The sequence below is a fragment of the Cryptomeria japonica genome, chromosome 4 (genome assembly GCF_030272615.1).
Source record: "Cryptomeria japonica chromosome 4, Sugi_1.0, whole genome shotgun sequence".
NCBI classification, from domain to species: Eukaryota; Viridiplantae; Streptophyta; class Pinopsida; order Cupressales; family Cupressaceae; genus Cryptomeria; species Cryptomeria japonica.
In genome coordinates this window covers 160959910-161248267 of record NC_081408.1, presented here as the reverse complement: position 1 = coordinate 161248267, position 288358 = coordinate 160959910, and positions in this window count along the sequence as shown.

Here is a 288358-nt window from a genome sequence, read left to right as displayed (position 1 = left end):
GTGTGTCATGTGTGATGCTCCTTCATGTGATGCTTTGTTATTTTCTGTCAAGCGGTGAATCATGTTATGCTAGTAAATTATTGTATCTCTAATGATAGTTTATCTATTTATGCACAAGGATAAAGTGGAAATTAGGGAGTAGGTTGTATGGAAAGCTAAGTGTTGCCAATTTATGTCTTTCCTAGTAGCATTGTCTTTAACAAGTAGTAATCTATTTCTGACTGGTGTTAGTGATTGGCAGTCAAGTTCACTGTTTGCAGTCAAACCGATTAGGGAAAAGTTTTTGTGCCTGTACTGATTCACCCCCCCCTCTTAGTAGCAGTTTGGTACTCATCGTTCATCATTGAGTTATCAATTGGTATCAGAGCATCTTCCAGGTCCTCTGTGTTGTAAGCTTAACTGCTTGCGACAAAGATCCTACACTAATGATGAAGAGGGAAGGTCCAAAGTTTAACAGAGATAACTTTAAAATATGGAAGGACAGAATGAAGATATACATCAAAAGCATGGGTGCTCAACACTGGAGCTATGTTGAGAATTCTTATGTTATCCCTACCGGTATTCTCACCGATGATCAAAAGAGAGAGATTCAGGAGAATGGGCAAGTCATGGAAGCCCTAATCAATGGTTTATCTAACATTGAGTTTATTGATGTCCAGGATAAAGAAAATCCTAAAGAAGTATGGGATACTCTTGAGAATATCTATAGCGGTGATGAGCATGTAAAACAAGCTAAGGAAGAAAGCCTTAGAGGGAAGTTTGAAGACATGCCGATGGTTGAAGGTGAGACCATTCAACAATATGGAATAAGAATCAAAACTGTTGTTGGAGATATCAAGAGTGCAGGTGGTAAAATGGAAGATTCCACTGTTGTTAGAAAATTTTTGAGATCCTTATTACCAGTCTATGCAATAAGGGTTGCTGCTATTTAGGAGTTGAGATCAATAGATAAGACTAAGGTATTCCTAGACTCCATCATTGCAAAATTAATAGCCTATGAGCTAAATAGTTTTGATGGCAGTGTTCAGAAGACTGAATTGGCTTTTAGAGCATCTACTGGACCATCCAGAAAAGGAAAAGAAGCAAGAACTAGTGGTGAACCAAGACAGAGCAGAGAAATGGATTATGAGGAGATTCTGATGGAATTTGGGGCTCTTCTTGCCAAGAGACTTCCTAAGGAAACCGACAAATACAAAGGTAAGCTTCCTTTGAAATATTTTTCTTTTAACGGGATAGGATACATTGCTATAAACTATCCTAATGGTGATAGCAAGGACAAATTGGAAAGGTTCAAGAAGTTTAAAGGAGGAAACCGGAGAAACTGTTTTGTAGCAGTTGATGAAGGTGTCACTGATGAGGAATCAGAAGATGAAGAAAATGAAGATATTGTGTTTGTTGCAGTCAAGGAAGATGTGTCAAACAAAAAGGCTCTTTTCTCCTGCTTTGATAATTCAAATGAGTGGATTATTGACAGTGGTTGTTCTCACCATATGACTAGTGACCGAAGCAAGTTTATATCTCTAGAAGAGTATGATGGTGGTGTAGTTCGCTTTGGTAATGATGCACCATGTATGGTCAAAGATAAAGGGTCCATATCTCTAAATGGAAAGAGCAGTGCTAACAATATGTATTGGGTGGAAGGTCTCAGACACAAGCTATTGAGTGTTTCCTAGCTAAATGACAGTGGACTCACTCTAGAATTCAAAAATGGAGTGTGCAAAATCAAAGGAAAGAATGGTGAGTTGATGGCCACCGGTATGAAGACCAAAGGTAACTTATTTCAGCTAAATGCAAATATAAGTACATGTCTTATGGCTAAGTTTGATGATAGCTAGATATGGCATAGGAGACTTTTTCATGTAAACTTTGATAACATTGTTAAGGTCAGTAAGATCAAGGCAGTTAGAGGATTGCTAGTGCTGAGCAAACCAGAAAATCCTTCGTGTAGAGAATGTCAACTAGGGAAAATTTCTTCCTCAACTTTGAAAAGTAAATCTTTCACAGCAGACAACTTACTTGATCTTGTGCATACTGATTTGTGTGGTCCTATGAAAACTAGGAGTGTGCAAGGAGATAGGTATTTTATGATTCTTATAGATGATTGCTCAAGAATGATGTGGGTCACATTCTTGAAGCACAAGTCTGAAGCCTTTGGAAAGTTCAAAGCTTCCAGAGCACTGGTAGAAAAGGAAAGTGGTAGAAGAATCAGATGCCTTAGAACTGATCAAGGAGGGGAATTGACTTCTAGTGAATTCAACAAATACTGTGAAGAGAATGGCATCAAGAGGCAACTATCTGCCCCCCAGACTCCACAACAGAATGGCCTAGTAGAGAGAAACAACCAGAGTGTGGTTGAAGCGGCTAGAACTATGTTGATCCAAGGAAAAGTTGCTCACACCTTTTGGAGAGAAGCGGTGAGCACTGTAGTCTACACAATGAACCGGTTACTCATCAAGAAAGGTAAGGATAAGACTCCTTATGATTATTGGACCGGTAAGACACCAGTGATAAGTTACTTTAGAGTATTTGGTAGAAAATGTTATATCAAGAGGAGTGAACATCAGAGCAAGTTTGATGCTAAATGTGATGGGAGAATATTCCTAGGGTATTCCACTAAGAGAAAAGCTCTCAAATGTTTCAACAATAGGACTCAGAGAATTGTTGAAAGCATCAATGTTAGGGTTGATTAAAACTCTGAGAAATTAGAGGAAACCGATAGAGAGCATGCAGGAGATGAACTAGTAGTAACCTTCTGGGAACCGGTTGCAAATCAGCCCAGTACCAGTAATTGTGCTCCTACACCAGTGGATGCTGATGTTGATGAAGATGAGGATGAAGAAGAAAAGCAAGAGGAATCTATTAAGAACATACCTAGGTATGTCAAACTCAATCATGATCCAAAGAAAATCATAGGAGACAAGGATGTAGGAATCCTTACAAGAAGAAAGGTCAGAGAAAACTCATGTATGATCTCTGAATTTGAGCCTAAATCATTCAAAGAGGCACATAAAGATAAATATTGGATCAAGACAATGGAAGAAGAACTTGATCAGATAGAAAAGAATGGTACATGGTCCCTGGTACCCATACCAAAGCATAAAAATGTCATTGGTACCAAATGGGTTTTCAAAAATAAGCTGAATGAAGATGGGATAGTGATAAGAAACAAAGCCAGACTGGTGTGTAAGGGGTATGCTCAAGAAGAAGGAGAAGACTATGGAGAAACCTTTCCCCCAGTAGCCAGATTGGAAGGAGTTCATATGCTTATTGCATATGCAACTTTTAAAGGATTCAAGGTATACCAAATGGATGTAAAATCTGCATTTCTAAAATGGAATACTTGAAGAGGAGGTGTATATAGAGCAACCAGATGGGTTTTCCCTATCTGCAGATAGTGACATGGTGTGTAGGCTATATAAAGCCTTGTATGGACTAAAGCAGGCACCTAGAGCATGTTATGAACGCTTGCACTCCCATCTTGTGAAGATTGGATTTGAAAGAACAAGTGAAGATAGCAATATCTACTTGAAATCCAAAGGAGATCAGATTCTGATCTGTGAAGTATTTGTTGATGACATCATCTTTGGAAGAGATGACAAGATGAGTCATAATTTTGTAGATGAGATGAAGAAGGAATCTGAGATGTCACTCATAGGGGAGATTAAGTTCCTCATTGGACTGCAGATTCAACAAATGAAAGATGGAATATTTATTACTCAGTCCAAGTATGTCAAAGAGGTGTTGAAGACCTTTGGCATGGAAGACAGTAAACCAGTTGGTACACCAATGGTGATCGGTTGTAAGCTATCAAAAGAGGATGACTTGGCACTAGTAAATGAGAAGGATTACCGGTCAATGATTGGTAAGTTGCATTATGTAGTGCATAGCAGACGAGACATTGCACATGCAGTGGGTATTACCGCTCAGTTTTAGCAAAGCCCAAGAGAATCCCACTTGGTAGTAGTCAAGCGGATTCTTAGATATCTGAAGGGAACTATTGACTATGGGTTATGGTATCCATACAATAATGCTTTCAACCTGAAAGTGTTCATAGATGCTGATTGGGCTGGTAATGTAGATGATTGGAAGAGCACATCCAGTGGTGCATTCTTTCTCAGTGGTAGACCGGTCTCATGGATGAGTAAAAAGCAGAGTTGTATCTCTCAATCTACAGTAGAAGCAGAGTATGTTGCAGCTTTTATGAACTGCACCTAGACTATTTGGATGAAGCATGTAGTGAATGGCTTCAAAGTTCATGTATCTGAACCGGTAAGTATATTCTGTGACAATACAAGTGCAATTAACATTTCGAAGAATCCAGTCTTACATGCTAGAACCAAGCACTTTGAACTCAAGTATCATTTCTTGAGGGAAAAGGTTCAGAACAAAGTGGTTATATTAGAACATGTCTCCAGTAAGGAGCAGTTAGTAGATATATTCACCAAGCCTCTACCAAAGGCTACTTTTACCTATTTGAGAGGTGAATTAGGGGTGCTACCCCTTCAAGAGGTCAACTAAAGTTATGTGCTCCATATCAGTCAGGTATTGTATTGTCAAATCTTTTCAGGATTGATGTGTTGAAGGATGCTACTCTTCAGGGGGAGCAACATAGTGGAACGTGCTAAACTTGTGCCTCCACTTTGGCATTTTTGTCAAAGGGGGAGAAGATGTGAAGCGGAGAGATATCTTTGTATAGTGCCATCAATTCCAAAGGGGGAGATTGTTGGCATATGTGCAGAGTATGATCACATGATGATATTGTATGTGGTCATTGATGTCAATATGCTGAAGAGTGAACCGGTATATTGAAGTTTGTAACAGGCAAGAGAACTGGTATATGTGAGAACCAGTATAACATTGTGAACTGGTATATGTGAAAAGGTAAACTGGTATGTTGGTATGAGAATTGGTAAATGAAGGTTTTGCATGACTACCGGTTGGTAGTCTCATCTTCAAGATTTCCAGTTGTAGTGTTCCAAGCTTGTGTGATGAGTTAGGATTATAATGAAGATCAGATCATGTTGCCACATCATCTTGAGTGCGTGAAGGATCTTACGTGAAGGAGATCGATCCTATCCATCTCAAGAATGTGCGAAGTCTCTGTAAATGGTGGAGAGTGCATGATGGGTTATCAACTTCCTGAAGCGGCAAAGAATGAATGATGGAGAACATCTTGTGATATGTTCAAGACCATTGTATTCAATGAAATGTGATTAACGGTTAGGATTGAACTGACTATATTGGTAAACCTAAATGTTTAGGGTTTAGGGTTTATGCTGCCGACCTATCTATTTTCTATAAGGTCGATGTTGTGTTACATGTTGAGGTTGTTGGCAAATGTTGTGTGTGTATCTAAGTGTAGAGATACATGATTCTTGCCAGACCAGATAAGAGGATTGATGTCTGCATAGTGTGAGTGTAGAAGGAAGGAACTAAAGCAGATCTGCATTGGTATTGAGTGATATTACTAGATCATTGTAATACATGTTGATCTTTAACTACTTCAACAGTTGGAAAATCCCTTAACTAGGTAGCTTTAACCAGCTTGCTGTAAATCCTTTAACAGTGTGACTCAAAGCCATTGAGTTCATAAAATCCTCTAACAAGGTAAACTCTAATAGGGTTTAATGCTTAACCGAGTATTCTAGCCATCCCTTAACTGGGTGATCCCTAATAGGATCGGTTCCCAACAGAACCTATTGTAATAGTCTTTAACCAAACTAGGCTCCTAACAGAGCGGACTTCTAAAGAGTTCAAAAATAGCTTGTGGGTATGTAGCGTCATAAATTGTACGCACTTGCTAGGGTGGTACAATTTCACACCTAGTTTAGCACCCGCCTTGGTGCATTTTATATTTTGCATTGCATTTCTCCTTTAGCACTTAATTAATCAAATTAATTAGGTCTAAGGTCCTATTTCATCGTCCTCTGCATCATAAAGTTGGGCCCTTTCATTAAAGCGTGCCCTTTTCATTTTATTCCTCCAATACATCACTCAATCAAAAACCCTAATTAAGTCCTATTTTGAGCTTGGGGGCTTGGTTTCGGGGGTCAAAACATCTTGAAATCACCTGTAATTTTGGGATTCTCTCTAAAATCATCATATTCGACGGCCCTGAAAATTTGGTGAAAAGTTTTCAGGACCGTGGCGCCCGAAGTGCACATGGTCCCGGACATTTTTCCTGAAATTTTAGGAGCACAATCCAATCACAAAATAAAGCTTAACCCCAAAAAATTGGCGGGAAATTCAATCTCTAGGTCGGCCAAAAGACAAAATTATGATCTAGGGTTTCCTACATAAGAGCTCTCTTTCTTCATTTGAAGGGATCGGATTTTTGTTTTCAGGAACCTCATATGCAGTGAAAAAGCAGATCTTTGAAAACTTCAACAACATTCAACATCCTTCTATCAAGCATTTATCAATTTCATTCATCCATTTAGGGCTTGGAAGACATTGAAGAACAATAGGAGATTACCGATTGAAGATTGGCTTGTACTCCTCCCTTGGGGGTTGGGTATGATTTCATGTTGTTTTCATGTCTTTGCATAAGCTTCAATATATCCTTTATTCATGCTTTAGATCACTTTGCATCTTGATTTAGAGTATTTACATTGTCATTTACAAGCAATTAGGGTTTACTTTTTAGGTTGCTCTAGTTTGCTTTCTTGCATTTTAGGACCTTGCACACACACTAGGTCTGCACACACAATACATTTTACAATACAACTTGGCTATTCGTGGAGGTGGAAATCACCGAAGTGGGGGTTTGACTAAGGTAAAACCCTATATAGCTGCCCATACCCTTTTTAGATATAATTGCAGGTTTCAGGACTTGGACGAAACCGCAGGTGACAGATCCGGGAAGAGCAGGTCGAGACAGCACTCCATACCAAATTGTAGAGCAAAAGACCTGGACAGGGGTGCTGGGCACCCTAGTCCTACCAGGACAGGGGCGCTGGGCACCCTGGTCCCTAGGACAGAGGCACTGGGCACCCTGGTCCTCCTGATAGACAGCATTTTTCAACATTTTCGATAGTTTTCCAGAGTGCAAAACAGTAGTTTCAGGTACAATTTTCTGGACAGAATCAGGATAGTGGCACCCGCGCCCCCATCCCAAACATTTTCAATCAGATTTTGACTCTGGGTATGCATTTGCATTCTTATTTCATCCTTGTATTTAAAGCTGTTCATTGTTTAATCTCAATTCTGCAATCCTGTTATTCGTTTGTACATGCATTTGGGGATTAGGGCTTGAACTTACATCATTTTACCTTTCAATTTCAATGAAGGAATAGAAATCCTAATAGGTAGCCCATGGCTCTCTCTTTCACAAGAAGAAGTAGCCAATTGTGTGATACCTCTAGGCTCTTTCGTATTCCGTAATGTGTGTCAAAAGGTAGGATTAGGGCATGTTAACCTAGTCTCGCTTTTTTTTCCCTACACATTTTGGTGAACCTGACATGAATCTATCATTGCTTCCTCTTGCATTACATTTGTTAGATTTAGATCTAGATTTAGTGTGTTTTCATTTCATTTTCATTAAAAAAGAAAGAAAAAAAAAAAAAAAAGAGGTGTGTTTCTTTGCATTGTGTGTTTAAATTTTATGCAATCTTTATTTCAAAATGTCAGATTTTTATTTGCAAAATGTTCATGCTTTTGATGATTATTATGAGTACAGCCAAGATGAATTAGATGAAGCTTTAGACGAGTTTTTAAACCCTAAAGATGCCAAACCTTCATTTTACCAAAAACTCATAAACCTTGTTACTATGCCATTTAGATGTGATGAGAAAGATAAGTCGAATGGTTCCTCTCAAGGGTACATTCCTATCAACTCCTCCACTGAATCTAGTAACATGGTTGTGTTCAATAATCCCCTCTATGAGGAGATGTCTCCTTTTGAATCAAAAGATAAACCTTTTAATCGATATGATCATGCTTTGTTGGATGATGCTCTTGATGACTTTGTGGCTTTATCGAAATCTTTAAACAAGAACAAGACTTCTAAATTGGTTAACATGATAAACTTGAATGAGCATAACAAGCCTCTCTTTGAAGTCCAAGGTGCTTATCCTTCTCCCACCTTTCAAATTCCTAAATCACCTCTCCTTACTGTCCAAGGAGGGTATGATCATGATTCCTTTTGTACCCCGAATAAACCAATCATCACCGTGCAAGGAAGGAAACCTATAAGTCCTTATAGTTATGCCAAGCAAATAACTAGAGAGAGTTATCATGTGGTTGCCCATACTTATCACACAAGAAATAATAGGTAGCCTAATCCTCCTCCTGTTATTCCAGTTTCTCTTCCTAATCCTCAACCAATTCTTCCACAAGCTCCACGTATTTTGCAAGTTATGGGTAAGGAATATTATCTCATAGAACAACTTAAAGCTACCCCTGCTAAGATATCCCTCTAGGATTTGATTCAAACTTCTTCCACTCATCATGGAATGTTACAAGATGCCTTGAAAGATTTGAATGTTCCTCCACCGAATACATCTAGTTGTAGCATCGTAAATTGTACGCACTTGCTAGGGTGGTACAATTTCACACCTAGTTTAGCACCCGCCTTAGTGCATTTTGCATTTTGCATTGCATTTCTCCTTTAGCACTTAATTAATCAAATTAATTAGGTCTAAGGTCCTATTTCATCGTCCTTTGCATCATAAAGTTGGGCCCTTTCGCTAAAGCATGCCCTTTGCATTTTATTCCTCCAATACATCATTCAATCAAAAACCCTAATTAAGTCCTATTTTGAACTTGGGGGCTTGGTTTCAGGCTCAAAACATCTCGAAATCACCTGTAACTTCGGGATTCTCTCTAAAATCATCATATCTGACGGCCCTGAAAATTTGGTGAAAAGTTGTCGGGACCGTGGTGCCCGGAGTGCACATGGTCCTGGACATTTTTCCCAAAATTTTAGGAGCACAATCCAATCATAAAATAAAGCTTAACCCCAAGAAATTGGCGGGATATTCAATCTCTAGGTCGGCCAAAAGATGAAATTACGATCTAGGGTTTCCTACATAAGAGCTCTCTTTCTTCATTTGAAAGGATCAGATTTTTGTTTTCAGGAACCTCATATGTAGCGAAAGAGCAGATCTTTGAAGACTTCAACAACATTCAACATCCCTCTATCAAGCATTCATCGAATTCATTCATCCACTTAGGGCTTGGAAGACATTGAAGAACAATAGGAGATTACCGAATGAAGATTGGCTTGTACTCCTCCCTTGAGGGTTGGGTATGATTTCATGTTGTTTTCATGTCTCTGCATAAGCTTCAATATATCCTTTATTCATGCTTTAGATCACTTTGCATCTTGATTTAGAGCATTTACATTATCATTTACAAGCAATTAGGGTTTACTTTCTAGGTTGCTCTAGTTTGCTTTCTTGCATTTTAGGACCTTGCACACACAATACATTTTACAAAACAACTTGGCTATTCGTGGAGGTGGAAATCACCGAAGTGCAGGTTTGACTAAGGCAAAACCCTATATAGCCACCCATCCCATTTTCAGATATCAGTGCAGGTTCGGGACTCGGATGACGCCGCAGGATGCAGATCCGGAGAGAACAGGTCGAGACAGCACTCTGTATCAAATTGCAGAGCAGAAGACTAGGATAGGGGCGCTGGGTGCCCTGGTCCTTGGGATAGAGGCGCTGGGTGCCCTGGTCCTCCGGATAGACAGCTTTTCCGACAGTTTCTGACAGTGTTCTAGAGTGCAAAACAGTAGTTTCTGGTGCAGTTTTCAGGACAGAATCAGGACAGTGGCACCCGTGCCCCCATCCTGAACATTTTCAATCTGATTTTAACTCCGAGTACACATCTGAATTCTTATTTCATCCTTATATTTACAGCTGTTCATTGTTTAATCTCAATTCTGCAATCTTGTTATTAGTTCATATTTGCATTTTGGGGATTAGGGTTTGAACTTACATCATTTGATCTTCCAATTTCAACAAGGGAATAGAAATCCTAATAGATATCCCATGGCTCTCTCTTTCACAAAAAGAAGTAGCCAATTGTGCGATATCTCTAGGCTCTTTCGTATTCCGTAATGTGTGTCAAAAGGTAGGATTAGGGCATGTTAACCTAGTCTCACTTTTTCCCCTACACATTTTGGTGAACCCGACGTGAATCTATCATTGCTTCCTCTTGCATTGCATTTGTTAGATCTAGATCTAGATTTAGTGTGTTTTCATTTCATTTTCATTAAAAAGAAAAAAAAAAAAAAAAAGAGTGTGTTTCTTTGCATTGTGTGTTTAAATTTTATGCAATCTTTTCAAAATGTCAGATTTTTATTTGCAAAATGTTCATGCTTTTGATGATTATTATGAGTATAGCCAAGACTAATTAGATGAAGCTTTAGATGAGTTTTTAAACCCTAAGGATGCCAAACCTTCATTTTACCAAAAACTCATAAACCTTGTTACTATGCCATTTAGGTGTGATGAGAAAGATAAGTCGAATGATTCCTCTCAAGGATACATTCCTATCAACTCTTCCCCTGAATCTAGTAACATGGTTGTTTTCAATAATCCCCTCTATGAGGAGATGTCCCCTTTTGAATCAAAAGACAAACCTTTTAACCGATATGATCATGCTTTGTTGGATGATGCTCTTGATGACTTTGTGGCTTTATCGAAATCTTTAAACAAGAACAAGACTTCTAAATTGGTTAACATGATAAACTTGAATGAGCATAACAAGCCTCTCTTTTAAGTCCAAGGTGCTTATCCTTCTCCCACCTTTCAAATTCCTAAATCACCTCTCCTTACTGTCCAAGGAGGGTATGATCATGATTCCTTTTGTACCCCGAATAAACCAATCATCACCGTGCAAGGAAGGAAACCTATAAGTCCTTATAGTTATGCCAAGCAAATAACTAGAGAGAGTTATCATGTGGTTGCCCATACTTATCACACAAGAAATAATAGGTAGCCTAATCCTCCTCCTGTTATTCCAGTTTCTCTTCCTAATCCTCAACCAATTCTTCCACAAGCTCCACGTATTTTGCAAGTTATGGGTAAGGAATATTATCTCATAGAACAACTTAAAGCTACCCCTGCTAAGATATCCCTCTAGGATTTGATTCAAACTTCTTCCACTCATCATGGAATGTTACAAGATGCCTTGAAAGATTTGAATGTTCCTCCACCGAATACATCTAGTTGTAGCATCGTAAATTGTACGCACTTGCTAGGGTGGTACAATTTCACACCTAGTTTAGCACCCGCCTTAGTGCATTTTGCATTTTGCATTGCATTTCTCCTTTAGCACTTAATTAATCAAATTAATTAGGTCTAAGGTCCTATTTCATCATCCTTTGCATCATAAAGTTGGGCCCTTTCGCTAAAGCATGCCCTTTGCATTTTATTCCTCCAATACATCATTCAATCAAAAACCCTAATTAAGTCCTATTTTTAACTTGGGGGCTTGGTTTCAGGCTCAAAACATCTCGAAATCACCTGTAACTTCGGGATTCTCTCTAAAATCATCATATCTGACGGCCCTGAAAATTTGGTGAAAAGTTGTCGGGACCGTGGTGCCCGGAGTGCACATGGTCCTGGACATTTTTCCCAAAATTTTAGGAGCACAATCCAATCATAAAATAAAGCTTAACCCCAAGAAATTGGCGGGATATTCAATCTCTAGGTCGGCCAAAAGATGAAATTACGATCTAGGGTTTCCTACATAAGAGCTCTCTTTCTTCATTTGAAAGGATCAGATTTTTGTTTTCAGGAACCTCATATGTAGCGAAAGAGCAGATCTTTGAAGACTTCAACAACATTCAACATCCCTCTATCAAGCATTCATCGAATTCATTCATCTACTTAGGGCTTGGAAGACATTGAAGAACAATAGGAGATTACCGACTGAAGATTGGCTTGTACTCCTCCCTTGAGGGTTGGGTATGATTTCATGTTGTTTTCATGTGTTTGCATAAGCTTCAATATATCCTTTATTCATGCTTTAGATCACTTTGCATCTTGATTTAGAGCATTTACATTATCATTTACAAGCAATTAGGGTTTACTTTCTAGGTTGCTCTAGTTTGCTTTCTTGCATTTTAGGACCTTGCACACACAATACATTTTACAAAACAACTTGGCTATTCGTGGAGGTGGAAATCACCGAAGCGCAGGTTTGACTAAGGCAAAACCCTATATAGCCACCCATCCCATTTTCAGATATCAGTGCAGGTTCGGGACTCGGATGACGCCGCAGGATACAGATCCGGAGAGAACAGGTCGAGACAGCACTCTGTATCAAATTGCAGAGCAGAAGACTAGGATAGGGGCGCTGGGTGCCCTGGTCCTTGGGATAGAGGCGCTGGGTGCCCTGGTCCTCCGGATAGACAGCTTTTCCGACAGTTTCTGACAGTGTTCTAGAGTGCAAAACAGTAGTTTCCGGTGCAGTTTTCAGGACAGAATCAGGACAGTGGCACCCGCGCCCCCATCCTGAACATTTTCAATCTGATTTTAACTCCGAGTACACATCTGAATTCTTATTTCATCCTTATATTTACAGCTGTTCATTGTTTAATCTCAATTCTGCAATCTTGTTATTAGTTCATATTTGGATTTTGGGGATTAGGGTTTGAACTTACATCATTTGATCTTCCAATTTCAACAAGGGAATAGAAATCCTAATAGATATCCCATGGCTCTCTCTTTCACAAAAAGAAGTAGCCAATTGTGCGATATCTCTAGGCTCTTTCGTATTCCGTAATGTGTGTCAAAAGGTAGGATTAGGGCATGTTAACCTAGTCTCACTTTTTCCCCTACACATTTTGGTGAACCCGACGTGAATCTATCATTGCTTCCTCTTGCATTGCATTTGTTAGATCTAGATCTAGATTTAGTGTGTTTTCATTTCATTTTCATTAAAAAGAAAAAAAAAAAAAAAAAGAGTGTGTTTCTTTGCATTGTGTGTTTAAATTTTATGCAATCTTTTCAAAATGTCAGATTTTTATTTGCAAAATGTTCATGCTTTTGATGATTATTATGAGTATAGCCAAGACTAATTAGATGAAGCTTTAGATGAGTTTTTAAACCCTAAGGATGCCAAACCTTCATTTTACCAAAAACTCATAAACCTTGTTACTATGCCATTTAGGTGTGATGAGAAAGATAAGTCGAATGATTCCTCTCAAGGATACATTCCTATCAACTCTTCCCCTGAATCTAGTAACATGGTTGTTTTCAATAATCCCCTCTATGAGGAGATGTCCCCTTTTGAATCAAAAGACAAACCTTTTAACCGATATGATCATGCTTTGTTGGATGATGCTCTTGATGACTTTGTGGCTTTATCGAAATCTTTAAACAAGAACAAGACTTCTAAATTGGTTAACATGATAAAATTGAATGAACATAACAAGCCTCTTTTTAAAGTCCAAGGTGCTTATCCTTCTCCCACCTTTCAAGTTCCTAATTCACCTCTCCTTACTGTCCAAGGAGGGTATGATCATGATTCCTTTCGTACTCCGAATAAACCAATTATCACTGTGCAAGGAAGAAAACCTATAAGTCCTTATAGTTATGCCAAGCAAATAACTAGAGAGAGTTATCATGCGGTTGCCCATACTTATCACACCAGAAATAATAGGCAACCTAATCCTCCTCCTGTTATTCCAATCTCTCTTCCTAATCCTCAACCAATTCTTCCACAAGCTCCCCATATTTCGCAAGTTATGGGTAGGGAATATGATCTCATAGAACAACTTAAAGCTACCCCTGCTAAGAAATCCCTTTGGGATTTGATTCAAACTTCTTCCGCTCATCATTGAATGTTACAAGATGCCTTGAAAGATTTGAATGTTCCTCCACCGAATACATCTAGTAATATAGCATCTTTGGTTAACTTTGTGATGAATCCTAAAGCTCAAATTGTGTTTACCCAAGATGAGTTGCCTACTAGTGAAATTCAACATCAAAATGATCCCTTGATGATTGTGGTTATCATAAATTACACCAATATAAGATGAACACTAGTAGATAATGGCTCTGGCCTTAATGTGTGTAGCATTAATCTATTGCATAAGATGAATGTGGATACGTCTCTTATTGAGCCCGATTCTCATCCCATTCGTGGCTTTGACAATGTGGCTAAGACTTCATTAGGTATTATCACCTTACCCCTCACAGTAGGACCTGTTACTTTGCCTACTCCTATCCATGTTATGTCGGCAAATTTAACATATAACTTGTTATTAGGGAGGCCTTGGATTCACAACATGCAAGCTGTCCCCTCTACATTGCATAGACAAGTTAAATTCATCTATAACAATAAGACATATACTTTGATAGGTGATACTAATTTTCAAGCTTGTCTACAAACATCTACTTCCAAAGGGGGTTCTCCTAAGCCATCCTCTTCTAGTGATGACTCTTTAAACAAGAAACCTATCGATGAATCCTCGCTCTCCGATGATCAAAATTCTTTGGATGAGTCTGGAGCTCCTGAAGAAAATTCTTCTCAACTTGGAACTACACATAAGAAGGATTTTGATCCTGAGAAGATCCTCGAAGAAGATGATTGGGGATCTCTTGATTTTAATCCCACTTTTGTAGGTGAATATAAGGTTCCTTCTAGAGAGCTTAAAGTTGAAAAGAAGGAAGAAGCTAAAAATCAATCAACCTTACCCGAATCTATGAGTAATAATTTTGTGGCCGCTTCTCAAACTTCTTCTCCTCACACCTCTAATTATGAAGAGTTTGATTCTTTGTCTTATGAAAAACCACCTTCTCTTCCTAAAATGGCTGATTGTTATGGTCATGGTTTTCGCATTTTCGCTAAGCATGGGTATCATAGAAAAGGTTGTGGTGCTCATGAACAAGGGATAAGAGTTCCTCTAGAGACTAATTTTCACAATTATGCCTTTGGACTTGGCTATAATCCCTGCAAACGTACTAAAGCTTCTAAAAGACCATGCATTAGTGTTAATGCTATCTCTACATCTCTATCAATACAACATCCTGAGTACATTGATGGGGATCCTTCGGGTGACTGTGCTTTGGATATCTTCCCTACTGACGATGCTTTAGCTGAGTTCTTGGGAGCCTATGACACTCTTCCTCGTTATCATCACAATAGGGGACTCCCTTATTGTTTGAACACTGAAGCCTATTTTGGAAAAGAGATTGATAATGATGAGATTGTGAAAGAATTCCCTCAGTTAAAGGATACTCCTCAACAAAGTAATCTTCTCATAAGTGAAACCACTGATGTTAAGATGGACCCTTGCAATAAAGAGAAAGTTATTAAAATTGGGAAATATTTGGATGAAGAGGAACAAAAACAATATGAAGATTTATTGCATGAATTCCCCGAGATCTTTGCTTGGACATACTCTGACATGCCTGGTATAGATCCTAAGATTGTTACTCATAATATTGTCTTAGTTCCTGATGCTAAGCCCGTGAAACAAAAGATTCGAAAAATGAATCCCAAGGTGGCTCTGCTTGTTAAGGCTGAGATTGAAAAATTATTGGAGGCTGGATTTATCCGCCCTATTGACTATTCCCCATGGATTTCAAACATTGTCACTGTGGCTAAACCAGATAACAAAATAAGAATGTGTACCGACTTTCGGGATCTAAATAAGGCTTCCTTGAAAGATGATTTCCCTCTTCCAAACATTGACATGATAGTTGATTCTACGGCAGGACATGCCTTGTTATCCTTCATGGATGGTTTTTCAGGATACAATCAAATTTTCATTAACCCTCATGATCAATTTAAAACCACTTTCACCACTCCTCGGGGTACATTTTGTTGGATAATGATGTCTTTTGGACTTAAAAATGCCAATGCAACTTATCAACAAGCGATGACCCTTATCTTTCATGATTATATGCATAAGATTTTAGAGGATTATGTTGATGATATTTTAGCCAAATCCTTTCTTCGCATGGATCATGTTAAAATCCTTCGTTAAATCTTTGAAAGAATTCATAAATATCACATGCGCTTCAATCCCTGAAAATGTGTTTTTGGTGTGGATAGTGGAAAACTATTATGATTCATAGTTTCGCATCGTGGGATTGAGGTGGACACTAAGAAAATAGATGCTATTGTCAACATGCCACCTCCTAGAAATATGTCTCAACTTAAAAGCTTACAAGGAAAGATTCAAGCCATTCGTAGGTTCGTGTCTCAGCTTGCGGATCATACCTTTCCTTTTACTCAACTTCTTAAAAAGGATATCACTTTTCAATGGAATGAGGAATGTCAGCAAGCATTTGAAGATTTAAAAGTGTATTTGGCTAGTCCTCCTATTCTTCAACCGGCCGAACCTTCTAAACCTTTCCTTATGTATACACCTGCTTCCTATCATGCTCTCGCAGCATTGTTGGCACAACATGATAAAGATGGTAAGGAATGTCCGGTTTATTACATAAGTCGTACCTTACTCGATTATGAGACCCGATATTCTGCGATAGAAAGACAATGCTTGGCCTTGGTGTTTGCGACTCAGAAATTGAGACATTATCTTTTAAATTCAGAAGTCCACGTCATGGTAAAGTTTGATCCTTTGAAAAATATTTTCTCTAAAACTGATTTATCAGGATGCCTAGCTAAGTGGGTTATGATGTTAACTGAATTTGACCTTAAATTTGTTTCACAAAGAGCAATTAAAGGACAAGCATTGACCGATCACTTAGTTGAGGCCCCTTCACCTTTCTCCTTTCCTAACCCTAAGTTTTCCTGATGACTTCATTCTTTCTATAGAGAAAGATGAAACTTGGGAGTTATACTTTGATGGCTCTAAGTGTCGTACGGGATTGGGGGCAGGTGTTGTTCTGATTTCTCCTACAAGGAAATCTATTCCCTTATCCTATCGTCTAAATTTCCTGTGTACCAATAAAATTGCTGAGTATGAGGCTCTTATAGCGGGAATAAAAGCAACCTTGGCTCTGAACATAAAACACATACATATCTATGGAGATTCACAATTGATTATAAGACAAGTAACAGGAATGTATCAAGCAAAACAAGACAAATTATCACAATATAAAGACCTTGCCATCTCTTTATTACAAAAATTTGATTCTTATTCAATGGAAACTATTCCTCGAAAAGCTAATCGACATGCAGATGCAATGGCATGTGTGGCTTCTCTTGTATCTTTAGACGACCCTGTGGTTGATCTTAAATTTGTTATTCACAACCTTATTTCTCCAGCTATTGTAGACGATTCTAGCTTGGTAACATGTTGTGACTTTGTAGATTCAGATGAATGGTTCTCACATATCGTAAGATATTTGACTGATGGTACCTTTCCTGATTCCGCTAATAGGAACACTAGGGCTAGAATCCGCAAGCTGTCTGCTAGATATATCATTCTTTCTAATGTCCTTTACCGAAGGGGTTATGATGGCCTTCTCCTTCGTTGTCTTAACAAATCGGAAATCCCCATTGTTCTTGAAGAGGCACATTCAGGTGCCTGTGGGGGGCATTTTGGGGGCAAATCCTTGGTTCATAGATTGCTTCGTATGGGATACTATTGGCAAACTATGCAGAAGGATTCCTTTTCATTTGTTAAAAAATGTCATCAATGTCAACAACACAATAATCTGATTCATGCTCCTGCCCAAGAACTTCGTTCTCAAGTAGCTTCTTGGCCTTTCTCCGCATGGGGTTTGGATCTTATTGGTAAAATCTCTCCTCCTTCATCTCAAGGACACACCTTCATTATAACTGCAACAGATTACTTTACGAAGTGGGTAGAAGCTATTCCCCTTCGCTCTACCACTGCTAAAGTGATTTGTCAATTTCTTCTAGAAAACATCATTTCTCAATTCGGGATACCTTCCACTATAATCTCAGATAATGGGACATCATTTAAGAACAAGGACATGAAGAAATTCCTCAAGAAGTATCATATCAAACATCGATTTTCTACACCATACTATCCTCAGTCAAATGGTCAAGCTGAATCATCCAATAAGATAATTGAACAAATTCTTCACAAAACCTTGAATAAGCATGGTAAGGATTGGAGTAACCAGCTAATCTATGCTCTTTGGGCCTACCAAACGAGTGTACGAATTGCTACGGGAACTACTCCTTATAATCTTGTTTATGGTGCTGACGCTATTATGCCCTTAAAGCTAGAGATTCCATCACTTAGGGTTTCTCTCAAAGGTATAGTAGATGATGACTCTTATAGAGAACAACGACTTCAACAGCTTGAGATGCTTGATGAATAGCGTATAAAAGCTCTTGAGCATATTCAAGTGTATCATAAAACTCTACAACGAAGCTATAATGATAAGGTTATTCAACGTTCCTTCTCAGTAGGTGACTTAGTCCTTTATGAGAATCAGCGCAATGTGAATGCCTTACCTGCAGAAAAGGGAAAATTTAGTCCTAATTGGCTTGGACCATATATCGTTATTGAGGATTATGGATCAGGTGCTTACAAAATAGCGGATGTAGACGGTACGCCTCTTAAAGAACCTATCAATGTTATGCACTTGCGTAGATATTATGCTTAATTCTTCATTCCTTATTTATCTTCTTTTCAGTTCTTCAACATTGGATAATATGTTAGTATCTCCTAATTAGAGCAAAATAGAATTAAATGTTATGGTGTTTAATCTATATTGCTTCGTTCTTGACAAGCGCGTCTCTTTACTTTATAGTTTGTCTTGAATTCATTTATGTAAGTTGTAAAAGATTTACATTTCCATTATGCTAGCATATTATACAGTGTCTTTATGTGTTAAGTAGAATCGTATCATGTTGTGTTTAAGTTCAAAATTAAATCACATTAGTTATATGATTCTTAGACTTAATGCATATTTCTTCCCTATCATCAATGTAGTACTTGATTAAATATTTTAATTAAGTCACACATGTATCAATTTAATCATGGAGCATTGAGAAATCAATCACATGGAAATTAAATTTTGAACATACATGTACATTTACCAAATGTATTAGATTTAATCAAAACAAAATATACATTGTTTTAAGAATTAAAGACAACACATTTCAGACAAAAGAGAAGCATGTATATATACATATATATATGTGTGGATCGTATACAAATATAGGTCACTGTACATCCAAAATGTGACCTCTCCTACATCATCATCTCCTATCCCTAGGGCTAGTGGCTGGAGAGTGTCAACTGGACGCTCCCTCCTGATCTGGCCATGAAGGTGGACCCATGGGTGTGTAGCACGATACAGACCGTGAGTGACTCTGAGAGGAACTCCTACGATCCCTATCCATAAGGATCGCGTGATAGGTGGTAGCCTCAACCTGAGCTGCTGCTAGATCTCATCATGCCCGCTGAAGGTCCTCTGATAGGACTCTCTCTCTCTCCCTCCATATGTCTACTTGTACTCAGAATGGGGAAAACAAGTCCTCATGCTGACCCGCGTTCCCCTGAGGCCTATAAGAAATCTGTGAGGAACTGGGGATCTGTGCTATCGTGGAAATGTCTGTCACTGCCTGCTAAAATAGGGAACGCCATTCCTGCACATTAGCTATGGCAGTAGAATAGATTTTTGTTAGTACCATTCTATATCATCAAAACATTAATCAATCAATGCAAACCTACTATACCTGGGTCTCCCTCACACCAGTAGGGATCATGATACGGTAGCATCTGTGACTGGGATCTACTAGGCTCCCCTCGCTCGACTAATCTGTGCACGATGGGTGTAGGCTGGACGGTACTAGGAATAGGTCTCTGTATCGCCTCATGTTCCCCATGTTGGAGAATAAGAGGAGGATCCAGAGCTATGGTATCATCTCCTGAATGGTGGGGAGCTGCATCTGACTCCTCCTCATCATCTCTATCCTCATCCTCATCATCTCTATCCTCCTCCTCATCGTCCTCCTCATCATCCTCATCCTCGTCTACATCCTCACCTGCATCCTCCTCATCCTCATCTCTATCTGTGTCCTCCTCCTCCTCCTCGGCACTGGGCTGATCGCCTGTAGGTGGATCAGGATCTCCCGCTTCCTCATGACCCTCTCCCTCCTCTGGCTCCTCTGACCTGGATCCCTAGTCCTCGTCTCGGTCTCCATGTCTCCATGGGCTTGGATGGCCTGTCGGATGATCTGGTGGAAAGATAGGCCCTGGATATGATCTCATAAACCATGAGACATACCTGCGCTGTGCTCCAGGCTCTGCAGAGTAATCAGTTACTACATCCTGATCAGATCCCTCTATATTTGTAGTCTCGATGTCATCTATCATCGGTCTCGCTACTACTCTAGGTCTAGGAAGGACCCGTGAGTGTCGAGTATAGATGGGCACATCGGCTGGAACACACTGCTCTAGTCCAAACTGCCTCCGTACTCAGTCGAAGTAGAATGGGACTATGATGTGTGAATATCATCCCTACAGTAGGCGGTTCCTCTGTAGACATGCTAACTGTCTCTCCATCCCATCCCATCTGTGCATCCGTAGGTAGGGTCTCCACACTGTCACCTCGACTGTCAGTCTATCAAAAATCACTCTCCAATATAACAAATCTCCAAATCTCCACTCGCTGGTAAGTGGATAAGCAAACACCCTAGGTCGCTCACTAGCTGTACTCAGTGGAAAGCTGACAGGCCTGGTGCATGTGAAGTGCTCTAAAATCCACACCTGTAGAAGTGTGCATGTCATCAAACTGCAACCCTGTCCAAATACATACTCCTCAAGGTCATGATAGAGATGTGCAAGCATACTCTGACCCCAGGCATACACTCTCCTGTGTCTCTCCATCACTCTGATACACCATGTGAGACCCCCATGCATGTGCATACCTCACCCATTAGGGCAGATAGCTAGTGCTATGATGGCGATCATAAGGCATCTCAGAAGGGGTACCTCCCTTGTAGGATGTAAGAGCCAGCTGACCATAATACAATCTCTCGTCTCACTCAGCATGACTCTCCCTATGCAATACACCTGCTCTCTCTGATGATCCTCCGTTGACTAATCGGTCGCGTATGTAACAGTCGCTCCTCTGATAGGAAGACGAAGTATACGGTATACATCCTTGAGTGTAACCGTCAGCTCCCCTACTGGAAGATGAAATGTGCATGTGTCAGGATCCCATCACTCCATCAATGCCATCAGCATCGCAGGATGGAACCGAATGGCTGGCATGAGGATCACATACCACAATCCCACAATCGACAATGTGTCTCTCTCTGCCTGAGTCAGCCGCGGAATCTGATCTCGTAAACTGTGAAGAATATGTCCCGCTATATGCTCTCTCATGTATGGGAGACCCTGCAACACAAAAACGTAACTGTAATCAGTACTCGATCATCAAAATCGCTCATGGAAACTGTCGCACATCATATGCCAACCCTGAAACCCCTCGCCAAGCCCTGATTGGGACCATGGTGCCCTGTCAGGGACCATGGCACCCTAAAGGGACCATGGCACCCCTATCAGGGACCATGGCACCCTGGGGGGACTAGGGCGCCCCACAAGGACCATGGTGCCCTGGGTGGGCCCCGGGTCAGCATTCAAGGCCCACATATGATCACAGAAAAGTCAAAATGTGAAAAAATCAAAAGTCAAACGTTCCATCAACTCACCTCGTCCAGTGGCTCGTCGTCGATCACGGCCTGGCGCAGGATCTCAATCCTCGTGGGACGTTCCGATCATCGTGAAGGCATGATGATGGCTATGTGGGCTCCACTACAATGAATAGTATTCTGAAATCAACAAAGTGACAAATGCAAGTGTCACTTTCAAGGTATATACTTTCATTTGTTTATCTTTACTTTTGAAACCCTAATTTTCCTCTATCATTCATTTTATCATAACTTGGGTTTGGGAGATGCAATTTTCAAGCCATTTATTGCATTGGAATCGTATTTTCCTTCCCCTACTCTCAGGATGTTCCAAAAAGTGCTCTAATGAAGCCTATTTAGTGAACACCCCTCATCAACACTCTCTTACACAATTTGTCGTAAGTAAACATGCTACCCTGTTTCACCTCCCTAATAAGCAAGTCGAAATAGGGGGGGGCATATAGCTACTCACAGATTTCATCACTTTCCTTAGTAAGCATTAGGTGATTTTGTGATCTAACGTGTGTTTTGTAGGGTGCGGTTCCTAACTGTGTACTGTAGATACCGCTGGGGGCTTCGTCCGACAACTTATGGATATATCCTTTTTCAAATAATGTTTACTTTTCTGTACTTTATCTTGCATATGCATGTAGTACTCATATGACCGCTAAAGTGGGGGCTAAATGTAGCGTCGTAAATTGTACGCACTTGCTAGGGTGGTACAATTTCACACCTAGTTTAGCACCCACCTTAGTGCATTTTGCATTTTGCATTGCATTTCTCCTTTAGCACTTAATTAATCAAATTAATTAGGTCTAAGGTCCTATTTCATCATCCTTTGCATCATAAAGTTGGGCCCTTTCGCTAAAGCGTGCCCTTTGCATTTTATTCCTCCAATACATCACTCAATCAAAAACCCTAATTAAGTCCTATTTTGAACTTGGGGGCTTGGTTTCGGGGTCAAAACATCTCGAAATCACTTGTAACTTCGGGATTCTCTCTAAAATCATCATATCCGACGGCCCTGAAAATTTGGTGAAAAGTTGTCAAGACCGTGGCGCCCGGAGTGCACATGGTCCCGGACATTTTTCTCAAAATTTTAGGAGCACAATCCAATCATAAAATAAAGCTTAACCCCAAGAAATTGGCGGGATATTCAATATCTAGGTCGGCCAAAAGATGAAATTACGATCTAGGGTTTCCTACATAGCTCTCTTTCTTCATTTGAAAGGATCGGATTTTTGTTTTCAGGAACCTCATATGCAGTGAAAGAGAAGATCTTTGAAGACTTCAACAACATTCAACATCCCTCTATCAAGCATTCATCAAATTCATTCATCCACTTAGGGCTTGGAAGACATTGAAGAACAATAGGAGATTACCGACTGAAGACTGGCTTGTACTCCTCCCTTGAGGGTTGGGTATGATTTCATGTTGTTTTCATGTCTTTGCATAAGCTTCAATATATCCTTTATTCATGCTTTAGATCACTTTGCATCTTGATTTAGAGCATTTACATTATCATTTACAAGCAATTAGGGTTTACTTTCTAGGTTGCTCTAGTTTGCTTTCTTGCATTTTAGGACCTTGCACACACACTAGGTCTGCACACACAATACATTTTACAAAACAACTTGGCTATTCGTGGAGGTGGAAATCACCGAAGTGTGGGTTTTCCTAAGGCAAAACCCTATATAGCCACCCATCCCATTTTCAGATATCAGCGCAGGTTCGGGACTCGGACGACGCCATAGGATACAGATCCGGAGAGAACAGGTTGAGACAGCACTCTGTATCAAATTGTAGAGCAGAAGACTAGGACAGGGGTGCTGGGCACCCTGGTCCTACCAGGACAGGGGTGCTGGGTGCCCTGGTCCCTGGGACAGAGGCGCTGGGTGCCCTAGTCCTCCGGACAGACAGCTTTTCCGACAGTTTCCGACAGTGTTCCAGAGTGCAAAATAGTAGTTTCCGGTGCAGTTTTCAGGACAGAATCAGGATAGTGGCACCCGCGCCCCCATCCCGAACATTTTTAGTCTGATTTTAACTCTGGGTACACATCTGCATTCTTATTTCATCCTTGTATTTACAGTTGTTCATTATTTAATCTCAATTCTGCAATCTTGTTATTAGTTCATATTTGCATTTTGGGGATTAGGGTTTGAACTTACATCATTTGATCTTCCAATTTCAACAAGGGAATAGAAATCCTAATAGATATCCTGTGGCTCTCTCTTTCACAAAAAGAAGTAGCCAATTGTGCGATATCTCTAGGCTCTTTCGTATTCTGTAATGTGTGTCAAAAGGTAGGATTAGGGCATGTTAACCTAGTCTCGCTTTTTCCCCTACACACTAGTAATATAGCATTTTTAGTTAACTATGTGATGAATCCTAAAGCTCAAATTGTGTTTACCCAAGATGAGTTGCCTACTAGTGAAATTCAACAACAATATGATCCCTTGATGATTATGGTTATCATGAAAGACACTGCTATAAGACAAACACTAGTAGATAATGGCTCTGGCCTTAATGTGTGTAGCATCAGTCTATTGCATAAAATGAATGTGGATACATCTCTCATTGAGCCTGACTCTCATCCCATTCGAGGCTTTGACAATGTGGCTAAGACTTCATTAGCTATTATCACCCTACCTCTCACAGTAGGACCTGTTACATTGCCTACTCCTATCCATGTTATGTCAAGAAATTTAACATACAACTTGTTATTAGGGAGGCCTTGGATTCATAGTATGCAAGCTATCCCCTCTACATTGCATAGACAAGTTAAATTTATCTATAACAATAAGACATATACCTTGATAGGTGATACTAATTTCCAAGCTTTTTTACAAACATCTACTTCCAAAGGGGGTTCTTCTAGATACTACTTTTCACAATTATGCCTTTGGACTTGGCTATAATCCCTACAAACGCACTAAAGCTTCTACAAGACCATGCATTAGTGTTAATGCTATCTCTACATCTCTATCAATGCAACACCCTGAGTATATTGATGGGGATCCTTCGGGTGACTGTGCTTTGGATGTCTTCCCTACCGATGATGCTTTAGCTGAATTTTTGGGAGCCTATGACACTCTTCCTTGTTATCATCACAATAGGGGACTCCCTTTTTGTTTAAATACTGAAGCCTATTTTGGAAAAGAGATTGATAATGATGAGATTGTGAAAGAATTCCCTCAGTTAAAGGATACTCCTCAACAAAGTAATCTTCTCATAAGTGACACCACTGATGTTAAGATGGATCCTTGCAATAAAGAGAAAGTTATTAAAGTTGGAAAATGTTTGGATGAAGAGGAACAAAAAGAATATGAAGATTTATTGCATGAATTCCTCGTGATCTTTTCTTGGACATACTCTGACATGCCTAGTATAGATCCTAAGATTGTTACTCATAATATTGCCTTAGTTCCCGATGCTAAGCCCGTGAAACAAAAGATTCAAAAAATGAATCCTAAGGTGGCTCTTCTTGTTAAGGCTGAGATTGAAAAATTATTGGAGGCTGGATTTATCCGCCCTATTGACTATTCCCCATGGATTTCAAATATTGTCGCTGTGGCTAAACCAGATAACAAAATAAGAATGTGTACCAATTTTTGAGATTTGAATAAGGCTTCCTTGAAAGATGATTTCCCTCTTCCAAACATTGACATGATAGTTGATTCTACGATAGGACATGCCTTGTTATCCTTCATGGATGGTTTTTCAGGATACAATCAAATTTTCATTAAACCTCAAGATCAATTTAAAACCGCTTTCACCACTCCTTGGGGTACGTTTTGTTGGATAATGATGCCTTTTGGACTTAAAAATGCCGGTGCAACTTATCAATGAGCGATGACCCTTATCTTTCATGATTATATGCATAAGATCTTAGAGGATTATGTTGATGATATTTTAGCCAAATCCATTCTTTGCATAGATCATATTAAAATCCTTCGTCAAATCTTTGAAAGAGTTCATAAATATCACATGCACTTGAATCCCCAAAAATGTGTTTTCGGTGTGGATAGTGGAAAACTATTATGATTCATAGTTTTGCATCGTGGGATTGAGGTGGACACTAAGAAAATAGATGCTATTGTCAACATGCCACCTCCTAGAAATGTGTCTCAACTTAAAAGCTTACAAGGAAAGATTCAAGCTATTCGTAGGTTCATATCTCAACTTGCGGATCGTACCTTTCCTTTTACTCAACTTCTTAAAAAGGATATCACTTTTCAATGGAACGAAGATTGTCAACAAGCATTTGAATATTTAAAAGTGCATTTGGCTAGTCCTCCTATTCTTCAACTTGCTGAACCTTCTAAACCTTTCCTTCTGTATACAGCTACTTCCTCTCATGCTCTTGCAGCATTGTTGGCACAACATGATAAAGATAGTAAGGAATGTCCAGTTTATTACATAAGTCGTACCTTACTCGATTATGAGACTCGATATTCTATGATAGAAAGACAATGCTTGGCCTTGGTGTTTGCGACTCAGAAATTGAGACATTATCTTTTAAATGTAGAAGTCCACGTCATGGTAAAGTTTGATCCTTTGAAGCATCTTTTCTCTAAAACTGATTTATCAGGACGCCTAGCTAAGTGGGTTATGATGTTAACTGAATTTGACCTTAAATTTGTTTCACAAAGAGCAATTAAAGGACAAGCATTGACCGATCACTTAGTTGAGGCCCCTTCACCTTTCTCCTTCCCTAATTCTGAGTCTTTCCCTGATGACTACATTCTTTCTATAGAGAAAGATGAAACTTGGGAATTATACTTTGATGGTTCTAAGTGTCATACAGGATCAGGGGCAGGTGTTGTTCTGATTTCTCCTACAAGGAAATCTATTCCCTTATCCTATCATCTAAATTTCTTGTGTACCAATAACATTGCTGAGTATGAGGCTCTTATAGCGGGAATAAAAGCAGCCTTAGCTTTGAACATAAAGCACATACATATTTATGGAGATTATCAATTGATTATAAGATAGGTAACAGGACTGTATCAAGCAAAACAAGACAAATTATCAGAATATAAAGACCTTGCTATCTCTTTATTACAAAAATTCGATTCTTATACCATGGAACCGATTCCTCGAAAAGATAATCGACATGCGGATGCAATGGCATGTGTGGCTTCTCTTGTATCTTTAGAGGACCCTGTGGTTGATCTTAAATTCATTATTCACAACCTTATTTCTCTGGCTATTGTAGACGATTCTAGCTTGGTAACATGTTGTGACTTTGTAGATTCAGACGAATGGTATTCGCATATCGTAAGATATTTGACGGATGGTACCTTTCCTGATTCTGCCAATAGGAACACTAGGGCTAAAATCTACAAGCTGTCTGCTAGGTATATCATTCTTTCTAATGTCCTTTACCGAAGGGGTTATGATGGTCTTCTCCTTCGCTGTCTTAACAAATCGGAAATCCCCATTTCTCTTGAAGAGGCACATTCAGGTGCCTATGGGGGGCATTTTGGAGGGAAATTCTTGGTTCAAAGATTGCTTCATATGGGATACTATTGGCAAACTATGCAGAAGGATTCTTTTTCATTTGTTAAGAAATGTCATCAATGTCAACAACACAATAATCTGATTCATGCTCCTGCCCAAGAACTTCGTTCTCAAGTAGCTTCTTGGCCTTTCTCCACATGGGGTTTGGATCTCATTGGTAAAATCTCTCCTCCTTCATCTCAAGGACACACCTTCATTATAATTGCAACAGATTACTTTACGAAGTGGGTAGAAGCTATTCCACTTCACTCTACTACTGCTGAAGTGATTTGTCAATTTCTTTTAGAAAACATCATTTCTCAATTTGGGATACCTTCCACTATAATCTCAGATAATGGGACATCATTTAAGAACAAAGACGTGAAGAAATTCCTCGAGAAGTATCATATCAAACATCAATTTTCTACACCATACTATCCTCAGTCAAATGGTCAAGCCGAATCATCCAATAAGATAATTGAACAAATTCTTCGCAAAACCGTGAATAAGCATGGTAAGGATTGGAGTAATCAGCTAGTCTATGCTCTTTGGGCCTACTGAACGAGTGTACGAATTGCTACAGGAACTACTCCTTATAATCTTGTTTATGGTGCTGACGCTATTATGCCTTTAGAGTTAGAGATTCCATCACTTAGGGTTTCTCTCAAAGGTATAGTAGATGATGACTCTTATAGAGAACAACAACTTCAACAGCTTGAGATGCTTGATGAACAACATATAAATGCTCTTGAGCATATTCAAGTGTATCACAAAACTCTACAACGAAGCTATAATGATAAGGTTATTCAACGTTCCTTCTCAGTAGGTGACTTAGTCCTCTATGAGAATCAGTGCAATGTGAATGCCTTACCTACAGAAAAGGGAAAATTTAGTCCTAATTGGCTTGGATCGTATATCGTTATTGAAGATTATGGATTAGGTGCTTACAAGATAGTGGATGTAGATGGTACGCCTCTTAAAGAACCTATAAATGCTATGCACTTGCGTAGATATTATGCTTAATTCTTCATTCTTTATTTATCTTCTTTTCAGTTCTTCAACATTGGGTAATATGTTAGTGCCTCCTAATTAGAGCAAAATAGAATTAAATGTTATGGTGTTTAATCTATATTGCTTCATTCTTGACAAGCGTGTCTCCTTACTTTATAGTTTGTCTTGAATTCATTTAATGTAAATTGTAAAAGATTTACGTTTCCATTATGCTAGCATATTTTGCAATGTCTTATGTGTTAAGTAGGATCGTATCATGTTGTGTTTAAGTTCAAAATTAAATCACATTAGTTATATGATTCTTAGACTTAATGCATATTTCTTCCCTATCATCAATGTAGTACTTGATTAAATATTTTAATTAAGTCACACATGTATCAATTTAATCATGGAGCATTGAGAAATCAATCAAATGGCAATTAAATCATGAACATACATGTACATCTACCAAATGTATTAGATTTAATCAAAACAAAATATACATTGTTTTAAGCATTAAAGATAACACATTTGAGACAACGAGAAGCATGTATATATATATATATATATGTGGATCGTATACAAATATAGGTCACTGTACGTCCAAAATGTGACCTATCCTACATCATAAAATCATCTCCTATCCCTAGGGCTGGTGGCTGGAGAGTGTTGACTAGATGCTCCCTCCTGATCCGGCCGTGCAGGTGGACCCATAGGTGTGTAGCGCGATATAGACCACGAGTGACTCCGAGAGGAACTCCTACGATCCCTATCCATAAGGATCGCATGATAGGAGGAAGCTTCAGCCTGAGCAGCTGCTAGATCTCACCATGCCCGCTGAAGGTCCTCTGATAGGACTCTCTCTCTCTCCCTCCATATGTCTACCTGTACTCGGAATGGGAAAAACAAGTCCTCATGCCGACCCGCATTCCCCTGAGGCCTATAAGCAATCTGTGAGGAACTAGGGATCTGTGCCATCATGGAAATGTCTGTCACTGCTTGCTAAATCAGGGAATGCCACTCCTACACATTAGCTGTAGCAGTACAACAGATTTTTGTATTAGTACCATTCTATATCATCAAAACATTAATCAATCAATATATACCTACTATACCTGGATCTCCCTCATGCCAGTAGGGATCATGGTATGGTAGCATCTGTGACTAGGAACTACTAGGCTCCCCTCGCTCGAATAATCTATGCACGATGGGTGTAGGCTGGACGGTACTAGGAACAGGTCTCCGTATCTCCTCATGTTCCCCCTTTTGGGGAATAAGAGGAGGATCTAGAGCTATGGTATCATCTCTTGAATGGTGGGGAGCTACATCTGACCCCTCCTCATCATCTCTATCCTCCTCCTCATCATCATCCTCCTCGTCATCTTCATCCTCATCCTTGTCCGCATCCTCACCTGCATTCTCCTCATCCTCATCTCTATCTATCTCCTCCTCCTCCTCCTCCTCTTCGGCACTAGGATAATCTCCTGTGGGTGGATCAGGATCTCCTACCTCCTCATGACCCTCTCCCTCCTCTGGCTCCTTTGACCTGGATCCTTGGTCCTCATCGCAGTCTCCATGTCTCCATGGGCCTGGATGGCCTATCGGGTGATCTGGTGGAAAGATAGGTCCTGGGTATGATCTCATAAACCATGAGACATACCTACGCTATGCTCCAAGCTCTGTAGAATAATTAGTGACTACATCTTGATCAGATCCCTCTATATCTGTAGTCTCGATGTCATCTATCATCGGTCTCGCTACTGCTCTAGGTCTGGGAAGGACTCGTGAGTGTCGAGTATAGATGGGCATATCGGCTGGAACACACTGCTCTAGCCCAAACTACCTCTGTACTCGGTTGAAGTAGAATGGGACTATGATATGTGAATATCATCCTCGCAGTAGGCGGTTCCTCTATAAGCATGCTAACTATCTCTCCATCCCATCCCATCTGTGCATCCGCAGATAGGGTCTCCATACTGTCACCTCGGCTGTCAATCTATCAAATATCACTCTCCAATATAACAGATCTCCAAATCTCCACTCGTTGGTAAGTGGATAAGAAAACACCCTAGGTCGTTCGCTAGTCGTACTCATCAGAAAGCCGACAGGCCTCGTGCATGTGAAGTGCTCAAATACCCACACCTGTAGAAGTGTGCATGTCATCAAGCTGCAACCCTGTCCAAACACATACTCCTCAAGGTCGTGATAGAGATGTGCAAGCATACTCCGACCCCAAGCATACACTCTCCTGTGTCTCTCCATAGCTCTGATGCACCATGTGAGACCCCCATGCATATGCGTACCTCACCCATTAGGGCAGATGGCTAGTGCTATGATGGTGATCATAAGGCGTCTCACAAAGGGGCACCTCTCCTGTAGGATGTAAGAGCCAGCTGACCATGATGCGACCTCTCGTCTCACTCGGCATGACTCTCCCTATGCAATATACCTGCTCTCTATGATGGTCCTCCACTAACCAATCGGTCACGTATGTAACAGTAGCTCCTCTGATAGGAAGACGAAGTATGTGGTACACATCCTCAAGTGTAACCATCAGCTCCCCTACTGGAAGATGAAATGTGCATGTGTCAGGATCCCATCTCTCCATTAGTGCCATCAACATCACAGGATGGAACCGAATGGCTGGCATGAGGATCACATACCATAATCCCACGATCGACAATGTGTCTCTCTCTACTTGAGTCAGCCGCGGAATCTGATCTCGCAAACTGCAAAGAATCTATCCCGCCATATACTCTCTCATGTATGGGAGACCCTGCAACACAGAAACATAACTGTAATTAGTACTCAATCATTAAAATCACTCATGCAAACTGTTGAACATCGTATGCTAACCCTGAAATCTCTTGCCAAGCCTTGATTGGGACCATGGCGCCCTGTCAGGGACCATGGCACCCTGTCAGGGACCATGGCACCCTGAAGGGACCATGGCACCCTGTCAGGGACCATGGTGCCCTGAGGGGACCAAGGTGCCCCACAAGGACCATGGCGCCCTGGGTGGGGCCCGGGTCAGACTTCAGGGCCCGCAAACGATCACAAAAAGTCAAAATGTAGAAGTCAAAAGTCAACATTCAGTCAACTCACCTCGTCCAGTGGCTCGTCGTCAATCATGGCCTGGCGCAGGATCTCAATCCTCGTGGGACGCTCTAGTCATCATGAAGGCATGATGATGGCTATGTGGGCTCCGTTGCAATGAACAATATTCCAAAATCAACAAAGTGACAAATGCAAATGTCACTTTCAAAGTATATACTTTCATTTCTTTATCTTTACTTTCAAAACCCTAATTTTCCTCTATCATTCATTTCATCATAACTTGAGTTTGGTAGATGCGATTTTTGAGCTGTTTGTTGCATAGGAATCATATTTTCATTCCCCTACTCTCAGGATGTTCCAAAAAGTTCTCTGATGAAGCCTATTCAGTGAACACCCCTCATCAATACTCTCTTACACAATTTGTCGTAAGTAAACATGCTACCCTGTTTCACCTCCCTAATAAGCAAGTCAAAACAGGGGGGGGCATATAGCTACTCACAAATTTCATCACTTTCCTTAGTAAGAATTAGGTTATTTTGTGATCTAACGTGTGTTTTGTAGGGTGTAGTTCCTAACTGTGTATTGCAGATACCACTGGGGCCTTCGTCCGACAACTTATGGATATATCATTTTTCAAATGATGTTTACTTTTCTGTACTTTAGCTTGCATATGCACATAGTACTCATATGACCGCTAAAGTGGGGGCTAAATGTAGCATCGTAAATTGTACGCACTTGCTAGGGTGGTACAATTTCACACCTAGTTTAGCACCCGCCTTGGTGCATTTTACATTTTGCATTGCATTTCTCCTTTAGTACTTAATTAATCAAATTCATTAGGTCTAAGGTCCTATTTCATCATCCTCTGCATCATAAAGTTGGGCCCTTTCGTTAAAGCATGCCCTTTTCATTTTATTCCTCCAATACATCACTCAATCAAAAACCCTAATTAAGTCCTATTTTGAGCTTGGGGGCTTGGTTTCGGGGGTCAAAAAAACTCGAAATCACCTGTAACTTTGGGATTCTCTCTAAAATCATCATATCCGATGGCCCTGAAAATTTGGTGAAAAGTTGTCGGGACCGTGGCGCCCGGAGTGCACATGGTCCCGGACATTTTTCCCAAAATTTTAGGAGCACAATCCAATCACAAAATAAAGCTTAACCCCAAGAAATTGGAAGGAAATTCAATCTATAGGTCAGCCAAAAGACGAAATTACGATCTAGGGTTTCTTACATAAGAGCTCTCTTTCTTCATTTGAAGGGATCGGATTTTTGTTTTCAGGAACCTCATATGCAGTGAAAAAGCAGATCTTTGAAGACTTCAACAACATTCAACATCCTTCTATCAAGCATTTATCAATTTCATTCATCCATTTAGGGCTTGGAAGACATTGAAGAACAATAGGAGATTACCGACTGAAGATTGGCTTGTACTCCTCCCTTGGGGGTTGGGTATGATTTCATGTTGTTTTCATGTCTTTGCATAAGCTTCAATATATCCTTTATTCATGCTTTAGATCACTTTGCATCTTGATTTAGAGTATTTACATTGTCATTTACAAGCAATTAGGGTTTACTTTTTAGGTTGCTCTAGTTTGCTTTCTTGCATTTTAGGACCTTGCACACACACTAGGTCTGCACACACAATACATTTTACAATACAACTTGGCTATTCATGGAGGTGGAAATCACCGAAGCGGGGGTTTGACTAAGGCAAAACTCTATATAGCTGGCCATACCCTTTTCAGATATAATTGCAGGTTTTGGGACTCAGACGACGCCGCAGGTGACAGATCCAGGAAGAGCAGGTTGAGACAACACTCCATACCAAATTACAGAGCAAAAGACCTGGATAGGGGCGCTGGGCACCTTGGTCCTACCAGGACAGGGGCGCTGGGCACCTTGGTCCCTAGGATAGAGGTGCTGGGCGCCCTGGTCCTCCTGACAGACAACATTTTTCAACATTTCTGATAGTTTTCCAGAGTGCAAAATAGCAGTTTCAAGTGCAGTTTTCGAGACAGAATCAGGATAGTGGCACCCGCGCCCCCGTCCTGAACATTTTCAATTAGATTTTGACTTCGGGTACGCATTTGCATTCTTATTTCATCCTTGTATTTACAGCTGTTCATTGTTTAATCTCAATTCTGCAATCTTGTTATTCGTTTATACATGCATTTGGGGATTAGGGCTTGAACTTACATCATTTTATCTTTCAATTTCAACGAAGGAATAGAAATCCTAATAGATAGCCCGTGGCTCTCTCTTTCACAAGAAGAAGTAGCCAATTGTGTGATACCTCTAGGCTCTTTTGTATTCTGTAATGTGTGTCAAAAGGTAGGATTAGGGCATGTTAACCTAGTCTCGCTTTTTTTTCCCTGCATAGGGTATTCATCCCCACCGTGGTTTTTCCTAGTTGGGTTTCCATGTGAAAAATGTGTGTGTCATGTGTGATGCTCCTTCATGTGATGCTTTGTTATTTTCTGTCAAGCGGTGAATCATGTTATGATAGTAAATTATTGTATCTCTGATGATAGATTATCTATTTATGCATAAGGATAAAGTGGAAATGAGGGAGTAGGTTGTATGGAAAGCTAAGTGTTGCCGGTTTATGTCTTTCCCAGTAGCATTGTCTTTAACCGCTAGTAATCTGTTTCTGACCAGTGTTAGTGATTTGCAGTCAAGTTCACTGTTTGCAATCAAATCGGCTAGGGAAAAGTTTTTGTGCTTGTACTGATTCACCCCCCCCTTTCAGTACCGATTTGGTACTCACCGTTCATCATTGATTTATCAGTTAAGTGGATGTGATTGATACATATAGATATATCTAATTGGAAAGGTTTGCAACAATTAGTTTAGAAGAGCCTTCATAGTGTTTAATAATAGAGTTTTCTTGTTGGAAGATAATGTATCTCTCTTTGCATCTCTTTGTATCATGTCCTAAAGAAGTGGGTTTTAGTTGTGCAAGTCCTTTGTATCTTTTCCTAAGGTTGTGTGCCTTAGTTTGCAATTATAAAGTAGTGATCTCTTTGGATTGTGGCCTAATTATTGTAATCATTTATATCTATATCGCGAGTGTGATTCTCACCATATTTTTTCCCTTCTTTGATTTTCCTCATAAATCTGGTGTTCATGAGTTGGTTATTACTTCCACGATTCTATTAAAGTAATATGTTAGCAGTGGTTTAAAATTTAATAGATCAAAAATAAAGTTGTGTTAAAGATCAATATTGAGTCACCCCCCTCTTAGTCCTATTGTGTGTTCAACAATTCTTATCATTAATTGAAACAATAACTTTACCACAAATAGGTGCAATTTCCTCTCTTGCAAATTTCACTAATCCACCATCATACTCCTCAAAATCAATGAAATTTATTTTATTACCTATCATATTATATTAACATTTAAAGTCAATTATCCATTCCTTAGGATCTACTTTTGTATGTAGTGGAGTCTTCTCATCCTCTATTTTTCACCATTCTTTACATCTTCCATATTACTGTACCTTTCATCACTCTTCTCCTCTATGGCCAAAAATTCTTCCTAGATTTGTCTCTATCATCTATTCTCCTATTTCTATTATTCTATCTATGATTATCTCTTTCCTTATTATTATCATCAAACTTTCTATCATAGTCTTCCTTATAGGTACATCTAGAATCATAATGACCAATTCTTCCACAACTGAAACATTTGAAGGGTAACTTACATTTGTAATTTCAAAATCTTATTTTAGTATTCTTACAAAATGTTCTTATATCTCAGCCATGCCATTCCTTGGTTTGGGTTCATCTTCGATCTTCTTGCCAGCTTTGAATGCTTCATCTTTCTTCTCTTTCTATAACTCTTCTATCTTTGCAATATTAAGGTGACATAATGATCCATAAAAATTATTCAAGGTGTATTTGTCCATGTAGCATCCTAAATTGTACTCCCTTATAATTTATCCTCATTTGGGACCTCACCTTGGCATTCATGTCTTGAGGCCTTATTGGAGCCCTGATTCTACTAACAAAATGTAATAAGTTCATCTTATTCAACATGCATAATTTCTCCCCATTGTTTCTTGGTCCTTGATTGGTTAGGAATGGGGCACTAGCACTTTGGTCCTCCCAATCAAGGCCCATTTTGGGGCCCCTTAATAGTAACATCATTTTGGCAGGGACCTAGATCCCATGTTGGATCATTTTAGAAAATTAAATTGTTTTTCAACAAGCGAGTATTATAGGAGGTCTACCTAGCTCATTCTAATAATCACCTAAGATATTCATGCAATCAATTCAAGCAATCAATCATTCAAATTCAAGTGAGCAAGAAATCAGTCTTATTTCTAGCATTGGAGTTGAGATTCAATCTATATGTTTATGAAGACTTCATGAAACCCTTTCCTTGTGGAGACACGTAAAACTCCATTAAAAGATACAATGTTAGTGTTTCATGTTGGGAAAATGGTGTCTCAACCTTGCATTTACATGAGGTTACTTTTTATATAATTTTTTTGCTTAAGCACAAAATGGTGCGAAATTTTCTCCAAAGCTTTGGATTGGCTAGATAAGCATGCTAGCACATTTTTGTTGCAAGATCACAACTATCTTTGAATATATTTAAGTTTACATTTTTTAAGGTGTGATGAAAAGTTTAAATTTAATTTTGAGGACTTTAGACCCTTTGTAATTCCATTTTGTTGGTTACAATTCCATAGAGGACTTCATGATCTTTCCGTCATTTCAAACGGTTTGTCAATTGGACACCTGGTTCACAAGTTATGGCCTCCGGAAGTTTGGACTTTTGAAATAGAAAATATAAAATGCATTAGACATATAAATGAGTTGTGAAAGGGAGGTATACATGTTGATGTGTTTTTTCACACATCATAGGACATCTAAATTGGAGATAAGGTCGGCTCTACTTTATTGGGTGGTTTTAGCCCATGCTTTTGTAATATTGTTTCACGGTTTCTTCTATTGTATCTCCTATATACAAGGTATGTGAGATAGAGTTTGCGTTTAAGAGTCTTATCAATATTGAGCTACCACTAAGTGTTTAGTTTGTGGTACTCCTATGAAGAGATTTCTTTGCAAGTATATTATAATCTATTATTGATTGCTAAATAATATATTGAGCTACTTTTGGAGTGTGGGGTTTTACCCACATAAATTATTGTGTTGTGATATCCATGTTATTATGTCTATTTCTATCAAGTTTCTATAACTGTTGTAACAATCTATAAAAGTTTTTTCATTACCCTCCTCTAAAGGTTAGTGTAGGAAGTTGTTATGCTACTTAACTTCCTTACAAGTGGTATCAGACCTTGATCATCTTTGGTTTCAGTTGTGGGTTGTTGGGTTTTTTGAACTAATTTAGATTTGAGTGGAAGCTTGTGCAGAAGATACTTTTTGATATTGCTACAAGAATTTTCAGATGGTAATTTCATTAGGAGAATAGAGGTGGAGAAATTTTCTAGAAGTAATTTTGGCATGTGGAAGCTAAAGATGGAGGATCTGGTAATAGATCAATATCTGTGTAATTTTCTTGATGCAAATGTCTCAAGACCCTCAAATCCTACTGCGACTATTCAATATGATGAAATGGACTATAAAGCCAAGGTTATAATAATATTGTGTTTGGTAGAATTTGTTCTAATCAATGTCAATGAAGAGAACTCTACAAAGAAGTTATGGACTAAGCTTGGTGAGATGTATCAAGCCAAATCTTTATTAAATTAGATTTCCTCAAGGAAGAAATTGTATTCCTTGAAAATAGAAGAGGGTGAATTGATTATAGATCACCTAGAATAATTTAATATGTTGGTGGATCAATTGGTATCTATTGGTGTTAATATGTATGAGGAGGATAAATGTCAGATCTTTCTTTGTTCTTTACCTAATTGGTGGGATTATCGGGTTATGGATATCGGTACTACTTTTGTTGTTTTGACATATGAAGATGTGGTGGGTGCCTTGCTTGGTGAAGAGATACAGATGAAGGCATACTTTAGTTCGAAGGAAGCCCTATCTGTTCGTGGAAGACCTAAGGAAAAAGGAAAGAATAATGAGAAGCGTAATAAACCTAAGTCCATATTGAAATCTCCTGGAAAGTCCAAATTCATCTGCTAGATTTTGGAAAATAAGGGCATACCTGTAAGTATTACGAAGAAGAAAAATAAGAATTTTGATTCTGAGTTTGAAAAGGAAGATGGTGATGCATTCATTGCAACTTTGGCTACTCATGCAAGTAATGATGCATGGTTAATTGACTCATGTGCATCTTTTGATATGACTTCCAATAGAGGTTGGTTTTCTGAATATGAATAGTTTAATGGAGGTAAGGTGTACTTAGGTGATGATTCACATTTAGATATTGCTGGTCGTGGTAAAGTTAGAATTAGCTTTCCTAATGGTAGTAAAAAAGATTAGTGGTGTGTTGCATACCCCCAAATTAAAATGAAATTTATTATCTATGAGTAAATTGATAGATGTAGGTGTGTATTTAGTCTTTTCTGATGTAGGATGTAAGATGATTAAGGGTGCTATGGTGATTGCTAGAGGTGTTAGGTCGAGAACTTTGTACAAGAAAGAGGCATACATTGTTGAGTGTAATAGAATTTTTGTAAAAATTAAATCCATGGATACTTCATCAGAAGATTTGAGGGTTTCAACTTCAGTGGATGGACATGGATTTTGGGTAACTAAGAGTGCTCTTTCTTCTAAAGAAGAGTTACCTGTAGAGAAGACTATGTTTTGGCACTAGAGACTTGGCCACACTGGAGAAAATGGTCTAAGGGCCCTGAAAAATAGAAACCTTGTTGAAGGTTTGAATGATTGTAATTTTGAATTTGATTTTTGTGAGCATTGCATTTATGAAACAAAAATTCACGTTCATTTTTACTCGAGTTCTCATAAATATTGTGGTTTTTTGGATCATATTCATTTTGATGTGTTTGGTCTTGTAGATGTTCCTTCCATTGGAAAATCAATATATTATGTTTCATTTATTGATGATTTTATTAGAAGGAAATGAGTATAATTTTTAAAGACTAAATCTAATTTTTTTAATTGATTTAAATAAAATTAAATATTTGAGGACTGATAATGGTGGTGAATTTCACTCTAATTATTTTGAATGATTCTGTAAATACTATGGCATGAATAGATAGAAGACAACTTTGTAATCTCCACAACATAATGGATTTTCAAAATAAATGAGCACAACATTGATGGAGAAGGCTAGGAGCATGTTGAGTGGTGTTGGTTTAGAATAATGTTTTGGGGATGAATATGTTGCTACTGCTTGCTACCTGATTAACAAGTCTCTTACATCAACTCTTGTTGATAAAACACGTATGGAAGCATGGTCAAGTCACAAGTTTTCATTGAGAAATCTTAGAGTTTTTAGTTTTGAAGCATGTCCACATGTACCAAAGGAGAAGAAAATAAATTTGGAGAACAAAGTTGTGAAATGAATCTTCATCAGTTACAGTTATGGTGTGAAAGCATACAAGCTTTAGGACCCTAGTGTACAAAAGGTAAGTCATAGTAGAAGTGCTATTTTTAGAAAAATTAAGTCTCCTTAGAACTATTACATTGCATTGTGTTGGTGCTTCCAAATGATTACTCTAGAGTTCCTCTATGAGAGGTCAATCTCAATCTCCAAGGCCTTGGATCAATGGACCAACTAACAAAGTGATGAATAGGGATAAGGGATTAATCACACTATCTACACTTTAGGCTCTGTAAAACCAAGGGGGGTATCCCTTATAGTAGCACTATTGATACTTTTAGGCTTATGTAATTATACAAAAGATTCATTCTTGGACTATTATGTAAGTCAATGGACTTTAAATGTCATAGGATGCAGCCTTCATCTTTATACAATTTTGATCACAATGAGAACTAACTATCCTATGTACTTGAAAGTAGTAAATGAACAAAATAAAATGGTTATTGTACTATTTGATAAAACTTTCTCCTTTCCATAGTTAACAACACAATATCATGATCAGTGCCTTGTCCATTGGGCTATATTTTAGATGAACCATTATTACAAAATAAAATATGCATATTTTGCACCATCCTTTGCCTAATATGATTGGTACCTTATATCAGTCACAACATAAAATTAATTTCATATTTACAACTCAATACTTTTTCTCTACATAGAGCCCCTTTGAATAAAGTTTAGAAAATTTAATCCTCTACTTTAGAGGAAGTTGAAAGGAAGTTGAAATTTATTCAAACTCACCAAAACAGTGAAAACATATGAACCAAAAAACCCTTAATTTCATTGATTCATATTAAATTCTAAATAACAAGAGAAACAACTTAGAAATTATTGGATTGGATTTCAAGATGTTTTATATCTGTGGAATATGTGCACATTATCCTCTACAAAATTTTCTATATTTACGACATATAACTGAATCACAATATTGCATTGCAAAACTTATGAGCAATGTTCCATACTATTCACCCTTGGTGAAAGATAAACATATAGGCTTCTTTAAGAAATTAATTTATTATCTATTTTTTCTCAAGGAGGAAGACACTTCAGAATAAGGCCTTGATTATCCTCTTATATAAAATATGAGGATGCAACAAGCTTCTGGCCTTTTCAAATATCAAAATTTAGGTACCTGACTTACAAGAAAAGACAAACAACTTTTTGGGCTCCCTAAAATAGATAGGCATTTCTCTCTATTTTTCTATAGGTGGTAGATATTGGAGATGATATGGAATCATCTTTTTTCTTTCTTGAGCTCCCTTATCAGATTGAAAAGTGTGACAATCCTATAGATCTCTTGAATAGAAAGAAATAAGATAGATATATAAGAAGAAGGAAGCCCTAAATTTGGTTCTCTATTGACACTTGGATCCTTCATCTTACTAAAGATCCGATTTACAAAATATCTCTCTTCTATAGCTAACAGGTTTCATCTCTCAAAATATGATCTACAAAATATATGTTTTCAACATTTTATCACCCAACTGATTATGACAAAGGAATATATGATTTTTCTCTATCATGACATACTATTTATATTTACAACAAATCACCTTGTATTGTTTTCATTTTCTCTTCTCTAAATTTCATTTTCCTGCATATTCTGAAACCCCACTACACTGGTTGGTCCCGACTTCATGTCATGGATTTTTGACAAGATCTTGGACTTTGAGACTCCCTTAGAATCATGATATCTAACTTTGATGTTACATCGAACTCCCTTTCTTATTGCAAAGACCACCAGAAGCTACACTTGAAAAGACTCATTGGTAGGAAATGTGACTTTGGTTAACTACTTTGAAAGACTTACCAAAACTTGAAGTCACACTGAAATAAGTCATTGCCAAGATTTAAAAACGTCTCATCGATACTATAATACTACATAATTAGCTTGGTCATGCATCTTTGTTTAGTCACATAGTCCCGTGAAGATCAGAGCTATTGATCCCATGCAAAGTGATCACACAATATTGCATACAGGAGGCAAGTACACAAGGCCCACCTCATCCATGTGTCCATAGGTACCCATTAGGCGATTGTTCATTGGTCCACCTGGGCCTTTACTTATTCAAATCGGGCCCTTCTTTATTTTGTTTGGCATTGATTGCTTTTGGTGTGATATCAAACTTTGGAAAGACTCCCTATGGCCATGGTAGACTTTTTATGTCTCACCAAAATTGATACTTTAATGAGACATGATCTTTCAGCAGGATCTCCTTTGGCTTTAACAAACCTTTGTTGTCACATCAACATTCATGCAGTAACAACTTTAAGAACCCCCTCTAAATAAAAAGTGTATAAAATCTTGGCGAATTTTTTTTTTAAACAATAATTATTGTAATTGGAGAATCTTATCTTTTTTTAAAGAAAAATATTAATTTTATTGGCAAATTTTTTAATATGAATTTGTTTGGTAGAAAATATTAGCGAATCTTGGAAAATAATAATAGCATGCATTACTTACTATTGCAAATCCTTTCATTAAAAAAAAGGTTTTTATAGAAAAGTAAAGGCCTAAAGGTGGAAATCATTAATGAGTTTAAGGGGTAGAATATACTTTATTTAGTTTCTATCATTAAATTAACATAATCTAATAGCCCTTTATTGGCCATTTGAAGGAATTGATTATGTGTTGCATTGATGTTTTGTCATTGATGTCCACACTAGTTGTTTTGGCTGCTTTAGCAGTATTCTTCTGGTCCTAGTAGGTTGTTTGGTTTTTGGTTGGATTAGATCATGATGATCTGATATGCTCTGGTATGTCTTGGCTTATGGAATTAGCTTATTCATGGTACTCTGATTCATGTTCGGTCATTTGGTTTTGAGTTTGTGATTAGATGCTATCCTATATGCTAGTAAGCTTGGTTTGTTGTTCCGGTAATGGTTTCACCGATAGAGCATTGTTGAAGATATTTGATATTATGCATAAGTGGTGTTGGTGTGGCTTCTAGTGGAGATTCAGGATGCTGATGGTGATCATGTTTGAGACTTGGTTGATTGGGATCATTTCTTTAGCGTGTGTGGACCTAAATTGGGCTCCATTTCATCTACGTTATGGACCTGCTTAATGTAACGTGTTGTTTGGACTTCTCGATGTGTTTCCAAGATGTCTTATGGGTTGGATATTATTTGTTTGGTCCTTGGCTAACATGTTTTGTAATTAAGTAATTATTTTATTGTCTGGTGGCTAACCTGATTGTTTATGGTTGAGGGTTTGTATATATACAATGTAATATCTCATTGTAGATCATATGTAAGGGAATGGATATGGTATAGGAGCGAATAATGTAATAATAATTCATGTAGAGGATTTGGTCGATCATTGGTGATCAAGTTGGGTTTATATAAGAGGATTTATTCCTTCGGTATTGAGCTTAACCAAAACTATACTCAAGCATAGGAGATGCTAGCTTTGCAGTTCATTCTTCCTTCTGGATTGTAGTCTGGATTTTTATGTAGTCAGTGAGACTCCTTTCGTAATGAGCAGTGTGCTCTAGGCTGTTAGCCTTCCTGCAAGTGCAAGCAACTCAATTTGTAATCACATAGTTACTGCAGAAGTATAATCTGACCGTGGGTAGGCTTCCCACTATGGTTTTTCCCTTACCGAGTTTTCCACATACAAATCTTGGTGTCATGTGGATGGTATTTATTCTCTGATTATTGTTTGTGCTTAATTGGTATATTTGCTATTACGGTATTTGGTTTCTGCATTCTAGAATTGACCTTTTGGATTTTGGTAACAGTTTTTTAATTTCTTAAGGTTCAGATAATGTGGTGACAACTGATTCACCCCCCCCCACTCTCAGTTGTCTTCCGATTATTTGAACTATCTAACACCCTCATTGTATTTTATGAGATAAAATGTACCAATAATTTGTAATACTCACAGGGCTAAATTTTAGACGTTTGATTTTCATTGAGGCCATTACAACTTGTAGGTACAATTCACCTCATAAAATACAATGAAGGTCATTAGATTATATAATTAAATCAATGGTGGCAACTAAAGATTGTTGATATAACCCTAAAGTAACTAATAATTGTGATATATTACTGGTGAATTAATTTAGATTTCTACAATAAATTATTAAATGTTGGTGAATATGATCCAATTATGTATCAAATATTGTGACAAATCTTTGAGTTAAAAAAACTAAAAAATGAAATTATTTGTCAATTTAAATAATAATTGTAGACACATAAATCTGTCCACTTAATTAAATGAATATTTAGTATTTATTTGATTATTTAACCATCAATCAATAATTAATTAAATTAATATTTAATTAATTCACCTTAACCCTCTTCTCCTATTAATTAAATAAATTATTCAATTTATTTGATCTAATTCACTTAACCAAATTCAAACCATTAATTAAATAAATAAATCATATTTGTTTAATTAAATCTTCTCTCACATTTTAATAAATTAACATTTATTTAAATCACCTTTATCCTCCACCCACTTTGATTTTCTTACAAATGCAAGTTGCACAACTATTTTAAATAAATAAATTATTTATTTAAAATCCTATTTATCCTCATCCACTTGAAACCCTTGATGGCTTCCCTTAAAGTCTTCAAACTTAATGGCTTCCTTCTAGAGTCTTCTCAAGCCTTGAATGGTTTCCCTTAAAGTCTTCAAACTCAATGGCTTCCTTCTAGAGTCTTCTTAAGCCTTTAATGGTTGCCCTTAAAGTCTTCAAACTCAATGGCTTCCTTCTAAAGTCTTCTTAAGCCTTTAATGGTTCTCTCAAAGTCTTCAAGCATTTAATGCTTTATCTTCCTTTTTCTCATGTAAATAAATTAAGATTTATTTAAATAAAATCCAGAATTTACATTCACATTTAAATAAATTAATATTTATTTAAATATCTATCCAAATGCAAATTACACCATTTAATTGAAATAAATGATTTTATTTTAATTGAAAATCCCAAAATTTCTCCCACTTGCATTCTCCTACAAAATCCACTTGCATGCCTAAATCCCTTCTAGATTCTTCTAACTCCTTCTATTTATCCTAATCCTATCCTAATCATTGTCACATTCCTAAATAAACGGAAGTCACTTCTCAAAAACCTTCAAAGTCTTCAATAACCATTAAAGGATTTATGTCTTCAAATGGTTAACCTCTAAAGTCTTTCAAACCATTAAAGGCTCTTACATAACCATTTATGGTTAACTCACCTTTTACCTTTGGTTAGAGACTTTCCTCTAACTTAACAATCCTTTTGACTCATGGGTCTCTTCAAAGCATTTATTTCTTTGACTAAGGTAGCCATTTAACCCTTGCACACTCATTTATCCCTTGGATAAAAGGAATATCCATTAACCTAACCCTAACCCAACCCCCTAGGGTAACCATCATGTCCCCTCAAGTATTTAATGCTCCTTCTCTCTCCTCTCACGCCTCCTCATGGTGACACTTGTCAACATGGGATTGAGTTTAAAGTCTCACATGGATTGAATATCTTTCAATCCTAACCCTTGTTAAGATTTCTCAGTCTTAACCCTTCATTTCCCCATTTCTTCTATAAATAGAACCCTTCTCCTCAAGCAAAGAAGGAAGAATTAGAGTATTGTTGTTATACTGGTATTAGCATAGAGATTTTTCATAGCATCACTATCTACACTTGCATCACATTTTTTTTATCATATTCAACCATCTTGAATTTCCATATGGCATCCATGGCTAGTGCTAAAAGCTGAGAGCTACACTCATGTGGAACTTGGAGATGAGAGGAACAAGTGAGGAGCAACTATAGCGCTATTGTTCCTACTAATAGCGCTATTGTCCCCAAATTGGTGTTGTCATCTATCTTCTAGTGCTATCGACCGTAAAATAGCGCTATCATTCCTAGTTTTAGTGCTTTTGACTCACTGTTTGATAGAGTTAACTTTGTTTGATAGTGGTTCTTTTAGTGCTATTGTCTCTTTATTTAGCGTACTCAAATTTTTTTAGAGCTATTGTCTATACCGTTGTGCTTTCGTGTTAAATAGAGCTTTTGTTTTCACATAGAGTAGCGCTATTGTAATAGAGAGTTGTAAGAAAATTCCTTGTAACTGAAAAACAAAAATTTTAGGCTTGTAGAAGCCCACCAAAACATGCAGATTTTTCTAACTAATTATCTTTTGTGCAGGTTTTGGCTAACCCCTACAATAGGATTTTTGTAGCAATTTTAGCTTAGGAAATAAATTTGTTCATATTGCTAACTTTGTCTTTCAAGTTAGGATAAAAGAAATTCATTTTCTTTTTGGGTTAAAATCAACTACACTTTTATTTGGAGTTTTAAAAAGAACCACATCTTTCGTTGGGAGCTCTAAAAAAGAATCACACTTGTTCAAAGTTAAAAAGAATGACAAAAACAAACACACAAAATTCTTTTTTGCAAAGTTAGGAACAAATTTTTTTGGTGCTTAAAATAAACAAGGCAAATTTTATTTCTGGCATCAAACTAAAATTCACAATCAACTCTTCATTCTGTGCAAGTTAAAAAGAATCCCCAATTTGTCAAAGTCGTTCTCAAAATGATTTACTTCAAGAAAAATGTGATCTTAATTCAGTTGACTAGGATTTCAAAGTTCCTAGTTTACAAAACATTTTGCCTTTGAAGTTAAAAAGAACACCATGATTATTGGAGCAACATCTCCAAATAGTTAGATCCCATTGCAATGAAAATTAGTTAAAAAGAACAAGTATTTTTGGTGATTGGCATACTTGTGCAAAGTTTGTTGAGTGGTCCGACTTCTAACACACACTATCCTCTCCCTTGGCTTTCGTGGTCCTAGGTGCAAGAAAAAAGTGTTAGTAACACTCAAATTTTATCTTTTTAAGAGAGGCCTTCCAAGAGACACATCACTCTTGGGAACGACCTCGCACAGTAAATCCTTCGAGTCGCTATAGAAATCAGGTTTGAGCGAAAGCTATAGCCTTGGGTATAGCTATTCCTACAGTGTAACTTTTCGAAAGGACAAATGGGCCCCACCATGAGTTACAAGGCTCTTAAGTGAGTCACTGCAGAATTAACTTATGTCCAAAACATCAAAAATTACTAAACACCTTTTTATGTACAAACCCACCCATTCTATTGATTGAGAATATTTGTGATAAATTCAATGCAAGAGCATAGATGGTTTTGCTCCCAAGATACTCACCATACATATTTTCTTGAGTAGAAACATATCTTTTTGAAAGGTTACTTGTAGCTTGATAAAAGTGGTGACTTCCCCATCATAGAGATCATCTATTTTTATGCTTGCGCAAGACTTAATATATCACATCCTTACCTACCACAATGGGATTCATAAGGTATGTAGTACCAAAGTTGAAGAAATATCAAGACATGGGCTGAAATTATCGCAACTGGCCATTTGACCTTAGGGATAAAGTTTCTTTGAAGTGTCTTCATTTTGTGTCAAGACCAGTGATAAACTAAGCTGACTTTAGGCTTTTTGGAAAAACATACATAAAAACATTTGGAAAAAGGGGTCAAAAAGTTCAAAGATTGGGTTTATCTAGACCCACACTTATTTGTGCCTTTTTAAGGCAACATAATTGTGTTTGTGTGCTTGCTCTGTTTTCTTGTCAAATAAAATCAAAACTAATTCAAAAACAAGTATTCATCCAACACAAATTTTCAACACCAACATTTGGCAAAAATCAAAACAAAGTGCAAAAAAATAGATATCAAATTATATGACCATCCTTCACATTTTGAGAAAGAGGAATCTTCATCAACATATCGATTTGAAGAAAAGACCATTGAGCTCAAAGGCTTTCATCAAAAGAAAGAAATTTTTCTATCTCAATAGACAAATTTTTGTCTCACACAGAGCCTTCTTGCGTCATATGCATCTATATCTTCAAGGAAAATTTAACGAGTTTGATCAAGAGTCTTTAAACCATAAAGCTTTTACTCAATATAGAGCTTTGAATTATCATAAAAACAAGGGACACAAAATCAATCCTTCCTTCTTTCCACAAATCTGCATCACATATAACATAGCTCGGGAAGAACCACAACCTCCGAAAGAGAAGAGGAAGAATTTGTCCCATTTGTAACACAAAGTTTTTATTGAAGTTAAAATTTCATCCATTCTCACATTCACACATCATCAATCCATTCCAACTCTTGAAACATGAAGAGGTCTTGTCCTAGGTTCTTTTTAGATATTGCTTGAATCAAACACAACACATCACTTTTTAGAGTGTCTCTACATCTAGGATAAACTCATCCTATGAGGCATTTCTGTGCAGGTTAAAACTAGTATATGATTGCATCCTCTCATTACTAGGTAGTTAGGTCTGTAACACATCCCAGGCCTCTCTAAACCTTATCATATCAAACATTGTCAACCAAAACACAACAAGAAATTCACAAAAGGACTTTGGTAACATCTACCTTTAGTGTTAGAGATCCATATGCAAAACACTTCACTAAACATTTATCTCTCATTTTATCACCAACTCATAATAATTTTCACCAAAATTCAAAAACAACTTTTAAACAAAATGGCTCAAACTAGATCAAGGTCTAGACAACTTGAGATAGAAGAGGAAGAGGAGGAAAATCTCAATGAATTCCAAGAAGCCCTTGAAGGAAACACAAATGATGAAAATTTGAGTACTCCCACTCCTATAGCAATAGAAAGAGCACAACACAACCCCCTCTTCAATCAATTTTTTGATGAAATCCTCAAGAATAATGTTGATGCTCACTTTTTAAGACTTGCCCAAGAGGGAGCCAAACTACCCTCTAATTTTGATACTGCACAATTAAGGCAAGCATCAAAATACCATAGTTTTAATGAGGGTGGAAGAGGTCGAGATAACTTCAGATATGACCTTCATCAAGGAAATCCTCCACCTCCTCGTCCTCCTAATGACATTGACATGTTGTGACAACAAGTCAATAATCTATCCCAACTGTCATGCTCTATGAAGCGTACCTGTACTTGCAAACACAATACACTCAATAAATCATTACAAGCATGGTTAGAAGATTTAAATCAAACAAAGACAAAACCATAGCTAATCAACTTATTGCCTCCTAGTAAATGCGAGTATGAAAATGCTCTCAGATTTGATTATGCATATTCCAGTGACTTGAGTACACCTAGATGGAGGATTTGAATGATGCCAATGCATGATCTAGCAAGAATAGCATGATTAAGCTACTTGAATGATTGATCTAGCATGATTAAGCTAAGATTTAAGCTAAAATTGAGCATGATAACATTGCTAAAACTGATAAACTATAAGCTAGATGCCTATAATAACAATGCAAATGATTAATCAAAAATGATATGAATTGGGACCTGAAATTGGGACATCATATGAAATTTGGTACCCATATTGCTCCAAAATGAGGTCTATTTATAGGATTTTCCAAGGCTAAGGGTGATGTGGCAAGAATCAACGGTCAAGATTGATCTGAAGATATCAATGGTTAAATTGGAGGAGTATGGCAAAGGGAGTTGGATTAAAGGGAACATCTATCATCTCTATTGGTGACAAGTGTCAAGAGGCTTCTAGAAGAGGTAGGATGAAAGGGAACACTTAGTGACAAGTGTCACAAGGTTCTAGAAGATGTTGGATGAAAGGGGACATGGTGGTAGGTAGAATGGGTTAGGTTTAGGAATGGTTAGGTTTAGGAGTGGTAGAAGTTAGGAGAATTTGAATTTAAAAATTCAAATAATATGAAAAGGATAATTAATCTCAACATCTCATAATTGATTTGTTTTAATTAATTAGGATTTAGAAGAAATGAATTTGGATGGAGAGAATTAATTAATTAAAGGGGATGAAATGAACCTATTAAATAAATCCTTAGATTTATTAATAAGTAGATGAAAGGGGAAATTTAATCAAAATGCTTAGTGAATTCAATTAAATTGGGGAGGGAGATTAATTAAATAATTGCTTATTTAATTAATTATCTTCAGACCATTTTTAGGTGTATACACCAACAACTTCACAATGGTGTGAAAACTATCCATTTTTTACTTAATGATATTTGTCCCTATCCCTTTGATAGGAATCTACATATGACACCTTTTCCATAAGGGTTTGAAACACCTAAGTTTGAAAAGTATCAGGGAAAAGGAGACCCTTGAGATCATGTCAGGGAATTTCATTCAACTTGCCTAGAAGTGGCATATGAAGACACATACCTAATGTGCCTCTTTCCTCAAAGTTTTGCAGGGACAACCATGCAATGGTTTTCCCGACTAATGGGTGACATTAGGACTTTGAAAGAACTAGTCCAGAAATTCATTGCACATTATTCACAAAACATACAACGTGATGTCACCATGGTAGATTTGTGTAACACCAAGCAAAAAATAGGGGAGCTATTTTCAGCTTTCCTGCAACGAAGGCGACAAATATCTAGTAGATGTTCTCTTCAGTTACCTGAAGGAGAGCTAGTGGAAATATTTATTTCCAACTTGAACAAAGAAATGGAATTCCATCTAGACATGAAAGGCACATAGTACTTTAATGACATGATCACCCAGGGTTTAAAATGAGAACAAGCCCTCATCAAAAAAGGGCTTATCAATATATACAATGAACCAAAAGATGGCCCTTACCCGCGCTTTAACAGTGATAAACCTAACTTCTGGAATAAAAACAAAAACATCGTCAATGACGGGGTTGTAGATGAAAGAACTATAAAGAGTGCACAACTTGTGGTTTGATTTGTGGGGCAAAATCCCCCTCCTAAAATAAACACAGTTGCTTCTCCACAAAATCAAGGTCGCAATGCACCGCAAGAGGAACCGAGACAATGACAACAAAATTATAAACCAAAACATACTTACACTCCCTTAGGGGAACCTATTGAAACAATGTTACATCAGTTGGTCTCTTCAAATCTAGTGACCTTACCAAAGACATCTAATTATGAACCTCAGGTCAAATGTCCATGGTGGAGGGATAATGAACATTGTGAATTCCATCAAGGGAAAGGGCATAAAACAAGTAACTGCCATAGATTGAAAGATCTTGTTCAGGATCTTATTGACCAAGCCAAGATTGAAATTGAAGGTCATGAGTCAAAAACCACAAATAATGATCATCTTATGTATAAGAATCCTCTTCCATCACAAGATCAAAGGGGTCCTTCCACTTTAGGGCAAAATGCAGATACCAATGATTATGCATGAGCCACTTATAATTATACTGTGAATCACCTATATGATGCCAATGAAAAAAATTGCAACCATTACCATCAAATATTCGAGCTCTACTTGCAATGTTGTTGTGTGCCATAGCAAGATCACCATTAAAGTAGCTCCACAAGGCACAACATCTATCCCAAAGTAGTATAATCTTGTGGAACACTTAGATAAGATGCCCACACTTATATATATATATATCTTAGAGATTTTGCACCTATCCCCATGTCATAAAATAATCTTGGATCAAGCTCTCCAAGAGGCGTCAGTCCCTGCCAATCTAAATACAGATCAATTTCAAGCTATGGTTGGTAGTCTGAGGTCATCACCATGTCTCACTTTCTCTAAAAGTAACAATACATCCTTCCAAAAACATCATAACACCTCACTCCATATTGAAGGATTTATCAACCAACACATAATCAAGTGAGTCTTGATCAATAATCGAGCTGGCCGAAATATATGTACATTACAATTGGTCACAACTTTGGGATATGCAGTTGAATCAGTGGATCCCCACAAAAAGATAACCATAAAATCCTATGATGATGTAGAGCATTCCTCAAAAGGAGTAGTTGTGTTACCAATCCGAGTGGGCTGAGTGGTGAAACACATTATATGTCAAGTTTTGGACCTTCCTTTACCATATAATTTGTTGTTAGGAAGACCTTAGATACATACCATGCAAGTTGTTTCATCCACCTACCACCAGTGTATCAAGTTCCCTCATAACAGTGTAGAAATTACAATACTGGGTGATGCAAATCCCTTTGCATATTGTCACAATATCAACCATCAGCTAGAGATTATCGTTCCCAAGAACAGAGAAGCTATCCCATCCACATCATATGTAAGTCCAGCCTCTCTTTCCAATTCAAGCATCACTATACCAAAGCAAGACAAGCTAAAGATGAAAATGGCAGAGGAAGGTCCTGGAGAGTACAATCTAAGCCAACTATTTTGTGTTGGACAACTACCAACTTCCCCTAGAACTCATGGTAAGCCTCAAAGGTTACTTCAAACACCACTGGTCATGTCATCATGCACTTTGGCACCTTTTATCCTTGGAAAGAGTCAAGAAGAAGAGACCAGAGATGAGGAATTAGTAGAATGGATCTATAAAGACCCTATCACCATAGAAATCCCACAAGCTAAGCTTCCCATAGATCAATATAGAAAAGGCCTTCTCATTATGCAAAGAATGGGCTATGATGGTCAGAGTTCTTTGGGACCTTGCGAGAAAGGATGACATGAGCCACTATAGCCAAAATTAAAGCCTAAAGATAACACTGGATTAGGCTTTCAAAAGGAGATTCTTCCTAAGCTCAATTTCAAAGGGAAACCCAACAAACCTCTATATCAGCCTAATACTCTAAAGAGGCCACCCTTGATTATATCAATAGCACCAAGAACCAAACCAATTGCCCTAATGCGGTTGAGAATCCTACTAATACCATCCATAGCACTGATCATCCCACCAAGCAAACCAACAACCCCATCAGTAGCAACAACTACATCAATAGCACCATTAGCGGTATCAAAACCCCTAGCAGTACTGATAACACCAACAATTCCATCAGAAGCAGTAGATTCAACAATGTTGATACTCCCAGTATTGGATTCACTAATCCCAATAATCCTTCCTACAACACCAACCATTCCATCTCCAAAGGTACATCAACTGATCACACCTGTGGTATTTAACTCAAACGATATCTCGGTATGGTATAGTAATTGGTTACTGTAAACCAACTCATAGACCGAATCACATGAGTGGGAATTTGATTTGGTACATCTCAATACTTCAGATGAGGATGATGCATCACCACCTCCACCTCACAAAGAAATACCTATTTACAGAGAAGCACAAATTAAAACCTCTTGGGTTCTTGAACTGGAAACACCTTCCACAGACCCTACGTCACATCCTATGCCCAATTCTGACAAGGAGAGTACTATCAATGACCTTCACCACAATGTCTTGACCCTCACTAACACATCTTATGAACTTAACCTGATCAATGAGATAATGCCCATTATCCATCCTGAACTCACCAAATGGAACCAATCTAATCCCCCATGCCTTGACCATTTCCAAAACGATGAGGTGATCGTTGACTTTTTGGAACTATGGGATAATATACCGAGCAAGGATCACAAAGATGGATTCTCCATTGAACTTAATAGCCCAACCTACTTCAGGGCGGATGCCAAACCTTTTAGCTGCAAAAATATTACAATAAAACATGGATCTTCCAGTGAAAACCACACTGTGGAACTGTTTGATCCTAAAAAAGTAAAAAGAAAGAGCGTATCAAATGATGAAAACCTCTCTTAGGCATCTATGGATGAAAGGTTTGACATTCTCCCTTCTAGTACAAATCGGGAATAATCAACAATCCTTATTGAGGAAACAAAAGAATTCAACACTTAGACTCCTCATCACATACATCTAGCATCTCTTTTAAGTTCAGAGGAAAAACCTAAGTTTGTAGAATTCTTCTAGAAGCATCAGATAAATTTTGCATGGTCATATGCAGACATGCCTAGTCTTGATCCTGATTTAGTCATGCATCACCTCACCATAGCAGAAGGAACTAAGTTTGTCAAGAAGAAGCTTCGCAAGATGCACCCCTAGATTGTGGTACTAGTCAAAGAAGAACTTAAGAAACTCTTGGATGTTGGTTTTATTAGACCAATTGATTATGCAGATTGGATCTCCAACATTGTACCAATCGGCAAACCAAATGGGGGCATCTGCATCTATATTGACTTCAAATATCTAAACAAGGCATGTCCTAAAGATGACTTCCCCCTACCAAACATTGACATGATCATAGACCTAATAGCAGGACATGCCATGCTTTCTCTCATGGATGGATTTTCTGAGTACAACTAGATAAAGATCGCACCAGAGGATCAACATAAGATGACCTTCACATGTCCATGGGGAACATACTGTTGGAATGTAATGCCTTTTGGTCTAAAGAATGCAGGGATGACCTATCAAAGAGAAATTATGACCATCCTTCATGATATGATGCATACCATAATGGAGGATTATGTTGATAACTTACTGGAAAAATCATTAACAAGAGAAGGTCATCCAGAAATATTAAAGAAAATATTTGACAGACTGGAACAATATCATGTTCGACTCAACCCAAAGAAATGTGTCTTTGGAGTAACCTCAGGGAAGCTCCTAGGATACATTGTCTCAAGCAAAGGTATTGAGGTCGATCCTGCAAAGGTCAAAGCAATCATGGACATGCCACCTCCAAAGAATATCAGTCAGCTAAGGACATTACAAGGGCAGCTACAATCCATCAAAAGATTCATTGCACAACTGGCAAATAAGTGTCACCCCTTTACACACCTGTTACACAAAAACATTCGCTTTCAATGGGATGCCAGATTCCAGCAAGAATTCTAGATGCTTAAGGACTATCTCATTAATACACCATTGTTGATCCCACCAGATCCAAGTAGACCTCTATTGCTCTATATTTCAGCAACTAATACAACATTGGGAGTATTACTAGCACAACATAATGCAGAAGGGAAAGAGTGTGCTATTTACTACATCTCTTGCACACTGGTTAGTTATGAACTCAATTACACACCTATGTAATATTGGCAGCCACTAAACTGAGGCACTATTTGTTAACACATAAAGTAAAATTCATTGCAAAGATTGATCTACTAAAGTACTTACTCAACAAAGCAACATTGAATGGCCACTTGGCCAAATGGGTGATTATTGTAGGTAAATTTGACATCGAGTATGTGGACCATAAGGCTATCAAGGGCCAAGTTATTGCAGATTAGTTGGCCGATGCACCCCTCATAGGCGATCATCCTCTTGTTTCCAATATTCCAAATGAAGAGATCTTCATGATTACAACAACACAACCATGAAAACCATACTTTGATAGTTCTTATACTAGGCATGGCTCAGGGGTAGGCATTCTATTTATCACACCTCAAGACAACAGCATCCCGAAGTCTTACAGGCTAACTTTTCCATGTACAAACAACATAGCAGAATATGAGGCCTTGATCATAGGTCTTAAACTAGCCATACAATGGAAACTAAAAGATCTATAGATAAATGGCGACTCCCAACTGGTCATCTGACAAGTCATAGATGAATATCAGACCAAGGATGATAAACTGATTTCGTACAAGCAAAGGGTGGAAAATATAAAGGCATCATTTACTACTATCACCTTTGACCAGATACCTAGAGATCATAATCGAGCTGCTAACGCAATGGCTACCATTGCATCTCTCCTAGATCTTCCACATAATTCAACACACTACAAGTTCTTGGTAGAACAAATTTGGATTCCCGCTTATGATATCCTCGAATCTGAGATGATATGTCACCTTGTCGATTCTGAATCCCCATGGTATAGTGAGTTCTACACCTACCTACATGATCACACACTTCCTCCTAACCAATCGAATAACCAACACAAAACCTTCATTCGCCAAATTGCTCGATATACCATCATTGCTAAAACCCTATACTGACAAAGTCTTGGTGGTACTCTCCTTCCATGTTTGTAACAAGATGAGATAACAAAGGCCTTGGAAGAGGTACATGAAGGAATTTGTGGGACTCACTCAAGTGGTCCTTCCTTAACAAAGAAGTTGATGCACGCTGGATACTATTGGCCATCCATGGAAAAAGACTCCTACTATTTTGTCAGAAAATGCAAGAAATGTCAAGTTCATGGAGACCTGATACATGCACCAGCATAGGAATTACAACCAATCACAACACCATGGTCCTTTTGTTAATGGGGACTTGACCTTGTGGGTAAAATTCATCCATCTTCATCCAACAGCCACAAATTCATCATTACCGCCACTAAATACTTCACAAAGTGGATCAAAGTTGTTCCACTTACCCAAGTCACTGGCAAGAAGATCACCTCATTCATCCTTAATTACATCATCATCCGATATGGTGTACCCATGTCCATCATCATAGATAATGGACTCCCATTCAAGAATCAAGATGTTTGTGAGCTCTTTGAGAAGTTTCACATCTAGCACCGCTTTTCTACTCCCTATTAGCCACAAGGAAATGGTCAGGCCGAAGCATCAAATAAGAACATATTGAGAATTCTAAAGAAGATAGTCAATGATGTCAGTCGTGATTGGCACGTTCAATTAAATCCAACACTATAGGCATATTGAACTAGCATTTTAACCCCTACAAGTGCAACTCCTTACTTATTGGTCTATGGTGCAAAAGCCATCCTTCCTATTGAGGTTGAGATACCATCTCTATGGGTTTCCTTCCATAATCTCATAGATGATGAAGCATACAGAGTATCTCATCTTCAAGACTTGGAACTACTTGATGAGAAATGACAAGCTGCATATAATCACCTCAAAGCCTATCAAAAGGGCATGAGCAGAAGCTCTAATCATCAAGTTAGACCAGGTACATTTGTAGTAGGTGATCTTTTTCTTCAAGGGAATCCTTGCAACCAACCAAACAAAGAACATCAGGTAAAATTTGAATCAAACTAGTTGGGTCCATGTGTTATCATTGTTGTATTTAGGTCTGGGGCATATCAGTTGGCTACTTCAGATGGAGAACTGCTAGCAGATCTGATCAACAACATTCACCTCAAACGGGTTCATACATAAAGTTATACAGACCATCAAGCTCCAATACATATTAGAAAAACACCAAAAATATTTAGATAAATGTCTTTAAGAAAATACAAAAAAATCAAAATAGTAAAGAAAAATCATGCATCCAAATGGTGAACAACCCCTCCGGTGGCACCTTGGGTAAGTACAATGGTGAAAACATGGCAAATAGGTGCCACTCGTAAAGGCTATGGCTCCATTGTCTTTTAGACTTGTTGTGATCACATTCATTGCATCCACTCATCCATCATTCAAACCATGGCTTGTTATTAATCTGCAATCAAGGATAGTACTTCATGCGTTTTGCATCCCGCTTTTTCATAGTCATGTCTAAAACTGGGGGCAATGCTCTTCAACCTATTTATGGAAGTGGATTCTACATTACTTATGATTCATTGAGTTCTTCATTCAAAACTATCTGACAAAATACCAAAAACATTCAAAACTGTCTCACAAAATACCAAAAACATTAAAAAACACTCACAAAATCCAAAAACATGATAAAACATCAATCAAAAACATGGCAACACATATAAAATCCCTTGTACATACACATTAAAATAGACACCAAACAAACATTTTGAGCTACTCAAATGATGATCATTTATCAAATCAACCACACAATCAACGTGGGTACCCACAACTGTCTTAAACAAGGATGCATCCTTCCTTACCAAACCAAAGACAAAAATAACATTTTCTTTGATAATAAAATTTTGTTTAAGCTATCAAGAACTTGGTTAGTTTGATAAATTATTTATTCATTTATATCAGGTTCCTACACTACTCCGGGATATCCACAAGTGATTAGAGTGGCTAGGATGGTTCCTAGCATTGTTTGTTTATCTTCTGTGAATTATTCCAATAAAGTTCTAGGGCATGTACTAATGGTGTCTACGTGGGAAGTTCACTAAGCTATGTGATCTTATGCAAAATACAGTCATGGATCACTATGGCTTGCTGACTACATCGTATACCTCGACCATATGAACATGAACCATTATGGAAGGTCCATATTCTTTATCTATTCTACTTGCTTATAGGTACAATGCTCCAAACTTGGTTCCTACTGCTTCGTCCAAGATTGATACTACCATTGCTCAATGATGAAAAATAAAGCACTGTGGATCGTCATTCCATCTCATCTATATATATTGCATTCTATTGCATTCCATCCATCCATACATTCATAATAGATTCATATCATGCATACATAGTAATGACAATGGATACTCTATTTTCCTCTTCTTCCATAGGAATGAGTCATAGGTCCTCCATTTCTTCTATCTAACATTGAACCCCCCCTCACCCTCCCCATCTCAATAATCAGCATCACATACCCTGCATCATTTCCCATCAATCCAATCAAGCAAGTTACTCTATCTGCATAGGTACATCGACTCACGCACACCTAGACTATCAACAGATACTCTGATCAAGTATCCTCGGGTCTCAATAGGTAATTGATCATGGCACACCTAGACTATAATAGGCATTTCTCAAAATGACCTAGTCTCAACGGGGTTGCCATGATTCACCACAAGCAACCTACAACGTAAAAACTATTAATTGATTAACCAATCAAACACAATCCAAAAGACAATTACATCAATTATCTAAGTCTCAATGAATATTTTGTGTCAGATACCTTGACTTCATCAAACAATTACATCAATTGTCTAAGTCACCAATAGGTCACTTTGATTCACTTACTTAGACTCTATCTTGTCCAAGTGAACAACTGACATCTGTTGGCATTTTGATGATGTTTTGATTGTCATTGATGGACACACACTTTCTTGATGTATGAGTTATGCTCAACCAGTAATTGCTCCAACTGGTATTGTGTATCATTGAATGTCTAGTCTATAGACTATCATTGTTTTGTAGAAAATGGTTTACCAGTCACAGATTGACTGAAAACCCCAAGTGGTATGAAGACCCCAGGTGGTTTGAGGATCCCAAGCGGTATGAAGAACCCAAGTAGTTCGAGGATCTCAAGAAGTATGAAGGACCCAAGTAGTAGTTAACAGTTGATTCGAACACTATGATCTTCCAGTCCTAATTTTTGACGATCGGTAATTAGTATATTGTATTAACTGGTATATATCTGTGATGAGTTACCAACTAGTATTACTATAATGTGTGATGAGTTATCGTCTATCGACACTTTGGCGGTGTATTTGTGTCATGTTACCAAATGTGTCTAGATTAACTATACCTAGGAACTTGTACTCTAATCCTATTGGACTGACATGAAATTAGATTCTTTTATAAGGACATCATGTCTAGGGTTTAAATGTGTGAGATATAGAAAAGAAAAGGTTTTGTTTGATCATTGAAGAGATAGAGTGTGGAGATATAGAAGACTGAAGTAATGCTGAAATGCATTAACAAGGAGCAATCAAGGATCTAATTAAGCATACTATGCTATTATCTAGATCATTCACTTGTTGATTACTCACATCTTCAACGAGTCTAATGCCCTTAACTAGGTAGGCTTAGCAAAGCCTTTGTAAATCCTCTAACAAGGTGGTTCACAATTGTGGATCTTAAATCCTCTAACGAGTAGTCTTTAATAGGACTTGTCTCCTAACAGAGATCTAGATTCCTAATAGAACCTATTCTGGTGAAGAACATTGTATGACCTTAACCAGTCTGGTTACTATTTTGCAGATAATTACTTGTGAGTTTCTGCTCATCATGTTTTTTTCCCATTTTTGTTTCCGTGTCAAATATCTTGTGTTATGGTGATTTGCTCTTGTGGGTGAATGCTTTGTTTTCTATTTGGTTTGTATTTATCTTAACCAGTTTATTAGTGAATCTACTGCATTGGTTATCTGCTAAATTGTTTAAGAGTTTTCTTACAGTGATTTTTGGCATAATAATTCATCCCCCCTTTTAGTATTCATCAATTGGTATTAGAGCAAACCTTTCTATAAGTCTAACCACTTGGAAGGAGATATGGGGGAATACAGTGTGAGTGAACTTACTCATCATCTCACTCAGACTGAGAGAGCCTATGATGAACACAAAGTAAAGTATAAAGCCTCTTTGGCCAAGAAAAGAGAGCATGCTGAGAAACTGATGGAACTTACTAAAAATAGCTCTTCTAATGAAGCCGACATGGATGCCCTAGTTGAAGAAGTTGAAAAACTGAATGAATCTAAAGTCAATCTAAGAAGGGAGTTGTAAGGACTGACTATCAGAATGAGTCATGAGCTTGAGAACAGAAGGAAAGCTGAAGATCTGGTAAAACATAAAGATCATGAGTTCTCCAAGCTGAAGCAAGAAATCAGTACCCTTACCGCTTATCTCTAGGAAAGTAAAGTGAAAAAAGAAGAAATGCATGGTGAACTAAACATGGCTATTTCTGAGAATGCAACCTTGATGGAATCCAATACTTCTATTTCCAAGGAACTTATTGAGTCTAAGGAAATACTTGCCAAATTCAATCAAAGTACTGCTAAGCTAGAGCAAAAGCTAGAATCGACAAAGCCAACAAAGGATACCACTGGACTTGGTTTCTGTGGGTATGAGGAATGTGAGACCTCTAGAACAAAATCTGAAGCATCAAAGAAGCAATCAACATCCAAGGATAAAGGTAAGCAAAAATTTAAACCTATTTGCTTTAATTGTCTCAAAGAAGGACATACTACCAATGTGTGTAGAAGCAAGGCCTACAACAATTTTCCTTATTTTCAAAACAATATGCCTAGATCCAATAGATTCAATGGAAACTATTATGCATGCAACAAGTTTGGGCATAGAGCATTTGAATGAAGGTCATTTTTACACAACACTGGGAGATATCCTCCAAGGACTCAAGGAGTTATTCTGGAACTTCCTGTTAATCAGAATCCCAACCGGTACAATACCTATAACCATTGATCAGTTGGTTACCAAGTGGTAACTAGTTGGAAAGAAACTTCTTTGATCTGTCATGGTAGTGGTCACACTACTACAACATGCAGAAGGAAGAATGGAAGTATGAATAATCGACCATGGAGAACACTTGGAATGGTATGCTATCATTGCAACAAACCAGGACACACTGCTAGAACTTGTAGACTGAGAAAGAACCTATCTGATGATATACCAATCACTCCAGAAGGGAAGATTGATGTTGAAACTGTTCAGGTGGAAATCAACAAAACTTGGAAAAAGAAATCAAAAGAAGAGTCACATGATGAACTTGCTTCTGCACCTAGTGTGGAAGTCTCTGAACTGACAAACTGAGCTTCAAAAAAGCTTAGGGGGAACATATCGGTGAAATATTTTGAACCCCTATTTTATAGCAGTAAAGACCTTTACTGGTATATGTTACCTATCAGTTGGTAGAAGTTCTGAAGTGGTAAAAGACAAAATTAGGGTTTGTACCCTAGCAGTGATGCATTTATTATGGTCGGTGAGAGTTTGTTTAAAAAGGTTTTCATCATAATTTTCACTTATCTATTTTTGAAAGAAGAATCTTCAAGAGCAAAGCATCCAGAGCAATTTGTTTAGCATTTGTTTCAAAGAAAATGAAAGTTTTTGCCCCTGTATGCCCAAGTACAATTTGTCAAAGAGGGGAAAATGTAGACACCTAAAAATGTCTCTTTAATCTTATACTAATTCTTTGTCTAATTAATTAAGTAATTCTTTAATTATTTGATTAAACTAACTATTTCTTCTAATCATCCTATTTCTATTCTCATAAATAAAAATTGATAATTAACTGATAATTAACAGGTAACATACATTCAACATACATGGTATGATTATCAATTATTTATTTGGTTACATCTCGTTGCCAAGTTTTTATTTAATAATAGCAAAAACATACCTCTGGTTTTGATGCCTTGACTAATGGTTGTTTATGCTTTTAAATTCACCTGGTAATTTTTTTTCAAAATAGAGCTGAACTATACCTTTGGTTTAGATGCTATGACTAACTTGTATTTATTTCATCTAATTCACCCAGTTAATTTTTTTTTTTTTAAATCATAGTGGAAGCCTGCCCATGTGCAAAATCTTGCAATCATCTTCAAGCAATCAGTGAAGAACACTAAGTGGTGAACTAGCAACCAAAGTGGTGTACTATGCATGATATTGGAAAACGTAAATTTTAGATTGTGAAGGTATTTTCCAAAATTCTTTCTTATCATTTGGTTATGGCTTCTGCATCGCATTCTACTTCTAGTGCACTTGTAGATACACCTAAGTTTCTTTAAAAGAAAATGAGATACAATTCCCTATCTCAAAGTCCTACCGGAGTTATTGTCGAGGGAGATATTTTAGGTTATATAGACTATAAGTTGTAAGACTTAGGATGCCTAGTAATTCACTCCCAGTTAAGTCTATTCTATGGAGATGACAAGAAGATCAAACCAAAGTATAGCATCCTTGAGAAGATGAATCTACGCAATGCAGTATACTTTCTGGAAGAATTTAGAGAAGAACATATTCGCATTATCCTCAGCAGAGTGCATGGTGACAAGATGTATCTCGAGCAGACTCATAACATCACACCAGAAGCAATTCATGTCGTCAGTAGATTCTGCAATGTTGGAGAAGTACTAGTTCTAGGGAAGGTCACCAAAACTAAAATGACAGAGCTCACTGGTTCTGTGAGTGACCAATGGGCAATGACCGTCAACACCATTTTTTATGATCTGGTAAAATATGCTTGCATGGTGATTGGTTACAGGATATTTTATGCCAGCAGAATGAATTTTGTCCCTGCTATTGCGGTGAATGCTTCTTACAAGATGATCAAGGAAGAAACTAAATATGACCTATGTACCTGTATTCTTCTATTTTCAAGGTTATTTCCCTAGAGTTGGTGATGTTCAATGGTCTACTGACCTACCAATTTCCAGACAGATCAAGGAGAGTCTACAAGCAGTGGGAACTACATATCCTAAGGTTCTAAATATGTATTTTGATGAATTCAAATGAAAGATGAACCAAAGAATAAGGATATCTGATGATATAGTGAAGAAGTATGAAGATGACATCTGGTTCACAATAAGGACAAATGACTGCATAATGGAAGTTGTGGAACTTAGAAAGAAAGTAGTTGGCCCTATGGGGTATGAAGTGGTGAATGACATATTGATTGGATATGCCTCTACCCTACTTGCCTCACCACTGGATGCAAAGAAGAAAAGAATCAGTACCTACTTGGAGAGGGTCACACCGATTGAGGAACCAAAGTAGAAAAAGGGCAAAGTAGTGCGATTGATATATTCACTGGTTACATCTTCCAGTCCGAAAGTGACCAAGCGGTCACCAGCCAAAAAGAAACCTGAGATTATTTTGGTAAAAGTATTCGAGAGGAAGCGGAAATCCAGGAATCACTCACCGGAGTCAGAGGACACTGAATCAAAGATTGAAATAAAGAAGTCAAGGGAATCAAGCAAAAGCCAAAGTCTACCAGTAATGTACCAACAACTTCTGCACTGGTAAATATAGATATTACCTCTTATAAACTAATGACACACTATCAGAGGACAATAAAGAATATTAGGAGGGAATTTCTTGATGACTTAAAGGAACATTTTGATTACTTTAATGATAGTGAAAAAGAGGAGGTAGAATAGGAGGTCATTAAATATTTATGTATTAATGATTGGTCACCTTCTGAGATTAAATCTGTTACTCCAAATTCTTTGTATAATTCCTTGGATAATAAATGGTGCATTGCCATTGAAAGAGAACAAGAGATCAGGGAGAAATTTTTTGCACACTACTTTCCTGATGTTTCAAATTCTGAGTTATTTGAAATTATTGATAAGAATAAAGGCATTTTCTTTATGAGAAGGAGGTGACTCAGGATACTAGAAGGTAAAACTTCTGAAGTAGAAAAGGATACACATATACATGTTGAAGTTGTTGTCAAAATGCACCAAGTATTTGAAGTCGCTAAGCAGGCTAATCAAGAACCTAACCTATCCTCAGTCAAACCGGATGAGGTATTTGATAGTTAAGGTGAAAGAGTGATAGAACAAATTGACCCTATTGATGTTGATGCATTAGATAATGAGGATGTCACTCCTGACAAAGAAAAAGTTGAGAAAGAGAAACAGGACAAAGAGAAAGCTGAGAGAGAACAAGAGGAAGAAGCAAGGCAAGAAGAAGATAAGAGAAAAGACAAAGAGAAAAAGAAAGAAAAAGACAAGAAGAAAGAAGAAGACAAGAGGAAGGAAGAAGAAAGGAAGAAGGAGGAAGAGAAGAAAAAGTAGGAAGAGGATAGGAAGAAGGAAGAAATGGAGAAGAAACAAAAAGAGGAGAAAGAGAAAGAAGAAGAAAAGAAGAAAGAAGAAGAAAGGAAAAGAGTGGAAGAGGAGAAGGATGCAGAGAAGAGAAAACAAGTAGAGATCAAGACCAAAGAAGGAGGGCAGACTCCTCAGGCAATCGGTGATCAAACCAAGCAGGTTGATTCCACCAGTCCTATTGATCTAACTCTTGCATGTCTGACTCAATTAGTAGATGAGTTTGAGCTACTTCGAGGCATCAAACTTGTATAGGAGAGACTGGAAGAATTTCAGAGGAAGAAAGAATAGGATGTCATACAAATTATTGTTGACACCCTTACCAGTCTAATTCCTGATACTAACCTCCTTAGTACCGAATCCTCTCTATCCAAGCTCAAACTTCTTTGTATCGTAGTGGAGGACTAGGTATAATGCTTGGAAGACGTTGCTCAAGAAACTGGAAGAAAGAACAATGAAAAGGCACTCAATATTGCCTTAGTCAAGCAAATGAATGAACTCGAGACACAACTACTGAAGCAGCAGAATTATATCAGTGTTTCTATGGGTGAGGATAAATTACTTTTGAGTAAAATCTACCAACCCCATCTATTTTGTGAAGATGTGCTCAAATAGAAAGCTGAACTCCAATCGGAGTTATAGGAATATATTAGCAACTTCAAGATTCCCTATGATTTATTCACTGCCTAAGGACAAATCATTCATCATTTTCAGCATCAAACTGCCAAGATGGACTTAAAGATTAGCAACTGGACTCAAGATTTGCAGGAGCTTCAACTGCTCCTATTGTCAAAACTACAGGCTCTTCAGAGATGTTTTCTTAGCTTGGAAGCTATCACGGTAACTCAAGAAACGAGTACCATCGATGCAATGGAAGAACTGGCATTCTAGATGAAGACTGAAAGTGTGGTTGCTACCTCATTACTTGAGTCATGGACATTGGAAATGAAAACTTTTGTGCACAACTTTAAATATGTTTTTGAGAAATTTCATTCCTTATTGTCATGAACATCTACTCTATTTTATTGTATAAGGAAAAAGGGGTTACTTTGCATTACTTTGTCATTGTTGGAAAAGGGGGGGTAGTGTACATTAAAATTTTGGTGAATGTTACCTTTTCATGCATCTTTTTTGTTATTGTTGTAAAAACACTTAGATGTCAAAATTTTCCTAAGTGTTTCCATCAATGCCAAAGGGGGAGATTGTTGGCATTTTGATGATGTTTTGATTTTCATTGATGGACACACACTTTCTTGATGTATGAGTTATGTTCAACTGGTAATTGTTCCAATTGGTATTGTGTATCATTGAATGTGTAGTCTTTACTATCAGCGTTTTGCAAAAAATGGTTTACTGGTCACAGATTGACTGAAAACCCCAAGCAGAATGAAGACCCCAAACGGTTCAAGGATCCCAAGTGGTATGAATACCCCAAGAGGTTTGAGGATCTCAAGCAGTATGAAGGACCCAAGCGGTAGTTAATGGTTGATTGGAACACTACGATCTTCCAATCTTCATTTTCTGATAACTGGTAATCGATATATTGTATTAACTGGTATATATCTATGATGAGTTACCAACCAGTATTACTCTAATGTGTGATGAGTTATCATCCACCGACACTTTGGCTATGTATTTGTGTTGTGTTACCAAATGTGTCTAGATGAACTGTACCTAGGAACTTATAGTCTAATCCTATTGGACCGACATGATATCAGATTCCTTTATAAGGACATCATGTCTAGGCTTTGCATGTGTGAGATATAAAGAAAAGGTTATGTGTGATCATTGAAGAGATAGCGTGTGGAGATATTGAAGACTGAAGTAATGCTAAAATGCATGAACAAGGAGTTGTCAAGGATCTAATTAAGCATATTGTGCTATTATCTAGATCATTCACTTGTTGATTACTCACATCTTCAATGAGCCTAATGCCCTTAACCGGGTAGGCTCAACAAAACCTTTGTAAATCCTCTAACAAGGTGGTTCACAATTGTGGTTCTTAAATCCTCTAATGGGTAGTCTTTAACAAGACTTATCTCCTAACAGAGATCTAGATTCCTAATAGGATCTGTTTTGGTGAAGAACATTGTATGACCTTAGCTGGTCTGGTTACTATTCTACAGATAGTTACTTATGAGTTTTTTCTCACCATGGTTTTTCCCATTTTGGTTTCCATGTCAAATATCTTGTGTTATGGTAATTGTAATCTTGTCGGTGAATGCTTTGTTTGCTATTTGGTTTGCATTTATCTTAACCGATTTATTAGTGAATCTGTTGCACCGGTTATCTGCTAAACTATTTAAGAGTTTGCTTATAGTGATTTTTGGCATACTAATTCACCCTCCCTGTTAGTATTCATCAACATCAACTGTCACACTTTGACTCGACTAGGGCAATTTAACCAATTGCTCCAGATTGTCCAACCATTTTAATCAATTATAGAGCATCAATCAAATGCAAAACACCACATTTGCATTGTATCTTCTGCATAACCTATGGGTACTCACTGGCTTGCCATTTCTCCATATTCACTCTATTTTCTTCCATTCTTTCACCGTTATTGCTAATTTCTTCTATTCTACCTCCCCTCCACTTCTCGTTCTTTTTTGAGAGATCGCCTAATTTTAAAAAAAAAATTGGCCCATCTCTCGAGGGGGTATACCACCCACTAAATTAACATTTATGGGGCATATTTCTTCACACCTATGTTTCTTTCTTTGACACGACACGATAAAACCACACCATCTCAAATAGGGGCAAATGTAGACACATAAATTTGTCCACTTAATTAAATGAATATTTAGTATTTATTTGATTATTTAACCATCAATCAATAATTAATTAAATTAATAATTAATTCATCTTAACCCTCTTCTCCTATTAATTAAATAAATTATTCAATTTATTTGATTTAATTCACTTAACCAAATTCAGACCATTAATTAAATAAATAAAACATATTTGTTTAATTAAATCTTCTCTCGCATTAAAATAAATTAACATTTAGTTAAATCACCTTTATCCTCCACCCACTCTCATTTTCTTACAAATGCAAGTTGCACAACTATTTTAAATAAATAAATTATTTATTTAAAATCCTATTTATCCTCACCCACTTGAAACCTTTAATGACTTCCCTTAAAGTCTTCACACTTAATGGCTTCCTTCTAAAGTCTTCTCAAGCCTTGAATGGTTTCCCTTAAAGTCTTCAAACTTAATGGCTTCCTTCTAGAGTCTTCTTAAGCCTTTAATGGTTTCCTTTAAAGTCTTCAAACTCAATGACTTCCTTCTAGAGTCTTCTTAAGCCTTTAATGGTTTCCCTCAAAGTCTTCACGCATTTAATGTTTTATCTTCCTTTTTCTCATGTAAATAAATTAAGATTTATTTAAATAAAATCCAAAATTTACATTCACATTTAAATAAATAAATATTTATTTAAATATCTATCCAAATGCAAATTATACCATTTAATTGAAATAAATGATTTTATTTTAATTGAACATCCCAAAATTCCTCCCACTTGCATTCTCCTACGAAATCCACTTGCATGCCTAAATCCCTTCTTGATTCTTCTAACTCCTTCTAATTAGCCTAATCCTATCCTAATCATTGTCACATTCCTAAATAAAAGGAAGTCACTTCTCAAAAACCTCCAAAGTCTTCAATAACCATTAAAGGCTTTATGTCTTCAAATAGCCATTTAACCCTTGCACATTCATTTATCCCTTGGATAAATGGAATATCCATTAACCTAACCCTAACCCAACCCCCTAGAGTAACCATCATGTCCCGTCAAGCAATTGATGCTCCTTATCTCTCCTCTCAAGCCTCCTCATGGTGACACTTGTAAACATGGGATTGGGTTGAAAGTCTCACATGGATTCAATATCTTTCAATCCTAACCCTTGTTAAGATTCTTCAATCTTAACCCTTCATTTTCCCATTTCTTCTATAAATAGAACCCTTCTCCTTAAGAAAAGAAGGAAGCATTAGAGTATTGTTGTTATTCTAGTATTAGCATAGAGATTTTTCATAGCATCACTATCTACACTTGTATATCATTTGTTTATCATATTCAACCATCTTGAATTTTCATATGGCATGCATGGCTAGTGTTAAAAGTTGAGAGCTACACTCATGTGGAACTTGGAAAGGACGGGAACAAGGGAGGAGCAACTATGAGCATCTTGGTTACCATTTGAAGGAACATAGTTTATTTATTCTATGGTTGTATGTTTTTTTCTTTCATGCTCAATATCTCTCTTGATATGCCTATTTAGAATAATCCTTGGTTGCTAACACTAACATTTGCTTCTTGTGTGTGTTGTCATCAAACCAGATTTTCTAATCCTTTTTGCAGAGCATCAATAATAATAATAATAATTTGTAATAATGTGGCGATTCGAGTCACCTCAAAAGCTAAATTTATGAGCCAAATCTTGATTCCCAAATTTTTAAAAATAGCCATTTGGAAAATATTAGCCACTAAAATTTTCACTACATTCATGTTTTAGTGAGACATGGGAGGTATTTTTTCAATAAACCTTTTCGACATGACTCAGACTTTTGGCAAGATCATGATTTTCATCTTGTTAGATTTTTTTGCCATGCCGATATGATTTTTCCTACATACAAAGAGTTCATTTTTGGTGTAACCATATGAAGTCTTGGCAAAATCCTGCTAGGATATAAGATTTCATTTTATTTTTCAAACAATTCGAACATGGTTCGGGTAGAAACTCAAAGGCTTTATCATGTTTTTATTTATGTCTAGTCCAAATTGTCTTAGGCTAGAGAACACATTGAATTATAATACTCTCACAAGGTAGATGTTGCCAAGGGGTAGTAGTTATTTTTCATGAGAAAGGGCATAAAATCATTAGCAAAATTTTGGAGGTCCCAACACACTATTACACTGTAGCTAGAATAGACTAAATAAGAAGATGTGATTAAATTGAGACCACTTGATAGGCAAGAAGTTGAGGAGAGCTCATCTAGCTTATAATCTTCATAAGAGGAGGAAGAACCTCTAACTCAGCTTGTTCAAAGGTCTACAAGACATAAAAAATCACCTAAAGGTATTCACCTAATGATTGGAGATATATTTTTGCTTTGAATACTCATGTGGATGAACCTAGATCTATAGAAGAGGCATTAGGTATGAAAGATGCAGAATCCTTGAAGATTCCTATGGAACAAGAAATGACAACTTTAACAATGAATAATACACGGGATCTTATACCATTACCTGAAGGACAAAAACCTATAGGTTTTAAATGGGTGTTCATGAAAAATATTGGTTCTGACGGAGGCATTGAGAAGTATAAAGAAAGGTTTAATGCAAAAGGACACTCTCAAGTTGAGGGTGTTGAATATGGTGATATATTTTCCCCTGTTGTGAAAATGACATCGATTAGATTTTTTCTTTCTATTGCCACTACTAATGATTTAGAGGTTGATAAAACATATGTGAAAACTACTTTCCTTCATGGTGATTTGGAGGAAGATATTTATGTGACATAGGCAAAGCACCATGTGGTGAAAGGTAAAAGTAATTTGGTCTGAAAATTAAAGAAATCTTTGTATGGCCTCAAACGGAGTCCTAAGATGTGGTACCAAAAATTTAATACATATATGTTGAGTTTGGGATTTGAGCATTCTAAATTAGATCACTATGTTTAATATAAATTTGATGGTGATCTTTTCCTATATATTGCATTATATGTTCATTTTATGTTATTCATTGGTAAAGGGAAAAACATGATTTTAGAAGTCTCAACTCATTGCTAAATTTGAAATGAAAGATCTTGGTGTAACAAAACACATTCTTGGGATAAAAAATAGAAGAGATAGAGTGAAAAGAAAGTTATGGCTAGGCCAGAGTAAGTATGCAAATTCATTTTTACAGAGGTTAAACATGCAGGATTGTAGACCACTGTGTCTTCCTTTTACATCTGGAATGAAACTATCTATTTCATATTGTTCTACATGTCCATCAGAGATGGAAGACATGAGTAGAGTACCTTACTAGAGTGTTGTTGGAAGCTTGATGTATCTATGGTTTGTACTAGACCAAACATTGCCCAAGCAGTAGGAGTTATTTCTAGATATATGTCCAATTCTGGTAGAGTTCATTGGGATGCAGTCATTAGATATCTGTCCAATCTTGGTAGTGGTACCTTGTTGGCATTGTGTCGTCATTGATGTCAACTAGTATAGCTTGGTACTAGTATATTAGGACAACTGATATGGGAGAATAGTTGATATGTAGTCATTGATGTCCACCGATATAACTGTCATGAATGTCAATCAGCAGTGTGGACAATGTAGCTAATTGGTAAGGAGGTTAGAGTCACCAGTTAGTAAATGTACAAGATGATGTTGGGAGATAAGAGATCGGTAAGTGATAGTAAATGATGTAAACTGGTAAGCCTATGATCGACAAAGTTTGTTTTAGTATGGAATAGTGAAGAACCTATAGGTCACTAGTATGCTAGTGTGATGTCATCTAGTAGAACACCCACTGATAATGATGTTGTTCCAACATGATGACAAAACAAAAGAAAGAACACTGCTATAGGTGAGTAAGGATGACAAGATGAGAAGCTTACTACATGGATTCTCCCCCCGAGTAGGAATATCTGCAAGAGATCATAGATCCTCTTCCACCGGTGATTGGTAGATTGAGTACCACTGCTTATCTACTTCCTTTGGTAAAATGGTGATACTTGCTTATCTCCCAAGATGCATGAAATGCATAATGACTCCTTGGGATAAGACAATGAGTTTAAGAAAAGGCAATTTGTTGCATAGACTAGATGATCTAAGTAGGACATGAGGAAGCCTCCTGAGTTTGAGATCAAAGATGTGTACCAGATCAACATGTGAAGACATGATGTGTCTGCCACCTTGAAAAACCATTTGAGAGGAGAATCGGTCAGATGAAGAAGGATGCAAGTGAGTCTGCAATTACAAACATGGAGTCACCAAGATGCAGATGAAGAAAGGTGTTGCCACAAGTGCATAATAGTTGGAGGTTGATGGCATGGTGTCATCAAGGGTATCATTGGTGTGCAGACAAGAGTGTTGTCCATTGGTAAACATATAGATTGGTACATTGAACAATCTACACTGGAGATAGTTGATATGCTGGGTCAACTAGTGAGAGACCAAATAGACAAAGGTGAAAGGCTCTCACCTGATGAAGAGAAGTGTAGACATGGAGGTCAATCGACAAGATTAGTTGCACTAAAAGGGTTAGAGAACTGATAGACAAGATGGGCCAGTAGTATGAAGCATACACCAATTGTGTGTTGTTAGTCATTGACCAAGTTTAACTAACACAAAGGTCTAAGCTGAGATGGATACCAACAGAGATGCCATGTGGAGTTGGCAAGAATGTAGAGGATGGTGAGATGCTGTGTCAGTGAGGTAGTTGGCATTTGGCAGATCAATTGCAGAGGGTTTGTAACTTGAAGTAGATTAGTGAGTTGATCAAAGAAGGATGATCTGATCTTTGTGCTCACTTGTCAAAGGAAACAACTAAGACATTTAGGGCATTTGACAGAAGCAGGTCGACAAACAGGGTCGTGGTTGCAAAAAATAGATGGTGTCTACTGGAAGGAATGATAATGATGGTGTCATGTAGGAAACCATATCTGAGACATGATCTAATAAGATTTTATTGCATCTTGTATACCAAAATTGGTCAGTGAGAAAACCCTAAGGCACCAATTTCAAACTCATATTTTGGAGGGAAAGCTTTGTTATAAATATGCACGATGAAGAAAGAGATTGATGATGTCAGAGACATGAAAGGAGGGCATTAGCATGTGATTAGATTAGTTAGAGTGAAAATAATAGAAGACAATAGTGCATGAGTGTTAAAGAGACTCAACGAGATGCAGAGTTTAGCAGAGGTTTAAACGGTAAAGTTAAAGAAACCGACAAGCAAAAAGAGTGCATTCGTGAAGACAACTGGTAGTGGTAGAGCCAGTACGAAGGCAACTGACAGTGTAGTAGTGGAAAGTGAGTACCAAAGAGATCTGGTAGAGAAGATACAGATAAAGAAGGGAAGGATAAAGAACTAGTAGAGAGAAGAACAAAGGCAGTGTGATAGGAGGAGGAGTGAACTGGCAAGGTAGAGGAGGAGTAAAACTGGCAGGGTGAAGTGTTTGCACCGGTTACAAGATTTACTTGTAACTGGGATTACTACTTCTGTATTGATTTGTTACACACTATAATCATTGACTTGGAGCTTGGTGCAGGGGTTGGTGCTCCTTGGGTTGGTGCCCTAAATTAGTAGGGGTTGGTGCCCTAAACTATTATAACCTATTATTTCATTGTGAGGCTGGATTGAAGCAGTAGACTCCAGCAACATTTCTCACCAAGGTTTTTCCCATCTTGGGTTTTCCTCGTATATACGAGTGCTATGTGATGTGCCCTTTTTGTGTGGTTGCATTGCATTATCTTGCCTTATCTTATCGGTAGGTTAACTTGGCAGTAGGATTGATAACCGGTAATCACTCTTAGTATTAAAAGGGTAAATTAATTGGAAACCACTGATACAACCCTCTCTTAGTGACATCTTGTGTCCAACAATTGGTATTAGAGCCTAGGTTCCCAGTTAGATAAGCTTTCTCTAGCTTGGGTAGATTCTAGTGTAAGGACACAATAGTTAAATTTGAGTCAATCCATGTTCCAGTATTTGATGGGTCAAACTATTCTATTTGGAGTTGTAGAATGGAAGTCTACATGTCCTCCCTAGGGTTTGATGTTTGGATGTTTGTTTTAATGGTCTCCCTAGTCATGTCAGTTCTCTCACCGGTCTTGAAGAATTAAGAAGATCTAAGTGCAATGCTGAAGCCATGAAGGCTATATTTAGTGGACTTATCGGTGTTGTTTCTTCATAGGTGAATAAGTGAAAATATGCAATAAGTCTATGGGATAGATTGAAGAAGCTCTATGGAAATGAGCCTACAACTACAGGGTCAGTTTGTGAAAGAAAGAAGAATGATTGTGTAGATGATAGAGGAAGATTTGTCAGTAGATGCAACAGTATTAGTGATGAAGAAACTCATCTCTTTATGGACCAAGAGATAGAAAGTGAGATGCATACATCTCAAAGTGATAATATAGATGAATCCCACCAGCAAGATTTGTTTAGCAGTGATGAAGAAGATGGAGAAGAAGAAGAAGTTGAAGTAGATCTTGAAGGATAACTTGTAAGTGCACTCAAAGAACTTAGTAGAGTGAGGAATGAATACAAGTTGTTCAAGAATGTTGTGATTGTGGAGAAAAACTGATTAATCAAATGCCTTGAAGAATCTGAGAAATGTATCTCAGAGTTGAAGACTCAACAACATGACACCAAGAAGTGTAGGTGCAAAGATCTAGAAACTGAGCTAGAGGCAAAGGATAAAGAGTATCAACAACTAGAAGGAGATATGGAGAATCTCCACAAAGACCTTGAGAGATGTCAAGAAGAGCTCAAGGTAAGAATCTTGTATGATGGTAGCAGTGATGCCCTGGACAAGATGTTGAAGAAGAAAAAACACTCTAAGGATACTAGAGGTTTAGGTTGTGGTGCCAGTGAGTGCTCCACCAACAATAATGTCCCCCACAAAGATATCATGTTTGTCTCCTCTAATGGAGATAACAAAGGACAAACCTTCACTGTCCGAAGTACTCTGAGGAAGAAGGTTGACCTAACTACAACTGATGAGGACCTGAGACTAAAGATTAAGACCAGTGTAGAAAGAATAAACAATGTTGATTAAAAAGGAAAAGGAAACATGAGAGAAGATAGCTCCATCACTAGTAAGAACATGAAAACATAGCCTAGAAGATCTTCCACCAATAGAAGATAGAGAAATGAGAGAAATGTTTCTACCACCAAGTTTAGATGAGTGTGGAAGAATAAATGATCAAATGGAAGAACTACAAAGAGTGGACAACCCAAGATCCATCCCCAAAGAAGAATAAATGGATATGTCAAACCGATAAGATCACCTCATGTTTGGAAAAATAAATTTGTAATTAATAAGCCCTCTTTCTTTGGTTATTGATTTGCATGTAATGGTTATGGCCATAGAGCAAAAGAATGTAGAAAGGGATCTAGGAGGAATGATTTAGGTTTTCATAGATATCATGCATATGTGCACAAAGTTGCAAAGAGTAGAAACATGCATATTCCCTCTCTCGGTTATGAAAATGTTATGTGTTATAACTGCAATGGATTTGGCCATAGAAAGAATGAATGTAGCAAGAAGAACTCTTAGTCCTATGGCAGTCGGTGAAAAAACATGCTTAGTGTGGAAGGATTTATATGGTATATGAGAGACAAAGACTTTCATGGAAAAAAAGGAGAAGCATTCCTGAAAAATCATGGAATCCATGGAGACCGATAGCTAACTACAATGGCATGATCAGAAGAAGATGGTCAAACCGGTTTGACAGATGATCTCAAGGAAGCTAGTTGGTATGAATGCAATTTACTTCTAGAACAATACTTTCAGTCATGCTGTAAAATTTGGTAGAGCAAGGACTAGTCAGTAGAAGAAGGCAGGACCTGCTCCCAAGACTGAAAATGAGAAGAGGAGTGATACCAAGAAGGTTTGGAGGAAGAAGGAAGAGAGCATGACCATGGACCAACAATGTGCATTCAATGCACAAGTAGTATCTCCTAAGGCTTAAAGGAGATGCAACACTAAGGGGGAGATACACATTGATCAAATCATTCACCCCCTTGCTTGAAAAGGACAAAGGAGAAGACAGGTTGTTGCCAATAAGAGGAAGAAGGTAAGATAGTAGTGTGTGTAGTTGCTACCTTGACTAGACATTTACATGTGGAAGATGGATTACTATTGCAGTGTCATTGGATAGTTTAAATTGAATATTATAGTAGAGACAAGTGACTCAAGCTAATGCAAGTATATGGATACAGTGTCCCGCTGAAGATATGAGACCAGTAGAATAAACCTATGTGTGGAGTATGGTGCTGGTATGGTTGTTAACCGGTATTTCCAAATAGGTAAGTCAATGTGTTTCGGTAATGTTGTAATGGCTCCTATGACTTGGATAGATGGAGTTGTGTCTTCAATGATATTAAGATTTCATAAATGATAGTGTGTTGGACCGGTAGCAGATTTCATGAGCATGCAATCAGTATGAGTCAACCAGTTGGATATGTGACACAAAGTTGAAGTGATATTTAGCATTGTGGTCATGAAGGAGGATGTCACAGGATTTTGATGGACATCATGGAAGTGGAAGACCATCTACATATGACATATGCTCTTCTATAGTAGGATAAGGTGTAGATTGGTATATCGGTGTAGGACCTAATAGGTAAAGAAGAACTGAGATCCTTGGTTCAGGGGGAGTTCACATCCATATCCTCATATTGGTATCAGACATACTGAACACATTGGAAGATCATACAAATGTTTGACAATACCGATATGTTGGTGACTTTGGAAAGGTGCCTATTCAACTTGTCTATCTATCAGAGTCATAATTTGGATCACCGAGAGAAAGGAATAGGAGTATAGACTACTAGAAGACCTACCTGCAAAGGAGGAGAAAAGTACTCACTTAACCGGTTATGAGAAAAAGAGGGAGAGTTACCTGCACAGGGGGGAGAATACATCGGATTGGTATCTGATAGATATCGACAAATTGGTGTCTAAACAATCCCCACACGAGAAGAATATATCATTGATGTCAAATTGATATCAGTGCCTGCATCAACAATTAGTATCAATTGGTAGAACTCATAGTACAATCACATTTGATTCTTAAGAATGATTGGTATCAAATGGGGAGAGATGGAGTCTGATCGATAGGTAAGCAACATTCACTGACACATCTTACAACAATTGAGTGCTTCTACAATTAGTATGGAATTAGTATACTCAATTTTTACTCATTGGTGTGTGATCCCTCCATTTCAAGTGATGTTGGTTGAGAGGTTGCAGAGCATAGTTGTCAAAATGGAAGAAGTAACTAGTAGAAAGGGCAAGAGATAATATTTGCAGCACCAATAGAAAAGGGGAAGAGAGAGCTTGCAATATTCTAGATGTCATGCCCCTTTGCCATTATTGTTAAAGGGGGAGAGATAGCCTGTAGTATACTAGATACTACATATGATGATATCAATGCCAACAGGGGGATTATTGGCATTATGTTATCATTGATGTCAACCAGTATAGCTTAGTACTGGTATAGTAGGACAACTGGTATGGGAGAATAGTTGATATGCAGTCATTGATGTCCACTGGTATAACTATCATGAATGTCAATTAGTAGTGTGGACAATGTAGCTAACCGGTAAGTAGGTTAGAGTCACCAGTTAGTGAATGTAAAAGTTGATGTTGGGAGAGAAGAGACCAATAAGTGATAGTAAGTAATTTGAATCAGTAAGTCTGTGATTGACAAAGTTTTCTGCAGTATGGAATAGTGAAGAACCTGGAGGTCATCAATATGCTAGTGTGATATCATATAGCAAAACTCTCATTAGTAATGATGTTGTTCCAAGATGATAACAAAATAGAAGAAATAACATTGCTACAAGTGAGTAAGAATGACAAGATGAGAAGCTTCCTAGATGGATTCTCCCCACTAGTTGGAATGTCTACAAGAGATCATAGATCCTCTTCCAACAGTGATTGGCAGATTGAGTGCCATTTCTTATCTACTTCCTTTGGTAAAATGGTGATACCTTCTTACCTCCCAGGATGCATGAAATACATAATGACTCCCTGAGATAAGACAATCAGTGTAAGCAAAGGCAATTGGTTGCATAGATCGGATGACCTAAGTAGGACATGGGGAATCCTCCTGAGTTTGAGATTAGAGATGTGCACTCGATTAGCATCTAAAGACATTATGTGATACCAGGATATAGAAGGAAGAGTTAAGATGATGTGTCTACCACCTTGACAAACCATTTGAGAGGAGAACCAGTCAGATGAAGAAGGATGCAAGTGAGTCTGCAGTTACAAACATAGACTGGCTAAGATGTATATGAAGAAAGGTGTTTCCATAGGTGCATAACAACTTGAGCTTGATGGCATAGTGTCATCAAGGGTATCACCGGTGTGCAGACAAGAGTGTTGTCCACTAGTAAACATATCTATCGGTACATTAGACAATATGCATTGGAGACAGTTGATATGTTGAGTTAACTGGTGAGAGACCAAAGAGGCAAAGGTGAAAGGCTCTCACCTAATGAAGAGAAGTGTAGACATCAAGGTTAACCAGCAAGGTTAGTTGCACCGACAGGGTTAGAGAACTGGTAGACAAGATGGATCGGTAGTATGAAGCATACACCACTTATGTGTTGTTGTTTGTTGACCAAGTTTAATCGATAGAGATTCCACATGGAGTTGAAGTGGAAATCATGAAGAGGATGGTGAAATTTTGTGTTAGTGAGGTATTTGGCAGTCGGTCGACTTTAATGTCAACTACATATTTCATGGATCAGTTCCAGATGGTTCGTAGCTCAAAGCAAATTGAAGGAGAAGATTGGTGAGTTGATCAAAGAAGGAAGATCCAATATTTGTGCTCACTTGTTGAAGGAAACAATTGAGACATTTATGGCATTTGACAGACGAAGGTAGACAAATAGGACCATGGTTGTTATAAATAGAAGGCATGTATTGGAAGGCATGACAATTATGGTGTCATGCAGGCAACCATATTTGAGACATGATTTGATAAGATTTGATTGGATTTCATATGCCAAAAATTGGTTGGTCAGCGAACACTAGGGTGCCAAGTTCAAACTCACATTTTGGTGGGAAAGCTCTGTTATAAATATGCATGACAAAGAAAGAGATTGATGATGCTAGAGATAGGAATGGAGGAAATGAGCATGTGAGTAGATCAGTCATTGTGAAAATAGTAGAAGACAATAGTGACTAAGTTTTAGAGAGACTCAATTAGATGCAGGGTTTAGATGAGGTTTAACTGGTAAAGTTAAAGCAATCGGTAAGCAGCAAGAGTGCATCAACTAAGACAACTGATAGTGGTAGAGCCAGTAGGAAGGCAACTAAGAGTGTAGTAGTGGAAAGTGAGTGCCAAAGAGATCTGGTAGAGCAAATACATAAAAAGAAGGGAAGGACAGAGAATTGGTAGAGAGAATAACAAAGGCAGTGTGATAGGAGGTGTAGTGAACTGGTAAGGCAAAGGAGGAGTAAAACTGGCAGGGTGAAGTGTTTGCAGTGGTTACAAGTGAATCTTGTAACTATGGTAACTACTTCTGTATTGATTTGTTATGTATTGTAATCACTAAGTTGGAGCTCGGTGTAGGGGTTGGTGCTCCTTGGGTTGGTGACCTAAACTATTGTAACCTATTATTTCATTGTGAGGCTAGATTGGAGCAGTAGACTACAACTACATTTCTCATCGAGGTTTTTACCATCTTGGGTTTTCCTTGTATATGCTGGTGTTATGTGATGTGCCCTTTTTGTGTGGTTGCATTGTGTTGTCTTGTCTTATCTTACCAGTAGGTTAACTTGGTAGTAAGATTGATAACCAGTAATCACTATTCGTATTAAAAGGGTTAAGTAATTGGAAACCACTGATTTATCCCCTCTTAGTGGCATCTTATGTCCAACATACCTCAAAGTATTGCTTGTGTTATCATGGTAATTTGGTAGGAGATGTGATTTCCCTTGATATTCATGGTTATGTGGATTCAAACTAGGTATGTGATATTGGTAGGAGAATATCCACCAGTGCTTATGTGTTTACTTTATTTGGTGGTGTAATTAGTTTAATGAGCAAGGGACATGATGTGGTTTCTTTGTCCATTATGGAAGTAGAGTATATGGCAGCTACTTATACTTGTAAAGAAGTCATTTGGCTTAAGAGACTATGTTCAGATATTGGAATAAAACAAGGTGGAGTGTCAATTAATTGTGACAGTCAGAGTGCGATCTACCTAGATAAGAACTCGACATTTCATGCTCGAACCAAACACATTGATGTTTAGTATCATTTTGTAAGAGATATGGTCGAAGATGGTAAATTTAAGTTGGTTAACATAGAAATTTGATGAATGTTGTAGATTCTTTAACCAAGGCTATGAGCACAAAGAAGTTCATATGGTTTTTAAAGTCTATGGGCCTCATGGTGCCTAGCAATTAATTTATTGTACATATATACTCCCTTTTATCTTGCAAGGTGTTCGACAAGTGGGAGAATATTGGGAAAATGGTGTTTCGACCTTGCATTTACAAGAGGTTACTATTTATAGTAAGTTTTTGTTTGAGCATTAAATGGTACAAAATTTTCCCCAAAGCTTCAGATTGGCTAGATAAGCATGTTGATAAAATTTCGTCATAAGATCACAACTAGATTTGAAGATATCAATGTTATTGTTTCTGAAGGTACAATGAAAGGTTTAAATTTAATTCTAAATTTAGACCCATTGCAACCCCTTAATATAATGTGATAGAGTACATTGTGAACTTTCTGGTGCTTCAAATGATTCGTTAATCAGACACCCAATACACACGTTATGGCCTCCAAAAGTTTGGACTCCTGAAATAGGAAATATAAAATGCATCAAACACATAAATGAGCTATAAAAGGGTTATACACATGTTGATGTGTGTTTTGACATATCATGAGACATCTAGATTGGAGATAAGATTATCTATACTTTATTGTGTTGTTTTACCCCTTTCTTTTGTAATACTGTTTGATGGTTTCTTTTATTATATCTCCTATATATGAGTTGCATGAGATAGAGGTTGTGTGTAAGATTCTTATGGCTATTGAGTTAGATATGAGTCTTTGGTTGGTGGTACTCCTATGAAGAGATTGATTTGTAAGTATATTATAATTTGTTATTAATTGTTAAATAATACATTGAGCTAGTTTTGGAGTGTGGGGTTTTTCTCCCGAAAGGGTTTTCCCCATGTAAATCATTGTATTATGGTATGCATGTTATTATGTCTATTTCTGTTTAGTTTTTGTAATTGTTGTAATGATCTGTAAATGTTTTTGCATTACCCTCCTCTCAAGGCCAATGTAGGAAATTATCTAAACACTCTTACATTGCTCAAATCTAGGTTCATGGCTCTATCTGATGATTGTAGCTCACTATTTATGTGTATTTACTTCAATTCCAACACATTTTCTCTAATTTCAACATTTTCACAATTCAAAAAACTTAAAAGAGGATAATAAACCCCCCAAAGTGAATCTAATAAGAATTCTCAGCTGTATCCTTGTTGATTCATGGATAGATCTATTAGGTTCACTCCTCTTTGAATGTAATGGTCCCTAAGTCTAAAATTAGAAGTTTCCATACATCTAATTGTGGAAACCCTAATTTTTCAGCATTACATTTTGGTGAACTCGACATCTTACACTTTCATTTTCTAATTTATGTTCTCAAATCAGAGTATTTATGTATTTCAAATTCCAATTTATATTTACAAGTTTAACTTTCAATTGAATTTAAAAAATTTAGAGGTTAAATTCACAAAAACTCTAATTTTTAATTTTAAAATTGAGCTTAGGAGTTGTATAATTTGTATTAATTATTTTAGATTTGATTATTAATTCAATTTAAAATTCAAAATTTCTCTCATAGATCCAATTTTCAATTGAAATAGATAAATCTAGTGATTGAATTTACAAAAACCCTAATTTATAATTCTAATATTTACTTGTGGGTTGCATAATTTTTCAATTTAATTTCATATCTAATTTTAATGATATGTTGTGCTATGATGTAGATGCATTTATCTTTCAAATTAACAAATCAAATTGCTTCATTAATTGGTTAACTATCATTTTTCCCAAAATTTGATATCGTTTAATTACAATTTTCAAATTCAAATTCAAATTTTCCTCCTTTGTGTACGAGTTTTACTACTATTAGTCCTACCTACAATATTCCCATGAGAAGTTGTAGAATTAAGGCTTCCCAACATTTAATTACTAAGAATATGGAGCCTAATTTGGATAGCTTATTTCATGAGAATATTGGTGGTTCCTCTAAGCCAACAAATGATGTCATTTATCCTCATTCTTTTCATAATTCTCATGATATGGATGTATCACTAACTAGGTTTTTTGTTGATCAATTGGAGAAGATTGACAATGAATTTGAAAATATTCAACAATGGATGAGTCAACAATGCCCAAAATTGGAGGCAATCCCATTGATTGAAAGATTAAAAAGAATGATTCAAAGAGATAAAATTTGTGTTGATTTGTTGTGTGGCCTTGTTCATATTGTTGACACCAATATCTCTCCTATGAAAAATTTGTGTTGGAGTCCTTGGTTACACTCATGCTCCTAGTCAATTTAATCACTTTGTTCCTATGCCTACATCTATGCCTAGTGTGCCTACTTTCACATCTTCTATCACGGATACTTCCACATAAAATGTTAATCCTACACATGCCTGTCAAGGGGGCAACTTTGTTAATCAAAATTTTTCATACCTCCTTCTATGAGTCTTCCATTTGTAACCCAATCATCTCTCATACCAACATATCATAGTTTTCCACCTCGTTATTCTTAACCTTCACCTACATATAACAATGTTTCTCCTCCATCACAATCTAACATGTCCTATTTCAATCCATCCACCAAAGAAACCATTAACAACCTAGCCAAAACCATTTCATCCTTACAATAAAAAATAGCTTCCATTACCCAATCCAAGTTTAATGTGTTCCCACATTTGATGTAGCGAGCCCATTATCTAATGATATTGTCCATGTTGTCCCTCCTAAACATGTGTAAATCCCTCAATTGGAGATTTATAATGGAAAAGGTGATCCCTTGACTCGTGAAAATATTTCAAACTTTGTGTACTAATTTTGCTCATGATCAAAGACTTTAGGCTAAATTGTTTACTAGAACTATTAGGGATAAATATTAAGAATAGTATTTTTCTCTGCCTCCTTATTATATTACATGATTTCAACAATTAGCTAATGCTTTCATTCAACAATTTCATGATAATATTGGTCCTAAAATTGTTTTGACTAATTTGATTTATTGCTAGCAAGGTGTAAAAGAAAAAGTGACTGATCTTATTGGTAGATATAAACATTTGTATTCCCAAATTTACTATCCTATGCCTAATCAATATGTTCAAAAGAATTTTAATTTCTAATTTAAAAAAAGACATTAGGGATAAGATTCTCTTTCTGAGTTTACTTGAATTACATAGTTGTGCATTGTGCTTCATAATTATCAGCCTCAAGTGAGTCAATTTGTATCATCCTCTTCAATGACTCCAATCGATAAGAATAAAAGTGCTTAAAAATATTTTATGAATTTTAAATTGAATAAGGGATATATCAAGTTCAATGACAACAACAATACCCAAGTGGCAGCCACAGTAGTAGGTGAGACTCCTTTATCCAAATACTTTAGAAAATAATTTAATCCTCTTTCCGAGTCCTTACATAGCATTATGACAGAATTGTTAAATAATATTATATTGAAACTTCCCCCCATAAAGCCAATTGATACCTCTAAACCTTTTACACCTTATCATGATCCCAAATGTTTTTGCCAATATCATCATCAACTTGATCATGACACTGAAATGTGTTATTCCTTAAGGAGTAGATTTCAAGGTTTTATTAACAACAATAGCATATTTGTAGCTGGTGGGAATGACAAAGGAAACAAATATGTAGCTCCTCCTAATCAAAATATTCAAATATTCACTAATCATTTTCTTGCCCATTCTACTAATGTTGTTGAGTTTGAGCATCCTGCATTTTCTTCCAATGACGTTAGCCTTGAGTTTAACAATGTGTTGAATGTTGTTGATAAACCTATACCTCCTAAGGACCTATGCATTACCTTTGATCCTAGTGAGAATATTGAAGCAATTTATGTCCCACTATATATCACTGTGAAGATAAAAGACAAACACTAATGATGTGTGCTCATTGATCCAACGTGATTGGTGAATGTGATAATTGAAGAAAATCCTTATACTTTACAATCGCATCAAGTAACATATGAAAATAAAATGTAGTTGTTAAGGTCTTTGATGTTTTCTATAAGAATTTGTTAAAAATAGCCAAGATCAAGAGAAAATTGAATAGCACAATAAGAGAGACAATTAGATTTGATGAGAATAAATTGTATTCTAATCAAGAGCAAAATACTGATCAACTAGATTATCAAAATTACATACAATGAAGATAAGCCTTCTTATAAAGGCAAGGCCATATGGATATGTGAGCACATGATCATGACATGTGGCTCAATGAGAAACAAGGGTAGGTAGGGGTAGGTAGGAGTAGGTAGGAGAAATAATAAAACATTCCACAAGAGGTGGATCACCCACTGAAGGTGGAATGTAACAACAAGATAAGACTGTAAAGGTGGAATTTCTCCTACATATATCATCCCTATGTGCATACTTCCCTAAGTGTCTCACATCCAAACTACTATGAAATGCATTAATCCAAGTCAACTTAAGTAAGGTGTAATTATGAGACATAATTTACACCAACACCCCCCTTAAGTGCAACTTAGGGGAATGAAGACTTAAGTCAACAATGCAAGATGGGTCCAGGCTACTAGGCCATGTTAGGTACCCATGTAAAAATAAAAATGCACACAAACCAATGCAATGTCTCACAAATAGAGAAAGAGATAAAAACCCAATGAGAAAAAACTCTTCCACAAAAGAGAGATGAAAAATATACAAAATAACTCTCAAATAAGTATGTGAAGGAAAAAATCCCGTATGAGGAAAAAGTCCCCCCTATAAGAGAGAAGAAGAAGAGAGACGATCTAGTGCCCCCTCAATGTAGAATCTATACCAATGGTAGAAGCTAAAAAATGAATGAACAAATTACTCCATGACCGTCGAAAAACATTCCTCCCCTTATGAAGAAACAAAACCAAAGGTGTATCCATGAAGTTTGCACAATCATAAAGGGAAGATGTAGGAAAAAAGCTCAAAATGTATGGAGTCTCTGAAATTTGCTCATGTCCCATGTTGATGCTGAAAGTTACCATCTCCAAGTCAGGTGTACTGATACACACTATTGAAAAAGACAATCCAAGATCTAGTGGAGATGAATGTAGAACAAGATCCAAAGACTCACATGTCTCCTCTAATGATAAAGAGACCTCCTCCAAATGTTGTACATAAGAATCCACAATCATGTCAGCCTCGAAAGAATGATGATGTAGAGAATGAACAAGAGGGTCAAAGTACTCCCTCACAACAATCAAAGAATAATCATTTTTATCAAAGAGAAGATGAATGTCATAAATTATGTCTCCCAAATCTATAATGTAGGACTCCACAAATTAACTTGCAATTATTGTCAAGTAGTCATCCCAATGAATTGAAGCTGGAAGACAAGGTATATCCTGCTACAATAGGTGATGTGATATCAATAGGAGGAGATGAAATGCAAGGCTCAAGAATGGGTTCACATGTGAGAAAACCTAAGTTCAAGAACCCAAAGTTCTCCTTGATACCTGAATCAATAAAAAAAGTGTGATCAATATATCAAGAATCATCTTCATCAAAAGGAGCAAAATCTGAAAAGGAATATAATCAAGATGCATGATCCACCACCCCTCTATCTATAATAGCTCTAGTATCCAAGTCTCTAGTGATAATTTTATTAGGTGTGAACTCCACATGTTTCCTTGTTTCCCCATGAGTGATTTGATAGATGGAAAGAATATTGTTTGTCAAGTGGGGTACACCTAACATACCATTGAAGGAGTTATCCCTAATGGAAATAGTTCCTTTCCCAATCACATTCATATATGTATAATTTCCCATCAAAATCAGTGGCATGCTAGAAGGCTCAAATGGAGAGAACATAAAAAATGAAGAAGCCATATGATGAGAAGCTCCTGAATCTATAAGCCATCTCCTTGAATCATGAGTTGTAGTAGCACAAAGAGCTTGTCCCTTAACTTTTGACTACGAGGAAGGGGAAGGAGTTGAATCCTTCTTCTTGTAAGTGGATGGAAAATCAATCTTGTTCTTCTTAAGGATGTTTATCAACTCATCAATCTACTTAATGTGGCAATGATGCTTATCATGACCACTTTTCTTACAATATGAACAAGAAAGCCTCCCCATATATCACTTTCCCTTAGGTGAGGATGAATAATCCTTTTGTTGTGGAGAGGAAGATTGTGCTTTATCTTGTTGTGTATTAGGCTTGAAAGAAATATGCTTCTTATTGGAATCCTTTCCTTGATTCTCTTGATTATCCACCAAAACCTTGGACTTTGAAGACTTGAAAATCCCCATGCTCATCAACTTAGATTGCTCTAACATCAACAATTATATGATTTCATCAAATGTGGGCATAGTGAATGAACTACCCACTATCATGCGATGGGTTTGGAAGTTAGAAATAAATGGTGCATACTCTAATATAAGCTTTCCCAATAGGTTGTAGACCAACCATGCATCCTTCTTATCAATGCCACAATCCTTCATCTGCACTCTTAGCTCATTTGTATTGGTAACACAATCTTTTATTGTATCAAAGTTCTTGGGATCCAACATGGTGAGATAATTATCAATTTGATAGCCTCTAATCTCATCAATTTGAACATACAATTTCCCCAGGACATCCCATGCATCCTTAACTATTTTACACTTGTCAATGTGAATGATGAGATCCTTTGATATATACTTCCTCAATGTTCCAATAGCCATAATTTTTTTAGTGAGCCATTCCATGTGAGAATTAGGATCAACTGTAGGATTAGCTAGTGTAGTTATAGTTCCATCAATATAGTGAGTTAATCCCTTTTCCATTAGATTACTCCATACATCAATTTTCTATGAAGCATAGCTATGTGGAGTTAAAAGTGGATATCTAGGAGAACCCATAGAAAAAAATGCAAGAGCACAAGATAAAGAGAGGAAAAATCATACAAGAGACCCCCCAAATTCACTCAATCAAAGAACCCTACCCCCCTCTGTTAGGATTCCCAAAGATACTCAGAGGGAGGGGTGAATCAGTATTTGACCAGTAATAAGATTTTCTTAACTTATAACATGAAAAGCATATTAAAACTGTGTACCAGTAAACCAGAAATAATGCAGCAAATAAGAATAACAACCACAACATGAAAAGAACACCATAACACAATATTTTAATGAGGAAACCCAGTGTAAGAAAAACCTCGGTGGGATTTGTGACCCACAATATTTGCTTACTAGCCAATAAGAGAATATTACTGCTTACAATAGGAGCTTACACATGTAGGAAGGCCAAGTGCCTAGAGCTCACTGCTCAATTACAAAGGAAGTCACACTGACTTACAAAAATGGATTATACAAATCCAATGTCTTGTACTACTTCAGATTAGCATATGCTATGCCAGATTCAGTACCAGTTTAAGCTTTGTTACATACATAAACCCTTATCCAATAATTCGCATATTAGGTCTGCTACCTTCTATTCATATTTTTCATCATATCATTACCTAAATGATCTACAATGATCTCATACATATATGAGTCATATTACAATCCGCCATGTCAGCTTACAAAGATTTTACAATTAATTACAAAATATATTTATAGAAAATTGTTGTCGGCCAGGGTGTCGGTATTCTTCCTTTTCGGTGTCGGTGTTCTATATGCTGGTGTAGAGTCTATCGATTCCGGTGCCTATTGGTATCACATGATTTTAAGGTTTCTATCAATTACAATAACTTCAATCACCTACAATTTCTCATTGGAGTGTGCATTTTCCAACAATCTCCCCCTTTGGCATTGATGGCAACACTCATGAGAAAAATTCAAGAATGTATCCAAAAATTGAAGTCCAAAAATCTTGCCAAAAACTGTACCAAAAATTGTACTAGATGTGTGCTCCCTTGAGCAGATGATCTCTTCTTTTGGATTTTTCTCATCTCACTACTCCCCCTTTGACATTAATGACAAAGGTTTTCATTCACTGTCAGTGGAGTCCTTCCTTGATTCTTGAAGCCAGTGGGTTACAATCTGAAAAATATCTATCAAAACCAAATTTAAGTTGCTAGTGAATCTTTTGCTATCCTGTAATGCCTCTTGTGTTCTCTGAACTGTACTAGTGAGTATGCACATTTTCTCTTTCGGTGTCTTAAGTCCAGGAACTAGAGCCTCAAAAATTTCTTTTCTCAAAGAAATGAGGTAATCTAGTTTAGGACCAAGTTGACATTTTAAGCTCTTTGCCTTATCCTTTATTCTCTCTTTGTCCTTCTCTAACTTCTTAATTTTCTCTTCTAGATCTGCAATTTTCTTCTCTATCTCCAAAAATCAATCTGATGTACCTATCAGATTGTCAGCAATATTGTTAATCTTATCTTGTGCTTTGCTGATTTCCTTGTCTAGATCTTCTGTTAGAATATTTGTTTTGCAAGTGTTTCTATATAGTTTCTTTAAATCAAAAATTGTCTCTCCAAGTTCCAGTAATAAGGTTTCCATTTTCTCCTTGTTCTTCTTTACAATTTCCTCAAAGAATTTCTCTTTTTCCTTAATCATTCTCTCCTTAAATGTGTCCTCATTTATTTGATCAACTGTCAAAATGTTGCCGGTGATGAACTTAGACAATGTGTCTAGTTGACCTAAATAATCCTTATTATCTACAATGCACTTTGGTACTATCAATTTAAGAATGGGAATTGTGTCATCAATAGCCTTATAGGCTTGTGAATTACATCCAATGATCTTCTTTATTGAATCCAATAAGACCTCTATTTGTAGGTCGGAATTCTGCTATAAAAGTACTAGATGTTTGTCCAATTGTCTTCACAATATCCATGCTACCAGTTGTAGTAATCACCTTGCTTGATTCGACCTCTGGTAGGTCAGTCTGTGTTTGCATTTCTATAAGTAAAGGTTTGGGCTTTTCATTTTTAACCAGTGGTACTGTTTCTGTCTGAACTTGTGTCTCAACTTGTATGTGTTCTGGTTTCTCCATCTGTGTCTTAGAAGGTTTTTCTAAGCTCTCAACAACTGGTTTCTCAGGTGTAGTCTCTGTATGTACTTCTAGTTTCTTTGTTTGTACCTTTGCACTATCCATTGCCTATTCTCTTGACCATTTATCAGTTTTATCTACTGGTTTCTCTAATGGTTTACCAATGGTATCCTCTGTCGGTTGCTCTGTCTGAGTAGGTTTTTCTATGTTTATATTTACAGTTTCATTTACCTCAACCTCAACATCTGCAGTCGGTGACTCAGTAGTCACATCTTTCTTCTTGTCCTTAATGGTTTCTCTGTAAACCACAACATTTACTTCTTGAGTATCTATATTTAAAGTATACAAAATTTTAGACTCAGGATTTGTATCCTCTAGTGGAGTCTCCATACTCTTTGTGGCCAGTTGACTGTCAGTAGTATGTACTGGTGGAGTATCAGAAATAGGTGGGGGTACATTATCAGTTATTTTAAGGCTTGGAGGACCACCTAACTTACCTTTCCCCTTATCCCTATCCTTTTGATATACTCTAATAGTCTTGGGTCTTTTTAGTTCTTCCCGTTCCTCTTTTGCAACAAAGAATATGTCGCATCCATTTGTTGTTTCTTTAGAAACTTCTTTTACTCTACCAACCATCAGTGCTACATGTCGGCGAGCGGTTGAAAATACAGCCCGATTTGCTTCACTGATTAATTGATCAATCTCTTCCAATGAGTTAACTAGATGAACTGCAAGTAGTTTCTCAATATTAATTTTATTATCAATCTCAACGATGGCTACCCTTCTTGCTTCTAGTCTTCTATACAACTCATTGGGTATCTCATCAACAATTTCCATAAAAAATTTCTTATAAATATCCAAGTGTAAAATTACACTATTATCAATGCTTTCTTTGTCATCAGCAGAAAGTGTGGTGTATAGTTTGCTAATGTTCTTCAACTTATCATCCTCTGTAATTTCACTAAGAAGCTTATCTAGTGGAGCAATGTTTTGTTTTACCTTCTTCTTCTTTGGAGTCATTTTCTTTACTGGAGGCCTCACTACCTGTTGTTTTTGTCTGGTTCTCTTGGGTGCAGGTGAGGGTACTGGTGAAGGTTTTCTTTTCCTTTCTACCCTTTTAAATACCACCGATATATCACTCTTAGAGGAAGTTCCAACTGGTGAAAGATGAGTTTCTGGTTGAAGTCCTTCCAACTCACTTTCTTTTATACCAGTTTGCTTCAAAACATCTTCCTTAATTGCTTTTGCCTATCAGGTTCCTTTCCTTACTGTTTCCTCAAATTTCTTAATCCTTTTCCTAGACTTAATTCCACTCTCAATTGTTTCAACATTTCCAAAAACTTTCTCAGTCGGTTCATTTTGTGCTTCAAGGAGGGCTTTTGCATTAGTTTCTATAATATTGTCATTTGTTTCATATCCCATTTCAGTTACCTAGATAGTTCTAGGGACAACTGCCTCCACCCAGATTTCATCCTTTTTAATTGCAAAACATATTTCCTTCTGATATTTGTCTACAATAGCTTGTGACAGTATTACTCTTGTTTTCATTTGAGCCTTCAATACTTGAAAATGTTCATTTAAGTTTTTCTCTTTGTTTTCTCCCATATTGTTCAATAGATCCAATAGTTTCTTTCCTACCGGTATGTCAAAACCAAAATCTCTTCTGCCAATACTAGATACTTGCTTAATTATGTATAGCATTAAACAAACAAGCAAATTTTCAAATCTAAAGGTTCTTTTCTTGTCTCCCTTTATCTTCTTCAGATTGTTTATCAATTCATCTTTGAGCCATTCGCACACATCTATTCTAGCATTATCATTGACCATATCATATGCACTTTTGATACATTGGCTAGAAACTGAGTTCAACCTATCTGCATGTGTGGCTTTGTAACCTAAGATCATACTGATAAATCTGACATTGATGTCCTTTACATCATTTACCCTTAGAGACCTTTTGTCAAAAGTTGCACTGGTTAGATCTATCACTGTGTCATTTGAGACCCTTTTAGTTCTGTCAGGTCCGCTACCGATGGAAGGTAACCCTATTACTGCTTTAATGACTTCCTTTGTGATTTTATAAATTGAATCCAACCAAAATAATTCACCATGGACTCTTCTTAGAACAATTCTTATAATATCCTCAGGAAAATCAAGAATGCTAAGAATATCCACAAAACCTAGGGTTTCTACTACCTTGCTTGACATTACCATATACATCACAAATTATAGTCCTATACATGTTTTTGATCTCACCATCACCTAATTCCTCTATATGATAATGTATGTATATCCTAGGGTCTTTAGCATTTACTACTCCCTTAGGAATTTGAGAAAATGCACCTATGCTATCATCTTTCTTCGCAATTTCGGGAACTAGTTTGAATACAGGTCTAGGGCGTTTAATAACCTTAATTACAATAGGGTTTGCAATAAGTTCAGGAGTGGAAAAGGATGCCATAGTTATAAATGCCTTAATCTTCCTTAGGGATGAGTGCTTTGATGAACTGCTTCACTTCTTTGCTAAGGATGCCTTCGCTTGGGAATTTTTGCACTCTCGAAGATTTGAATGCTCGGTGAATGAAAAAGGATCCAAAACACTTTCTTTATAATGTTATTTTCTCCAACTACCATATTTAATGCTCTGTCAGTTAAGTCACAACTTAACTCATCTGCCATTATAGAAGTAATTTCAACTTCTCACCATCAACCGAGGTAATAATAGCATGTTTTTCATTTTGTTGCTAAACCCCCAAAGGATTTTCCTTCAGTTAGATGAAGAGTCTCCTGCTGATGGAGTGTTACTCTATTATGTTGGTGGAGGAGTATTTACATCAACATTTTGTTCTAACTTTCTAATCCATTACTTTGAGAATTCTTGCTTTACCTCTTCAACCTTTTCTTTACCTTTCAAACTAGGACCTTTGTTATTTGTCGGTGATGCCTTACTTCTACAAAAATTTGCAATATGTCCAATTTTGTTACAAGTATAACAAGTCACATTGTTTTTTTGAATAGCTTTCCCATATCCTATGCCAGTATGTATTCTACATTGATTAGATAGGTGTCCAAATCTTCCACAAACATAACATCTTACATTCATTCTACAATTTTATGAGCTATGACAAACTTTGTTGCATTTAGAACATTGACCGGTGGGTGTATTAGTGTTATGATAATTTCTAGATCTACATTGATTTTCTCTATGACCATACTTATTATAGTTAAAGTATTTCCCATTAAATTTGTAAGCATTAGGTTGTCTTACCGGTTTTCTATGATCATGATTGTTTGCAGTACCAGAGCTTTCACCAACTTCAAATCCAAGGCCATTTGTATCACCATTAGGTTTCTGATACTTCAACATGTCCTTTTGTCTCATGAGTTCAGTTTTATCATGTTCTAGGTGAATTAGATCTGTCTTTAGCATATCATTCTCATGACCGAGTCTTGTGTTTTCATTTCCAGCATCATTCAATCTTATAACCAAGTCTTCTTCATTCTTTTTTCTATCTTCAATTTCTTTACAAAATCTCATAGTCATATCTTGCATCTCATTCTTTGTTGCACTGATTTGTTGTCTTAGCTTGTTTACCAAATCGTTAAGAGTTTCCTTTTCATCTTCCTCTTTCTACATCTTCTCACAAAGTTCTGTCCTCTTATTTCTTGCTATGGTGAAATTTTCTTGAAGTCCTTGAATAATATCCCGAGCAGCCTTCAAATCATCCTCAAGTTTTATATTCTTCACTTTTTCTATATCATAGTCTGAAAGAGTTGTTTCCAATTGCTTTCTCAAGTTTTCCATCTCTACCGGTGACAAGATCTTCCTCAAGCTGTTAGGATTTTGAAAATAGAGGACCAGACTTTGATACCCATTGTTAGGATTCCCAAAGATACTTAGAGGGGGGGGGGAGGTGTGAATCAATATCTAACCGGTAATAAGATTTTCTTAACTTATAACATGAAAAGTATATTAAAACCATGTACCAGTAAACCAGAAATAATGCAGCAAATATGAATAACAACCACAACATGAAAAGTACACCATAACACAATATTTTAATGAGGAAACTAGGTGTGGGAAAAACTATGGTGGGATTTGTGACCCACAATATTTGCTTACTAGCCAATAAGATAATATTACTGCTTACAATAGGGGTCTACACATGCAGGAAGGCCAAGTGCCTAGAGCTCACTGCTTAATTACAAAGGAAGTCACATTGACTTACAAAAATGGATTATACAAATCCAATGTCTTGTATTGCTTCAGATTAGCATCTGCTATGCCAGATTTAGTACCGGTTTAAGCTCTGCTATATACATAAACCCTTATCCAATAGTTTGCATATTAGGTCTGCTACCTTCTATTCATATTTTTCATATAATTACCTAAATGATCTACAATGATCTCATACATATATGAGTCATATTACAATCCGCCATGTCGGCTTACAAAGATTTTACAATTAATTACAAAATATGTTTATAGAAAATTGTTGTCAGCTAGGGTGTCGGTATTCTTCCTTTTTGGTGCTGGTATTCTGTATGCCGGTGTAGAGTGTGCCGGTGCCGGTGCTTGTCGGTATCACATGATTGTAAGTGTGTATTTTCCAACACCCTCCCCCCTAAAAAAAAGAAAAAATGATGATTTGGCACTTTATACTTAGTGCAATTATAATGGCCACTTGCAAACCAAGGTGGACTTCTGATTTCAAATTTACAAATACCTCAAATAGGCTGAAAAAGACCCCAAAAAATAATACAAGTGATCTAAACTAAGATCCAAGCAAAATATAATTACCAAAAAGGCCAAAATTGTCCAAATACTGAAAGTAAAACTTCTACTCAAAATGGTAAAAAACTGATAGCACCACCTAAAAGTAGATGAAAAATTATGATTTAAAAAAAAAAAAGCATCTGAAAAGGAGGTCATATAAGCCTGAATGAAGCCTATGAAGTTGAAAATTTAAGCATTCGATAGGTATAGTCATGAAAAACTCAAAATTGTGAAAAATATGTCCAAGAAAATTAGAAAAATACACCACCACTATGAAGATCATAAAAATTAGCCTAAATAAAAAAAATTGCACCCAAAATGGACCTAAAATGAGCAATTTATGGGCCTCTAAAGTTGTCCTTCAAAATCAAAATGCTCAATGAGAGGGGCCTACAAATTTTTCAAACATGGCTGATATAGTGCTGATGTTAGCATTTGATGGGCTTAAGTTTGATGCCCCTCTACCCATCACAAAATTTTTACCTCCATCCTATCTGGTGTGTTCATACAATATGAATTGGTGATGAGGCAAGTTCTGGTGGGGTCCGTATAGTGATGTGTCAAGGTAAGGTGGTCGATGTGTCTCACTAATTGTGCAAGTGATTGCACATTCCGTACACTGTGTGGTTGATTAGGATGTCACCACATGGTGTACAGTCACTCACTATGTGTTTGCATGGCAGTGAACTACATTGTCTGTGTGCAGCCAAGTGTGCAGATATCTGGTGATGATGACGAATCAAAGAGCTGCCAAGTGCCTTGTTGACAGTGCTCATGTGGATGACTAGGGAAAAACACTAATTGCCACATGGCAGGACAGGGACTTGAAGGCATGGGTGGTTGCTGGGTGAGGAGAAGTGAAGTTTTTGATCGAGTGGGAGGCACTACAATAGCATTGGGCACCAAGGTTGGGAAAATAGCAAGCAACAGTCAGGCAGGTGGTGGACAATGATTGCCAATAGAAGAGTATAGGGCCATGGGGCTATTGGGTGGAGAATATTGATGAATACTAAGAGGGGGGGATGAATTAGTATGCCAAAAATCTTTGCACTAAAACACTTACACAATCTAAAGATAAACTGGTAAAGAAATCTAACAGTCAAACCGGTTACCACACATGCAAACGAAAATGTGAATAAAACATTCACCCACAAAAGCAATACAACCATAACACAAGATATTTGATGTGGAAACCCAACTGGGAAAAACCACGGTGAGATGGAACTCACAAGTCACTGTCTGCAGAATAGAAACCAGACCGGTTAAGGTCAGACCGGTTAAGGCCTTACAATGTTCTTCACCAGAACAGATCTTGTTAGGAATCTCAATCTCTGTTAGGAGATAAGTCCGATTAAAGACTACCTTGTTAGAGGATTTTAGATTCACATGCGTGAACCACCTTGTTAGAGGATTTTACAAAGGCTTTGAGGCCTACCTAGTTAAGGGCTACAAACTTGTCAAAGATGTGAGTAATCAATAAGTGTTTGATCTATCTAATAGCACAAACTGCTTGGTTAGATCTAGTATTTCTCACAGCTAATGCATTCCAACATTACTTTAGTCTTCTCTGTCTCTCTCTCAGTTACAACTCGATCTTCTCAGACAAGATCATTCTCAACTTCCACCTTAAACCCTAGCTCAACATTAACCATTTTCACAACTTCATCAACAACATTAAAAACCCTAGACATGATGTCCTTTTAAAGGAATTTGATTTCATGTCAGTCCAATAGGATTACATTACAATTTCCTAGGTTTAATGAATCTAGACATACTTAGTAACATGACACAAGAATCACCGTCAATGTGTCGACACCGTCAAACAATCGGTGGATTGGTAACTCATCACAGAGTATTAGCGGTTCATACAAAATACTAGTTGCTGGTTTGACAAAAATGAAGATTGGTAAGAATATGTTGTGCCACTTTTCTCCCTTGTACCGCTTGTGATCTGCGAACTACTTGGGGTTGACATGCCGCTTCAGACTGGGAAACACATTCTACAAAATCACCACTAGTCTAGAGACTAGTATACATCATACCGGTTGGAACAAATACCGGTTGAGCATAAACTCATACATATAAAGGGTTTCTCAATACAAGTGTGTGTCCATCAATGACAATCACAGCATAAACCACAAAAATGACAACAATCTCCCCCTTTGGCATTGATGTTAACACTTAGGAAAATAAATTTTTGACATCTAAGTGTTTACAACAGAAAAACTTGCCATTAACAAAATTGCTCCCCCTTAGCATATACACTATCCCTTAATCAATAGAGTGTATAGCAATTTTGCATTCAAAGCATAATCATCAGAGCATATAGCATATATCAAAAGTTTCAAAACAAATACTTCTCCCTCTGATATACTTCTCCCCTGATATATCAAAATTTCAAAATTTTAAAACCAAAAACTAGATATACTTCTCCCCCTTTGCCAACAATGACAAAGTACCTCTGAAAAACTTGTTTCCATATATATATAAAAGAGTTTATGACAATAATGAATAATACTTATCAAAAACCACTTTATAGTCTTGCAAATATTGTTTCATGGAAAGAGACCAAGACTCAAGTAGGGAGGTCGCCACTTCCTTCTCTGTCTGCATTTGTGATACCTGTTCCTCCATGGCATCTATTGTGCTCAGTTCTTGTGTGTCTGTCAGGGCATCTAGGTTCAGATAACATTTCTAGAGAATTTGCAGTCTTGGAAGTAATACCTGTTGAAGCTCCTGCAAATCCCTAGACCTTGTGCTGATCTCTTGCTCCATCTTGGCTGACTGGATCTGGAACTGGTGAACGATTTTCCCATATGCTGCAAAGGAGTCGTAAGGAGTCTTGAATGTGCTCAAGTAGGACTATAAGTCTGTTTGAGGCTATTGCTTCTTGGCTAGCACATCATCATAGAACAGATGAGGTTGACAGATTTTGCTAAGTAGCAAGTTTCCCTCATCCAAGGCACTCCTTATGTCCTTTTGATCCTTTAGTAGTTTAGTCCTAAGCTCATTTAATTTCTTCACGAGAGAAACATTAAGAGACTTTTGGTGCTCTTTCTTTACATTGGCCTCTGCTGCTTCTTCTAGACTCTACACCTGATCATCCACTATAGTACATAGAAGTTTAAGTTGTGCTAGTGATGAATTGGTGTCAGGAAGATTAGTATCTGGGATTAAACCGATAAGTGTGTCTACAACTGCCTGAATGATGTCCTGTTCCCTTTTCCTTAGAATGATCTCAAGGCACTCTTGAGCAACCTTGATGCTTTGCATAAGCTCCAACTCACTTGCAGATTGAAGATCGATAGGACTAGAGAGATCAACCAGTGAGGGTTGACTTCCGATTGCCTTCGGAGTGTCAACTTGTGAGCTTTTTGCCACTTCTCATTCCTTGGCTTCTTCAGCTTTCTTCTTCTCTGCTTCTCTTCTCTTCTCTTCTTCCTTGTCTTCCTCTACCTTTTTCTTCTCCTCTGCTCTCTTCTTCTGCTCTTCCTTTACTTCTTCTTCCCTCTTCTTCTTCTCTTCCTCTTCCTCTTCCTTTTTCTTCTTCTCTTCCTCTTCCTTTTTCCTCTTCTCTTCCTCTTCCTTTTTCTTCTTCTCTTCCTCTTCCTTTTTCTTCTTTTCTTCTTCTTTCTTCTTCTTCTTTTCTTCCTTGTCCTCTTCTTCTTTCTTCTTCCTTTCTTCTTCTTGCTTCTTCTTCTCTTCATCTTTTCTTTTCTCCTCTTCTTCTTTTCTCTTCTCTTCCTCTTTTTTCTATTTCTCATCTTCATCCCTCTTCTTTTTCTCTTCCTGTTCTTTTGCTGCTTGTTGTGTGTCCACAACTTGTTCACCACCCTGGTCAGCCTATTTCCCCTATTCAGTACCCTTAGAAGGTCTATCCTGAGTGACATCTTCTATATCCAAGGCATCGACATCTATGGTGTCGATTGGTTCCTCCACCAGGTTTCCTTCCTCATCAAAAACCTCATCTGGTTTGGAAATAACTGGTTCCTTTTCCACTTGGAGGTTGGCCATTCGAGCTTTGTGAGAGTTGATAGCATGGGCCATGTGTTGATATGTATCCTTTTCTACATCATCAACTCTCCCCTCTAACAACTAGAGTCTTCTTCTCCTTGTGAAGAAGAGACCTTTATTTTGATCCAATACATCAAATAATTCTGAATTTGAGAGTTCGGGGAAGTACTGTTCAAAAACTTTCTCCCTAATCTCCTATTCCTTTTCAATGGCAATGTGCCATTTGTTATCCAATTCTTTAAACAAAGAATTCGGTGTCTGAGATTTGATCTCTGATGGTGACCGGTCATTTTTACATAAATAAAGTATGATTTCCTGCAGTACTTCATTTTTTTCCACACTATTGAGTTCATCATAATAATCTATTAAATCATGAAGTGTCTTTCTCCTAATATTCTTTACTATTCTTTGAAAATGTGTCAAAGGTTTGTAAGAGGAGATATCTATATTTACTGGTGTGGATGCTACCAGTTCATTCTTCTTCATCTTCTTGGTCTGTCTAGCCTTCTTTGGCTGTTCATCAGACTCAGTTTCTTCAGAGTCTGGTTCATTTGCTTTAGTCTTCCTCTTTCTTTCGAAGACTTTTGCCAGTTTTACCTCTAGTTTCTTCTTTGCTGATGACTGCTTGGTCACTCTTGGAGTCACAGTGGTAGCCGGTGCCAATACTACAGGCACTGCCTTAGCTTTCTTAGCTGTCGGTTCTTTTCCCTTCTTCACTAATGGTTCTTCAACTAGTGTGATCCTCTCCAAGTGGGTTCTGGTTCTCTTAGCCTTTGGATCAAGAGGCGAGGCAATAAGGGTTGAAGCATACCCTTCCAGCATGTCAAACATGACCTCATAGCCCATAGGCTCCACTTCCTCCATTCTAGGCTCAACAGCCTCCATTAGACATTTGTCGACCTGAATAGTGAAATAGATGTCACCTTCGTATTTCTTCACTATGTCTCCTGAGATTCTTACCCTCTGACTCATCTTTCTTCTAAACTCATCAAAGTATTTGTTTAGTACCTCAGGGTAGCCGGTTCTAATGGCTTGCACACTTTCCTTTATCTGCTTGGTTACTGATTGGTCAAGGGACCAATGGACATCTCCTACACTTGGAAAGTAGCGTTGGAAATAGAAAACAACCCTACCAATAGTTGTCCAAACTTAAATTTTAGTAAATTGTCCTTTTTGATTGCCTTAAGATTTGACATGAGTTGCCTCTACATGCCAGTGCATAAGTCAAAAGATGCATCCTCTTTTATCATCCGGTAAGTGGCATTTACCGTTGCAGTAGATACAGAATTAATCCTACTAGCTAAGAATGTTCTATAGCCTATCACCATGCAAGCGTATTTCACCAGTTCATCCTTGATAGGATTAACTGTCATACCTCATGAATCACTTGTCAAACTGGTGAGCTTGGTCATTTCCATTTTGCTTACCATTCTCAGGGTTGGCACTTCCCCTATGTTGTAGAAACCAGTGACTGCATGAATTGCCTCAGGCATGATATCATGCATTCTCTCCAGGTACATCTTGTCACCATGGACTCTGCTCAAGATGATCCTAATGTGACCCTCTATGAATTCTTCAAGGAAATATATAGTGTTGTGGAATTTCTTCTTCTCTATGACACTAAATTCCAGTTTGATACTCTTATCCTTTCCACAAAATAGACCTAATTGAGTATGAATGGCTAAGGACCCTAGGTCTTCTATTTTGCAATCAATGTAATATGAAATTCCTTCTTCGACTATGACTCTAGCTGGAACTTGTGACAAAGCATTATACTTGGACTTCCTCTGAATGAAACTTTCTGACTCAATAGATGTGCTTGAACTGGTATGAGATGCGGAAACCATTGAAGAGTTATTTCAAGAACATGAAAAATACCTTTCTAATGCGAAATTAGGGCTTCCTGATTCTGCTTTACTTCGCTCTCTGTCGGATGCCAAATCATCGCTTTGTGTTCTCCACTACCACTTGCAAACTAGATTTGAATCTCTTTCAAGGTTATCCAATTTCTTGAAGTCAAAGCTCAAATCGCTTTCTTCTTCACTCTGCACTTGAAAACTTTTCTTTTCTCGAAAACAGATAGTGAGAAATGATTTGAAAATTGCATTTATACATGTCTCTCACCTACTGTCATTAATGCTCCTCTTATTAGGGCGTAAACCCTAATTTGCCTTTTTACCATTTTTGGTCTTCTACCAAGCAATAGGTATCACATACCAGTTAAGGTCTTTTACTGGTATCAACTGGGGGTTCAAAAGTATTTTGCCATTTTCTCCCCCTAAGCCTTTGAGGCTTAGTTTGCTGGTTCCGATATTTCCACACTAGGTGCAGAAACCGGTTCCTCCTCTGACAATATTGGTTTCTTCTTCCATGTTTTCTTCATGTCTCCTTGAACTTTTTCAACATCTATTTCTCCTTCCTAAGTGACCAGTATATCATCCGATATACTTTTTATGCTTCTGCAGAATCTTGCAATGTGACCCGGTTTGTTGTAGTGATAGCAAACAAGTGTAGGTGCTCTCCAAGGTCCATTGTACATGTTTCTATTCTTCCTTCTGCATGTTGCAGCAGTGTGACCATGACCATGACAGATCATACAATTTTCTCTCCTTCCGGTTGCCGCTTGATGACCAACTCTTCTTGACTGATAATTGAAGACATTAAACCGGTCGTGGTTTTGGTTCATAAAAGATTCAGGACCAGTTCCTTGGGTCCTCTAAGGATATCTTCCAGTGTTATCCATTACAGACCTGCATTCAAATGCTCTATGCCCAAACTTGTTGCATGCATAACAATGACCATTGAACTTATTGGATCTAGGTACATTGTTGATAAAATAAGGAAAATTATTGTAGGCTTTTCTCCTACATACATTGGCAATATGTCCTTCTTTAAGACAGTTAAAGCAAATAGGTTTGAATTTTTGCTTACCTTTTCCTTTGAGTGTCGATTGCTTCTTTAATGCTTCAGCATTTGTTCCTGAGGATTCTCCTTCCTCATGTCTATAAAAACCAAGACCATTGATATTCTTTGCCAGTTTAGATGACTCAAGCTTTTGCTCTAGCCTAACTGTACTTTTGACAAACTTAGCAAGTATTTCCTTTGACTCAAAGAGTTCTTTGGAAATAGCAGTGTTTGTCTCCATAAGACTTGTATTTTTAGAGATGGCAATGTTTAGTTCTCCTTGCATGTCTTCTTTTTCCATTCTACTCTCATGAAGGTGAGAAGTTAGTGCACTAATCTCATGTTTCAAATTGGAAATCTCATGATCTCTGTCTTTTACCAGATCTTCAGCTTTTCTCCGGTTCTCAAGCTCTTGACTAAACTGAATAGTCAGTCCTTCCAACTCCTTTCTCAGATTGGAGTTTGAATCATTCAGCTTATTCACTTCAGCAATCATAGCTTCCATGTTAGTTTCATCTTCATAACTACTTTCAGATAGTTCCATCAGCCTCTCTGCATGTTCTCTTCTTTTTGCTTGAGATGCCTTGTATTTGACCATAAGATCATCATAGGCTTGCTCAAACTTAGTGAGCAGTTGAGTAAGTTCCCTCAATGTGTATTCCCCCATATCTCTTTCCAAGTGGTTAAACTTATAGAAAGGTTGGCTTTGATACCAATTGATGAATACTAAGAGGGGGGGTGAATCAGTATGCCAAAAATCTTTGCACTAAAACACTTACATAGTCTAAAGATAAACTGGTAAAGTAGTTTGACAGTCAAACCAATTACCACACATGCAAACCAAAATGCAAATAAAACATTCACCCACAAAAGCAATACAACCATAACACAAGATATTTGATGTGGAAACCCAACTGGGAAAAACCACAGTGAGATGGAACTCACAAGTCACTATTTGCAGAATAGAAACCAGACCGGTTAACGCCTTACAATGTTCTTCACCAGAATAGATCCTGTTAGGAATCTCAATCTTTGTTAGGAGATAAGTCCGATTAAAGACTACCTTGTTAGAGGATTTTAGATTCACATGTGTGAACCACCTTGTTAGAGGATTTTACAAAGGCTTTGAGGCCTACCCAGTTAAGGGCTACAAACTTGTCAAAGATGTGAGTAATCAACAAGTGTTTGATCTATCTAATAGCACAAATTGCTTGGTTATATCTAGTATTGCTCACAACTAATGCATTCCAGCATTACTTCAGTCTTCTTTATCTCTCTCTCAATTACAACTCGATCTTCTCAGACAAGATCGTTCTCAACTTCCACCTTAAACCCTAGACATGATGTCCTTTTAAAGGAATCTAATTTCATGTCAGTCCAATAGGATTACATTACAATTTCCTAGGTTCAATGACTCTAGACATACTTAGTAACATGACACAGGAATCACCGTCAATGTGTCGGCACCGTCAAACAATCGATGGATTGGTAACTCATCACATAGTATTACTGGTTCATACAAAATACTGGTTGCCGGTTTGACAAAAATGAAGACTGGTAAGAATTTGTTGTGCCTCTTTGCTCCCTTGTACCACTTGTGATCTACGAACCACTTGGGGTCGACATGTAGCTTTAGACCGGGAAACACATTCTGCAAAATCACCACTAGTCTAGAGACTAGTATACAACATACTGGTTGGAACAAATACCAGTTGAGAATAAACTCATACATATAAAGGGGTTCTCAATAGAAGTGTGTGTCCATCAATGATGATCACATCATAAACCACAAAAATGCCAACAAAGATGACCAGGACTGGTGGAGGAGCCCATTGGCTAGGTGATGCAAAGAGTCTTGGAGCTTGTTCTATTCACCTTCTTGGGTTATTGTCTTACTCAACCCTCTAACTCCTTAACCGCATCCAATGGCACTTGGTAGGGGTTTATCTATCTAAACCTCCAAGGTATGATCCATTTTGACTTGCCTCCAAGGTATAGCCATTTATCTTAGACAACCAACACCTCCTCTTGAGGCTTCCACCTCAATCCTCAACATCACTCCTAAGGCTCCAACCACCTCTACAAAGGATCACAATACACTAATTTTTTCTTTGTGTTCTAAATGCATTTACATTATGTCTTTGATGTCTTTAAGGTTTTTGGGAATCTCCAAACCCATCGCCAAGGTTTCCCAACCTCTCTTTGTGTCTACTTGCTCCAAAATAGGCCTAATTCAATTAGCCCTCCATTGGCAGTTTTTAGAGCTTCATTTATAAATTTTTCTGCACAAGACCATAAAAAAATTGCAGATTAGAGTACCCTTTTTAGAGTTGCATACAATATTTAATAATTGCATCTGGGTTTTCCGTACACATGTGGGAACCAAAACTATCCTATTTTCAAGGGTTTTGGCCTACCCAGGTGACTTGGAAAGATGGTTTTGGAAAGCTTCACAAGTCAAATCTCCTGCAAAAATAAATTAAGGATTCTCTAAGGAGATTCATAGGGATACCTAGCCATGTCTCATTTTTGGCCCCACCAATCCATATGTGCTCTTAAAACACACATCTCTTGCTATCCTAACTCACTAACTCCTAGCAGTGAGCCTAGGGCTTCATTGCACAATCACCACAAAGGCTTGCAAAACAAAAAAACATATTCTAAACTTATGTATAGACCCTAACCTAGCATTCTACATGATAACAACTGGTGCCATCAATGGATTCTCAGGTTAGAGCAATTTTTGCTCTTAAACCCTACTTTGCAAGGGTTTTGCACCTAGTCACAAAGAATGAACTAGTTCCCTGCAACCAAACACAAAAAAAAATTACTAATATACCTTGACAAAAAGTACATTCAACAAAAACTCATGACCTATAATGATATTTCTCTCATCAGTTCGTTTTGGACCATACAATGCAATGAAAATAAGGAAAAACTATCAAAAACGATGAAAAGACAAGATTTCTTCAAAACACAAAACTTTCTCTTGCATTCCAGATTCTCGAACCCATACAATGAATTTTATTTTGGCCTATATGATCATGGTTTATTTTTTTCAACCAACTTTTCAATGCCAATCATAAAAAATGCAACTTTTTCAAAAGTTGCAAAATGTTGTTGAGTAACTTTTACATTATTTTGACACCTGAGATGCAACTTTTCATTCTAGTGCATTCCAAGGCTCCAAAAGGCCCTCAAGCATCCTAGAATACCTAAAAAAATACATTATACCCCTATTACATGATGACAATGATCTAGATTACTACTCATGTGATCAACATTATCATTACAACTTCCTAGGTTGATAGCATCCTGAACACAAATGACACAACCAAAAGCTTGGATAACTCAACCATGGCTCTATTGATTCCCAAATGGTTGGTCCATTATTACATCATGAAAGACAACACAAAAACTTAGATAAAAACAAAATTTGCATGCTTGGAGTGTTAGGTGCCCTGCACCATAATCCCTTGGGAAAAGGAACTCAAGTCCCTTGGGTTAAGATTTCTACAATCTCCACTCCATGTTGAAGTATATCTGATTCTAACATCCACATAGCATCTGAATTAGGTAACCCTTTCGACTTGACAAGATGACACTTTTAGATTCCTTTCCTTGTCTTGTTTACTACCTTGGTGTCCAAGATATTCTCCAACTTGACCAGTTGGCTAGGTGGCAAATTCCTCACCCAATCTTCATTAACCTATGATGATATGTCAAACTAATTTGTTTGTGACTCTCCCTTGTATGGGTAGAGATCACATACAATAAAGATAGGAGAAATACCCAAGGTGGGAAGGAGTTCAACTTCATATGTATTCTATCCATATTTGTGGACCACCTTGAGAGGTCCAATCTTCTTCATCATGAGCTTGGTAGGCTGCCCTTTTGGAAATCTCTCCTTCCTTAGGTATGCTAGTACCAAGTCTCCAAATTTAAATTTCACATTCCTTCTTATTTTATCACCATTCACCTATACTGCTCAGACTTTTGTTGTAAGGTCTACCTTACCTTATCATGCACTTCTTTGATACCTTCTACAAAATTCTCACCTTGTGCACTCTTAGGTGCCATATAACTAAGATCTGTGAGCTCTAGTATGCCCCTAGGATGGAATCCATACACTATCTCAAATGGACTCTTACTTGTGCTTCGGTTCACTGAGTCATTGTATTCATATTCTGCCTAATTGAGTACTAAATCCAAAGTCTGCCCATGTTGTTTAGTAAGGCATCTCAACAAATTACCCAATGATTTATTGACTACCTCTATCTAACAATCTGATTGAGGATGATAGGAAGATGAAAAGGATAACTTGGTGACCAAATTTCTCCAAAGTGTCCTCCAAAAGTGGCTTAAAAACTTCACATCTCTATCACTAACTATGTTGATTGGAAGACCATGAATTTTGACTATCTCCTTAAAGAAGAGGCCTGCAATATAGGTGGCATCATTGGTGCTCTTGCAAGGTATAAAATGTGCCATTTTTCTGAACATATCTACCACCACATACATACTATCAAATCCCCTTGGATTTCTTGGCAAGCCTAACACAAAATCCATGCTCAAACATTCCCAAGGCCTCTGACATATGACCAAAGGTTGATATAGACATGCATTACTTGATGATCCTTTTGCTCTTTGGCAGATTGTACATTGCTCCACAAAACTTCTCACTTTTGATTGCAACTTGGGCCAATAGTAAAAACTACCAACCTGCTCCAAACCCTTATCTATGCCAAAATGACCTCCTAGACCTCGTTGAAGCTTTTCCTGGATAATGTTTTGTCTCATAGAGCATTGGGGTATGCAAAGATGTCCTTTGAACAACAAACCCTCCTATATCATATATTCTGAATAAGAGACATGAGAAGTGTAAGAGAAATCAGAATGAACACTATATATCTCTGCAAAATCCTTATCATCCTTGTAGAGGTCTTTTAACTCATTCAATCCTACACTCTGCAGTTGTATCTCCTGCATAGTCATGACCCTCCTATTCAATGCATCAACTACCTTATTTGTTGTGCCCTTTTTGTGCTTAATAGTGAAGGTATAGGATTGTAGGTATTCAACCCACTTTAGGAGTCTCTGGTTCAACTTCTCTTTCCCATTAAGGAAACTAAGGGCATGGTTGTCAGTGAAAACTAAAAAATCTTTGGAAAGAAATTAATGACGCCACTTCTTCAATGCTTGTACCATGGCATACAACTCCAAGTCATATGTAGAGTATCTTTTCTTATCTTCATTTAACTTCTTTGAGAAGAAGGCTATAGGATGACCTTCTTGGATTAAAAATGCCCCTATTGCCCTTTGTCTATCATCACATTCTACTGTAAACAACTGACTGAAATCAAGCAATCTAAGGGTTGGCAGCTCTGCTATCTTATCTTTCAACATTTCAAACCCCTTATTGGCTTCCTTTGTCCACTTAAAGTGACATTTAATCCCTCCTTTGATGGTGTTGAGTACAGGAGCACAAACATGGCTAAATTTTCTCACAAACTTCCTATAAAAAGATGCCATTCCATCAAAACTTCTAACATCACTTATGCCCCTAGGTGTAGTCCAATTAAGTATTGCTTCTACCTTACTTGTATCCATCTTTAAAGATCCTTGAGAAATAAAAAAACCAAGGTAAACTAGCTCTGTTTTCAAGAACTCACATTTTTCAAGGTTGATTTTGAGTTGAGCCTCCTTCAACTTGTTCAAGACCATCTCCACATGCTTAAGGTGTTCCTCCTTGGACCTACTAAAGATCAAAATGTCATCAAGATACACAATAAAAAATTGACCAATAAACTCAACTAAGATGTCATTCATGAGCCTTTAAAAGGTACTAGGTGCATTGGTGAGGCCAAATGGCATCACCAAGCACTCATATAGGCCCGTATTGGTTCTAAAGGCTATCTTCCATTCATTATCAGGTCTGATTCTTATCTGATAATAACCAGACTTCAAGTCCACCTTTGTGAAGGAGCTTTCTCCACCTAAATTTTCCAGTAGGTCCTCAATCCTTGGCATGGGAAATTGGTACCTTATAGTGATCTTATTGATTTCTCTTGAGTTAGTGCACATCTTCCATTTTCCTCCTTTTTAGGATCTAATACAGTAGGAACAAAACATGGACTCAATCTCTTTTTAATAAACCCTTTCTCCAATGTTTCCTGCACTTGCTTGGTGATCTCTTCATTTTGACTAGCTGTCATTTTATAAGCAGCTTTGTTAGGCAGATTCACCCTTGGTATCAAGTCTATTTGATGATTTACATCTCTCATTGGAGGAAAGGAATTAGGCATGTCATCTCTTATAACTTCTACATATTGCTTTAGTATCCCTTGCACGTTTTGACACACTTCACTCACTAGATCTGCCTTAGCTTCATGTTTAGGCTTCAACACTATAGCATGGCCCTGATGACCTTCTTGCTTTAACACCTTGAGGAACTCTTTACCTATCATCAACATCACACTTGATCGTACTTTTTTTTACTCCTTTGGATCAGGTAATGGATCCATTTGGCACTTCTTCCCATTCTTGGCGATGAGGTAACTATTCCTTTCTCCATCATGATAGGATTTCACATCATATTGCCATGGATGGCCCAAAAGCAAATGGTAAGCATCCATAGGAAATATGTCACATAGTAGTTTGTCTTTACACTCACCAATTTCAAATTCCACCCATTCTTGTTGATCATTTAAGATATGTTGGCCCTGGTTGAGCCATGATACCTTGTAAGGAGTGAGGTAAGGCAACCTTTTCAGTTTGTATTTATCCACCATTTCAACTGAGATGATATTCTTAGTGGAACCTGAATCCACAATCACCTTACAAATTTTCCCATGTGACTTACAAGTGGTCCTAAACAAACTTTTCCTCTGTGGTGGCTCTTGATCTTGGGGTATCTTGAGCATTGTCCTTCTCATCATTAAGTTTTCTCCATCTGTCACCGACCTAGCCTTGCTAATTGGAGAGGTCTCACTCTAAGTGTCCTCCTCTTGCACTAATTGAGTCCTTCTTTCACCCATGTATGAGCTTGTTGAACTTGAGGCTTTTCCCAAGCACCTACTCATGGTATGTCCAACTTGATTGTAGTGATAACACCTACTGGTGAAGACTATATTTCCTCTTCCCGAGTTTCTAAACCTGCCCCTAAAATTGCTTCTTCCTCTAAAGGATCCTCTATATGCTCCTCTTTGTGACTCCCCACTTCCTTCTTGGTTTTGCTGCTCTTCATTTCTTGGAGCATTCTGCCCTCTACCAAAGGTTCCTCTACCTCTAAAATTCTTACCACCTCTATGTTTTTGATTTTTCTCACTTCTCCTATTGTTTTTTTCCTCTACCTTTAATGCCAATTGAAAACACTTGTGAACAGTGTCTGGTGTGAGGATATTAATCTCATCTTGTATGTTTTATCTAAGGCCATTCATGTACCTAGCCAATTTATCCACTTCATTCTCATGCTTCCTAGCCCTCAAACTAAGTTTGTGGAATTCCTCAGTGTATGCATTGACATCTAGTTCCCTTTGTTTCAGATTTTGCAGTCTCTTGTGGATTTGAACTTCATAATCCTCAAGTAGGAATTGGGCCTTAAGCCTTATCTTCATACGCTCCCATGAAGTTATCTTCTTCTTACCTTCTTGTATCCTTTCTTCTTGCATCATATTCCACCAAACTAATGTTGATCCTCACAATATTGACTTGGCCAAATTGACTCTTTTCTTCTCTACTACCTCCTTATAATCAAAATGATTATTTAAAGCTTCTATCCAATATAGTAACTCCTCTCAATTGAAATTGCCTCCATAGGTGGGTAATCCATCCAAGTTATCCTTGGAGATGGATTTGACTGCATCCAAGAATAGTTTTTGGTCTTTAGACATTGCTACTACCATGTGTTCATCTCCATCTTCCACTTCTTCATCTGTCTCATCTCCCCATTCTATCTTAACCTCCCCCTTCTCCTTCTTAGCATCTCTAGTTCCTTTACTTCCTTCTGAATCCTTCAACCCTTCTATCATATCTGCCACCATCTGTCGGATGGCTTCTGGAGTCATAGGCTTTGAAGGCATTGAACTTGCTTGTGATTCTTAATAGTCTAACATACACCAAATCTGTCAAAGGGTGGCTCTGATACCACTCTGATGCAAAGAGTCTTGGAGCTTGTTCTATTCACCTTCTTGGGTTATTGTCTTACTCAACACTCTAACTCCTCAAGCCCATCCAATGGAACTTAGTAGGGATTTTTATATCTAGACCTACAAGGTCTAATTCACTTTGTCTTGCATCCAAGGTATATCCACTGATCTTAGACAACCAACACCTCCTATTGAGGCTTCCACCTCAATCCCCAACACCACTCCTAAGGCTCCAACCACCTCTCCAAAGGATCACAATACACTAATTGGTTCTTTGTGTTCTAAATTCATTTAAATTGTGTCTTTGACATATTTAAGGTGTTTGGGAATCTTCAAACCCATCTCCAAGGTTTCCCAACATCTCTTTGTCTCTACCGGCTCCAAAATAGGCCTAATTCAATTAGCCCTCCATTGGCAGTTTTTAGAGCTTAGTTTAAAAACTTTCCACAAGGCCACAAAAATTTTTACATTGGAGTACCCTTTTCAAATATGCATACAATATTGAAGAATTGCATCTGGGTTTGTCGGGCACATGTGGGAACCAAAACTGTCCTATTTTCAAGGGTTTTGGCTTACCCGAGTGACTTGGAAAGATGGCTTTGGAAAGCTTCACTAGTCAAATCTCCTGCATAGATAAATTAAGGATTCTCTAAGGAAATTCATAGGTCTACCCAACCATGCCTCATTTTTGGCCCCACCAATCCATATGTGCTCTTAAAATGCACATCTCTTGCTGTCCCAATTCACTAACTCTTAACAATGAGCTTAGGGCTTCATTGCACAATCACCACAAAGGCCTGTGAAACAAAAAAACTTATTATAAACTTATGTAAAAACTCTAACCTATCATTCCACATGATTACAACTGGTGCCATCAATGGATGTTTAAGTTAGAGCCATTTTGCTCTTAAACCCTACTTTGCAAGGGTTTTGCACCCAGTCGCAAAGAATGAAATAGTTCCCTACAACCAAACACAAAAAAACTTACTAATCTATCTTTCTGGAAAGTAAATTCAACAAACATTCATTCCCTGCAATGATATTTCTTTGATAAGTTCGTACTGGACCATACAATGCAATGAAAATAAGGAAAAACTGTCAAAAATGGTGAAAAGACAAGATTTCTTGAAAACACAAAACTTGCTCTTGCATTCCAGATTCTCCAACCCATATAATGAAAGTGATTTTGTCTTATATTCTCATGATTTAGTTGGTTCAACCAACTTTTCAACACCAATCATAAAAAATGCAACTTTTGCAAAAGTTGCAAAATGTTGCTTAATAACTTTTACATCTTTTTGACCCTTGAGATGCAACTTTTCATTCTAGTGCATTCCAAGGCTCCCAAAGGCCCTCAAGAATCCTAGAAGACATAAAAACAATACATTATACCCTTATTACATGATGACAATGATCTAGAGTACTACTCCTATTATCAAGATTATCATTACAACTTCCTAGGTTGATAGCATCCTGAACACAAATGACACAACCAAAAGCTTGGACAACTCAACCATGGCTCTATTGAGTCCAAAATGGTTGGTCCATTATTACATCATGAAAGACAACACCAAAACTTAGGAAAAAAAAAAATTGCATGCTTGGAGTGTTGGGTGCCCTGCATCACTAGGGAGGGAGAAGACCCAGGGGCTTCACTAGCTAGGCAATATTATATCACATGCATTCATATTGGGAGGTTTAATATCCTTAAAAAAATTAACAATATATTGCCTGTTTGGTGAAAATAGGGGGGTTTTAATTCAAGCTATGCAAAAATACAATATTTAGTGAAAATAGGGGGTTTTTTCATTTGGTCTTTGTATTAGGAGGGGGTAACAGAAAAGGAGTTTAGGGCAATATTTTTTGAAAATAGGAGGATTCTTTTCATGTCATGAACACATGTGCTATAACCAAGACTCACTAAGTGAAGCCCCCATGGGAGTGGAGTAGATTAGGCGGAGCAGCAGAGGTGGAACACGACGCAAACCACCAAAAAACATAAAAGGCGCTAGAGAAGAACGGTACCCGACGGGAGGTGACGATAGGTGCGGTGCCCTACAAACAATCCTCCAATGACAATACGAAGGCATGTGGGTGTGAAACCTCCCCCCTAACAAAATAATTTTCTTTTTTTTTAAATAAAAACTTTTTACAATAATAAATAAAATCTGCAAATTTAAAATTTTTGAAATGAATAAATATTTGCAGAAAATATATTTTTAAAATTTTTTTTAAACAAAAATCATACCATATGCTCAAATTGGGAATTTTTTTTTCTCCAAAGGCCCGAAATCAATTTTCAGCAAATATAGGTGATTTTATACTCAAAATTCATGGAAATGACCTCTCACATGGAATGGTGAGGTCAAAATTACCATAGGACACCCCCAAAATGTGCATCTCCTCCCAAAAAATTGAATGCTCCTAAATGTCTCCAAATGGACTACTTAATGAAGCCCTAATGGTTTTGATACCATGTAAGAATTTGTTGATAATAGACAAGATCAATAGCACATTGAATAGAACAATAAGAAAAAAAAAAAGATTTGATGAGAGTAAATTGTATTCTAATCAAGAGAAAACTACCAGTGATCAATTGGATCATCAAAATTACATACAATGAAGATGAGCCTACTTATAAAGGTAAGGCCATATGGATATGTGAGCACACAATCATGACATATGGCTCAATGAGAAACAAGGGTAGGTAGGAGTAGGTAGGAAAAATACTAAAATATTCCACAAGAGATGGATCACCCACCGAAGGTGGAATGTAACAACCAGATAAGACCATAAAAGGTGGAATTTCTGCTACATACATCATCCCTATGTGCACATTTCCCTAAGTGTCTCATATCCAAACTACTATGAAATCCATTACCCTAAGTCAACTTAAGTAAGGTTTCATTGTGAGACATAATTTACACCAACAGTTTCTCATGTCCTACTATTGGTTCCATTACGCTTCGTATTGAGGTTGTTACTAAGTTCTTAGATGTCATTTTTGCTATCATTCTTACATATAATTAATTTCCTGTGAAGCTAGGACATTGTTTGGCTCTTTTCCATGAAAGCGATTGCTTCTACCATTCATAAATTCTTAAAATATCATCGTAATGACCATGTCATAATAATTAATCATAGCATGTACCAGCCCACGATGACAGATGGAGATGTTAACCTTGATTACTTTTGGCATAAGAAATTTGAGCCCCTTAAGCCTCATTGTGATCCTCATTTCCAATCTTATCAAAAGTGGAAGAATGATATGATCTTCTCTTTGAGTAAACCTAGAGATCCTAGATCTATCCCTCCTCCTCAAGATGGACCTGATCTCCTTCCTACACCTTCTATTCCTCCTTTATATGTTGCAGTCCCATCTCCTACATCTTATAGAGGGAAGTGTCTGGCATCTCCTATCTTTCAACCTAGTAGACTGTTAGACAATTCAAATAACATGAGGACAACTAAGAGGGGGGGGTGAATTAGTTGTCACTAGATTACCGGAACCTTAAGCATTTAAAACTTTATTACCATAACATATAAGATCAGTACCAGAATAAATAAACCAATTACCAAAATAATAGATATACCAACTAAGCAAAACCAACAATTAGAGAATAGATACCATCCACATGACACCAAGATTTGTACGTGGAAAACCCGGTAAAGGAAAAAACCGCAGTGGAAATCCTACCCACAGTCAGATAATAATTATACAGTAAGTATGTGATTACAAATTGAGGGGCCTTCACTTGTAGGAAGGCCAATAGCCTAGAGCACACTTATCATTACAAAAGGAGTCTCACTGACTACATAGAAATCCAGACTACGATCCAGAAGGAAGAATGAACTGCTATAATAGCATCTCCTATGCCTTAGTATAGTTTTGGTTAAGCTCAATACTAGAGGTCTTAAGCCTCTTGCATAAACCCAACTCAGTCACCTATGATTGACCAAATCCTCTGCATGAATGATTATTACATTATTCACTTGCATACTGTTCCATCATGATCGACAATGAGATCATACACATATATATACAAACCCTAGACCTTAAACAATTAGGTCGGCCACCCAGACAATAAAACCTATTACATAATTATAAAACATGTCAGCCTGAGACCAAAAAAATATCATCCAACCTATAAGTCATCCCAGAAACACATTGAGAAGATCAATCGACATGTTACATTAAGCCGATCCATAACCTAGATAGTACCGGACCCATTTTAGGTCCACACACACTAAATCAATGATCCCAATTAGTTAAGGATCGAACATGATCACCATCAGCATCCTGAATCCCTACTAGAATCTGCACCAACACTACTTATGCATAATATCAAAAGATCTTCAACAAATCTCTGTCGATGAAACCCTCACCGGATCAACAAACCATGCTTACGAGCATATAAAATAGCATCTGATCACCAAGTCAATACCAACTGACTAAAAATATATATGAATAGCATGAGTAGAAGATCTAAGAAAATTCCATAAGCCAAAACATCCAAAGCAACTAGTATTGACATCAATGAAAAAACATCAATGCAACACATAATCAATTCCTCCAAATGGCCAACAATCTCCCCCTTTGGCATTGATGACAACACTAGATGTGAAAAACATCCAAGTGCCAAGAAATGCCAAACAAATCTCCCACACAAGAATATAGAAATGAAGTTCTGATTCATACTCTCCTTGTAGATGATATCAAAGTTAAGTTCTACAAATTTCTCCCCCTAATGTATATAACTCCTTAAGTTTTTCACATGAATATCTCTCCCCCTTTGACATCAATGCCAAGAATATGACATAAATATCAAAGCAAAATTATAAACCAACGAATCACAAGACTTACTACTCCCCCTGAGTAGTAGCATCACCACATCAATCCAGAATGAACAATAGTTTTGATGATGCATACTGGACTGATGCCAAATAGCATTAATTAGTTTCCTACCAAAGGGGTAGAAACTCCGAACTATCTCTGAGGTACTCAAATGATTCTTTAGACAAAGGTTTAGTGAAGATGTCTACAATTTGCTATTTAGTGTTCATATAAACCAATTGAACTTCATTTTCTTCCACCTTCTCCTTCAAACAATTATACTTGATAGATATGTGCTTTGTCTTAGAGTGGAATACCGGATTATTTGATATGTCTATAGCAGCTGAGTTATCATAGTGAATAACTATCAGGTTCATTGCAATGCACTTTATTTTCCTTTAACATTTGCTTCATCCATATAACTTGTGTACAGTTAGTAGCAGCAACAACATACTCAGCTTCAATAGTAGATAAAAAGGTACATGATTGTTTCTTGTTGATCCATGAAATAAGTTTCTTTCCAAGAAAGAAAGCTCCATCGAAAGTACTCTTTTGGTCATCAACATCACCTTCTCAATCTGCATCTATATATGCACATAAAGTAAAGTCATCATCTTTAGGGTACCACAAACCATATTCAGATGTTCCTTGTAAGTATCTAAAAATCATTTTAACCGCACTCTCATGATTTTCTCTAGGATCACTTTGATATCTTGATGCAATACAAACTGCATTCATTATATCCGGTCTAGTCTGAGTTAAATATAGCAGACCTCCAATCATAGACATTTCAAATTCATTGTCCATATTGTTAGAAAATTCCATGCACAACTTATCTTCACCTCCAAAAATGATGTCATCAACAAAGACCTTAATAATCATTATATCATCATCAATGACTTTATAATATAGATTATTGTTAGCATTACCTTTAGTGAAACCAAGCTTCAAAAGATATTTTTCTAACCTTGCATACCAGGCTCTATGTGCCTGTTTCAATCCATATAAGGCTTTCTTTAACCTGCAAACCATGTTTTTATCATCTAAAAGTGAAAAACTATTAGGTTTCTCAATATAAACTTCCTCATCAAGATCCCCATTCAAAAAAGAACACTTAACATACATTTGATAAACCTTGTAGTTTTTATGTGCAGCATAGGCAAGAAATAATCTTACAGCTTCAAACCTAGCTACAGGTGCAAAATTTTCACCGAAATCAATTCCTTCCTTCTGAGAATATCCTTTATAAACCAATCTATCTTTTTTCCTCACAACTTGTCCATTTTCATTTATTTTATTCCTAAAAGCCCATTTAGCTCCAATAACATTATTATTTTTAGGCCGGGGAATTATTCGTTTCTATCTAATCTAATTCTTCTTCCATAGCTTTCATCCAACATTCATCTTTACATGCTTCAGTTATTGATACCGGTTCAACTTGAGAAATTAAACATACCTCATCATCTACCAATCTTCTTCTTGTCATCACTCCTTTGTTGTTATCCCCAATGATCTAATCTTATGAATGATTCAACCTTACATACCTAGGGGTCTTCTGATTCTCTGATTCTTTGTTCCTCTTCCCCGATCTTCAATTACTGTTGAATTTTTTGATACTACCGGAATAACTTGTTCAGAATTATATTCTAGTAAAGGTGTTACCAGTTTAGTTATGATCATTTCCACTACCAGTTCTTGCTCATAAATTTTGATTTGACATCTATTCTACTCATCCACTTTAAGATCAGCCTTCTCCACAATTCTTTGCAATCTCTTGTTATAACATCTATATTGTTTGGTTTCATTAGAGTAGCCAAGAAATATTCCTTGATCACATCTACAATCAAACTTGCCAATGAAATCATCTCTCCCGATATAACATTTACTACAAAAGATTCTGAAGTACTTAACTGGAGGTGTATTGCCAAACCATAATTCATATGTGTCTTTCTGAATTATCCTTTGATATGAACTTTGTTGAATGTATAAACCGTTATGCTCATTGCTTCTCTCTAGTGGATATGAGGTAGATTAGCTTCCATCATAATGGTTCGAGTAGCATCCAAGATAGTTATGTTCTATTCTTTCCACAACTCCATTTTGTTGAGGTGTCTGAGGAGAAGAAAATTGTCTCCTCATGCCATGCTTCTCACAAAAGATTAAACTCACCGGATGTGAATTCTCCACCATGATCTGAACTTAAGCACTTAATCTTCAATCTTGTCTTAGTTTAAACCATAGATTTAAAGATTTTAAACTTTTCAAAATCCTCATATTTCTCCCTTAGGAAAGTAACCCACATCATTCTAGAAAAATCATCAATGATTAGCATAAAATATCTATCACCTTGAAAACTTTCGATTCTAGCAGGACCACACAAATTAGTATGAATAAGATCAAGAACATCATTAGATTTTTCTTGTATACTACTAGTTTTCCCATTTGACACTCTTTACATACTAGATTATAGGGCCTCACAATCTTAGGTATATCTCTAACTGCCTTAGTTGAACTGATCTTTACCATGCAATCAAAATTCACATGACATAGCCTTTTATGTCAAAGCCAACTCTCATCAATTTGTGCAATCAAACATCTCTTCTCATAGGAATTCAAATGAAATATATTACCTTTTGTCTAAGTACCGATTGAAATCTCTAATCCAGATCTATTAATGATCTTGCATTTTCCATCCTTGAATTGTAATTGAAATCTCTTATCCACCAACTGTCCTACACTCAAAAGATTATGCCTTAAACCTTCAACATAATAAAAATTATCACTATTGTTGTTGGTGTAATTAATTACTCATGTTGGATATTATTACACCTTACTTAAGTTTACTTAGGTACATGCATATCATAGTAGTTTGGGTATGAGACACTTGGGTGTCTATGCCACATTGGGATAGTCTGTGTAGGATAATTTCCACCTTTTATGGTGTGATCTTGTTATTATTTTATCTTATCCAATTATTGTGGAGTGATAATTCCACCTTCAGTGGGTGATCCACCTCATGCAGAATATTATAGTGTTTCTCCTACCTAGCACACATATTTCCTACATACCCTTGTTTCTTATTGAGCCACATGTCATGTTTTTGTGCTCACATATCCATATAGCCTTTCCTATATAAGTAGGCTCATATTCTTTGTATGTAACGATTGATTGATTGATGATCCAGTTGATCAGTATTTTCATCTTGATAGAATACAGTTTATTCCTATCAATATTTTGTCTCTCTATTTTACTTTTCATTGAGCTCTTGATCTTGGAAAAATATCACATTGTATTAGAGCATAAAGGGCTTCTTTGATTAGTCATTTTTGGAGGCTTCAATTTTTGGATTAGGGGATCTACATTTTTGGGGGTGTCATACAATGATTTGGACATCACGATTGAGTTTAGGAGGTCATTTCCATGAATTTTTACTATAAAGTCAACCTATTTTCTTTGCATTTAAAAATTCCATAGGTTTTTTTTTACTTCACTCCCCCCTCGTTCGTACTCCTCCAACCCCCGCCTGTACCACCATTGGGCCATTTTATTTCTGGCCGCTAGCCTTGGTTTCATCTAACCTCCTTCTAGCAGCCCCCAACAACCAGTGCTCCATCCACCATCAGCCATACCATGCAACCCCTGCCAACATTTCTCAAAATCCTGTCAGTTTCCTGCCTCCTACCGTCGGTCTCCTATTGTTGACGATGCCATACCTTTGTTCTTCTCGGTTGCTTCTTTCAGCTCCTACCAACTGTCTTTTTTCCCACTATTGAACCCCTACACCAGCTGCTCTTGCCACTGACTTCTGGTGCCACCACCTTGCTTCAGCCACCAGCTTCCTGGCACTTCTAGCTCCCCGCTCCCTCTCCGACCGACTTTTAACCCGACGGGACCTGCGTCTGCCATGTGGCAGGCGACCACTGGCCCGCGGTAAACATTCCTTTGCCACATGTGTAGCCATGCAAGAACATAGTCAGCCAAGTCATATTGCCACATAGGTAGACACATCATCAGAGTCGTACTACCACGTCACTTGTATGAGACCAGTCATTTTTTACCACATCATCATGTCCATACAGTATGGATGACACACAAGGTGGAGGTTAAGTTTATGTGACAGCCATAAGGGCATAAAATTTAAGCTCATAATTTATTGACATCAGAACTACATCAGCAATATTTTGAAATTTTTGTACCCCCCTCTCATTTTCATTTTTGAAATTGCAGTTCAACTTCAAATGGCTCTAACTTGCTCATTTTTGCTCCTTTTTGGTGCAATTTTTTTTGAAATGGGCTAGAATTTCATGCTCTTAGTAGTGGTGGAGGAATTTTTTGATTTTGATGGATGATTTTTTCATAATTTTCATATTCTCAGGACTATATCTGTTTAATCCCAGATTTTGCAACTTTAGAGGCTTTGTTTGAGGTCATACAACCTCCTTTTTAGGTGTCATTTTTTTGAAAGTGCATAATTTTTTGTCTACTTTCATAATCTACCATTAGTTTGCATTGAATTTGAGTAGAAATTTTACTTTTAGTATTTGGTCATTTGTTGGCTTATTTAGTACTTGCATTTTGCTTAGATCTTAGTTTAAATCACTTGTAGTATTTGTTGGAGTCTCTTATAACCTATTTGAGGTAGTTGTAAAATTGAAATAAAAAATCCACCTTGCCTTGTTTTGCAAGTGGCCCATTGTATATGCACTAAGTATAAAGTGTCAAAGCACCATTTTTGGGGGGGCATTACTTGATTGAGTGAATTTGGGGGGGGTGTCTTGTGTGATTGTGCCTCTCTCTCTTGTTTTTTTTCATTTAAGTGCTATGAGTTCACCTAAATTTCCACTTTTAACTCCTCATAATTATCCATCATGGAAGATAAAGGCATGTAGTAAACAAATGGAAAAAGGATTCATTCATTATGTAAATGAAACTATAACAACACAACCTAATCCTAAGGCTGATCCTAATGCTCAAATTGAATGGCTCACTAAGAATGCTATGGCACTTGGAACTCTTAGAAAGTATGTATCAGATGACCTTATTTTTTACATTGATAAGTGTACTACAATTAAAGAAGCTTGGGATATTAATGAGAAATTTTATGGTCAATTTGATGAGATTAAGGGATACAAGCTTGATAGTGAACTCACAAAGGGAAAAGCTAAAGGATTGTGGAATTGACAAAAAGGATGCTCAATTGATTTATAACTTGTTGGACAAGCTTCCATCAAAGTATGCAACCTTTGTATCTATCTTCCAAACCCATAGGTTAGCTCAAGGTTCCTCATACACTTCTCCCTCATTTTATGCATTCACAGAGATGTTGATACTTGAGCAATCTAAGTTGACCAAAATGGGGATTCTCAAGTCTTCAAAGTCACAAGATTTGGTGGCTAATAAGGAGAATCAAAGGAATCAAGGAAAATACAAGAATCAAAATCAACCTAAGTCTAAACCACAACAAGATGGAGCACAATCCTCCTCTCCACAACAAGGTGATTCTACATCCCCGCCTAAGAGGAAATCATATAAGGATATTATTTTTTGTGGATATTTCAAGAAGTTGAGACATGATGAACAACATTGTTACAAGAAGGATATTCATGAGTTGAAACATCTTCTTGAGAAGAACAAAATCAACCTACCTTCTAGAATGTCTACATTGACTTCTTCTTCCAAGGAAAAGAATAAAGGAAAGGATCACTCTTTTGGGACAGATAAAGGAAAGGGACAAGCTCTTTGTGCTATTACAATTCATGATTCAAGGAGATGGCTTCTAGATTTAGGGGCTTCTCATCATTTGGCAACTTCACAGTCTATGTTCTCTTCATTTGAGCCTTGCCACATGCCACAAATTTTAATGGGCAATCATAAATACATGGATGTGATTGGGAAAGGATCTATTTCCATTGGGGATAACTCCTTCAAAGACATGTTCTCTATTCCCCATTTGACAAACAATCTTCTTTCCATCTATCAAATCACACATGGGGAAACAAAGAAAACTATGGAGTTCACACCTGATTTAATTATCATTAGAGACTTGGAGACTAGAGCTATCATTGTGACTGGGGTCGTTGATCATGCATCTTGATTGTACACCTTTTCACATCTTGGTCCTATTGATGAGGTTGATTCTTCCTATATTGATGATTTAGATTTGGAGGAGAACTTTGGGTACTTGAACTTGAGGATTATCACATGTGACCCCATTCTTGAGCCTTTGATTTCATCTCCTCCTATTGATATCACATCACCTATTGCACCTGATCATGAAGTTAGTGCTAGAGTTTTGCCTTCTTGTGATTCAGTGCAGCAGGATATTCCATGTCTTCCAACTTTAGTTGATTGGGATGCCTACTCGATATACATCGTGGGTTTGTTTGTGGACTCCTACATTGTAGGTTTGGGAGACATCATTGATGACATTCATCTTCTCTTTGATGAAGATTATCCTTCTTCGATTGTTGTGAGAGAACACTCTGACCCTCTTGTGAATTCTCTACATGATCCTTCTTTCGAGGTTGACATGATTGTGGATACTTTTATACAATAGTTTGAGGAGGTCTCTTTATGTTTAGAGGAAACTTGTGAGTCTTTGGCTATTGTTCTACATTCTTATCCACTAGATCTTGGAGTGCCTTTTTCAGTAGTGTGGATCCGTTCACCACCTTTGGAAGGGGTACCTTTTAGCATCGACATGGGGACACTTGTGCAATTTTTAGAGATTCCATTCATCATGAGTTTTTTTCCTACATCTTCCCTTCATGATTTGGGAGACTTCATGGATACACCTTTGGTTTTGTTTGTTCCCAAGGGGAGGAATGTTGTTCGATGTTCGTAGAGAAATTTCTTCATACATCATCAAGCTTCTATCATTGGTGCAAATTCTCCATTGAGCAGGGGCTACCTAGCTTCTCTTCTTCTCTCATATGGGGGGACTTTTTCCTCACATGGGGTTTTGTTCCTCCCACTCTTCTATGAGAGTTCTATGTATATAGTTTTTCATCTCTCTTTTTGGGGGAGGGTTTTTTCCCATTCATTTTTTCTCTCTTTCCCCTCCTTGTGAGATATTTCATTACTTTGGTTTGCATGCATTTACATTTGTACATAGGTACCTAACATGGCCTAGTATCCGGAACCCATCTTGGATTGCTTAGTTGCATTGTAGACTTAAGTGCATTCCCCTAAGTTGCACTTAAGGGGGGATTTTGGTGTAATTAATTATTCATGTTGGATATTATTACTCCTTACTTAAGTTTACTTAGGTAAATGCATATAATAGTAGTTTGGGTATGAGACACTTGGGTGTTTGTGCCACATTGGGATAGTGTGTGCAGGAGAATTTCCACCTTTTATGGTGTGATCTTGTTACTACTTTATCATATCCACTTATTGTGGAGTGATAATTCCACCTTCGGTGGGTGATACACCTCATGTGGAATATTATAGTGTTTCTCCTACCTACCACATCTATTTCCTACCTACCCTTGTTTCTTATTGAGCCACATGTCATGTTTGTGTGCTCACATATCCATATAGCCTTGCATATATAAGAAATCTCATATTCTTTGGGTGTAACGATTGATTGATTGATGATCCAATTGATCAGTATTTTCATCTTGATAGAATACAGTTTATTTCTATCAATATTTTGTCTCTCTATTGTACTTTTTATTGAGCTCTTGATCTTGGCAAAATCTCACAATTTTTCTTACCATCTAATGGTATAGTTCCTCTTCCTTTGATCATGCATGCTTTGTCAGCTCCAAATCTAACCAGACTGCCATCAAATTCTTGCAAAGATAGAAACTTCCTTTTATCTGCAGTCATATGATGTGAACATCCACTGCCAATTACCCATTCATCCTTATCTTCAATTTTAGCAACAAGGGCCTTTTCTTTAGGTACATTCTCTTCTAATGTCGGATCATCTTCCTTGATATCCAGGAACATCCATTTCTTTTCATTGCCAAAACCACTAGTAGATTCTTGTGTTAGTTCATCATCAAAATTAGTCACATCTTCCTCATCAACAAAGTAACATAGTTTATCTCTGTTTCTCCTACACCTATGCTTGTTCTGATATTCAGGGTTAGTCTTAAAATATCTTCTAGCTCTCTCTTCAAATCTTGAATTCCTTTCAGGACATATAGATGCAAAATAACCTATCTTATTACATGCAAAATATTTAAAGTGTGATTTCCCTTCATACTTACTTCCTATCGGTCCTTTAGGTACTCTTCTAGAAAATAGGGCTTCAAGTTGCTCAAATTATTCATCTTCTTTCTTCATATCTTCCAATTCATTTCCATACAAATCTTTCTAATATTGCTTGTCAATTGATGATGTAAATGCATGAAAAACAGGTCCAAACTTCATAGCTCCAGAGGGTCCAGATTCCTCAAGCTTAAAAGAAGATAATTTCCCAACCAAGGTATCCCTATTGATAGAATTATTTGCCATTGTTCTCAATTCATTAATTGCAGTGGCCTTCATCTTATAAGTCAGAGGTAAATCTCTTAGAACTTTAGAAACTATTTCATCTTCACTGAAAGATCCACCACAACATTGAATTCCCATGACAATTTCATTTACCCTCTCCATAAATGCAGTAATCTTTTCATCTTCTTGCATCTTCAAATTTTCATATCTCACCCAGTAACCATCAAGTTTAGCAATATTAATAGTAGGGTCACCTTCATTTAGAGTATCCAACTTATCCCATATAGCCTTTTTTGTTGATTTGTTAGTCAATCTTATTATTTGCTAATCAGAAAGTGCACACAAGAGGGCTTCTCTAGCTCTACAATAACTCTCAAGCTCCTTATCCAAGTTTTCTGGAGGAGGATTTCCAGATGCCAAATTAATAGGAGTAACCCCTTTCTTTGTGATCTCCCAAATTTCCTTATCAAGATATCTCAGATGAGTCTCCATCCAAATCTTCCATACTCTGTAATTTGTTCCATCAAGCCCAGGAATTTATCTCCAGAAGACAGCTACAGATGAACTAGATGAACTTGAATTGCTAGATGCCATAGGATCTTCCTCATGCACTTAAGATTCTGCTAAGAAGACTAGAGCTTTGATATCAATTGTTAGATAGTTCAAATATCTAGAGGACAACCAAGAGGGGGGGTGAATCAGTTGTCACTAGATTACCAAAACCTTAAGCATTTAAAACTTTATTACCAAAATATATAAAATCAATACTGGAATACATAAACCAATTATCGAAATAGCAGATATACAAATTAAGCACAAGAAACAATTAAAGAATAGATACCATCACATGACACCAATATTTTTACATGGAAAAACATAGTGGGAAGCCTACCCATAGTCAGATAATACTTCTATAGTAAGTATGTGATTACAAATTGAGGGGCTTGCACTTACAAGAAGGCCAACAACCTAGAGCACACTTCTTAGTACAAAAGGAGTCTCACTAGCTACATAGAAATCTAGACTACAATCCACAAGGAAGAATGAACTACTATAATAGCATCTTCTATGCTTGAGTACAGTTCTAGTTAAGCTCAATACCAAAGATCTTAAACCTCTTGTATAAACCCAACTCGATCACCTATGATCGACCAAATCCCCTGCATGAATTATTATTACATTATTAGCTTGCATACCATTCCATTATGATCTACAATGAGATCATACACATATATATACAAGCCCTAGACCTTAAACAATTAGGTTGGCCACCTAGAGAATAAAACCTATTACAAAATTATAAAACATATCGGCCTGAGACCAAAAAAATATCATCCAACCCATAAGTAATCTCAGAAACCCATTGAGAAGACCAATCCACACGTTACATTAAGCCAGTCCATAACCTAGATAGTACCATACCCAATTTCGGTCCACACACACTAAAGAAATGATCCCAAATAGTCAAGGCTCAAACATGATCACCATCAGCATCGTGAATCCCTACTAGAAGTTGCACCAACACCACTTATGCATAACATCAAAATATCTTCAACAAACCTCTATTGGTGAAACCCTCACCAGATCAACAAACTAGGCTTACCAACATATAAGATAGCATTTGATCACCAAGTCATTACCAATTGACTTAACATATATCTAAATAGTGTGAGTAGTAGATCTAAGCCAATTCCATAAGCCAAAACATCATGGAGTATACTGGATCAACATGATCTTACCAACCAAAAACCAAACATCATATCGGGACCAAAAAGATACTGGTGAACAACCAAAGTAGCTAGTGTTGACATCAATGACAAAACATTAATGCAACACATAATCAATTCCTCAAAATGGTCAATAGTAGACCTCCTCCCATTCCTCCTTTGTTAAAGGGAGATAAGAAACCTATGTCCATTGATCTTAAACCCTTACAACCTACAACTAAAAATAAAAGAAACCCTTGTGTGAGAGAAAATTGATGGAGATGTCCTGCTAAGTCTCATGAACTTGCTTCTTAACACATTTCCTCACCAAAAACACCAATGTTGACATGATCCTATTTGTCTAGTCTCTGCCTAAGCCTAGGGAGGAAGTTCAATCTAAATCACCAATATTAAATATGGTTAAGAAATATGTTGGTTCATGTTCTATTTGTATTAAAGATCCTATTTTTTTAATCTTGATGACGAGATGGATGAAAATAATGTTCATGCTAACAATGTTGATGATAATGATTATAATGATGAATATGATCTTGTTTATGTTGACAATGATTTATCTAATCAATTTTCAAAATCATTAATCCTAGATCCTAGTAACAAACAAAGTGACTCATAATTAGAGCATGGTCCTTATTTAGAACTTGTCATAGCTCCATCCATCATGATCGAAGTGGATCCTCTTTCATCTTATCCACTTTCCCAAAACAATGTTAAGAAAGATTGGGAGGTAGATGATTTGTTTAATTAGGTTCATTTATGTCATAGATTCTTTGTCTCTCTCATCTCTTGCTTGTTTGTGGCATTCCTCTATTTGTTTGTCAATTCTTCTATTTTTTGTCCTTAGTGTTTTCTACTTGAGGATGATACAAAGTGTTGAGATCTCTTTTGGTATCTTCCATGTTTAATAAAAAGACACATGTGCCCTTCTTCCATGGTGGTTCTACTTCCTTTGGGGGATGAGGTCAATTCAATACAAATATATCATGGTAGACATTATTTATCACAAGAGCATATTGACCCTAGAGTTAGTATTACCCTTATGTGTTTTGTGACCATTATCCTTTTATTGTCCTTTCTTGGGGGTATACCATTATGGTAATGTTCTTGGAATTTGGATCCATGCCACCTTAAATAAATTAATCCTTTTGTGGTGTATGCAATCACTTTAACATGGGGACATACACTCCACTCAAGGTTTCACATTTTGCACACATGCTCACATGTCTTGATACTCAAGTTACTTTGAAAACTTAGCCTTTTGCTTTGTAACTTTGATTTTTTTTTCATCTCATATTAAGTGAACCTTACTAGGCTAGTAGTCATGATTCTCTCTCTCTCTCTCTCTCTCTCTCTCTCTCTCTCTCTCTCTCTCTCTCTTATGATGTACATTTTATCTTCATATTGTAGTAGTAAGATCCTAAAGTCATTTGGGGGATCAATGTGTCTTGCCTCTTTTGACGACTTAATGAAATATTTTCAATGTGAACCTTTGGTCTTACCAAGAGTATTCTTAGTCTCATACTCCTAATAAAGTGGGGGCTAAATGTACTATCCTGAATTCTACTCACATTTTTTTCCTCATTTGGGCCCTCACCTTGATGTTCGTCTCTTGAGGCTTGATCAGAGCACTAATCTACTAACAATATGCAATAAGTTCATCTTTTTCAACATGCACACTTTCTCCCTCTTGTTTCTTGGTCCCTGATTGGTAAATACTAGGATGCTAGTGCTATGGTCCTTGGGGACTAGGGCACCCAGTGCTTTGGTCCTCCTAATGTGGGTCCATTTTGGGGCTCCTTAATGGTAACATCATTTTGGCAGAGACCTAGATCCTATGTTGGCTCATGTTGGAAAAATTAAATTGTTTTTCGACAAGAAAGTATAAAATTTCTACCCCTCTCATTTTGATAACCACATAAAATATTCATGGAATCAATTCAACAACTCAGTCTTATTTCAAGCATTGGAGTGGAAGGTTAAGATTCAAGAATTGGAGTTTAAATTCATGTTCTATGTTTATGAAGACTTAATGAAAATCTATAATTCCTTGTGGAGATAAAAAAACTCTATTAAAAGGTACAACATTAGTGTTTCGAATATTATTCAGCAATTCCCTCAAAAGGAGATCACTTTCATTGCTACAATTCAATTACATTTCATTTTTATTTCATTGTTAATTCCAAAACTAAGGTATAAGGTAAGGAAAACACCTATTCCCAACCTATTTATCTTCTCTACTATGCATAGGAATAGGTACGAAGTTGTGATCTTCAGAATTGGCTTTATTCATAGAGATGAATAGATTCCACTTTGGATGATGAAAAATGAAAAGGACCAGAGCGATGGGCATTTTGGCCTCAACAATTGAGGAGCTCCTTTTAGGAACATATCCAAACACTCTTACATTGCTTAGATCCAAGTTCATGGCTCTCACCAACAACTTTAGTTCATTGTTTATGCATATTTACTTCAATTCTAGCACATTTGCCCTAATTTCAAAATTTTTAGAATTCAACTTAAAAGAGAATAATCAGCCCCCCAAAGTGAATTTAATAAGAGTTCTCAACCCTATCCTTGTTTATTTTTTGTTGGATCTATTAGGTTCACTCTTCTTTTAATGTAATGGTCCCTAATTCTAAAATTAGTGGTTTTCATACATCTAATCATGAAAACCCTATTTTTTCACCATTACAATCCATATTATTTCTTTCTTTAAGAGAATTATTCTTAGGTTTGTAGTATAATTTTAGGCACTATCAACATCACCTTTCTCACAAGTTCACTTTTCCTTTATTTACAACCAATACCCTTAATTGCACTCACATATTCATTTACTAAGCATATATAGCTTTTAATATTCTCATCATTAAACATCTCAAGTTCTCAAAATTATTCTTCTGATTTGTCAACTTGGCTTGCTTTGTATCCTCATCACCTTTGTATACATTATTCAAATTCTCCTAGACATCTTTAGTAGACTTCAACACAAGAACTTAGAAAATATTGCCTTGCTTAAACAACTAAAAATTGCAACTTTAGCCTTCACATTGTTCTCATGTGTATTAATGTCCTCTAAAATCTAGGGAAAATTTATCAAAGCACTATGCCCATTCTTAATGCTCTCCTATATTCTAATGGATCGAGATTCCAAATCATATTCCACCTTTTTTTTCTAATAAGAGTCACTTGTGCCATCATATCTTGGTCATTTGAAATTAATTTACCATTGCATTCTAGATCTTTCTCAAGTGATTAAGCTTCTCTAGGAGGAACCGAGCTTTGATACCAATTATTGAACACACCACAAGACTGAGAGGGGGCCTGGGTGAAACCAAGCAGTGTGGACCTCAAAGTACTTTACTTCTAATAAATTAAACTTTAACCCACAATTAACCAATTATTGCAATTATGAAACATGAAAGCACAAAGCACAACACACACATGAACACTATATTTACATGGAAAAACCTAACTAGAGAAAAATTGTAGTTAGAATCATGTACTCACAATATGGATAATTGATTACAAAGTTTAGGCTCAAGGCCAAGGAGCGCATTGTCCCTGAAAGGACTTACAAGGCTAAGGTGCACAACCTTAGGGTAAGATACAAAAGTGCACAAATTGAAAAATGGAATCCACCTTCTTTAGTAGGTGTAGATGATGAAATAAAATAAAATGAACAATATCTCCTAATCATGAAATTATCCTTGAACCATTATGTCAAGTGACCAATGTCATGTCAAACTCATCAAACAACAATCACTATCCCAAAGCTCTTCACAAATTATCTTTTGCACTTCTACTATACCAAATTTTCTTGTGCATCATTAATATACACTTCATATAAATTCACATACATTCCATAATCAAATCGTACATAAGAACTCCTATATATACAAGATAATTTAGTGAAACAACTAACTAGGTTAGCCACAAACTGTATATACAAAATTACATAAATTAGGCCACCTAGACGTATAACATCAAATATGCTCCATACTAGGAGATAGAGATGACCCAAAAACATCAATGTTCATCCTTTCCAAGTGATTCTAATGAACCACACACACTAACAATGTATCCTCCAAGGTTGAAATCAAATGAAAAGTTTGATTAAACAATGTATCACACCAACTGGTCAACCCAAAACCATTCTCCAATATACAAAATATAATGTGAATCTACACATGCCATGGTGAGACCCATATCAATATCAAAACTCAACCACTAGAGTGTATCTAGACTAAAGTGACATAATCCATATAGAATACACCACCTTGATCAACCGAAAATCAACCCAAGTAACAATAGTGAACTTTGAACACCATAACTTCACTTGCCAATCAAACCATCACTAGAAAAATGAGTTGGAAAAATACACAAAGAAAATAAACATGTCCTAAGCCGCAACACTTGAATCCAAAAATTAGAGAACTGCCAAGAATTCTTTAAATTAGTTATGATAGTTTATCATTATTTGAAACAACAAGTAACTTTACCATCCAAGCAATAGAGGGCCTATAAATTTGATAGTAAAATATACATAGATCATAAATTCTATATCTAGATCCATATTTTATAACCTTCACATATCTAAGAAATGCAAAGCATTGTTCCTTTGAAACATTAAATACTCTTTCTTGCATAAATATTGTTTGTTGCATGTTGAAACTTCTAGTCCACCAAATTTCTAGAAAATGCCTTAATATCAATATCAAACCACATGCCAATATCAAAACTTACATTTTTTTGACCATTTGCAACACATAGTGACATCAATGACAACAGAAGATAAGTTGACATCAAAGACAAAAAAACACAACATCTCAAGTTTCTAACACTTTTATGTGGTGGTAGACGTGGGAAAGGACATATCTTTTGAAGCTATTATAGTTTTATATTATTTGTTCCCTTTGGACATGAGGGGGATTTCTTCACCTCTTTTGTGGCTTGGAGATTTCTATTTTCAAGGGGATTTTATTGTTTGCCTTTGCATAGAGTTTTCTATGTGGGGTTTTTTTTGGGTTTTCCTTGATCTATGGTTGTAGTGTTAGAGCTAGGAGTATTAAAGCATTGAGGTCTTAGCATTAGTGTTTTAGACATATTTGTCTCTATTGGTGTGGTGGTCTTTGGTATTGTGACAACACTTGGATTTGTAGTTGTTTAGTTCTTGTCTCAACATCCTATTTCATATGTACTTCTAAAGTGATGGGAAGGAGCAGGTGTGGAATTGGAGCTAGGGTTTCAAATTGTGGAAGAGCTGGTGTAGGTGTCAAGGGGGAGGTTGTTTTTTATTATGGGAAAAGCAGGTTTTGAAGGGACCCCAAAACCCTTTACAAAAGACCCTTAAGAAATTAGAGCAATAAGAAACAAGAAGATACAAACAACTTAAAAACCAGCATAGAAACGTGCAATATCCAACAAAAAAGCCCCACAAAACCAAAAACGTCCAGCCAAAACAAACAAAAGACAGAAAACAAGCTACTTAATGTTTTTTAGGGCATTACCCAGATTTCCGCTAATCCCATACAATTATTTAATATTATCCCTAAGTTTAGGTATTTCCTTAGAAGAGGCCACAACAACTTTCTTCATGCTCGCCCTTGCTCTCTTTGCCGCACCACTAGGAGCACTTTCCACAGTCCCTATCTCAATGGCATCCTCATCAATATCAAGGTCCATGATGGGTTTGGGAGTGCTGGAGCCCTCAAGGACCTTAGATATTTCCTCTAAGTTCTTAGTAACAGAGGTAAGGATATCCGAAATCATTACAAAAAGTTTTTTTATAGCAGTTTTTCCTTCCTCTAGATTACCAATCTGAGCTTCCATCTTCTTTTCTTTTTCCTCCATATCCTTCTTCCATTGCTCTTGGTCCCTATCATCTTTCTTCCTTTTCTCTTCCCACTGCTTCCCATTTTTTTCCAGATTCTTGATTCCTTCATAAGCCTACCTGTCAAAACCCATTCTAGCCTCGGATAGATTTTTGAGATTAACCAGGATTAACCCTTCTCCAGCATAACCCTTATCCTTTCTTGGATTCTCCTTGTCCATCTCCTTCTCAAATTCCTTATTCTTCTCCTACTCAATATCCATTTCTTTTTCCTTATTAATCTTATTGTCCTACTCCTCCATTGGTTGTCTATTGACAGTGCCTAAACTAACACTGTGGGTAGGACTATCTTGATTAGAAACATCCTTAGCTCCTCCTTCCTATTCCCCCACTTCCTCTTTTTTCCATCTTTCCTCTCCTCTAGACTCATCAGTTTACATCTCACTACCATCTTTTCTGATATCCTCTCAGTAAATCTTCATCTACTTTTGATTATCCTTGTCCTCTTGAATTTTCACCCCAGTAGTTGTTTTGCCCTTTTGGCTCTAAGTCGACTCTTCCTTGCTAGGCCCGCCTTCCCCCATATTCCTCTTACCTTTCCCCAGAGACACAAACAATCTCTTATTTTCCTAGATAGCAAGAATTTTGCAATGCTCATAAATGAGCAAAATTAGGCTACAATGAAGCACTGAAGTTGAAGGGTTATTGCTATGCTTATTAAGAGACCTTGATAGAGACCTGAAGAGGTAGTAGGATAGGGAAATCCTTTTCTCATGCCTGAAATGATTTAAAAACATAAAATGGTATGTGTGGACCCTAGCAAAATGACCCTCCATAGTAATGTATTCCATAATAGCATTCAACACACAACCCCAAATTTTCTTAATGTTGGAAGCATCATAATACCCCTCGTAGCTTTACCAATTTTTGCCCTCTCCTTCTCTTTGTGTGAAAAAAGCTTAACCGCATTATTAGAAACTTTCAAGTCTCTAATAAAAGTTGCAAAAGTTGGAGCTCGATGGGTCCTTGGAAAAGGTGACAGAATAAGGTTTTGGGAAGACCCTTGGATGAAGAATGAAGCCCTATTTGATAAAAACAACAATCAAGTTATTGAAGAATGTAAAAGGAGGTTTGGGCTGATGGTTTGTGACTATTGGAAGGAGAATAAATGGGTCAAACTTGAGGACATCCATCCTAGTTTTTCCTCTATTTAGAAAGAATTGTTGTCCTTTTCCCCTAACAACAACTATGATGATGTTTTCCTCTGGAAAAGTGATCCTAAATGTGAATTCACAGTTTCTTCTGCCTATAAAAACACTTTCTCTCAAATCAACAACCCCTTTTGGAGTAAAGTATGGAACAACATCTTGATCCCTAAAGTCAACATGTTCTTTTGGCTTTCTTCTCATAATAGTATCCTTACTATTGATAATTTAATTCGAAGGGGCTTCAAATTCCCTAACAGATGTGAGCTCTGTTAGAAGGAGGGGGAATCAGTTGATCACCTATTTTTTCATTGTTCCTTCACTAGGGAAATCTGGTGTAAAATGTGGGAAAAATGGAAAATTAATTAGGTCATGAACAAAAGCATTAAGGATATTATATGGCAATGGAATTATCCTACCAAATGTCAAATTATTAAAAACTTGTGGTCCTTGACCCTCCCCATGATTTGCTGGGGCATTTGGAAAGAAAGGGATAACAGGATATTTTGAGAAGAAAAGTGTAACATTCAGGTTATCTTTGAAAAAATATGCAGGGCTATAAAGGAGAACATCAACATCCCTCACAAGAATAATCAGCAATGGGATATTATTAATATGAATGATATGGAAAAAGACATTATTACTAAATGGAACTTGATTCATAAGGTCTACAGAGTGGATAACAACAAGAAGAGAGATAACATTGTTTGGAGGTTCCCTGATTATGACTGGATAAAGGTTAATTTTGATGGGGCCACCAAAGGGAACCCTAGAAAGGCTAGTGGAGGTGCAGTTATCAAAAATTCTCAAGGAAGGTGTATTGCTACTTTTGCTTCCCCTTTTGGAACCCAAAGCAACCATGTGGTTGAAGCTCTAGCCATGCTTAAGAGCCTCCAGTTAGCCCAGGAATTCAAATTTAAAAAAATCTGGCTTGAAGGGGACTCCTTAAATATTATACAAGCCCTCAAAGGTATTAGTTTAGTCTCCTAGAATATTGCCAATATTATTAAAAATGCTAAAACTATCCTTAATAACTATGTTAGCATTATTTTAACCCATACTTTTAGAGAGGGTAACAAGGTAGCAGATATCCTTGCTAATGAAGAGGTTAATTTGGAAAAGGGGGTCAAATATATAGGGGAAGATCACATCAAGTGGGAGACTAAGGAACAATTATATTTTGATCGCCTTAAGGAGCAAGCAAATATTATGATTGAATTCTGGGGAATGAGTACTAATGACAGATTTTGGGGGTGGATGAACTGCCAGTTGATGAGTGTTTCTCGGCATCATAACCAAGAACACATGTGTGTGAGAGGTAATTATAACAATAGCCAGGTTCATATGAACATGAGTGGCAATCTAAAAATTGTGAAAAGGAGAAACCAGAAACACAGAGTTTTACTTGCGGGCCGAGAGTTGTAACAAAGGTGATTGTGACCTGTAAAGCAGAATGGGAGGCAACCTTAATAGGAATGAACCGTCCGGTTGTGAGCACTAGAAGAGCAAAAGAAAGGTGTGGAGAAGGCTCCACCGACATAGTTTCATGGATTATATGGAGAATCTCCATGGTAGTAGAAGCTTTGTATCTCGGGGGTTCGCAAAAAGTTGGAGCAATAACAGGGCTACCCTGTTTGGGGAAATCTGGCACATTGATGAAAGTCTGATCTCGAAGGTAACGGGGCTCAAGATGGAGGGGACCAAATTCTATAAGGATAGAAAGTACGCTGCTGAGGCCTTCAAAAACTTCCCTAAGATGGAGGACGAGAAGAGCAACCTGGTGAAGAAGGACAATATATCCTACTTCACTCCCCAACAGGTAAAACCTTTCTGGAAAAAAATTCTTAGGGCTTTAATGGAATATCTAACTGTTGATGGTAGGTTTATGAAAATTTACAATTATCACTTCACCATCCTGAACCACTTCCGCCATGGGGTGAAAATATCTTTACCCTTCTATTTAGCCTCTTCTCTTAACGAGAGCTTGGTTGACCATATTAAAAAATCCAGTTCCTACCCTCTAGCGCACCAGGGCCTCATTCTGTTGATTTATGAATATATGAAGGATAAGACTAGGGCAACAAAGGATGACCCTTTAATTCTCAATGCTCAGATTTCTGAGAAAAGCATAGACTCTGATTCGACTGGGGAGACCAGAACCCCTACCCATAAAAAAAGGAAGGTTGATATTGTGTAGGAAGAAAAGGATGTGCTTTGTGAGGAAGAAGAGGGAAAGAATAATGAAGAAGTTTCTGAAATGGAGATTAATAAGGAGGAGAATTACAGGGAAGGAGAGGAAGGGGGCAATTCTGAGAATCATCAACCTAATATTGAAGGCTCAGAAACTGAGAAAGAGGCTCTGAATCCTAAGGAAGGTGAAAACCCTAATGCAAAGGAGACGGAACAGAGCAAGGATTCTGTGAATACCATTCTGGATATCGCCCGCAATTGCACCCTTGAGTTCTTCAATTTTCAGAAGTGGGTGGTGGAAAACATTTCCAGCATGTAGGGTAAATAGAGGAAGTTGGAAGTTAAGATCAACAAGCTGATCAACATGTCTGACTCTGGGAAGCAGCACGAGGAGATGGAGAATAGTGAAGCGGAGGAAGAAATGAAAATGGAAGACTAGCTGGAGAAAGACTTGATAAAAGGCGACCTGAAACATCTGGAGGACATCATCAAAATACTGAATGAATGGGTGGAGGAGGATAAGGACAATGTCAATGCCCAAATGGCTAGAAATGAGAAAGCCCTGAAAAGCCTTATGGATCATAGCCTCTAGGTTCTAAAAGTCTCCTCCCAGAACATGAACGTGCTGGTGAATCATCTGGAAAAGAAAAACCAAGAGAAGAACCTTGTTGTTATTGAAGATGCTCCTACTTCTAGCCTAAGCCACCAGACCCCTAGGCGCAGAACCAGGCAGTCTACGATGGAGAAGGATATGAAGATGAAAGAAAGCCAGACTACTTAGGAAAATATGGATTTGAGGGAAGTGGCAAAGGCAATGATGCTTTTGGTGCAGGATGCAGAAGAAACCATGAAGAATTTCTAAATTTTGTTTTTTGCTGGGCTTGGGGCCAACTTCTTGCTGGCCTCTTGCTGTCCTTTCCTTTGTTGCTGGTCTTTTTGCTGGTGTTTTGCCGCTATTGTATTTTGTTGCTTTCTTGAATATCTTTCATATGTATCTGGGTTTTGGGTCCCTTAAAACCTATTTTTAATTAATCAAAAACTTTCAAGTCTCTAAAAAAATTAAGACCTGAGTGGGGCATCCCTGTTACTATCGCACTGAGGTCCGCATCCAGCTTAAACCTCACACCATGAATTTTGAATGAACCATTAATCCAGTTTTCAGTGACTTTGGTGACTACTAGATTAACTCTACCTTTATCATAATTGACCAGCTTCTCCATGAAATTCATCATGAACCCTTTCTCTAGCTTAGTCCATACCTTTGGCATTTCCTTCCATTTGGAAATGTTATCTGGTTCCTCTCTTCTTAGATCCCCCCCTCATTTTTGAATTCATTATATACCAAGTCCATTCTTCTGCAATTTCGGAGCTTCCTTCCAAATGATTCTTGAAATTTTGAAAATGCTAACCCACAAAGTGTGCGGAATATTAATAGCTTTGATTAGGATTCTGCCATTCTGCCATGTCATCATTACCTTTCTATAAATGTGAAGATTACAAATTAAAACTTTCATGATTAATCGTGCGATCCATCTTTCCCCATGAATCTGTCCTTTCTTATAAGATCTTTAATATTAAAATTAGTATTAACTTCCCCATACCATATACTTTGAGCTTCAGAAATTACGCCTAGGTTTGCTAGACCATCCGCAACCAAATTTTTTTCTCTAAAGGCATGTTCAATTATAATAAATTTAAAGCTAGGTATAATTTCTCTAGCTTTAAAAATTATATTTTCGATAGACCACGATGGCTCAGTTTCTCCGTTAAGGCAATTAATAATGTTTAGAGAGTCTCCCTCCAGCCATAAGTTATCATGATTTAGATTATTTGTAATAATCAAAGTATTCAAAGCTACAAAGGCTTCAACATAATGACTAGTTTGATTACCCAGAGGGATAGCAACTGGCACAACGCAACTTCCAACAAAATTCCTGACAATTCCCCCATAATCAGCTGTACTAGAGTTCCCCTTAGACGCCCCATCAAAGTTAGCCTTAATCCATCCCTGAGATTGAAAGCACCAAAAAAGACCATCCCTAGCCTTATCCTTACTAAATTTGATATTAGAGAGGTTCCATCTGTCATTAAAGTCCTCTTTAGTAGCTAAACCATGATCTATTCCATTTAAACATTCAAATATCCCTCTATAGATTTTATCCACCACTACTTTAGGGTTAGCATTTTTATCCCTAAAAATCTTGTTGTTGTGCTCCTTCTAGATATTCCATATAACATTAGGGAGAGTAAGTTTCCACAACTCAACATTCTTAGAGTTGAAATTAGGATAGTACCATTGTTGCTAGAACTCCCCTAGAGAGTTCCGGAAAACCCAACTCAGCTTCCACCTACTAAAAATAATATTCCAGATTTCTTGACTGAAAGTGCACTGGTAGAGGATGTGACAAAAAGACTCCTCTTCCCTGCAACAAAGAGAACACCTTTTAGGAAAAAAAAATCCACACTTTTGGAGGTTATCAGGAGTCAGCACCTTGTTTTGGATAAAATTCCAAAAGAAGATATTAATTTTGGGTATCAACTTCTTTATCCACACTTTATCCCACAAAGGAATTTCTTCCAGAACTTTGTTGTGAATAGCCACCACCGAAGACATAGAGTAATTCCCATCTAAAGTCTCCTTGCAAATCATACTATCCTCCACATTGTCCCTAAAAATTTTAGAAGAAAGCAGAATCTCAAGAAACTTTAATCTCGGACGTTGTTGGTTGAACTCAATCCACTTCCCGTTTCTCCAATAGTCTCTAATAGAGGCACCATACCTATTTTTGAACCAATATTTCCATTCCTTGAGGATAGGAATATCCTCCAGAGGTTTATCCAAGAGCCATCTATCTTCCCAAAATCTAATATTTCTTCCATTCCCCAATTTCCACATTCTTCCAGCAGCAACCCAACTTTTAGCCATTTGAACTGCATTCCAAATTGCAGAGCCTTCAACAAAAAAAGAGTTTTCCATAAATTCTTCCTCAGATGGTTGCATATAAAGATATTTCTTTTTCCAAATTAAATTCCATTCTCTTTCCTCCCCTTTCATTCTCCAAATTTGTTTAGCTAACAAGGCATTATTCATAAAAAAATTATTCCTTAAACCCAACCCCCCAAAAGCCTTAGGAGTACATATTTTGTTCCAAGCAATAAGGGGTATTCTATTTTTGTCTTCCACTCCTGACCAAAGGAATTTTTTTTTTGAATTCTTTCAATTGCCTCCGCAAACTTTCTGGGGATTTTAAACAAACTAAGGGCATAAATAGGCAAATTTTGAAGAGTAGCTTTAAGCAGCGTTACCTTGCCCGCTTGGCTAAGGATAGCTCCTTTAAAACCAACCAATTTAGAATTGAATCTATCAACTCGATTCATCCAGAAATTCTCTGAAGGCTTTAAACAAAGTGGAAGCCCCAAATAGGTTGAAGGAAACTCAACAATTTTACATCCAGGGATTCTTTCAATCCTTATTTGTCTTTCAACAGGGGTATTGATAAAGAACAAAGAGCTCTTATCCCAATTAATTTTTTGGCCAGAAACAGTTTCATAGGAGTCCATGACATTCTTCATATTTCTTGCTTCCCTAATAGTAGCTTCCCCCATAGTAATCGAATCATCAAGAAACTATTCATGAGTACAAGTTATGCTGGAAGATGAAGGTTTAAGGCCTTTGATTTTTCCATCTTCCACATTTTTTTATTATATATCTGCCCATACTTTTAGCTAAAATAGTGAACAAGATAGGAGAGATGCGATCCCCTTGTCTTAGACCTCTAGAATTTTTGAAGAAACTGGAAGGGGATCCATTAACAATAACTATAGAGGTGGAAGTTCTAGTCAACTGGGAGGAGAGCTAAATCTATTTTTCCCAAACCCAAAAATTTTCATAATTCTGAAAAGGAATTACCAATTCACTCTATCATAGGCTTTAGACATATCCAACCTAAGAAAAAAACCCTAATTTTTTGCAACAGTTAAAGAGTGAATATTTTCATGAACTGATATAATAGAATCTACAATCTGTCTACCAGGGACAAAAACATTCTGCTGAGCTGAAATAATCCTGGTAAGAATATCCAACATTCTAGAAGTAAGAACCTTAGAGATAATCTTGTAAACAAAATTACAAAGACTAATAGGTCTGAACTTATTAAGAGAGTCAGCTCCGGAAACCTTCGGAATAAGAACGATGAAGGTCACATTCAATTATTTTAAAAGCCTCCTTGAACCAAAGAATTCTTTGACTCCATTACAGATATCAATCTCCATAATATGCTAGAAGATTTGGAAGAAGAACATTGGAAATCCATCCAGACCAGGAGACTTATCTCCTTGAAAAGAATGTTGGTATTTTGGTATGGTTTTGTCATTGATGTCAACACTTGCTAACACACCTACTTTGGAGATACAGCAACATTCACCGGCAATCAGTAAAATGCTCAAACAATCACTGGTATATAGTTAACCGGCAGGATATAATGTTCACCGGTACATGCAATGACATGGAAGACACTTGGTAATGTCGAAGACATCATGTGGACACTTTTCCTTGAAGTAATATCATTTGTATATTCTTATTTGCATATTTGCTTTTACCGACAAATAGGTCCAGGCTATCTAGGGTTACACTAGCAGGTTTATCTTTTCCAGATCAGCATGACACGCTATGGAGATGATTTATTATTGTTGTAAATGCATTAAGCCAACATGTTCAATCGGTTATTGCATCGGATATTGTATTATTTGTAAAATGTTTTATTGTAATATCTTGTAGAGCCGACCTACTATAATTGGTCTTAGGGTATGGTATAAATGTAAGATCTTATTTGTAAGATCAAATGTGGAATGCAAAAAATATTTAAGGAAGGGTATATGCGAGATCAAGCAGAGATATACATGAAGACATCATTTGAAAGTGACGTTAGGTTTTTGGAAAAGCATATCAGCATTACACTGGTACTGAATCCAACATATGAAGATGCTATTTTGTGCAGTACATTCTCATTGGATTTAACCATCCAACTGTAGTCAGTGTGACTCCCATCTATGTTTGAGGAGTGAGCTCTAGGTTGTTGGCCTTTCTGCATGTGCAGACCCCTCTTTGTACACTTACTATCTATAGTAGTATCATCTGATTGTGGGTAAGGTTTCCCACTATGGTTTTTCCCCTTACAGGGTTTCCATGTACAAATATTTGTGTCATGTGTTGTGGTTGACTTTGTGCTTATGTTTCATGCATTAATTCTTACCGGTACAACATTTCCTGTTAACATTGTTTACTAGCACAATTAACTGTCTTACCAGTATTAAGCAATAAGTTGGTTAATAAGATTTTGGTTTGAATTTATTAGACAACTGATTCACCCCCCCCTCTCTTAGTTGTCCCCAGGACCTACAATTGGTATCAGAGCCTAGTCGTCTTTTTGCAGAAGTTTAACAACTTGAGGAGATCCAATGTCTACTAATTATTTCAGGAAGGATAGTCTTAAACTTGATGGAACGAACTATGGAATATGGAAAATTAGAATGGAGACACATCTGAATTGCATTGGTAAAGACATCTAGGAAGTTACTAAGAATGGTTATACTGCTGCTATAGCTAGTTAGCCTGCTCCTATTACTTTAAATAAAGATGAAGAAAATGATTGCAAAGCAAGAGAAGCACTTTTGAGCGCATTATCAGATCAACAAATCATGGGATTATCAGATAGATCTACTGCAAAAGCTATTTGGGATCATTTGGAAACACTGAATGAAGGGGATTCCATAGTCAAAATTGCAAAACTTGAAAGCTTCCGAGTCAGGTATGAACATCTAAAAATGGAAGACGATGAAAGAATTTCTGCCTTTCTGGAAAGAGTAAATGAAATTGTTTTAGGTATCAAATGTTGTGGAGGAACCTTGAGTGAAGATGAGATTGTTTCAAAAATCTTAAGAGGTTTTCCACCGACATATAAAATTAAGGTTACTGCTATTAATGAGCTGAGAACAATGCCTAATACATCAGTAACTAGGGATACATTGATTGGAAAACTTTCAGCTTTTGAAATAGAGGAATTTGGTCCTGTTGCTATAAAAACTGATTTGGCCTTCAAAGCATCAACATCATCTGCTCCATCTTTTGACAAATCAGACTGGAGAGCCTTTTATGCAAGAGAACTTGAAGAAACTAGGAAGGATAATGAAGAGCTTCAAGAACTTGAAGCACTATTTGCAAGAAAAATGCCAAAAGGTCCAATTGGAAGTAAGTATGAAGGTAAAGCACCCTTTAAATGTTTCAATTACAATAAGATTGGTCATATGGCTTCAAGATGCCTTGATAGACATGCTAGACTAAGAGAAGAAGCTAGAAGGATATACAAACCTAATCCTGAATATCAAAGATACAGATTTAAGAAAAACAAAGATAAATCCTGTTACATTGCTGATGAAGGTGTGACTAATGATTTTGATGAGGATCCAATAGACGATGGATGGGTCTTTGTTGCTATAATAGAAGATCAACTGGTACCTATTGCTCCACTGGTAGAACAAGCCCTAGCAACTAAAGTTGATTCAAAGGATGAATGGATTATTGACTCAGGATGCTCACATCACATGACTGGAGACAAAGGCAAATTCTTGAACTTTCAAGAATACAATGGAGGTTTAGTAAGATTTAGAGATGACAAAGCCTGTTCAATCAAAGGTAAGGGTTCAATATCTCTTGATGGTAAACATAACACTGACAATGTTTACTATGTTGAAGGATTAAAACATAATCTTTTAAGTGTTGGTCAATTAGTTGAGAAAGGTTTTCAGTTACAATTTAAAAATGGAAAATGCAAAATCATGAATAGAACTAGTTTGGAAATTGCAACCAATAATCAGACTAGAGGTAATATCTTTCATTTGAATAACAGTGAAAAGGCATGTAAATTCTGATTGCATGGTAAAAATCAGTACTTCTAAGGCAGTTAGAGATCTACCTAAAATTGTGAAACCTCAGAATACAATTTGCAAGGAATGTCAATTTGGAAAACAGGTTAGAGCTAGTTTCAAAAGTATTGCAGAAAAATCCAATAATGCTCTTGACTTAATTCACACTGATTTATGTGGTCTGGCTAGAGCTAAAAGCTTACAAGGTGATAGATATTTCATGCTAATTATTGATGATTATTCTAGAATGTGTTGGGTTACTTTTCTCAGAGAAAAGTCAGAAGCACTTGGGAAGTTCAAACTATTCAAAGCAATGGTTGAAAATGAAACCGCTAAGAAAATTAAATGTTTAAGATCAGTTCAAGGAGGAGAATTCACATCTAGAGATTTTAATACATTCTATGAAGTGAATGGAATCAAAAGATAGTTATCAGCACCTCGGACACCACAACAGAATGGAGTTGTTGAAAGGAAAAATAGAACTATTTTGCATGCAGCAAGAAGTATGTTATCAGAAGAAAATCTACCACATGTGTACTGGAGAGAGGCAGTAAGCACTGCTGTCTATACATTCAACAAAGTTCACATCAAAGGTGAAACCGGTAAGACCCTCATGAACTATGGTTTGGTAATACTCCTACTCTTAAGTATTTCAGAATTTTTGGAAGTAAATGTTATATTAGAAGAGATGAGTATATTGGCAAGTTTGATCCTAGAAGTGATGAAGGAATATTTCTTGGTTATTCATCTAAGAGTAAAGCTTATAGATGTTTTAATAAAAGATTACAGAAAATTGTTGAGAGTACAAATGTAAAGATTGATGAACAATTCAAAGGAACTTCAAGGTATATAGACTCTGAAATGGGAATAGAAATTATGACAAATGAACCAACAGTAAATCCACTAGTACAGAATGATGACCTAGTTACTCCAGTATCATCAGAGGATACCACAGTAATTGAACAACAACAATAGACTAAGACACCCCAATATGTAAGACTGAATCATTCTGAAGATTAGATAATTGGAAGCAAATTTAAAGGAGTCATGACAAGAGGAAGATTGGCAAATGAAGAGGTATGTCTTATTTCTCAAATTAAACCATTATCTATCAATGAGGCATGTGAAGATAAATTTTGGATTAAAGCTATGGAAGAAGAATTAGGACAAATTGAGAAAAATAATACTTGGACATTAGTTCCCCGGCCTGAAAATAAAAATGTAATTGGAACCAAATGGGTATTTAGAAACAAACTCAATGAAGATGGTAAGGTTGTCAGGAATAAAGCAAGACTAGTGTGTAAGGGATATTCTCAGAAAGAAGGAGTTGATTACAATGAAACCTTTGCACCGGTAGCCAGAATTGAAGTAGTTAGATTATTCTTAACCTTTGTAGCTCACAAGGAATACAAAGTTTATCAAATGGATATTAAATGTGCATTTTTGAATGGAGATCTTGAAGAAGAAGTTTATATTGAACAACTTGATGGATTTTCTTTGACAGATAACAATGATATGGTTTGCAAATTAAGAAAATCTCTATATGGACTAAAACAAGCTCCAAGAGCCTGGTATGCAAGATTGGATAAGTATCTCTTAAAAATTGGTTTTACTAAAGGAAATGTAGATAGCAATTTATATTAGAAAGTAACTAATGATGACATTTTGATTATGGAAGTATTTGTTGATGATATAATCTCTGGAGGAGAAGATGGATTATGCAAAGAATTTTCTCTTAAAATGCAGCATGAATTTGAAATGTCTATGATTGGAGAAATAAAATTCTCTTTAGGATTGCAGATTTTACAAACTGATAAAGGCATATTTTTGAGTCAATCTAAGTACTTGAAAGAACTACTCAAGAAATTTGGGATGGAGAACTCTAAACTGGTAAGCACACCTATGACTACAAATGACAAATTATCTCAAAGGGATGAATCTACACCTATTAATCCAACTAGATACAAATCTATGATAGGAGGTTTAGTGTATTTGACACAAACCAGACCTGATATTATGAATGCAGTATGTATAGTTTCTAGATTTCAAAGTAATCCCAAGGAAAATCATGAATCAGCAGTAAAAAGGATTTTTTGGTACTTGCAAGGCACAACAAATCTTGGATTATGGTATCCTAAAGATAAAAATTTTGATCTATATGTATACACAGATGCAAATTGGGTAGGAGATGTGGATGATAGAAAGAGCACCACTGGAGGAGCATTCTTTCTTGGAAAGAGATTAGTTTCTTGGTTAAGTAAGAAACAGAGTTGTACATCTTTATCAACAGCAGAATCAGAATATGTTGCAGTAGGAACAAACTGTACACAGGTACTTTGGCTTAAGCAAATGTTGAAAGACATAAAGGTAAAATGCCTATTACTATATATTGTGATAACACTGCAGCAATTGATATATATAAGAATCCAGTATTACATTCTAAAACAAAACATGTTTCTATCAAACTGAATTTTCTAAGGGAAAAAGTTGAAGAAAAGGAAATAAAACTGGTTTATGTGAATACTAAAGAACAACTTGCAGATATTTTTACAAAAGCTTTGCCTAAGGAAACTTTTGAGTATCTCAGAGATCAGCTCGGAGTCTTACCTCCACCGGTAGAGACTTAGACAGTTGATGATTGTCATCAACTAGCAGAATTAAATGGACAAATCTTTTATTCCGGTATTTGATGAGGAAGCTACTTCTCAGGGGGAGTAGTTGGTATAATGAATTGGTTGGCATTTTGTATGAACTTGACCTTTTTGTGACTTTGGCATTTGATGTCAAAGGGGGAGAGATATATGGAAAAACATTAAAGAAAAATATATGGAAAAATGCATTATCTTTTTGAGGAGAGATTGGTATTGTAAATAAATCTTTGTATAAACACATATTACTCCCAGGGGGAGAATTGGTTTTTGTACTTGGCATTTCTATTTTGGCACTTTGATGAGTTTTCCATCTTGTGTTGCCATCAATGCCAAAGGGGGAGATTGTTGGTATTTTGGTATGGTTTTGTCATTGATGTCAACACCTGCTAACACACCTACTTTGGAGATCCAGCAACATTCACCGACAATCAGTAAAATGCTCAAACAATCACCGGTATATAGTTAACCGGCAGGATATAATGTTCACCGGTACATGCAATGACATGGAAGACACTTGGTAATGTCGAAGACATCATGTGGACACTTTTCCTTGAAGTAATATCATTGGTATATTCTTAGTTGCATATTTGCTTTTACCGGCAAATAGGTCCAGGTTATCTAGGGTTACACCGATAGGTTTATCTTTTCCAGATCAGCATGGCACGCTATGGAGATGATTTATTATTGTTGTAAATGCATTAAGCTGACATGTTCAATCAGTTATTGCATCGGATATTATATTATTTGTAAAATGTTTTATTGTAATATCTTGTAGAGCCGACCTACTAAAATTGGTCTTAGGGTATGGTATAAATGTAAGATCTTATTTGTAAGATCAAATGTGGAATGCAAAAAATATTTAAGGAAGGGTATATGCAAGATCAAGTAGAGATATACATGAAGACATCATTTGAAAGTGAAGTTAGGTTTTTGGAAAAGCATATCAACATTACACCAGTACTAAATCCAGCATATGAAGATGCTATTTTGTGCAGTACATTCTCATTGGATTTAACCATCCAACTATAGTCAGTGTGACTCCCATTTGTGTTTGAGTAGTGAGCTCTAGGCTGTTGGCCTTTCTGGATGTGCAGACCCCTCTTTGTACACTTACTATCTACAGTAGTATCATCTGATTGTGGGTAAGGTTTCCCACCATGGTTTTTCCCCTTATAGGGTTTCCACGTATAAATATTTGTGTCATGTTTTGTGGTTGAATTTGTGCTTATGTTTCATGCATTAATTCTCACTGGTACAACATTTTCTGTTAACGTTGTTTACCAGCACAATTAACTATCTTACCACTATTAAGCAATAAGTTGGTTAATAAGATTTTGGTTTGAATTTATTAGACAACTGATTCACCCCCCCCCCCTCTCAGTTGTCCCCGGGACCTACAAAGAAAACACTGCCTTTTTGATTTCTTGATTAGAAGGGATCTGAAAGAGATTTTTGTTGTCATGTTCATTTAAAATGGGAGGGATAGCCTGCACAAGAAGGTCTTGATTTCTGAAATCCAGATTGTCCACCCCTCCCAAAAGATTGCTGAAAAAATCCAAAGCTTCCTTTCTTATATCATTTTCATCCGATAAAATCCCCCTATTGCAAGATAACCTAGAAATCCTGTTAACCGCCCTATGGTTTAGAGCTGTCAGGTGGAAAAACCAGGTGTTTTTATCACCTTCCTTCAAATACAAGGCTCTTGAGCTTTGTCTCCAAAAAGTCTCTTCATTAGAAATAATTGCATGGTATTTAGATAGCAACCCATTTTCAACAGATCTCAAGTCCTCTGAAAGCCCTTCCTCTTGGATTTTATCTTGGACTTCCATAATATCAGTCTTAATTTGGGCTTTTCTTTTAAAGATATTTCCAAATATCTCTTTGTTCCATATTTTGATTTTGGCCTTTATAATGTTAATCTTTTTGGCTATTTTGAATAATGTCATTCCCTCAATCTCAGAATTCCACCAATAAGCAACACATACTTCCAAAGACGGGTGAGATAAACACAATTTTCCAAATATAAAAGGGAAATTTCTCTTTGCAGAAAAAGAATTAGGAGTAAAATAAATAGGGTAATGATTAGATCCAATCTTAATAATAGATGCCAAAGAGAAAATATACTTAGAAAGCCACTCAGGAGAAATCAGGGATCTATCCAACCTTACTTAAATAAGATCAGATCCAGTTCTACGATTGGTCCAAGTATAATTAATCCCTTGGAGATGCACATCCATAAGAGCTTGTTCATTAAAAAAATCCATAAGATCTTGTCTTCCCTCCAGCTGCAAAGGGAGGCCTCCCATCTTTTCATCCTCTTTAAGAGGTGTATTGAAATCTCCCATAATTATCTAGCTTTTATCAGCAAAATTTAGTCTGTCTTCAGTAAGGCTCTTCCAAAATTTAGATCTTCCAACTTTAGAGTTAGGTGCATAGACATTAGTGATAACCCAGACAAAGTTATCCTTAATATGCTCAATCAGAACTGAGGTCCTATGGACTTCTGAAATGATTTCCTTCCCTATAATAGTATTTTGGTTCCAAAAAAATGTTGTTCCTTTAGAGGCACCCTCCGAGCTGGTTCCAATAACTCCATTATTTTTGAATATTTTAATCCTTTCCACTTTATCCTTACACATCTTAGTTTCTTGAACAAGGACAATATCTGGTTTATGATCTCTTATAATATTACGTAACACATCCTACTTATGGGAGGCATTCAACCCTCTTATATTCCATGAAATTATCTTCATACTTTAACTAGGGATAAGGCTGACTCGATCGAGCTCTGTGTTCCATCGACATGATTCTTCCAACTTTCTCGTTCCCTTTGATTTTTTAGAGAAGGTCTCCCCTACTTTTTGCTATGACTTCCAACATCTGTTACTTTCTTATTCTTTCTTCTAGTTGAAATACCTCCATTGGGTCCTCCATTATTTGATTTGCCTTCTTTAGTACTGAGAATCCTAAGATTTCCATCAAGAGCCACCATTTCCAAACTTTTAGGTGGATTTTTTCATTGGATCAGCTTAGGACTTCCATTGGTTAATAACAGAAAAGGCTGAAAATCGGAAATGTTATAGTCCTGCGCTTCATTAAAATCTCCTCCATTTTCTTTAGTATTTAATGAAGCAGAAGCATCATCATTGGAACTCTCATCAGCTTTATCCTGGATGATAGGCCCTCCCTTCTATTCCTCTGATTCAAATTTTTGAGCATTTACATCTATCCCTTGCTCTTCCTCCTTGTTGCTCTCTATTTGATTGTTAGAACAGGTACAAATAGATTTTTCATTATTACTATTCATATCCTTCTTTTCCTTATTTCCCAACTCAATCACTTCCTTATCAGGAACACACTCTACAGTTGGGTCTTCTCTCTTCCCTTTCATTTTCCATTTTTGCTTTGAAGTGCTATCACTCTTTCCAGTCTTACTCTTCTTAAGCAGATAAGATTTCGCCCAATGACCCGACTTTTTACAATGGAAACAAACAAATGAGAGAGATTCATATTCAATCACTTGGGTCCATTTCCCCAATTTAGATAGAATTTCAATAGATTGAGGCATATCCATCATTTGATTAACATTAACATAGATACGAGCAAAAATCAACCTTGATTTAGCTGTAGTCATCGAGTCGATCAAGAGAAGTTCTCCAAATGAACCTGCTATCCCTTTAAACACGTCCGCATTCCAGAACTCCAATGGAAGGCTAGGGAGACGTGTCCACAAAGGCACTGACACAAAAAAGGACTCATCAAGAGAAAGGTTAGGAGAACATTTCTATAAAGCCAAGGTTGACTTGTTGAACATCCAAGGCCCTTCACATAGAGCTCTATTCATATCTTCTTCGTTATTAAAAGAAAAGGAAAAAAATGATAACTCAATGATGAGAAAATAGTACCAAACCGGTACTGAGAGGGGGGGTGAATTAGTATAGGTAAAAATATAGTCTTAAACCGGTTTGACAACAAACACTTCAAAAGACTGGCAGACAGAGATACCGGTTTGAAACAGAGTGCAACCAATAAAGCTAAGAATGTCTGAGACAAGCATTAACCAGTTACTCACTTAGCCTTTCACTCAACTTGAGACTACACTACCATTTCACCCTTATGCATAAATAGGTGATCTATCATCAGATCATAATAATAGCTAGTTCAACATGTTTTATTGATAGGCATAAAACATAGAACCATCATATGCTTGACAAACAATAGCAATGATTCACAAGATAAAAGCATCACACATGACACACATATTTTTCACGTGGAAACCCAACTGGGAAAAACCACGGTGGGGATGAATACCCACAAGCTATTTTTGAACTCTTTGGAAGTCCGCTCTGTGAGGAGCCTTGTCCGATTAGAGGCATTACAATAGGTTCTGCTACGAACCAATCCTGTTAGAGATCACACGGTTAAGGGATGGATACAATACTCGATTAAGGGTTAAACCCTGTTAAAGGTTACCTTGTTAGAGGATTTCAATAACTCAATAGCTAAAGGACTTCAAACTCAGTAGCTTAGAGTTACCCTATTGAAGGATTTACAACAAGCCGGTTAAGGCTACCCTGTTAAGGGATTTTCCAACTGTTGAGGTGGTTAGAGATCAACAGGTATTACAATGATCTGGTAACAACACTCAATGCCAATGCAGATCCACTTAAGCTCCTCTTTTCCTTCTGCACTTACACTCTACAGGTATCACTTCTCTCTTTTTGGTCTGGCAAGAATCACCTATCTCTTCTCTTGGATATGCACACACAACTTTTTCCAACAACCTTAGAAAGAGTCACAACATCAACCTTATAGAAAATAGTTAGGTCGGTAGCATAAACCCTAAACCCTAAACCTAATAGGTTAAGAAATTCAAATGGTTCAATCCTAACCATTGAGCATACTACATTAATCTCCATCGTTCATTTTCCACCGTTTTCATGGCGGCTGATAACCCATCACACATTATCATCGTTTTATAGTCTTCTCATATTCCCAAGGTAGATAGGCAAGATCTTCTTCATGCATGATCCTTCATGCACACAAGGCTTACGTGGCAAGACGATCTTGTTCTTTGTTATCATGCTAACTCATCACGTTGATTGAGCCACACAGGCTTCAAGCACTTCAATCAGAAACCCTAAAATTGAGACTACCAACCGGTAGTCATACAACACTTCCATGTGCCAGTTCCCATAACCATATGCCGGTTCATCTTGAACAAGCACACCGCTTCACTTTGGCACAAATGTCAATTCACAATGTTATACTAGTTCTCACATATGCCGGTTCACACCACTACAACATATTGACATCACAGACAACATACAATGTCATTATGTCCTCATACCAGTTCACATAATGCCAACAATCTCCCCCTTTGGCATTGATGGCAATATACAAAGATATCTCTCCGCTTCACATCTTCTCCCCCAATTTCTGTAGATACATTCTCTGCTTCACATCTTCTCCCCCTTTGACAACAATGCCAAAGTGGAGGCATAAGCTTCCCTGTTCCATTATGTTGCTCCCCCTGAGGAGTAGCATCCTTCAACACATCAATCCAAAATAAATTTGACTATGCAATACCTGACTGATGTGGAGCATATGTTTTTAGTTCACCTCCTGAAGGGGCAGTACCCCTAATTCACCTCTTAAGTATGTAAATGTAGTCTTTGGGAGAGGCTTGGTTAATATGTCTGCTAACTCCTCCTTACTGGAAACATGCTCCAGTGCAAACTCTTTGTTTTGAACCTTTTCCCTCAAGAAATGATACTTAAGCTCAAAGTGCTTGGTTCTAGAATGTAAAACCGGATTCTTGGAGATATTAATTGTACTAGTATTGTCACAAAATACACTTACTGGTTCACATACAGGAACTTTGAAGCCATTCAATACATGCTTCATCCAAATTGTCTGAGTGTAGTTCATGAAAGCTGCCACATACTCTTCTTTCGCAGTAGACTGAGAGATACAACTCTGCTTTTTACTCATCCAGGAGACCAATCTACCACCAAGGAAGAATGCACCACCAGTTGTGCTCTTCCGGTCATCTACATTACCAGCCCAATCAACATCTATGAACACTTTCAAGTTGAAATCCTTTCTATATGGATACCACAATCCATAGTCAACAGTTCCCTTCAGATACCTAAGAATCCATTTGACTACAACCAAGTGGGATTCTCTTGGAGATTTATGGAACCTTGCAGTAATGCTGACTGCATGTGCAATATCTGGTCTGCTATGCACTACATAATGCAATTTACCAATCATTGATCAGTATTCCTTCTCATCAACCAATGATGAGTCATCCTCTTTGGATAGTTTACAACTGGTTTGCTATCTTCCATGCCAAAGGTCTTCAACACCTCTTTGACATACTTGGACTGAGTGATAAAGATTCCATCTCTCATCTCCTAGATCTGCAGTCCAATGAAGAACTTAATCTCTCCTATGAGTGACATCTCAAACTTTTTCTTCATCTCATCTGCAAACTCATGACTCATCTTGTAATCTCCACCAAAGATAATGTCATCAACAAATACCTCACAGATTAGGATCTGATCTCCTTCAGACTTCAAGTAGATATTGCTATCTTCACTTGTTCTCTCAAATCTAATCTTCACAAGATGGGAATGCAGGCGTTCATACCATGCTCTAGGTGCTTGCTTTAGACCATATAAGGCTTTATGTAGCCTACACACCATGTCACTGTCTTTAGATAGGGAAAACCCATCTGGTTGCTCTATATACACCTCCTCTTCAAGTACACCATTTAGGAATGCATATTTTACATCCATTTGATATACTTTGAAGCCTTTAAAAGCTGCATATGCTTTTAGCATATGAACTCCTTCCAATCTGGCTATAGGAGCAAAGGTTTCACCATAGTCTTCTCCTTCTTCTTGGGCATATCCTTTGCACACCAGTCTGGCTTTATTTCTAATCACTGTGCCATCCTCATTCAACTTATTTCTGAAGACCCATTTGGTACCAATGACATTTTTGTGCTTTGGTCTAGGTACCAAAGACCATGTACCATTTTTCTCTATCTGGTCAAGTTCCTCTTCCATTTCCTTGATCCAGTCTTCATCCTTATGTGCCTCTTTGAATGTTTTAGGCTTGAATTCAGAGATCATGCATGAGTTTTCTTTGACTTTTCTTCTTGTAAGGATTCCTGCATCCTTATCTCCTATGATCTGCTTAGGATCATGATTCAGCTTGACATACCAAGGAATGGTCTTGATAGATTCCTCTTGCTTTTCTTCTTCATCCTCATCTCCATCAATATCAGCATCTACATCTGCCAGTGTAGGAACACTATTACTGGTACTCAATTGACTGACAACCGGTTCCCAGAAGGTTGCAACTGGTTCACTTACCGCTTGCTCACTACCAGTTTCCTTATTTTTCTCAGAGGTTTCATCAACTCTTACATTGATGCTTTCCACAATTCTCTGAGTCCTGTTGTTGAAACACTTAAGAGCTTTGCTCTTGGTGGAATATCCTAGGAATATTCCCTCATCACATTTCACATCAAATTTGCTCTGGTGTTCACTTCTCTTGATGTAACATTTGCTACCAAACATTCTAAAGTAGCTAACCACAAGTGTCTTTCCGGTCCAATACTCATAAGGAGTTTTATCCTTACCTTTCTTGATGAGTACCCGGTTCATTGTGTAGATTGCAGTGCTCACTGCTTCTCTCCAAAAGGTGTGAGCTACCTTTCCTTGAATCAACATGGTTCTAGCTGCTTCAACCACAGTCAAGTTATTCCTCTCTAGTAGGCCATTTTGTTGTGGAGTCTGGGGGGCAGACAATTGCCTCTTGATGCCATGTTCTTCACAGTACTTGTTGAATTCACTGGAAGTGAATTCCCTTCCTTGATCAGTTCTCAAGCACTTGATCCTTTTACCATTTTCCTTCTCCACTAATGCTCTGAAAGCTTTAAACTTTACAAAGGCTTCAAACTTATCTTTCAAGAATGTGACCCACATCATTCTTGAGAAGTCATCAGTGAGAATCATGAAGTACCTATCACCTTGCACACTTCTAGTTTTCATAGGACCACACAAATCAGTATGCACAAGATCAAGCAAGTTGTTAGCAGTGAAAGATTTACCTTTAAAGGTTGACGAAGACATTTTCCCCAATTGACATTCTCTGCACAAGGTATTATCTAGTTTTCTTAACACCGACAACCCTCTAACTGCCTTGATCTTACTAGCCTTTAAAATGTTATCAAAGTTTACATGGCAGAGTCTCCTATGCCATATCCAGCTATCATCAAATTTAGCCATAAGACATGTACTTATATTTGCATTCAGATGAAATAGGTTACTTTTGGTCTGCATGTCAGTGGCCACCAATTCACCATCTTTTCCTTTGATTCTACAAACTCCATTCTTGAATTCCAGAGTGAGGTCACTGTCATTCAGCTGGGCAACACTTAGAAGGTTGTGTCTAAGACCATCAACCCGGTACACATTGTCAGCACTACTCTTTCCATTTAGAGAGATGGACCCTTTGCCTTTGACCATGCATGGTGTATCATTGCCAAAGTGAACCACACCACCATCATACTCCTCCAAGGATAGAAACTTGCTCCGGTCACTAGTCATATGGTGAGAATAGCCACTGTCAATGATCCACTCATTGGAATTATCAAACTGAGAGACAAGAGCCTTCTTGTTTGACACATCTTCTTTGATAGCAACAAACACAATATCTTCATTTTCTTCATCCTCTGATTCTTCATCTATGACACCTTCATCAACTGCCACAAAATATTTTCTCCAATTTCCTCCTTTGAATTTCTTGCACCTTTCCGGTTTGTCCTTGTTGTCGCCATTAGGATAGTTTATAGCAATATGTCCTATCCGGTTACAAGAAAAGCATTTCAAAGGTAGGTTACCTTTGTATTTGACGGTTCCCTTAGGAAGTTTCCTGGCAAGGAGAGCTTCAAATGCCATCAAAATATCCTCATCATCCATTTCTCTACTTTGTCTTGGTTCACCACTAGTGCTAGCTTCTTTTCCTTTTTTGGATGGTATAGTAGAAGCTTTAAAAGTTGATTCAGTCTTTTGAACACTGCCATCAAAACTATTTAGCTCATAGGTTGTCAGCTTTTCTATGATGGAGTCCAAGGATACCTTAGTCTTGTCTATTGATCTCAGCTCCTGAATAGCAGCAACCCTTATTGCATAGACCGATAATAGGGATCTCAGGACTTTGCTTACCACAGTGGAATCTTCTATTTTACCACTTGCACTCTTGATATCTCCAACAACGGTTTTGATTCTTATTCCATACTATTGAATGGTCTCACCTTCAACCATCCACATATCTTCAAACTTCCCTCTCAGGCTTTCTTCCTTAGCCTATTTTACATGTTCATCACCGCCATAGATATTTTCAAGAGCATCCCATACCTCTTTGGGATTTACCTTGTCTTGAACAATAATAAACTCAATGTCAGATAAACTACAAATTAGGGTTTCCATGACTTGCCCATTTTCTTGTATCTCTCTCTTTTGGTCATTGGTGAGAATACCGGTAGGGGCAACATAGAAATTCTCAACATAGCTCTAGTGTTGAGCACCCATGCTTTTGATGAATATCTTCATCCTGTCTTTCCATATACTGAAATTTCCCCTATTAAACTTTGGACCTTCCCTCTTCATCATTTGACTGGGATCTTTACCTCAAGCGGTTAAGCTTATAACAGAGAGGACCTCGAGGACGCTCTGATACCAATTGATAACTCGATGATGAGCAAATAGTACCAAACCGGTACTGAGAGGGGGGGTAAATTAGTACAGGTAAAAATACAGTCTTAAACCGGTTTGACAACAAACACTTCAAAAGACTGGCAGACAGAGATACCGGTTTGAAACAGAGTGCAATCGGTAAAGCTATGAATGTCTGAGACAAGCATTAACCAGTTACTCACTTAGCCTTTCACTCAAGTTGAGACTAAATTACCATTTCACCCTTATGCATAAATAGGTGATCTATCATCAGATCATAATAACAACTAGTTCAACATGTTTTATTGTCAGGCATAAAACACAGAACCATCATATGCTTGACAAACAATACCAAAGAATCACTAGATAAAAGCATCACACATAACACACATATTTTTCACATGGAAACCCAACTGGGAAAAACCATGATGGGGATGAATACCCACAAGTTTTTTTTGAACTCTTTGGAAGTCCACTCTGTTAGGAGCCTTGTTCGGTTAGAGACATTACAATAGGTTCTACTAGGAACCGATCCTATTAGAGATCACCCGGTTAAGGGATGGCGACAATACCCGATTAAGGCTTAAACCCTGTTAAAGGTTACCTTGTTAGAGTATTTCAAGAACTCAATAGCTAAAGGACTTTGAACTCAGTAGCTTAGAGTTACCCTATTAAAGGATTTACAACAAGCCAGTTAAGGCTACTCTGTTAAGGGATTTTCCAACTATTAAGGTGGTTAGAGATCAATAGGTATTACAATGATCTAGTAACAACACTCAATGCCAATGCAGATCCACTTAAGCTCCTCTTTTCCTTCTGCACTGACACTCTGCAGGTATCACTTCTCTCTTTCTAGTCTAGCAAGAATCACGTATCCCTTCTCTTGGATACACACACACAACTTTTGCCAACAACCCTAGAAAGAGTCACAACATTGACCTTATAGAAAACAGTTAGGTTGGTAGCATAGACCCTAAACCCTAAACCTAATAGGTTAAGGAATTCAAATAGTTCAATCCTGACCGTTGAGCATACTGCATTAATCTCCATCATTCATTTTCCACTGTTTTCATGGTGGTTGATAACCCATCACACTTTATCACCATTTTACAGTCTTCTCATATTCCCGAGGTAGATAGGCAAGATATTCTTCATGCACGATCCTTCAAGCACACAAGGCTTACATGGCAACATGATCTTGTTCTTTGTTATCATGATAACTCATTGCACAAAGTTACTGGTTGAGCCACACAAGCTTGAAGCACTTCAACCAGAAACCCTAAAGTTGAGACTACCAACCGGTAGTCATACAATGCTTCCATGTGCTGGTTCCCATAACCATATGCTGGTTCATCTTGAACAAGCACACTGCTTCACTTTGTTACAAATGTCGGTTCACAGTGTTATACTGGTTCTCACATATGCTGGTTCACACCTCTACAACATATTGACATCAATGACAACATACAATGTCATTATGCCCTCATACCGGTTCACATAATGCCAACAAAAAAACCCCTAGGCAATGCTGCCACATCCACTTGACCTTTGAGAACCCATTTCCTCCTTATAAAATTCTTGACAACATCAACGTTAGGCCTAAAACTAGTGAACCTTCCAACTAAGGTCATAGCTATACTAGACACAGTGAAATCAATTAGCTTATCTGGAACAGAGATAACAACAACCCCTGTTGCTGGATTAGATATATTGTTTACTTCCGAAAGCCCAGATTTCACCAGTGGCCTAACTCCAAAAAGTGCTGACCATTTTTTTTATTTACCTCTATCATGTGGGTCCCCGTTTTTGGAATCTTTGTCTTCCACTGATTTGATTATCGCCTTGTCCCCTTTAGTACCCTAAGAGGCTTGGAAACTAGCCTGATTACTAGCTCCACCCACAGAAAGACTGTCATCCCCATGAAATCTGCCATCCCCAGGTTTGAAATTTGAATTTCCCGCTTGCCGCTCCGCTTGCTGCTCCTCTCCAACCATCCCTTTTTCTATAATTCTCAAGGGGGAGGTTGTTAGTGTTGAAGTAGATTTCAATATATTTTTTTTGGAGTCTCATTTTTTTCTGGGTTCTACTTGGATAGGGCTTCTCATCTTTTCATTGCTTACTCTTGTAGGCTTAATTTGGTGGTGATGTGCTTTTGGATAAGTGGGTGTACTTCTTGTTGAGTTTGTATTTGTTCCCTTGGTGAGTTTCTTGGTTGTTGTCATTGTAGATTCCCATATTTGTGTGCCTTTTATTGGTTATTCTCCCATTATGGTTGGTGGGTGTTTTGGAGTTTGTTTGGATTTTTTGCTAGAGGCCCTTTTGTGCTTTTCTTGGAGATTTTTTTGGTGGAAGTAACTATATGTGATTCTTTTTCATCAACCTCATTTAGTCTATTGTTGGCTGAGAAGAGTTCCCTTCTTGGGCTCCTTTCTTTTTCCTTTGCAATGGTGGGTATGTTTTATGTGTGTCCCACGTTTTAGTTTTTGCTCATTTTTCTCTACGAGTTGGGCGGTTCTTTCTTATGTTGCAGTGCAATTGTTAGGGTAGTCTCTAGGTGTCTCATTATTTTCTGGGTACCAGTAAGTTTGTATGGTAATTTTTTGTTGTCCTTTATATTTTTTGGTTAGGGGATTTTTTCTCCATCAAGGGGGAGAAGTTTATTCTTATAGTTTTATATCGCACTATGTTTTCTGATTTTATTGCTCATCAAGTGTTTCCCTGTGTTGCCTTTCTCTTAGCTTCTTTCCATGCAACTCTTATTGAGGTGGAGTGGTCTCCTATGGAGGTGGAGATCTTTGATGTGAATGTGGGGGAGGCTCATTTTTAACTCTTCTTTCTACTTGTTTATTCACTTTTTGTCCTTATTAAGGTAGGAACATATTCTATTGAAGTGTAGATGGGCTTTGTCGGTGAGATGGGAACTAAGTATTTGGGGATCGTTGATGTGGATGCATGGGAGGCTTTTAGTTGGCTCTTTTTCTCGCTAGTTATTTCCCTTACCCACCCTATTGAGGTAAGAATGCCTTCTATTGAGGTAGAGATGGGCTTTGTGTTGGCAATATGCTGGATTTGGTTAAGTATTATCATTGATGTCAACACTATCTCCCAGTTGGAGACTATCCTGGTTGGATCTATCCCAATTAGTCTTGCTGGTCATCTTGGTTTTGGCTATGATTCTGATTAGGTATGATCACATCTCTAGAATCAGTTTTGGATTCTTATTCTAATGTTTATATGCTTCCAATATTATGGTGGTTCATGATTTGGTGATCTGGCTGCTATCGCTTTTGGTATCTACCGGTACCGGGGAAAGCCATAACGGTTAGCTTTGCTGGTATGCGTTATTTGGTCAGAGGATTTTAGATCTGGCTTATGGAATCAGTTTCTATCATACTGAAGGTGTTTCTTGTTTGTGCCCCGAGCATTTGGTGACTTTGCATTGGATGATGTTCTATTTTGATGATCGTATTTGGATCCAGTTAAACTTTATGTTATTGCACTGAGGGTTTCTATTGGTTGGTGAAGTGTGTTGGATTTCAGTCTTGGTAGAATTTTTTGATGGATATAATTGTTTGGTTACTTGATTTAGGTCCATTCTATGTAATGTAAATCATAATATTGGTTGGGTGGTATCGTGTGATGTAAATTTTGTAATTATGGGTTTATGGGTTTAGGGTTTATTCGACCTTGTCAATAAGGTTGATGATCTGTATTTATAGGTGACTTATTCATGTAATTGGAAGGTTATGGTTATGGGATGGCTGTGTCTGTGTTATTAGAGAAAGGATTATGTGCGAATAAAGTCATATCATTCTAGTGAAGGTTGGAAAGGTTTTGTATTGCAAAGAAGACATCAATGCTTAACCGGAACTATATCAAGCATTAGTACATGCTACATTCACAATTCATTTCTTTTTGGATTGTCGTCCGATGTTGATGTCAGTCAGTGAGACTTCTCTTTGTGATGAGTAGTGTGCTCTAGGTTGTTGTCCTTTTTACAAGTGCAGACTGTTAGATAGTTCAAATAACCAAAAGACAACTAAGAGGGGGCGGGTGAATCAATTGTCTCAAATTACCTGAATATTTAGAAATTAAAACTCTAATAATAGAACCCGAAACATTAATATCGAAATAGGAGTTAAACCAATTAAGCATAAACAATAATCATTGAATAAATACCATCCACCTGACACCAATATTTATTTGTGGAAAACTTAGTAAAGGGAAAAACCATGATGGGAAGACTACCCACAGTCAGATAATACTTCTGTAGTAAGTATGTGAATTATAATTGAGGGGCCTGCAATCTTCCTAGACTGCACTGCTCATCAAAAAAGGAGTCTCATTGACTATATAGAAATCTAGACTACAATCCGGAGAAGTGTTTGAACTGCAAAGATAGTATCTCGTATGCTCGAGTACAATTATGGTTAAGCTTTATACCAGAGGAGTAAATCCTCTTACATAAACCTAGTTTGATCTCCAATGATCGACCAATTCCTCTACCTAAATGATAATAAATTATTCACATAATACATATCCATATTACATTCCTTGACCTTATACTTATGATCCTATCCCATGATATGATGATCTACAATGAGATCTTACATCATATATATAGAAACCCTCAACCATAAACAATCAGGTCAGCCACTAGACAATAAACCAATAATATAATTATAAAAAATGTGTTGGCTTTAGACCTAACAAATAGTATCCAACACATAAGACATCCCGCAAATAGATTGAGAGGTCCAATCCACACATTATATTAAGTCAGTCCATAACCTAGATCAAGCGGGACCCAATATAGGTCCATACACTAAATCAATGATCTCCATCTGCCAAGTCTTGAACATGATCACCAACAACATCATTAATCTCCACCAGAAGCTACACCAACACCACTTATGCATATCATCAAAGATCTTCATCAAAATATCTACCGATGAAACCCTCGTCGGAACCACAAGCCAAGCTACCAAGAAAACATGATAGCATCTGATCACCAGACCAAAACAAACTTATTGAATATAAAATGAGTATCATGAATAAGACAATTCCATAACCACACCATACTAGATCATACCAAATCATGTTGGATCTAAACCAACTAGAAACTACTCAACCTAATGGGACCAAAAGGGTGTCGGTAAAGCATCCAAACCAATAGTGTTGGCATCAATGAAAAGACATCAATGCAACACATAATCAATTCCTCCAAATGGCCAACAATCTCCCCCTTTGGTATTGATGGAAACACTAGATGTGAAAAATAGCTAAGTACCAAGAAATGCCAAACAAGTCTCCCCCAATGGAAGACAACCAACAATCTCCTACATAAAGATATAACAATGAAGATCTAAAACAAAGACCAAACACCCCTAGTGAATGATATCTCTATATAGCTCTAAATTACACATATATCTGCCCCTAATGTACACAACTCCTTAAGTTTTTATTTTTGACATCAATATCTCTCCCCTTTTGACATCAATGCCAGAAATCTGACAAAAAATTCAAAGCAAAAAACATAAACCACTGAATCACAAAGCTGACACTCCCTCTGAGCAGTAGAATCTCCACATCAGTGTCAGAATGAAAAATATCTCTGATAATGCATATCGGACTAATGCCAAAAAACATCAATCATTTTTCTATCGGAGGAGCAGAAACCCCTAACCTGTCTCTCAGGTACTCAAATGGTTCTTTAGGAAAAGGTTTAGTGAAAATATCTGTAATCTTCTCTTTAGTGTTCACATAAAATAGTCTAACTTCATTTTCTTCCACCTTCTCCTTCAAAAAGTTGATACTTGATAGATATGTGCTTTGTCTTAGAGTAAAATACCAGATTCTTTGATATGTCAATAGTAGTAGTGTTATCACAGTGAATAACCACCAATCCAGTGCAATGCACTTTTATATCCTTCAACATTTGCTTCATCCATAAAAACTATGTATAGTTAGTAGCAGCAACAACATACTCAGCTTCAATAGTAGATAAAGTAGTAAATGATTGTTTCTTGCTAATCCATGAAACCAACTTCTTTCCAAGAAAGAAAGCTCCACTGGAAGTACTTTTCCGGTCATCAACATCTCTAGCCCAATCAGCATCTATATATGCACATAGAGTAAAGTCATCATCCTTTGGGTACCACAAACCATATTCTAATGTACCTTGCAAGTATCTAAAAATCCTTTTCAGCACACTCATGATTTTCTCTAGGATCACTCTGGAATCTAGATGCAATACAAATAACATTCATTATGTTAGGCCTAGTCTAAGTCAAATAAAGTAGACCTTGAAACATAGATTTGTATCTTGTAGGATTTACCACTGCAGAAACATATTTCCTTGTCAATTTCTCATTTGTAATCATAGGAGTACTTACTGGTTTAGAATATCCCATACCAAATCTATTCAACAATTCCCTAGCATACTTAGTTTGACAGATGAAAATACCTTTGCCAGACTGAGTAATCTGCAAACCTAAGAAACATTTCATTTCTCCAATCATAGACATTTCAAATTCTTTCTCCATATTTTTAGAAAATTCCATGCACAACTTATCTTCACCTCCAAAAATAATGTCATCAACAAATACTTCAATAGTCAGTATATCATCATCAGTGATCTTATAGTATAAATTATTGTCAGCATTACCCTTAGTAAAACTAAGCTTCAAAAGATATTTATCCAACCTCTCATACCAAGCTCTAGGTGCTTGTTTTAATCCCTATAAATATTTTCTTAACCCACAAACCATGTATGTATCATCTCATAGTGAAAACCCATCAAGTTGCTCAATATAAACTTGCTCATCAAGATCCCCATTCAAAAATACACATTTAACATCCATTTGAAAAACCTTGTAGTTTTTATGGGCAACATAGGCAAGAAATAATCTTACAACTTCAATCCTAGCTATAGGTGCAAAAGTATCACCATAATCAATTCCTTCCTTTTGAGAATATCATTTAGAAACCAATCTAGCCTTATTCCTTAAAAATTGACCATCCTTATTTAATTTATTCCTAAAAAACCCATTTAGTTCCAATAACATTGTTATTTTTAGGCTGGGGAGCCAAAGTCCATGTGTTATTTTTCTCAATCTGATCTAATTCTTCTTCTATAGTTTTCAACCAATATTCATCTTTACATGCCTCAATTACTAACACCAGTTCAACTTGTGAAATTAAACATACCTCATTAGCTGCCAATCTTCTTCTTGTCATCACTCCATTTTTCTTATACCCAATGATCTGATCTTCTAAATGATTCAATCTCACATACCTAGGAGTCCTCTGACTCTCTGTCCTTCTTCTCGGTTCTTTAGTTACAATAGAATTTTCTGATACTTCTAGAGCAACTTGTTCAACACTCTATTCTGGTAAAGGTGCTACCAGATCACATATAATCATTTCCACCATCGGTTCCTTCTCATAAACTCTTATTTGACCTCTATTCAACTCATCCACCTTGACATTAGCACTCTCCACAATTCTCTGCAATCTCTTGTTATAACATTTATATGATTTTCTTTCATTAGAATAACCAAGAAATATGCCTTCATCACATCTAGGATCAAATTTTCCAATGATATCATCTCTCCTGATATAATATTTACTACCAAATATTTTGAAATACTTGACTGTAGGGGTATTACCAAACCAGAATTCATAATGTGTCTTACCGGTTGCTCTTTTGATATGTACTCTATTGAATGTATAAACCACTATGCTCATTTCTTCTCTCTAGTAGATATAAGGTAGACTAGCTTCCATCATCATTGTTCTAGCAGCATCCAAGATATTTCTATTCTTCCTTTCCACAACTCCATTCTGTTGAGGTGTCTAGGGAGCATAAAATTGTCTCCTTATACCATGCTTCTCACAAAAGTTAGTAAACTCACCAGATGTGACTTCTCCACCATAATCTGACCTCAAACATTTGATCTTCAATCCTATCTCAATTTCCACTTTATCCTTAAAGATTTTAAACTTTTCAAATGCTTCAACTTTTTCCTTTAGAAAAGTAACCCACATCATTCTAGAATAATCATCAATGATTAGCATGAAATATCTATTACCTTGATAACTTTTAAATCTAGTAGAGCCACACAAATTAGTATGAATAAGATCAAGAACATCATTATATTTATCTTTTATACTCTTAAAAGATGTTCTGACCTATTTACCCATCTGACATTATTTACATATCAGATTATAAGTGGTGGGGTTCACCTAGTTTGCTAACACTTCACCTAGTTGGTGTCACCAACTCTCCAGGCCTAATTACACTCTAGACCTCCAATTCCTTCTCAATCTCTTCTAGGGATTTCTTTTTAACCATTCCAAGGTGTTTTCTTCAAGTGTTTTAGCTAGGAACCCTACCAATTCACAATGCTTCCCATGTGCTCATCATGGTTGTCTAGGCTTGAACTTGTCAAATTGACCTCTTACTATTATGAGTTGATCCAGAGGTGTGGATGTGGCTACTAACATGTTTTGGATTCCTTTTGGGTCCTTTAAAGGTTTTCTTTCTTTTCCCTCCTTACCGATTTCACCATTTTGCCTAGAAAAGGGCTACAAGGAAAGAGCCCCAATTAGGCTTCCAAAATGTGGTTTTCTAGGGCTTGGAGAAAAATGGTACAAAAGGACCCATAGAAAGTTTGTATTTTCTTCAATGAATCATCTAACCTTAATTTATTTTTGTGGTTTTGGTTCCTTACTCCACTGTACAATGTCCTAACCATAAAATGAGGGTTTTGAAGGGTTTTTAGGCCTTCTAACCGACAGTGACTGATTAGGTTGGTGTTTGGGAAATAAATGAATTTGTCAAGGATTCCCCTTGCATTGGAAACTCTGTACTAACTTCATGGAAACATCCAAAATCTTAGAAGGTGGTTTTCCATTCACCCCTACACTTTGCACTTCAATTTCACCCTATCTTCTCTAGCCGGGTTGCTCCTGGACTCGCCTAGAACAAGGTGACAACCACATTAAATGTCATCTTCAGCACTTATCCCTACATATGTAAACTATAAAAATGGTTTCCTTCCATTTCCCAATAGGCCGTGATGGTAGCATGTGTGGAATTCATGGGGCAACCATTTTTTACTCAAAACTTCTATATACAAGCCAAAATTGGCTGTTTACAAACCAAAACAAGAAAAAACTAATGCAAACTAATTAAAAATCTTGAAATGAAACTAAATTATTTGAAACACACTAGAGAAATTTAATCCATCACTATATCAATGGATTCAATCCATTTGCATTTACAAAATGAGCAAAACAAAGCCAAATGTTGTCAAACAGTCCGAAAATGTGTTGTTTCAGATTGTTGAACTTACAAAACAAAATATCCTACCTTGGTAACTATTCAAGAGAGGTTTATTATAGAATTACCCATGTGTGGAGTCCTTCTAGGTCATTATACAATCCCTAACTCCATCGCTAACCAATTTAGGACAAAAGTTATCATGACAACTTTCAAAAGTTGTCATGACAACTTTTTGCAACTTTGTGCTTTTGCACTTTTTGGCCTTCTCAACCTATGAGACCTATTCTAGGGCATCATTAATGACTTTTAAAACATTTCTAAGACTAATTTAACCCTCCCTAATTCCTATACCAATTTTTGACACTTTTGACCATCAAAATGATCAACTACCTACTCAAACCACTACTTATGCACAAAATGCAAACCTAAGAAGAAACTAACTCTACCAGGCCTACATTTCACTCATCACACTCACACTTGGACCCTCCTAGAGTCCTTATTCAATTCCTGACTTGGATAGGGTCAGTACAAGACAAAATTAAGAAAACTAATAGCCTAAGTCCTAGGTGCTCCTGCACCAATAAGGCTTCACAATCTTACGTATATCTCTAACTGCCTTAGTTGAATTGATCTTCACAATGCAATCAAAATTTACATGAAACAACCTCTTATACCATAGAAAAATCTCATCAATTTGTGCAATCAAACATGTCTTCTCACTACAATTCAAATGGAATATATTTCCTTTTTTCTATGTACCGGTTGCAATCTCCAAACCTGATCTATTAATGATTTTGCATTTTCCATTCTTGATCTGTAATTGAAATCCCTTATCTACCAATTGACCTACACTCAGAATATTGTTCCTCAAACCTTCAACATAATAAACATTATCAATATTGTTGTTACCATCCAATGATATAGTTTCTTTTCCTTTGATCATACATGCTTTGTCATCTCCAAATCTAACTAGACCACCATCACATTCTTGCAAAGATAGAAACTTCCCTTTATCTCCAATCGTATGATGTGAACAACCACTATCAATTACCCATTCATCCTTGTCTTCAATTTTAGCAACAAGTTCCTTATCTTTGGGTACATTCTATTCCAGTACCGGAACATCTTCCTCGATAGCCAAGAACACCCATTCCTTTCCATTTCTGAAACCACTAGCAGAGTCTTCTATCAGTTCATGATCAGAATCAGTAATGCCTTCCTCATCAGCTATGTAGCATGATTTGTATCTATTTTTCCTATACTTATACTTGTTTTGATATCCAAGGTTAGGCTTAAAATATCTTCTAACTCTTTCTTCAAATCTTGAATTCCTTTCAGGACATCTAGATGCAAAATGACCAATCTTATTACATGCAAAACATTTAAAAGGTGCTTTTCCCTCATACTTACTTCCTACCGGTCCTTTAGGTATGCTTTTAGCAAATAGTGCTTCAAGTTTCTCAAACTCGTCATCTTCTCTCTTCATATCATCAAATTCCTTTACATATAAAGCTTTCCAATAGTTCTTACCGATTTCCGATGTAGATGCATGAAAAGTAGGTTCAATCTTCACAGCTCCAGAGGGTCCAAATTCTTCAAGCTAAAAAGTAGATGATTTCCCAACCAAGGTATCTTTGTTGACAGATGCATTAGCCATTGTTCTCAACTCATTAATAGCAATGTCCTTCATCTTGTAAGCTGATGATAGGGCTCACAAAACTTTAGAAACAATTTCATCTTCAGTTAGGGTTCCACGACAACATTGAACTCCCATAACAATCCCATTTACCCTTTCCATGAATGTAGTAATCCTTTCATCTTCTTTGATCTTTAGGTTTTCATATCTCACCCAGTAACCATCAAGTTTAGCAATCTTCACTATAGGGTCACCTTCATTAAGAGTCTTCAACCTATCCCATATAGCCTTTCCAAATGATTTGTCAGTTAATCCCATTATTTGCTGATCAGAACGTGCACACAAGAGAGATTCTCTTGCTCTAGAATCATTCTCAAGCTCCTTATCCAAGTTTTTGGGAGGAGGATTTCTAGATGCCAGATTATGAGGTGAAACACCATTTTTTGTGATCTCCTTTCCAAGAGATCCCAGATGAGTCTCCATCTGAATCTTGCATATTGTGTAGTTTGTTCCATCAAGCCTACGAATATCTCTCCGAAAGATAGCTCTAGATGAACTAGATGAACTTGAACTATTACTCACCATAGGATCTCCCTCAAGTGGTTAAGCTTTCTGTAGAGAGGACCAAAGGTTTGATACCAATTGTTAAATAGTTCAAATAACCAGAAGACAATTGAGAAGGGGGGGGGTGTTGAATCAGTTGTCTCAGATTACCACAATATTTAGCAATTAAAACATTAATACCATAACCCAAAATATTAATACCGGAATAGAGGTTAAACCAATTAAGCATAAACAATAATCAAACAATAAATACCATCCACATGAAACCAAGATTTATACGTGGAAAACCCGATAAAGGGAAAAACCATAGTGGGAAGCCTACGCACAGTCAGGTAATACTTTTGCATTCATATGAGGGGCCTACACTTGCAGGAAGGCCAACAGCCTAGAGCACACTGCTCATCACAAAAGGAGTCTCACTGACTACATAGAAATCTAAACTACAATCTGGAGAAGTGTTTGAACTGCAAAGATAACATCTCCTATGCCTGAGTATAGTTCTAGTTAAGCTCTATACTGGAGGACCAAATCCTCTTACAGAAACCCAATTATATCTCCAATGATTGACCAAATCCTTTGCCTGAATGATATTACATTATTCACACATTACATATCCATATTCTATTCCTTGACCTTATACCTATGATCCTATCCCATGATATGATGAAGTACAATGAGATCTTACATCATATATATACAAACCCTCAACCATAAATAATCAAGTCGACAACCAAACAATAAACCAATTACATAATTATTAAACATGTTGGCCTTAGACCAAAAAAATAATATCCAACACATAAGACATCCCAAAAAGACATCGAGAGGTCCAATCCATATGTTATATTAAGCTAGTCCATAGCCTAGATCAACCGGGACCCAATATAGGTCCATACGCTAAAGCAATGATCTCCATCCACCAAGTCTCAAACATGATCACCACCAACATCACGAATCTCCACCTAAAGCTGCACCAACACCACCTATGTATATCATCAAAGATCTTCATCAAAATCTCTGCCGATGAAATCTTCACCGGAACCACAAGCCAAGCTACCAAGCAAATAGGATAGCATTCGATCACCAGACAAAAACCAACTTATTGAATATGAACATGAGTATCATGAATAAGCTAATTCGATAACCAAACCATAGCGGATCATACCGAACCAAGTCAGATCTAAACCAACCAGAAACTGCTCAACCTATCGAGACCATAAGGGTGTCGGTAAAACATCCAAACAACTAGTGTTGGCATCAATGACAAAACATCAATGCAACACATAATCAATTCCTCCAAATGGCCAACAATAGGCCCCATTGTAATTATTCACAATACTACTGTAGAGTATTCATCTGATTGTTGGTAGGGGTTCCCACCATGGTTTTTCCCTTTTCAGGTTTTCCATGTCAAAATATTGGTGTTATGTGTGTTGTGCTTTCATTCTATATACTTTGGTTTAAGGTTTATGATTGGATTAATTCATGTAACTATGAGTAAACTTATTCACCCCCCTCTTAGTTCACTCCAAGTATCAGAGTTGTTCAACAATTGGTATTAGAGCGAGGTCCTCTCTGCAGAAGCTTAACAGGTTGAGGAGATTTGATGGAATTAGCATCAAGTTCTACATTCAATTCCTACTGGAAGGAGAGTCTCAGATTTGATGGAATTAGCATCAAGTTCTACATTCAATCCCTAAAACTGAGATTGCATTTAAAGCATCTACCTCTGATAAGTAGAAGATAGATTGGAAAGAGATGTATGCTAAGGATATGGAGGAAATTAAGAAAGAAGAAAGAGAGCTTGAAGAGATTGAAGCCTTGATTGCTAGAAGAATCCCTAAAGGACCAACTAGAAGTAAGTATGAAGGAAAAGTCCCTTTTAAATGTTTTTCATGCAATAAGATTGGTCATTTTGCTTCTAGATGGTCTGAAAGAGCTGCTAGGAATCATGAAAGATTTGTGAGGAATTATAAGCCTAATTCTGAATATCAGAGAAGACCTAGATTCAGAAGGAATAAGGATAAATCATGTTATTATGTTGGTGATGATTATTTTGGTATTTCTAATGGTGATGATGATGAACCTATGAATGGATCCAATAATGGAGCTTCATCTGACAAAGATTGGGTCTTTATTGATATCAAGGATGATTCTCCAAAATCTGTCATTGAAGAAACTCATATTGAGGAAAAGGCTTTGGCTTCTAAAATTGAAGAGAAGGATGAATGGTTCATAGATAGTGGATGCTTGCATCACATGATTGGTGACAAGAGAAATTTTTTAACACTACAAGAATTTGATGGTGGATTGGTCAAATTTGGAGACAACAAGGCGTGTAGGATTAAAGGCAAAGGAACAATATCATTGGATGGTAAGACTAATACTGATAATGTTTATTATGTTGAAGGCTTAAAGCATAATATTTTAAGTGTAGGTCAGATGGTAGATAGAGGATCTTTTTTGCAATTTAAGGATGGAAAATGTAAGATCATCAATAGATCTAGATTGGAAATTGCTTCCAGAACTTAGACCAAAGGAAATATATTTCATTTGAACTCCAATGAGAAGGATTATTTGATTTCTCATATTGATGAGAGTTGGTTATGGCATAAGAGGACGTGTCTTGTAAATTTTGATTGCAAAGTGAAGAATAGTTCAATACCGATTGTTAGAGATTTGCCTAGAATTGTTAAACCTCATAATCAGGTATGTAGAGAATGTCAAAAGGGTAAGCAAGTTAGAATTTCTTTCAGAAGTATACATGTTAAAACTAATGAAATTCTTAATTTTATTCACATTGAATTGTGTGGAATGACAAGGAGTAAAATATTTCCAGGTGATATATATTTTATGTTACTTATTGATGACTATTCTAGAATGATGTGGGTAGCATTTTTGAAGGAAAAATCTGAAGCTCTTGAGAAATTCAAAAAATTTAAAGCTATGGTTGAGATTGAGACATGAATGAAGATAAAATGCTTAAGATTAGATCAACGTGGTGAGTTTACATCCGGTGAGTTCAACAACTTTTGTGAGAAGAATGATATTAGGAGACAACTTTATGCACCTAGAAACTCAAAATATTTAAAGCTATGGCTGAGATTGAGACATGACTGAAGATAAAATGCTTAAGATCAGATCAACGTGGTGAGTTTACATCCAGTGAGTTCAACAACTTTTGTGAGAAGAATGGTATTAGGAGACAACTTTATGCACCTAGAACCCCACAACAGAATGGATTGGTGGAAAGGAAAAACAAAACAATATTGGATGCAGCAGGGACAATGAAGACAAAATCTAAATTACCTGATATCTATTAGAGAGAGGCTATTAATACAGCGGTATACACTTTCAATAGAGTACATATTAAAGGTGATACTGGTAAGACTGCTTATGAATTATGGTTTGGTCATACTCCTACTGTCAGATATTTCAGAATTTTTAGAAGTAAATGTTACATTAGAAGATGGTACATTAGGAAAGTTTGATCCTAGAAGTGATGAAGGAATATTTCTGGGTTATTCTACTAAGAGAAAAGAATATAGATGTTATAAGAAAAGATTTAATAGGATAATGAAGAGCATAAATGTCAAGGTGGATGAGCATGGCAGTAATTAGATCAGAGCATATGATTATGGACCAGAAGATGAATTTGTTAGACCTGAACCGTTAATGCATGAATTAGTTCAAAATAGTGAACTAGTGACTCTAGTAGCATCAAAAAATTCAATAGTGACAGATGAACAATAGAATGAGTGAGAAAAACAAGAAAATCCAAAGACTCCTAGGTATGTAAAACTAAATCATTCTGAAGATCAAATCATTGGAGATAAAAGGAAAGGCGTGATGACTAGGAGAAGTTTAGCTGCTGAAGAGGTATGTTTAATTTCTTAAATTGAACCAGAATCATTTATTGAAGCAAGTAAGGATGAAAATTAGATAAAATAAATGGAAGAAGAATTAAAATCAGATTGAAAAGAATAAGACATGGGAACTAGTACCTAGACCTAAAGACAAGAACATTAATGGAACTAAATGGGTTTTCAAGAATAAATTGAATGAGAAAGTTCAAGTTTTGAGGAACAAGGCTAGGTTAGTTTGCAAAGGCTATTCACAAGAAGAAGGAGTTGATTATGGAGAGACGTATTCCTCAGTTGCTACAATGGAAGCGGTAAGACTTTTTCTTGCTTATGCTGCACAAAAGAACTACAAAGTATATCAGATGGATGTCAAATGTCCATTTCTGAATGGAGATCTTGAAGAGGAAGTTTACATTGAGCAACCTGATGGATTTTCTTTATCATAAGACAAGGACATGGTTTGGAGACTAAAGAATTTTTTATATGGACTAAAAAAGGCCCCTAGAGCATGGTATGCTAGACTGGATAAGTATTTTTCAAAACTTGGTTTTATTAATAGTAATGTTGATAGTAACTTATATTACAAAATTGAGCATGATGATATATTGATTATAGAAGTATTTGTGGATGATATCATTTTTGGAGGAGAAGAAGGTCTATTCATGAAATTTGCTGAGGATATGAGGAATGAATTTGAAATGTCTATGATTGGTGTGATGAGATTTTTCTTACGCTTGCAGATTGCTCAGACTCATAAAGGTATTTTCTTTTGTCAAACTAAGTATGTGAAGGAGTTACTTAAGAAATTTGTACTTGACAATTCTGAACTTGTCGATACTCCTATGATAACCAGTTGCAAATTGTCAAAGGATGATGCATCCCCTAAATTGAATCTGATCAAATAAAAATTGATGATTAGTGGTTTTCTATACCTAAATAAGACTAGACCTGATATAATGAATGGTGTTTGTATTGCTTCTATATTTCAGTTAGATCCTAGAGAAACTCATGATATTGTTGTCAAAAGGATATTCAGATATTTGGCAGGTACAACAGAATTTGGGTTATGGTATCCAAAGAATGGTGACTTCACACTTTGCATATATAGACTCTAATTAGACAGGAGATGTGGATGACCAGAAGAGAACTATTGGTAGTGCATTCTTTCTTGGGAAGAAGTTGGTCTCATGGCTTTGTAAAAAACAATCATGCACTTCATTGTCTATTGTTGAAGCGGAATATGTAGTTGTTGCTACCAACTGTACTTAAATTTTATGGATGAACCAAATGTTAAAGGATATAAGGGTAAGTTATGGTGAAATTATTGTTATCCACTGTGATAATACTGCTACTATTTATATGTCAAAGAATTTGGTATTTAACTCCAAATCAAAACAAATTTATATAAGGTATAATTTCTTGAAGGAAAGAGTTGAAGCAAAGGAAATCAGATTGGCTTATGTACCTACTAAGGAGCAGGTTGTAGATATTATAACAAAACCATTTCCTACAGACACTTTTGAATATTTCAAAGATCAGTTGGGGGTTACCAACCGTTCTGAAGAGACTTAGAGATGTAGGAATCAATCAATTTAGTGATCTTATCAAACATACTTTTCTAATCTGGGTTGATGAATATGGTTCTACTACTCAAGGGAAGTGTTAGACACAATGCACCACTAAGAGGGGGGGTGAATTAGTGGTTCTCAAACTTTTCTCTTTTTTGTTCTCTGTGATCATACTGGTTAATGGATCTAATTCTATGCAGACTTGTCGGTTAGTAGGGAGATCTACACAAGAGCAATCACACAAGGAACATCACATAACACCAATATATACGAGGAAAACCCAGGATGGGAAAAACCTCGGTGAGCAATGCTATTGGAGACTACTGCTCCAGTCCATCCTCACAATGAAAACACTGTTAAAAAATTTAGGGCACCAACCCAAGGAGCACCAACCCCAACATTTATGGGCTATAACCCAAAGGAGAACCAACCCATGACTTTATGGGCTACAACCCAAAGGAGCACCAACCCTTGCACGGAGCTACAACTTAGTGTTCTTAAAGTAAAATTCAAATACAAAAGTAGTTATCTTGTTACAAGTGAATCTTGCAACCATTTCATATACCTTTCTCTATCGGTGAGATACCTTCTCTGCTACACCGACTCACTTCTCCTCCTGCTCTCATCTGCTACTTCTTTGCTAGTAAACTCTACTGATACACTTTTCCTCTTCTAATACTCTTTTAGATCTCCACCTTACTCTCTACTCTTTACTGGTACAACACTTTTCCAGTTTTTTGTCTTCCTTCTATGTAGCTTCCTTCACTTCTGCTCTGCCAGTATGGACACTACAAGTTCTGCTCTGCTACCGGTTGAACACTTCAACCAGGTTCTCTCACTCTCACTCTTCTCTCAGATACTCTTCGAGAACTTGTCTTATTTTCTCTCACATGCAAAAGTAACACTTAATCACTTCGCAATAGCATAATATATTTCTTCTCTTCAACAACAACACCTAACAATGTCTTTTGCCTTCATATTTACAGACTGGTTTTCCCGTCGAAAGACAATTCAAATTATAGGCAGTTATGGTTTCTTCACCATCTTTGAGGCAAACCAAATCCAATAAGATCCTATCTGATCTGATCTTCCAGACTACTAGCTACACAACTCCATTTATGCGCCTCCTAGATCACGCCTTCCATCTCTGGTGATCTGCTTTTTACTATATCAGCTGGTCTCTTGGTCAAACACCATGATTTGGTTCTAATGTTTCCTTCATCCACCTCGATCTCCTCAATCACTCGTAGCTGGCTCATAGTTGTCCTCCATACCTCGAGCCTCAAACCCCTGCAACATCTCTACAACATGTCTCATGATTTGTGAGACCTTCCATTAATGTCGACCAACCTTGCAATAGCTCTATAACATGTCTCGTGATTTGTGGGACCTTCCATTAATGTCGACCAACCCTACAACTATCCTATCGGTGTACATTCCATGTTTATCCAAATGTAGGTTCACCACCTTATACATATTATCAGTGTACTTACATACCGGTAAACCTTCTTGAGGACACTCTTTCATCAATCTTCACTAGACACCATCTTCAGTCAAGCCACTTCCTCTATTTACATCTGCTCAGCCTTGCCTTCTCGTTAATTAGCTAGGATCATATCACAACTGGTTTGTCAAGATGACAAACACATCACATTCCTTTTGTACCAACATTTCAACATGCCTTTACCTCTTCTCTCTTATCTCCAAGAAACATGATGCACACCATGCATACTTGGAGATAAGTTCCACTTACTAGTGGAGTGGAATCTTGCCTTCTGCATCCTACAGTGTTCTCATTTGCCTTCCCTGTTTGTGAAACATTTCTTCAAATAGGCACATGTGATCCGATGTGGGCACATTCACTGTCAGTCATATCTTCACATGGTGATTGCATCTTCATCAGGTGGGAGTCCTACTATCTTGCAACCATACAACATAATACCTATTCATTCTTCTCCTCTAGTTTTGATGTGATTTTGGTAATATTTTTCCTCTTCATCACAAACAACTGCTCAAACACCTTGATCATCCCGCTTGTACACTACTCATGACCTTTGTAGGCTGACAACCACTCACTTGGTTGATATGACTTCCCCATGTCAACACATCACTTACCAATTGACATCCTTTCCTTACTGATGATATAGTGTACCGGTAACTCCCGAGGTCATCTTCCTTACCTTATCGGTGTCCTGCAACACAAGGTGATATCCAAGATATCTCAATCTGTACTCCTTCTTGATAGTGTTGCACATACATCTGTCATGCTGATAGGTACTCCTATATTGGTTGACATCAATGACAACACAAAGCCAACAATCTCCCCCTTTGGCATTGATGTGAACTCTTGTAGTATCTGGCATCCTACATCATCCTTCTCCCTCTTACTGTGATCTATGGATTCTCACACATGTAGTATGTAGTATACTATAGTCATTCTTGTCCCCCTTTGACAACAATGACAAAGGGCACTGTTAGGAGATCATTCCTCCTTGTATTTATCGGTCACTGACATAATTCTTTCTCCCCTTTTTTCTTTACCAGATGTCCCTCTTCCTTTGATACCAATTGTTACATTCTATTACATTCTATCAAGTCACAACACTTGAGATGGAGGATTCAACCATCAACTAACACCAATTGAGTATGTAAAATTTGTACCATTTGTTAAAACACTCAATTTCAGAGGGATGTGTCAGTTAACACTACTCACCTGTCGGTCAACCTACATCAACTCCTGTTTAATCAAATTTCTTTAGGAATCAAATCTGATTGTATTACTAATAAAACCAAATAGAGGACATGTAGATATCCCTTACAATGAAATTATCCTAGGTATTCCTAATGGAATTTTCATCATCTATAGTTTGGGCAGTTAGTATCCTTATCAGTTCAAGCATGTCGACTCTCCATCATGAGCACTTGAACTCCCCCTGAGTTACACATCTTAGGTTCTCATCACAGGTCAAGTCCAATACCAGGACTCCAATCTTAAGCATATATTGATTGAGCTATGCATATATGATCATCTGATGATCCTTTAGTTCCATTGTATCCACCACAACTTATGACATGATCTTGAAATCACACAATGCCATACAATGACATCATCATGCCATGAAATAAACTAGTTAGCCGAAATATATGCAAGCCTACATGATCAGCAACTGGACCCACTCATGTCATCCAGGTATTCATTAACACCACCTAAGACATAGCTTCACTCCATGCTAATGGGGCTATTAAAATGATCTCCAACCTCATTGTCTTACATATCCTACAAGTACCTGTTAGCAATCATACTGGTAACAATCAACACATACCAGTTTCTCGTACTGTTCCATTATCACTACTGGAGCACCATCATGTGACTCCTGAAATCTTGTGTCACCATGTATATGATTCTAATTTTTCTCTTTTCATGCACTTACACATCAATAGTGATCTAACATTCATCTGTAGGTGTGTAGTCAAGGAAGCCTCTACACACAATTATCTTTTCATTTTTATTCTGCATACCAAAAATAGCATGCTCTTTAATGTTGCCTTCATCACTGAGGGGGTGAATGATAAGTTGAATTTACTACTCCCCCTAAGGTCTCGCATCTCCTTTAGGCCCTAGGAGACATCACCTATGCAATGAGTGCACAGTGTTGGTCCATGGTCTTCTTTCTCCATACTGGTCCATGGTCTTCTTTCTCCATACCTTCTTGGTCTCATTCTTCTTCCCATTTTTTGGCTTGGGAGCAAGTCTTTCCTTCTTCTATTGATGGGTATTTCCATTTCTTGATTCTCCATCACAACCATAAGTAGTGCTATAGTAGCACAAAACATTCATCCCAACTTCATGATTGGGGAATCTCTTCACATATCGGTTTGACCATCTTCTCCTGGTCATGTTGCTGTGACTAGCAATCGGAACCGGTGGACCTCTTACTCCTACAGGGACATTTCTCCTTTGGTTTCATGCAAGTCTCTGACTTCCAAATGCTTTGTTTTCACCTTTCTATAGAGAATAGTTGTTGTATCGGCCTCTATGTGGCTACAGGTTCCTCTTCATGCACTCAAACTCTTTATGGCCAAAAATAGTGCAGTTATGACAGATAACATTTGCATAACCGAGAGAGTGGTCATGCATGTATCTACTCCTGGATATATTTTGCTCATATGTGGGATTTCTATGAGATCCTAGATCATTCCTTCGAGATCTCTTTGTACATTTTTTTGCCCTATAGGCATAAGCATTACATGCAAAGTAGTAACCGGTAAAGGATGCAATATGAATTACAAATTTATTTTTCTATGCATGGGGAGATCTTACCAGTTTTGCATCTGCATTTCTTCTTCTTTGAGAAGCCTTGGTTATCCATTATGTGTAGCTCTCCCATCTGATCTCTTTTTCTCCCACACTTGCTTCCCCCTGTCGGTGGTAGCATTTCTTTGTCCTTTGCTTGTAGAGGGTCTTCTTTGCTGATTCCTTATCTTCCCACTTCTGGTGAAGCTGTCTTCTCCCATTTTCCCTTTATCTTTGGGATCTGCATTGTTCTTCCTTTTTGCAGTACTGGTCTTCACCCTAGTTTGCAAGTCCTGACCAGTTGTGGTTAGGTCAACCTTCATTCAAGGAGAATTTCTAACTGGGAAGGTCTGCCCATTGTTTCCTCCATTTGAGGAGATAAACATAATATCATTGTGGGGGACATTCTTGCTGGTGGAGCATTCACTGGCACCACTTTCTGGTCCTTTAGTGTTCTTGACATGCCTTTCCTTCTTTAGCATTTTGTCCAAGGCATCACTACTGCCATCAGCCCAGATTCTCACCTTGAGCTCATCTTTACATTTCTCAAGGTCATTTTGGAGGACCTCTATTTCTCTGAGTAGCTTCTGATGTTTTTTTGCTTTTATCTCTAGTTGAGAGGCTAGATCTTTACGCTGACACACCTTTGTGTTCTTTGCCTGAGACTTCAACTCTGAGAAGCACTTCTAAGTATCTTCAAGGTATTTTGTTAGCCGGTTCTGCACTACTATAGCAACATTCTTGAATAGCTTGTATTCCCTTCTAACTCTACTAAGTTATTCAAGTGCATTCACAAGATCTCCTTCAAGATCAACTTTTGCTTCATTCTCTTCTTCCCCTTCCTCATCACTTCCAAACACATCTTTCTAGTGGGATCTATTTTCCCTAGAACTTTCAGATGTGTGCACCTCTTCTTTAGATTCTCGAGCCATGAAGAGGTGGGTTCCTTCTTCACTACTTTTGCTACTGTTAGCAGATCTATCTTCATCATCCTTGCAAACATGAGATGTGTTTCTCACATTTCCTTCACATGCTTGTTTTGTAGTAGTGGGATCATTTCCATAGAGCCTCTTCAATCTTTCCCATAAGCTCTTTGTTGTTGTGCATCTGTCCTCCTGTGAGGAGACATCACTAGTGAGTCCATTGAATATGGCCTTCATGGCTTCTTCATTGCACTAGTTTCTTCTTTCTTCTACACAGTTGGTAGGAAGACTGACCTTTCTGGGGAGACCATCAACTACTAACATCCATACATCAAACCCTAAAGAGGATAGGAAGACTTCCACTCTGTAACTCTAATTAGAAAAGTTTGAACCATCAAATATAGGAGAAAATATCGACACTAGACAAACCATTGTGTCCTTAGGCCAGAATCTACCCAAGTTGGAGAACACTCTTCTAACTGGGAACCTATGCTCTGATACCAATTGTTAGACACAATGTACCACTAAGAGGAGGGTGAATCAGTGGTTCTCAAACTTTTCTCTTTTGTTGTGCTTTGTGAGCATACCAGTTAATGGATCTAACTCTATGCAGACTTGCCAGTTAGTAGGGAGATCTACACAAGAGCAATCACACAAGTCACATAACACCAATATATACAAGGAAAACCCAAGATGGGAAAAACCTCAGTGAGCAATGCTGTTGGAGACTACTGCTCCAATCCAGCCTCACAATGAAAACACTGTTCCAAAGTACAGGGCACCAACCCAAGGAGCACTAACCCCTGACTTTGTGGGCTACAACCCAAAGGAGCACCAACCCCTACACTGAGCTACAACTTAGTGTTCTTAAAGTAAACTTCAAATACAAAAATAGTTATCATGTTAGAAGTGAATCTTACAACCATTTCATATACCTTTCTCTATCGGTGAGATACCTTGTCTACTACACCAACTCACTTCTCTTGCTTCTCTCATCTACTGCTTCTTAGCTGACAAACTCTACCAGGACGCCTCTCCTCTTCTTCTTCTCTATTGGATCTCCACCTTACTTTCTTCTCTTTACTGGTACAACACTTTTCTAGTTTTCTATTTGCCTTATGTGCAACTTCCTTCACTACCAGTTCTGCTCTGCTACCGGTTGAACACTTCAACCAGGTTTTCCCTTGTTCTCACTCTCCTCTTAGATACTCTATGATCACTTGGCTTATTTTATCTCACATGCATAAGTAACACTTAATCACTTTGCAATAGCACAATATATTTATTCTCTTCAGTAGCAACACCTAACAATGTCTTTTGCCTTCATATTTATAGACTGGTTTTCTCGCCAAAAGACAATTCAAGTTATAGGCGATTAGGGTTTCTTCACCATCCTCAAGGAAAACCAAATGCAATTAGATCCAGTCTGATCTAATCTTCCAGACTACCACCTGCACAACTCTGCCATTTACGCGCCTCCTAGATCATGCCTTCCATCTCTGGCGATCTACTTTTTATCCTACCGACTGGTCTCTTGGTCAAACACCAAGATTTAGTTATACTATTTCCTTCATCTGCCTCAATCTCCTCAATCACTCTTAGTTGGCCTCAAACCCTTACAACATCTCTGCAACATGTCCTGTGATTTGTGGGGCCTTCCATTAATGTCGACCAACCCTGCAACTACCCTGTCAGTGTACATTCCTTCATACTGGTGGACTTACATACTGGCAAACCTTCTTGATCACACTCTGTCATCAACCTTCACCAGACACCATCTTCAGTCAGGCCACTTCCTTCATTTGCATCTGCTTAGTCTTGCCTTCTCCTTGATCGGCTAGGATCATACCACAACCGGTTTGTCAAGATGACAAACACATCACATTCCTTCTGTACTGACATTTCAACATGCCTTTACCTCTTCTCTCTTATCTTAAAGAAACATGATGCACACCATGCATACCTAGAGATAAGTTCCACTTACCGGTGGAGTGGCATCTTGCCTTCTGCAACCTGTAGTGTTCTCATTTGACTTCCTTGTTTGTGCAACATTTCTTCAAATAGGCACATGTGATCCAGTGTGGGCACATTCACTGTCAGTCATCTCCTCATATGGTGACTGCATCTTCATCAAGTGGGCATCTTGCTATCCTACAACCTTACATCATAATACTTGTTGATTCTTGTCCTCCATTGTTGATGTGATTCAGGTAACAGTCTACCTCTTCATCACAAACAACTGCTCAAACACCTTGATTATCCTGCTTGTACACTAGTCATGACTTTTGCAGGATGACAACCACTCACTTGGTTGATATTACTTCCCCATGTCAACACATCACTTACCAATTGACATCCTTTCCTTACCGGTGATATAGTGTACCGGTAATTCTTGGGATCATCTTCGTTACCTTACCGGTGTTCTACAACAAAAGGTGATATCCAAGATATCTCAACTTGTACTCCTTCTTGATAGTTTTGCACATACATCTCTCATGCTAGTAGGTACTCCTATACTAGTTGACATCAATGACTACACAATGCCAATAGGGAGTAGTCAGTTGTTTGGTTGAGTATTCTTAGTTTGGTATCCATCCTTTGTCATTAATGTCAAAGGGGGAGAAGGTGTTCATGTGAAAAATAGTTAGTGATTTTGGAGAAGGTATTATATATTTTTTATCAGACTTTTTTTCTCTTTGGGAAGATTGTTGGCATTCTTTGGCACTTGGATGTTTTTCACAATACTATTGCAGAGTATTCATCTAATTGTAGGTAGGGTTTCCCACCATGGTTTTTCCTTTTTTGGGTTTTTCACATGAAAATATTGGTGTTATGTGTGTTGTAATTTCATGTTATATTCTTCATTTTTTTGTGCTCCGGTTTAAGGTTTATAATTGAATTAATTGTTGTACAGTTAGTAAACTGGTTCACCCACCCCCCTCTCAATTTACTCACAGTATCAATGCATTATAACACTTTTTTGGTAAGGTGGGGATTGGTTATTTGGAGGGAATTGCTATGTTTGTCTTCATGATTATGGGAGACATTCAAAAACCCATTGTAAGGGTTGGGGGAGCCTATCAAAACCCTCTATTTCTATTATGCCACAGGTTTTGGGATCATTTTGAAAACCTAGTTACCCTAGTTGTTCCTTCAAGTTATGCCTCTATTTTTCTAGGTCTAATGGTTATGGTACCCTTGTCAAAAGCCATGGTCTAGGTTAACTGAGCCCTACAAAACCCTTTTTCTATATATCTCTTAGGTTTCCTGTTTGATCGCTTCAAACTTTTTGGTGTTTCAACTAGATGTTTGATGCCTACTTTCTAGTGTTTGGTTTTTGGTTGGCTATAGTTAGTCTATGTATTTTCTAGTTGTAACGTTCTATTTGTGGGTTCTAGATCTCCACAAAATCCTTTTGTAAGGGTTTTTGTTTCCCCTCAAAGCCTATTTCACCTAATTGAAAACATTGAGTTTGATATTTGTCATGCTTTTGACCTTGAAATTAATTTTGACATGATTTTTGACTTTTGCTTCTTCCATTGAGAATTTGGGCAAGTTCTTTCATCTCTATACATTTTTTTTGCTACTTTCAAAGTTGGATCTTTGCCTTCCTTTACAATGGTTGTCTGAAACTTATGCTTCAAAGACACACTTTTAGAATGAATTTCGATGAAATTTTTATCCTATGATCATGATAAATAAGATATGTATGAGACTCATTTACTATAAATTATGAAGGACTTTTTGTCTCTTCTATAGCTATAACAATCGATCCAAATCTTATGTGGTAAGTACTTAGATTTTTTAAACTTTTTTCCTATCCTAAAAGATGTCACCATGGGTTCTAATTTGATTAGGTATTCAAACAAATTGAATCATCTATACGGTTTCAAAATCTCTCATTAACATTGGCAACTAAGTGATTTTCACCTTGAAATTTTCTTGATATGTTGATTGGAAGATATCCCATGCTTATTTTGACTGTGTTGCTACTAGAACTCTTGAAAAAATTATTTCATGCATGCTTGGAAACTAGAAAAGAGAAATTTGTTGTCCTTCTTTCTATTATCTCTAAATAAACCATTTCTATTATCTCTAAGTAAACTCTTCTCTATTTGAAATAGAGAATTTAATTTTGTTGCATTCATAGGTTCACAAAATTCATTATTTACAAGATTTTATATGCCTTAAGAATCAAATTAAACATTCATTGTGATTAGCAAATACTTTTAATTTTAGCCATTAAACTAGAAAATATCAAGATTTGTCAAAAATTGTGTTTGTGTCTACCATTGTTGATATTGATGACCTATTTTTTGAGAAGTTATATTAAATAAAACCTCTACTTTGATACTATATGAAGATAAGAGATACAAAAAAGAAGACAAAGAAACATGAAGTAATATAGATAAAAAAAACATTACATATAAACACCAAGTTCATACAAAGTTGTCTTGAAAAACTATAGAGCTACTACTCTTTTTGTGCATAAAAAAATATATAATAGACTGCACTAGTTTATGTTGGTAGAGGAAAAATGAACATAATTTATTTATTTATTTTTAGGTTCTTCTGTCCTTAAAAAGTAGCATTCATTTAAGTCATAAAATAAATATTTACAATAAATTCAAACTTAGAATACAATATTTGTTACATACTAATGCATCTGCAATGATCTAGAGTTGCACACACAACTAACAATTTGGAGTTGTTTAGAACCACTTCCTCTACTCATGTAGACTTGTATGTTACTAATTAATTGGTTTGGAGCTATTTGCTAGTAAATTGCTCACTCTTCACAAACACAATAGCTATTGCACATTCCCCTTGTTAGCTTGGAACTATTATTCAAACTCTTCCTATTTGAGTCTAAAGTTCTCTAGAGATCATCATTGGTCTTCATACCTATTGTAGCATTATCTTGTTGCTCTTCATACTTTGGTTTTTTATCATCAATAGGCACTTTAACTTAAATATCTGAAGAGGACTCCACTGAAGTATCCCATGACTTATTTTCTATGAACTCAACATCCATGTTGATCACTACTTTCTTGGTGGCTAGGTTATACAACCTATAAGACTTAGACTCTTCACTATAACCCATGAAGATACATTTCTCATCCTTGTCATCTAACTCTTGCTCTTCCGCTTTGGCACAAATGCATATGCTACACAATTGAATGCACTCAAGTGTTCAACCATTCACTTACATTTTGTCTATGCCTCTGTCAAAACTACCTCTATTAAATTGAAATAATCTTTTCTTCTTTTCTCTTTCAACCAGGTCTTTTAGTTGTTTGTGGGGGTTGCGAACTAAGCCAGGTTAATCACATCTCTGAACCTAGTGATAACAAGCTCCCACAAATCTTATGTAACCATGATGATTTTCATTTTTTTTCCCAAACATCATAGTTTTATTCATTAAATAAGGGTGGTTGCTGCCAACTCTTACTCTCTTTTGTAGCCATGTCACCAACACAATAAATCTTCAATACATAGACAAAAATAGCACATGCAATGGATAGATAAACAAACATAAAATAATACATCTTGAATTGCCTAAAAAGAATGTGAAACAAGTTGATGCAACAATGGGCAGGCTGGATGAGTTAAAAGGAAATCGATTCAAATCCTTAAAGAGATCTGCCTTGACTTTTGTTGAGATTTGTCTATACGTACGAAGGATTGAAAGTTGATTGTACTGTTGAGGTAGTTGGGATTACAATCTTGAACAATAAAAAGAGGATTAAAATCATTATACTTCATTCTTTGGCTTCTCAAAATTTGAAAAAATTATGACGGAAGATTATGCAATCAATTTTATCTTTAATTTATACTTTGTATGCAAATAGGGGAGATGACCCAATAGTTGTGCACAGCCTAACTTCGCGCTTCTCAAAATCTTACATGAAAATTTCAAATCACTCCCAACTTTTTACAGCAACTTACTTGGCAAGTCCCTGCTTATAACTAAGGTTTCAGGGCCACATCAACATGTTTTCTGCCAAGGTGTCCAAAACAGCCCAAAAAAGTGAGACCAATAGGCATGCAAAAGGGGCCCCAATATTTGTGCAGCTGATGTAACATCACATGATTGGTTGTTACAACAAATGATATATTTCATTCAATTATTGGTACTCATCATAGCAATAACAACTTTAACGTCACAACTATTGGTGCAATATTGTATAAAATTGGACATTAAATCAGCAAGTATGAGGATATTAAATTGACTACTTCTATCACAAAAATTGGAATGCATTCAAATACTGGATCCTTTCCCCTAATAGAAACACAAATGAATTGAGAACAACTGAAGAACATTTCTTCGCATGCTTGAACTCAAAATAGAGGAGTTTAGAACGGAAGCCAAGTGAGAGCGATAGCAAAAGAAAAACTAAAATTAGTTAGGACTAATATTTCAAACAATCAGCAAATTTGTAATAGCATTTAAAAGACACAAATAAATGCAGCGATCGAAAAAGCCCCTCATAAGACGATTAACTATTAACCAAATACATGTAGAATACTGTGGCAAACAAGTCCAAACAATGGCAAAGTCACCAATCATACATGCAATACGCTGTGCTCACATTCAACTCTTGTTAAGCCACTTTACAATATTTTCCAAAACCGACTGCTTTTTAACACTTTGATCATACATAATTGACAATGATTCGCCATTTCTAAGCAATTTCAATGAAAATGACTCCGCCTGATATTATTGACAATTTGTGAGGGGACTAACCATTGTCCACCCAACGATTTCCTATGTGGGTTGTGATTATACGTACTTTAAAAAGAAGAAAATAGATTTCAAATTTGTTGGTAAATGATTCGCCATTTCTAAGCAACTGCAACGAAATTGCTTCCGCCTGATATTATTGACAAATTAAAGAAAATTATATATAATTTAATTTAAGGAAAATTGACCAGCAACATGTCATTAGCTTCTGAATTTCCTCGTTGCTTCCAAAGTAGACTACACAATTATCTGCCGTGTAACATAAACTGATCGCAAGTTTCAAAGTAAGTCACCCACCTAGAGTTTGATGGGTAATTCCTATGATATTTCTTCTGCTATAAAAATCTGTATTCAACGAAGTTGTGCGTTAAAATTATGTGTACTACTCCTGTGTACTACTCACCCACCTAGAGTTTGATGGGTAATTTCTGCGATATTTCTTCTGCTATAAAAATCTATATTCAACGAAGTTGTGCGTTATAATTATGTGTACTACTCCTGTGATCCTTCTATGAAGGGCAACTTAAATAACCAATCAAAACCTTTTCAATTATTTCAGCCCGAATTACACGCGTTCAATGTGGTGCAACGTAACTAAGGGGATAGAGAGCTACTGTAGTGCCGTGTCGGCCCAATCAAACTACACTGGTATTATGTCGGCATGTTAGGTATGAGTTTAATATATATATCTTTTATTTATTGTCAGATTTTTGAATATTTTAAAATATCTATTAATAGTCTTGTAGATATTGAAAACGGCAGTTTTTAAAATATGTAAATTATAATGGATTTCTGTGAAATTTTCATTAGTCAAATTTTCATGCTTTGCATTCTCATTGCTGCAAAACTACAAAAAAATCCAATGAAAAAATGTTGTTTTTGCAGATCTAAGAGGATTTTTCGACTGTCATTTTGCATGGAGATTAGCATTTATTGTAAATATTCACATGTATTATTGGTGAATGTAAAAAATTGTATACAATGGGGTTCATTAGAGTCAATTAATGAATCAATTAATCTTTGTATGTTTTACATCTATTTGTGTTTAATAAGTACCATACATTTAATAGACTTGGTCATGTATGGAATACTTGTGATTGAATCACATTATAAAGGCATCGATATTTGAGCAATACTTGTTGATATAGAGATCACAATGACAAGGTCTATGCTACTTTAACTCCGTCTTTTCTCTTTCTCTCTTTTTTAACTTGTAGGGATTGAATTTTAACTTGCTTCTTTCTTTGTCCCCTCTCCTTCCTCCCCTCTCCTTCCTTTTCTTTGTCCCCTCTCGTACTTTAAAAAGAAGAAAATAGATTTCAAATTTGTTGGTAAATGATTCGCCATTTCTAAGCAACTGCAACGAAATTGCTTCCGCCTGATATTATTGACAAATTAAAGAAAATTATATATAATTTAATTTAAGGAAAATTGACCAGCAACATGTCATTAGCTTCTGAATTTCCTCGTTGCTTCCAAAGTAGACTACACAATTATCTGCCGTGTAACATAAACTGATCGCAAGTTTCAAAGTAAGTCACCCACCTAGAGTTTGATGGGTAATTCCTATGATATTTCTTCTGCTATAAAAATCTGTATTCAACGAAGTTGTGCGTTAAAATTATGTGTACTACTCCTGTGTACTACTCACCCACCTAGAGTTTGATGGGTAATTTCTGCGATATTTCTTCTGCTATAAAAATCTATATTCAACGAAGTTGTGCGTTATAATTATGTGTACTACTCCTGTGATCCTTCTATGAAGGGCAACTTAAATAACCAATCAAAACCTTTTCAATTATTTCAGCCCGAATTACACGCGTTCAATGTGGTGCAACGTAACTAAGGGGATAGAGAGCTACTGTAGTGCCGTGTCGGCCCAATCAAACTACACTGGTATTATGTCGGCATGTTAGGTATGAGTTTAATATATATATCTTTTATTTATTGTCAGATTTTTGAATATTTTAAAATATCTATTAATAGTCTTGTAGATATTGAAAACGGCAGTTTTTAAAATATGTAAATTATAATGGATTTCTGTGAAATTTTCATTAGTCAAATTTTCATGCTTTGCATTCTCATTGCTGCAAAACTACAAAAAAATCCAATGAAAAAATGTTGTTTTTGCAGATCTAAGAGGATTTTTCGACTGTCATTTTGCATGGAGATTAGCATTTATTGTAAATATTCACATGTATTATTGGTGAATGTAAAAAATTGTATACAATGGGGTTCATTAGAGTCAATTAATGAATCAATTAATCTTTGTATGTTTTACATCTATTTGTGTTTAATAAGTACCATACATTTAATAGACTTGGTCATGTATGGAATACTTGTGATTGAATCACATTATAAAGGCATCGATATTTGAGCAATACTTGTTGATATAGAGATCACAATGACAAGGTCTATGCTACTTTAACTCCGTCTTTTCTCTTTCTCTCTTTTTTAACTTGTAGGGATTGAATTTTAACTTGCTTCTTTCTTTGTCCCCTCTCCTTCCTTTTCTATTCTTTTAGTATAAAACATCTTAGTATTGTAGCATTCTATCTAATTTTTCTTTCTTCTTCCATTCTGTTACAATATTTATTGCTATCTTTATCTCCTAAATTTGTTCTTTATTTCTTCAATTTGTCCCCTTACTTTCCTTCTCCCTTTTGTCTTGTTCCATTAACAACATCATGTAATTATTTGTAGTGATAAGTTGAGATAGTTGAATAAGTCAAATGCTAGTGACAAATTAGCTCTTTGAGGTTTCCTTCACTATATTAATATGTAGTTTAGGAAACTTGCTAATGTTGAAATTACTTTGGTCTCCAAAGCATTGGTTGGAATATGATTGAATGTTCTCTTTTCCTTAATAGGAATTTTCCCCAAAATCTTCACCTACTTGTAGGTCTACAATATTCTCTTCCTCTTCTCAATATTCATAATTAGCATAAAAAGTGTATCACTTGAGATGAATTGATTATTTTTTGTGAAGATAGAAATGAAATAATTTCTTCATCAAAATAAAAATTCAAATAAATTCATAATTTCATTATTCCATTTTATAATCATGAGGTTTGGCTTGGATAATTGGAAAGACTAAGGTCATCTTCCAAGTGATTATGTTAACCTAGTTCAAGGAAGACGCTAATGTGACTACCAACAACATTAATATGCTTTGGGAAGAATTTAGCAAAAATGGAGGATTCCTCGACTGGGTTTGGCATTGGAAATTTAAATTCCCCAAGGGCGAGAATTTGGAGAGTTGCAAGAGTGGTAATAGTGGAGCATGTGCAATCTCTGAAGGATCTAATAAGGAATTTGGTCCTGCTTCTAGGAATGAGTCAGATACAATCAATGTCTTAGATGCTTCATTGTCTCTTCATGTGGTCACAAATCTTTCACATCATTCTCAAATGATTTAAGAGATTCCACAAGAGGGTCCCAATACTCGAAATCATCACTTTTGGGTCTCGAAAAGGTTGACCACAATAAAAAATGGTCAAAGATTTTTGGTTCCCACTTGAAAGGTAAAAGTTCTACACTTCTTTTTCATTCTAATAATTTGATGTTTGATTCCTTTTCTATTTTTGTTCTTGACTGTATTGTGGATAAGGGCATTCCTTCTATGGAATGCTTTCTTGTTGGAAAGTTTATTGGCCCTCATCTAAACATTGAATTGATCCATGCTTAGGTGGCCAAAAAGTGGAAGAAGAAAGACTAGATTGACGTAGTGGCCATTGCTAAAGGCTTTTTTTCTTTTGCCTTTAACTGCAAAGAGGATATGGCTATTGTTTTGTCAAGAGGTCCCTAAATGTTGGGCACTTCTTCACTTACCCTTAAGAGGTGGGAGCAAGGGCTTAAGCTAAGGATTGGTCAGATCATGTGGACTTCTTTTAGTTTAGGCTTCTGGGTCTTCCCCTCAAATTTTTGGATGAAGAAACCTTTTCAGACTTGGCTACTTGTTTTGGGGAGCTTATCTCTCTTGATCCAATGATAGGTTCAAGGAGGAAATTGGTTTATGCCCGTATTTGTGTCAATATCAAGAAATCTTCTAAATTACCTTTGGAAATCTATATCAACTCTAAACTTGGTGAATGCGCTGAAGCGATAGAATTTGAGTCTATTCCCTTTTCTTGTTTCCACTGCAAGAAAGTGGGCCATTAGGCTAAGGATTACCTATTTAAGGCTATGAAAGCCACCAGGAAGATCTACAGAAAAAAAACCTCTTGGAATATCCAAATATACCCTAATTGAGGAGCTTTAGGTGGTTGTCCCTGCTCTCTTGGGCTTCAATATTGAGTTTGCTGAGTTAGGTCCCCCTTACAAGGATGTCCATGGAGTTTCTCATGATGCTTTAGTTAATATAGTGGTGGACATTCCTAAAATTTCAAGGGAAGAGTCTTTTCCCAAGAACCAAATTTCTCCATTGGTTCATGCTATTTTAGTGAACTTTCTTAAACCCATGTGAGAAGATTTTCATCCTCAGTCCCAAACTCTGTTGGAGCTTATTTTGAATGAGTATGTGGTTCTGCCTATAGGTTGAGACAAACCCTTTGTGATAATAGAAGAGGATTTATTTATATTGGTCAAATATAATAATAGGCAAAGGGTCTCTCCTTAGTCTAATTTAGATGGATTTAAAACTACAAACCAACATAAAGTATATTATAGCTCTAAATCCAAACACCCGGGTAGACCTTTCATGATTCAAAGTTGGGACAAGAAAAAAAAGTTTGAAATAGCTGAGGAGATGCAACAAACTTTCCCTCAGATGGGTCTTTCTATCACACCTCACAACTATAAATGAATATCATTTCATGGAATATTAGGGGGCTCAATAACCCCCATAAAAATGATTTCTTCTCTAATCTAATTAGAGATCATAGACTAGATATTTTTCATGTTCAAGAGACTAAAATACAGTGTGATAAATTTCAAAGAATCAAGTTAGCTTTGTTCAATGATGGTGGTGTTCACTATTGTGATACTAATGGGACCTTAGGAGGTATTCCAATATTTTATACCTCGAGATCAAATAAAGGTACTATGATCTTGTCTAATCTAAACCATATTGTTACTCATTTTGATCAGTTTAGAGATGGTACTTCTTGGATTATTTTGAATGTTTATGCTTCAAAAAATAAAGTTGCTAGAAAATCCCTATGGTATTGCCTTTTAGTTTTAGATATACTATCCAATTGGAAAAATGGTTGGTCATGGGAGATCTCAATACCCTATTGTCTAGTAATGAGAAGAAAGGTGGGCCTCTAATTATGGAAGATAGTGCAAAAAATTTACTTCATTTTATCAATTTTCAAGGTCTCCTAGATTTGGACTTACAAGGATACTCATTCACTTGGTCTAAAAGATGTAATGATGATGACCTCATCGAAATCAAGTTTTATCTAGCCTTTATTTACCCTAATTAGCTAATTCCTTATTCTTGCAATCTTTTGTCTTTATCTTGCATTGGTTGAAATCATTTTCCAATAGCTCTCTCAGCTGATTTTGGCAATTAGAAAAAGAATTTCCCTTTTACATTTGAAAAGCTATGGGCTGTCAGCCCATATCATAAGAATAATATTAGGGAATGGTGGAGTGTAGATCTCAATAGTATATCTATGTACTATTCTATGAATAAGTTGGCCTTGATTAAATATAATGTACTAAAATGTAATAATACATCTTTTGGTCACATTTTAATTTTCAAGAATCAATTGGAGAGTGAGTTGGATGATATTCAAGCCCCAAATTCCATTGCAAGGAGTGCCACCTAATCTTGTGAATTAGTAAATTTCTATACACTCAAAGCTTCATGATATTATTGTAAAGGAGGACAAAATTTAGAAACAAAGGTCTAGGGACATTTGGCTCCAGAGTGGTGAGCAGAATACCAAGTTTTTCCATATGACCACCCTTAAGCACCAATCATCTGATATGTTTCAATATATCAATTACACTGGTAGAAGTCTAGAGATAAAGATGAAGATATTATGTATGTGGTCATGAAGTACTTCTCTTCTGTCCTCCCTAATGATCAATATCTAGATTCTGATGGCCAATTGGAGTTGTTGAGGGAGATTCCTTGTCTTGTCTCTGAGGAGATGAAGCATGCTCTTTTTTAGGATTTCCTAGGAGGATGAGGTCTGCTATACTATTTTTTATTTTGAAGGGAATAAAGTGTTAGGACTAGATGGTTTTCCCATGTTCCCTTTTCAAATTTATTATGACATTGTGGCTAAAGATGTTAATTGGGTTGCTTAAGAATTCTTTAGTTCAAGAACTCTACTAAAAGAGCTGAATGATACCTTTTTTTTCTCAGTCCTAAGAAGGCTTGTGCTAACTCTTTCAAGGATTTCATCCTGATTATCTTATGCAACTATCTTTATAAGATTTTCTCTAAAATCCTTGTTTGGCACCTCAAGAAGTCCCTTTCTATTTTGATCTATATTCAACAAAATGGGTTTGTCCCTATCCCTCAAATCTTATATTTCATCCTAACTGTTCATGAGAATATCCATTCCTTGATGGTCAAAAAGAGGGTTAAATTCTTTCTCAAATTGGATCTCCTTAAGGCCTATGATTAGGTTAACTAGCATTTCCTTCTGAAAGTTTTTTTTGCCTTTGATTTCAATGGCAAATTTATCCAGTTGATTTCTTAGTTTATTTCAACCCCTAGATTCTCTATTATTGTTAATGGTTCTCCCTTAGATTTATTTTATTATTCTAGGGGTATTTGTCAAGGGTACCCCATCTCTCCTTTCCTTTTTATTCTCATGGTGGAAGATTTGGGAAGATTCATCCAAAGAGCTGTGAGATTGGGGTACCTTAAGGGAGTCTCCCCATATTCTTCTCTCGATTTTGTTCTCACCAATAATTTATTGATGAAACCATCATCTTGTGAGATGGTTCTATTTCTAAAGCTAAAAATATTAAGAGATTTTTGGTTAAATATGAAGAGACTTTGACATAAAAAATTAGCCTCCCTATAAGCTCTATTTTCTTTCTTAATACTTTAGAGATGAGGTAGATTAGAATTGCTACTATTTTAGGCTATTGTATTGTGGAGATCCCTTCCACATACCTTGATTTGCCTCTTTGTTCTAACTCTATCCTTGATTACTTTTGGATGGGTCTCATTGATAGATTTAAATCTAAACTAGTTGGTTGGAAAGGGGTTTTATTGAGTCAAGATAGAAAACTTTATTTAATCAAGTCATCTCTTTAGAATTTGCTGGTTTATACTATGAGTCTTTTTCATGTCCCAAAGAAATTCTTAGTTAAAATTGAGTAGACTTAGAAGAATTTCCTTTCAACAAGATCAAAATCTAAGAACAAAATGCATTTAGTGGCTTGGGATTAGGTATATCTTCCCAAGAAATTTGGGGGCTTGACCATCAAGAAATAATAAAGCATTGTTGGCTAAACATTTATGGACAATTTTAATCGAGAATAATGAATGGACTTATATAGTTAACAACAAATATTTGGCTTCATATAATCACTTATGATTTTTTATTTGACAATAGTTCTATGGCCTCTTGTTTTTCTTTATGGAACTTTATTTTCATTCCTAAATCTATCATTGTTAGCCTAAGGTTGTCTCTTGGGAATGGTCTTAATATCATTTTTTGTATAATTGGTGGTTTAGGGATGCCCCCCTTTCTCATTCCTCATGGGTTGATAAATTATGAGATTTCTATATCAAGAGGATTGGTTACTGGGTTGATGATTATATTAAGGATTTTAGTTGGGTTGGCCTCTCCTCTCTTAATCTAGCTCTTTCTCCCATTCAGGAGTTGCTATAAAAAATCCACATTTCTATTATTTAGTGTGAAGATTCAATGGTTTGGGATAGCTCTATGGATGGCCCTTTCTCGATTTATAATTCCTTCAAGGTGTATACTGAGGTTTTCTCTCCCCAAAACTTCTAGGCTTTGGTTTCGAATTCTAGATTTATCCTCAAAAATCAACATCTTTTTTTTGGCTCCAGGCTCAAATTAAAATTCTCACTATTGAGAATCTTTGAAAGAGAGGCTTTACCATTCCTAATAGGTGGTACTTGTGTATGGAAGAGACAAGGGAATATTTTCACATCCTCTTTGGTTGCCAATTTCTTGTTGAAATTTGGGCCCATTTCTACAAACTTTGGCCTATTTCTCATGTCTTTCCTTGTTTGTTTTCTGAATGGTGGATTTAATCGTACCCTCCCTCCTCTAATAATATTCTTATCATGTTATAATCTTTAATCATGCCCCACATTACCTTGGGGGTTTAAAAAGAAATAAATAATAAAATCTTCCAGGGTGTTGTTTATCCTTTTGAAAAATTGGCTTTCAAAATTTGGATGACCATCAAAGAGAATCTTATGGTGTCTTATCCCAGGAACTTGGTGAAGAGTCCCAAGCTCATCCCTTCCTAGTTTGATTTCCATTTGGCTCAAAATTGGTATCTTTAGTGGGATATTTATTTTTCTCTTCAGAGAACTAAACATATGAGAGAAGGAGTTATTTGGAAAGCTCCTCCTATTGGGTGGATTGAAACAAATATTGATGGGGCAACCTAGGAGAATCTTGGGCTTTCTTGTTATGGGAGAGTGGCACATGATCATAATGGTAGATTTTTCTTGGTTGTGGCCCTCCTTTTTGAACTATAGACAAACCATTATGTTGAGGCAAATCCATCCTACATTGAAATCAAATTGGTAGTTTCTAATGGCTACTAGAATATTTGTCTTGAGACTAACTCATCAAACATTATCAATTGTCTAAGGGGTGTTCAGGTTCCTATTTGGGAAATCAAAACCCTAATCCTTGATAGCATTTAAATTCTTAAATCTTTTGAGGATTATAAAATCTCACATGTTTTTTATGAAGGTAATAAAGTTGTTGATGGTTTTGCTAAAGTTGGAGTCAAGCAACCTAATATTCTATGGTGGAAGACTTATGATCAAATCCCCATGGAAATTTAAAATCTAATTACTAATGATAGTCAATTATGCTAAAACGATGACTCTCTTTGTAATGATGGATCATTACATTTGATCGGTGCAAATGGGAAGGATGAGATGTCCATTCCTTATTATGGAGGGAAAATATTGGATATTTAGTTACAAGTTTTATTGGCTTGAGTTTTTTGCCAGTCAATGTTTATTTTCTTTTTGGGACCTATCTTGTCTAGTTATTGGCTCCTTGTGAGCTACTACAATATTATGGATGGAGAAATAAATAGGGTGGAGCCCACCTCTTATGAGAATTGGCAGAACAACCTTTTTTTTGGATAAAGTTTTAGTGGGAGGGATTGCACCATATTTGGAGAAACTCCATGGCCATGACTCTATGGTGAAAAATGCTTTTCTAGACAGGTGGGAAAATGGGATTTCGTGTCTATATAAGGTTGAAATCTCTATCATTGAAGACCTTATTATCGAAATCATGAGAATGTTGGTGGAAGGCGAGAAATTTAATAGGGATCAAAATGATGCAGATGCATCATGAAAAAATCAACCAAATAACCATTATCAAATATTCTCCATATATCATGCATTAAACTTTAATGATTTAAACCCTTCATCTATTCATTTCTTGCAAATGAAAACCAAGAATTTGTCCAAACTATGAAATTTACTCTATTCTGGTCATGAAATTACAGTCATGAACAGTCAATAATAACTCTTAAAATATAAATCATCCAGACAATCGCTCCAGTCAGATTCTATAAATGGTAGTTATAAAAAAATTTCTTCAAATTATAGAAAGATCCAACGGTTAAATCCAAAGTTATGATGATTGTTTCAAAACTGGTCACTGTGAATTAGGGTTTTGGGTAGTTCCAAACAGTTTTCACCAAAACATTCATAACTTCCACAAATATAAACAAAAATGCCTCAAACCAAAGGGAAAATAAAGATTATTCACATATCTTTCCAATAAGTCTATTGAGAGGTCTTAATAATATCATATGAGTTCATGCCATATGCTGCAATGTGACTGTTCTCAGGAAGTATCAAATCTGCAATTAACAACTTTCACCAAAACTTCCATATCTTCTTCATTTCTAAACATAATAACTCCAAAAAAAAAGGAAAAGAAAGGTAATTGAAATATATAACTATAAATTATACATATACAAAGGTTTCCAGGCCATACATGGTCGTACAAGGCCTGGAACCAACACAAAAACTGGAAAGCCAACCAAAATAACAATAGTAGAATGCACCAAAATGTATTCAAAATGTTCTCCTTTCTTCTCTATTCTTCCAATAATGATTTGGTTCGACCAATACAACATATTTATAGACTCTTTAATAGTTATAAACCATCCAACTACCTTTATGACCCTTCATCTTCCCTTTTACAACTTTATGTGCAATTTTTGCACTTTTACATTTTTGCAAATGTTGCACTTTTGCAATTTTCTTGCAACTTTGACACTTTTTCCTAATGAATCTCCAAATTTTTAAAACCTCATAAACATGTCCAAATAATATATTTAATACCTTTTACATACTTGATAGCCTTCTCATGGCCTTTTATACAATTTTGACCATCTTGACCTATAGGGGCCTATGTGGACAACTAGGACATAATCAGGACTTGCTTACATTTTTAGGCTTCCAAGTCTTACAAATCATTCCAAATGGATTCAAATACATTATAAATGACCTTTAAATATAAATTATATTTCAAATGATGAATTTGACCATATATTTTCCTTATGCCATGGGTGCTCCTGCACCACAAAAGGTGTTTGATGAAGTAGTCAGTATCTTTTTTTAAGAAGGAAAATGGGAGAAGGTTAAGAAAAATACATATGGTTGTTATGATCATGTGTCCATCAAACCCCTTTGGGCTGAAGTTGTAGAAGTTTATCGTAAGGTACTTAACCCTTGATGTCTTCTTTGCAAGCATGTTTATCTATCATTTCATGATTTTAAATCATTTTAGGCATCATAGATGGATTTTTATGCCCTTTTATGTCCTCTCTTCTCTTTTCCATAGGATTAATTCTCTTAGAAAGAACCATGAAGGCCTTTTTCTCATTATCATGGAGCATGCTAAATCTTTGTCTATTCAGCCTAAATCGTCTTATTCTAAATGTAAAATTGAGTTTACTAAAAATGTTTTTTGACATTTCTCTAATTTAACTATTAACCTTAAAGATGCCCCATTTGATGATTAATATTTCTACCATATTGGTAATCACAAACACCATAAGAAGGTTAGTTTTTCCCCTAATGGGCCCCATGATTATGAAATAGATAAATAAGAGTATGATTGGGTGCCCTCAGTGAAGTTTGTTCTAGAATCCCTTTCCTCAAACCTTGCTAAGAGGGGTAAATCTTAGGTGGTAGAATATTCTAAATTTTTAACATACAAAAAGGCTAAAGAGTATAAAAAGGCCGTAATTTATCTCATTCTAACTTTGGGGACAAAAGGAATACTAGTTCTCCCATTTCAAGAAGACTTTGGAGAATTCAATTGTGAATGTCAAAAAGAAAATAGATGAAGAGGTAGAGGAAAAGGTTGACATTCTTGATTCTGGGATGGATGCATAGGGGATGAAAATTCACATTGATATCCTTATTGAAACAAAGAAAGACACTCCCATGAGAATGGATAAGGGGTCCTCTACCACTGAAACATGGGACATATTGGTGGTGGTCAATTATGTGAAAGAGGGATAAAACAACCTTTTTAAGTGGATGGTGTTTGAAATCAACTTGCTTAAGTATAGGGTTAATATCCTTAATGATAAAGTGGATTTGGGGAAAAATAGTTTGAACATGGTTCCTTCTTTGGACAATGCAGAAAAAATGCTTGTTCTTATAAAAAATGTGGCCAAGGATGTAAAAACTATGAAGATGGATCATGAGGAAAATATTAGGTTTCTTGAAGAGACCATGGATAAGGTTCATGATAAGCTTAGGGTTATTTTGGTTGTAAGTAGAGTTATTGTGGTTATGAGTATCGATGGCCTCAAGCAATTGAATGAAAAGGAATAGACCCTTAAAGGTTTGACAAAGGGTAACTCTAGCCCTCCTTTTGATATTGTGGAGGACAAAGGGAAGAAAGTTGATGTAGATCAACATGACATGAGTATAGGACCTATTCTTGGCCCCTCAACTAGAGCATGCAACCATGATAAAGGTAAGATGGATCAAGCCCATATTCTCCATGATGTTCTCAACATCAATGAAGATGTGATTTACATAAATGTTGAAACTTCAAAAATGTTAAAGAACCTTCAATAGGCTTTTGGGTCTATCAACCCTTTGGTTTCTTTCTATTTTGTTGTTGGCTAGCTATTGGTTTGTGTCTAGTTTTCTCTTAGTATTGGTAGTACTATTTTTTTAAAGGTTTTTGGGTCCCTTAAAAACCTGTTTTATTCTAATAAAAGTATAAATATGTTTTACACCATAATTTTCCTTGATCAATTTGTCAAGTATTCCATGTCTACTTTTCTCACTTCTATGAATACATTATTTGATTTTGTTCACCTCTCTTCATGGTGTATTCATGAGTTGAATATTAGAAAGTTTCTCTATAACACAAGCTTCATTAGTTTTAGTAAATAAAAAATGTGTCACTAGATTACATGTTCTCCATATGTTCATTTAGATTTATAGGCCATATTCCAATCATCAACACATGTAAAACTTATCTTTCATAATAAGGCCCACAAAATGAGATGCCTACTTCCTTAAATTTAGGACACGTCATCCTATCCACCTTATATGTATGATTACACCTCACCATGCAAATCCCCATAAAGTAACAATAATTGAATAAATATAAATAATTAATTAAATAAACCAATATTAAAAAAGTATATCGGTTGAGACACCTTACCTAGTAACATTATTTCATTTAGCTAAAAAAATATAAGAGACAGTAGAAAATTAGGAAAACAACAACTAGGGTTCTTGATACCCTTAAAATCCAAACGCCATTTGAACTTCTTTATGCTCATAGGCTAAATATCAAGAAATTTTTATCATTCACCAAAGTGTAAAAGTTATCCAATTGTATCATACCATTCTCTACCATGTCACAAACAATATGATGCTAGACACTATAAATATTCTTTAGCTTCACATGTAAGGTATGATTCTTAGTAGTTTACATGTACTCTACTTCTATCATAGATAAAGTGTTTATCAATTAGTACTTATTGATCTACCTAAAAGAACCATCAAGTTCATGAAAACATATCCATAGGTTTACCTTTTTCTATTAGTGTCACTTGCCAAATCTAAATTTAAATATATTCACAAATAAAAGTTGAATGCTAATGTTCTATAAGATAACCATGAAAACATAAATAATGCTCAAAGATTTCCTAGAAGTATATGAAAAATATATTCAATGTACATCTCAATATAGCCATACAAGATTAACTACAAATTGACTAAGGAATCCCACTATTTGTTGAACTGTTGGTCTTGTAAATTCCATACCATATGGGTAAAAGTACAAACCTGTGCCTTATTTCTATAAAGGACATTACCAACACAACAAAAACTATTCAACTTTGACTATACATAAAAGTGGATTTTATTTTTTGAATATTAAAATGATGTAAATTGATGAAATATATAAATCTTCATGAAGTTTATGTTTGTTATTTTAAAAAAAATTAGAAAAAAAATTAAAAAATTATGTAGTTAAAAGCAAAAAATTTATTGCTAAAAAATTCAGAAAAAGGGTCTTTTAGTTGACCCGTCAAAAAAAAATCAAAATAATATTATTTTCCTTTTATTTGCATTTGAAAAATAGATAACATCATTATCTAGTGCATAAAAAAAATATATTAATTTTTTATTTATATTTTTTCCCTAATAATGTTTTAAATTCCAACATATCAAAATTGGATAGTTTTTTAGTTTACCCCCCTTTTTGTCTAATAGATTATCATTACAAAAATAAAAATAAGTATACCCCTTTGGAGAAGATTCTCTCCTTTGGTACACCATATTTTTAAAAATAAATTATAATATGTTTTAATATTTTTCCTCTAATTTCTAATCAGCTCTCTTTTATTTTTAAAAAACTACCTACAATATTTTAGAAAAAAAAACATATTAAACATAATTAAAATGTATGAAAAAACTATATGTCTAGATTCTTGATTCCGAGATCTATAAAAGCATACTTTTAGAATTTTTAAAGCACTCATATTGTCTATAGAAAAATTTAGTGGAAGTGAAAAAATTGAAATGATGAGGTGGCTACCAAGTAGATAATAACATAGATAGTTCTAGCCAAAACCCTTCCAGCCAAAAGGGTTTCAGTTGAAACCTTATAAGTAAATTTTTCTCCGACCAAAACTTCATGAAGGAAAAATATTAAATTTGGGTTATAGATGAAACCTTGTGGGCCCTATATAAGCCATGTGGTTTTGGTGAAAGGGTTCCAATGGTAACTTTTAAGTTAGCATAAAATCTGACACAGGTTTGTGCTTTTACCAATATATAAAATTGAAACCAAAACTTGAATAAGGAACTCTAATCATATCCTCTTATTAGTAGGATATTTTGGAAAACCTTCCACCAAAATCTTCATCCCATACAAAATAGAAACATACAATGGTCTAGGATTTGTATTGTTGAATCTCACCATCATTGATTTTACATACATACTTTGTCCCAACCAAAGTTTTATATTAGCTTTGTCTCTTTCTATCTTCATCGCTAAGATGTACCTACCTATCTATAAATATTTCATTTAAATTGTACTAAGATTGAAGACTTCAAATCAAATATCAAATATATTGATATTTTCAAAGAATAACATATCATAAATGCATAATATGGTAATGTGAACGCGATCACTATTTATCTTTTATTAAACACGAGGATATGATTTTAATCTAAAAAGTCTCAAACTCAACAAAAAGTCATCAAACTTCTTAGACCACATCCAAGGAGACTACTTTATACCATACAAAGACTTTTTCAATGTGCAAACTAGATATATTTTTACCTTTCCCAATATAGTGCTCAAGTTGTGACATACAATTTTTTTCTTGTAAATCAATATGAAGAAAATATGTGCTCACATCTTTGTGCTACTTAAAGATTATATGCCAGAACAATTAATAATATAAATCTCATCAATATTAACTTTCCAAAAAAAAACTCACCAAGATAAATTCCCTCCACCCAAGAATAACCCTTTGTGACAAACCTTTCCTTGTGATTCTCAACATTTATATTACAAACAAATTTCTTTTTGAACACCTAGTTACATCCATCAGTTTACATTCTTTAGAAAAAGTTACTAAATCCCATATAATATTATTAGTTGTACGAGACACTATAGATATGTGAGTTGTAAAAACTCATATAAGTAGAGAGTCATTCCTATAATATAGGAGATCAAAGTCCTATATAAGTGTGTAATATATTGAAATAGAATAATTATTTATTATGTGCACTATGAAATCCAATATGGTATTACAGTGGAAATGGGTGTAATTCTCTCAGGGGAATCCCAGGAAAATGATAGTGCCTGAGATGTAATTTTTGTAGGATAGCATAGTTGATAGTGTAGGAGAGTATTGATTTTTGTGTGTGTTGTTTAGTTGTTTACTGTGTATTGTTTTTTTTGTGTCCTCTTTCACTTTGAGAAGAAGACGAATATGATGACAAACTGCATATTGATGATATTGGGGTTGTACATATGCGTAGACACCATGGTAGGAGATCAAATACGCAGAGGTATTTTTGGTGCACAAAAATGAGATAACATTGCCGTTGGTTTCTCTAATTTGCTTTCTTCTGCTTGTAATTTGTGCACAATCTTAAGAAGGGTTTTGATCTTTAATATCGTGGAGTTTTTGAGGGTCTCTCTTCAGCATTGTTCCTATGTGTGGGTGATTGTAATTATGAGCTTGTTAACTCCTCGGTGAAAATTGATAGTATGTACCTGCAAGATTCCATTCACTAATCTCGACAAGTTCAAAGAGATGAACAACAAGGCTTGTTCTTTCACCAAGATGCTTGGGGATAAGGAACCTATGAGAGAAAATGAGGACAAAAGGAGATATTGGGAAAATATTTAGAGAAATTTGTGTTATCAATAACTCATTTAATGTACAACCATGGGAATCTTGTTTTCCATCTTTGCCGGAGCCAAAATGGCTTGAAGATATTGCCTCTAGGGGAGGTGCGAAAAGGTACAATGTTGCAGATGCGATTTGGAAGTTTTTGTCTAAATGTTTTGCCAGGACAATGGTGGAAATTATTGCAGCATTAAGTTTTGAAGAAATATAATACATGGTCGTTGTCGATGTTTGCACTGCATGCCCACGAGAGTACAGAGAATCTATGATGCTATTTGTGTTTGGTTCTATGTCTTGTATAGCATAGCAAGAAGTGTCATGCCTAACCTATTTTTTTGGGTGGCAAGGAAGTAGGTGTTATGCCAAGATGGTTGGTGCAAAGGTGGATGGGTATTATGGTCTTGGTTATATTGGCAAGTATCTATCTCATGGATATGTGGTAGTAGCTATATTGACGTTTTGTTGATAGTAAATGTGTGTCTATCATAGAGATAAATCTCATGTGTGCCATTTTTATAGGGTGTCTTTCTCCTATCGTTTCACATATGGGACAACTCCATCAGTTGTGAGAACCATTTTTATAAGTGAAAATTTCACATTGTGGGGGGAATATCTTCACTATTCTATTTTGTGTTAAATTGAGTAAAGTCAAGGGTAACTTCTAATGGTAGTGGAAATTTACTAAGTTGTTAGAGTTTGAGTGGCAATGGTCAACACTAGTGGCTACACTTGAGAACATTGTAAACATTCCCCTATTAAGTTTGAACGGTGGAGAATATGGTCATCATTAATGTTGTGAACAATTGTATAGGAGAGCAACTGGCTATAGAGATCCTTTGACTGCTAGACTTTGTGGAAGTGTGGTCATCCAGTGATAAGTTCACTTGAAGTGAAAGTGAGATCAGTTCTCATATGTAGGTGATCATGTGCAGCAAGATCCAAATAAAAGTATGTGTTGGCATATGATTATGTTTTCACTTCGTTTGATGTGATTTTTACCCATGGTCACACTAAGGGGGGGTGTTAGGAATTAGTTCTTACATGGGATGAGCGTGTTATAATATCACATAGATAGGATATAATATTATTAGTTTTACAAGAGATTATAGATATGTGAGTTGTTAGAACAACTCATATAATTGGAAGTGGTTCCTATAATATATGAGATCAAACTCCTATATAAGTTTGTAATATATTGAATGAAATAAGATATTGAAATCAAATAATTATTTTATTATGTGCACTCGGCAATCCAATTCCCTCATCTCCCCCTAATTTGAATCTTTAGGAAGATATTTGTGTTGTTGAATCTTCTTGGGTTTTGTGGGTGTTATTTTGTGAGTCTTGTATTTGAATAAGAGCAGTTGTCTATGTTTTCTTGTCGTGTGTGTGTTTGTGTTTTGGGTTTCCTAGAAGGCCTCCTAGCTCTAGTGTTGGCTGTGAGAAACCCTATGGTTGGGAGGTGAGCTTTCCATTGGCTTGGAAAATATATTTGTGTTCTAAGGTAATGTTTAAGGTATCGCAAATTATGTAAACATGGATATTAGTCATAGTGAATTTGTGTGCAAGGTACATTGATCAATTCACCACTCCCTAGGATGATATGGGTTTTGCAATTTGATTGGGGAGTGTTCCAATGCCAAACTTCAAGTATAATGTTAACATTTTTGTCAATTTAATGACATAATGCTACTACCAATGTAAAAAGTGATATCATCTCCTAGTGTGTTATAGTCTTTCCATCTTAGTAGTCAATTTTTGCTAAAACCACCCAAGTAGGGAAAAAAAATACCATATAATTTATATCATACATTAGAATGAGATCATCATAATCATAATTAATTTACTAATACAAGTTTAATATTATGAAACTCCTAATGCCAACTTTATACTAAAACCAGTTAAGCTAATAGCAACAATCATGTTTAATGGTTTGATCTCAAAGATCCTCTTGATAAGTATGCTTAGTACCTTGGGAAATCATCTTAGATATACTATTCTTAATAGACACTAAATTGTGATTATTACCATATTATTTATTATTAAAACAATTCCAACTAAAATAAATAAATAATCACTATTTAAAAGTTTATTCAATTGGAAAAAATATTATTAGTTGGTTGCAATTTTTTCATTTTTCTAATTGTTAGCATTCCAAGAAAACATGATGAAGAGGGAACGAATATCAAAGAACATTTGGAGAAGTATTCTACTAATATCTATTTTATGGTAAAATTTGATGAAACTCTTATGGAAACAGTTGAACCTAGGACCATATGGGTTACAAAACTTAGATATGAAGTGGATGATAGCATTTTTGAGCTCCATGCAAAAATGTTGCTTGAAGCCCCATTGGATGACAAAACAAAGCATTTTGGTATAGCAGAAGAGAAGGCCCTTGAAGTCAAAACTAGCTTTAACAGTCCAAGAGAAGAGAGAAGAAAATAGAAAAGATGTCTGCATATGTACAAAATGTAATTCATAAGATAGACACTCAACTAGGTTCTAGATCCAAACTGGTAGTGGAATTGGTAGTAGCTAGTACTATAGAGGTGAAGAAGCCTAAAGTTCACATTTCTAATATCACTTCTGACTCTGACCCTGAGGACAATGAACCTATAGCTTTCAGAAGGGTACAAAGGAAGAAAGTAGATCAACCATTGGTAGAGTAGAAGAAGGCAGAGCCTAGGAGGAGACTTGTCAGAAAGGCAACTAAACCGACTACACCTCCACCTCCACCTCCACAAGGAAGCCTTTACAAAAGAGGAAACTAGTCACATCCACTCTGGCAACCACAAATAAAAAGAAGAAGAGTGATGACACTTAAGTCTGATAAGATTGAAATGACCTGTGTTGAGCTAATTGATGAAATTACAAAAGATGGAATTTTGAAGAATGTATCTAAGTATTATGAAGGTTTAGAGGAAAATGAGCTAAATGAATTATAAGAGGTTATTATGTGACATATAAACATTTATAAGAAAGCTTTAGTAGAAATTTTGAAGGAGATACCTCTGTCTTTGTATAATAAACTTGATGTTAGAAGACTTGATGCTATCAAGAGGGATAAGGAAATTAAGGAAGTAGCACTTTTGGATATGTGTGGTACAATTAACAATGAGGAAATGAAAAGATGCATAGATGTTGCTAATAGAATAGTTTTTAGTAGAAAAAAATGACAAATAAGCCTTATGATGGGAAGAGTTAATGAGCTAATAAATGAGACCAATAAGTGCTGGACCAAATTCTTCTAGAAGAATCCGGATTTTCTCACATCTCATGAAGAATGTGTTAAGGCTACATCTCCCATCATTCCTAACAAATCAAAAGGGAAAGGTATTTTGGGTAATTCAACTACTATACCGGCAATAACTATAGATATACAAATAGAACTGACAGTAAAGGATAGTGTAAAGTTTGTACTGGCACAAACTATTTTTGAGGAAAGAAATGTATAGGATACTGTAAATATTATGGATAATACTCCATTGACAGTAATTGACACTGCACCAAGTGGCAAAGCCACCAGTGCAAAAGAGTTTGTAAAGGATAAGGTAATACTGACAGTTCATACTAATTCCGCGGCAAAGGTTATGGCAATTGACACTTCTCAGATTGAGAAGAAATCAGTCTCCGAGCTGAGTCCAACTGAATTGATGATGATGGCTACTTAGAAATTACTGAAGGAAGGTATTGGAGATAAGGGAATAATAGACCAATCACTTAGAGTATTGCACAATCTAATTCTTGATTGTCAGATTGAGAATGAGGATAGCTCTTCTGGTGAGCTCAAAACTCTAACAGAGCATATCTGTAATAATTTTCAATCACTGAGACAGATTGCAGACCAACAAGCTTTAGAGAGACTCACTGTGGCTAAGAAATCCACCTTTGATCAGATAATAGAAACAGAGAAAAAGGAAATTGAAGCTAAACTCATTCTTATAGAGAATTGTTTGAAACAAGGTAGAAATATCTATAGGGTTTTTTGCAACATAGGAATTCTTACAACAAATCTAGATAGCAGATTAAGGAGCTACATGATAAGATAGCTAACATTGGCAATTCTTTTGATGGATTAACTGCACTGACCACATCTGTTGATGGACAAATTTTGTCCTTGGAGAACCAAATTTTTTCTTTTCAGAAGGAGAGAAATAAAGTCATTCGTAGAGAGTGAAGTTTTAGAGGATTGGTGAGTCCCAGATTAGATTCACTGGGTGTACATAAAAGAGAGTGCATGGACATGATTGCTAAATCTACACCGACAAAATACAAAGAGATGGAAATATTTTCCCACTTACTAAGTGGACTGGCATCCATATCTAACACCTTCAAAATTGGTTGGGATACATATCTCCAGTTGTTGGATAAGGCTTACCCCAAAACTTTGAAGTTGGTCAAACTCCAGTGAAATTAGTAGTATTTATTTACTCTTTTAAACTCTTTCAATTCTTTCACCTATCTTTGGCATTGATGCCAAAGGGGGAGTATGTATATGTGTAAAATATTAGAGAAATCAAATAGGATCACATGGGAATGATATCAGAGAAATCAGAAGGAGTGTATTGCACAGGGGGAGCATATTTTAGTTAACTGACAGGGAATCCATTTTTCACACAAGTGTTGCCATTAATACCAAAGGGGGAGATTGTTGGCAATTGACACTCATTGGATTCATTTTGTTGTCATTGATGACAACAATATTGGGTGGAAGTCATATATCGACATTAGGAGGCATATAGCAGTAGATACCGACATTGGAGTATCTAGTGCTATACTAGTACCGACACCAACACTAGCATCAGTACTTGAAGGAAGCTGACATCAAGGATGATTTATTTAGTAAATCATTTTGTAATAATTGTCGAGGCTGACATTGAATTTTTTTTGTAATGTATTGTAAGCCGACATAAGGCATATTGTTTGTAATGGGTATATAGGTCAGTCTGCTAAGTCATTTTGTATATGTGACAGGATGTGACATAAGCTAGATAGAATATAGAAGAACTATATAATATGACATATATATATGTAGATCATTTTGTATGCGAATGTCATATCATGCAATGATCTCTAGATAGGTTGGAAAGCATTCCTGGATGAGAAGAGATACTGGTAGTAGTGTTCAAGATTTTGAACCGGTACTGAGCAGAGCTATAACTAGAACTCTATTTGGTATAGAAGATGCATTCATGAGTTAATTTTCATTGTTTTACTTCAGCAGAAGCTTTTAGTCAGTGAGACTCTTTAGTGATGAGAAATGTGCTTTAGGCAGTGTGCCTTCTTGCAACTTCAGGCCCCCATTATACATAATATCCTTTCATATGGCCAGTGAACTAATATTGTGGGTCACAAATCCCACTGTGGTTTTCCCTCATTGAGGTTTTCCACATACAAAATTCTGTGTGTTATGGTGTTCATTTATGTGGATAGTTTATTTGCTTCAAGTTATATGTTTATTTGTTTACCAGTTTATATGTGTTTGGTATAAAGACATAAAATCTTCATTTACTGATAGAACACTGATTCACCCCCCATCTTAGTGTTCTTGGATGCCAACAATATATATACATATATATACATATATACATATATATGTATATGTATGTATATATATGTATATGTATATATATATATATATATATATCATGAAGTAAACAAACAAGTGAAAGAGAATCACCCACTCATAAATGAGTGGTGCAACATCAACCTTTCACACTCATAGAATGAAATTCATGGCAAAACATAGCATCATCGATGACATCATATATAAAATAAGCATGAAGTAGGGTTAACACAACATCACCATGAATAAATATAAATTACATGTGCATATAATAAATACACATGATTAACCAAATATGTATCCCAACATCATAATAGTCCTTACTATATATCATAATCCACATAGAAACATAATGTATCATTTATCAACATGAAGTATCTAACATCAACTGGAAACACTAGAAACATAAATAAAGCCCTAAGTATCTATCAAGAGTATCATAAAAGAGTGTTTCATAGTGGGGCACTACATCCCCCCTACCTCTGGTCTTATTCTTGTAAGCCTCAGAACAAATAGAGAAATAGATCTCTCATTTGTGATGCATCCTTCCATGACACTAAAGATTCATCATTTGGGTCCCATTGGACTATTACCTACTCTATATCGTGACCCCTAATGGTTAGCCCCTAATGCTACAAAATTTGCATGGGCTCCAAAGCAAGTTTCCCTTCCTCTACATACAAAGCATTCAAATCCAAAACATTGACCATATCAGGAAAATAAGGCCTCAAAATTAAAACATGGAACACATCATGGATACAAGACAAACTAGGTGACAAGGTAAGGTGATAAGGTATATGACTGATCCTGTCCAAAACTTCAAATGGTCCAACAAAGAAAGGTTCCAACTCAGAGCCTTTTCCATAATGAATAGGGTTGTTTCATAGGTGAAATCTCAAAAAAACCTTACCTCACATAGAGAACTATCAATCCACAAGATAAGCATCTGCATACTTCTTCTGCCTATCTTGCACTACCACTAAATGCTCCTAAAAAATAGTTACCTATTTCTCCATCTCCTGAAGCATCTTTGGCCCCAAAAGAACTTTATCCTCTAAATGATTCCAAATCAAAGGAATATGACAAGGTCTAGCATACAAATCCTGAAAAGGAGGCATACCAATTTAACTATGCTAGCCATTATTGTAAGTGAACTCCACCAAGTACAGGTAATCTTCCCACTATGACTACTCATCCATGGGATACATCTTAATCATATACTCAAGAACCTAATTAGCTCTCTTTGTCTACCCATCTATGTTTGGATAATATGGTCAACTAAAGTTCACCTGAACTCCTAATGCATGCTAAAAAGAAGTCCATAATGCTTAAGTGAATAGAACAAGATCTTGATTTGATATAATCCAACAAGGAATCCTATGCAACCTCACCATATCCTCCATGAAAAATCGAGCCACAATTGTTGTTGTATAGGAAGATTGAATCAAATAAAAGTGTGCAAGCTTGGTCAACCTATCAATAGTGAACATGATAGCTATGCTATGGTCAAATACCTCATTGCTAAATAGGAAATAAGGAAAATCATGAATTCCTTAACTATCTAAGCAATTCAAACATTAAACCAATGAAATAATGCAATTAAGAAATAGGAATGTAAAATATGTTAATCAAAACACCCTATTCCATGATCACATATGGCTTCCATTTCTCTTCTCCTCTTTATGGTATGATGGCTCTTAGTTATTGCACTAGCAACCTACAATTGACACAAAGATTCAAAGTTCATGATTGTTGAAAATGAAGATTAAATGTTCAATTTTTAGATTTTTGGAGAAGATTGATTGAAAGGTGGAACATATTGATCAAGAGGTGGAACTCAGGTGAGATCACATGAAAATTGATAGTCAAACTGCTGATTTAGAGGTGAAACATAATAGACTAAATAGATTAGATGAGTCAACTGATTGAACTCTATTTGGCATAGCAGATGCATTCATGAGTTCATTTTCATTGTTTTACTTCAGCAGAAGCTTGTAGTCAATGAGACCCTTTAGTGATGAGGACTATTCTCTAGGTAGTGTGCCTTCCTACAAGTGCAGGCCCCCATTATAGGTAATATCCTTTCATATGGCCAGTGAAATGATATTGTGGGTCACAAATCCCACTATGGTTTTTCCTCATTTAGGTTTTCCACATACAAATTATGTGTGTTATGGTGTTCATTTATGTGGATAGTTTATATATATATATATCATGAAGTAAACAAACAAGTGAAAGAGAATCACCTGATCAGAAATTAGTGGTGCAACATCAACCTTTCACACTCATAGAATGTAAATCATTGTAAAACATAACATCATCAATGACATCATCATATATAATATAAGCATGAAATAGGGTTAGCACAACATCACCATCAATAAATATAAATCACATGTGCATATAATGAATACACATAATTAACCAAACATGTATCCTAACATCATAATAGTCCTTACTATATCGTCATCCACATAGAAACATAATGTATCACTTGTCAACATGAAGTAACTAACATCAACTGGAAACACTAGAAATATAAATAAAGCCCTAAGTATCTATCAAGATTATCATAAAAGAGTGTTTCATGGAGGGCACTACATCCCCCCTAGCTGTAGTCTTATTCTTGTAAGGCTAAGAACAAATAGAGAAATAGATATCTCATTTGTGATGCATCCTTCCATGTCACTAAAGATTCATCATTTAGGTCCCATTGGACTATTACGTGCTCTATATCGCGACCCTTGATGGTGAGCCCCTAATGCTACAAAATTTGTATGGCCTCCAAAGGAAGTTTCCCATCCTCTACATACAAAGCATTCCAATATAAAACATGGACCATATCAGGAAAATAAGGCCTCAAAGTTGAAACATGGAACACATCATGGATATGAGACAAGCTAGGTGACAAGGTAAGGTGATAAGGTATATGACTGATCCTATCCAAAACTTCAAATGGTCAAACAAAGAAAGGTTCCAACTCAAAGCCTTTTCCATAATGAATGAGGTTCTTTCATAGGTAAAATCTCAAAAAAACCTTACTTCCCATAGAGAACTATCAATCAACAAGATGAGAATCTGCATACTTCTTCTGCCTATCTTGCACTGCCACTAAATGATCCTAAAAAATAGTCACTTGTTTCTCCATCTCCTAAAGCATCTTTGGCCCCAAATGAGCTTTATCCTCTAAATGATCCCAACTCGAACGAATATGACAAGGTATAGCATACAAATCCTGAAAAGGAGGCATACAAATTTAACTATGGTAGCCTTTATTGTAAGTGAGCTCCACCAAGTATAGGTAATCTTCCCACTATGACTACCCGTCCATGAGATACATCTTAATCATATCCTCAAGAACCTAATTAACTCTCTCTATCTGCCCATCTATGCCTAGATGATATTCTCAACTAAAGTTCACCTAATTTCCTAATGCATGCTAAAGAGAATTCTATAATGCCAAGTGAATACAACAAGATCTTGGTCTGATATAATCTAACAAGGAATCTTGTGCAACCTCACTATGTCCTCCATGAAAACTTGAGCCACAATTGTTGTTGTATAGGAAGATTGAATCAAATAAAAGTGTGCAACCTTGGTCAACCTATCAATATTGACCATGATAGTTGTGCTATGGTCAAATACATCATTGCTAAATAGGATAAAAGGAAAATAATGAATTCTTTAACTACCTAAGTAGTTCAAACATAAAACCAATGAAATAATGCAATTATGAATTAGGAATGTCTTCTCCCCTCTATGGTATGATGGCTCTCAGATATTGCACTAGCAACCTGCAATTGACACAAAGATTCAAAATTTGTGATTGTTGAAAATAAAGTTTGAATGTTCAATTTATAGATTTTTGGAGAAGATTGATTAAAAGGTGGAATAGATTGATCAAGAGGTGGAACTCAGGTGAGCTCACATGAAAACTGATAGTTGAACTACTGATTTAGAGGTGAAACAAAATAGATTGAATAGATTAAATGAGTCAACTGATTGTGAAAAAGCTATCTAAAGGAAGAAAAAGAATGATTGGAGAAAATTAAGAAGATGACAAAGAAAGTTTTATTTAGAAAAAGCTAACTAAAAGATGGAAATAGAGATTGGAGAGAAAAATGATTTAATTAATTAATTTAGCATGTGTTTGCACTTTAACTTAGATTTTCAATTTAATCTTTGCATGAGATTTAATTCAAATAATTGAATATATTTTAAATTCAATTTAGTATTTGAATATATTTAGAACCTGACTTTGATTTTCAATTTGATTTTTGAAATCATGCACGTGTTTGAAATTAGAATGAATTAGAAGAATTTGAAATTAAATAAAATTAGAAGAATATGAAATTGAATGAAATTAGAATTTGGGGAATTGGAATTTTAATTAGAGGAAATAATTAGTTAATTAAATAATTCAAAGAAACTATTTAATTATTTTAGAAATGGAATTTAATTAAATAATAAAGATTATTTAAATTAAAGGATTAAATCATAATTAATTAAATAATTAATATTTAATTAATATTTAGAAAAGGGTTAATGATTAGAGATAGAAATTGAGAATATGATTTATTTAAATAATAAAGATTATTTAAATTGGGGAATTAATCAAAATTAATTAAATAATAAATATTTAATTAATATTTAGAAAATAGTTAAAATGATTAAATGATGAAAGAATAAGAAATAGAATAATTAGTAAGATGATGAGGAAATATGAAATTAGAAGAATAAGATTAATTAACTTAATTAAAGAATTAAAGAATCATTTAATCAATTAGAGGAATAATTAGTACATGATCAATGAGACATTTTTAGGTGTCTACATTTGCCCCTCTTTGAGACAATATCGAAATGATGTTGTTTCAAAGAAAATGAAAAATCCTGCCCCAGTATGCCCCGGTGATACTTAGGGTGTAGTGCCCCCTCGAGAGATTGTTTGTGCATTAAAGGTATGAATGATCTCTCAAAAAAAGAGAATGTGAGATTAAAGATAGAAGAATGGTTAGTTGATTAAAGATAGAGATAGGTGATGTGAAGATGATATTGACATAGAATATGAGAGATGAACCTTAGAATGAAATATAATAATGTAAGATGATAGAAAATGATTTAGAAAGAGATGATGAGAGAAGAATGTTTAGAAAGAATATACGATTTAGAGAGAAGATGGGAAATCAACAGACTATCAAGAAACAAATGAAATGAGAATGAAATTGAATGAATCACAAACTTGTGTCATATATTTTATTACGTAATATATATTCATCACTGAGCCTTACTATTGAACTATGAAGCTTAGCACATCAGGGTATAAGGAACCAAGATGTAAAGATATCTCATTGAAGAAACAAACACATAGCAGATAAGGAGTGAACCCTTCCATTTTGGAAAATACACTAGGGGTCGAGGTATGTGTGGCATTCAATAGATGAATGCTCCTATCATAGACACCCACGAGAGAAATTTCCCTAGAATTTCATCGGTTCACACCACAAATAACAAACAAAGAAAAAGATAATGCCCATCATGGCTCCTCTAGTCACTTGTAAACATCCTTAAGTAGAATAGGAACAATATCTGTTGCTAAATGATAAAAGATAAATACTAACCCGACCAAAATTCAGTAGCTATACTAACCATGTGCCTTCGTTCTCAGTTGCTTGATGTGATGGTTGATAATGTCTGATCTCAAAAAGTTGCGGACCCTATTTAAGACTGACATGTCTGATTTTGAGTGTATCCTCTTCTATTTAAGACAAGATAATGATCACTTTGATATGGATATGATACGATTGATAAGACAGTTTGATTAGTTGATTGCATATGTTTGATTAGATAGTCGTATCCTTTGTTAACTTCGTGCGAAGCGTTTGCTGGATATCTGCTAGGGTATTGGTTTCTCGCAAGACGTTTTATTGCAACATTTTTGATTGATTTTTTATTTTTAGTTTTTTTCCAAGATCTTTTTCGATGTTTTTGGATTATGTGGATCGATATTTGAATGTTTTTGGATGATTTTTTTACGACATTTTCTAAATGTTATTAGTATTTTTCAAAGGGCTTTATATGAATATTTTTGAATTTTTGAATTTTTGAGTTTTTCAGTGTTTTTGGATTTTTGAAGGACGGTCTATGATTTCTTGCTTTGATTTTCAGTTTTTGATTTTTTCAATTTTTAAGAGTTTTTTCAATGTTTTTGGATTTTAAGTTTTTCACTGTTTTTGGATTTTGTGTTTTTCACTGTGTTTGGATTTTTTCAGGGATTTTTCCAAATGTTTTTGGAATTTTGAAGGATTTTTCAATGTTTTTGGATTTTGTTAGGACTTTTTGCAGATGTTTTAGGATTTTTTCAGTTATGCCCCCAATGTGCAGACCTATATGACATGATGATCTACAGAATGCATGTGGAGACAATGAATGTTTGACATGATCTATGCAATATGCATGATGAAGATGCATTTCCTATTCGAAAAAGGTTGACTATGTTTATTTAGCCTTTTGCAATACACCAATTGAAATGGAGGTGCAAAAAATTTCATATATAAGCGGTCAATCGATCCCTAAGGTCCCTTGGAACATCCAAATTAACACAATTAGTGACTAGGATTTACAAATGGAGATGTGGAAAATATCCCCATTAGTTCTTGAAACTTTGATCTTCTTTTGCCAACGTGTGTGCAGATGAGTTAATTCTTGCTCTTGTGTTCACTCAAGATACTTAGCATCCTATATGACTAGATACATGGATTATCCTAACTTCAAAAGAATCCTGAATAGAGCCTCGCTGCTAGCAAGCTTTTAGAGCTACGACGAGATTATAGATTGTAATTTCTCAAATATTTCTCCATTGCCAGTAGGCATTTATTAGACACAACACACCACTGAGAGGGGGAGGGGGTGAATAAGTGGTTCTCAAAATCTTTTCCCTTTTATCTATTCTTTGTGAGCATACTGGTTTATGGATCAAACATAATGCAGACTTACCGATTAGTGGGGAGACAACTAAAATCCACACACACACACAAGGGGACACCACATAACACCACTATGTATGAGGAAAACCCAAGATGGGAAAAAACTCAGTGAGCAATGTTGCTAGAGTCTACTACTCCAATCCAGCCTCACAATGAAAAGACAATTACAAAGTTTAGGGTACCAACCCAAGGAGATCCTACCCCTGACTTGTTTATGGGATACAACCCAAAGGAATTAGAATCACTGATTTAGGGCACCAACACAGGGAGCTAAAACCCCTACCCAATTTATGGGCTACAACCCAAAGGAGCTACAACCCTTGCACTGAGCTGCAACTTAGTGTTCACAATGAAAACTTCAATTGCAAAAGTAGTTGTCTTGTTACAAGTGAATATTACAACCATTTCAAATACCTTACTCTATCGGTGAGATACCATCTCTACAATACTAACTCACTTATCTTGTAGCTCTTCACTTGCTGCTCCTCTATAGGTAAGCCCTATCGGTACACCTCTTCTATTCTTCTTCTCTATAGGATCTCCTCCTCACAGCACTGCACTTTACTAGTTCGACTCTCTATCGGTTCTATGTCTATCTTCTCTATATCCTCTTTTACTTCTACTCTACCGGTATGAACACTACCAGTTCTTCTCTCCAATAGGTTGAATTCTTCAACCAGGTTCTCTCTCTCTCTCCCACCCACTTACCTTATGCTCATCAAGCACTTGGCTTATTTTCTCTTACTTGTAGAAGTATCACACTTCCCAATAGCTCAATGTTCTTCTCTTCAGCAACACCAAACAATCTCTTTCACCTTCATAATTATAGCCTAGACTTCCTACCAGAACCAATTCAAAAACTGGGTGGTTAAGGTTTCCTCACCATCCTCGAGGAAAACTGAATCCAATTAGATCTCACTTGATCTGATCTTCCTAACATCCATCTACACACATCCGCCATTCACACACCTTCTAAAACATGTTTTCCAGATATAGGAAACACGATTCTTTAGCTCGACCTGCATCTGTTAGACTGCCATTAATACCTCTTCTATTTCCTTCTCGAGGTATTCTTTCAATGTGAGCTTCTTGCTTTGATCCAGGTGCCAACAACTCCCTGATTCTTCTCTATCGTTCATTCTTCCTTGAGCCACGCACATCAGATCTAATCCACAAATCATGGGATCCATATTCATTATACACCTATCGAGATACCTAACTCGACACTGCACTTATCCAACCTCTGTGAGCTTGCCACCTTGACACCATGTAGAATCTAGCTCAACCAACTACTGACTTGGCTCTTCAAGTCAGTCTAGATAGGTTCACCGACCTAACATCCCACCGGTTCCTCCTTTCTACCAGTTTACTAACCCTACCGGTCTCACTCACAGTACCAGTTACCTCATCATATCTTCCCTCATCTTGAACTACCGATGGAACTCCCAACCCGGTCTCCACACATGTCAATTCATAGCATGCACATTCCACAAGTGGTAGTCTTCTAGATCTGCTCCTTGTCCATGTTACCAATGGACTCACAAACTATTCTACTTCGGACTGCATATGCTTAGCCTTGTATTTCTTCCTAATCAATTATATTCATTCCTCTACCTGTTTATTCTTTTCTATCAGTGTTGATGTGATTCAGGTAACATTCTTCCTCTTCATCACAAACAACTGCTTAAGCACCTTGCCTATCTTGCATGTGCACTGGTCATCACCTTGCCAGTTGTCAACCACTCACTTGGTTGATCTCACTCCACTATGTCAACACATCATGTAACAGTTGACACCCTTTCCTTAATGGTGATACTCGGTAATCTACTCATCTCATTCACACAAGTAAGGCACTAACTTGTGTACTGGTGTCACTAGTGATCACTTTTCCTTACTTTATTGGTGTTCTGTAACACAAGGTGGTATCCAAGACATCACATCGTGCACTTTTCCATAGTAGTGTTGCACATGCATCTCTTCTATTGGTAGTCAACTCATACTGATTGACATCAATGACTACACAATGCCAACAATCTCTCTCTTTGGCATTTATTGCAACACATGTAGTATCCAGCATACTACATAATCCTTCTCTCCCTTTCACTGAAATAAGGATTCACAAGATATGTAGTATGAAGTATACTACAAAATCCTTCTCCCCCTTTAAAAACAATGACAAAGGGCACTGTCAAGATATCATTTCTCCTTGTATTTACCAATCTCTGATAGAGACCTTTCTCCCCCTTTGTCTTCATTGGATGTAACACTTCCTTTTATACCATTTGTTATCTTGTTACCAGTTGTTAAATCTTCTCAAGTCATAGTACTTGAGATGGGGAACTTAACCATCAACTAACACCAATATAGCATGCAAGTGTGATGTTGTTTTGTAGAGCACTCAATTTTCAGAAGGATTGATACCAATTGTTAATGTGTCAGTGAATACTACTCACATGTCAGTCATTCTGCAATAACTCTACAATTTTCATCTCCTTTAGTTTTGGGCAGTCAGTATCCTTATAAGTTCAAGAAAATAGCTCTGCATCATGAGCACTTGAACTCCCTCTGAGTTGTACATTGCAGGTCCTTATCTCCAATCAGGTACAACACCGAGACTGCAATCTCTACCATATACCAGCTTACTATGCATATGAGATCATCTGATGATCCTTCAAATTCATTATTTCCACCACAACCTATGACATGATTCTAGAACCAAACAATGCCAGACAATGTTATCATCATACCAAGAATTAAAACCGGTTAGCCCAAAAATATGCAAGTCAATAAGATCAACCACGGGGCCATCATATGTCATTTAGGTCTTTTTCAATACCACCTAAGACATAAGTTCACTTCATGCTATCGGGGTTATCGCAATGATTTCCAACTTCATTTTCTTACATAACTTGTTTTGCATTCATGTCGGTAACATCCTACACATCCTGGTTAACATCTAATACCAATTTTTAACCTTCACTCTTTGAAACATGCAATGGTGATCCAACACTGGTCAGTAGGTGTGTAGTCAGGGCAACTTCTACACACACTTGTCCTCTCTTCTTCATCCTTCATATAGGCAACAACATGTTTTTCCATGTTTCCATCTTTATTGAGGGGGTGAATGATAAATTCAATCTGCTACTCCCCCTAAGATCTTGCATCTACTTTAGGCCTTAGGAGATATCACCTATGCATTGGATGCACAGTGTCGGTCCATGGTCTTCTTCCTCAATACTTGCTTCATCTCATTCATCTTCCTATTTTCAGGCTTGGGAGTAGGTCTTACCTTCTTCTACTGATGGGTCCTTCTATTTCCTGATTCTCCATCATAGCCAAAAGTAGTGCTATAATAGCACATAGCATCCATCCCAACTTTATGATTGGGGAATCTCCTGACATACTAGTTTGAATATCTTTCTCTAGTCATGTTGTTGTCACCGACAACTGAAACCAATGGACCTATTGCTCCTGTAGGGACATTTCTCCATTGGTTCCATCTAGGTCTCTACTATGCATATGCTCCATTTTTACCTTTCTGCAGAACATAGTTGTTGTACCAACCTTCATGTGATCGCAAGTTCCTCTTCTTGCATTCAAACTCTCTATGGCCAAAACTATTGCAGTTATGAGAATTTTTTTTTCCATAATTGGAAGAGGGGACATGCATGTATCTTCTCTTGGATACATTTTTCTTATATGCATGATTTCTATGAGATCATACATTATCCATTCTTGATCTCTTTCTGCATTCCCCTACCCTATGACCATAAGCACTGCATGCAAAGCAATAACTGGTAAATGATGGCATTTGACTTACACATTTATTTTCCCATGCATGACAAGATCTTACCAGTTTTGCATCTCCATTTCTTCTTCTTTGAGAATGGATCCTTGGTTTTCTATTATGTGCAACATTTCCATTGATCTCTTCTTCTCCCACACTTGCTTCCCATTGTGGGTGGTAGCATTTCTTTGTGCTCTACCAGTAGAAGTTCTTCTTTGCTGCTTCCTTATCTTCCTACTTCCAATGAAGCTATCTTCTCCCATTTTGCCTTTACCTTTGGGATCTGCATGATTCTTCGTCTTCTTGAGTTCATCTTAAAATTTCTCAAGTTCTTTCCTGAGGAACTCCATTTCACCTATTATTTGCTGATGCTCTTTATCCTTTGTCTCTAGATCAGCCTTTAGGTCTTTGCACCTACATTCCTTGGTGTCTTTTTGTTGAGTCTTCAACTTTGAGGTATATTTCTCACACTTTTCAAGGCATCTGATCAATTGTTTTTTCTCAACAATTGAAGCATTCTTAAACAGCTTGTATTCATTTCTCAAATTCTCCATTTCTCTTTCCTTGGAGTCCAAGACTAATTTCGGATCATCAGTCAAACCTTTTGTCTCTTCAAGTTGAGTGATCAATAAACCAACCTTTTGGTTTGATACTTGAAGGTAGGTTCTCAACTAGCTACAATTCTCATGAACTGATCTTTTGTAGTTTTTAAAATCATCTTATATTTTGAAGCTCTTCTAGAGCACTTATCAGTTCACACTCAAGATCTACTTCTACATCTTCTTCTTCTTCATCACTACTTCCAAGTAGATCTTGCCCACTAGATCCATCTACCTTGTCTTCTTCCTCTTCTATGTTGTTGTCAAACACATCATATTGGTGGGATCTATCTTCATTATCCCTTTTTGATGTGTGACCTTTAGTGTCTATCTCATGGGCCATGAAAAGATGAGTCACCTCATCAACATTACTACTACAACAATCAGAACTGCCTCTGTCATCGGCATGTGAATCTTCTATAAAGTTCTTCTCACTTTCACAACTTTATTCTGTGGTGTAGGGTTCATTTCCATATAACATCTTTAGTCTATCTCATAGAATCTTTGTCGATTTGCACCTATCCACCTATGAGGAGATGTCATTGGTGAGCCCACTAAATATGGCCTTCATGGCTTCTTCATTACACTTGTAAATCCTTTCATCTATTGATCTGGAGGAAGGACTGACTTTCCTAGGGAGACCATTTACAACTAATATCCATACATCAAACTCTAGAGAAGATAGGAAGACTTCCATTCTACGACTCCATATAATATAATTTGAACCATCAAAAACTAGAGTAGGGATTGACACTAAACAAACCATTGTGTCCTTAAGTCAAAATCTACCCAAGTTGGAGAAATTTCTTCTAAATGGGAACCTAGCCTTTGATACCAATTGTTAGACACAATGCACCCCTGAGAGGGGGAGGGGGTGAATCAGTGGTTCTCAAAATATTTTCCCTTTTATCTATTCTTTGTGAGCATACCAGTTTATCGATCAAACATAATGCAGACTTACCAATTAGTGGGGAGACAACTAAAATCCACACACACACACAAGGGGACATCACATAACACCAGTATGTACAAGGAAAACCCAAGATGGGAAAAAATTCAATGAGCAATGTTGTTGGAGTCTACTGCTCCAATCCAATCTCACAATGAAAACATAGTTACAAAGTTTAAGGCACCAACCCAAGGAGAACCTACTCTTGACTTATTTATGGGCTAAAACCCAAAAGTAATTACAATCCCTAATTTAGGGCACCAACCCAAAGAGCTACAACCCCTACTTGATTTATAGGCTACAAACCAAAGGAGCTACAACCCCTACACCAAGCTACAAATTAGTGTTCACAATGAAAAATTCAATTACAAAAGTAGTTATCTTGTTACAAGTGAATCTTGCAACCATTTCAAATACCTTACTCTGCCGGTGAGATACCTTCTCTACAACACTGACTCACTTCTCTTGCAGCTCTTCACCTGCTACTCCTCTGCCAGTAAGCTCTACTGGTACACCTCTTCTAATCTTCTTCTCTGCAGGATCTCCTCCTCACAGCACTACACTTTACTAGTTCGGCTCTCTATCAGTTCTTTGTCTATCTTCTCTACAACCTCCTTCACTTCTACTCTACTGGTATGATTACTACTGATTCTTCTCTCCAATCAGTTGAATGCTTCAACCATGTTCTCTCTCTCTCCTACCAACTTCTCTAATGCTCATCAAGCACTTGGCTTATTTTCTCTTACTTGCAGAAGTATCACACTTTGTAGTAGCTCAATGTTCTTCTCTTCAGCATCACCAAACAATCTCTTTTGCCTTCATACTTATAGCCCAAACTTCTACCAAAACAAATTCAAAAACTGGACAGTTAGGATTTCCTCACAATCCTCGAGGCAAACCAAATCCAATTAGATCCTACTCAATCTAATCTTCCTAACATCCATATGCACACATCCGCCATTCACGCACCTTCTAAAACATGTTTTCCAGATATAGGAAACATGATTCTTTATCTCCACCTGCATCTATCAGACTGCCATTAATACCTCTTCTATTTCCTTCTCGAGGTATTATTTCAATGTGATCTTCTTTCTTTGATCTAGGTGCCAACAACTCCCCAATTCTTCTCTATCATTCATTCTTCCTCAAGCCACACACATCAAATCCAATCCACAAATCATGGGATCTATATTCATTATACACCTATTGAGATACCTAACTCGACACTGCACTTCTCCAACATCTATGAGCTTACCACCTTGACACCATGTAGCATCCACATCAACCAACTATTGACTTGGTGCTTCAAGTCGGTGCAAATAGGATCACTGACCTAACATCCTACTAGTTCCTCATTTCTACCAGTTTACTAACTATGCCGATCTTACTCACTATACCAGTTACGTCATCATATCTGCCCTCATCTTCAACTACTGATGGAACTCCCAAACTGGTCTCCAGATATGTCAATTCATAGCATGCACATTCCACAAGTGGTAATCTTTTGGATCTGCCCCTTGTCCATATTACTGATGGACTCACAAACCGGTTACCACTCTTGATGACATCATGTCATCAACCTTCACAAGACTCCATCTTCAATCAAGTCATTCTACTTCGGACTGCATATGCTTAGCTTTGGCTTTCTTCCTAATCAATTTTGTTCATTCCTCTACCGGTTTATTCTTCTCTGTAAGTGTTGATGTGATTCAAGTAACATTATGCCTCTTCATCACAAACAACCACTTAAGCACCTTGCCTATCTTGCATGTGTACTACTCATCACCTTGCCGGTTGTCAACCACTCACTTGGTTGATCTGATTCGACTATGTCAACACATCACATACTAGTTGACACCCTTTCCTTACTAGTGATATACTATACCGGTAATCTACTCATCTCATTCACACAAGTAAGGCACCAACTTGTGTACCGGTTTCACCAGTGATCACTCTTCCTTACTTTATCGGTGTTCTATAACACAAGGTGATATCCAAGACATCACATCTTGCACTCTTCCATATAAATGTTGCACATGCATCTCTTCTACTGGTAGTCAACTCATACTGGTTGACATCAATGACTACACAATGCCAACAATGTTCATAGCCCTTATGGAGTTACTTGCATGTTCCCATAGTCAAGCTTTTCTGTCTTACTTTATATACATGATATTTCAGTTATATATCATTCCTCTTTCACCTTGAGATGAATATTTGGCATAGCTATTTTTCTTTTATTTTCTTGCCTTGACTTGTAAGTAATGAAACCTACCAGGGTATGATAATTATAGCGGCGCTGAAGTAGAATTTTAGATTTTTCACTAGTCATATGATCAACTAGGTGTCTAGAATGAATTAGAGATCTTCTTAATATATTTGATATATAGCAATTGATAGATTTTGGGTTAACAAGTCTCAAATAGTGAAATCACTACCCAACCATAAGTAAAGCGTCGTCATAGTGTAATGTTGAAAATGAATGACCTCAGTACCTCAAAGACTTCATGTCCTAATACCTAAGAAAGAAGATGACCCTTGCTTCTCTATAATGCAAACAAATGATAAACTTGGACAATTACCTTGTATTATTGATGTTGATATATGTCAATGCAGAAATTTTGTGAATGCAATGCATTTGAAAAAGGAAGTATATGTGATGTAATGCTTTGAAGAAAATGAGATGCAATATGAAAAGTAAAACCTAAAATAACCCAACCCTTAGATATAATATTGTTTAAGGTTCATGATGTTCATAGGGTCAGAGAGTTTTGTATAGGTAGTTCATTGGTCTTTGTTTGAGAAGTTGGATAAAGATGTCTTTTCCAATAGGATATAAGGACTCAACTAAGTGTACATGTTCAACATCTCCAATGTTGATTTCTTTAGTTTTTGGATTTTTTGGATCATCAGATTGAAATCCATCTCTAAAACCCATGAATTCAGCTATAGCCTTATCATTTTCAAATGAATCCAACTGTGGTAGGTTCTGTTGCCCCCAGTCTTTCAAGTGTGGTTATATGAAACAAAATGATTTTGGTTTCGAAGTTATGACATGAGCAGGTGTTATTCCTATTTTTATTGATGCACTTAAAGAGTATGATGAAACCAACCAAGTGTTGACCTCATTAGTTGGTGTTATGCTTATTTTTGTCATTAAATTAGCATTTAATGATGGCACACATACAATTGTTGACAAGTTGCTCTGTGTAGTATGATCTGGATTGGTGATTTCATTGATAAGGGGTTCATGAACAACTTATGTAGAGAGATTGGGATCACTAGGAGAAATGGTAAGTTTGTTTGAGAGGGAATATTGTAAAGAACATGGAGGATTATGACATGGAGATGAAGGGATAGAGGGACCTTGATCAAGATTTGGAGAAATAATGTGATCTTGTTTAGGATATGAAGGTAAATGTATGCTTTGATCTTGGCTTAGAAAGGGATTATTAGGGAGGATGGAAGGGATGTCTTAATCTTTCTTAGCAGGTGGATGTTTGATGGGACTTGAAAGGACACTTTGTTCTTGATATGAAAGGGTGTCATTATGAATCGAATAGAAAAGAGTGAGGGGATCATCATAAGATTCTTGGTCGGTGGGATCTTGATCAAAAATTGGGTAAGATGGAAGTGTTTGTTCTTGATCTTTATTTGTTTCAGGACTCATTTCTTTTGATTTTGGATCATCATCTTGACATGGGGAAGGATTTTTGGAAATGCACGGGAGATTCTTGGAATGTTTCAATAGATTGGCCTAATGAAGAAGGATTTTGAATGAGATCCTCTGAATCATGACTTGAATTAGATTGGATTTGTACGATGGATAGCCATTGGGAGGTTGTGTTATTAGATAGAGATGGCATGGATTGGTCTTGTGTGACTTCAGGGGATGATGAAATGGTAGATAAATATGGTTGATTTGGGATTTGGTTGAAAGGGATTTGATTTTGGTTGAAAGAAGTATGATTTTGGTTGAAAGGAGTATGATTTTGGGTGAAAGAGGTTTGATTTTGGTTGAAAGGAGTATGATTTTGGGTGAAAGAGGTTTGATTTTGGTTGAATGAATTTTGATTTGGACTTTGGTTGAAAGGGGTGTGATTTTGGTTGAACGAGGTTTGAATGTTGGGTTGATGTGAATTTTGATTTGAACTTTGGTTGAGTGGGGTTTGAATGCTGGGTTGATGTGAATTTTGATTTGGACTTTAGTTGAAAGTGGTTTGATTTTGGTTGAAAGAGGTTTGAATGTTGGGTTGGTGTGAATTTTGATTTGGACTTTGATTGAGTGGGGTTTGATTTTGGTTGAAAGAGGTACTTTGAAAGTTGGGTTGATGTGAATTTTTTTTGGACTTTGGTTGAATGGGGTTTGATTTTTCTTGGAAGGGGTTTGATTGTTGGGTTGATATGATTGGTATGATTGACATAGTGGGCTGAAAGAAAAAGAAGGTTTACATGACTCTAATGTTGGTTGAACTGGGGTAGGAGTGATTTTGTTGAAGAATGAAGGTTGGCATGTTTGAATGGTCTCACAAGAAGAAGAAGGTTGGATTGATACTGATTCCCTCATGGTCATCACTTCTCTCATCATATTTTCTAACCAGCCCCTATGGTTGTTAGGAATAGTCATGTCTATCACTTATTGTTGCAAAGTCTTGATCTGTTGAGCTAAGTTTTCTGTGCATGGTGATAGAATAGGAATGGAAGGGATGAATCCTCCACCTTCCCTTTGAAATGTACAATGCCAATCCATGATGTTTTCTTATTTGATTTGGACCTAGGATCACAATATGTAAGATATTTTCTCTATTTCCTTGAATGTGACAATGTTTGATTGAACATGACAAACTTGTTTGAGTTGAGGTTGATGCTCTACAAAAAGGGAAGGTTAGTCAATGATATCAAGACACAAACAAGAAGAAAAGCCAAACTGTTAGTGTCAAAAATCACAAACAAAATACTTTCCTACACAAGCATATCAAAAGAGATATCAAAAGCATGATAAAATATCTAACTAAGAAGGTAAATATGATGAGGCATCTCCAAATGCCTCCTAAGATGCTCTTGGTTTCTTCTCCCTTGTTCCCCTCCTCTCCAAGTTCCAAAATAGTGTAGCTCTCAGCATCTTTTTGCACTATGGATGCTTATGGAGGTTTGAGATTGAAGTATTTGCTCTAAATATGAATAAAAAGCTAATACTATGCTATTGATACTAAAATGATTTATTTTAATCAAAATGACAATATTATTAGTTGATTATGCTAAAATGCTCTCTCAAAATGCCTATAGCTTAAATGCATACAAGTTTTTAGGATCTGGATTATGAAGAAATGAGCTCTATTTATAGGAAAAATAGAGAAATGGATGGTTGAGATTGAGTAATCTCAACAAGGGTCAGGATTGAATGATTTGAGATCCATGTGAGGGCTTTCAACCCAATCCTAGGATAACAAGTGTTAATGTGAAATAGGTTGAGAGGAGAGGGAATAATCATTAAATGCTTGACATGACTTTGGGAGTTAAGGTTAGGGTTAGTTGAATGAATAAACTCTTTATTCAAAGAATAAAGCTTTTATCCAATGGATAAACTCTTGTGCAAAGGCAAAAGGGATAAAATATGGTCAAAGCAATAAATGTTTGAGGAGACCCATGAGTGCAAGTTGAAATAACCATGAATGGTTATGTAAGAGCCATTAATGGCCATGTAAGAGCCATTAGTGGTTTTGGAAGACTTTGGAGGTTAAATTGGTGAACACATAAAGCATTTAATGCTTTTCAAAGACTTTGGAGTCTTTGAGAAGTGGCTTAAAGTTGCTTAGGAATGTGACAATATTTAGGAAATGGATTAGGCTAATTAGGAAGGGTTTAGAAGAATCTAGAAGGGGATTAGATTTGCAAGTGGGTTTGGTGGGTGAGGGAAAATAGGATTTTTATTTAAAATAAAATTCATTTATTTCAATAAATGTGTGCAAGTTGCATTTGTAGGAAAAGGCAAGTGGGGGGGGGATTTATGATTTAAATAAATGTTTTATTTAATTTATTTAAAAGAGGAAAGAGGATTTAATTAAATAAATAGAATTTATTCATTTAATTGATTTGAATTTGGTTTAATGAATTAATTAAAATAAATTGAATAATTTATTTAATTAATAGGAGAATATATTGAAGATGAATTAATTAAATATTAATTTAGTTAATTGTTGGCTAGTGGATTTTTAATCAAATAAATAGGAAATATTCATTTGATTAAATTGGACAGATTTATGTGACTACATTTGCCCCTCTTTGAGACGGTGTGGTTTATCACGTCATTTCAAAGAAAGAAACATAGGTGTGAATAATATGCCCCATAAATGTTAATTTAGTGGGTTGTATGCCCCCTCGAGAGATGGCCTCTCAAAAAAGAATGAAAATTGGTAGGGTGGTAGAAGAGAAGAAGTTAGCAATGCGGGTGAAAAATAGAAGAAATCGAAGGTAAAATGGAGAAATGGGAGGCTTGGGAAGTTTACGAGGACCATGGTGGTGAGTGGGGGAAAAGTTATAGTGACGGCGAAGGGTTTATAAGGGGGAAAGGGGTGAAAACAGGATCATTTGTAACCATGACCAGTGTGAAACCAGAGCTCTGAGATTGACTTTTGAGAGGAGCGCGTAGTAGTCAGGATGTCGGTACTAGTTGCAGAGCACCGATTCGAGCAAATCCATCGGTTCTAGTGGCCAGACGACTACGGATTAGTGGTACGTAAATTTGAAATTTCAATTTTTATGCATTTTTGATACACTTTCTACTGAGTCAAAGTTGAGTCAGAACAATAGCGCTGAAACTACGTTTGGCGCTATTGTCCAATTAACTAGCGCTATTGTGCCGCAATGGCACTATTGAGGTGTTGTTTGAGCACTTTTGAAACTTTTAGCACTATTGTAAGCTAGTTTAGGTGCTTTTGATGGATGAGTGCTATTGAGTGTTTAATTGAGCATTTTTGTCGTTAAGCAGTTCTATTGTATAGTTGTTGTAGCGCGTTTGTAGTTTTAGCATTGTTGGATAGCTGATTAAGCACTTTTGTTAGGGGTTTAGCACTATTGTAGAGAAGTAGCACTTTTGTGTGCAAAGTAGCACTTTTGTTTGCTAGATAATGAATGCCCCAGTTTGTGTGAAAATCTCCCGATGCCAAAGATGGATGGATAGGGAGGGGGAGTGGGAGTTGTTTTGAACCATAGTAGCCTGATGAGACTTAGGTCATTAAGATAAATGCCTGTTGAAGTCTAGGTGTGCCATGATTACTTACCTATTGAGACCCAAAGATCCTTGATCAAAGTATCTGTTGATAGTCTTAGGTTTAAACTTTAAGAAAGTTTGAAAACAAAACAATTTATGAGGAGTGATTGATGTCTATGTGTAGGAGGATCTACACATGTTGCAGTTATGCGAGAGACATCCAGCGACATAGGGGTTGCAGGATCGGCTGACAGAGGCCAAGATCGATTGCATTGTAGCTATTGGTTTGTATGATGTGATGCATATGCCCATGATTCGGATGAATCATAGATTGATTACCGCGTTAGCAGAGCACTGGCACAGTGAGACATGCACTTTTGACCTTATGCAGGAGGAGATGACGGTGACCCTAGAGGATGTGTGGTGCATCCTGCATATTCCGATTCGAGGGGAGTTGGTCACATATGATAGATCCTGGGGGACTCTACCAGTACAGAGATTCTTTGATGAGGATGTTTTCGTTGATGATGGCTCCATTGCTTGGGAGGAGATTGCGACCTTATATGAGCCTTTACTAGCAATTATGTCTGACATTGTGGGAGGATTATTGTGTCCTGATAGGCGATCTCATGGTCTAGCCGTTGGATGGGGACAGGTGATAGAGCAGATGATTATAGAAGGGACCCAATTTGCTTGGGAACCGTGTGTGCTGGCGCACCTTTATCAGGAGCTGCATGAGGTGGTATACCGTGGGAGGGGCTCATTAGTAGTGGGAGTGACACTGCTACATATATGGGAATGGGAGCACCTACCAATGACTCGACCAGTGAGTCTCAGGTTTCGAGCAGTGGATCAACCATATATGTTCATGTATAGTGGTATTATGAGTCAGCCCCACCTAGGGAAGTTAGAGTGGTGGCAGTGGGCATTGGATGATCTTGATGCAATTATATGGAGACCCTATCTAGAGTGTGAGCCCTGGGATGATGATGTTGAGGCACTGCCATATGTGTTTATGACCCGATTCCTCATTGGGAGGACCTCGTATCATGTAGAGAGACAGGTGCCTGGTAGAGTGATGAGGTAGTTTGGACGGCAGTAGGGACTGCCTAGTGGATTAGGGGAGTATGCTTGGGTAATACAAGAGAGATATGCCTGGGGGCCAATACTTCCATATGACCAAGCACTGGCAGAGTTTCGGATGCTGCAAGCGAGACCTTGGGATATATAACCAAGGGTGGTGGATGCAGGGGTATCGAATGAGTATATGCAGTACCTGGCGGCTCATCCAATTTTGTAGATATCAGATTCTACAGAGCTGATGCCCTAGTTTGGGGATGATAGGGGATGGAGACAAAGGAGGGGAGGTCGAGGACTGATAGTAGGTGGAGGAGGGAGAGGAGATGGTGGGGGAGGTGGTGGAGGGGATGGAGGAGGTGGTGGGGGTGGTGGAGGAGGTGGTGGGGGAGGTTGTGGGCTGGGCAATCGGATCCAGCAGAGAGGGAGAGGTGGATTGCCACTGTGGATATCACAGGGACCGTTGATGTAGGGAGGAGTTAGATCGGGCAGGAGAGGGATGGAGAGGGAGATACTGATAGATAGAGGGGAGAGAGCCACTGGAGAGGGATATATCAGTGAGACAACCATGGAGACAGGAGAGGGATCAGGTGGAGATGTGTAGGAGCAATTGATAGTACATTTGCAGTCTCGACTTGAGGCATCTGAGACATGGGTGGAGGATTTGGAGGTGGAGGTGGTAGCTAGAGATGTGTAGCTTTTTGCATGAGAGGCAAAGCTAACTGTAGTGCTGCGGGAGAGGGATAGTGTAGTGGAGAGATTAGCGGAGATAGAGGAGAGAGTCTGAGTTGGAGTAGGAGCACAAGGTCCTACTGGGGAGGTGATGAGATAGTTTGGACGGGCATAGGCTAAGATAGAGTATTGGCGGGGATTATATGAGTAGGTGGTGCTAGCTAGTCAGTGAGCACTGAGCTATACATAGATACGATAGACCAAGTAAGAGTAGTTGCAAAGGATGCAGAGCAGTGGGGGAGTGATGGGTCCTCTTCGGAGAGATAGGTCATGTGGTGCAGGAGCTAGTGGGGGATTGATGGGGCCTCCACAAAGAGATAGATCAGATGGTGCGGGGACCAGTGGGGGAGCAAGTGGTGATGGTGGTAGAACATCTGGTCAGAGTGGCATCTGAGAGAGCATTTTGCATATATGTATTTTATTTTTGGACTGTATCTTGGATGGCTCTTGATAGCCAATTTTGTAGACTTCATTGTACTCTGATACATGAGATTATATATATGAGGAGATCCCATTTTTTGATTTATATGCATTTTGTGATGTATGGATGCTATGCAGGATGGTGTTTGTATGAGTTTTATGCTTAGATGGATACGTGTATATGTATGTGTAAAGCGGAAAATCGCTAGCGAACCCCAAGTGTTTCCCCCACCACTCCAAGGGGAAAGGGGGTCACTTAAGATTGACGGTTTTCACTTAGGGGAGACTTTACATTCAAAAGAGGGGTTGAAACCCACAAGATCCAATCCCACACAATACAAGATTGGATTCTAAATGAGTTTCAAGGGTTATGATAGCAAGGCTACCCTTTTTTGTAAAGAATGTGGATAGAATGATTAAGCTAGGAATGCATGAAAAGTGAGAAAGATTCACTTATAAACTGAGATAGGGATATACTGCCGTGTACCTGCAACCTACACACAGAAAAGCGAAGACGATTGGGGGGTTAGGGATTAGGGGTTTGCCCTTAGGTCAAACCCCAGTTTTGGAATTAACCAAGAAATGAGAAATGCTGTAAATGTAAATGATTGTAAAACAAGTACTAGTACCTTGTTGTAAGAATGTTTGTATTCTTACATGCGAAGGTGTAGATGTTGTTGTATGTTGTATGTTGTATGTTGTAGTATGTGATCTCCTCTTCAATGGTTGAATCCTTGTCTTGAATGCAACACTTAGCCTTGAATGGAGACTTAGAATGATCAATTGCTTGAAGGAATGCTTGAATGCTTGAATGCTTGAATGTTTGAATGTTTGAATTTCGTTTACGTGTCTTGTACACATATGTCCTTCCTTCTTCTATCTACCAAAATGGGAGAGGAAATGTAGTTTATTTACTTGCCAATTAGGGTTGATAGACTGATTTTTTTGACCTTAGGCCGACCAGGAAAGATTATTTTCCAATTTGCAAACATAAAGACCCGAGGCCCCAAAAGAGACCGGGCCCAAAATAGGGCCAGGGACCAGGGCACTGGGCACCCTGGTCCCACCTCCAGGGACAACGGGGTGCAAGGAGAATCAGGCCAGGGCACTGAAAACTATAATTTTTGGTGTCATGGACAAGTTTCAGGGTCTCCATTCAGGTTTCATGTTGCGTCGCCATTGTGAAGACCCAAATGTGGTCGAAATTGCAAGTGTCACAATTTTAGGACGCTACATTTAGCCCCCACTTTAGCGGGAGTATAAGCGTATGCTCATACTTCTAGTAAAGTACAAGGAAACAACATTGAAAGACTTTCACTACGTCAAGGAGGCAAGACACACCAAGCCCCTAGTGGACTAAGGATCTTACGACTTTGATTGACAAAGTAAAAGGGAAGATCACAAGGGAGAACCATGACTGTCAGTAGTAAGGTTCCCTCACTGTGAGTCATGGAAGAGAAATACCAAAAATTTTCAAGGCAAAGCTAAGTTTGCCAAGAAATTTTCAAGTATCCTGAAGGGATAGATGGGGTGTATGCCCCCCTACGTTAAAAAGATCGCACACGCCTCAACGGGGGTGATTGGTTTAAGGTAGTGATACACATAAGAAATGAGAAGGGAAGGGAGCACGTTATCATAGAGATTTAGCCCCCAAGTGTGAGATAAACCCAAGGATAATAGACACAAAACACAAAGCACGAGGTGACTTCGCTTTCCTCGGGGTCAGTATGCTGTATGATAATTCATGTATATCATATGTATGTATGCATAATTGTTCTTCATTTCCCAATCAAGGAAGGTCACCTAGAAGAAGGGAACACATGTGTCTTTTGAGTCAACATGAGAGAGACCAACAAAGATCTCAATGCTTTGCATCGTCCTCAAGTAGACAACACTAAGGACAACAAATAGAAGAATGAGAATAACACATAGAAGAAGTAACAAAAGAGAGGAGGAGAGAGTCTGCTATACTAATGAAACTAGTCTAGCATGTCATCTACCCCCCGATCTTGCTGATCAATGTTTCGGGAAGGTAGGGAACATGCTAGAGGAGGAACATCCAACACAGCAGATGGAGCTATCACAAGATCCAAACAAGGGCTATGTTCATGTTCCAAGCCATGTTGTTCTTGTCTAGGAGCTAGGATAAGTGCTTTAGAAAATTCGTTAGATAAATGGTTATCAATATCAACAAGTTCATATTCACTATCAGAAGCAAGAGAAGTACCCTTTTTTTTATGAATAACATTTTCATCTATATTATCATCAAGATTTATAAAAATAGGATCTTTAACTCGCACAGGATCAAGACCATCATGCATCTTATGTTTAGGAGATTTTGGAGAAGATGGAATAATACTTGTTGAAGGTGTTTTTGGGGATTGCAAAGTTTGAGAAGCAGCTGTCTGAGCTCTAAGACGACGCTTTCATCAGCGTTCACGTGCAGAACGATTTTGTCTAGTCTTAGTAGGAAGTGGAGAAGATTGAGGAGGAGGAATGATCTCATCCTTATCACTTGGGTGTTTAGGTTGTGGTCTCTTAGGCTGGATAATAGGAGAAGAAGGTCTCTTCTCTCTATAAGAGGAAGGAGGAGGAACTGCTCCATATAGAGGAATATTTGGTTTAGGAAGGAGACCAAGTCCATCATGACGAGGAGGTATAGGTCTACTTTTAGAAAGTTTATTAGACATAGACATAGTCACATCCATAGGAATGGGTTGGGAATTTTCTTGAGGAAAGACATTAGTTTTATCTTTCAAAGGAAGAACTTCCTTCTCAAGAACGATAGGAATATCAAGTTTGGGTGTTCTAGGTTCACTTAAAGATAGGATCATATCTGTTTTCCACTTTTGATAAGATTTGAAAAGATGATCACTTCGTAGAGGAAGAGATTGGAATTGTTTAGGCCAAAAATAATCAATAGGAACGCTAGAAGTTCTTTCAGCTGGTTTAAAGAGACTATGATTAACAGTAACAGCTTCACCATTATGGAGAAATTTCAAACATTTATGAATAGGAGAAGCAATAGCTTTCATGGAAGATAGCCAAGGATAGCCAAGCTTCACACGAAATTGTTCAAATGAAGGAATAATAGCAAGGTTCACATCAAGGGATTTGTTATGGACTTCAATAGGTAATGTAATAGAACCAATTGTAGGAGAAGAAAATGCATCAAATAATTTCACAATCACATCTGTTTTGTCATAGATCACTTGATTCAACTACAAAGTAAAAAGAAATTCTTCAGTAATAACATTAACCATGCACGAAGGATCAATAAGCACTCCACGACAAGGTGTATTCTTGACTTTTGCAACTATATATAAAGGACCATTAGGTGCCCTGATAGTTTCACTAGAATCAAATGTGATGGAAGGTTCTTTAGGGTTTTCTTGCTGCTCTACAAAGTTAATCACATTCGGAGTCAAAGACACAAGACCATCAGATGAGAAAGAGGAATCATTAGTCTCAATCACATTAGAGGTATGAGAAGGTAATGGATCAGTAAAAATCTGAAGATTTTGGTTAGGAGGAGCTACAGCTGTGTTGCCTTTATCATTCACTCTAGAAATAGAGATAGTATTATTATCAATCAAATCTTGAATTTTACCCTTTAAAGCAAAACATTTTTCATTATCATGCCCAGGTTGACGATGAAATTGACAAAAAGATTTGTTATCAAAATAGGGTGAATTAATCTTTGTAGGATCGATTTGCCTTATAGGAGGAAGAGTAAGCACATTTTGTTCCAATAACTTATTCATAATACTATGCAATGATTCATTCAAAGGAGTAAACTTTCTTTCTTTCTTGAAAAACTTAGAAATAGGAGGCACACCTGATGCTGCATTCACATTGTTGTTGATGATGTTTTCATTGAATTTAACGGACTCTCTATTCAGTTTAAACTTCCCAAATGGTTGTTGACTACTATCACCCTTATCACTCGGAGCCATAGGATGTGATTGTTCCATTTGACTCACAGTCAGTTGATAATTGTGAAGAGTTGCACACAACTGTTGGAAAGAAGTAAACTCAGAAAATAGAAGTTTATCTCGAATATCTTTTTGTAAATTAGAAATAAAGATTCTTTGAATATCATTGTCAGGCACTGGAAAAGAAATTTGAGCATACAAATGCTTATATCTACCAATGAAATCAATCACTTTTTCTTTAACACCTTGTTTACAATGCATTAAATCAATCAAAGTAACTTTAGGACTTATATTGTTTTGAAATTGTTGAATAAAAGAATTTGCAAGTTGTTCGAAAGAAGTAATAGAATAAGAGGGCAACGAGCAATACCATTGTAGGGCTTTATCTCTTAATGTCCTAGTAAACAGTTTTGCAAGCAACCTTTGGTCATAAGCAGAATCGGTACATATTGTTTGAAAAGTCTTAACATGTGTTAGAGGATCACCTTTACCATTATAAAGCTCCAAATGTGGGATTTCAACATGTTTAGGAGGGATAGCTCGAACAATGTCAAGAAAAAGTGGGCTCGCAACATCAAATGTGGGCACACTAAACTTAGATTGATTCATAGAGGCAATTTGTTGCTGTAAAGAAGAGACAGTTTGTGCAAGACTGTTAATGGTCGCTTCAGTCGAAGAATTCATATTAGATGTGTTAGATTGAGATGGAGGTGTTATGTTATTGAAAGAAGGTATTGATTGAGAGTAAGGTGGCGGGACACTATGATAGTTATTCATAGGAGAGGATTGGAAAAGAGGAACACTACAAGGAGGAATGGAATGGTTAAATGAATTGCCCCCTTGCGTCATGTTCATTTGTGGAGATGTGATAGGAACACTCATTGAAGGAATGAATGAAGAAGTTGGATTAAATGAAGGAAGAGGGTTAATTGAAGAAGAAGGATTGCCCCCATGATTAATGATCATAGGGGGAATGTCTTGTATAGAAGTAGTCATTATGTTTGATGTAAAGGTAGGCATACTAGCAATAGAGGTTGTTAAAGGAACAGAATGATTGACTTGAGTGGGAGGTTGTGTATAACCTAAAGTTTCGGCACAACTCTTCATAGGCATCACATTCGAATCCACAATGTGTGCAATACCACATAAAATATCAATTCCATTCTTATCACTTTGAACCATACGTTTTAGACCCTCAATTAATGAAAGAGCTTGACTATCGGGGTATTCTTGAGACATCCATTGTCGAAAATCGTCAAATTGGTTATCCAATTTTGAAAGTTGTTCTACAGAAACCTCATGGAGAGCTTCTTCATCATTAGGAGGATTAGAGGAATCACCCGTGTCCTTGTTAAAAAGGCTATTCAAATTAGGTTCCATCTCCTCAGTAATTAAACTTCGGAAAGACTTAATTCTAAGGCTTCATCTAACAGGAATAGTGTAAGTAGGGCTTATTGTTGTAAAACTCATGCACTAGAGAGGGAGAGAAAATTTTGAATTTAGAGGTAGCAAATTTCAATAAAATTAGCCAATCTCCTAGATTTAAGCTGTTAAATGCAATCACGACAATCTCCCGAAATTTTGGAAAAAATGTCAGGGACCATGGCGCTCGGGGTGCACACGGTCCTTGCAACTTTTTTTGAAATTTGCAGGGATGAAAGTTATGATGATTTTAGATCTAATCTAAAAAAATTGAGTGATTTTACGATCTGTAGATAGGCCAAATTAAAGTTGCAACCTCAAAATTGAACCCTACCAAGATTGTCAAAAAAATGCAAAATTTGAATTTTGAAAAAGAGAGGGAAACTGAAATTTTGAATTTTATGATTTTAGAGGGAATACCAAAAGCAATGCAAGTTTTGAAATTTAAAAGTTGACTCAATTTCACGCAAAATTCAATTTTGAAAGCGGAAATCAAAGTTGGTGTAATTAAGCACTTAATTTCAAAAGTCACAAATTGCAAGAATTTGAATAAAGCATTGAAATTTCGAATGAATGCCAACACACTTTTCAAATTTAGGACAGTAAGAAACACAATTTTGACACAAAATTTCAATTTCAACAATTTGTGAATGATTAGGAGTGTTAATCCAAGCAATCACTAGATCAACTTTGAATTTAATTTTGAAAGTGTTAGAATTGATAAAATCAGCCAAAATTTTGGATTTTAGCAGAAAAATACAGTAAGATCTAACTCCCGAAATTTTGGAAAAAATGTCGGGGATGATGGCGCTCGGAGTGCACACGGTCCTCGCAACTTTTTTCCAAATTTTCAGGGATGAAAGATATTATGATTTTGTTGCGGATTCAAAAGTTACAGCTGATTTGGAGATGTTTTGATCAGTGAAATTATCAGCCAAAGGTTGAATCAAGAGGGCTTTAAAAATTAGGGTTTTGACACTTAACCACTTAATTTTCAGAATTAAAGCACAAATATGAATTAATAATTTGCAATAGAAGGGTAGATCTGAAATAAGCATTAACAATTAAACATTTCACAAGCTCAATTACTAAAAAGAAAATTTAGGGTTTTTATGCAATCAACCTCTAAAATTTGCAAAAGATCAAACATGGAAATGTAATCAAGGCATCCAATTTTCAGATCTAGCCATGAATAATTAGAAAGGATGTTCACGTCGGGTTCACCAAAATGTAAAGCGGAAAATCGCGAGCGAACCCCAAGTGTTTCCCCCACCACTCCAAGGGGAAAGGGGGTCACTTAGGATTGACGGTTTTCACTTAGGGGAGACTTTACATTCAAAAGAGGGGTTGAAACCCACAAGATCCAATCCCACACAATGCAAGATTGGATTCTAAATGAGTTTCAAGGGTTATGACAGCAAGGCTACCCTCTTTTGTAAAGAATGTGGATAGAATAATTAAGCTAGGAATGCATGAAAAGTGAGAAAGATTCACTTATAAACTGAGATAGGGATATAGGATGAAGCTGCGGACCTGGAATTAGCAGTAAAATGTCAAGATGACGTTGTCCTGCAAATTTGAGTGAAAGTTGATGGGACGATGGCGCCCGGCGTGCACACGGTCCTCCGAAAAATCCGCGAAACGAAGGGGGATTTGTTCGTCTCTGCACAAGGATTCCAGATCTTTAATTACAGCCGCGTACTAGCAACCTACACACAGAAAAGCGAAGATGATTGGGGGGTTAGGGATTAGGGGTTTGCCCTTAGGTCAAACCCCGGTTTTGGAATTAACCAAGAAATGAGAAATGCTGTAAATGTAAATGATTGTAAAACAAGTACTAGTACCTTGTTGTAAGAATGTTTGTATTCTTACATGCGAAGGTGTAGATGTTGTTGTATGTTGTATGTTGTATGTTGTAGTACATGATCTCCTCTTCAATGGTTGAATCCTTGTCTTGAATGCAACACTTAGCCTTGAATGGAGACTTAGAATGATCAATTGCTTGAAGGAATGCTTGAATGCTTGAATGCTTGAATGTTTGAATGTTTGAATGTCGTTTACGCATCTTGTACACATATGTCCTTCCTTCTTCCATCTACCAAAATGGGAGAGGAAATGTAGTTTATATACTTGCCAATTAGGGTTGATAGATTGATTTTTTCGACCTTAGGCCGACCAGGAAAGATTATTTTCCAATTTGCAAACATAAAGACCCAAGGCCCCAAAAGAGACCGGACCCAAAATAGGGCCAGGGACCAGGGCACTGGGTGCCATGGTCCTGGGGGACCAGGGCGCTGGGCGCCCTGGTCCCACCTCCAGGGACAACGGGGTGCAAGGAGGATCAGGCCAGGGTGCTGAAAAATGCAGTTTTTGGTGTCATGGACAAGTTTCGGGGTCTCCATTCAGGTTTCATGTTGCGTCGCCATCGTGAAGACCCAAATGTGGTCAAAATTGCAAGTGTCACAATTTTAGGACGCTACAGTATGCATTTGATGAGATGATTCCTATATGCATTTTTTTATGATGATTTTTGATGTTGGATACTGACATATGAATGCAGGTTTATAAATGTTTGCATGTTTTATTTGATGTAATGCTTTATGTATGTAATGCCATGATGATGATGTATGCTTATGATGATTTACGAACAAGATTATGGTGTTTCCTATTTTGATATAATGATGAGATAATGATATGCAATGATGTTAATGCAATGTTTGAATGAATGATGTTATGTATGTTTATGCATCTAGATGTTTTTGTTAGATGAATGTAATATGGATAAACAAAATGTAAAGTACAAATGTTTATATGATAATGTCTAAATGAATGCATATGTATAATGGATATATAAAATGGTATGAACCAATGTTTGGAAAAAAATGGTTTTATGATTCTAAATGCCTTAATATGATTAAGTAAAAATGATAATGTGATGATACTACAACTTATGGTTTAATAACTGCACCTGAATGCAATTAAAAAGGGATAATGAATGCAATGTAAAATGAATCCTAAAATGAGCATAATAAGATACTTAATAATGGATGAATGAATGCACCTTTCAATTAATGAATAGATAAGTGAATGTATGCAATGATAAAGGATGATAAAGGATGATAAAATGATAATGGATAATTGATACTAAATGAATGCATAGTAAATGGTTAATACAATCAAGGACAATTTGATCCTATGAATGAATCTAATCATCATGACTATGCAATGATGCAAATGATTTAATGAAGATTAATGTCAATAAACTAAATGAACTATATGCAATTTAATTAAAAATGACATGAATGTACTTAATGCAAAATGCAACTAAATGTAATGATGATATGACCATGAGGAATGCAAGGTTTTTGAGACTTTGCATGATGCATTGATGATGTATCCGAGTACTCGATCGTGATTGTATCCAAGACCAGCTTAATTTTCACATAACTATTCATATGAACCTTGTTCATATTTGCATACAAATCATACATATGAACAAGTGAAGGGATGGGTGATATGCAACGAAATGCAATATATAAATAGATGAGATGAAATGACAATCCATAGTGCTCTATTTTCATCATTGAACTTTAAAATGTTGGAAGAGAATACAAGCATCTTGACATAATGATTCAAGATGACCTAAGTATTTCTTACATGGATTTGATATAGCAAGTTAACACAAATAACTTGATATAAGGGTCAAGTCGACTAGAGTATTGCTTGCGGAATAGACAAGGATTATTTCCATTTATGCATGACTTGTATCATCCTCCTTGATCTTAGGCTTGATCATATCCTGAGACAAGTTCATACCTTAATGAGAAACAAAACCTTTATCCAATTGGATGAGGAGGAAAAAAAGAAGGAGCATTGTTCTTGTAAGTAAATAGTATGTACATAAAGAATAAAGAATATGGATCCTTGGTAATGGTTCATGCTCATATGGTCGAGGTATACACTGTAGTCAGCAAGCCGTAGTGATCTATGACTGCATTTTGCATAAGATCACGTAGCTTTAGTGAACTTCCCACATAGACACCATTAGTACATGCCCCAGAACTTCATTGGAATAATTTGTAGAAGATACACAAGCAATGCCATAGGAACCTGATACATATAAATGAATAATTTACTCACAAATCAACCAAGTATTTGATAGCTTAACACAATTTTCTTGTCAAAGAAAACGTCATTTTGTCTTTGTTTTGGTAAGGAAGGATGCATCCTTGTTGGAGACAGTTTTGAGTGTTGATGTTGATTGTTTGGTCAATTTTGAGAACTGATCATCGTGCGAGGATTTTTTTCAATGCTTGTTTGGTATCTATGTGGATGAGTGTGTACAAGGGGTTGCCATGTTTTTATTTGATTTTCGATGTTTTCTGATGTTTTTGGATTTTGTGAGACATTTTTCCAATGTTTTTGGTATTTTGTGAGACAATTTTGAATGTTTGAACCCAACGAATCATAAGAATAATGTATAATCCACTTCCATCAATAGGTTAAGGGCATTGCCCCCAATTTAGACATGACTATGAAAAAGCAGGATGCAAGATGGATGCAGTACTTTCTTAATCGTGGATTTATAACAAGCCATGGTGGTGGATGGATGGATGTATGCATGAAGTGAATGTGATCGCAACAATTCTGAAAGACAATGGAGCCATAGCCTTTACGAGTGGTGCCTGTTTGCCAGGTTTTCACCATCGTATTTACCCAATGTGCCACCGGAGTGGTTGTTCATTGTTTGGATGCATGATTTTTCTTTACTATTTTGATGTTTGTGTATTTTTCTTTAGGACCTTTTATCTGGATGTTTTTGGTATTTTTGCCAGTATATGTGGGAGTCTAATGCTCTATGTAGCTTATGTGTAAAACCGTTTGAGGTGCATGCTGTTGATCGGATCTGCTAGCAGTTCTCCTTCTGATGTAGGCAACTGATATGCCCCGGACCGAAATACAGCAGTGACAACATATGGACCTAGCCAATTTGATTCAAACTTTCCTTGATGTTCTCGGTTGGGTTGGTTACGAGGATTTTCTCAAAGAACAAGATCACCTACCTCGAATGTAGGAGGCCTAACTCGATAATTATAACTTCTACTCATGCATTGTTGATAGGCTTTGAGGTGATTGTATGCAGCTTGTCGCTTCTCATCATGTAGCTCTAAGTCTTGGAGATGGGATACTCTATATGCTTCATCATCGATGAGATTGTGCAAGGAAACCCATAGTGATGGCAACTCGACCTCAATAGGTAGAATAGCTTCTACACCATAGACCAATGAGTATGGAGTTGCACCTGTAGGGGTTTGAATGCTAGTTCGATATGCCCATAGTGTTGGATTCAATTGAACGTTCCAATCATGACCGACATCATTGACTGTCTTCTTTAGGATCCTTAATATGTTTTTGTTTGATGCTTTAGCCTGACCATTGCCTTGTGGGTAATAGGGAGTGGAAAAGTAGTGTTGGATGTGAAATTTCTCATAGAGTTCACGGACATCTTGATTTTTTAAAGGAAGACCGTTATCTGTGATGATGGACATGGGTACACCATATCGGCAGATGATGTAATTGAGGATGAATGAGGTGATCTTCTTGTCGGTAACTTGGGTAAGTGGAACAGCTTCGATCCACTTTGTGAAGTATTCAGTGGCGGTAATAATGAATTTATGGCCATTGGATGAAGATGGATGGATTTTACCCACAAGGTCAAGGCCCCATTGACAAAAAGGCCATGGTGTCGTGATTGGTTGCAATTCCTATGCCGGTGCATGTATTAGGTCTCCATGAACTTGGCATTTCTTGCACTTTCTGACAAAATAGTAGGAGTCCTTTTCCATAGATGGCCAATAGTATCCATTACGTAGGAGTATCTTGGCTAGTGACGGACCGCTTGCATGAGTTCCACAAATTCCTTCATGTACCTCTTCCAAGGCCTTTGTTATCTCATCTTTTTCTAGACATTGAAGGAGAGTACCATCAAGACTGCATCGGTATAGGGTTTCAGCAATAATGGTATATCAAGGAGTTTGGTGAATGAAGGTTTTACATTGGTTATTTGATTGGTTAGGAGGGAGGGTGTGATTGCGGAGATAGGTGTAGAACTCACCGTACCATGGGGATTTGGAACCAACAAGGTGAAATATCATCTCGGATTTGGGGATATCATAAGCGGGGATCCAAAGTTGTTCTACCAAGAAATCATAGCGTGTAGAATTCTGTAGAAGATCTAGGAGAGATGCGATGGTAGCCATAGCATCAGTAGCTTGATTCTGATCTCTTGGTATCTACTCAAAAGTAGTTGTAGTAAATTATGCCTTTAGACTGTCCACCATTTGCTTGTATGGCATGATTTTATCATCCTTGGTCTGATATTCATCTGTTGCTTGTCAAATGACCAGTTGTGAGTCACCATATATGTGTAGCTCTTGTAATTTCCATTGTACAACTAGCCTGAGTCCTATGATCAAGGCCTCATACTCTGCTATGTTGTTAGTGCATGGAAATGTGATACTATAAGACTTTGGGATGCTGTCACCTTGAGGTGTGATAAATAGAATGCCTGCCCCCGAGCCATGCCTAGTGTATGAACCATCAAAGTATAGTCTCCATGGTTGTGTTGTTGTGATCATGAATATCTCTTCATCTAGAAAATTGGAAATGAGAGGATAATCGCCTATGAGTGGTGCTTCGGCCAATTGATCTACAATAACTTGTCCTTTGATAGCCTTATGGTCTACATACTTGATGTCAAATTCACTAAGAATCATTACCCATTTGGCCAAGCAACCTGTCAATGTTGCTTTACCGAATAAATACTTGAGTGGATCAATCTTTGTAATGAGTTGTACCTTGTGTGTTAACAGATAGTGCCTTAGTTTAGTGGCTATCAAGATTACTGCTAGGCAAGCTCACTCAATAGGTGTGTAATTGAGTTCATAGCCAACCAGTGTGCGAGAGATGTAGTAAATAGCACACTCTTTCCCTTCTGCATTATGTTGTGCTAGTAGTACAGCCAATGCTGTACTTGTTGCTGATATATAGAGTAACAGAGGTCTACTTGGATCTGGTGGGATCAACAATGGTGTATTCATGAGATAGTCTTTAAGCATCTGGAATGCTTGCTGGCATCTAGCATCCCACTGAAAGTGGATGTTCTTGTGTAGTAGGTGTTTAAAGGGATGACACTTATCTTCCAGTTGTGCAATAAATCTTCGAATGGATTGTAGCCATCCTTGTAATGTCCTTAGCTGACTGATATTCTTTGGTGGTGGCATGTCCATGATTGCTTTGACCTTTGCTAGGTTGACCTCAATACCTTTGCTTGAGACAATGTATCCTAGAAGCTTCCCGGAGGTTACTCCAAAGACACATTTCTTTGGGTTGAGTCAAACATGGTATTGTTCCAGTCTATCAAAGATTTAATCTAATATGTCAAGATGACTTTCTCTGGTGAGTGATTTTTCTAGTAAGTCATCAACATAATCTTCCATCATAGTATGCATCATGTCATGGAAGATGGTGGTCATTGCTCGTTGATAGGTTGCTCCTGCATTCTTTAGACTGAAAGGCATTACATTCCAGCAATATGTGCCCCATGGACATGTGAAGGTTGTCTTATGTTGATCCTCTGGTGTGATTTTTATCTGATTGTATCCTAAAAAGCCATCCATGAGTGAAAGCATGGCATGTCTTGCTATCAGAGCTACTATGATGTTGATATTTGGTAGGGGGAAGTCATCCTTAGGACATGCCTTATTCAGATCTCTAAAGTCAGTACAAATGTGGATTCCCCCTTTTGGTTTGCTGACAGGCACAATGTTGGGTATCCAGTCTGCATAATCAATTGGTCTAATGAAACCAACATCTAAGAGTTTCTTGAATTCTGTTTTGACTAGTATTGCGATCTGAGGATGCATCTTGCGAAGCTTCTACTTGACAGGCTTGGCTCCTTCTACTACTATGAGGTGATGCATTACTAAATCGGGATCAAGCCTAGACATCTCTGCATATGACCATGCAAAGTTGATCTGACTCTTTTGAAAGAACTCTACAAATTTAGGTTGTTCCTCTGGAGTTAGAAGAGATGCCAGATGTATGAGGTGAGGAGTTTCAGGAGTCCCCTCATTGTATTCTTTGGTTTCCTTGATGAGAATCGTTGATCATACCTGTTGTGTGCTATAGGGAAAGATGTCAAACCTTTCATCCTTAGGTGCCTTAGAGAGGTTTTCATCATTGGATACACTCTTTATTTTTACTTTTGTTGAATCAAACAGTGCCACAGTGTGGTTTTCACTAGAAGATCCATGTTTTATTGTCATATTTTTTCAGCTAAAAGGTTTGGCATCCACCCCGAAGTGTGTTGTGCTATTAAGTTCTATGGTGAATCCAGCTTTGTGATCCCCGCTTGGCAGGTTATCCCTTAATTCCAAAAAGTCAATGATGGCCTCATCATTTTGGAAGAGGTCAAGACATGGGGGATTTGGTTGGTTCCATTCGATGTGTTCAGGATGGATAATGGGCACTACTTCATCAATTAGGTTAAGTTCATTAAATGTGTCAGTGAGGGTTAAGGCATTATGGTGAAGGTCGTTGATGGTACTCTCCCTGTTAGTATCAAGCATAGGATGAGATGTAGGGTCTATGAAAGAAGTTTCCAGCTCAGGAACCCAAGAAGTCTTTATCTGTGCTTCTCCGTAAATAGGGATGTCTTTGCGGGGTGGAGGTAGTGATGTGTCTTCCTCATTTGAAGTGTTTAGCTATATGGAATCAAATTCCCATTCATGTGAGTCAGTCTCTGAATCACTTTCCAGCATCTTATTACTATACCATACTGGGATGTCCATTGTGTTAAACACTATAGGTGTGATCGGTTGATGTACCTTTGTAGATGAAGTGATCGGTGCTGCAGGAAGGATGATAGGGATCAATGAATCCAATATGGGGAGTATTGGTAGTGTTGACTCTACTACTTCTACTGGAATCGCTGGTGTCGTAGATACTGCTATGGGTTCTGATATAGCTGCTACTACTAATGGTGCTATTGATGTTATTACTGCTGCTGATGGGATCACTGGTTTGATTGGTGGGATGACTAGCTTTATAGATGGTTGTGTTGGGATTTTGAGCCTCGATGGGGTAGTTGTGATGGTGTTTGATGTTGCTTTGATAATGAAAGGTGTCCTCTTTGCAATAGGCTGATACCGTGGTTTGTTGGGTTTTCCTTTGAATCTAAGCTTAGGAAAGATCGCCTTTTCAAAGCCTAGGCCTGTATTACCTTTGGGCTTTAATTTTGACAACAGTGGTTCATGTCTTCCTTGTTTGCAAGATCCCAAAGCGCTCTAACCATCATACCCCATTCTTTGCATAATGAGGAGGCCTTTGCCATATTGATCCATGGGAAGTGTAGCTTGCGGTATATCAGTGGTGATGGGATCTTTATAGATCCATTCTACTAAGTCCTCATCTTGGGTTTCTTCTTCTTGACTCTTTCCAAGGATGAAAGACATCAAAGCACATGCTGGCATGATTAGTAGTTGCTGAAGTAACTATTGTGGTTTGCCATATGTTCTAGGAGAAGTGGGCATTTGTCCCACATAAAAGAGTTGACTCAAATTGTATTCCCTAGGACCTTCCTCTGCTATTTTCATCTTAAGCTTTTCTTGCTTGGGTATAGTGGTGTTTGAACTAGCAAGGGAGGCTAGACTTATATATGATGTGGAGGAGATGGCTTCTCTATTATTAGGAACAATAATCTCTAGTTGATGGCTGATATTATGACAATATGCAGAGGGATTTGCATCACCCAGGATTGTGATCTCTACACCGTTATGTAGGAACATGATACATTGATGGTAGGTAGATGGAACAGCTTGCATGGCATGTATCCAAGGTCTTCCTAACAATAGATTGTATGGCAGAGGAAGGTCCAGAACCTGACAGATGATGTGTTTTACCATAGGGCCCACTTGAATTGGTAGTACCATAGCTCCTTTGGATGAACGCTCTGCATCATCATAGGCTTTGATTGTGATCTTCTTACAGGGATCCACTAATTCTATTGCATATCCCAATGCTATGACCAATTGTAGTGTAAAAATATTTAGGCCTGCTCCATTATCGATCAAGACTTGCTTGATCCTATGTTGGTTGATAAAGCCTTCAATGTGTAGCGAAGTGTTATGAGGTTGCTGGAAGGAAGAGTTGTCACTTTCGGAAAAAGTGAGACAAGGTGATGACTTTAGACTTCCAACCATGGCTTGAAATTGGTTTGTATTTAGGTTAGCAGGGACTGACGCTTCTTGGAGAGCTTGATCCAAGATTGTTTTATGAGATGGAGATAGGCACAATAGCTCTAAAATGGATATAAGTGCATGTGTTTTGTCTAATTGTTCCACAAGATTGTACTGTTTTAGTATGGAGGTGGTGCCTTGCCGAGTTGCCTTTATGGTAACCTTGCCACAATGTGTAACAACATTGCAATTGGAGTTGGGATTCTTGATGGTTATAGTTGCAATTTGTTCACTAGCATCATACAAGTGATTTACAGTATAATTATATGCAGCCTATGTATAATCAGTGGTATCAGTGCCTCTCCCGGAAGTGGAAGGACCCCTTTGATCTTGTGATGGAAGTGGATTTTTGAACATCAGATGATCATTGTTTGTTGTTTTTGGGTCATGTCTTTCAAATTTAATTTCACCTTGGTCAATAAGATCCTGAATAAGATCTTTTAATCTATGACAATTACTTGTCTTGTGTCCTCTCCCTTGATGGAAATCACAGTGTTCAGTATCTCTCCACCATGCAGGTTTGACTCGAGGCTCATAGTTTGATGTTTTAGATAGAGTTGCCAAATTTTGAGAAACCAGTTGTCGCAACACTGTCTCGATTGGTTCCTCTAAGGGAGTGTATGTTCATTTTTGTTTTTGCTAACGAGGTCTGGGTTTGTCATGAGATGTGATGCGACCTTGATTTGAAGGAACAATTGCGTTAGTCTAAGGTGGGGGATTTTGTCCTGCAAATCAAACCATAGGTTGTGCACTTTTGATAGTTCTGGCATCCACAACTCCATCATTGACGATATTCTTGTTTTTGTTCCAGAAGCTTGGTTTGTCACTATTGAAGTGTGGGCGAGGACCATCCTTTGGTTCATTATAGATTTTGATAAGTCCTTTCTTGATGAGGGCCCGCTCACATTTCAAACCCTTGGTGATCATGTCATTAAAAGAGTCTGTGTCTTTGACATCTAGGTGAAATTCAATTTCTTCGTTTAAGTTGGAAATGAATATTTCAACTAGTTCTCATTTAGGTAACTGAAGAGAACATCTGCTAGACATTTGATGCCATCGTTGTAGGAATACTGAGAATAGTTCACCTAGTTTTTTTTTAGTGTTGCACAGATCAGCCATGGTGATTTTGCATTCAATGTTATGAGAGTAATGTGCCAAGAACTTTTGGATTAGTTCTTCAAAGGTCCTAATGCCACCTGGTAGCTAGGAAAACAATGATGTGGTTGTTCCTCCCAAGCTTTGGGGAAAAAGGCGCATTAGGTATGTGTCTTCATATGCCACTTCGAGGCAAGCTGGATTAAACTCTCTGACATGATCACGAGGATCTCCCTTTCCTCTATATTATTCAAATTTGGGTGTTTCGAATCCTCTTGGAAAGGGTGGCATATAAAGATTCCTATCAAAGGGATAGGGACAGATGTCATTGAGTGATAATTGGTTAGTCTTTACACCACTATGAAGTTGTCGAGCAAGATTTTCAACTTGTTGCAGCAACATCTCCATTTCATTTGGAGGAGGAGGTGGTGGGTTACCTCAAGGAATGTTATATCTGATGGGATCTCTACCTCTTTCTTCTTCATGGTGACTTTGTCATTCTAATGCTTGTCTTAATTGGGCAAGGTCAAAGTTAGAGGGGAGTTTGCCTCCTTCTTGAGTGAGCTTTAAAAAGTGAGCATCTGCATTGCTCCTGAGTATTTTGTCAAAAATTCTATTAAAGAGAGGGTTATGCTGGGCCCTTTCTATTGTTGTAGGAGTAGGAGTACTTGGGTTTTTGTCATTTTCATTTCCTCCAAGTGTTTCTTGAAATTCATTGATATTTTCCTCCTCTTCTTCTTCAATTTTTGCTTCTCATTGCCTTGAGTGTGATTGGGTGTGATCCATTTTGTTTACAAGTTTTTGTTGAAGTTGAGCGAAAATGATGATGAGTTGTTGATGAAATGAGAGATTGATGTTTTGTGAATTGTGTTGCATGTGGATCTCTAGCACTTTTAAGGTAGATGTAACCGAAATTCCTTCTTTGAATTGCTTGTTTGTTTGATAAGGTTTGATGTGATAAGGTGTACAAAAATTTGAGATGTGTTACAGATTTAACTACCTAGTAATGAGAGGATTCACTCATGAACTAGTTTTAACCTGCGTAGATGTGTCTCTTAGGATGAGCTTATCCTAGATGTAGAAACAATCTAAAAAGTGATGGGATGTGTTTGATTCAAGCAATATCTAAAAAGAGAACTTAGGACAAGAGCCTCTTAATGTTTTGAGAGTTTAGAATGGATTGATGATGATGTGATGATGTATGAGTGAAATAATGGATGAAATGTTTTAACTTCAATAAAAGCTTTGTGTCACAAATGGAACAAATTCTACCTCTTCCCTTTCGGGCGTTGGTGGCGTTTCTTGAGTTATGTTGTATGTGATACAAACGTTTGGGAAGAAGTTGGGATTAATCTTACCTCCTTGGTTTTTGTGATAACTCAAAGCTCTATATTGCATAAAAGCTCTGCAGTTCAATGACTCTGAATCAAATTCGTTTGTTTTGCCTTGAAGGTAGAGATGCATGTGATGTAGAAAAACTCTATGAGAGACAAAGATTTGTCTATTGAGATAGAAGAATTTCCTCCTTTTGATCAAAGCCTTTGAGCTCAATGGTCTTCTTTTCAAGTTGATGTTCTGATGATGATTCTTCTTTCGCAAGATGTGAAGAATGGTCATAAAGTTTGATACTTTGTTGTTTGCACTTTGTTTTTGATATTTTTGGTTGTTTTGAAAGATGTTTGGTTAGATGAATACTTGTTTTGATTTTTGGATTTTATGATGTTTCTTTAACAAGAAAACAAAGCAAGCACACAAACACAAGAATGTTGCCTCAAAGGCACAAATGAGTATGGGTCTAGATCAACCCAATCCTTGGACTTTTTATGACCCTTTCCTTTAAGTGTATTTTACGTGTTTTTCTTTCCAAAGCCTGAAGTCGGCTTAATTTGTACTTGGTCTTGACTAAAACAAAAACACTTCAAACACTTTGTATCCCTAAGGTCAAATGGCCAGTTGTGATAAATTTAGCCCACATCTTGATATTTCTTTGACTTTGGTACTACATACCTTATGAATCCCATCGTGGCAGGTAAGGATGTGATATACTAAGTCTTGCGCGAGTATAAAAAATAGATGATCCCTATGATGGGGGAGTCACCACTTTTATCAAGCCACAAGTGACTTTTCAAAAAGCTATGTTTCTACTCAAGGAAATATGTATGGTGAGTATCTTGGGAGCAAAACCATCTATGCTCTTGCACTAAATTATATCTCAAATATTCTTAATCAATAGAACGGGTGGGCTACTACTTAAAGGTGTTTAGTCATTTTCAATGTCTTTGGACATAAGTTCATTTTGCAGTGACTCACTTAAGAGCCTTGTAACTTGTGGTGGGGCCCATTTGTCCTTTCAACAAGTTACATTGTAGGAATAGCTATACCCAAGGCTACAACTTTTGCTCTCACCTGATTTCTATAGCGGCTCAAAGGATTTACCATGTGAGGTCGTTCCCAAGAGTGATGTGTCTCTTGGTAGGCCTCTCTTAAAAAGATAAAAATTTGAGTGTTACTAACACTTTTCTCTTGCACCTAGGACCATGAAAGCCAAGGGAGAAGATAGTGTGTGTTAGAAGTAGGACCACTCGACCAACTTTTGGCACAAGTGTGCCAAGCATGAAAAACACTTGTTCTTTTTAACTCATCATCGCAATGTATTCTAACTATTTGGAGATGTTGCTCCAACAAACATGGTGTTCTTTTTAACCTTGAATGCAAAATTTTAAGTAAACTAGAACTTTTTGAAAATCTTGGTCAACTTAAATTAAAGCACATATGAAGGAAAATTTGCTTCGCAAAAATTTTGAAACAAGTGGATTGTAAGTTTTAATTGCACCAAAATTTGAAGTGTGGCTTGTAAATTTTTGCTTAAGTTTGATGCTAGAAATGGATTTGTTTTGTTGATTTTAAGCACCAAATGAAAAGTTAAGCCTAAACTTGCAATAAACAAAAGTTGTTTTGTTCAATTTTAGAGCAGCAAACACAAATTTTGATCCTAAGCTTGCAAGAAAGCAAATTTTGTGTTGTTCAATTTTAAAACACCAAAAGGAAGTTTTTGATTTTAAAGAGGTTGGTTTTTAGACCTACACAAGAGACTATAGTTAGTAAAAGTCAAACCTATGGTGGGCTTCCACAAGCCTAAGAATTTTTCTTTTTTCGGTTACAGGGTCATTTTTACAACATTCTGTTACAATAGCGCTACTCTATGTTTAAATAGAAGTGCTATTTAACACAAACACACTAAAAGAAGAAAATGACAGAGAAGGCAAAAGTGCTCAAACATGCTCAATAGTGCCAAAATAAGGTCACAAGCGCTCAAACAATGTCAATAGGGCTAAACTTGGTACAATAGCGCTAGAACAACAAGTTGCAATAGCGCTACAACATGATCAATAGCACTAAAGCGCAACCTGTCAAGTTCAACATTCAAACATGTTAGTTGTCAAAATATTTTTTTTTTTTAGGTGTTTAGATTCACATCGGGTTCACCAAATGATGCTCTACAGAAAGGGAAGGTTAGTCAATGATATCAGGACACAAACAAGAAGAAAAGCCAAACTGTTAGTGTCAGAAATCACAAACAAAATACTTTCCTACACAAGCATATCAAAAGAGATATCAAAAGCATGATAAAATATCTAACTAAAAAGGTAAATATGATGAGGCATCTCCAAATGCCTCCTAACATGCTCTTGGTTTCTTCTCCCTTGTTCCCCTCCTCTCTAAGTTCCAAAATAGTGTAGCTCTTAGCAACTTTTTGCACTATGGATGCTTATGGAGGTTTGAGATTGAAGTATTTTCTCTAAATATGAATAAAAAGCTAATACTATGCTATTGATACTAAAATGATTTATTTTAACCAAAATGACAATATTATTAGTTGATTATGCTAAAATGCTCTCTCAAAATGCCTATAGCTTAAATGCATACAAGTTTTCAGGATCTGGATTATGAAGAAATGAGCTCTATTTATAGGAAAAATAGAGCAATGGATGGTTGAGATTGAGTAATCTCAACAAGGGTCAGGATTGAATAATTTGAGATCCATGTGAGGGCTTTCAACTGAATCCCAGGATGACAAGTGTCAATGTGAAATAGGTTGAGAGGAGAGGGAATAAGAATTAAATGCTTGACATGACTTTGGGAGTTAAGGTTAAGGTTAGTTGAATGAATAAACTCTTTATTCAAAGAATAAAGTTTTTATCCAATGGATAAACTCTTGTGCAAAGGCAAAAGGGATAAAATATGGTCAAAGCAATAAATGCTTGAGGAGACCCATGAGTGTAAGTTGAAATAACCATGAATGGTTATGTAAGAGCCATTAATGGTCATGTAAGAGCCATTAGTGGTTTTGGAAGACTTTGGAGGCTAAATTGTTGAGCACATAAAGCATTTAATGCTTTTCAAAGACTTTGGAGTCTTTGAGAAGTGACTTAAAGTTGCTTAGGAATGTGACAATATTTAGGAAATAGATTAGGCTAATTAGGAAGGGTTTAGAAGAATCTAGAAGGGGATTAGATTTCCAAGTGGGTTTGGTGGGTTAGGGAAAATAGGATTTTTAATTAAAATAAAATTCATTTATTTCAATAAATGTGTGCAAGTTGCATTTGTAGGAAAAGGCAAGTGGGGGGGGATTTATGATTTAAATAAATATTTTATTTAATTTATTTAAAGGAGGAAAGAGGATTTAATTAAATAAATAGAATTTATTCATTTAATTGATTTGAATTTGGTTTAATGAATTAATTAAAATAAATTGAATAATTTATTTAATTAATAGGAGAATATTTTGAAGATGAATTAATTACATATTAATTTAATTAACTATTGGCTAGTGGATTTTTAATCAAATAAATAGGAAATATTCATTTAATTAAATTGGACAGATTTATGTGACTGCAGAGTTTAAGTTTGATTGATCCTTTGATTGTGATTTGGATGTTTGGGGTATGACTTTCTAGGATGATTATGCAAATGACAACGGACTAAGATAGACATATATGAAGCGTAGACAAGGACTATAAATGAGGATGATAATAATAATGTAAATGAGGATGATAATAAGGACATAAATGAGGACTATGCAAGGACTTATGCAAGGACTATGGATGATAATAAGGATGTAAATGAAAACTGTGCAAGGACTATGTGAGGACTATGGATGATAATAAGGATGTAAATGAAGTCTATGCAAGGACTATGCAAGGACTATGGACGATAAAAAGGATGTAAATGAGGACTATGCAAGTACTATGTGAGGACTATGGACGATAATATGGACGTAAATGAGGACTATGCAAGAACTTAGGATGATGTAAATGAGGACTATGCAAGGACTTATGGACAGTAATAAGAACGTAAATGTTGCCTTTGCAAGGACTATGGATGATAGTAAGGATGTAAATGAGGACAATGCAAGGACTTAGGATGATAGTAAGGACGTAAATGAGGACTATGCAAGGACTTAGGATGATAGTAAGGATGTAAATGAGGACTATGAAAGGACTTCCTATGGTCACAAGTGTGTAAAACTTTGAGTTTGTTGGACTATTTGATGTTTCAAAATGGACCTTGTTTTTAGTAATTCTGTGTGTAGGACAAGTTTTGTGGTTTTCCAAGTTTGAGAATAATTGTTTGGAGGTAGATATAGCTGGCTGAAATGGTTTTCAAACAATCTCATAGAATCTAGAGATACGTAGGATAGGGCTTGAAATAGCCCAAAGAACCAACTTAATACTGGTCTGATACAACGATACGTAAAAAAGCATAGAATACAATCTTAGGCTGGAAATTGGAAACCATTCAAATGAGGCCCTTACAATAAAATAGTGAAACAAAATGAATAGATAGAGAGTCTGGAAGCATTGGCTCCACTCCATGACAAACACTTCTCGGGCATGCTAGTCTCTCTTACCCTGAAGATCTGAAGATCTTATAACTAAGGGATTTATGTATCATAATGCAAGGTACATGAAGGGTATCTATGGGGTACGATCCACACTCTTGGAATCATTGAATGTAGGGTTTTGGGCTACTAGGTTGGTTCTTATTGTAAAATTTTGAGGGGTCCCGATCCAACGACGGATTCTCAAAGCAAGCCAATTAAGAATTTAGTTGAGCTTATCGATGGAGGGAAGGCCCCCACATACGTTGAATTCACTCAACACTCTAGCCGCATGACCAATATATTTATATAGCAGCTCAAAAAACCCACTCGAGAGTATGCTGGGAGAGATGATATCCCCAATGCATCCCAATTTGAAGTACCTCTATGGGGTGATGAAATGCCTAGTCAAAGATACCCCTCAGTATGTGAAATAAAATAAAATTGGGTGTCGTTATCACCTCCTTCCTTTCTCCCAAGGCCCCGAAGGTGGGTGGAAAGTTAGTTAATGCAACAGTAGATTCACCCCAAACACAATAAAAGTTCTTTCCCTTAAGAAAATCAAATATGATTTAATCTAATGCAACCTAGTTCATGTTCATTTAAAAGCCCAAATTGAGGTGTTGAATACACATGTGCATGTCCATTTTAAACACCAAATTGAAATGTGAAGGCATGCATGTCAATTTTAACCATTGTTGATTTTTAACCACCAAATCGATGTGTTATACATGCATGTCAATTTTAACCAATGTTAATTTTAAGCACCAAAATATAAAGTGTGAGATTATGCATGCATGTCCATTTTAACCATTGTTGATTTTAAGCACCAAAAGATGAAGTTTGAGATTATGCATGCATGTCCATTTTAACCATTGTTGATTTTAAGCACCAAAAGATGAAGTGTGATATTATGAGTGCAATTGATCTAATACTAATCCGATCCTTTCTATAAATTTGTGACAAGCTGCAAACAGATGATTAGTGGTAAAATCAAATCAACAAAAAATAGAGAATAAAAAATTAACAGAAGTGAATGTGGGATTATACTTGCCTGATTGTGTGACTCTGGATAAGCGATTACGTAATCCTATCAGGTCGAATGCGTGATTCTGATAGGTCAATTGCATGACCCTAATAGGTCGATTGCATGACACACAGGTAGATAACAAAAAAAAAGGAATTCAAACTAAATTTGATCAGAAACCTGCAAAACCAATTGTGATGCCCTAGCTAGATCTCTCATCATCCATTCAATGTTAATTAAATCATATTTAACTTGATATGAGAGAACTAAGCTGTTGTATCTGTCGAAGGTTGGTTGATCTTCCCAATATTGTATCTTCGTTTTTGCTTTGAGAACCCTTTGATAGCATTTGGCCTGTCTTCTTTGTTCCTTTGTCCTTCTAGCACTTGAAATCCTGAATTATACCTTAAGTGCCATAAACCGTTATAATTAAAAACATGTAATACAAAAAATTCATTTCCAAATTTACTCAATTTGATGCAGAATTAAATAGATCAAAGAATCGAAAATGAATAAAAATAGAATTATCAGAATAGAAAGATTCAAAGTGAATGCGTAACAGTATCACAGCGATTTTGTAATTTTATAAGGGTGATTGCATGATGGGTTCTGCACGAATGCATAACCCTATCTGGTTGATTGCGTAGCTCTGTCTATGTGATTGTGTGATGAAGAGGTCTGTCTTGAAATCTATCCAAAACCTGAAAAAAATGAATAAATTTTGTACAATCGACAAAGATAACACATAAAATAGAGAAGGTTAATTAGCTGTGATTCACGTTGGGTTCACCAAAATGTGCTATGCTCAAATTCATCATTGCTAAATAGGAAATAAGGACAATCACAAATTCCTTAACTATCTAAGCAATTCAAACATAAAACAATTGAAATAATGCAATTAAGAAATAGGAATGTAAAATGTGTTAATCAAAACTCCCTATTCCATGATCGCATATGGATTCCATTGCTCTTCTCCTCTCTGTGGTATGATGGCTCTCATATATTGTACTGGCAACTTGCAAATGACACAAAGATTCAAAGTTCGTGATTCAAAGTAATTGTTCCAGGATTGAGGAGGATTGAAAATGGAGATTGAATGCTCAATTTACAGATTTTTGGAGAGGATTGATTGAAAGGTGGAACAGATTGATCAAGAGGTGGAACTCAAGTGATCTCACATGAAGATTGATAGTTGAACTGTTGATTTAGAGGTGGAACAAAATAGATTGAATAGATTAATTGAGTTAACTGATTGAGAAAAATCTAACTGGAGGAATAAAAAGAGGAATTGGAGGAAATTAAGAAGATGACAAAGAAAGCTTTATTTAGCAAAAGCTAACTAAAAGATGGAAATAGAGATTGGAGAGATAATTGAATTAATTAATTAATTTAGCATGTGCTTGCACTTTAACTTAGATTTTCAATTTAATTTTTGCATGAAATTTAATTTAATTTATTATTTGAATATATTTAGAACTTGACCTTGATTTTCAATTTGATTTTTGAAATCACGCACATGTATTTGAAATTAGGAGAAATTAGAAGAAATTAAAAGAATTATGAAATTAGAAGAATTAAATAGTTAATTAAATAATTTAAAGAAACCATTTAATTATTTTAGAAGTGGAATTTAATTAAATAATCTTAAAGGATTAAATCATAATTAATTAAATAATAAATATTTCATTAATAGTTACAAAAGGGTTAATGATTAAATGAATAGAGATAGAAATTAAAAATAGAATTTATTTAAATAATAAAGATTATTTAAATTGGGGAATTAATCAAAATTAATTAAATAATAAATATTTAATTAATATATAACAAATGGTTAAAATGATTAAATGGTGAAAGAATAAGAAATAAAATGATTATTAAGATTATGAGGAAATATTAAATTAGAAGAATAAGATTAATTAACTTAATTAAATAAGTAAAGAATTATTTAATCAATTAGAGGAATAATTAGAACATGATCAATGAGACATTTTTAGGGGTCTACAATAGCATCACGCGAGTGTGAAGAAATTGACAAACCAACAAATAAGTTCATCAAAATGATATCCCATTTCCACTCAGGAACTAGGTTTGATTACAATCACCCAGTGGTATGCTAATGCTTAGTCTTTACTCTCTGGCATTCCCAACACTGGGATACAAAATCTGCTAAATCACATCTCATACTGGACCAATGATGCAACTATCAAAGATCCATGTGCATCTTCTTGACATCTGGATATGTTGAGTATGTGCACAATGTGCTTCTGTTGAGATCAAAGTTTGAAGCCCTTATGATGGAGAAACATAAATATGACCTAAATGGAAATAAAGACCATCTGATTCAAAAGAATAAATTATAAATATCCCCTCTAGAACTCTCCTTGAAATAATCTTTTCTCTCACCTCTTGGTACCAAACATTTGAAGGAAGCACACTGAGTATCTGACTCCTCAAATCCTCACTGAGAGTCATTGTTGATAACTCATGTCTCCATTGACTCAACACATTTTAAACAACATTATCCTTCCCCTAAATATACTTGGCCTCAAAATCATGCTCGTAAATGACCTCCATCCATCATTGTTGTCTAGATTTCAAGTTCAGTGTGTAAAGAAATACTACAATCTCTAATGGTCACTATGCAACACAAACCGATGACCAAGAAGAAAATGTCTCTATTTCAGAAAGGAATGAACAAGTACCACTAACTTTGAATCTTGAGGGATAATTTAGCTCATGATCCTCGATTTTGTGAGACTCATGGGAAATCAAACATCCATCCTACATAAGATCTACTCCCAAACCTTCCAAAGAAGCATCAATACACACAACAAAATCTCCTACTGGATCCAACAATACTAAGATAGGTGCACTAGTCAGACTCTCCCTAAGGGTCCAAAAAGTTTAAAGAGAAGTAATGGGATGAGATAACTTCAAAAACCCTTGAACAAACAAATGATAGTATCTTACCAGACCCATAAAACTATAAACCTTGGCCACACTTATAGGTGTTGGTCATTCCACAATTGCCCAAATTTTAGAGTGATCTACAATGACACACTCTTCAAAAATAACATGGCCTAGATACTTCACCTCTATCTAGAAGAACTCACACTTAGCCAAATTGGCATACAACTTCTTATCTCGAAGACACTCCAACACTGACTCAAATTCCCCTCATGTTCTTCCATAGTCCTTGAATAAATCAATATATTGTCAAGGAACACAAGAAAAAATCTATCAAGGTAGGTCTTGAACATACCATTCATCAAAATCATGAAAATTGAGGATACATTGATAAGTCCAAATGAACAACTATAAACTCATAGTGTCCATATCAAGTGTTGAAAGCTATTTGATGAATGTATGCATCATGAATCCAAAGCTGACGGTACCCTTACTAGAGATATATCTTAGAAAATACCTTGGCATCATTAATTTGATCAAAAAAGATCATCGATCTTGTACAAAGGATAAGGGTTCTTGACTACCACCTTATTTAGCTATCAGTAGTCTATTCACAAGTGAAGGGATGCATCCTTCTTTAAAAATAGGACCAATTCTCCCCACAAAGAATCACTAGGATGAATGAAACCCTTAGCTAATAATTCCTCCGTATGTAGTTGTAAATCGTGTAATATCTGAGTGGTCATCCAATAAGGTGCTCTAGATATTGACTTTTCTCTAGGAACTAGCTCTATCTAAAATTTGATGTCACTCTTAGGTGGCATACCCAGAATCTCATCGAGAAAAACACTCAAAAAATCTTGAAGAATGAAATAGCAATGAAGGAGATCATCTCAACTCTCTCCCTCATCCTAGTCATTCACTGTCATTGCAAACAATTGACACCCTTTTCATACACACTGCTTCAACAACATGGTAGAGATCATGTGAAAAGAAATAGGTCACTTCACACCCTCAACCTCCACTACCTCTTTGCAGTCTCCAATACATTGCACCATCTTATGACAATAATCTTGATACTAGCCTGATGTGCCTCAAGATAGTCCATGCCTAACACAACACCATAAGATCTCAATAAAAGAACACAAAGATCCATAGTGTTGGTGCAAACTCATAAATCCAAAACACACTTGCAAACAAGAAAAACCACTACTACCTTGGAATCCATAGCTAACTCAACCTACCACTTATCAGTTTGCTTCGAAACCAAGATTATACATCGGTCTACTAAATATGGAAAGATAAAAGAATCTGAAGCTCCTGAATCAAACAACATAGAGAAAGAAATACCACTCATCCCACCTATAGTCTCCATTATTGTACCTTGCTACTTATTCTAATGATTATAAACCAATGTAAAGACTGAGTGAGATCTCCTTTCATCTCCCACAATAGGCTCCAAAGTTGTTGGTCTTTGGCTGAAATTTTGTACTAACCTATGAGGGCAATATACTACTATATGACCCTATTGTCCATAAGTGAAGAAACCTCCCCTACTGAAACCTTTTCCTACTCAAGGTGCACTATACTACTAGAAGCTTCCTCTATTGGAGTTCAATTAGGAAATCTATATTGGCTAAGTAGAGTGATAGCGCTTATGGTGTTGTTAGTTACGATCCTTCCTAGCTTGTGAACCACCACTACGACCATAGTATTTCCCCTAAAAATTCTTCTTTGGCTAATGTTGTCCACCCTTAAATGATGAAGGGTGACTCCTAGAAGATCTTGCTACCTATGGCTGAGTACCCCTCAAAATAGAATCTAGAGCTAGAGTGCTACCAATCTACACTCCTGATTGTCCACCCAAAGCCATAGCCAACTTATTCTCAACCAATCGTGCCTTCTCCATGACTACCTCCATAGTCTTGGGTTGAAATACCCAAAATTATCTACTGATATGGGCATTAAGACCCCTAACAAAGTGTTGCATGAGCATAGCCTCATCATCTACTATCTTTGTACATTGCTTAAGTTCAAAGAACTTATGATCATACTACTCAACTAACATAGCCATCTTCCTCAAGTCATGGAACTCATTTACCTTCCTCTATCTCTAGTGATCTAATAGGAAATGAGAAAGAAACCTCTCCAGAAACATGTCCCACAATATTGATGCAATATCCAAATGAAGTTTCTACTCCTCTAGATGCCACCTAGTCAAGGTGTACCCATGAGGATGCATGATGTTCACCTAGATTTGGAGTTAGTCCTATAAAGATGCATAGAAAAAAACCTACCCAAATCCATAAGCCAAGTCTCTACATCAATCCCACTGCTAGATCCACCGAAAGTAGGATATCGAGACCTAAGAAGATCCCTCATATGTCCTACTAAAATTGCATCCTAATCAAGAGCAGCAACATCTCTCCTATGAGGTGATCTCTCTCTCTATCCTGATATGAATCCCTATCCTAATTCTCAAATTTACCTTGATTATCAAAATGACAAGACTCACCTTACCGATTACCCTCTTACCTTTGTCCCTAATGAGAAAGAAGCTCTTGAAGGAAATTAATCAGCTAAGGAACTCCATCATTATCCCATTTGTTCTCACCTTGGGCTTCCTCTTTCTAGTGGTCTTATTGATGTTCCTCTTGATGAACCTTTTCAAAAACCTAAAGACAAAGGTTTCATCGAGTACCCATATGGTTACCTCACCCACAACCTCTACCCCTAACATGCATCTTATCTATACAAGACATAAAGAAACTATAAGATGAAATCTAGGACAACTACTACAAGGCGAATAAACTAGAAATGATAATTTAAAGCTTTAACCCAAGTTACTACTATTACACACAATGGGATCATCATGAAAGTAGAGTACCCAGTGTATGAACATGGGATCTAATACTAGATGTAATACCCACCAAGAATGCCCAAGAGAAGATAACCAACTAACTATAAAATTGAGAAAATTTGTTTTTTGTTAAAGATTACAACATCACATATAACTTAAGAAATACATCGGTGCAATAAACTTGAGCTCATAAACTAAAGTCCACAAGTGGAAATATTTATAGCATTTTAAACTTCATTCCCTAGGGTAACTCAAAGACATTAATTAAACATAATATAAATAAATGAACAACATTATCTAACAATGATAAATGAATTTTCTCTACTAATACCAATATGTGTCTCATACCATAAACATAGAAAAATATCCATTTACCTATTTAATACTTAATCATGAATTATAGCATAAACAACGCTTTTAACACAATAGGTCCATTTTAATGCACCAATGCCAAATGTTCCTAAGTTATTTTTTATAACAACTAGATATTCACACAACTCTATAATATAGTAAAATTAATTTCCAAGTAGAAGGAATCACATAAAAATATCATTAGATCCCATATTACATCTCTTCCAAAGTAATCATTTCAAATATGCATTATTTGCTTCAATAGAAGATCATAATACACTAACTACATGAATAAAATTGACATTACTTATTAAAAGGATATTCCTCAATCATTTATAATAGATCATAACTGCCCCATAAATCCATAGTGGCAACACTGAAGAGAAGGGGAATACTCATTCACACACATGAAGAACCAATGAAGAAATCCCAATGCAAGAAGGCATCAATCAACTTGACCATGTGGAATAAAAAAGGTCCACCCTCATGCTATAGAGAATGACATAAGGTCTACACACAAAATAAATATAGGTTGAAACTTAGCATCCAAGGAAACATAAAATAATAGGCTAATTCACAACAAAGATTTATGACATAATACATAGGGAAATTCACAAAACAAGGCTTAACCACAAAACATTGACTTACGATAGGCTTCCAAAAACACAAAGACTAAGGTTGTAGGACACATATAGGGAAGAATGTCATCACATGCCATAAACAAGGGTTTCCATGGGTAAGTGCACCAAGATGGTGAACAGAAATTTGGCCACATGCCAAAAAAAACAAAAAAAATTTCATAACCCATATGGGTTCTAAAATTTCAAAAACGTGCTAGGCTTGGTAACACCAAGCCTTACCAAATCTAGATAAAAAACAATTAACAAAACCAAAAGTTCCTCAGAACCCATACGGGTTTTGAGGAACATTTTTTTTAAATAAAAAAATTTAAAGTTTCTCAAAAACCGTACAAGTTTTGAGAAACATATTTCTTTTGTTTAGGCCATGGGTTTTGGCTATTTTCAATGCCAAAACCCATGGAACAGCAGCAAGGAGAAGCAAAAAAAAGCATCGAAGCCACATGGGTTTGCAACAACTTTTTATTTTTCCATCATAAAAAGCAATTTTCAACAATGGCACCCTGTCGAACAAGTAAGATTTGATTTGTTTGATTATTTTTCTTTTCATTTTAATTAAATTGGGGTTTTTTAATTGATTTAATTTTTGTTTTTATTAATTTGATGTTAGATTCTTCAAGCAATCCCCAAAAATGAAATAGACAACAAAGACCTCCTCCTGCACAAGCAACACAAGAAAACCCTGTTAACATTGCACAAGAGAAACAAGAAAACCCTCAAAATCCTAAAAATACTACTCCTCAACAACCACCACCACCCCAAAACCCTCCACATCCTCCATTAGATTATGTAGATGCCACACAAGAGGATCTCATCAATCGGCTTACACAAAATAGTACCCAAATTTCTATATTGGTGATTAGGTTGAGGACCTCCAAGCTTGAGCACCACTCAACCCTTGCCATAACACTAGAAATAATAGCTAATAGTGCAAATGAGGTATCTAGGGAGGTTACGAAATGGGGTTCATGGAGGGATAGATGTCGAACATTTTATGTGGATGGGTTGTCATATGATCAAGTGAAGAAAAAGGGCATAGTTAAAGCTGACATATGTGCTCTTTTCACCGATCCTGTTACCAGTAACAACCTAGAACTAAATATGACTTGGTTTCCTATACATTGGTGTGTTCATGTTAGGTTGAAGATGCTTTTTGGGATAGGTGGTATATGGTCTTTGACCAACCACCTTGTAATAATTGGGAGGTGCCTCTATATTTTTTGAGAAAGTTGTATTGTGAGTTTATCCTCGGCGAGAAGCCGAATTACTTTGACATCCGACAATTTCAGGGTAGAGGGAGAGGCTCTGCGTAGCATAGACCTGGGGCCCATAGGGTGGTAGATCCACAACATAGGAGGCGTACAACTCCTAAACCCATGGTTCATGTCACTGTCCCTATATCCTTGAAGGAGTCTATGGAATTACAGACTCTTCAGGCAGCTGCATCATTGACTAATGTCATCGTTCAGTATGGGACACAGCTAGTTGGAGTAGAGGATGTACCAGTACCTACAACACCTCCTTCATTAGCGACACCTCCTTCCTCAATAGAAACTCCTTCCTCGGTGGCACCTCCTTCATCAACAACACCTCATGCATCATTTGGCACAAGCTAGCCCATTCAGCATATGTGCCCCACCTGCTAGGGTGTATGTTCTTGTGTAGACATTGACACGGATGAGGATGGTAGGACATCTCATTCATGTACATGTTGCGGGAGTAGATGCTATGCTTCCACTGTAGAGGATGTGGCTCTCACCAACGAACTTCTCAATATGTTGTACCCTCTCTATCAGACATAGGTGCGTTTAATTCTGTTTATGACATGTTATCAATTAAGTGACTAAATCTTATAAAAAGAAATGAATTTTTATTTTTAGAACAATTTAAAGTGACATATAAATAAAATGCATTGTAGGGTGCAATAGGTGGTGGGAGTACACCACATAATGTTCAGTTGACTCCACGGTCACGAGTAGTTTCGCCACCAGAGGTAAAGATTTGTAAATTTGTTAAAAATATAATAATACATTGGATTCAAAATATATTTTTTTAATTATATGTATCATTTCTTGATATTTTATAGGGCTTATCTGTGGCTGAGATGTCCCAACTTGATGATATCATGCTTTTAGCCATTGACTTTGGGCAGGATAGCTATGCAGTACCATTTAGATTTATATATTTTTTACTTAAGTGATATATTAAATACATTCTCTTTTCCCTTATGTTAATTTTTTTCCATTAGTTTACCCCACCCACCTCGAGGACATCTCATGTGAGAAAGCCATCCTCTAGCACTCCAAGGCAAAAAAAGATATCCTCTCGAACACCCAAATGACAGAAGGTAATTCACTACAATTTAAATTCAATTGTTGAAATGTATTATGATTAAACATGTATATGTAGATATTGATAAATGCACTTAATTTATTTGTTCTATATATAGAAACATATGGGGTTAATGGAATTAATGAATGCACCTGATGTCGATGAGGTTTAGCAGAGGGAAGAGGTGATATCTTCATATTCACTATGGATTGCATTCTTGCTTGTTCAAAATAACTAAATCCTTTTATGTCTATATCATATGTTCATCAGATTCGACAAGGCCTCCTAAGGTTACAGGAGAACTATACGAGGCTTCGGTGTGCATTTTTTCTACATATGTTAAAAATATTTGGTTTATCTAGTTTGTCAACAACTTTGGGTTATTAACTTGTATGATTGTCTTTAAAATATTACAGGCCCCTTGCAAACTTCCTACTGTTATTCTACCATTCCATTTCAATAGAAGTCCTACATGTATATTATGGGATCCAACACAACCAAGGCAAAAGGTATTTCTATCTTAGATCAACTCCTTTTCACTAAGTGAACAATGGAGTTGAAACCATCTAGTTAACTCCTTTTGGATCACTTACCATGGATATAGGAAATGGTCATAACTGATTCATCTGTGACTTTGCCTTCTATGACCACAACACATCCATCTGAGGCTCTAGTATGCTTTAGTTTTTTAATCTATTCATTTTTAGTTATTTAGTGTTATTTGACATATATGTCATTAACATGTATTAATGTTGTTTTACCAGTTATAGCCTCCTGCAGGACATCCCACGGATCCTTAGCCTCACCGAATTGTAGAAGACAAAGATGAGGTAATCAACATTTCAACTTCAAACAATTTAGATTTTAGTATTTAGTTATTTTGATGTTATATTGAGAAAATATATCTGATTAGACATTTGAATTATCCTTTTGCAACCATGTACTACTTTGAAGAGGCTTGATTTTGATGATTTGCCATAGTCATAGATATGGATAGAGACATAAAGTTATAGTTGTGGTCATTGAAGGGCCAATTTTTTATATATTCAACATTTGTATATGTATATATCAACTTTGACAGACATGGCACATGCCACATTTTTGTAACTATTATTGATTTGGCATCTATGCCATTTTTTGATATATGTACATGATTATTGTTCATTTTGATATATATGAAACTTGATATTCGATCCAATTTGTTCATTGATATATATGAAACATGATATTCCTGAAACTTAGTTATTTGCTATTGAAATGTGATCAAATTTGTTAGTTGTGTATATGTCTTGAAATGTGATCCAATTTTTTCATTACTTGTAACTCATATGGCATATACTTTTAAACTATCTATTGCTCATGTTGTGTATACCCAAGTACTGATACCGGTAATGTTGATATTTTGTATTTTGATTGAGTGAATTTGCTTTGAGTCCTTCATGCATGAAGAGACTGGAGTGAAGTTATTATTTCATAAACTCATGCTTATGGAGTGAAGTTCATCATTTCAAGAACCAATTAAGACATTTCATGCTTATGGAGTGAAGTTCATCATTTCATCACTTATAAAAGAAGAGTTGAACGAACTTGCAACATGAGTATGTCCAGGTGGCACTTATGGATGATCCGTTTGAACCTATGGGGTCATTTTTTCACTTCCTACAAAATCCTATCTCGGATTCGAGGAACTCAATTTCATTTTCTTATGGTGAGATTTTTTTTGTTGCATCAAAAACCGTCAAAAGCTATCAGTGAGAGGTGGCAAAATAGTGCATCTTTCATTTTGTTTGTCATGGGAATGAATAGTCAGGGTGAGTGCATCCAAGTGGTTGGGTTTACACTAGGTGTGCCCTTGTCTTGCTCCCCAAGGCGTTTGATCGTTACGAGCCACCTCGTAGCGATGTTTTCCCTTGAGCACTCAAAGCGAAAAAAATAGTCAAACTTTGACGTAGCATAACTCGAAGACCATGGCAATTATGGATGATCTATTTGAACCTATGGGGTCATGTTATTACTACCTACAAAATCCTATCTCAGATTTGGGCAACTCAATTCTATTTTCTTATGGTGAGATTTTTTTTGTTGCATAAAAAACCATCAAAAGCTGTCAGTGAGAGGTGGCAAAATAGTGCATCTTTCGTTCTACTTGTTGTGGGAATGAACTATTAGTGCGAGCACATCTGGGTGGCTAGTTTTACACTAGGTGTGCTCTTGTCTTTCTCCCCAAGTCATCCGATCATTATGAGCCACCTCGTAGCGACGTTTTCCCTTGAGCACTCAAAGTGAAAAAAAGGGTCAAACTTTGACGTAGCATAACTCAGAGATTGTGGAACTTATGAATGATCTATTTGAACCTATGGGGTCATGTTATCACTTCCTACAAAATCCTATCTTCATTTTAGGAAACTCAATTCCATTTTCTTATGGTGAGATTTTTTCTGTTGCATCAAAAACCGTCAAAAGCTGTTAGTGAGAGGTGGCAAAATAGTGCATCTTTCTTTTTGTTTGTCATGGGAATGAATCATCAGTGCAAGAACATCTGAGTGGCTAGGTTTATGCTAGGGGTTCCCTTGTCTCACTCCCCAAGGTGTCTGATCATTACGAGCCACCTCGTAGCGATGTTTTCCCTTGAGCGCTCAAAGTGGAAAAAATGGTCAAACTTTGACGTAGCGTAACTCAGAGACTGTGGCACTTATGGATGATTTGTTTGAACCTATGGGGTCATGTTTTCACTGCCTACCAAAATCCTATCTTGGTTTTGGGCAACTCAATTCCGTTTTCTTATGGTGATATTTTTTCTGTTGCATCAAAAACCGTCAAAAGCTGTCAGTGAGAGGTGGCACAATAGTGCATCTTTCATTCTACTTGTCATGGGAATGAACCATTAGCATGAGCATGTCTGAGTAGCTAGGTTTACACTAGGTGTGCCCTTGTCTCACTCCCCAAGATGTCTGATCATTATGAGCCACCTCCTAGAGACGTTCTCCCTTGAGCGCTCAAAGCGGAAAAAAGGGTCAAACTTTGACATAGCATAACTCAGAGACCGTGGCACTTATGGATGATCCGTTTGAATGTATGGGGTCATTTTGTTGCTGCCTAACAAAATCCTATCTTGGATTCAAACTATTCATACTAGCCCTTCAAATCGGGTAATTCAATAATAACTCAAAACTTTCCCAAAACACTTGGAAAAAAATATTGCATATTCATATTGAAAATTTGCAAATCAGCCCCATGGACACTTTCATATATAAAATTTGCCATCTTATATAAAATATCAAGCTTATTACTATTTATATTTACAAAATTTTGCATCTTAGTATGCAAATTACATCTCATTGTTGTTTTTTTATACAAAACTTAGCATCTAGATATGCACATTACAACTCATTGTTGTTTTTTTATACAAAATTTAGCATCTAGATATGCACATTACAACTCATTGATATTTTTATATACAAAATTTGGCATCTACATATGCACATTATAGCTCATATGCATATTATAGCTCATATGCATGTAGAGCACATCCAAAAAAGAAAAGTTACAACATTTCGCAAAAGATATATACAAAATTGTCAAAATCATTCTACCATATTGTAGAATTATTCTTCTAGATGGCCCAAAATTAATCAAGTGAACCTTCTGGATCAGCTCTAACCCTTAGTGTCTCAAGTATTGCCTCATGGTCTAATTCACAAACTTTCCACAAATCCTTGTTAAGAGGTCTACCACGATATTTAATCAAATGAATATTTGTTGCAACAAGAAGGTTTGAGTAATGAAGAATATGTCTATGTGTCTCAAAGTCCTCAAACAACCAGGCATTAGAATTTTTGATAGGGTACCTACATTTTATAGAAGAATAATGCCAAAATCAATACAAAGACTGTTAAATAAATGAGTTTAAGAGGTCTCAATACAACTCGACACAACAACGTGGTACCTTCTAAGCCATGTCCCTATCACAACAATTGATCCTATTGGGTACTCAATACCCTCTCTATCAACCACTGTAGAAGTCAATTTCTTTTTGGCCTCAATACAATGACACAAAAAGTAATATGTTCCTTCTTCATTGTTCTCATCCATAATAATTGCATATACATGACCTGCATTTAATAGAAGGATATAAGTTAATACCAAAATCAGCATAAGTTAATACTAATAAATTAAGCTTAAAATTGTAGCACATTGCAACCTAAGTTACTTGGTTCAACTATGTTTGATACATGGTCAAAATCCACTGATGCTTCAGTCCGGTTCATTTGTGGTGCTCTAGGAAGTTGATATGTACCTAGGGTTTGCAAAGGTCTACAAGACCATTGGTCAGCCCACTCTTTTGATTCACATTCATCCCACAAAAAATGCATACATGAAGAGAAAAAGCATGCAATATGTCTAGTATAAATAACTAGTGATGTTGCATTTGAACTTCTAAATAAATTCATGTCACTTGATCCAGTAAGTGTACAACAATCTAGATAGTTTTCAATGTTAGATTCACTTATTAACCAAAAATATCTAGAAACCATAGACTTATTTGCATTACCTGGTCCCATCGTAGAGCTACACCATTGCACAATTGTTTTTGCTTCTATTAACATTGCACCACCTTCATACTTCAATTCCTATCTAGTAAGAGCTCTTTTCACACATGCTCCCGCACCATCATGCTCTCCCTTTCCATGGTCTGCCTCAATGAAATTCCAAAAATGTTGCACACCACTTGTCACATGCATCCTAGTCAACTAGTAGAACATCCTTGCATTCTTGAATTGTGCGGTGCAATTGTCCAACCATATTAAGTGTTGGTTGTATCTTATATCTCTTTCCCTTAAACTATCATAGAAGACTGTAAAGCATCCTTGCACAAACTCTAAGGAATGTGTACGACCATCACTAATATAGAAGTGATATTCTCTTATAGCCTTTCTATCCTCCTCGGTGCTATCATGTGCATGCATGAATGCTATGTGTACAAAAATTGTAACTTGTGTAGAGTGGTAATACATAGATTGTACTTCAATTTGCAGCTTTAGTGTATAGATTTTGTGCATTAATCATATCAATTTCAATTGTTGAATGTTCATCACTTTCATTAGGTGCATTAGATGATGTACCTTCATGTAATCTCCTCAAACACTCCCTTTGTCTTTCCTTTGCTGCCTCTCTTTGTTCATTTGTTCCTCTCTTATTCTTTCCCATTGTCCTACACATAACATCATGATGACAATCCACAATCAAATAGCAAAAAAACAAGAAATGATCATAATTTTGTTATAATCTAAAGTAACAATAATAAAATAACTTCAAAAAAAACCAAAATAAAAGACAAATAAATCACAATCAGAGCAATAAAACAACAAATGATCATGATTTTGCTATTATCTAAAGTAACAATTATAAAATAACTTTAAAATCAATCATTCCAAAGCAAAAGTGACAAAAGAATATGAAAACCTGACTGTTACTATCCCAAAAAATCATGTGCAAAAGTAGTGGGGCCTTCAAACAACTTGTAATACTATTTTTTAGGCCGTTGGGACTAAAAAATATAAAAATTTTCCCATAACCCGTACGGGTTATGGAAACCTATATGTCAACGTTCACAATTTCTCATAACCCATATGGGCTATGTAGAACTAGAAGTTTTGGCCTTAGTTCTACCTGTATGGGCTATGTAGAACTAGGAAAAGGAGAGGGGGAGAGGGAGAGAGGGAGGGAGAGGGAGAGAAGGAGAGGGGGAGGGAGAGAGGGAGATTGGGGAAAGGAGAGGGGGAGAGGGTGAGAGAGGGAGATTGGGAAAAGGAGAGATTGGGGAAAGGAGAGGGGGAGAGGGAGAGAAAGAGAGATTGGGAAAAGGAGAGGGGGAGATGAAGAGAGGGAGGGAGAGGGAGGGAGAGAAGGAGAGGGGGAGGGAGAGAGGAAGGGAGAGGGAGAGGGAGAGAGAGGGAGATTGGGAAAAGGAGAGGGAGAGAGGGAGATTGGGGAAAGGAGAGGGGGAGAGGGCAAGAGAGGGAGATTGGGAAAATGAGAGGGGGAGATGAAGAGAGGGAGGTAGAGGGAGGGAGAGAAGGACAGGGGGAGGGAGAGAGGAAGGGAGAGGGAGAGGGAGAGAGAGGGAGATTCAGAAAAGGAGAGGGAGAGAGGGAGAGAAGGAGAGGGGGAGGGAGAGAGGGAGATTGGGGAAAGGAGACGGGGAGAGGGAGAGAGAGGGAGATTGGGAAAAGGAGAGGGGGAGAGGGATAGAGGGAGAGAGGGAGAGATGGAGATAGATAGATTGGGAAAAGGAGAGGGGGAGGGAGAGGGAGAGAGAGGGAGATTGGAAAAAGGAAAGATTGGGGAAAGGAGAGGGCGAGAAAGCGAGATTGGGAAAAGGAGAGGGGGAGATGAAGAGAGGGAGGGAGAGGGAGGGAGAGAAGGAGAGGGGGAGGGAGAGAGAAAGGGAGAGGGAGAGGGAGAGAGGGAGATTGGGAAAAGGAGAGATTTGGGAAAGGAGATGGGGAGAGGGAGAGAAAGCAAGATTGGGAAAAGGAGAGGGGGAGATGGAGAGAGGGAGAGAGGGAGAGAAGGAGAGGGGGAGGGAGAGAGGGAGATTGGGAAAAGGAGAGATTGGAGAAAGGAGAGTGGGTGAGGGAGAGAAAGTGAGATTGGGAAAAGGAGAGGGGGAGATGAAGAGAGGGAGGGAGTTGGAGGGCGAGAAGGAGAGGGGGTGGGAGAGAGGAAGGGATAGGGAGAGGGAGAGAGGGAGATTGGGAAAAGGAGAGGGAGAGAGGGAGAGAAGGAGAGTGGGAGGGAGAGAAGGAGTTTGGGGAAACGAGAGGGGGAAAGGGAGAGGGAGGGAGATTGGGAAAAGGAGAGGGGGAGAGGGAGAGAGGGAGAGAGGGAGAAAAGGAGAGGGGGAGGGAGAGAGGTAGATTGGGGAAAGGAGAGGGGGAGAGGGAGAGAGAGGGAGATTGGGAAAAGGAGAGGAGGAGAAGGAGAGAGGAAGAGAGGGAGAGAAGGAGAGGGGGAGGGAGAGAGGGAGATTGGGGAAAGGAGAGAGGGAGAGGGAGAGAGGGAGAGAGGGAGAGAAGGAGAGGAGGAGGGAGAGAGGGAGATTGGGGAAAGGAGAGGGGGAGAGGGAGAGAGAGGGAGATTAGGAGAAGGAGAGGGGGAGAGGGGGAGAGGGATAGAGGGAGAGAAGGAGAGGGGGAGGGAGAGAGAGAGATAGATAGATTAGGAAAAGGAGAGGGGGAGGGAGAGGGAGAGAGAGGGAGATTGGGAAAAGAAGAGATTAGGGAAAGGATAGGGGGAGAGGGAGAGAAAGCGAGATTGGGAAAATGAGAGGGGGAGATGAAGAGAGGGAGGTAGAGGGAGGGAGAGAAGGAGAGGGGGAGGGAGAGAGAAAGGGAGAGGGAGAGGGAGAGAGGGAGATTGGGAAAAGGAGAGGGAGAGATGGAGAGAGGGAGAGAAGGAGAGGGGGAGGGAGAGAGGGAGATTGGGGAAAGGAGAGGGGGAGAGGGAGAGAGAGGGAGATTGGGAAAAGGAGAGGGGGAGAGCAAGAGAGGGAGAGAGGGAGAGAAGGAGAGGGGGAGGGAGAGAGGGAGATTGGGGGAAGGAGAGGGGTAGAGGGAGAGAGGGAGAGAGGGAGAGAAGGAGAGGGGGAGGGAGAGAGAGGGAGATTGGGAAAAGGAGAGAGGAAGAGGGAGAGCAGGAGAGAAGGAGAGGGGGAGGGAGAGAGGTATATTGGGGAAAGGAGAGGGGGATAGGGAGAGAGAGGGAGATTGGGAAAAGGAGAGTGGGAGAGGTAGAGAGGGAGAAAGGGAGAGAAGGAGAGTGGGAGGGAGATAGGGAGATTGGGGAAAGGAGAGGGGGAGAGGGAGAGAGGGAGAGAGGGAGAGATGGAGAGGGGGAGGGAGAGAGGGAGATTGGGGAAAGGAGAGGGGGAGAGGGAGAGAGAGAGGGAGATTGGGAAAAGGAGAGGTGGAGAGCGAGATAAGGAGAGAGGGAGAGAAGGAAAGGGGGAGGGAGAGAGGGAGAGGGAGAGAGAAAGATTGGGAAAAGCAGAGGGGGAGGGAGAGGGAGAGAGAGGAACATTGGGAAAAAGAGAGATTTGGGGAAGGAGAGGGGGAGAGGGAGAGGAGGAGAGGGGGAGGAAGAGAGGAAGGGAGAGGGAGAGGGAGAGAGAGGGAGATTGGGAAAAGGAGAGGGAGAGAGGGAGAGAAGGAGAGGGGGAGGGAGAGAGGGAGATTGGGGAAAGGAGAGGGGGAGAGGAAGAGAGAGGGAGATTGGGAAAAGGAGAGGGGGAGAGGGAGAGAGGGAGAGAGGGATAGAAGGAGAGGGGGAGGGAGAGAGGGAGATTGGGGAAAGGAGAGGGGAAGAAGGGGAGAGGATGAGAGGGAGAGAGGGAGAGAACAAGAGGGGGAGGGAGAGAGGGAGATTTGGGGAAAGGAGAGGAGGAGAGGGAGAGAGAGAGAGATTGGGAAAATGAGAGGGGGAGAGGCAGAGAAGGAGAGAGGGAGAGAAGTAGAGGGGGAGGGAGAGAGGGAAAGGGAGAGAGCGAGATTGGGAAAAGGAGAGGGGGAGGGAGAGGGAGAGAGAGGGACATTGGGAAAAAGAGCGATTTGGGAAAGGAGAGGGGGAGAGGGAGAGAAGGAGAGGGGGAGAGGGAGAGAAGGAGAGGGGGAGGGAGAGAGGAAGGGAGAGGGAGAGGGAGAGGGAGCGAGATTGGGAAAAGGAGAGGGAGAGAGGGAGAGAAGGAGAGGGGGAGGGAAAGATGGAGATTGGGGAAATGAGAGGGGGAGAGGGAGAGAGATGGAGATTGGGAAAAGGAGAGGGGGAAAGGGAGAGACAGAGAGACAAAGAGAAGGAGAGGGGGAGGGAGAGAGGGAGAGGGAGAGAGCGAGATTGGGAAAAGGAGAGGGGGAGGGAGAGGGAGAGAGAGGGACATTGGGAAAAAGTGAGATTTGGGAAAGGAGAGGGGGAGAGGGAGAGAAGGAGAGTGGGAGGGAGAGAGGAAGGGAGAGGGAGAGGGAGAGAGAGGGAGATTGGGAAAAGGAGAGGGAGAGAGGGATATTGGGGAAAGGAGAGGGGGAGAGGGAGAGAGAGGGAGTTTGGGAAAGGGAGAGGGGGAGAGGGAGAGAGGGAGAGAAGGAGAGGGGGAGGGAGAGAAGGAGATTGGGGAAAGGAGAGGGGGAGAGGGAGAGAGAGGGAGATTGGGAAAAGGAGAGGGAGAGAGGGAGAGAGGGAGAGAGGGAGAGAAGGAGAGGAGGAGGGAAAGAGGGAGATTGGGTAAAGGAGAGGGGGAGAGGGAGAGAGAGGGAGATTGGGAAAAGGAGAGGGGGAAAGGGAGAGAGGGAGAGTGGGAGAGAAGGAGAGGGGGAGGGAGAGAGGGAGAGGGAGAGAGAAAGATTGGGAAAAGGAGAGGGGGAGGGAGAGGGAGAGAGAGGGAAATTGGGAAAAAGAGAGATTTGGGAAAGGAGAGGGGGAGGAAGAGAGAGAGAGGGAGAGAGGGAGAGAAGGAGAGGGGGAGAGGGAGAGAGAGGGATATTGGGGAAAGGAGATGGGGAGAGGGAGAGAGGGAGGGAGAGGGAGAGAGGGAGGGTGGGGAGAGAGAGGGAGATTGGGAAAAGGAGAGGGGGAGAGAGAGAGGGAGAGAGAGGGAGATTGGGTAAAGGAGAGGGAGAGAAGGAGAGGGGGAGGGAGAGAGGGAGATTGGGGAAAGGAGAGGGAGAGAGGGAGAAAGAGGGAGATTGGGAAAAGGAGAGGGGGAGAGGGAGAGGGAGGGTAGAGATGGGGAGAATAGGATAAAGAGAGGGAGAGGGAGAGAGAGGGAGAGAAAGAGAGATTTAAGTTAATGAAAGGGGGAGGGAGACAGGGGAGAGGGAGAGGGAGGGGGAGAGAAAGAGAGAGAAGGGGGAGAGGGTGAGAATAGGATAGGATAATGTGTGTGTGCGTGTGTGTGTGTGCGTGTGTGTGTGTGTGTGTGTGTGTGTGTGTGTGTGTGTGTGTGTGTGTGTGTGTGTGTGTGTGAGAGAGAGAGAGAGAGAGAGGGTGAGAGACATGAGGTAGAGAGAGAACAAGAAGGAGAAAAGGGTGAGAAAATCAAAAAATGGAGAAGTGTGAGGGGGAGAGAGATGAGATAGAACTCAAGGAAGATAATTAGAGCTCAGAATAGACAAAGACAATGATGGGGGAAGTAAGATGAGAGAGAGAGAGGAAAAGAAGAGGTACATGCATGTATACAAACATATATACATATATCTATATAAATATATGTATATATAACTATAAATATGCATATATACATACATAAACACATATTATCTAGGTATGTCTAAAACATGTGTAGTAAATGCTAAGTTTACAAGCATACAATATTATGTCTTCATAACCCATATGGGTTTTGTGAAGCCAAAAAATGTTTCTAGTTCTTCGTAACCCATACAGGTTATGAAGAACTGCGAATAGTACTTTTGGTTCTTTAAAATGTGGGTTTTGCCTTGGTAAGAGGGTTGGAAAATGACCCTAAGGCTTGGAAGCCCATTTTCCCCCCTTTTTTGTTCCTTTACACATTTTTTCATCCTCCACCATGATTTATTGACTTCATCGTCATCAGGTTTACAAATGATAAAGTGCGTATCTCTAAAATTACCACCATAATCTCACACATCTTCTTAGTTTTCTGACCATATAAATTTTTTAATTTTTGGACAATATTAGCATAGTAAACTTTAATTTTCTTTATCAGTGCCTTGACAATCCTCACAGACATATGTCTACCATTTTTTTAATAACTTTTGATATACTTGATCAAATTCAAAATAAATTATATATTATTGTTCTACACTAGTTTCTATACACTTTTAAAAAAAAAAAATTGCATGTTTGATTATTTTGATGCAAGTTATACCTAGTGCACGAACAGGTACCAAATTTTCAGGATGAGGTCACTTCCAAAAATCATAAAAAATAAAATACTAGACAAAAAAATACACAACTTCTAGATCTCGCTCTTACCTATCATACTACGAAAGGGTTCTACAAAATACTAAATCTAACTATATATTTTGTGCAGTGCATGAAAATAGCTATGTTATACTTTTCTGAAAAAATCAAGAATAGTTTTTCGTGCATGAAAGGTTTGACCCTTTTAATATTATCCAATTTAAAAAAAAATTAGTAGTTTAGAAACTAGATTCAAAGTACTACAATTCTTATTCTTTTTTAAACTCCTAGTTTTGAGTGCATGACCTTCAAATAGCTCTTTGAAGTTCAGGTTTACCTATTTTCAGAAAAAAAAGTGGCCACTTATACCCTCCTTTTTGTCCACCATCTTGGTGCACTTACCCCTCTAGTAGTCTCTTATTAGACCCTGACTCCCAATTGACACCCATGTGGAACTGACTCAACCTTTTGTGAGGACAAGGGAATACAAACATGCCGACAAGGCCTTTGCAATCTCATCCTTAGCCTAAACTAGGACTCTAGGCCATGAGTGGGGCACCATAATCATTTTTTTAATGTGAAAGCTACCCAACCACTATATTAATTTATTAAGATTATCACTTGATTAAAAATGACCTCCAATGAGATTTTCTAGCAACCACTTGTGGGCCCTGACACCCACCTGGAAGGCCTACCATGTTCCTAAAACCCAAGGTATAACATAAACATAAATATTCTCATGAAAGGCACATGATACCACATTACATATAATTCAAATCTGTAAAGGGGAAAATTAGGTGACTTGGCAATTTACAACACAAAAGGAGAGATCAACAAATCGCCTATTTTTGCTTAAAATGGGGAGATTCCTTTATATTGAAAAGAGGGAGTAAATCCACTAGATTCAGTCACTAATCAGATTAGGACTGAATACTAAGTAGATTGATTAAAATAGAATGTGTTTGACCCTCTTTTGTAAGTTGACTAGTTGAATTAAATATTAAATGCTAGAAATAAAGAAAAATTAGAGACAATAGTGAGTTGCAAATTTGGGATTTTGTAATTCACCTAGATTTGAGAAGGATGAGATGATTCAGATATGCTTTATGAAAACTGCCAAAAATTTTAGGGACTAGGATGCCCTGTCTTGGTCCTTCAACATTTTCGATTGTTGAAAAGGGTTTTTCTATCTTTGTGTCTAGAGATTATCCTAAGAGTTACAATTGCACACCTTCTTTTTTAACACAAAAGGAAAGGGAAATGTGTTGGGGATAGGGGTTTTCCTTTAGGTCAAACCCCAGATTTGGAATTAACCAAGTGGTTGAAATAATGTAATTAAAATGACTAAAAGTAGAAATCCTCCTCTTTGAGGGGATGTTGAATTGACTGAAAATGAAATGCTTATAGATTCTTGTGAAGTTTTACTTGCCTCCACATGGAATTAGGACTTCATGAATTAGGATGATGATCTCCTCTTTAATGCTTGAAATCTTGACTCTATTGCTACTCCAAAGCTTGAAGGAAGACTGAAAATGCTTGATTTCTCTTGAATGCTTGAATGCTTGATCTCTTATATGCTTGATGATGCATTCTTTTTCCTCTCTATATCCAAATGAGAGGGGAAATGCCTCTTATATACATGTCCATAGGGAAAATGAATTAATTTTTTGACATAAGCCAACATGAAGATGTTTTTCCCTCTTCAAATTTGAGATAGGTGAGGGGATCCAAAATAGGTCCCCATTAGTGAGGACCATGGCACCACGCCCTAGTCCTACCCTATTTTGGGGCAGGATCAAGGTAGCAATGAGGTGCATCTTTGATCTAGATGTTGTTTTTGGCATGTATGAGCATAATCAGGTCTCTAATTAGGCCAAGGGGTGAAAACACTAAGGCAAAGACCCAAATGTGATCAAAAATTGCAAGGGGTGCAATTTTAGGATGCTACATTTAGCCCCCACTTTAGTGAGAGTATGAGATTATGCAAATACTTGTCATAAAGTACAAGGACTTTAGATTGAAATAATTTCACCATATCAAAAAGGCAAGATACATCAAGCCCACAGTAGACTTTAGGATGTCATGACATCAATGATAAGGTTATAGGGAAGATCATGAAAGAAAAGTAGTGAAGCATGACTAAAACTAGTAAGGTTCTCTTATTGTGAGTCATGAAAAGAGAAAATACCAAATAATTACAAAGAAAAGACAAAGTTCACTAATTAACTTTAAGTATCAAGAGAGAGAATCATGAGCGGAGTGTATGCCCCCACGTTAAAGCGATTGCACGTGCCTTTTCGGGATCAATTGTTTTAAGGTAGGATACACCCAAAAGGAAAAGCACATTATTGCAATAATTTAGCCCCCAAGAGAGGACAAATCAAAGGATAATGAACACAAAACACAAGGTGGTTTCACCTAATTTTGGAGTCAATATTCTTTTTATAATAACTCATGTATATCATGTATAGATATGTGCATAGAATAGTCCTCATCCCCCAAAGAAAGGAAACCACCATGGAAGAAGGGTGCACATGTGTCTTTTGAGTCAACATGGAAGAGACCAAAAGATATATTAACACTTTTCACCATCCTCAAGTAGACAACACTAGGGACAAAAAATAGAAGAATAGGGAAACAAATAGAGAAGGATCACAAACAAGCAAGAGAGGATCTAGAGAAATAAAATCCATGGTACTAATGAAGCTAATCATGCACATTATCCTCCCCCCGATCTTGTTGATCATTATTTTAGGAAGGTGGACAACACACAAGAGGATTTGCATCGAGCACAGTAGATGGATCTATCACAATTTCCAAACAACGACCATGCTCTAACAATGAGTCATTTTTTTTGTTACTAGAAACTAGGATTAATACTTTTGAAAATTTTGTAGATAAATAATTGTCAACATCAACATATTCATATTCATCATGAGAAATATTAGGATCAACATTTTCATCATTAACAACATTTCCGCCTATTTCTTCATCAAGATTAATAATAATAGGAGCTCTAATAGGAATAGAACTTGAACCATAATTTGTTTTAAGAATTTTGCGTCTTGGAGAATTAGGTTGAACATCTTGTTTAAGAGAAAATGGAATCATGTCAACAGTTCGTGCTTTAGGAGAAAATTAGTTTGAGAAGCCACTTTACAAGTTCTAGTATGACGTCTTCATTGGTGTTCTCTCACACAACTATTTCTTCTAGTTTTGTCTGAAGGTTTAGACTCATCAGGTATAGGCTTCATCTCTCCACTTAAGGAAGGATGAATTGTTTGAGGTCTTTTAGGTTGGACAATAGGAGAGGTTGGTTGCTTCTCTTTGTAAGATGAAGGAGGGGGAACCACACCATATAAAGTAGGAATGAGAGGTGTAGGAAGGAGACCAAGTCCATCATGAGGAGGAGGGATAGATATAACATTAGGAAGAATAGATTGATGCTTAGGAGGAAGAGTGGAATAATCCATAGGAGAAGGAATAGATTCTTCCTTATGAAAAAAAAATATCACTTTCCGTAGGAGGAAAGATAATTTAATCCTTAGGAGGAGAAGTACTAGATTTCTTCTTGGGAAGAAGTTTATTTCTTTCCGTAAGAGGAAGATATTTCTTTTCATAAGAGGAAGACATCTTATCCTCAAAAAGAGGTCATTAAGAGGGAGGCTAACTGTTGGATTTCTAGGTTTACTCAAGGATAAAATCATTTCATTTTTCTAGTTTTGATCTGATTTTAAGAGAGCGTCACTTCTAGGTTGAATAAGTTGGAATTGTTCAGACCAAAGTAATCAAGACAAACATCTCCATGCCTCACTAAAGGTAGACACATGTTATAATTAACAGTTATGATTTTACCATTATGAGGAAATTTCAAACACATGAACAATAGAAGTGATCACTTTCATGGAAGAGAGCCAAGGATGCCCAACTTCAGACAAAATTGATCAGATGTAGGAATGATAGCAAATTGAACATCTAGGCATTTATTGTTGACGTCAATAGGAAGTGTGGTAGAACCAATAGCTGGAAAAGAGAAGCCATCAAAGACTCTAACTACCACATCAGTATCATCATATAACACATGATGCAATTGCAGAGCATAGATAAATTCTTCAGTTATCACATAAACCATGCAAGCAGGATCAATAAGCACTCCTCTAACATGCATACCTTTTATTTTTTCACTTATGTATAATGGGCAATCAGGTTCTTTAATGGTCTCACTAGGACCAAATGTGATGCACAATTCCTTAGGAGTTCTTGTTGATTTACAAGGTTCACCACATTATTAGTTTAAGGCCAACATTATCAGGAGAGAAAGTAAGATGATAAATCTCAATCACATTAGTGGAATGGGATGGTAAAGGATCAGTGAAAATCTAAATATTTTGATTAGGAGGACCTACAGATTTGTTTCCTTTATCATTCACAACTACCATAGATATGGTATGGTTATCAATCAAATAGTGAATCTTACTTCTCAATGAAAAATAATTTTCAATGTCATGACCAGGTTGACGATGGTATTGACAAAAGGATTTAACATCAAAGTACAATGAAGTTATCTTAGATGGATCAATTGGTTTGACTAGGGGAAGTTTTAACACATTCCTTTGTATTAATTGAGACATAATGCTATGCAAAGATTCATTCAAAGTTGAAAATTCTTTTTCTCTTTTAAAGTATTTAGACAAAGGAGGCACACCCGTAGTGGTTGCTACTTGAATGGTGTTGTTATTGTCATTGAATTGTATGAATCCTTTGTTTGGTTTGAACTTTGCAAATGGTTGTTGAGCACTATCACCCTTATCAATTGAAGACATGCAAGGAGATTGCTCCAATTGACTCACAATCTATTGGTAATTATGAAGTACTATACACAACTTCAAAAAGGAAGTAAACTCAGTTAAGAGAAGTTTATCTCTAATATATTTTTATAAATTATCAATAAAAATATTTTCAATATCTTGGTCAAGCACAAGAAAATAAATCTAAGAATACTTGAATGATTATATCTACCAATAAAATCAGTAACTTTTTCTTTAACACATTGTCTACAATGCGTCAAATTAGTCAAAGTAATTTTAGGACCAATGTTATTGTAAAATTGCTGAATAAAAGTATTAACCAATTGTTGAAAAGAGGTAATAGAATAAGGAGGCAAAGAACAATACCATTGAAAAGCTCTATCCCTTAATGTTCTAGTAAACAATTTTGCTAACAATATTTGATCATGAGAAAATTCACTACAGAATGTTTGGAATGTTTTAACATGAGTTAAAGGATCACCTTTTCTATTATAAAGTTCTAATTTAGGGACTTCTACATGTTTGAGAGGGATGGCTCTAACAATGTCATTGGATAATGGACTTGCTACATTAAATGTGGGCACATTATCCTTAGATTGATTCATAGAAGCTATTTGTTGTTGAAAGGATGACACTATTTGAGCTAAATTACTAATGGTAGCTTCGGTAGAAGGATTGAAATTAGACATGTTGGACTAAGAGGGAGGAGTAATATTGTTGAAAGAATGAAGAGATTGGGAATAAGGAGGTGGTACAATAAGGTAGGTAGGTGTTGGAGAAGATTGGGTAACAAATGGAAGACTCATAGGAGGAATGAAGGAATTGTGATTGAAGGAGTTTCCCCCATGACTACAATTAATAGGTGGTGAAGGTGATTGGGTAACAAGGGGAACACTCATGGTATGAAGAATGAAAGAAGAGGCATTTCTACATGACTAACACTTGTAGGTATGATATTTTGTGTAGAGGTAGCCATGATGTTTGATGTGAAGGTGGGAACACTAGTCATAGGAGTTGTCAAAGGAATGAAATGATTAATGTGACTAGGAGGTTGTGTATAACCTAGGGCTTCAACACAACTCTTCACAGGCATGATATTATAATCAATAATATGAGAAATACCATGCAAGATATCAAAACCATGTTTATCACTTTGAATCATTCATTTTAATCCTTCAATCAATGGAAGAGCATCACTTTTTAGGTATTATTGACTCATTAATTGTTGAAGATTGTCAAATTGATTGTCCATCTTTGCCATTTGGTCAATAGATACCCTAGTTAATAATTCCTTCATATCATGAGAATTACAAAAGAATAAATGGGCATATCTATAGGATTGGAAGAACCACCAATATCCTCATTGAAAAAGCTAGGCAAATTAGGCTCCATCTCCTCGGTAATTAAACTTTGGGTAGCTTTAATTGTACAACTTCTTCTTATGGGGATACTATAGGTAGGACTAATAGTAGTAAAACTCATGCACTAAGGGAGGGGAATTGGAAATTTTAATTTTGGAATATAATTTGCAAAATAATTGAATAATGAAAAGTTCTAGGAAAAATTATTACTTAAATAGATGAACAAATTAATTGAAAGAATAAAGAGAAATAATGAAATCTCTTAGGAAATTGAGAATTATCTAAAGGTGACTGAATCTTAAAATTAGAGCCTCATAAAAATAACCTCTTAATTTTAAAAATAAAAATTGAAAGGAGGGAAGATGTAAATTTAAAATTAGGGTTATCCAAAACTAACCTCTTAATTTTTGAAATTTAAAATTTTGAAATCTTGAAATATTGAAGAAATCAATTTAATTTTAGAAATTAAGGTATATGTAACTAACCACTTAATTTTAAAATTCAAATTGAAAATTAAAATGTTTAAATTCAGATTTGCTTTCAACCTTAGGGCAACCTAAAATCAATAAAATTCTACAAATCTCTAGAAATGAATAGCAAAATATAGTCAAAACAGGCTCCCAAAATTTGAGGAGAAAAAGTAAGGACCAGGTAGCTAGCTACTTGGTCCAAACATGTGGTCCGAACAATTTTTTGTCAAATTTTCAGCGATGCAATATATTGTGATTTTAATGCGAATTCCAGAAGGATATAAAAATTGGAGATTTCTAGATATGCAAAATCAAGCTTTGAAGGATAGGACACACAAGTTAGGATGTTTATTAAAATGATTAATTGAAATAAAGAAACAAAAACAATGGCACGCTTAAGGTTAAGGGCCAACTTTTGTGAGCTTTAGATCCAATTAAATTGATACTTAAAAGAAAATTTCAAATTGCACAAGATTAATTTAAATTTGAAAATTAGGATTTGCTGCACAAACCGCTTAATTTTAAAAAATTAAATTTGAAAATTTGAATGTTGTAAGGTGGGAATGCCAATTTTAGAATTGAAGCAAGGACTCAAATCTAAAAATTAATTCAAGATTTACACAATCCACAAGTTTAATTTTAAAATTAAAAACTAGGGATTTTGGATTTAACCACTTAATTTTAATTTTTTTTGAAAATTGAAATGTAAATGAAAACTTGAACTATAAAATTGAAGATTTCTCAGATATAATACAATTAAATCCAATTTAGACAAATCACAAGCTAAATATTGAATCTAAAAATTAGGGTTTTTGTGAATTTAACCTCTAATTTTCTTTTTTAAATTGCAAGGAAATTAAACTTGTAATTGAAAATTTGAATTGTAAATTGCATATCAATTAAATCTGAAAATAAACATTATAAGTAAGGATAAAACATGTTGGGTTCACCAAAATGTAAAGGGGAAAATTAGATGACTTGGCAATTTGCAACATAGAAGGATAAATGACCAAATTGCCTATTTTCATTTAAAATGGGGAGATGCTTTTACATTAAAAAGAGGGGGTAAATCCACTATATCTAGTCACTAATCAGATTAGGACTAAATACTAAGTATATTTATTTGAATAGAATGTGTTTGACCCTATTTTGTAAGTTGACTAGTTGAATTAAGACTAAGTGTTGGAAATGAAGACAAATTTGAGAAAATAGTGACTTACAAATTTGGGGTTTCATCCTACACCTAGATCTGAGAAGTATGAGATGATTCAGAGTTGCTCTAGTAAAATTTACGAAATAGTAGGGACCATGTGCAAGGACCAAGACACCCCCTCTCGGTCCTCTGAAATTTTCGATCATCGAAAAGGGTTTTTTTCGTCTCTATGTCTAGAGCTTATTTTGATAGTGAGAGTTGGGCACCTTCTTTCTACACATAGAAGGAAAGGAAAATATGTTCAGGATAGGGTTTTGCCTTTAGGTCAAACCTCTATTTTGGAATTAACCAAGTGGCTGAAATAATTTAATTGAAATGACTGAAAGTAGAAATCTTCCTCTTTGACGGGATGTTGAATTGACTGAAAATGAAATTCTTATACCTCCTTGTAAATTTTTTCTTTCCTCCACATGGAATTAGGACTTCATGAGCTAAGATGATGATCTCCTCTTTAATGCTTAAAATTTTGACTCTATTGCTGCTCCAAAGCTTGAAGGAAGACTAAAAATGCTCAATTTCTCTTGAATGCTTGAATGCTTGATGTCTTGTGTGCTTAATTATTGTAATTTTTCCTCTCTATATCTAAATGAGAGGGGAAATCCCTCTTATATACATGCTTGTAGGTAAAATGAGTTAATTTTCTGACATGAGCCAACATGGAGGGGTTTCCCTACTTCAAATTGTAGATAGTCTAGGGGGTCCAAAATAGGTCCCCATTAGGGAGGACCATAGCACCATGTCCTGCTCCTACCCTATTTTGGGGCAGGATCAAGGTGGTAATGAGGTGCATCTTTGAGATACATGTTATTTTTGACATGTATGAGCATAATCATGTCTCCGATAAGGGAAAGGGATGCAAACACTAAGGCAAAGACCCAAATGTGATAAAAAATCACAACGGGTGCAATTTCAGGATGCTGCAATATCATAGTCTAAATCATAAAATCTTCTAAACCTTATTACATTTTTCCTAATTAATAAAATCTAATAACAAGAACATAATCTAACAACTCAATATGCTAGCTTACAACAAAACTCCTTAGGAAACAAATAACTAAATCTAGAAAGACGCCATAGATAATCAAAAAATCCCAAAATTAGTGTTTAGTTTGATGCACATTGTCCCAGTGTGATAATTAACTTAAAATATAAAACAAAGAAACAACACCTTCACCAAATCTTTTGGTGCAATTACTAAATCTTTTGGTACATCTACAATAAAGAATATCTCATACAAAACACCAAATGGTGCTAACACGACACAAAATGGTGCAAAAAAAACTCAGAATGATGCATATATTATGTAGAATGGTGCATCCAACACATATAGTGGTGCATACATGACATAGATAGTGCCTATGCAACAAAGATTAAAACATGACTCAGATGCAAATAAAAATTATCGACTATCTTATAAAATCAAATGACACAAAAATATGACTTCAACCAAACATAGATAAAGGAATTTTTTTCATTAAGAACCATAATTTGACAACATAAAATGAGAAACATGAGTCACAAGATCTCAATCACATTCACAACTCCCAAAAGAAATTAAGTAAAATGCCTTTCATCCTATTATAGATATAAAAATAGAAAACACAATATATTCAAAATGACAAAAGAAATATTTCAAATCACACCACAACAAACCATCTTTTCCTTTTTAAGAAAAATCTATAAATAAAACAGGATAAAAAACCACCAAAGTAGTATGATGAAGAATGGACAGTAAAACTCAAGAAAGATGAAGCAAAGCAAGTCTAAAAATGCCCAAATGATACACAACCCAACAAGCTCCTTAAATGCCTACACAACAATAATGTCGATCCCAAAAGAAACTCTAATCACCCAAAGTATACATATAAGTTTCCTATCCAAAAATCCCTAATCCAAAACTTCCTTCCTTCCTGCAACCAAAATCTAGGTTTCCTTCAAAATTTTCACGACATACTGATTTAAATAAAAAAAACATAGAACCATAATAATCATAGTAATAATAATAATAAACCTTCTCAAAATTCAAGAGAAAATAAATTAAATGATAACCACCAAAATAAAAATCCCAATAACCAAATAAAATAAAATAAATAATTAAATGCACAAATAAACATAAATGCACAACTAATATAATTCCACAAAATAATCATTACTTTATTAAAAGCTCACAATATATATATATATATATATATATATATATATCATTCCTACCATTGATTATTAATTTACACAAATGAGCCACATATAATATTAAATTAATTAATCAGTCAATAGCCACAACTCCATAAAATCAGCACAACATAAAATTAAATAAAATCTCACCTAACACCTAAAAAGACAACTCTAGCCAAAATGCTAAAAATGACAAGACACAAACTAATCTTACAGTATGATAAGACCTTGTGTCATCTTCGATCAACTTTCCACTGAGATTAGAGACACACTCAGACCTGTGAAACTATGTGGAATCTATGTGTAGTACCTGCATCTTGCATATCACCAAACATGATCTATACACAACAAACACACACACACACACACACACACACACAATGTGAAGTAAATAAATAGGTTAAAGAGAATCACATCACACCCTAATCATAAATGAGTGGTGCAACATCGTCTTTCACATCCATAGTAACAATGGAACTCATTGAAAAACATAATATCATCAATAACATTATCATATCTAATATTAGCAAGAAGTAAGGTTATCACAATATCACCATAAATAATTATAAACCACATGCATATAATGAATACACATAAATAACCAAACATGTAGCCCATCAACATAATAGTCCTGAGTATATCATCATCTTCCACATAGAAGCATAATGTATCAATTATCAACATGAAGTATCTAACATCAAATAGAAACACTAGAAACATAAATAAATCTATAAGTATCTATCAAGAGTGTGTCATGGAAGGGACTACATCTTGGGAGAACACTCTATGTATCTTATTAAGAAGGATAAAAAAGATAAAAATTTTATATTGGAAGAAGAACATGTTCTTGATGAGGAGTATGCTTCAAAAGAGGATAATTCCTCAGAGGAATATGAAGATCAATACTACTCAGCTAAAGAAGAGGAGTTGGAGGATGTTAGTGAAGATCACATGGCTATTATTAATGAACCTGAAGTTGAAGTTGAAATGAAAAACCATAGATCCCCTTCTCTAATCAATAATGGGGAAGATGTTAATATTTTAAAGGCTCACAACCCTTCCCCCATGAAGAATGAGAACATAAGTTTAGATTTGAAAGGTATAATTGTTGACTTAGAGGTTCATGTGAATAATCTGTAAACCAAATCCAAGGAGTTTCATAAAAAAAAACTCATAAGGGTAGATCTATAAGTTCTCTCTATGTTATTACATATGGGATAATGAGAACATTAGCCATGAGCTTTATCTTGGGGTAAAGAAACTTAAAATGGAAAGCCAAGAAATAGTAGGGAATAGGGCAACAATAGGTGGAGGCTTGGTTTACCATGAAGATAGATCTATATGTATGAAAGGACCACATGCAGTGGCTCTCAAGGAATTGGTCAATAGTAAATGATACTATGGTTATTGATAGGGTACTAGGCTTCTTGCCCGTTGGTTTCTATTTTGATGTTTAAGCTTACCGGTTTATCTATCTCTAATAGGTATAGAAGCTTGTTATGGGTTAAGAATGATAGTTCTAGTATCTCTAATTTTTATAATATTGTAAATTTAGACTGTAAGGCCTACATTCCTACTAAGATTCTATGTTTTTTGATGGTATTATTTGTAGTAGTTCTAATGTAGGTCCTATCTTAAGTGTTATAATCATGAATTATGCCTATATCATTCTAGTGCTAATAGATAGGCTAGACTAGAGGGTTGTGTCCCTAGATATCTACTTTTTTTTTTACTTACTAGTGGGTCTATAGCAAGGTTGTTTCTTATGTGCTTGTGGTTGTGTGTAGCCATTTGTTATTTTGTGATAGTTTCTTTCATGTGTTGTTTGTTGTCATAGTTGTATGATAGATTAGGGCCTTTTCCCCTACCTATTTAATAAAAAGTAGGCTTTGAGTACTACATTTCATATTTTTTACTTTCTTTAATATTCATTGTCAATTGAGATAAATTCTAAAAAATAGGGAAAACACTTCCACTTTTTAGTCAAAAAGTAAACTCAACTTCTTGTGCATGCCCATTCACTTATATTTTATCAACCTATAAATAGTAAGAAACAAGAGTAGAAAGAAAAAATCTAATGGATGTCATTTTTGTAGTAGGAGAAGATATCTCACAATAATAAACACTCTCAACCTAAGAGTAGCCTCTGACAACCAAGCTTGTTTTATATTTATCAATACCTCCATCTAAGCCAATCCTTTTCTTAAACATCCAATTGCAACAAATAGGTTTTTATCCATCAGGGAATGTTGGAAGAACCCCCATATCATTATTTTTCAAAGCTACCCTTTGTTCATCCATAACCATTTTTTAGGATTCTACATCATCATGCCTTATGCATATTCAATAAATATGTGTTCATCCACATTAGTATTAAAAAAAAATCTACACCTCCAATCATTAGGGGAATACCTTTTAGCTAGTTGTCTATGTCATATAGACCTACTAACAAGTTGAGTTGGAGGTTCTTTCTCCACTTATAAAGATTCATTACTAGATGAGCTCTCCTTAATGTTTTGTCTACCTAGGGGTCTCAATTCAAGTTTTTTATGTGAATAAGGAGATTGAATCACATCTCCTTTTTTAGTTTGTTCTAGATGCAATGTAATAGGAGTCTTTTTTTTTAAGTAACACTTCTACTATGTATTATTTTCTTTGCAAGGGGTTCTTGAAGCTTCTATCCTTTCACAACATAATTATACTAAATGAAGATACATTTCACATACTTGTTCAAAAAAATTGTTCACTTTTCCTTTGGCACATGTTCATATGCCTCACAACCAAAACCTCTAAGATGTTTCAATGACCTGACCACTCCTCCATACACCTTTTATCAATAAGAGCTTAAGTAGGAGACTTGTTAGTGATGTAGTAAGTAGTGGCAATAGCTTCAAACTAAAACTTTTGTTCTCGACTTTAACCATTCAACATTGTCCTATCCTTCTCCATTATAATCCTATTTGTTAAATTTCAATAACTCTAGTCTTTTATGGAGAATACAAAGTTGTCTTATGTCTATTAGTGCTATAGTCTTTAGAGAATCTACCAAAATCATTAGAAAAAAATGCCACCATTATCAATCCTCAAAAATTTTATTTTATTTCTAATATGTAACTCATCCATTGATTTAAATTTACAAATTGAATAAAAAATTCATATTTACTGTTTAAAAAATACACCCATGTCCTTCTGCTATAATCATCAACAAATGAAACATAGTATATGGATTTTAAATTGAAGAGATATTTATAAGACAAAACACATTATAATGAATAAGATATGACACACTACAAGATTAAAGAGAAATCGACCAAAATTTAATGTAGTTTGGGTTTCCATAAATGCAATATTCATAGAAATGAAAGTCAATATTATAATTATTCAAACCTTTGACTAGGTCTTTATTTTTCAAAATCCTTAGACACTTCTCTCTAATGTGGAAAATTATTTCATGCCATAATATTTTGTTCTCTATAGGTAAATTTTCTTGAATATAAAGAGTACTCTTAGGTACCCGAAATCCATGACTATCTACAGAAGGTGAAACCTTTGCCTCATCTAGTGAAGTATACGTAGATATTTTTCATAGAAGTACTACTACATTCAAGAGTGTATTCATCTAAATTATAAAATATATTAAGTTTGGTACCTTTATAAATCATCATATTACCTCTCACTATTTTTTATCCTACATAAAAAAATATACCAATATACCTGCATCTATTAGTTTTCTCACAATTACCAAATTTGTGCTGGTCTAGAAATATGTGATGAACCACGAATCCTTAGTACTCTACAATAAAAAAATAAATTTTAAATGATAATCATCTCCCAAGTACACCTTACCTCCATCAAATTATTCATATTTAGAAAACCAATGTCTATGGGAAGTCATATGAAAAGATGTACCTTAGTGTGTTAGCCAAATATTATTACCTAATTGATTGAACAAAGATGTTTATAATTCATCACTATATTCCTTCTCAAAATTAGAATCATATTCAAATTTCTTTTTTTTTCGCTTCTTTTATTATTTATAATCCTTACAAAAGTGTCTAGGTTTGCCACAACTCTATAAAATGACTTTTATCTTTCAAAGAGATTTTGATCTCCCCTTGGACTTATCACACTTATCACACTTGTAATTTATCTTTCCTTCTTCTTTAGGTCCTCATGAAAAATTATGTCCTCATTGTTGGTAATGGATATATTCGTCCTCATATATTTAGAAAGAAGAAAACCCACCACATCTTCAACCATTAAAACAATAGAAGTATTTTCAATACCAACAAAAAGAGAATCTAACAATTCAAGAAAATAACAAAACAATATCTAGCATTTCCTCTTATCAATCTTGACACCAAAAAATTCCAATTGAGCCACCAACATATCAAATGTTTCTAGGTGGTTTATAATTTATCCACTCTCCATTCTCAAGTATTATAGTTTCTTCCTCAAGAAAATCTGATTCACTAAATATTTGTCTTGATACATTTCACTGATTTTCTTCTATAGTGCATTTATAGAGGAGTGTTCATGGACATTGATTAGAAGAGAGTCTTCAAAACATAATTTCATTAAATTCTTTACTTTATGGTCCATAAGATTAAACTCAGCAACTATAGTAGTATAGGTGAGTTTGATTATATTGTCATCAATAACATCGAACAAATATCTACCTATTAACAAATCACACATCTTCAACTTCCAAATCTCAAAATTATTTCTAGAAAATTTATCCACATCTAGTCTCTTGGACAAGATTGTCATTTGAAAATTCCCACGATAATATCACAAAGTATCTTTTGCACACTCTCCTACTCAAATATTGATTAGTTCAAAAAACAAAATAACATACTTGATTAAAACCAAAGGTGATAACACACTGATACTACTTGAAAGAAAGTGGTGTCAATAGTAACTTCCCCCCAAAATCGCACAAGGTCGATACCTCTATCCCTACCCCCCTGCTTGCACTTGTGATGCTCCAGAATTGTTTGTTAATAGAAACCTTTTACTACTACAAGGTTGAGACATCATTTTCCTAACATACTTCACAACGAATGAGACAACATGTGCTAAATAAAGCTCAATCTAATAAATAAAGAACTCATAAGTTCACCTTAAGTGAATAAAGTAATAGAGACCTAACTAGATAACTAATCAAGTGATTATCCTAATTACTCTAACATCTTACTAGGAAATAACACAAGACACATATTTTAGTATCACAATTAAATAATAACAATAACCAATGTATTGACAAAATTATATCATTCAGTCGAATTAATGATATCTAATTAGTCACTTCTCTTGGTGAACAAACCAACAAAGAATGAATACAACTCTAATTTTATATCATATAATAAGTTCAAATGGAAAAACCCACATCTAAATTATAACTATACTAAAGGTAGTAACATATCTAAACATCTATATAAAATAAGAATAAAAAATATGAAAAATTAAAAAAATATAATTGTTTTTCACTATAGTCCTACTAAATATTGCTTTAGAATTTGATTTGATAGCATCTATCTTGTATAGGGGAAAGTATCTAGTAGTCATGCAAGATAACTTTCCAAGTGTGTAATGATTTCATGAAATATCATAGGACCCTTATAGTTTTTTAAATGTGAATCTCTCTCCTATCAATCTATAACTAAGGTTTGGAGGTGTGACTCATCATGCAAGTAGCCATATTAGTACATCTAGTAACAATTGTCCTCAAATGATATTCTTAAATATTTAACCAAACCATTTAATCATAGTATCTCTAATAGTTGGACATAATATATCATTTGTTTTTCGCATCATAATCACATTCTTACTTATAATATAGCTTATATGCAACCTAAATGATCACAATATCTTTTGTTAACCATTAATCTTGTTATCCCTAACATTTATATCCAACACAAATTAGCCAATAGTTGAACACACAAAAAATATTTGTTGTTATAAAACCAATACATTGCTATTTAAAATACAAGTTATATTCTAGAGTAGTGGACCAATAGCTGAACAATAAAACTTCTTGATAAGATAAATTTCTAATATGACATATTTTAATGCATATACATTGCTACGTCAATAGTTGTACACATAAGAATAATATATTTCACTATATGGAAACAATACTTGTTGAAATGAGCATCTTATTATATAAATGATACACTTACATATAGTTGTGATATTTTAATTGAAACATAAAAATATTTATTTCAATTATTAATAAATATATTTTTCCTTTTTCGATATAACATTCATAAATTCTCATGTGTTTAAATATGAATCTAGTTTAATCAACATTGGATGATATAAATACCTGGAAAAACTGATGAATATAACACTTCCCACAACTACTGACCACTTTCCTTTATTGTTACTTAGTATCTTGAGTCTTGATATAGTGTTATTAGGTATATCAAGACTTGATGCACCGTGAAGTAGCATCTCATGTAATAGGATTTGGATACCAATAAATCGTATACGTGATCTATGTGGTAATTCCTCTTCCTCTTCACTTCCTTTTTCTTCGATTTGCAATTCTTTATGCGCGTTACTAAAGTCGCGCCTTAGTTCTGGACAATCCTGAATATTCAAATATCTTAGACAGGTGAGGTTCTTAAATCCGGGTATCTCTTCTAAGCAAACACATTTCTTCATATTCAGGCCCTGTAGAGCTCTAAGCTCCCCAAAGCTGGAAGGCAATTTCTTCAAAGAAGTACACCTCTTCAGATTTAAAAACCGCAGAGCTTTCAGCTTTTCCAAGCTGGAAGGCAGTTGTTCTAATCTGTCACAAGCTTCTAACGACAAATGCGTTAAACTTGTAAGCTCTCCGAACGACTGTGGAAGATGTTTCAAGCTGCATTTAACCAGACTCAGTGTACTCAACCAATGCAGTCTACAAATTACCTCTGGCAACTCCTCCAATTCATGCCAATCGTCTAACATCAGAGTTTTCAATGCATTGAAAGCCTGAAGTCCCTTTGGTAGCGTCTTCATCGAAAAAGAAGTTAAAGTTAATTCTTGTAGAGAAGAATTTGGAGCCACCTGCATTGGCCTTGATTGATCCCAATTTCTGCATCTCCCATCGGACTGGAATGCGCTGATCTGGCGTAAATTTTCCGGTAACTGCATGCCAATTTTCTGTCATTGAGAAATAAAATGCTACAACACCCACCTTACGTACACAATGATATGAAATAAAATAACATACCATGTAAACGCTAAGACCACGTTTGAGGAGAGGACCAACGTATACAGCCAATTTCGTCAGGGTCTTTGAGTTGAAGGGTACAAAAGGAATATTTTGATCTAAATAAACATATCTTAATTCTGGAAATGCCATTCTACTCTCATTTCTGACGCTGATGTTCGGTCCCAGCTTCAAAACTCGTAATGATTTGCTCATTAAATTTAAGTGCTGTCTTTTTAACACGTAAGAAGAATGGTCCTTGTCGCACCAGAGTTCAATTCCTCTGATATTCTCGAGCCTCTGCAAAATGTATAACCATTACAAAAACTCGTTAGGGCCAAGTCAAGAGTGTAAAAGTATTAACTATATCTATTGAGAATTACGATTACCTTTTCTTCTACAGCGGTTACCAAAGATTTAATATCCCTGATTCTGGTGGATTGTGCCATGTTTTGCCCTTTTAGTTTGATCACATCATGAACAACTACGATCTTCTCATTCTCCTGCATTGGGGCATAATATTCTGTTTCCAGCTTAGTTGTGATCAATGCTGCATCTTCAAGTGCTTTGAGCGCCTCCGATCCAACAGCAGACTCCACAAGTGTACGATACATACCATTAAAGAAGCAGCATATATCCAAAAATGCTTCTTGGGTAAAATTTTCAAGCTCCCCGAATACAAAGTCCACCATGCGTTCGCTGAGACGCTCTCCTCTAATTTCCCGCCCTGTCTGCAAAGCATTTAGTATCTCACTACATTTGTCCGCCTTGTATTCCTGATTTTCTAATTCAACACCAACAATCTCTAGAACAAAGAGGTACCCCATTGCAAATCTCTAGGATCCTGTCAACATCATCTTTGATATGAATAAGATTCTCTGTTTCGCTGCAAAGAATTTTTATGGCATCGCTGTTTGGGAGGGGTTCGACAAGATATCCACGGCGAAATCTTTTCTTAAACATATTTGTAGCTTTCAAGTTTCTTGCTGTTAAAAGAAGTCTAATATGCTTGCCAAGGCGTTCCATGTCTTGTGGCAAAAGCTCTCTGAGGTCTTCTGCCCGCAGAGCATTGTCAATAAACACAAAGACAGGTTTATACGTTTCTAGAAATGCTCTTTTTAAACAAGATCTACCCTCTTCTGTATCTCTCAAATCTATTGGTGTTCCAGAGTTATAGTTGGGGAAAGCATCCATCAAAATCTGCTGCTGCATTTTTCTGATGTCATTTTTGTGCGGATCTATATCCAGTAGAACTCTGGTATGGTTGTAGCCCTTCAGATTCAGTTTTGAACATACAGCCTTAGCAAGGTGTGTCTTCCCGATCCCACCAATGCCATATATGACCAAAGCCCTGAACGACTCATCTTTCGGGTCCATGTGCAGCAAGTCCTCTACTTGTCTTTCTCGATCTTCAAGTCCAACTTTAAAAAAACAATACAATTTGTAAGAAGGTATAAAGCGACGTTGAAGCAAAAATTTGAGTTTAAATTCACCAGGAAGTTCCAGGCTTTAATTTTTTAAGAGCGATTAAATATATATTATCTAAAATAGAGATAGTTCACAAAAACGAGAAGAGAGAATATATGGAGCATCAGAGCTCTAAAAAACCACACGCAGAAATAGATAGTAGATCCACTGTCATCACAAACGAATAAGAGCCCAGATCAGATAAAACAACGAAGAATCAAAAAACGGGCATCTCAGTAGTTTATACAGACCAAAAAATAATGACTTCACATATTCCCACCGACAATGTCGGCTACTGCTTTACTCATGACTATCAAATTCATAGGTACCGATAATGTTGGGAAATCGTGCCTCCTAGAAAACCCATCTGAGGTTAGTATGCGCTTTCAGCATCTAACACAAACGCGCATTACTATGTCATAAAATGGAATCAGACATACTTTATTTCCCACAGTAACCTTTAGAGAAAAATGATTGCAATTTACGATCTTGTAAGGTCGAATCACAATTTCAGCAGCATGCATACATTTAGATTCAACAAAACATAATCATAAAATAAAAGAAAATATAGAAGAATACAACACAGATTTATCATGGGGAAAACTCTTTTGGCTAAAAACTTCCACACTCCAAAACTAGAGAGTCATCGTATTATTCAGCAACAAAAACACTTACGATATAATCTCAAAGCCACCCTGGCCTTATTTCCAAAGGAGGAAGAGCTAGTCCATGAATATACAAATTTGAGAAACTTAATGCTATAATTAAGTTCTCAAATTTGCCACCTCTAAGCCTTCCAATGCCACCACAATAGTTATATTATTGATTAAGCCTATATGTGGCACTCAATCATCTACAAGGTTGATACATATAGTGTCCAACATTATTCTACTATGAACCACTTAATAATTAACTATGTCAACAAAACCGAGTTGCACAGTCCTAGTTGGAGACAACTTACTAAATATAGTAAGTGTGACTCACACAACTAAATGTATGACACATACGAGAGAAGAGTCCTAATTGAAGTCAACTTCTATGACACATATAGAAGAAAATTCTTAATTGATTTCACATTCCAGCATTCTCCCACTTGAAGTCTAATTTCAAACTCATGAATATTCCCTCTACTGAAAGACCATTACCAATGTTGGCTATCATCAATGCCATCCATTAAACAACATAGATCCAAAACATGCTCTCATGCTCCATCAAGACATATGCAAAAACATCCAAGGTGTCCACCATATCAGACAACAGTCCCTGCCATCCTCCAACAAGCCACCTATGGAGGAAAAGGAACAAGCCAAGGTGAAAATACACCAGTCCAAAAACACAAGCATAAGATCCCAATGATATCAAAGGCTACAGGATACTATCACCACTCCATTATGCTCATGAGCTTATACAAAAGAATCAACAACATAAACTTCACAGCTCGTAACTAGAACACAAAAGTAAATTAATCCTCTAGAAAACAAGATAAAACACCAGCTAGAACAACAATCAAACTGACTGCTCCCATCCAACTGATAAACCCACACAACTAAAAATAACACCCACAACAAGTGATAATTCATCCAATCACCCCTACCTCGATGGTATACACCATCAGTAAAGTCATACCACTGACATAACCAACCCAACAAACTCTAACCTCAAGCTCCATGTGGAAACTAGTCAATGAGGACCAAACACATTTAGGAACTCCCACTGCATGGGTAATGTCAAATCTAAAAGGATCAAAGGCATACTGAGTCTACTAATCTCAACACATAGAAAGTGTAACCATGTAGTACCAAAGAACATCCACAAAGATGTGCAAATCTATCAAACAAAACTACTACAAGAAACCGTTCTATCAACAAGTATCCATAGCTCTCCTATGTTCTCCACATCTGACAAAAGAAAGAGATACAATGTCCTCCATGTCATCACCCAAGTGACAACATATGACCACAAAGACCAAAGAGAGAAATTACAAATCATAAACATGTAGCATGTCCTTCTACAAAAACCTCTAAGTTTCAACTATGCCAAGTAAGATCTTCTTCATGTTCCCAAGTGAAAAGCGATAACAACATCCAAACCCATTCAACCTCAATAGATTAAACATAACATATACATAATGTATCTACATGGATCTGTATGCCTCTCCAAAAAGATCAAACTACTTCATTTCTCATTTCAGGAAATCATCCCACAACCATCCCCTATGATCACTATAAAAGAAAACACATTCCAAGGAGATAACCATGCTATCCATCTCTCACAATGAATCCTTCAGAACTTTCTTACTGTAGCTCAAGATCCATAAATTTGAAAGAAAATCATAAAGCACCTGAGAGAAATAATGGGCAAAACCTCTCAAGTGATAAATCAATGAGTAGACCAAGAGTGGGGAATGAGAATGCTCCTCCAAGATTTCCAAGTCATCATGACTCATCCAAGAACAATCTCCTCATATATCTCTATTGAACTCACGTTCAACCAAGGTGTAGGATCATTGGACTTCTAATTGAAATCTCATTAAGAGTAACCATCTCAACACATCTATATCACCTCAAGAGAAGCACAACCTTACCTAAGTCTCCATGTATCCATGAGTACCAACAAAATATCAATCCGTACTAAACTCTAAATGCATCTCTACAATCCCATGAAATTTTCAGACATATAACCATTGTACCCAATATACAGAGAACTCACTAGACCACTGTTAAAACTCCAATTAGCTGAATTAGGAACCCATCATTATATCATGATCTTACCATCTCCTCCTAGGAGATCACATGCTCTAAGTGAACATATCATAGTCTCAAGAGTAATGTATCATGCCAAACTCTATTGCACAATCAGGAGTATACCATGACATAACACCAACATACTCTAAACCAACATCACTTGTCAGGGACCACCAACACCTCACACCAAAAACTCTAAGAACCCTCCATGGCTCCAATATGTTATATATGTTGGCAACAACAATGAAGGAAAACTGAGAGGGGGGGTGAATTAGTTTTCACCGGATTAAACAATTTAACCATAATTTTAGATATGATCAACTACAACAAGAACAAACATAAACATAATAAAATCAACACACAAAACACCAATATTTTGAAATGGAAAACCCGGTTAAAGGAAAAACCATAGTGGTAACCTACAATAAATAAGGTGATACTCTACATTAGTCTATAAAAATATTAAAATGGGGAATGCACATGCATTCAAGCACACTTCTTAGAGCTCAATGCTTAAAATATGATAACATGAAAGGCTACAACCCTCAAGGAAGGTTCTCTACCTTACAAAAACATTCAAATAACAATCCGATTTATATGAACTGAAAGAATAGCATCTCCCAATGCCTGATGACAGTTTTGGTTAAGCACATTTGTTTGCTCTGCAACACTTCCTACTCAACACTTATCATCAAAAGATGAATTCTCTTATTCACACATACATCACTCTCACATAATGCAGATACAACCTCTTAAAACCACCAATCTCCAAATTACATGAATATAACACCTATTTATATAAGTCATCAACCTTGACTACAAGGTCGACTCAACCCTCAAGACCTAATTACAAAATTACATCACATGATACACAAATAAATCACTTAACCAATACAAATGTCAAGATGACA